The 288,358-nt window shown below is 38.6% G+C and overlaps 2 protein-coding genes and 2 pseudogenes across 4 annotated transcripts; 1 reads left to right on the top strand and 3 right to left on the bottom strand.

The window, feature by feature from the left end:
• Positions 1 to 11,875: 11,875 nt before the first annotated feature.
• On the top strand, positions 11,876 to 205,371 carry ATRX (ATRX chromatin remodeler). 3 transcript variants are annotated; one of them, XM_054566663.1, is made up of 35 exons: positions 11,876 to 12,117; positions 50,104 to 50,216; positions 61,834 to 61,889; positions 62,818 to 62,870; positions 63,762 to 63,886; positions 66,683 to 66,796; positions 71,093 to 71,202; positions 77,006 to 77,073; positions 77,386 to 80,471; positions 85,587 to 85,659; positions 96,404 to 96,537; positions 97,300 to 97,476; positions 103,174 to 103,267; positions 115,990 to 116,092; positions 118,349 to 118,570; positions 123,358 to 123,499; positions 126,095 to 126,204; positions 127,138 to 127,284; positions 127,438 to 127,615; positions 135,803 to 135,940; positions 137,405 to 137,580; positions 138,880 to 138,997; positions 141,834 to 141,964; positions 142,775 to 142,863; positions 142,991 to 143,163; positions 145,296 to 145,449; positions 150,390 to 150,496; positions 158,825 to 158,933; positions 172,473 to 172,650; positions 173,921 to 174,115; positions 198,298 to 198,447; positions 199,300 to 199,425; positions 200,174 to 200,269; positions 201,058 to 201,186; positions 202,258 to 205,371. In XM_054566663.1, the coding sequence occupies exons 1-35, from the start codon at positions 12,098 to 12,100 to the stop codon at positions 202,534 to 202,536; spliced, it is 7,473 nt and encodes a 2,490-aa protein (XP_054422638.1). In that variant the 5' UTR covers positions 11,876 to 12,097; the 3' UTR covers positions 202,537 to 205,371. The 3 variants fall into 3 exon arrangements, with proteins under 3 accessions (XP_054422638.1, XP_054422639.1, XP_054422640.1); XM_054566664.1 differs by lacking the exon at positions 66,683 to 66,796; XM_054566665.1 differs by lacking the exon at positions 66,683 to 66,796 and having other exon boundaries at positions 71,096 to 71,202.
• Positions 60,141 to 61,267, bottom strand: LOC129065405 (nucleosome assembly protein 1-like 1; annotated as a pseudogene).
• LOC129065319 (secernin-3-like) lies at positions 124,346 to 125,832 on the bottom strand (annotated as a pseudogene).
• A 22,399-nt stretch (positions 205,372 to 227,770) lies between the features above and the next one.
• Positions 227,771 to 236,063, bottom strand: FGF16 (fibroblast growth factor 16). Its single transcript, XM_054566615.1, has 3 exons — positions 235,790 to 236,063; positions 229,523 to 229,626; positions 227,771 to 228,076 (listed from the first exon to the last, which is right to left on the bottom strand). Exons 1-3 carry the CDS (start codon positions 236,061 to 236,063, stop codon positions 227,831 to 227,833), a joined length of 624 nt encoding a protein of 207 aa, XP_054422590.1. The 3' UTR covers positions 227,771 to 227,830.
• Between the last annotated feature and the right edge of the window lie 52,295 nt (positions 236,064 to 288,358).

Consider the following 288,358-nt stretch of genomic DNA (forward strand, 5'->3'; position numbering starts at 1 on the left):
GTAAAGTTTATAAATTTCATGTATATTTTACTACAACTCAAAATTAAAACAAATGCTAATACCTCAGCTCCAAACCTATATTGGCATATCCTCACTGTCATTTTGCGTTCGATCATTGCCCTGAAAAATGTGAGTACAGCTGGATAGAATATGACTTATGGCGGAAACATTGAAACATGGTCTTCATGCTTTTATGGGAGACAGTTTAATGACATTAGGATAAACCCTGCTTGCAGAATTAGTGCTGATCAGTATGTCCCAATGAGTGCTTTGTAAATAATGACTTCCAGCTGGGAACAAAACTCGTTAAGATGTGTTGGCTCCACCCAATAACCAGACTTAGCAATGATCCATTTTGTCTGGGCCTTGCAGTTTATAATGCCTGGCCCTGTCTGTGTGGCCAGCAGTTGAAGCTAGAGAACTTTGGGTCTTAAGTTCTTTTTATGATATTCAGATAAAATAAACGAAATGTTTTCTCACTGTCTTATTTCTGGGAAGCTTTCCTGAACTCCCAGTTCGGGTTCTATAGCCTCCATGTCTTTGGTGCCTGCTGATCTGTTATTCTAATTGCCCTGTCCCTCCCCTCCAGTAGAAGCTCCTTGGAAACAAGGATATGTCTTACTCATTTCTGTGTGGTCATTTTCTAAAAAGCCTGCGTAGTACATGCTCAGTAAAACTTGACTAAATAAAGAAAAAGGTCTTTCCTCTCAAGTGGCTTACTGTGTTGTGGTGGAAACAAACATGTAAACAAATGCAATTCTTCCCACTAGTGGGAAAAAAATACATTGTGGGCACAGACAAGGGTCTAATCACTTATTTGGATTGGGGTGGAAGGAAAAGGGAGAGGCTTTCATGACAGGAATTGAAATTTGAAAGGGTAGTTCACAAGTTAGGTTTTTTTGTAAGTACTGAAATGCCAAAATATTATTATAATATCATTTCATTACTTTAAACAAAAATCTGAAGTCATAGTCATTTACATCCTGACTCATCACCAAAGAGTTACATGGTGCTTAAAAATTTCTAAATGAACAAAAAAGCACTACTTTAAAAACATTCTCACCACTCTTTTCTCTCTTCTTGTTTTTAAATTCTTCCAAGGCATCTCGTTTTGATTACCAATTCCCAAGTTTCAATGTTTCCGCCATAAGTCACATTCTATCCAGCTGTACTCACATTTTCAGGGCAATGATCGAATGCAAAATGACAGTGAGGATATGCCATATATAGGGTTGGAGCTGAGGCATTAGCATTTGTTTTAATTTTGAGTTGTAGTAAAATATACATGAAATTTACAAACATCTGAACATTTTAAATTTATCAGGCATTTGTATTTGCCTTAGAATCAACTTGGGACTCCATCTAATTCCAAAGGTCTCCTATAAGTATCTCCTTAGAATTGAGGTGGAGAAACCTTAGGGAAACAGGAGAGCATAGTAGAAAAATTAGAGAAGAAAAGGAAAAAACAGGAGGCAAGTTTCTAGGACCAATTCCAGGACCCCTGAAAACCCAACTACTATTCTTCTTCCATGTTAGAGTTCCTCCTCTTTCCTTTCTTTTTCCCCTTTGAATGTCAAATTTGTTCTCACAATCCTGATTTGCTTCCTTAATCACTCTGTTTGGAAAGATTCAAGCCAGAATTACAAAAAACCCCTTAATCCTGGTTCCTGGCTCTTTTTCTTGTGTAAAAACATCTGAAGATAACATGTAGGTAACTATGACTATTCTCATACATTTATGAAATACCAGTGTTTTGGTAATATACAAAATAAATACAAAAATACCAGCATTCCCATTTTGCAGCAGTATTATACATATTATACTGAAGTTCCAACAGTTTATCAGGAGAAAGGAAAATGGATTTTTCTGATGGTGACCAGCTAAGTAGTTCTGTCAAAATTTAATTCAGATAAAGATAGTATTAGGAATAAATGTAACAGGAGATGCACAAGACATACACTGAAAACTACAAAAGGTGTATCCTAAATTTAAGGATACAGCCCTGGCTTGTGTGGCTCAGTGCGTTGAGGGTCGCCGGCTGGATTCCCAGTCAGGGCACATGCCTGGGTTTCAGGCCAGGTCCCCAGTAGGGGGTGCGCGTGAGACAACCACGCATTGATGTTTCTTTCCCTCTCTCCCTGCCTTCCCTTTTCTCTAAAAATGAACAAATAACATCTTTTAAAAAAATAAAATTTACATAGAAATGTGAAGAGCCAAAAATAGCCAAGACAGAAAATGGCAGAGTAAACAGCTTGGAAGGCCCATTCCTCGACAGAAACACTGAAAAAATGAAAACTTTCAGAATCAGCTTTGTTGTAACTCTGGAAAACAGTCAAAACTTTAAAGCAACCAAATGAATGCTGAATCAAGAAAAAAGAAACATAAGCATGGTAGGAGAGCTTTGTGCTGTTTTAGCTTTGCCCCTCGCTGCACGTTGGTGTGTTAGAGGGTTTTTTAAATTGATCCGAGAGAGAGAATAGAGAGAAACAGCGATTTGTTGTACCATTCATCCATGCACTCACCATTTAACTCCTGCATGCTCTCTGACCGAGGATTGAACCTGCAAACCTGGCACGTCTAGACGATGATGGAACAAACTGAACTACCCAGCTAGGGCATGTGGCGGGATTTCAAGGTCAGCAGTCCGTGTTCCCAGGGTGGATAGCTGGTCACAGAAAGAGCGGAGCAGATCTTTGTATTTTTTTGGGAACAAATTGTTTCTCTGTATTTCTCTGTGTTTGACCCCATCCTTGGGTTCCCTGAAGGAATGACACAAGAGGCTTGCCTTAGTTTTACCTAACTCAGAAATCTATCAGGTCAGAAAAGCACCTGTGTATGGAATGTTCTCGAAAATACTGAACGACACGTGAGCTACCCACTGCTCCTTGGGGCAAAACATTGCAGTTGTGGCAAACAATAGATGTGCCAAAGTCTGGGAGGAATAGCTGAGAAAAGACTTGACTTTGGAAAACCAAGGACTTAGGTACACAGAACAGGATACATGCTCAGAAAACACTTCAGTTCTCTAAGCTTTCACCTCCAGCTGATACTTATGCTCAGTGGGAGCAGGAAGTGAAGGCTAAAGCAGGGTTGACTGGCTAAGTGTTGCGGGACTGTACCAATACCCGACCAATGTACAAATATTGAGAGAGTATTTTCTTTTTTTGCATCTAGGTGTCTAAGGAAATCACTCTCAGACCATTAGATGACCACTAAGGTAGTGAAACAGAGACTTCAATGTGCACACATGACAAAGAATACAGTCTTTACAAAAATAGTTTAGCCCTGGCTGGTGTGGCTCAGCGGACTGAGTGCCAGCCTGTGAACCAAAGTGTCGCTGGTTCAATTCCCAGTCAGGGCACATGCCTGGGTTGCGGGCCAGGTCCCCAGAAGGGGGTGCGCAAGAGGCAACCACACATCGGTGTTTCCCTCTCTTTCTCTTTCCCTGCTCTAAAAGTAAATAAATAAAACCGTTTAAAAAAATAAAGTGCTAGAAGAAAAAAAGTCAATCCAGGACTTAGGCTGGGGGCGGGAGTGAGGAGATTGAACAAAAAAGAAAAAAAGAGAAAGAACTCATGGACACGGACAACAGTGTGGTGATTGCCGGGGTGGAGGTGGGTGGAGGTAGAAGGGGGTCTGGGGGGGAGGATAAATGGTGGTAGAAAAAAATAAGTGAAGAGAGTTCTGTATCTGGCATAATGATTCTTCAAAAGTGAAGGAAAGCCCTGGCCCGGTTCGAGTAGCTCACTTGCTTAGAGCACTGTCCTGATTCGCCAAGATTGTGGGAGGTTGATCCCTGGGCACCGCTCATGCGAGAAGACAACGAACAAAGACATAAATAAGTGGAACAACAAATCAATGTCTTTTTCTCTCTCTTCTCTCTCTCTCTCATCAATAAATACACTTTTTTTTTAATGAAGGAAAAATTAGCCCTGACTGGCGTGGCTCAGAGGATTGAATGCTGACCTGCGAACCAAAGGGTCGTTGATTCGATTCCCCGTCAGGGCACAGGCCTGGGTTGCACGCCAGGCCCCCAGCAGGGGGCGCGCGAGATGTAAACACACATAGATGTCTCTCCTTTCTCCCTCTCTTCCCTTCTCCAAAAATAAATAAATAAAATCTTTAAAAAAATAAATGAAGGAAAAATTTCAGTGTGCTCCGCGGTCCTGGGATCTGTCTCTCGCTTCAACAGTGTTTGGACAAAAGAGGCCCGGGACGCCCCTCCTTCTAGGCTCCGACTACCCTCCAACCTCTTTTTCCAGTCACCACCTTTGGAACCATCTCAGCCATCCTCAGCCTCCAAGACCAACCAACACCCTTTTCTTAACCTTTATTCTTCGTTGCTGAACAACCACGAGCTCCAAAATTCGTCAGAATCATTCCACCGAGGTGGAGGCTGCCGTCAACAGCCCGCCCTACCAGCATCTGTGGGCCTCCTACACGTTCCTCCCTCTGGGCTTTTGTTTCAGCTCTGACGTTGTTGCTGTGCAGGGCGTGGGTCACTCCTTGCGAGAGTCGGCCGAGGAGAAGCGTGAGGGCTCTGAACTGTCTCTTAAAGCTGCAAAGCCAGCGCGGTGGCCACGTTCTTCTCCAGGACGTGCTGAAGTGTTCCCAAGATGGGTGACGGTGACACTCAGGATGCCATGGGAGCCACTTTGGCCTTGTAGAAGACCCTGAACCAGATCCTTTGGACCGGCAGGCCCTGGGTTCTGCCCACAGGAGCCCTCAGCTCTGTGACTTCCCGGATGAGGAGGATCAAGAAGATGGGCGACAGCCTGACTAACATCCACAGGCTGGTGATCCGCAGCCTGCGACTGCGGAGTATCTCTTCAAAAGGCTTACCCACGAGCATAGCTAGGAGCCTTCGGAGCCCAGAGGCTTTTGAGGGCCCCTCTGCATTTCCCTGGCCTCTGGCTTTTGCTGAGTCTCTCCCTGCAACCACTACACACCTTTTTAATCACCCTGGAGCTGTCTCCCTTTCATTGGACCAAATGCAAACAATAAAACTTTTTGCAGCAAAAAGAAAAAAGGAAAGAAAGAAAGAAAATTAAGATATTCCCAGATAAACAAAAGCTGAGACTTTACTCCTACTAGAGCTGCCCAATGAGAAATGCTAAAGAAAGCCTTTCAGGCTAAAATTAAAGTACATGACTAGACAACTCAAAACCTTATGAAGAAATAAAGAGCACTGGTAAATATAGGTAACTTTAAAAGACAGTATTATTGCAGTTTTGGTTCACAACTCCACTATTTTCCTATATGATTTGAAAGAATAGGCATAAAAGAAAAATTATAAATCTGTGTCCATGAGCACACAATGTATAAAGATATAACTTTGATGATAACAACATAAAAGGGGAGGGATGTAGACGTATATCTTCAAATTTTTTACATACGGAAAGAAAATGAGAAAGGAATCAAAATCATACTCCAAAATTCAATTAAACACAAAAGTGAGCAGTAATGGAGGAAATGAAGAATAAAGTATATATAAGATACAGAAAACAAATAACAAAGTCCTTCCTTTTCCCTAACTACTTAAATCTGAATGGATTAAACTCTCCAATTAAAAGGCATAGATGGTAAAATGGATTTTAAAAAACTCCACAGTCTAACTATAGGATGTCTATAAGAGACTCATTTCAGATGCAAAGAAAGAGGTCGCAAACGAAATGATAGCCCTGGCTGTTGGCTCAGTTCGTTGGAGCATCATCCTGTGTCCTGTGCACCAGGGAGTTGAGGATTTGATTTGATTCCCAGTCGGGGCACATGCCTGTGTTGCAGGTTCAATCCCTGGTCAGGGTGCCTCATCAATTTCTACCCCCCCTCTTCTATCCATGAGCATGTCTTTGGGTGAGGATTAAAATAAAAATAAAAGGACAGAAAAAGATATTCCATGTAAATAGTAACCAAAGAGTGATGGACTAATATCAGACAAAAGTGACTTTAAGTTAAAAATTGTTACAAGACAAAGGGTAAATTCATCAATACAATATAATAATTATAGACAGCTTTGCACATAATAATATTGTCCTAAATATATGATGCAAATATTGATAGAATTGAAGTGAGAAATACATAGTTCTACAATAGTAGTTAATGATTTCAGTACTCCAATTACAATAATGGATAGAACAACGAGAAAGAAGCTCCTTAAGCAAATAGAGTGCTTGAACTAGCAAATGGGGGGCTTGACAAGCTTACACAGAATATTCCACCCAACAAGAGAAGAATTCACATATTTTGCCATATGCACATGGAACATTTTCCAGGTTAAACCATATATTAGGCCATAAGTTAGACAATAACTTTTAAAAATAGTAAAATCATATTAAATATATCCTCTGACTACAAAGGAACAAAACCAAAAATCAGTAACAAAAGGAAATTTGGAAAATTCATAAATATGTAGAAATTAAAGTGTGTTGTGAAATAATCAATGGGTCAAAGAAGAAATCAAAAGGGGAATTAGAAAATACTTTGAGGTAAATGAAAACAGGATCATAACAAACAGAAGCATGGGATGCAGCAAAAGCATTACTCTGACGGAAAATTATATATGTCTATATTGAAAAAGAAGAATAAAAGAAGATTTCAAATCAATAACTTAACTTTATAGCTTAAGTAACTTGAAAAGGAGAAGCTATAGATATAGAATTAACGAGATAAAGAAGATCTATAAATGAAGAAATTATACCCAAAGATGAGAGAAAGAAGGAAATACTAAACATTAGAGTGGAGATACACAACATAGAGAATGGAAAAACAATAGAGAAAATCAACAAAACCGAATGTTTTTTTTTTTATTGTTGTTCAAGTATAGTTGTATCCATTTTCCCACCACCACTTTCCCCACCCCTACCTCCCATTCTCAATACTACCTGCCTTCGGTTTTGACCTGGCAATTCCGCTGCTGGGATTATACGCTAAGAATCCTGAAAGACCTATTCAAAAGAACCTATGCACCCCAATGTTCATAGCAGCACAATTTACAATAGCCAAGCGCTGGAAGCAACCAAAGTGCCATCAGTAAATGAGTGGATCAAAAAACTGTGGTACATTTACACAATGGAATACTATGCAGCAGAAAGAAAGAAGGAGCGCTTACCCTTCATGACAGCATGGATGGAACCAGAGAGCATTATGCTAAGTGAAGTAAGCCAGGGGATGAAAGACAAATACCATGTGATCTCACCTGTAAGTGGAACCTAATCAACAAAACAAACAAGCAAGCAAAATAGAACCAGAGACATTGAAATAAAGAACAAACTGATGGGTTTTTTTGTTGTTGTTGTTGTTGTTTTTTTAAAGATCGACAACTCAGTTCACAGCTGGAGTGGCTCAGTTGGTTGGAGCATCATCCCATGCACTAGAGGGTTGTGGGTTCAGTTCCAGTCAGAGCACATGCCAGGGTTTTGTGTTCTATCCCTGGTGGGGTTTGTGCGGGAGGCGATCCTTTGACGTTTCTCTCTCTCTCTCTCTCTCCCCCCTCCCCCCACCCCTCTTTCCTCTTTCTCTAAAAACAATGAAAAAATGTCCTTGGGCGAGGATAAAAAACATACAATTTTCTTCACGTTCCTGCAAACTTGACAATTTGGGTTGTTTTGGCTTAGTTATCTTCCTAAAATTCAGTATCTCTTGCTATTTTTTTTCTTCAGTCCATTGAGGTTTTTACTTCACTCTATTTATAATTATGATCTTTATTTCGTTCATTTGTAAAAAAATTATTTATTTGATTTGCGAGAGAAAGAGAAGAGAGGAGAGGAGAAAAGAAGGGGAGAGGAGGTGTGAGGAGAGAAGAGCTGAGGAGAGAGGAGAGGGAAGAGAGAAAAGAAACGTTGATTTTTTTGTTCTACTTATTGATGCATTCATTAGTCGATTCTTGTCGGGAATGGAACCCACTGCCTTGGGGAATCGGGATGATGTTCTAACCAGCTGAGCTCTATTTGGCTCTATTTGGTTCATTTTCAAATACACCGGCTTTTTTCTTATTTTCCTTTTAGTAACTCTTTTTGAAATATCAAAAGATTTGGAAAGTGTGGTTAAAAACCTGATTAAATTGACTTAGGGTTGGGCTCATAAAAATGTCGCATAATTTATTGAACTCCCAGTGGTTTATTAGTAGGTATTGGTTTGGAACTATAAGAATATGCTCCTTTCGTTTACTTTTTTGAAGTATAATTAACAAAACATATTAGTTTCAAGTGGACCACGTAATGATACTATTAGTAAAAACCATTTTTATTGAGAGATAATTCATATATAACATTAGTTTCAGATGTACAACGTAGTAACTCGACATTTGTGTACATTGAGAAATGATCACAGTAAGTCTAGTTAACATCTATTACCATACAGTTACATTTTTTTCTTGTGATGAGAACTTTTAAAATGGACTGTCTTAACGACTTTCAAATGTGCAATGCAGTATTATAAATTATAATTGCTATGCTGTATGTTACATCCTCATGATTTATTTATTTTATAACTGGAAGTTTGTACCTGATTTACTTTTTAAAAAAGAATTTAACTAAGTTGCCCACGGACTTTATTTTTTTATTGTATTTTTTGCATTACCATGTAGTCCCCTTATACCCTGCTCCTCCCTTGCAATGTCCAAACTCTTGTCCCCATCCAAAAGTCCTTTATCCTTTTTGTTCGCTCCTTAAGCCCTCCATAGCTGTAAGCTTGCTCTCTCTCTATGAATCTGTCTCTACTTTGCTTGTCAGTTTATTTTGTTCGTCAGATTCCACATATGAGTGAAATCATATGGTATTTGTCTTTCTCTGATTGGCTTATTTCACTTAGCATAATGTTCTCCAGATCCATCCATACTGTCACAAAGGGTAAGAGTCCTTTTTTCTTTTTAACAGCGAAGTAGAATTCCATTGTGTAAATGTCCCATAGTTGTTTTATCTGCTCATCTACTGATAGACATTTAGGCTGCTTCCATATCTTGGCAATTTTAAATAATGCTGCAATGAACATAGGGGTGTTTATGTTCTTCAAATTAGTGTTTTGGGTTTCACCGAATATATTCCCAGAAGTGAGACTGATTTACTTTTAACAATTCTGTTCTCCCCTATATTTTTCATAATTTAAGTGGGCAGGTGGTTTTAATTTCTTCTATGTCAAAAACCTAGATGAAGTTAAGAGAAAAAAATGAATTGCTACTATATGACTTTAATTATATTCATTTTTTAGTATATTCATACTTTTTTGAGTCATTTTAGGTTTACAGAAAAATTGAGCTGAGAGTACTGAGCATTTTTGTATATCCCCTTAGCTATCCCATTTCTCTATTTTACTTTTGTTGCCTGTGCTTTTGGTGTCATGTCAGAAAAAACCCCCACAACATTGCCAAGTCCAATGTCCTGAAGCTTTTCTCCTGTGCTATGTATTCTCCTAGGAATATTACAGGTTTAGTTCATCCTGGATTCACATCACCCTGACTTTACACCATCCTGGCTCTGTGGTCGAAGGTCAGCAAATCTCTCAGAGCTCAGAGGCCTGAAGGTTAGAGAATGTATATTTTGAAGTGAGTTCCTCGGATTTGTATATAAATAAGCTGCTCATCTACAAGCTACATATTAGTCAGAGTTCTCACTTACAAAAATAATGTCAAAAGAATCGTGGGGTGGGTTACGATCACTCACTGTTACAATTTTCCATTTTTACAGGGATTGACTAATTTATTTAACCAGTACCCAACTGAGGAACATCTATGTCACTTTGATGTGACAAATAATGCTGCAGAGAATAGTCTTGCAGACATCTCATTTTTCACATGTAGAGTGTATCTGTTGGAGAAATTGCAGTTAGTTAAATTTCTGAGTTAAAGATATATACATTTTAACATTTCATTGATAGTTCCATACCATTGTGATTTTGTCATAAAATAGAATTTGTGATGGTGTTTATCTAAAAATTATGAGAGTATGAGCCCTGGCTGAATAGATCAGTTGCTTAGAGCATCATTGCAATACACCAAGGTTGCAGGTTTGATCCCTGGTCAGGGCATACAGCAATCCACTGATGAATGCATAAATAAATGGGACAACAAATTGATGTTTCTCTCTCTTTTTTCCTTCCTCTTTCTCTCTAAAATCAACAAATAAAAAAAAACCCTAAGACCTAAAATGTTCTGAGAGTAGTTCAACTTGCTCTCTTAAAGGTAATTTACCTTGTCTTCTTTCCAAAGCAAATAAGCAAATTCACAAATTGTACACTTATAGTCAAGAATCCAAGAAAGAGTTCTATGTTGATTTCTGTGACAATTTAATAAAAAAAATGTTAAAGAGATGTGTACCATTGAATTTTTCTAAAATACAGCTAAATGAATCTCACTGACAGTTATCTATCGAAAGTGATATATCTATATCAGTAAAACTTTGTTAGTTTTCCTTTAATAGCATAGCTATGCTCTTTCTTCTAATAGACAAATATAGTGAGTTATTGTATATTTTTAAACTTCTGTGATTATAATTTTGTTGTTTCTCTATTTGTGGAACTTGTCATTTAGAGCTGCTTAATGTTAAGAAGTCTTGTCCCAGGAGCTATTTTAGAAGTTGTGTGCAGCCTTGTAATGAAGTGAATCTCCTCTAAATTTATTTGCATTTAGCAGGGAGGAAAATAAAAACTCTGTAAATTGTATATTTAAGTGATATTTAATGTATGGAAGAAAAGAAGAAGAGCAGTATTCCAGATATGGAAGGCTGGTTTTTACAGATGGCAATGGTACCTAAATATTTGAAAGATGACTTGAAATGTGTACAGGCTTCTCTTGATTAAAAAATTGCCTGAATTCATTGAGTTTTCAAAGTATTTCATTGAAAAAAGGCTCATCACTTTGTATTCCAGTAGAAAGCAGCAACCCTGTCGCCTAAATACAACAGGTGTTCTTGCAAATTTCAAGAAAAACTAATTGCACTAAAACATGTATGCAGAATACACTTGGAAAATTTTTTGAAACAATTCAATTTTAGAGATCTGATTTGTGACTTGTAGAGATTACCAATGGACCATTAAATTATAGAATACGAAAGCAGAAATCATCCAGCCACACTTCTGTAATGAGGAAACAGACCTAGATTGGTTGGTTTGTGAGCTAAACATCACATCAAATTGGGGAAATGGTCCGTTTCTGTATGTATGCGCGTGCGCACGGATGCGCGTTTCAAGCAGCCGTTTACAGCGTATTCAGTATTGAAAGAATTATATGCAGATCTCAAGTTGGTCTTATGACATATATATGCACATATATATGCATGTACATGTACATATATATACGGCTGAATATTGTATATAAAACACCTAGGAAAGCTGGTGTGCTGAATATTATACACAAAACATCCAAGGACAGCAATGCACTTGATGCTAACGTGGAATATTAGAAAGAAAATATTCAGGATCAGGTTTAGTGATTAAGAGTGTGGTGTCTCGTCTGAGTCTAATTACTGTGGGATTTTGTGTCTTGGTTTCCTCATCTGGAAAATGTAGGTAACGAGCGTGTGTCTGCCTCAAAGGACATAAGGATTACATGAAGTCATCCGGATAAAGATTTAGTGTAGTGCTGGGCATATAGAAAACTCTACGTAATGTAAGTTGCTGTTATTGTTTTGTCAATATGTGAAGGAAAGAGGATGTATCAAAATGCATTTTCCGAATAAAGTCAAAATAGTCACTAGCACTTTCAGGTCAATGGGACTAAATTGGAACCCCTAGGAAAAGGTGGAGAGGATCAAATGACTTAGACCGCCTTAGCAACAGGCCCCCAAAGAATGTGAATTTCCGTAGCCAATAGGAATTCGTGGTGCGGAGGAGGTAGCCAATGGATGATGGAAAGAGGAAGAGGGAGGACGCGCCAATTCTCCTGCCTGAGCCTCGGCCCAACAAAATGGCGGCGGCGGCGGCGTCGCTTTGTTTCCGCGGCTCCTGCAGCGGTGGCAGCGGTAGCGGCCTTTGAGCTGTAGGGAGGTTCCAGCCCTAACTGTAGTGACGACTAAAAATCCAGTGCATTTGTGTCATAACCGGACGCCGGGGAGCGCGGAGCGGCGCCCTGCGGTCTCTGAAGCCCACAAGGCTTTGAAGCGAAAACATGACTGCTGAGCCCATGAGGTAAAGCACAACCCGGTCTCACGGGTCTTAGCGTTCTTGGCCTACGCGCCTTCTGAGTTGGGTGTTTGGCAAAGCTTTGCCTTGGTGGCTCAAGCCTGTCTGTTGCTTAGTTGAAAAGAGGCGTCGTTTGCTCCGTAGGTGAGAAGCCTTTAGGGGTTTGGCAGTAGGTTCCAGCCTCGGGTGGGGGTGGAGGTGGTGGAGGTGGCGGTGGAGGTGGCGGTGGGGGGGCGCGGCCTGGTATCGGGCGCTTCGTTAAACCTCCCCTAACCGGTGAAGCTTACTTAGACTCCCCGGTCTATTCTTTAATGCACGTGGCATTGAGACCCCCGAAGTCGGAGACGGTTTTTGCTGTCCTCGTCATTCTTCCTAATCTTTGGGCCTAGAAACTGCGTGGGGAAGAAGCAGCTCGAGGCGGGGGGAGTGGGAAGAGGGGGAGGGGCGGGCGGGCGGGATGATGTGAGATCCTGGGAAGACTTAGTGGCATTTAGGCTGCTGGAGACGGGAAGTACCCCAGCCTTGCAGAATCGTTTTTTTCTGCGGCTCCTGGGAACAAGCCCTTTTTTGGGAGTGAATGGATGAGTCTTGCCAGGTATTTGCATCCCTTGGCTCCTCCGGATCGCGAAGGGTATCCTTGGGTTTACCTCTAGGCAAGGGGATACTAAGGTGGGATTTTGCTTCCAGGTGGCCCCAGTATACTACTTTTTTGTGAAGTCCAGCTTTAACGAACGGTAGAGCAGATCTCGAGTGTTTCTCCACTTTCTGAGCAAATGTCGATCAGAAGTAGTTAGATCCTATTTTGTTTATTTATTTATTCATGGGGGAAGGGGAGCAGGTAAGCCTAGGTTGATGGGAAGTAAGATTTGTTCCAAGGGAAGCTGTGCCTAGCATGATGTCTCTTACCAGTGAAGCACGTTTAGTAGGATGAGGCTGGTTTTTTTCTTGTGCTTCTGATTTACCTCTTGATAGTGTCTGAAAATACGGGTTAATTTGAAATGTATACCACTTTTACACAGGTGACTGGCTTGCTTTTCATGGAGGCATTTGACTTTTCATCCCTTGTTAATGAAGTAATTTTTCTACTCGGAGATAGATCCTTTGCAAAATAAAATAACAGGGAGCATGAATCAGAATTGCATTCGTAGTTGCCAGAATGTGTCTTTGAGTAACTATTAGGATGGTATATTTTTATAGGGCTCTTGAGCTAGTATGTAAAAATCCGGAATGAACCTGTGATACTTATGCCTATTTTTCTTCATTAACAATCAGTAGATAGATGTTTTCCTTCCCTTGAGGAAAAAAAATGCACTTTAGTTCTTAGATTATAGATTCCTAGTTGTGTAAAGACTGTGGCCTTGGTTTCTGTGGCCTTTGAATTTATGTTTATTGACTCAAGTATAGTAAACCTTTATATATGAGGTATTAGGCACATAGAGGTACCCAGTACAACTTGTTGGCTGGTTATTAGCAGGTGCTCACGTTCAGCTACATAAAGGGTGTACCTACGGTTAAATATGACCTCTAGATTTTAACTGCATCTCACAAAATCTGCATTTAAAACTATAGGATTTTCTGAATTTGGATTTCTCCTTTTCTTTAGGGTGAACAAATTAACTGTGTATAGACTTTAGGAATAGAATTATTCATTTTATGCCAGGGTTAAATTTTCCTTATGTGTCTTCAATTTTTGTAGATCCTGGTGGTAAGAGTAAGAACTGTAACAAAATTGAGTGCTTACTGTTGACCCTGTGTAATATTAATTCCCAAAACAACCACATTGGGTAGGTCCTTAGTATCTCCCATTTTACAGATGAGGAGGAAACTGAGGCACAAGTCCTTTGAGGTCAAAGAACTTGACCAGAGTTATACAGCTTGTAATTGGTGCAGCTGGAATTGAACCTAGTCTTCACTCCAGAGCTTATGTTCCTTTTTTAAAAAAGATTTTTATTTTTAGAGAGAGGGGAAGGGAGGAAGAGAGGGAGAGAAACATCAATGTGTCTGGTTGCCTCTGGAGTGCCCCCCATGGGGGGCCTGACCAGCAACCCAGGCATGTGCCCTGAGTGGGAATCGAACTGGCAAACGTTTGGTTCTCAGTCTGGCACTCAGACCACTGAGTCATACCAGCCAGGGCCGAAACTTATGTTCTTATCCACAAGGAATTAATGCCTCCTTGACTTGCCAGATATAATGTGATTATGACCACTTTAAATTAGGCCAAGTATTATGACGGAAGGAGTTCATGGTAGCTACTGTTGTGGTCATTTGTTGTGGCTTTGAATTTGTAGCTGTTAAAATATTTTGCCTCTTGCATCCAGATGAGATAGTGAGATAACTGAAACATAAATTCCAGAAGTCTTTAAGCTATGTGAAAAACCCCTTGTAATGAACCATGTATATAAATGTAGAGAACTAATTGTAAAAAGCAAGATGCTCCCTGTATATTTACTATGAAAGAGCTTCAAGTGTGTATTCACTTGAAGTGAGCCTGAAGTGTCATTCATCTCAAGCCATAATCATAGTTGAGGGATGATCGGACAGGTAATGCTTGAGAGAGTAGAACCCACAAAACCAAATCACTCACAGGTACTATGAGCAATTCTATGCATTATCATTAATTTTATGTTACACAGTAGTCCCAGATTTTTTTCTTTGTCAGATGTTCTGTTGAGCGCTTGATTGCTTCTGATTTTTACTTGTGTTTATAAAAAGTTTGCTACGATACTATGGTGAAAAAAATAGCCAAAAGGCAAGAGGGAAGAAAATAAACTGATGACCTGGCTAAATCATACATTGAAAAATCAGTGGCTGTCTTTAAACGTTTTGTGGTTATTTTTAAAGGGTTTTATTACTTGTTTTGTTTGAAATATGATTGACTTGGTTTTTCAAATTTTTACCATTATGGAAGGTTAGCTTCTGACTGACAGACGAACTTTATGTTCTTAAAAAGATCTTGGAGATTTGATGTGACATGTCATTGTAATCCAGATTATTTGAAAAGCTGACAGAAGGATAATTTGTTATTGGTCTTAAATTTTAAAAGGCAGAAGCCTAGGTTGAGAGATGTTGGGAAAATGTCTTAAAAAACTCGCTGAATGTTATGTTAATAGTTCTTAATCACTTGCATACTCACCCGACTTTTGAAAAATGTTACCTGTGAAATACTTGCATTCCCACTATGTGAAAAGCATTAAGCAGGCCTGTGGAAGGGGAATAGATGCAAATTTTATAATGGGTTTCGAAAGCATTTAAATAGGAGCTGTTTGATTATGTTATTATAAGTGAGGCAAAAAGAAAGGCATTTCTGAATTTAATTTTGATCAGGCCAGTTCTTATTATTGCCAGCCCTTGGTGTAGTTGGTCATGAGCTTTAAGTTACATATTGTATTTCTCAATATAAGAAAAATGTAGTACTTAAAGGAATTTCTATATAGACATGGGTGTGTGAACTGTATTTTTTCCATAAGAAAGTGTGTATATTTAATATTTATGTGGCTATTTTAACTTTTGGAGTCTGAATGAATTCATGGTTACAGGTAGTTCTTGGGTTTACATGAAGCCTTTTTCCCCAGACCTTGAATATCCTCTTGGACATTGGCTGAAGCTGTTCAAATGATTTAAGCTATTGGAAAATGACATATATAGATTTTCCTTCTAGTAGTGTTGAGTATAGCAGGGCAGTAAAAGGAGTGTCTAAGTAAGATATCTCTATATCTGTATCCTAACACTTGTGTTATGATTGCCTTGATGGCTGACATGCAAGACCTTTAACCTCCATCTGTAAAATGGGGGTAAGTTTAACAGATACTGATAAAGTCTGCAGTTGTTCTGGAGAAGGTAGCATGGCTATAGCAGCAGTTCTTAAAAGACAGTAAACTAAAGCTTTTTGAGCTCGTTGTTAATTTTTAAGTGTTTTAAGAGCTTAAAGAAGTCCTAGGTACATTTACACAGTGGAATACTACGCAGCAGAAAGAAAGAAGGTGCTCCTACCCTTTGGGACAGCGTGGATGGAACTGGAGAGCATTATGCTAAGTGAAATAAGCCAGGGGGCGAAAGACAATACCATATGATCTCACCTATAAGTGGAACCTAATCAATGAAGCAAATAAGCAAGCAAAATAGAACCAGAGACATTGAAATAAAGAACAAACTGAGAGTCAGGCAACATGTATAAAGGACCCATAGACACAGCCAGAGAGGGATAGGATTGAGGGTGGGAGGTGGAGGTCAGTACCATGGGGTAGAGGGGTGGGGGGAAAATGGAGACAAATGTACTTGAACTACAATAAAAAAAAGTCCTAGCACTAAAAGTTTGAGAACTGCTGGTGTGAGGGAATGAACACTGAACAGTCAGCCAAATCAGGGTTTTCTAGTTAACAGCTCTCTTGCTTAACTGATTGTATGGCCTTGGACAAATCTCTTATCTTTTCTATGGCTCTGCTTTGTCACTTGTAGAATGAATTTGTACTAGATGTTATACAAAGTTATTTAAAAATGATCCTGCTTATGTGAGTATAAATCATTTACAAATTTTATTTGCCTTTTGGGGGATAGAAAAGCATAGTAGTGGTGAGAAGTCTCTTTATTCATTGTATGCACATCTTTTTTTTTTTTTTTTGCCTTAAAACTTATATGGTTAGGATACAGGTGTTTTGTTGCTAATATAATCTGTCCTAATATCATGTGTGCATACTTGTGCAAACACTTATTGGAAAAGAAAAAGTTTTTGCTGTGAAGTTTGTTAATAATTATTGTGACTGAGGACATGTATTTGGAAGATTACTGTATCATTGTATTATATGTGTACCCTTTTATGATTGCAGACGAGACTTTTGAAAAGACCTATTTTTTAAAAAAAATACTTATTTTTAGAGAGAGAGGAAGGGAGGGAGAAAGAGAAGGATCATTGTGAGGGAGAAACACGAATGGGTTGCCTCCCTTCTGCTCCTGGACGTGGGATTGTACCCGCCCGAAGGGGGATCCTACGGGCTCCAGACCGGGGATCACCTGCAGCCTGGGTATGTGCCCTGACCTCGAGGTGAACCCACAGCCCTTCGGTTACCTTTGACTGGTCAACCCACTGAACCACACTGAGCCACACCGGCCAGGGCAGGGAGAGTGCTTTATTCGTTGATTAAATACCTGAGTATTAACTAGGGGCTAGGCACTGTGGGTATGCAAAAGGCTAAAAAGGCAGAGCCTTCTGTGAGTCCCTGCCATCCTCCACTCAATACCCCTCCCTCCACCAACTGGCTCAGCGCAATGCTCCCATCCCCAGTGGGACCTCTTCCATGGTGCTGTCACCGCAGCCCCTCAGTCCCCATCCTAACCTTGTTTTTATGCCTTAACTGATTTTGAAACACAATGAAACTGCAATACTTGTATGTCCTAATTCTCACCGGGATTTCCACGTGCTCAGCCGCAGGTCTGGTATGGTAAAACCCAGAGCCTCCTGTGGGTGCCCACCGCTGTCCCTGATAACACTCAGTATGCAGCTCCGGCCCCGTTCCCGTCTTCCCTCCCCCTTTTTTATGTTGAAGGCATCTGTCTAATAAGTTGGGTAATTTTTTGGGGGGGGGGCTTTTAATTTAAGCTGTAGCTCTGGTCTCCCAAAGGACATTTCCCCACCTCAAGGGGCTTGTAAGGGAAAAAAAGGGGAAAGCCAGTGTAAGAAGAATTAAGTATTTGTGTTTAAAAAGGCACTTCCCTGAAGTGGAACATTCATTTAGGGGTTTTTTTTTGTTGTTGTTGTTGTTTTTTTTTTAAACTTAACTGCAGCTCAGCTCCAGCCTGGCGACAAAAGTAGTTTACCTCCCTGGGATAGTAGTTGCTTTTTAATATTGCCACCTTGCCTACTTTTAGGTTGAGTGGCTTTTAAGTCGAGTGTTTGTTAAGTTAAACATCACCAAAGGGAAAGATGGCTGAAAGAATTTTCCTTGGTCTCTGTCTTCACAAAATTTATGCCTCCTTAAGGCATTGTTCATCTAGCGAGGGAGTTAGCAAGGAAATTAGCAGTTACAAAGCAGTTCTAAAATGGAGGTACATTGGTTGTGCTAGGGACCAGAAATGAAGGAAAGCCTAATTTGGGAACTGTCTAGAAGTTTTGCAGAGGTGATGGTATCTGTATTAGGTCTGGAAGATGAGTTAGCAGTTCTGGGTTGGCTCTGAAAAAGGGCAGTCCAGGCAATGGGATTGGTATGGTTAAAAGTATTATTTCCCACATAGCAGAGGAAATAAGCCATATACACACATAATTTTGCAGCAGTATATGAAGTGATAAATGCTGCATTAGGTAAAAACTGAAGTTGCTGTAGGAGTTCAGAGTAGGAACACATTTCTGAAGAGGTCCAGGGAAGGCTTGATAGAGAGAGAGCATTTGAGTCTGGCCCTTGGAGAGTGGATAGCTTTCACAAAGAAGACTGGGCTGGGGGAGGATTCCCTATGTGAGGGATAGCAGCTTCAGTAAACGAATGTTATATATATTTGTGTTTCCTAGTCTGAAAAAGGTTAACTTAGAATTTTTATCTCAACTCCTGGACAAATATTGTGTAACCACTGGGCACCTAGTATGTTTTTTCCAGCTTTCCCTTGAGATGTAATGGACATCTAACATTGGAAAAGTTTAAGGTGTACAGTGTGATCATATAATATGTTTATATTTAAAAACAATTACCACAATAAAGTTAGTTAACACATAATTACCTTGTTTTGGCTTTTATGGTTTTAAATTATATATTGAAATATTGTTAACTATAGTCACCATGATGCACATTAGATATCCAGAACTTACTCATCTTATAGTTCAGTTTCTGGGTTAACTTTTGTGGCTTGATGATTTTGTAAAAGTTGGCCCTTGTGAGTGAGCCTGATGATTTCAGTTAGGAATCATCAAAAGTATTACCTGCTTTTCTTAAAGATTGTGTAGAATTTAATGCACAGATCTTGAATGACTACACTTGTTTAAAACCTATCCTTAGTTTTCTTTATTATGGTCATCTGAAGTAGGCCATTGACTTTTGATGTAGGAAATCGAAAATAAAAAAATAATTTATTTTCAAGTCATACTGGATTTGTTATTTATTTGAATTATGTTAGCACCTTTGTGGTGTATTTGATAGCATTTTAAACTTAATTCCGATATAATGCTTTTTTTTGAAAATGTGAATTTGTTCCTGCAAGGGAACAGTTTGAGCATAAGACAGTTTTCATTTGTTTATGTAGTATTTTGTCTCCAAGGTCAGAGGATCAGCAAACTATAGTGCAAGGTCAGGGGGTCAGCAAACTATGGCCACCAGCCAGTGTCCCATTTTTGTAAATAAAGTTCTGTTGGAACAGACCCAGGCCCATTTGTTTACATTGTCAGTGGCTGCTTTTGTACTATAATCTCAGAGTTGAATAGTTGCGAAAGAGAACTAATGGCCCACAAAACCTATCTGGCCTGTTATAGAAAGCGTTCCGTAGGAAATTGCACCAAGCTTAACTGAGCTGCGTTAAAAATTCTCATATATGCATGCACACACCTCAGGCATCTACCAGCTACCTCGGTTCACCCTTTATGTTATGAGCTACACCCATCTACATCTGTTACAATTTTTCACCCCATTTCAGATAACCCCCCTTCCATCACTTCACAATAATTCATGAGCTGCAGCTCTTCAGATGCCCGCTTCCACAAGCAAACTGAAGGTCTTTTTCAAGATAAAGTGCCACATTCATCATTACATTTGTGTATTTCCTAAGCACTTGATACGTGTAAACTGTGTAAAATCATGCTAGCATTTTTATTTTATTTTTAAAAAGATTTTATTTATTTTTTAGAGACAAGAAGGAAGGGAGAATGAGAGGAACATTGATAGGTTGCCTCTTGCACGCGCCTGGGTACCTGGCTCCCAAACCAGGCATGTGCTCTGACCCGAACTCCAATCAGGTACCTTTCAGTTTGTGGGACTTCACCCAACCCACTGAGCCACACCAGTCAGGGTTATGCTACCATTTTTATTAGGCTTTTGTCTTTTTAAAAAATGTGTCACTGGTGATTTTTTTTTCAGTGTTGTGCTTCTAACCCCGTTTTTCCTGAGTCCTATGGTGTTCCTTGGACAATTGTGTATAGCCTGGTGGTTTTTTAAGGAACTCCTGTTACATGATTGCAGAACTGACTGTAATTGCCATCCTGCAAAAAAGTACTAATCCATTCACCAACTATTTCATGGGCTGTATGAGAATTAAATGAGTTAATGGACACAAAGCACTTAGATAAGTGTTTGGGACATAATACTTACTCAAATATTAGTTATTACTGGTACTGTTACCATGTGTCAGGAACTGTTAGAAGTATTGCTTATGTGAAGAAGACAAATTAAGGCCCTGTCCTCATGAAGCTTACACTATACTTTTAAAAATCTGTGTTAATAAACATTTTGGCTAGTAACTCGGTCCCCTCCCCCATAAAAAGATGTTTTGGTGTCTTTATAAGTGATGCTTTAGAAATGTCTATCCACAGATCAAAGGGATTTACTCAAAATAACTTTGTAGTCAATGTCTCACTGATCTCATGTAATATTTTATTGAATCAGTTATTTGAGTTTTTAAAATAACTAACCTCAGAACATGAATCTGATTTATTTTCAAGGCAATACAGAATAATCATCTCCTTATTACTATATTTAAAAATTAAAAGTTAAATATTATTTCAGACTTAAAGAAAATTTGCAAAAATAATATTAAGATTCTCATGTCTTTCACCCAGGTTTAGCAAATGGTAATATTTTACCACATTTACTTTATTATTTTCTCTATTATTATTTTTCTGAATCATTTGAGAGTGAACTTGCAGATACGATGCTCCTTTACTCCCAAATACTTCAATATGTATTTCCCCCAAATAGAAATATTCTCTTATGTAACCTCAGTATAGTTAGCAAAATTAGAAGTTAACATCAATGCCATACTATCTCTAATCTACAGATCTTCACATTTTATCAATTGCTTCATAATGTCCTTTATAAGTGAAAGAAAAAAATTGTTTTTCTGGCTCAGGATTCAATTCTGGAACATGCGTTACATTTCATTGTCATGTCTCTTTAATCTTCTTTAAGCTGGAACAGTTCACATTGCTATTTTATTTCCTTCCAGTTTTCGAAGAACATAGGCCAGTTAATTTGGGTTTGTATGACGTTTCCTTGTGATTTATGTATTTTTCTAGGAATACTAGGAAGTGTTGTGTCTTTCTCAGTGCATTTTATCAGGACGTACATGGTATCTTTGCTTTCATTATATTTTAAAATGTTTTTGCTTTTAATGCAAGATTATTAATTAGCTCATTCTCTCTAATTTAAAGATTTGAAACTAGGCTTGGTTAATTTTTTTAAAATTTATTTATTTACTTTTAGGTTGTGTAACTATGTTAGAGGGATATTTCTGACTATCTTGATTTCTTTTTTTAAAAAAGATTTTATCTATTTTTAGAGAGGGGAAGAGGGGGAGAAAGACAAACATTGGTTGCCTCTCACACACCCCGAACCAGGGACCTGGCTTGTTTAATTTTTATAGAGTTGGGAAGAACTTTCCCACATATAATTTTTCTTCCCTTTCCCCATTCTACTTTCCTCAGCTACCCCCACAATTCAAAATCAAAACATTCTATTTATGAATCTTGTATATTCTGAGTATCTACCAAAAGAACTAAGAGTGAATGTTTCATACTAAAGTGATTGGACCTGTTACTTAAGTATATGGAATAATACATTTCTTTCAAAAGCTGACTATAGTGCACCCAACACAGCTTACTGAACATATTGCTTTAGAGACAAAAGGGAAAATATTTAGAGGTCCTAAATGACTTCGGGTTTTTTAAAAAATTTGTAATAAGTCACCATTCTTTTTAGGAATTCCTGTGCAGGCATTATCTTCATTTTAATAAACATTTATTTTTAACTGTACAGGGCAATTTGCTATTTCCCACATGGAAAAACAGACCACTTTCCTCTTTTGAGGAGCTTACACTCCAGTAGAGAGTACTTTGAGTTTTCAATAAAGAACTAGAAACAATGCGTTACCTATGTATAAGAGAAGTAAAAGAAAACTTAGTGGAAGAAGAGGGAGGGGAAGAAAACTTGCTTTGAACTGAGTTGTCATAAAGTAGTATTGGAAGGTCATGTGTAAATTATCTTGCTGAGCTTTGAATGCTACGCTTATGAGTTTGTGCCTTCTCCTTGTTTATAAACATGGGAAGCTTTTGAAAATTTTAAGTGTGGCAGTGGCAGGTATATGAGTCTATACTCAATTATGCTGCTTATTGGAAATAGTGAGAAGGTGAACTAGCCCTCCAGTCAAGTCTTTTAGACAGGAATATATTTAAAAGAATACAGGTATATACCCCCAACTCCCTTTCCCCATGAAAGAAGTAGCACATTCTAACTACCAGTTGAGTGCTACAGACATACATGGTATAATAACATACCAGTTTAGTACTTTTATCAGGCGTAGAGTAAATTTGGGTAAAAGATGGTATTTCAAAGCAGGTGAAAATGACTTTTGGGTACATCTTGCTTCTTCCCTCCACATTCCAAATATAGAATTACTGCGAGCCACTTACTGCTGATTTCCATGATTTGTCTCTGACATCTGAATTCTAAACGTTTATCTGATTGTTCTGCATGGGAGCTAGGGTTCCCTCCGTGACTTGAAGGATGAATTATGGAAACAGGTGCCATTTTCTGCCTCTAAAATCTAAACTACATAAAATTGTAGGGTTTTTTTTTTCTGCAGAGAAATGGAACCTCATTTTCCTATATAGTTTTTAAAATTTTTTGGCTATTGTGAATCATGGTGCTGTAAACATTGGTGCATAAATGTCTGTTCAGGTTCCTGCTTTCTGTTCTTTTAGCTGTGCAGTAGTTTCTCCATACATGTGGTTTTGCTTTCTGTGGTTTTAGTTACTCGTGATCAACCATGGTCCAAAAGTATTAAATGAAAAATTCTAGAAATAAACAATTCATAAGCTTTAAATAGAGTGCCATTCTGTTCTAAGTAGCATGATGAAATCTCGCTGTCCTGACCCTGTGTGAGCCATCCCTGTGCCCAGCCTGTTACTCAAGTTAGTAGCTATCTGGGTTATCATACTGACCACCAGTGCTTGTGTTCAAGTAACTATATTTTAATTAATAATGTCACATTCATAAAACTTGTATTAGAGTATATTGTTATATATCAATCGGTTGCCTCTCACATGCCCCCAACTGGGGGCCCTACACTATATTATAATTGTTCTGTCTTCTTGTTGTTAATCTTTTACTGTGCATAATTTATAAACTTCATAATACTATGTTTAGGATAAAACATACTATATATAAGTTTCAGTACTAGCCTAGGTTTCAAGCATCCACTGGTGGTCTTGGACTACATCCCCCTCAGATACAGGGAAATGACTGTATACCTAGAAGTAGGAATCTATCTTTACTATCTTGAGGAACCACCAAACTATTTTTTTTAAGTCCCCACCTGAGGACGTTTTGTCCATTGTTTTTAGAGAGAGAGAAACATCAGTGGGAGAGAGAAGCAGATTCAGTTGCCTCCTGTGCACACCTGGACTGGGGAATCATATGTGCCCAGACCAGGGAAAGTACCCGCAACCCAGGTATATGCCCTGACCAAGAATTGAACCAGCGACCCTTTGGTTATGGGATGATGCTCCAGCCACTGAGCCATACTGGCCAGGGCACCACCAAACTGTTTTTCACAGCAGCTGCCTATTTTTTTTTTAAATCCTCACCTGAGGATATATTTTATTGATTTTAGAGAGGGGGGAGAGAGCAGGAGAAAGGAAGAGGGAGAGGGAGGGAGGGGGGGAGAGAGAGAGAGAGAGAGAGAGAAACAGGGCTGTGAAAAAGACACATTGATGGGTTGCCTCCCATATGCACCCTCACCAGGGATTGAACCTGCAACTTAGGTATGTGCCCTGACAGGGAATCAAACCCGCAACCTTCAGGTGTACAGGATGACACTCCAAGCAACTGAGCCACCCAGCAAGAGCAGTAGCTGCCCTATTTTAAACATCCCCACCTGCAATGTATGAGAGTTCCAATTTCTGCACATTCTTGCTGACCTTGTTTTTTATGGACTCTTTTTTTTTTCATAATGGTCATCCAAATGGGTGTAAAGTGTTATCTCATCGTGGTTTTAACTTGCCTTTCCCTAATGACTTGATTTAGAGCATGCTTTCATGTACTTGTTGGCCATTTGTATGTCTTTGGGTTGCAAATGTCTATTGAAGTTCTTTGCCCAGTTTTAAATTATTTTTCTTTTTTTGAAATTACTTCTATTGTGAAAGGGTGTTGAATTTTGTCGTGCTTTTTCTGTGCCAATTTAGCTGACTATGTAAGTTTTCCCCTTTGTTCTATTTATGTGTTATATGACATTGATTTATTTTTGTGTCACTCTGCATTCCTAGGGTAAATCCCACTTGGTCATGATGTTGTAATTCTTTAAATGTGTCCTTGAATTCTGTTTGCTGCTATTTTGTTTAGGATTTTTGCATCAGTAACTCATAAGGAATGTTGGTCTTTAGTTTTCTTTTTTTGTGATGCGTCTTTGTCTGACTGTGGTATCAGGGTAATGCTGGCTTCCTAGAATGAGTTAGGAAATGTTCTCTCTTCTTTAATTATTTTTGGAAGAATTTGAGAGGGAGTAGTGACAAGGAATTGTTCACGCCCAGACTGGGGAATAAACCTGCAACTCAGGAATGTGCCCTGAGCGGAAATTGAACCAGTGACCTGTGGCTTTGAGCCACTCTGGTCAGGGCAAAGATAAGCCTTTTACTAAAAAGTTTTATTGCTGGGGTGTGACTACCCACCACCACAGGAAGAGCCTCAGGCAGGTCCAGGAGGAGATAATCTAGAAGAAGGCATTGTTATCACAGGAGATACAGGAGATGATAGCTCAGAGCATGTTGTTATTCTCTTTAAAGACCTTCCAGTGGGTCAAGATGTGGTTATACTCATGATACTGATCTTTTGCAGGCCTAGGCTAATGTGTGTGATTGTATCTTAGTTTTAAAAAAATGTTTAAAAAAAAAACTTACCGAAAAGGTTATGAAGAAAAAAATAGTTTTGTACAGCTGTGCAGTGTGTTTGTGTTTTAAGATAAGAGTTACTACGAGTCAAAGTTAAAATTTGAAAAGTTCATAAAGTAAAAAAAATACAGTAAGCTAAGGTTAACTTGTTGAAAAAAGTTGCTTTAAAGTAACTTCAGTGAGGCCACAGTGGACAGTGTTTACAAAGCCTGCAGTAGTGCCCAGTATGCCCAAGGCCTTCACATGCACTCACCACTCGCTCACTGACTCAGCCAGAGCTTCTTCCCGTCCTGCAGGCTCCAGTCGTGGTAAGTGCCCTACGCAGGTGTGCCTTTTTTATCTCTCATACTGTATTTTACCCGTACCTTTTCTATGTTTAGCTACATAAATACTTACCATTGTGTTACCATTACTTATAGTATTCAGCACAGAAACATGCTATACATGTTTGTAGCCTAGGCGCAATAGGCTATCTCATATAGCCTAGGTGTACAGTGGATTCTACCATCTAGGTATACCCCAATGACAAAATTGCCTAAGGATGCATTTCTCAGAGCATATTCTCATTGTTAAGTAAGGCACGTCTGTATTTAATGTAGTAACCCTGGAAAAATTTCTTTCTCCTCCCCAGGGTTTGTTGTCTGCTGCTTGTTTTGGGTTGTAGTTTTTGCTTAATGAACTTCCTGCCCTATTTTCATAAAGACTGTATTCTTTGTTGTGTACAGAAACTGAAGTGTTTGTTCTGGTAGCCTATTTGTCATTTAGTGGTTCGACAGAACTTTCCTTAAATGCCTAGAAGCAAACATAAGACAACTCTGGATTTTTGCAGATTGGATCAGTTATGGGATACATATCAGTGCTTAGGCAGTTCATTTATAACTCTTCCCGAGCCCCCCCTTCCTTTGCATGGAGGCTAAAAGTCAGCAAGAGGTGAAAGCTTATGGCTTTCTAATGTCTCTCTTGAGCATGTGTCCAGCTCTGGGTATATGGGGGGCCTTCCAAATTCCCTGGTTTATGCAGGAGCTTTTTAGAGCTTTTATTTCCTCATGTATTTCTTTCTCCACCTTCTTCCTATGCTTTTATCTCTGTCTGGTGCCTGATACATTTGTTATTCCTTGTCCCAGGTGGCTGTGGATAGTATATTTGCCTTTAAATATTTTGGATAAACCCCACTCATCTTAAAGTTCTGAAGTAGGTAAAAGAAAGGCAGACCCCTGACACAATTCAACAGATAATGACTGAGCAGGTCAAAATGCACAACCACAGTTCTTTAAGACTAAGGTCCATATTGCTTCCTTTGGCACCTGCAAGTTGCATTAGGAATGTGGGCCCTGTCTTCATGGCTGCCACCTACCCTGGGGAGTGGGGCATGGTAGGTGTATAAGTTAAAACATCAGGGTTGTCCTGGCCCTGTGGCTTTGGTGGTTGGAGCATTGTCCTGTGCACAAAAGGTTGAGCACTTGATCCCCTGTTGGGGCATGTACTGGAGGCAACTTACTGGTGGGTGGGGGTGGGTGGGGGTGTGTGTGTCTGTCTCTCTTTCATTAATGTTTCCACCTCTCTTCCACCTTCCTCTGTCTTTTCCCCCCTTCCTCTCTCTCCCCACCCCTCTAAAATCAAGAAGTATATTTTTGGGTGAGGAGTAAAAAAACAAACAAACATCAGAGTGCTGTCAAAATGAATTTCAGCAGCTTGTTCTCTCAAGCGTTCCCCTGTTGCTTAAAAGTTTTGATTAGATTCTGTAGTTTGAAAAAGTTGAATCTGACCATTTTTATCAGCATGATTGTCGCCTTAATGGAGGGACACGATTTTGGAGTGCCTGCTCCACTATTGTACATGACGTCATTCCTGGTGTGTTTGTTTTAATCCCTCTGCCAGTGCTGCATTTTCGTAATAACTATAGCTTATTATGAAGTCTTGGTATCTGCTAGGGCATGAATGCCCACATTGTTCTTTGTACTGTCTTGGCTGTTCTTGAGCCAGTACTGTTCTGTATTATATATCCCTTTTTATGTATCTAAATTCTTTGATAAATATTTTCTTCTCTTTTGATAAACCTTTAAGGCCTAATGTGAGCTAAGCATTGTTTTAGATCAACATTTCTTAACTTTGCATTATACAGACATTTTGTTCCAAATAACCCTTTGTTGTAGGAGGCTCTCTGTGTATGCGTTGTACCTCTGGCTTCTATCCAGTAGATAGGAACCAGTAACGCTTTTCTCTTGTTTGTGACAGCCAAAAATGTTTAAATACATTGTCAATTGTCCCTGTGGGTGGTGGGGGAGTAGGGGTGGCACAATTCTCGTACGTGAGAACCGCTAACCTAGATGATAGGGATTCACGTATAATTAATACTGAGCTAAGTGGAGGCGTAACTGGCTGAAGTACACTGTAATGGGGTTAAGTACAGTTACAGAGATATGAACCAAGAAATATGGAAGAACAGCAAAAAATTGCCTTGTAGAGTTGGTGGCACATATTCTCCAAAAAACGGGTAAGGTGGTTTTGAGTTGGGTCTTAAGGCAAGTTGGCGGAGTTGATTAGGAGGGGAAGGTTCTAGGTAGTGCAAAGGGCAAGTCTAGAGACTTGGTTAAAAAGGGCCCTTCTGTGTCTTGAGAACACCAAGACATTAAGAGTGATTGGAGAGGATATGGGAGGTAGAGTTGAAGAAAGGGGAGGTAGTTGGAGTCAGATTTGAAAAGGCTTTTTAATGCTATGCCAAGATGTTTTGTTTTTTGCCTTTTCATTATAGAAAACCAACAAATACTTTAAATGTCTTCAGAGTGATATGATCAGCTTTTTCTAAAGAACAATAATGATATAGTGAAATGATAAAAATATATGATTAATAGTTGAATTCAAGAAGATAACTATAGCCTATAAACCAGGAAAATAAGGAAAGGGGATGGAGATTTATAGAAAACGAAAATTAGATGTCAGAGATTGCTCTTAAATCACATTACTCTGCAGACTTTTTTCATCTTATATTTGTCAAAATTCTTTTTTAAAAGATTTATTTACTTTTAGAGAGAGGGAGAGGGAGAGAAAGAGAAACATCAACGTATGAGAGATACATATAATTGGTTGCCTCTCACACACCCCCAGCTGGGGACCCAGCCCGCAACCCAGCATGTGCTCTGACTGGGAATCGAACTAGTGACCTTTTGGTTCACAGGGCTGACATTCAATACACTGAGCCACACCAGCCAGAGCAAAAATTCTCTTGTATTATGAACGCTAATGACAATTTTTGGTATTTAAAGGAGGAGTGAAGTGGACAAATGTACAAAGTTTTTATGTTTTTTCCAAGCAAATTATCAGTGATATTACACACACACACACACACACACACATTTATTTAAAGATTTTATTTATTTATTTTTAAAGAGAGGGGATGGGATGAAGAAAGAGACAGAAACATCTGATGTGCAAGAGACATACCGATCAGTTGGTTCTTGCATGCCCCCAACCTGGGACCTGGTCTACAACCCAGGCATGTGCTCTGACTGGGAATCAAACTAGCGACTTTTTGGTTCACAGACTGGCGCTTAATCCACTGAGGCACACCACCCAGGGCTCGGTGTGTTATTTGCTTTCTTGGATTGGACATGTAGTCAGATTAAGCGAAACTGGACTCAATAGTTCTGTGTCCTAAGGAAAGGAAGATACTTGAATAATAGTTAAAATGCTGCAGATTTTTTTGTAATTTTAATTTTGATATTATTTCAAACTTATAGAAGAGTTACATGACTAGTAAAAGAAGTACTCACCCTTTAGAGTTATCATTGTTAATATTTTGTCCCCAGTACTTTATCATTTGCATTTTCTCTGGTTATATTCATTTTTGTTCCTGAACTGTTTTAAGTTGTAGACATCATGCCATGTACCCTTTCCCCTAAAAGCGTCAGTATTTCCAAAATACAAGGGAATTTTTTCACACAATTGCAGGGCAGTTATCAAAGGAAAAATTCATATATGCAGTATTCTTATCCAAAATCCATATTCAGATTTTCCAATTGCCTAATAATGTCCTTTGATTTGGAAGTTCTGCTTCTCATTGTCTTTCCTGACCTTGACATCTTTGAGGAGTGCAGGCCAGTTATTTTGAATGTACTTTAATTTCAGTGTGTATGAAGCTTCCTATGATTAGATTAAGATTATGGGTTTTTTGCAGCAATATTCTTTTGAGTGCATCTTAACAGGAGGCACATAATGTCAGTTGGTCTAATTACTGGTGATAATTTTGATCACTTGGTTTTAAGTGGTATCCATCAGATTTTTCTATGTGAAGTTAATTTTCCCCATTTTTAACCAGTAAATATTTTGTGGGGCTATCCTTTGAGATTGTGCAAATGATCTTGTTTCTCAGACTTTCACTTACTGGTATTAGCATTCATTTATACTATGATTTAAAAAAAATTGGTGATTATCTAATTTCATTTCAACACTTATTGGCATTTACAAAGATGTGTTTGAACTTTTTTTTGAAGTTACATTATCATGTAGAAATGATGATATAAAACAGTAATTGGTCTCAAATTTAAAAATTCCTATAATGAAACATGAGAGTGAGAAGTAATAAAATATAATAGAAAATAATAAACACGATATGAATAGGCCTATGGGAATTGTGTTAAAGCCTGCCAATCCTAGATTGTTTGTTATACTTCATTAAGGAGCAGTTTGCAGGAAAACAGTACTTGTGTGACAGTTCTCTGCTTTCCCCCTTTTTCCCCCCTTTGGTTCCCCCCCATTCTCTTTGCAGTAAAAATTATGGATTGTGTTTGAGGGTTTGTTAGGGAAAAAAAACCAGCCCCAAACTCTGACCCTTTAATGCATTTTTATTTACCATGCAGTCATTAAACATAATATAGATACATTTAAATAAGAAAAAACTCTCCAAACATTACTACTTTAGGGCAGAATTTCTCAGCAGAGTCACTGTTGACATTTTGGATCAGATAATTCTTTGTCATGGGCGGACTCTTGTGTGCATTGTAGAATGTTTAGCAGTATCCTTCACCCTTGACCCACTAGATACCAGTGGAAAACCCATCCACTGTTCTGACGACCAAAATTGTCTCCTGACTTAGTCACACGTACCCTGGGGGCGAAGTTGCTCCGTTGGAGAGCTGCCTTCACAGCGGTGTGGCAGCTCCCCTTCCCCCATTGTTCCTTTAATTCCTTGGGCATGTGTGTATGTAATGTTCACATAGGGATAAAGAGTTTGGATTAGATTGGGGAATTTTCTTCACTTAGTGTCCTGAATGTCCTTTTCAGTTATTTTTTAATTGTTTTGTTTGTGGTAAAATAAACATTGCATAAAATTTAAATTTTAAACATTTTTTTCAATTAAAATTTATATTCAGTTTTCTCTGTATTTCAGGTGTACAGCATAGTGGTTAGATGATCATATACTTTATTCTTTTTTACTGAAGTTTGTTTTTAGTTGTATTTTATCCATTACCATTTATCCCATTAACTATATCCACTTATCCCCTTAAACTATATCCATTTAACAGTAATTCCCCATTTCTTCCTTTCCCCAGTTCCTGCTAACTTCTGTTCTGCTTTGCTTCTTTTGTAGTTATTTTGCTTCACTTAGTTTTACTATTATTTACCCAACTATTATCTTAACCATTAAAGTTTTAATTTAGTTTTTATAATGTGACAACAACTTCGTGCTTATAATGTTTTTTAAAAGATATTTTTTAAAGTTCATGTTTCTAAGAGGATTAATGAATCAAAGGTTTTGAAGGTTTATGGTTGTTTGATCATTTATCAGTTACTTTCTAAAGTGTTTACAATTATTTACTGTGTTATCTTAGTCTATGAGCATGCCCACTACATTGTACCTTCATTGGGGATTGTTGCTATTTCAGTTTTGTGTGTAAAACCGGTACTTGCTATAAAGAGGTTTAAGGTAATTTTACACATTTCACTAATTGCATATTTTATGAGAATTGTTTTTCTTTTTTGTTCATACTAATATAAAGACAGGATTTTCAGATGTGTTTGATATTTTAATAAAATACAGACGTTATTTTTTCATCCTATTTACTGAAGAGTTTTTCCGTGGTTTATTTTCCTTTTTATTTAAATTATTATGCTCTTGAAACGTCATTGTAACTTGACTGGCTTGAATGTTTCAACATAAAAGAAAGATTATAATGGGCGGAGATGGAGAATGGCATTCAATGGAAAACAGAAGTAGGTTTTTTAAAAAAAAGATTTTATTTATTTTTAGAGAGGGGAAGGGAGGGAGAAAGAGGGAGAGAAACATCCTTGTGTGGTTACATCTCACACGCCCCCTGCTGGGGACCTGGCCTGCAACTCAGGCATGTGCCCTATGGGGGACTTCGTACCACGGAAGTCCCCAGATTCACTGCGGATGGAAGAATCGTTCCAGGCACCATTTATTTGCCTGTCAAGGAAAGGGGATGGCAGTTCCCTCTAGTGAGGAATGCCCTGAGCTCCCATGCTCAGTGGTTTTATTGAGAGGGTTACCAGTGAGGGATAGGTAGCCGGAATGTATAGGTAATCTAATTACATCATATCTTAAGTTTACAGAGAGTAGGTAATGTTTGAAGAAGACCAATGGCAGGAACACACTGATTTGCATGGGTCGGAGATGAGTAAACATAAGAGCGCCAAATGGGATTTGGGTCAGGGTCCAGGAAATATGTAAATTTTCTTCTCAGCAGGAGCTGGTTATCTGGTGTAAGATTAACAGAGCTTGAGGGAGAAAAAAGCACGCTTCAAGGAGTCTAATTTACTTCTAGGCCTTATTTCCCCTGGGGGCCCTTGGAGATATTATCGCGTCCTGCCTTATCAACCTCATTACCAGTCTTCCGGCCTAGACTTCGGCCAAGACTTCGGTAGTCTCTCCCAGGCCCAGCTTGTGTGTGGACTGCAGCCCCGACATCACTCAGAGCGGCCCCTAACAGTGCTCCACACTGGGAATCGACCCTGCAGCCCTTGGGTTCGCAGGCTGGCTCTCAGTCCACTGAGCCACGCCAGCCAGGGCCACAAATAGTTTTTTACGAGAAGTAAAAGGATCATAAATGTTCTTTTAACATGTTCATAGACATGTCTAAGATTATACTGTTTGTACTCTTTATCTTTAATAATTTGAACAGATTTTTCTAAGTTTTGTTTCATAGCTGGAATTATATTTAAATTTGTTATTCTTTTCTCTAAAACCTGGCTCTGAAAGTTTTTATGTGGTAAGGCTTTCAGAAGTGAGATTTTCATGGCTTTAAGTGTTATTAAATGGTATGAATAGTATTTCGCCTTTTAAGAAATGGCTAAGGCCATATCTTCTATAGCTACATTTATTTTAATTCCTTTCTTATTTACTATATTTCTGTTTTTCAAGAAAATTGCCTTAAAACAGAATTTTTCCTGTATGTGAATACTATTCATGTTTAATGATATCCTCCTAAGGAAACATGAGTGTGATTCAGGTTACCTTAGTTTTGAGTAGTGTGGCCTAGTTGTGATCCAGTTTTAAGACTGAGGAGTTCAAAACTTTTCCTTTTATTCATCAGTTTGCTTTTTTAAAGTTATTGCTAAAACCAACAATTATTTGTGTAATGATAGATAATAAATTTTGGTTATTTGTTACATGCACTTCTGTAAAAATTAAGAAGCATGTCAGGGGGCAGAAGTTTGCCCTTATTCTTAGGGCAGATCTCTGTGAGGATTGTTGAGTGTTCTGCTTTTGACAGTATGGTAAGTGAGCAAAGATGTAGAGGGTAATGATGGACAAAGTAGATATATTATATGATGTGTTTCTCATTCAAGGATGATTATTTGCTTGATTTCTGCTTGCACTTAAATAGTTGGAGATGGAATGAAAACACTTGGAAACTTTGAGTAATATAAAATAAGTCAAGACCTGGCCAGTGTGGCTTGGCTGGAGTGTTGTCCCATCAACCAAAAGGTCATGGGTTTCATTCCAGGTCAGGGCACATGCCTGGGTTTTGGGGTTGGTCTTGGTTGGGACACTTACAAGAAGCAACTGATCAATGTTTCTCTCTCACATCTATGTTTCTCCCCCCCTCTCTTTACCTGCTTTTTCCCTTTCTCTAAAATCAATAAGCATGTCCTCGGGTGAGGATAAAAAAATAAGTAAAGGTATTTTTGAGTCATGGGACATAGTGTTATTAATAGAATGAAATATTGAAAAAACACTGGACTAAGACCATGCTTTTGTAACTCTTAGTTCTGGGTCTTCTAATAATGGTGTGACCATAGGCCTCATATTTCCTTTTTATCTAGTCTAGTCCCTCATTTTAAACTGCTTTTTAGCTCTAAAATTCTATGCCTATGACCTGATAGGTTATATAACAGTCTTGTGACATACTTAGACAAAAAGAGGAAGGCAGTAGCATTTCAGAAATAGAGTTTGGGGTTGGGTCTCCTTAAATGAGCTAGACATTTCCTTTATTCCAATGATGGGATGAATTAAAATGTAGGAATGTTGGGATCAATGCATTGCAGAGAAAAAGGGAACTACTAATTTTTGGATATTATTTCCAGGAGTGGACATGCACCTGATGTACTCTTAAAATCAGATTGGATTGATGATCTCTTTGAGAAGCAAATTTAATAGCTGGAAGATGTCCATAACAGTTACCTAGTACAGTTCTCTTACTTTATAAGTGAGAAAACTGAAGTTGCAGTTTGCTTAAGGTTGGAGATGTGACTATCAGAAATCGAGCTAAGTGGAAGACCTAAAAGTACAGAATTAAAGAAGAAACCACATCAAGGCTGGTAGGAGGGGTGGATAAAAATCAGGAAGAATATCTCAGGAGTGAAGGATCCCAGCCTCATACTAGGCCCTACAGTCCAGGGTTACAGTGCCAGGAAGTTAAGTCCTGATAACTTCTGGCTGTAACAACCAGCAGGGACTGATGCTGTTGAAGACAGATACTTCTGGAGTCCCAGGCACAGAATTAACTTTGACTCACTCCCTCTGAGCTCCAGCATGGTGCAGCAGTTTGAAAGGTATCAGGGTCATACAGGGAGGAACTGAAGTGTCTGGCACTAGGGTGACTGCTTGGGGGGCAGCCTCTCATAGACAGAAATGCTGGAAGAGGCCCCTTCTCCCACAGAGCTACAGACCCAGCAAGAGGGTGTCATATATCTGAGTCTCAATCCACTTGGCTCACACTGTTTGCCCTACCCTGCTGATCCCTGAGGCCCTGCCCCTCCCAACTTTTGGCCCACCCAAGCTGTTTGCAGTGATTTTGCCATATGAATGGCTTGTCTTGGCACATGCTTCAGATTTTCCTAAATTGTTTCAAACAGCATCTGGCTTCAGCAAGCCCCCCCTACCTCTCTAAGTTGCCCCAGGCATGGCACTAGCAGCAGTTGGCCTTGTTTCAAAACTTGGTCCCCCCTAGTTCCATCAAGCCCAGCACAAGTAGCAGTCATCTGCAGATCGCTTTGAAGTTAATGCTGTGTTACCCCAGACAGAACACAGGTGGTGGCTGAACTTGGATTTGTGGACAGCAGTCAAGGCAAAACCACAACAGGAGGACGTGCACAGCCCGCAAAATGGGCGCACGTCGAGTACCCAGCTTGGGTAATAGGGGAGGCTGTGCCACTAGACCCCAGAGGACACTTACTACATTAGGCCATGCTACCAAGACAGGGAATCATAGCAGCGCTACATGATATATAGAAACAAACGGGGGGGGGGCCCTGTCAAAATGAGGAGACAGAGAAACATGGCCCAAATGACAGAACAGATACAAATTCCAGAAAAAGACCTAAACAAAATGGACACAAGCAAGCTACTAGAGGCAGAGGTACAAGCACTGTTTATAAGGATGGTCAGTGAACTTAGTGAGAACCTCAGCAGAATAAAAAAGGGCATGGAATCCATAAAAGAGAACCAGTCAGGAATGAAGGGTGCACAAATTAAAATAAAGAACAATTTACAGGGAATCTACAGTAGAATGGATGAAGCTGAGAATCAGTGATTCGGAACATAAGGGTGCAAAAAACAACCAATCAGAACAGCAAGAAGAAAAAAAGAATCCAAAAATAAGGATAGTGTAAGGATCCTCTGGGACAACTTCAAGTGCACCAATATTTGCATGATAGAGGTGCCAGAAGGAGAAGAGAAAGAACAAGAAATTGGAAACCTAGTTGAAAAAATAATGACAGAAAGCTTCCCTAACTTGGTGAAGGAAGTAGACATACAAGTCCAGGAAGCACAAAGTCAGTCCCAAACAAGATGAACCCAAAGACACCTACACTAAGCTACATCATAATTAAGATTTCAAAGTTTAAAGACAAAGAGAATCTTAAAAGCAGCAAGAGAAAAGCAGTTAATTACCTGTTAGGAAGCTCCCATGAGACTGTCAGCTGCTTTCTCAAAAGAAACTTTCCAGGCTAGAAGGGACTGGCAAGAAGTATTCAAAGTGATGAAAAGCGGGGCTGTACAACCAAGATCACTCTACCCAGCAAAACTATCATTTAGAATGGAAGGGCAGATAAAGTGCTTCCCAGACAGGGTAAAACTGAAGGAGTTACTCATCACCAAGTCATTATTATATAAAGTGATAAAGGGACTTATTTAAGAAAAAGGTCAAAACCATGAACATTTAAGATAGCAATACATTCACAACTACCAACAATTGAATCTAAAAAACAAACTAAGCAAACAAGAAGAACAGAAACAGAAGCATAGGTACAGAAGTTTTGATGGTTGCCAGGTGGGAAGGGGGTCGGTGGTATGGGCAGAAAAGGTGAAGGGATTAAGTACACATTGGTTGTTACAGAGAAGTCATAGGGATGTAAAGTACAGTATAGGAAATAGAGTAGCACATATGTGTCAGCCATGGACATGGACAATCATGTGGGGATTGTATGCCTGAGGGAGCAGGCTGGGTGCAGGGGGGGACAAATGAGGAGCATTGGGACAACTGTAATAGCATAATAAAAAAATATAATGAAAATAATTTGGAGATCTAAGTGCAATTAGGACTAGAACCAAGATTACTTGACTCCTCCCAGTTTAGTACTATGTTTTTAATAGTCTATTAGGATTTTTCCTATGTGTTTCATAGTAACTCAGTCACAAAGTAAAATGTTTTTCTATGTAATGTGTCAGCACTCTTGTTCGAGAAAATTAAGTACATTCGTTATGTCTTAGTAATTTAAAAATTTAAAAAAAAATCCTCACCTGAGGATATATTTATTGATTTTAGAAAGATTGGTGTGGGGGAGATGAGGGAAGAGAGAGAGACATATAGATGCAAGAGAGAAATATTGATAGGTTGCCTCCGGTATGTACTCCAACCAGGGATCAAACCCACAGTCCAAGTATGTGTCCTGATGGGGGATTGAACCCACAGCGTTATGGTGTAACGGATGATGCTCCAACCAACCAAGCTACCTGGCTAGGGCATCCTACAGTGATTTTTACATTTTTCTGTCATTGCCACATTCTCAAGGAAGTAAATTACCCACAATTCTTATTGTTGTGACAATGGATTATTTAGAATCTTCTTGATACTTATATTCTTGTTTATATGCTTCAGAGTTGTTTCCTTACTGTTTAAATTAAGATGAGATAATTATTTACTGAAATCACTACAATATAGCTCAGAGAGGCTAAGGGAGCTTTCCAAGAGTGTGCAATTAGTGAGATAGTTGTTTTGAACAAAAATTTCTTTTTCTCATCTCAAAGTAATTTGTATATGTTCTTTATTGCAATGTGGTGCAACATTCTACTTTGGATTTGCATAGTCCAGAATTTTGACCCTGTTTCCATTTAATACCCAATTTAACAGTATGACCATTACAGGTCAGAGTAAATTCCATTTACTAGGAAGAGTAGTCGTTTTTTTCCTTAAATAAAAAAAATATATAATATTTAAAGATTTTATTTATTTTTTTTTAGAGAGAGGAAGAGAGGAAAAAAGAGAGGGAGAGAAACATCACTGTGTTGTTGAATTTCATGCGCCCCCTGCTAGGGGTATGGTCTGCAACCCAGGCATGTGCCCTACACTGGGAATCGAACTGGCAACCCTCTTGTTTGCAGGCAGGCGCTCAATCTACTGAGCCACACCAGCTAGGGCTAACTGTATATATGTTTAAAGATTTTATTTATTTATTTTTAGAGAGAGGGGAAGACAGGGAGAGAGAGGGAGAGAAACATCCATGTGTGGTTGCCTCTCACACACCTCTTACTGGGGATTTGGCCCGCAACCCAGGTATGTGCCCTTACTTAGAATTGAACCAGCGATCCTTTGGCTCACAGTCCAGCGCTCAATCCACTGAGCCATACCAGCCAGGGCCAAGAGTAGTTTTGATGCCTGCTATAGCAGGAGGATATCTGGAGTGGGAGGGAAAAAATTAGAGGAGTAAAGCAATTCTGGTGTTAATCAAACTTGAGTTATTTCTATTCACTTTTCTGCTGTGAAAAATATTCCTTGTTTGACTTTTCCATTATATGTTTATGTACATTGTAATTTGGGTCTCCATTTTTATATCACCTGTAATTTTATCATGGTGAATAATGTGTGGTAAGTGAGAAGTTGGCTACAGAGCAGTTAACCTTGTCTTACATTTTTGGTCAGAGTGAGTAAAGTCAAGCAGTTTGGATCAGATTTACGGAACTCATGTCAAGTCCTGGTAACTCTTAATATTTTCCTAAATGAAGACCATAATAGTAGATCAGAGAATATGGAGGTACCCAGCAGATTTAGAACTGTCTGTCCATAAACACAAGGACCAATACTTTCCCAAAGATTATGGCTTAAGGTTCAGCAAAGATTAGTTATATGTTTAAATAAAAATTGAAATATCTTATTTTATGTGCAGATTAACAAACATCTAAGTATAGGAATAAGAGAAAAACTTAAAAAAAAAGATTTTATTTATTTCCAGAGAAAGGGAGGGAGAAAGAGAGGGAGAGAAACATCAATGTGTGGTTGCCTCTCATGTGCCCCCACCAGGGGACCTGGCCTCCAACCCAGGCATGTGCCTTGACTGGGAATTGAACCAGCGACACTTTGGTTCGCAGGCTGGGGCTCAATCCACTGAGCCACACCATCCAGGGCAGATAAAAACGTTTAATCATTCAGCTTATTCAGCAAATATGTATGAAATGGCTGTTCTGCTAGTTATTAGGGAATGCAATGGGGAAGTTGATATTATTGTGTCCCTAGAGAGCTGTTTCTTTCTCGTGTGAAAAGTATTTGTGGAAATTTTATGTAATCAAGTAGAATATGTTTAATTATAGCCACGGTTGGATTGCTGTAAATTTAGGACATAGAAATCAATTGTCTAAAGGCCCTATCCAGATCAAATGTTGCTAATTTTTTTTTCCCTGTTCTTTCCTAGCTATATTGAAAAGCAAGCTTTTACTTTTTAAGTACTTTCTAATTAAGATCTGGCTAAGATATGACTTGGGAGTTATTAGCTGGATTTAAATCTTGGTTCTAGAATTTATTTGCATTGTGACTCTGTGCAAGTTTCCTAATCTGTACTTTACCCGAGTTTTCTCATTCGTAAAATGAAGATAATTATAGTACCTACCTTACAGGGGAGTCCTGGGGGTTAAATGAGATAATGCATGTTAAGCACTTAGAACAGGACTTGGCATATAATATTTGTAGTTAAATATTATAGGTTATATTTTTATCAATGTGTGTAAATACTGCTGGTGATTGAATCTTCTGTAGGGACACCCATTGAGGGCTAAAGGCAAGGGACACTTAAGTGAGTGACTTGGACATGTATGAAATGAATTCACAAATAAGCATTAATCCATGTTTAATTGACTAGAACCAGAATTATGTGAGTCTAAACTCCAGATTTTCCTATGTAAATGCTTATCTACAACAAAGTGGAGTCCTTACTCTTTCTCTCTCTCTCATAGGATATAGGACACTGAACTAGGCATTAAAATAATATTCTGTGTATTTAAGTGTTTTTATTCTGGAAAATTAAACATACTCAAAAGGAAGAAAATAGAACCCTACAAGTATCTGTCACCAGGCTTCAACAATTATCATCTTGTAGTGAGTAGAATTTCATATATATTCACCCAAGTTCCCCATCACTGGATTATTTTGAAAGAAATTCCAGGCATCTTTGTTTATCCACTTAATCTTCTTATGGACACTTGGGCTGCTTCCAAATCTTGGCTATTGTAAATAATGCTGCAGTGAACAAGGGATGCGTATTTCCCTTTGGCAAAAAAGCGGTGGTACATTTACACAACGGAATACTTCTTGGCCGTAAAAAAGAAGGAACTCTTATCCTTTGCTACCGTGTGGATGGACCTGGAGGTTGTTACGCTAAGTGAAATAAGCCACTCAGACAGCATGGATAGAACTGAAGAGTATTATGCTAAGTGAAATAAGCCAGGCAGTGAAAGACAAATACCATATGATCTCACCTATAAGTGGTTCTATTCAACAAAACAAAAGAGCACAAAAGAACCAGAGACATGGAAATAAAGAACAAACTGACAGTAACCAGAGGGGAGGGGGGAGGGGGATAACGGGGGAAAGAAGGGGAAGGGGCAAGTCAAGGAACATGCATAAAGGACCCATGGACAAGGGCAACGGGAGGGGGGATTGTCTTTGGGAGCAGGGGATGGACCGAGCAGGGGAGAGTAATGGGGAAAAAAATGGGGACAACTTTAAATGAACAACAAAAAAAAAACCAAGCCAGTCAGAGAAAGACAATTACAATAGAATCTCACTCATATGTAGAATTTAATGAACAAACTGAACTAATAAGCAAAATAGAGATGGACTCATAGATGAAATAGGCAGACAGCTGTTCGTGAAGGGGGAGTGGAGGGGGGGCGATGGAGGGGTTGGGCAAAAAGGAAGAAAGGACAAAACTTGTGAACACGGATAACAATATGGTGATTTCCAGGGGGGTGTGGTGCAGGGTAGGGGGAGGTGGAAGAGGGTAAAGGGGAGATAAATGATGATGGACAGAGACTTGACTTGGGGGTGGTGAACACACAATACCTGTGCAGATAATGTGTTGTAAAATTGTGCAAGTGAAACCTGTGTAATGTTGATAACCAATATCACCCTATAAACTCAGTAAAAAATTCCAGACCTTGTATTATTTAGAGGTTTTTAAAATAAACTTAAAATACTAAGGGGTGTTTCCTTAAAATGAACTATTGGCAAAAATATAATTTTTTTTTCATTTGGTGCCAGTACAGAGAACAGTTTGCCTTCTTTATTTTTTTTTAAGTGACAATGGTGTGTGGGGGTCTTACCATATTTTGTGTTTTAGAAGCTATTACACTCACATTATTGAAATATATACTTTAAACATTTTATTATGAAAATTTTCAAACTTAAAGCAAACTTGAGAGAATTTTACATTTACTCATTCTATATTCTAACTTAAAGTCTGTTGAACACCTTTAACATTTTACTGTGCTTGTTTTATCACACATGTATCCATCTATCCAGTTCTTCATCAGTGCAGCAATCCATCCTAGTTTCTTACTCATTTCAAAGTAAATTGCAGAGATCAGTGTAATTGTAGTTAAATTTTTAAAGTTGCCGTTTTGATTATCAGATTTTTTGTTGTATGTAAAGTTTGTTGTTAAAAACAAGAGTTTATATCTGAAGTTGGGAGTTGTGACAACTCATATAGTCTCTATGGTTCCATTGCTTCTTATTTTGAACTTTGCTTTTATATACTGCAAACTGTTCTTAAAAAGAAATTCATATTTAGACAGTACTAAGTAGAGTGAAAAATAAGGGTTATGCAGGTGTGTTTTCACTGGTCTTTAAAAATACATAGTCTAGAAAGTCATTGTGTGTCCCAGGGTGGTACACTAAATTAATATGCTATTTTTGGAATATGTTCCAAAATTTTCCATTTAACAATGGCTCTGAGAGCCAAAAGTCATTGTTTTAGTGTTTAGCTCTTTCTTTGATCTTGGTATTCTGTGACGTACCTAAATATACTTTGATCTCCACATGACTACATAACTTGTGACAGAAAAATGTTTACTACATCAGGTGCTTCTTGAATGCTCACCATAGCCATATAGTAAATGCTTGTTGAGGTGAGGCTAATTTATCAGTTCTTACCTTAATTTTTTTTGAAGTTTTTTTTTACTTTTATTATCAAGCTTATGACATGAAGGACTGAAGGAAATATGAAGTTTATATTCTAAGTACTTTATTAGCATATTTCAGTCTTAATGTAAACAAATAAAGTATGAGAGTTCTAGAACATGTATACTCTGAATTTATTTTTATTGAATTCATTTGGGTGACATTGGTTAATAAAATTATATAGGTTTTAGTTGTACAATTCTATAACACATCATCTGTATATTATATTGTGTGTTCACCATCCCAAGTTGAGTCTTCTTCCATTCCCATTTATCCCCCTTTGACCCTCTCCTACCTCCCTGCCCTCCTGAATTTATTATTTAATTGGGAAATATTTCAGACAAAAATGTAATATACACCTCTGTGCCCACCACCTAGTTTTATGAAATCTTATGTCATATTTCCTTCAAATATCTTTTAAGGCTATTATTAAACAGCACAGATAGAGGTGAGGTCTCATGGATGTTAATATTTTCTGCATACACACAAACACACATACACACGGGTGGATGTATAGAAATGTATCCTTAGACATAAACACTATTTACTGCCTGGGCTGGATGGCTCAGTTGGTTAGAGCATTGTCCTCATACACCAGTGTTGCGCATTTGATCCCTGGTCAGGGCACATACAGGAAACAACCGATGAGTACATAAATAGAACAACAAATTTATTTATTTTACTTTTTATAAGTTAAAAGTAAGCATTTTTTTTACTTTATTCTGGGGAGTATTATATTTTTAATTTTTAGGTATATTTTATTGATTATGCTATTATACTTGTCCCATATTTTTCTCCCCCTCTACTCTGTACCCCCTCCCTTCATCATCCTTCCCCCATAGTTCATGTCCATGGGACGTACATATAAGTTCTTTGGCTTTTCTATTTCCTATATTATTATTAACCTCCCCCTATTTTGTACCTACCAATTAGGCTTCTTGATCCCTGCACCCTTCCACCTCCCTGCTGATAACCCTCCATGTGATCTCCATATCTATGATTCTCTTCCTGTTCTAGTTGTTTGCTTAGTTTCTTTTTTTTTTTTTTAGGTTCAGTTGCTGATAGTTGTGAGATTGATGTCATTTTACTGTTCATAGTGTTGATCTTCTTCTTAGATAAATCCCTTTAACATTTCACATAATAAGGGCTTGATAATGATGAACTCATTTAATTTACCTTGTCTGGGAAGCAGTTTATCAGCCCTTCCATTCTAAATGACAGCTTTGCTGGATAACCCTGGATGGAGGTCCTTACCTTTCATGACTTTGAATACTTCTTCCCAGCCCCTTCTTGCCTGTAAGGTTTCTTTGGAGAAATCAGCTGAGTGTCTTGTGGGAATGCCTTTGTAGGGAACTGTACTTGTGCTTTTTGTGTTAGATTGAATAGAATGTATACCGAATTGAGTTAGACTTGCCTTGATTGGAACAATAACTCTAAACTTTTCAAATATTTATTGCATATTCCCTACCTGAGTTCCCTAATGCTTTGTATGATGAGTTACTTATTTTCAGTTTCACCTTTTTTTCTTGTTAGCACAGGAGTGAGGGCTTCCAAGCTCCTTACTTGTTGTACCTGACTGGTTAGTTTTTGTTGTTGTTTGTTTTAGAAATGGACCCCTGTGAAATGTCATAGCTGTCTGTGGTTTTCCTTTGTTTGTAGTGCCTGTGTAAGGAATGCCTTTCAGATCTCGGTCTTCCTGAGGGTCAGGTTCTAATTTCAGTTGGAAGTTTTAGGAATTGATTTTAAAATGATTCGTTTGTCTTATAGTTACGCTGCTGCAATCAAATAAGGGTAGTGTGGTAAGCACAGTGGCTTAATATTGAGCAGTAAAACTAGAGAAGTCAGGTAATTTCATGTGTTCAAAAAGTGTTTTATTTAAAAGATGAATATATAGAAAACAATGAAGATAGCAATGAACAAAGATAAAAACTTTGGAAAAGTATGCTGTGGAAACTGAAAGTAATTTTATGGACATCTTAGTTTATCCTTAGTTCTTTTAAACATTCTGAATTTTGAGAATTATGTATCAAGGTAACTACTTTTTTATTCATTAAATTATACTAGTCACTGCTTTGAGTTTCCCTAAGTGATGTAGTATACAGTAGGCTTTGCTTAGAGAGAGAATTCCTGATTCTTCACTTAGTAATTGTAAGTGTAAATGCCTTTCTGAGAATTAATTTACTCTAATAAAGTTCTCATGAGGTTTATTTTTGTTTTTTTAATTAAAAAATTTTTCAGTTACAGCTGGCATTCAACATTATATTCGTTTCAGGCATCCTCATGAGGTTTAAAATCAGGCCAGTGTGTATAAAATGCACATGCTAAAATTTGGTAATGAAACCCACGACTTGTGTACCCACTAAGAAAAAATCCACTGTTTACCCTAACAGCTGCTCTTCCAGTGGTTGATACGCAGTTGAATAGTAGAAACCTGTATGGGCCGGCATCACATTTGGAGATAAAATCAAGGCATAAAAATTTTATGGGCAATTAGACTTTATTTTATATGCTTAAATAGTTACCACCTGGCATCTTTTGAGAGGATTTCTTATAAATTTTACCTGAATAAGAACATAAATTAGGAGATTTTTAACCCTTTAGTAAACTTGTGGCAAGTAAAGGAAATATGGAAAGAATTTTGGATTAGTGAAAACTCAATTGTGAATTACTGTTTAATCTGTAAGCGAAGTAATGGATACTAACAAATAAATGAACTGTATATTTTATAGTTTATTATAAACACATTCAGTAATTTTAAAACTGCAGAAATATATGCACATATGAATAATTTCTTCATTGGAAGTGGATTGCCTTAAATATGTTAGAAAATATTTTCAACTTTTAACTTAGGATGAGTCATTCATGTCTAATCTTCATTTATGGAATATAAAAGGAAGTTAATGAATTAAAAAAATGTTACAGCATTAAAGCAATGAATTTATTCTATTATAAAAAGCTAGAAGAAAAAAATACAACCTGTAATCTTATCATCTAGATAACACCCACTATTAACATTTTTGAGTATATTTTATTGTAATATTTTAATATATTTTTAAACATAGTTGTGATCCTACTTCATGTACAATTTATAGTCTGGTATTTTTGGTTAGCATATAGCATCAACTATTTTTCATATCATAATTGAAGTTTTTTGCTTTTTTAAATATTTTTTTGTTGTTCTATTACAGTTGTCTCAATTTTTCCTCCTCTAGCCTCCTCCGCCCATCCCCCCCCCCCGCTCCCACAGTCAATTCCCACACTGTTGTTCATGTCCGTGGGTCATTCATACACGTTCTGTGTAGTCCTTTCTCCTTATTTCCTACCATTGTGCCCCTCGTCCCTCCCCTTTGGTCACTGTCAGTCTGTTCCATGTTTCCATGCCTGTGGTTCTATTTTGTTCATTAGTTTATTTTGTTCATTAGATTCCTTTTTAGGTGAGGTCATATGGTATTTTTCTTTCACTGACTAAACCCTGAGTCACCAATTCAAAAGAACTTATTCACCCCTATGTTCATGGCGGCGCTTTGACTGTTTACAATAGTCAAGTGCTGGAAACAGCCTAAGTGCCCATCAGTGAATGAGTGGATCAAAAACTGTGGTACATTTACACAATGGAATAATACACAGCAGAATGAAAGAAGGAACTCCTACCTTTTGTGACAGCATGGATGGAGCTGGAGAGGAGAGTATTAAGCGTTTTTTGATTTTTTTTTTAATGGCTGGTATGTTACCATATGACTTTTATGCATACCTGTTTACTTAGCCTTTATTGTACTTTTTAACTTATAGTTTTTCTGTTAAGTCATAGATTAATATCTTTTGTGATTAAAGTTATTTAGAATTTTTTCTTTGTATAAGTAAAAAGAGGCAGAATTATTCAAGATAAGATTGATGTAAGGCTTATTGCTGAGTTGTTTTCTGAATGCTGCCTGTATTATCAAGCAGCCCTCTGTGAATGTTTCATAGCACCCCTTGTTCCACAACAAGTAGTAATTTTTTCCCTTAAATATTTGATAGGTAAAAAAAGATGTCACAGTTGACACTTTTTATAGCATTGAATATGTTAACACAGTGTGTAGCAAAAGGTTTACACTTGTGAGTAAGCAAAACAGTTTATTCTTGTATCGTTATTTATTAATTATTGCGTTGTTTTCCATATGAACAACTGTAAACATACTTTTGCCCCACCCTGTAGTTTCATATTCTTTTCTTCATTTTTTTTTTCAGAAAGAGAAGGAGAGAAGCATCCATGTGGTTGCTTCTCGCACAGGCCCTAATGGGGACCTGGCCCACAACCCAGGCATGTGCCCTGACTGGGAATTGAACTGACGGCCCTTTGGTTTGCAGGCCGGCGCTCAACCCACTGAGCCATACCAGCCAGGGCTTTTACTGTATTTTTCATTTACTTTTTAAATGAAAATAGTCATACTTTTTTCAAAAGGTTCTGTAAGGGGGTCAGAGCAAGGTAGTGTGTTTTCCATTGCTTTATTTATTTTTTGGTTAGTACAAACACATTTATTTCTACTAACTAAAGGGGTGATCCTGATTAAGCCAAGACTTGGAAATAGTTGCATGTAAAACGTTTGTGTTAGGTATAATTGAACACATGAAAAAAAAAGAAGCAATATGAAGAGTTGCTTATCACACTCAGCTTGTTTAACAGCTAATTCTTTAAAGTGATGGTTGAATTTTTTAAAAAAGATTTTATATATTTATTTTTAGAGAGAGAGGAGGGAGGGAGAAAAAGAGGGAAACATCCCTGTGTGATTGCCTCTCGTGAGCCCCCTACTGGGGTCCTGGCTGACAGCCCAGGCCTGTGCCCTGACTGGGAGTCCAACTGGCAACTCTTTGGTTCACAGGCCAGCGCTCCATCCACTGAGCCACAGCAGGCAGGACTGATAGTTGAATTTTTATTATACTTTTGCATAGATTCTAATAAGGTAACATTGTTCATAACACACTCCATTATTAATTTCTCATCTTCTACTTGTACTTTCCTTCTCATCCAATTCCTGATATCGAACAGTGCACCATTTGTAAAGTTGAAGACAGTATGAGTTTTTCTGACAAGTGTAGTTCCTTAAACTTCTCTCCCAGTTTATAAGAGAACTGTTTTCAAAGTGCTCTCTGTTTTTATGGTCAGAGATTTGCTGTCAGAAATGATGACACAATCTGACTTGGCCATTGTGCCCATTTTTTACAGAGCCACTCGGACTCTTCTTCATATATTCATCAAAGCCATTTTTCTACTAGCTGACGAATGGCAGTGATGGTGGGCATGGGGAACAGGGTGTGGTGTGGGAAGCAGGGAACTTGGTCCTGGGTGGCGTGCTTTACTTAAGCCCTTCTTACCCCTGGGTCTGTTTCCCGGAGCCCAGAAGTGGAAACCAGTTCTACTCAGGATGCAAGGACTCCTCTGAAATCTCTGCAAGCCAGGTTGCTTTATTGTTTTATATTATACCAATTAAAAATATTTTCTTCTGATTTAAAAAATAAGTTACTAGAATATTGTTGATAAACTGAAGTCCCATTTGAATTATTTTTATATCTATATAGATTCTTGTTCATTCATATACTGCCATATAGTGTTCCCCCATAGGAATGTATTATAGAATCTAGGTCGTGAATAAATGTAAAATTCTTTCAAATTTGCTTTAAGTCAAGAAATCATTGCCAGTTCAAATGTTATTAAGATTTCTCCCTGTTTTCTTCTACAAGTTTAATAGTTTTAGCCTCTATTCTTGGGCCTTTGATAACATTTTGAGTTTATTTTTGTATGTGGTATTAGGCAAGGGCGCCAACTTCATCTTTTTGCATGTTTTATATTCAGTTTTTCTTGCTGCTTTTTTTGGAAAAGACTCTTCTTTCCTCATTGAATGATCTTGACACCACCGACTTTACTAAATTCGTTTATTAACTAAGAATTTTTTGTGATATCTCTAAGGTTTTCTGTTTATAAGATATCATCTGTGAACAGAGATATTTTACTCTTCCAGTTTGAATTATAATAGGCATTTTAAACAATCATGAAGTGGACAAAAGTTTTAAATTAACTACCATTGATAGTTCTATAAAAAACATTTTGGTCAATATACCCATGATGATACAGCCAAATTTCAGACTTTAGTGTGGTTCATTGCTGTGTCATAAAGATAGCAGTCCATCTATGGCAGCAGATAGATGGGTAAGTGACAATGACAAATAGTTTTGCAAGATGTTAACATTATAAAAAATGGAGTAACAGATACACAAGATATTTTTGCAACTGCCTGTGAATCTGCAATTATCTCAAAATGAAAACTTAAAAAAAAACTAGTTCCTCAATGCATATAATTCTCTAAAATAATGGTGCAAAACAGTTGTAGTACTAATGATTTTTGGAACTCCACAATTCCTCATGGAAAAAAAAAATAAAGCAGTAAAGCATTCCAGAGAAACAACATGGCCCATAAGTTAAGATCATTGACATTAGTACTCAAAACTTGTCCAAAATCCAGTTTTGTGATATAGTTGTGCTTGCTCGCTCCACTTACCAGATAGATTGCATCTCACAGGTCATCTGCATCAACATCATGTTTTTGTTTTTGTTTTTGTTTTCTTTTAAATTCTCACCCAAGGACATTTTTTCATTGCTTTTTAGAGAGCAAGGAAGGTGGGGGAAAGAGAAGGTGTGAGAAACATGGATGTGAAAGAGAAACATTGATTGGCAGCTTCTCATACATGTCTTCACTGGGGATCAAACCTGCAACCTGGGTATGTTCCCTGACCGGGAATCGAACCAGGGACTTTTGATCTACGGGGCCATACTCCAACCAGCTGAGCCACACAGGCCAGGCCAAAGCCCATATTTTAATTGTGTGGCTGGGATTTGCAGGACAACGCCCAATACACTGAGCCCCGCTGGCCAGGGAAATTGTGCGGCTGCAGGCGTGAATGCTGAATATGTTCTTTAAATTTTTTAAGAAATTTATTGACTTTAGAGGAAGAGAGAGACACACTGATTTGTTGTTTCACTTACTTCATTGATTGATTCTTGTGTATACCCTGACCAGGGATGGAACCAGCAACCTTGGTGTATTGGGACTACACTTTAACCAACGGAACTACCAGGCCTGGGCCTGAACACATTCTTCTCCAGTGGAGATTTTTAACCAGTTTTCAAGGATCATTTTAAGAACCTTTATTTAGAACCTAGAATTAAGTCATGTATAGTAGTGGTTGAGTCAGCTTCACATTTTGGTCGAGGGAGGAAGAGTGACCACCATGTCTTGATTAAAAAAAATAACTTCTAACCGTTCACAGTTGTCAAACCGTTAAGTTAATGTGTGCAGTTTGGCCTGAGGAAAAGCTTCAGTTTACAGAAGGATTAATAAATGCTGCTTTTTATACAGTTGGTTTGGTGTGTTTAAAATACCATTTTCAGTAAGACTTAACTTCTAAGGACCTCCTCTAATGCTTGGGTCTAGACATGAGGCAGATTTTTAACTGAAATCAAAGCTTTTATATGCAAAAGAGTATGTCCCTTCTAAGGAGCCGCCCTAGGAGGCCCTGCTGATCGCGATGATGATGTCATTTCTGAGGACATAACGAGAACTCTCTCTTTGTATCCAATTTAGAAATCATGCAAGAAAATAAATTTTCAGGAATATTTTGGATTTTGGCAAAACCTGATTTACCTAACTTGATAATCTTTTATTATTCATCATGTTTCACTTTACAAGACATTTGGATATTTCCAAAAGTCACATCTATCTTCAGATTTTTCAAATGAATGAGCCAAATTTTTTAAGCATCAAAAAAAACCTTTTTACCACTTTTATCTGGTCTCATAATTTATAATATATGCACTTTTATAATTTATAATCACACTTTTATGCATAAAAGTGCTATTCTTCGCCGAAGAGAGAAGTTCTACTGATTGTATTGTTTTTATTTGTGTGTGTGTGGTGGTGCTAGTAATGGGCTGCACTGATTTATCCATTGCCCTGACCGTGGCGAGCTACAGCAGGGATTCATGTGATAGCTAAACTGCCTTTGTAGTTGGACTGCTGTGAGTTCGAGGAATGAGTGGGACGGTCATCATTTTGTTGGTTTTTTGTACTCCTTTACTTTCTAGTGAGCAACTTTTTGCTCTTTATTGATGGGGCAAGACATAGATGATGACATTGTGCTGTGGGTTGACATGTTGCATATTTTCTGCTGGTTTCTATTTTCTAATTTAAGATTAAGGGCACCCAGTGACTCGATAATTTTTTTTCTTGTACATACTAACTCTTTTCCAAAGGAAGACTATAGCAAAAAATAGAAATTCTGCCCCTTTGAACCTTTAAAATTTTAGAGCCAAATTAGTTTCAAAATTTTGTAAAACAACCAAAATCCTGCGCAGGATCTTTAGGTGCAGTATGGCTCTTCACTTTTTTAAAAAAAAAATGATTTTGTTTATTTTTAGAGAGAGGGAGAGGGAAGGAGAAAGAGAGGGAGAGAAACATAAATGCGTGGTTGCCTCTCTACCGCCCCCTACTGGGGACCTGGTCCAGAACCCAGGCCTGTGCCTGGACTGGGAATCAAAATTGGCGACACTTTGGTCGGCAGGTCGGCGCTCAGTCCTCTGAACCACACCAGCCACGGCTCATATTTTCATTTCTTCAGGGAAATAAGAAAATTCATTTCCCTTTAGTTTTAATATGCATTTTTTCAGACCGCTTATGGTATAGATATAGTTTCAGTTTGTTAGAACTTTACATTTAATTAAATGCATGGCAGGCTAAGGAAATTCTTTAAATTTTGTTTTGATAGTGAAAGCAAGTTGAATACATTGGTGCAGAAGCTTCATGACTTTCTGGCACATTCATCAGAAGAATCCGAAGAAACAAGCTCTCCTCCAAGACTAATGATGAACCAAAGCACAGGTAAACTGAAAAAGAATGTGCAGTATCTTCTAGACTATATTCCATTTATTTATTTTTTTAAAGGAATTTATTTTTTATCGTTTATTGATTTTAGAGAGAGGAAGGGAGAGACAGAAAGAGACAGACAGACAGACATCAGTTTGTTTTTTCACTTATTTATACATTCATTGGTAGCTGCTGATATGCGCCCTGATGGGGGGATTGATCAAACCTGCAACCTTGGCATTTTGGGGACAACACTCTAAGCAACTGAGCTGCCCAGCCAGGGCTTTCATTTATATTTGGGCGGAGCAGCTATTAAAGGCTTTAATAGCTTCTGTGTATCTTGTATTTAACTAATATCATATTGGAGATTTGATATTAGAGAACTCTAACCCTAAACCTAATATTGTTACTTTTTTTTTTTCTAATATTGTTACTGACACTAGACCTAGCCTTAGCCCTAAAGCAATTCCTAAACCTGTGTCTAGCCCTGGTCCTGGTCCTGGTCCTGGCCCTAATCCTAAACCTACCCCTACCCCTAGCTCTAGCCCTAGCCCTAACTGAAAACTTAACCCCATCCCTTACCCAAATCCTAACCATAATCCTAGCCCTTAGGCTTAACCCTACCCCTAAGCCTATACCCAGGTGGATTCCTAACCCTAACTCTAACTTTAGCTCAAACCCTGAAACTATCCCCATTCCCAGCACTAACTTAAACCTAAGCCTATCCCTAATCCTAATCATGGCCCTAGCCCTAGCCCTAATCCTAATCCTAATCCTAGTTTAAATGCTTAAACATAGCCCCATGCTTCGCCCTAACAAAAAATTAAAATAAAAAACAAAAGGCATCCAACCAAATGGGAGATGACATTTACAAAAGCAGCTCCTACAAGGGGTAAAGATCCAAAATATATCAAGAAACCGTACAACTCCACACCAAACAAATAATCCAGTTAAAAAATGGGCAGAAGACTCTAACACTTCTCCTAAGAAAGCAAACAAATAACAAACAGATATATGGAATGATGCTAACTATACTTTCTCTTTTTCAAAAGTATCCTGTGTCTTGTGATTACCATCATTTGTTCTCAGGGTTTTAAGGATAGCTACGTATATGAGAGCTGAATGGACACATAAGTACCTGTGTGTGCGCGCACACACAAACACAATATATACAGAAAGTGAAATATGGGTAGATCACAGTGAAAAATACAACTGTATGTATAGTTAGAGTTCCAGAAAGGGGAGATAGAATGGGTCAGAAGAATGAATGTGAAGAGAGATTGGCTGAGCATTTTCTGAAAGTGATGAAAGACATCAAGCCATAGATTCATGAAACTCTGAATACCAAGCAAGAAAAATATAAAGAAATCTACAACTAGGTATACCATAATCAAACTCCTAAAGAAAAAAAAAAAACAAGAAAAAAATCTTACAAGCAGCAAGAGGGAAAAAACCGTTAATTTAAAAGGAACAACAACAACAACACTGAAAGCTCATTTGACAACAGGAACAACAGAAAGCTAGATAACGTGGAAATGATTTCTTTAATGTGCCAAGTGAAAATAACTGCCAAGCCCTGGCCGGGTAGCTCAGTGGGGTAGAGCATCACCCCAATAGGCCAAGGTTGTGGGTTTGATGCCTGGTCAGGGCACATACAGGGATGAACCAATGAATGCATAAACTGTACAACAAATTAATGATTCTCTCCCCATCCCTGTCTCTGAAATTAATACATAGAAAATATTAAATAAGACCTGGCTGGTGTGGCTCAGTGGACTGAGTGCCGGCCTGTGAACCAAAGGGTTGCTGGTTTGATTCCCAAGCGGCACATGCCTGGGTTGCAGGCCAGGTCCCTAGTAGGGGTCATGCAAGACGCAACCACACATGGATGTTTCTCTCCCTCTCTTTCTCCCTCCCTTCCCCTCTATCTAAAAATAAATAAGTAAAATCTTTAAAATAAATATAAACTAAAATAATTGCCAACATAGAACTCCATGTTCAGTGAAAATGTCTTTCAAAAGTGAAGGTGGAATAAAGACAAAAAGCAAGAACTTGATGTCAGCAGAACTACAGTAGAGGAAATACTAACGGGTTCTCTTAAATCAGAAGGAAAAAATTTTGAAATGTTAATACCAAAATACAGGAAGTAAGTAATATGTAACAATGGGGAGAGTAAATAGGTGGTAAAACTAAATATGTACTGTTATCTAGCCGTTGTTTTTATTTTTAGTTCACAAATTGTGCCAACAATGTTTTTATAGGTAAGCCCACTCGCTCTAAGTCCAGGATTCAATTGAAGATTACACATTGATATAGTTGTCTTGGCTTTTTAGTCTTCAAAAATCTGAAAGAATTGTTCTGTCAGAACCATGACATTTGGTGCTTGTCCCCTCAATGTGGATTTGTCTGATTAGTTGTAATTACAATAGATTAGGGTAATTTATTTTTGGCATTGTTACTATATAAGGGGTGTTATGTTCTTGTCAGTACATCATTTCACAAGGCACATGATGCAATTTCTCTCTTTACTGGTGATGTTAACTTAGGTTACTTGATTATTTAAACTGTAATTGAAATACAATATTTAACCTGTATTCAGGAAAAAAGAAGTCAATAGAAACTCTTGAGTGTGCCCAGTGTCTTGTGGTTGTTCACATACTAATCTTGCACATATTTTATTAGATATTTACCTAAGTACTTCTGTTTTGGGGTACTACTTTAAATTCTCTTGCTTTTACAATTTCAGACAGAAAAGTCAAGAATTAAATGATTTCACTCAAAGGTGGGATATAAAACTGAAAGCAACCAATGAACAAATAAGACAAACAAACAAAAAAACCCTTGTAGACACAGACAACAGTGTGGTGGTTACCAGAAGGAAAGGGGGTTAGGGAGGTATGAAGGGTAAAAGAGACCAAATAAATGGCGATGGGAGACGATTTGACTTTGGGTGGTGGGCGCACGTTGCAGTGTGCAGAGGATGTATCATAGAAGTGTACACCTGAAACTTAGGGCCTTATTAACCAATGTCACCCCAATAAAATTTAATTAAAAACGCAAAAAACCCTCTCACATTCCAGTTGTTCATTGCTGTTATATAGGAATTCAGTTTTCTTTTTTCAGTTGACCTTGTAGCCTGTGAACTTGCTCGTGGAAGCTTTTATTTCACTTTACTGATTTATTTGGATTTTGTACTTAATTTTGTCATCTGCGAATAGGATGAGGTTTTTTTTTTCCATCCTTTCCATCTGTGTGCCATTTAATTTCTTTTTTGGTCTTATTATGCTGGGCAGGAATTTCTGAATTTTCCATTATTATGTTGTGGAAGAACGGTCATAGCAGACATCCTCTTGGTGATTTTGATCTTAGTGGGAACACATTTAGTCTTTCACCATTAAGTGTGGTGGTTTCTGTATATGTATTTTGAAAATATTTATCAAATTGAGGAAGTTCTCTATTCCTAGTTTAAGAGTTTTTTAAATTGACATTTTTTATTGAGATACTTGTAAGTTAGCATGCAGTTGTAACAACTAATACAGAGCTCTTGTACATTTGTGGGGTTTTTTACAGTGGTAACATTTCATCGTAACCAGGTTATTGATGGTTACCAATCCGATTAAGTTTTCCTCAGTTATATTTGTACTTGTGCGTGTTTACTAAGCTCTGTACAATTTTATTACCTTGGTTGATTCATGTATCCACCACCAAAGTCAAGATTAGTCATCTTGCCCTTTCATAATCATGCTTATCTCCAGACCTAACTCTGCCTGGCAATCACTAATTTGTCCTCTATTTCTAAAATTTATAAAAAATTTTCATCTCCAGCTGAAACTCTGTTTCTGTTAAACACTAGCTTCCCTCTCCCTTATGCCCCAGCCCCTGGCAACCACCATTCTATATTTCATCTTTATGAATTTGACTACTTTAGGAAACTCATATAAGTAGAATCATACAATATTTGCCCTTTTGTGTCTAGTTTATTTCACTTAGCATAATGCCTTCAAGGTTCATCATTGTTACAGCATTTATTAAAATTTCCTTCCTGTTTTAGGCTTACTAGGACTCCCTTGTTATGTGTACACTATATTTAGTTTGTCATTTTTCTGTAAGTGGGCATTTTGGTCAGATACATGATTTGCAAATATTTTTCCCCATTCTGTTGGTTGCCTTTCTTTTCCTCCCTCCCTCCCTCCCTCCCTCCCTCCCTCCCTCCCACCCTTCCTTCCTTCCTTCCTTCCTTCCGTCCGTCTCTTTCTTTCTTTCTTTCTTTCTTTCTTTCTTTCTTTCTTTCTTTCTTTCTTTCTTTCTTTCTTTTCTTTCTTTTCTTTCTTTTCTTTTCTTTCTTTTCTTTCTTTCATTTATTTTTCAAATACATTTGTCTCCGGCCTTTACTTTTCTTGATGATGTCCTTTGAAGCACAAAATATTTTAATTTTGATGAAGTACAGTATATCTAATTTTTCCTTTGTTGACTGTGCTTTTGGTGTCATACCTAGGAATCCATTACTAAGTCCAAGGTCGTGAAGATTTACTACTATATTTTATTCTAAGAGTTTTATAGTTTTAGCTCTTCAGTCTTTGATGCATTTGGAGTTAATTTTTGTATGTGGCATGATGCAGGCCTTCAACTTCATTTTTTTGCATGTGGATTCACGGATGTGTCAGCACCATTTGTTGAAAAGACTGTTTTTTCCACATTCAGTGTTTTGGCATCCTTGTTGAAAATCAGTTAATTTATGGATTTAATTCTGGCCTTTGAATTCTGTTTTTATAGTATTAATGTATTTTAATAGCAAACTTACAAGAAGAGCACAGAAGACATACATTAAAAACATGGACTTGCATGTAGGGCAACTCAGAAAAGTACAGCAAATGGATGGAATCTACTGTGATAAAAATGCTATGAGCACCATTTAGTTGCCATCAATAAGAAGCTTACTTGTTTTTAAAAAATCCAAATGCTGGCATTATCCAGAAAAACTTAAACAGGTTTATTTATATAGTTATGAAGTTGAGCTGCTGAAAATTGTTCACTGAAAGGAAACATCTTGAGTTGCATTAAGGCGTTATATCCCCACACTTGCATGTTAAAAAAATGCACACACAAGTGAAAATGGAAAAACTGCCAATACTTGATTTCAAGCCCCTATTTTCCACTTGCAATCATATACTTAGATACCTTTTTATCCCATGGGAAAAATATATCTAACATTCAGAACCACCAGTAAAAGGAAGAAGAGAACTTTTTTAAAGAACGAAATGTTTCCCATCATAGTGGATTCTTAAGCACGTTCTCCACCTGTGCAGTGTGCCAGCTGGGTGTCTTGTGGCATAATTGGTTACACATTTGGCACAGGTAGCACACAGGTTGGGCTCTTCAAAAGGCCAAGCAGATAGGCCTCACTGGCCTGCTGCAAACCACCAGTAGCTGCACTGTGGAAGCACAGATCTGTTTTGAAGTCCTGAGCAACTTCTTGCACCAGATTCTGAAAAGGAAGTTTGTGAATCAGAAATTCAGTGGACTTCTGATTACGTCTAATTTTTACGGAGTGCCACAGTACAAGGCCTGTAACGATGAGGTTCCTTCGCCTCTCCAGTCGAGGGCGCACTCTCAGAAGTGGCTTTGTTAGCCAGTTGCTTCCTTGGTGCTTTACCACCGATTGATTTGTGGGCAGTCTGCTTTGTAGGAGCCATGGTACAGAGACCTCTTTACTTACACCCCTTTTCCTTCAGCTGGAGCTCGGCTGGAGCTTCGCGAGCTGGAGGAGGCTGTGGCTTTAGTAGAGGGCCACAGTGGCTGCAAATACACCTCAATTCTTTTGACTGATGCATAATTCTTTTGCTAGTACTACACTGTTTTACAGTAAATTTTGAAATCAGGATGTGTGAGTCTTCCTACTTTTTCTTTTTAGAGGTTGTTTCAACTATTCTGGGTCCCTTTTAATTCTCTGTGGATTGTAGAATGACTCAGTTTCTACAAAGAAGCAAGCTGAGATTCTGACAGGGATTTTATTGTGTCTGTAGATCAATTTGGGGAGTGTTACTATCATAACGACGTTAAGTCTTCCAATTCATGAACAAGTGGTGTTTTACCATTGATTCAGATCTTTAATTTGTTTCAGTGATGTTTTATAATTTTCAGAGAATAAATGTTGTAGTTTTGTTAAATTTGTTTCTAAATATTTTATTTTTGATGCTATTTTATAAATATTGTTTTCTTAATTTTCCTTTCAGATCATACTTTGCGAATGTGTAGAAATACAATTATTTTTTTGTATATTGTTCTTGTATTCTTTAACATTTTTTGAAGTTGATTATTAGTTCTAATATTTTTTTGTGGATTCCTTAAGGTTTTCTATATACATAATAATGTTATCTTCAAAAGGAGATCCAGTTGACTCTTGAACAACACTGGGGTTAGGGGCTCTGATCCCCCAACCACACTGTAAATCCATGTATAACTCTTGACTCTCCAAAATGTTAAATACAGTTGTCCCTCAGTATTTACAGCGGGATTTGTTACAGGACCACCTGTGGATACTAAAATATGCAAATGTTCAAGTCTCTCCATATCTGGGATCAAAAATACAGTCTTTCATCTGCTGTTGGTTGGATCCAAGGATGTGGAAACCCATGAATATGGAGGACTGACTGTATATTTATTGAAAAAAATTCACATATAAGTGGGTCTGTGTACTTCAAACCCTTATTGTTCAAGGGTTAGTTGTTATTTTTACTTCCTCTTTTTCAATTTGGATGCCTTTTCTTTCTTTCTATTGCCTACATGGTCTGGCTAGAATCTCCATTACATTATATTTACTTCTAATCTTGTATAGAAGTTACAAGAGTAGATTTTTTTTGTCTTGTTCTTGATCTTAGAGAGGAAAAGAAAACATTCAGTCTTTCACTGTTAAGTATGATACCTGTGGGTATTTTGTAAATAGTTGAGGAAGCTCCCTTTTGTTGAGAGTTTTTAAAAATAGATTTTATATTTCAGAGCAGTTTCAGGTTCTCAGAAAAATTGAGTGGAAAATACAGAGATTCCTTGGATATTCCTCTTACGCATGCACAGCCTCCCCAATTGTCATCATCCTGCATCACAGCCATACATTTGTTACAATAGGTGAACCTTCGTTGACATGTCATTATCACCCACAACCCATTGTTTTCATTAGATTTCCTTCTTGGTGTTGTATATATTCTAGGGATTTTCACAAATGTATAATGTCATGTATCTACCATTATAGTATCATGGAGGTTAGTTTCACTGTACTAAAAATCCTCTGCTTGTCTCTCTGTCTTCCCTTCTCCCCGACCTCCTGGCAAACACTGATCTTTTTATTGTCTCCGTAGTTTTGCCTTTTCCGGAATGTCATATAGTTGGAATCATACAGTATGTAGCCTTTTCAGGTTAGTTTCTTTCAGTTAGTAATAATGAGTTCAAAGTTCCTCCATCTCTTTTCATGGTTTGATATCTCATTTCTTTTTTGTTCTAAATAATATTTTATTGTCTGCATGTACCACAGTTTATCCATTCATGTTCTAAAGGATATCAGGTTGTGTCCACATTTTGACAGTTATGAATAAAGCTACTTACGAAGATGTTTATATAAATAAAGATGTTTATAAAAATCTGTGTGCAGTTTTTAATAACAAAACATAGTTATGTTTTATTGTTGACACTATTACATCACAGACCTAACTACATAGTAGACATCACCCCCTCCCCCATTTACTCCCATGTACCCAGGCGCCATCCCCTGGCCTTCACCACATTGTTCTCTGTGTCCATGGACATAGTTTTGAACTTCATTGGGTAAATATCAAGGAGTGTGATTGTGATTGCTGGATCATTTAGTAAGAGTATGGTTAAAATGTAAGAAACTGCCAAACTGGCTTCCAAAGTGACAGAACCATTTTGCACTCCCACTGGCAGTGAATGAGAGTTCCTGTTGCCCCACACCCTCCCTAGCATTTGGTGTTGACAGCACTCTAGTTTTTGCACATTCTATTAGGTGCGTAGAGGTATCTTGTTTTAATTTCCAGTTCCCTAGTGACATATAATGTGGCGCATCTTTTTATATGCTTATTTGCCATTTGCATATCTTCTTTGGTAAGATGTCTTCAGATCTTTTGCCTATTTTAAATCATGTTGTTTATTTTATTGTTGAGTATTAAGACTTCTTTGTATCTTTTAGATAAGTCTTTTATCAGATAACGTCTTTTGCAAGTATTTTCTCCCAGTCTGTGGGAGAAAGATTTGTTTTTTATTCTCTTGAAGATTGCTACTGTTTTTTGAACTTTTGCATCTATACTCATAAGTGACATTGGTCTGCAAATTTATAAGTGATATTGGTCTGCAAATTTATAAGTGATATTGGTCTGTAGGTTTCTTTTTGTGCTTTTGGTATGATACTGGTCTCATAAAATTGGGAACTGTTCCCTCCTTTTTTATTGGAAGAATTTGTGAAGAATTGGTAGTAATTCTGTTTTTTAAAGGTGTTTTGGTATAATTCAGTGGTTAAGCCATCTGGATCTTTGCTTTTCTTTGTGGGTTGTTTTTTTTTTTTTTAATTTCTAATTCAGTCTCTTCAGTTACAGGTCTATTCACATTGTTCTCTTTAAAAAATGTTTATTGATTTTTTAGAGAGAGAGGAAGGTGGAGGGAGATAGGGAGAGAGAAACAAACATTGAGAAGTTGCCTCCCTTATGTGTCCCAACTAGGGATTGAACCCACAACATAAGTATGTGCCCTGACCAGGAATCAAATCCCTAACCTTTTGGTATACAGGGCGATGAACCAACCAATTGAGCCACACTGACAAGGGCACATTGTCGTTCTTGAGTCAGTTTCACTAATTTGTGTGTATTTATGAATTTGTCCATTTTAAACTTGTGTGTGTTTAAGAATTTGTCTGTTTTATTTAGGTTATCTCATATTTTCGTGTACAATTGTTCGTTATTTTTTTTATGTTTTTTTTTAAATGTAGCTAGTGACACCCTCTTTCTAATTTCTGATTCTAGCAATTTAGGTCTTGTCTCTTTTTCTTGGCTAATCTAGTCTAAACTTTGTCAATTTTGTTCACCTTTCACGGAACTACAGTTGGCTGTGCGTATATGTGGGTTCTACTTCTATGGATTCAAACCAAACATGGATGGAAAAATTTTGGGAAAAGGATGTCATGTGGTTGGTGATGTGTACTATGTAGTTAGGCCTGTGATGGTTTCGTCCGTACTGAATATGTACAGATTTTTACCCTGCCATCATTTCCTCAACAATATGGTGTAACAACTATTTATGTAGCATTTACATTGTACGAGGTACTATAAGTAATTTAGAGATGACTTAAAGTATATGGGAGGATGTATGTACCGTATTCTGTGATGTATAATGCGCACTCCCCCCCCAGATTTTTGAGGGAGAAATAAGGATGCACATTATACATTGGTATAATGATTACACACCATGGGTACAATAATGAGCATAATAATCCTGTTTAACGCGCACAAAAATATGGGTGCACGTTACACATGGGGCCACATTATACACGGCAAAAATATGGTATATGTTATATGCAAATACTGTGTCATTTTCTATAAGGGACTTGAGCCCCCGAGGATTTGGGTTATCCACAGGGATGGTTTGAAACCAATCCCCCACAGATACCAAGGGATGACTATAGCTTTTGGTTTCATTGATATTTCTCTGTTGTTTTTCTATTTCCTGTTTTATTAATTTTCCCTCTAATATTTATGTCCTTCTCTGTGCTTTCTTTTTTTATATTTGAGATTTTTATTTTAGGCTGCAAAATAAGCAAACAAGTAAACAACAACAAAAAGAACTTGAAATGAACTTGTCCAATGATGAAAATTCTTCCTTTCCAGGGAAGCAGGAGGTAGACCAGTGCAGGTTATCCTCAAAGGCGTCGTACACCCCGCTTCACTGCCGCTCGCACTCTGCTGCGGTTTGATCCTTCTTTGAGCCATAGTCTGGATCATTTTCCCCATCTTTTTCTTCACCTTCTTCATCATAACCATCATCGTCATCTTCAGTAGCTTCTCCAGTAAAGCGCGACGCTGATCTCAGGATTATACGCTCATATAAAAAGTGACCAGTTTCAAAGTCTGCAGCAAGGATAGCTTCAGCATCACCACCCAGACCTCCCCTCTCAGGAACTTCAGGAGGGGCAAACAATAATCATTGAAACAGTTTTGGTTACAGTGTGAACTGTCCCACATCTCTTGTGTTTCTGCTGCTTTTTAGTGGTTTTCAAAGTGACATTCTTCCCTTTTTTCCAGTCTATCTGGCACTCTATACAACCCATAATTTCTGGTCCATTAAAAGAAAAGGAATCAGAATCATCTGGTTCTGACCTCATCTTATGTGTTTGTCAACACTTCATTTGTGAAATATTCATTGAGTTCAAAGTGAAATTCTAAAACAAAACTCATAGGCTGGCTGGCATCTGAGAACTTCACTTTAACAAATCTTTCAAGTGCTTCAGAATAAGTTCATCATGTTCCTGAACCACATTACTGGGCAAGTCAGCATTCTTAAAAACAGTCAACCAATATTCAAGAATTCCCTTGTGGTCTTGTTTTTTCTTAATTTTTTTCTCATTTTCAATCTTGGCCTTTTCTTTCAGCCTCTCTGAAATTTCATCTTCCTCATCTGGTTTCCATTCACATTCTTCTTTCATAGGTTCATAAATTGTATTAATGATCTCGAATTGCTTATCAAATAAAGACTGGTAGAGAACAGTATACTTTCTTTTAAGATTATGAACTTCCTCATAGAACTTGGCTTCTCTCTGTGTACATTTAACTGAAAGGTTTTTGAGAGCATTTACTTGCCTTTTAACTACCTTAGGCAAGCTTTCAGCGTATCCTGTTGTTTGTACCAGACCATCTAGTGTTTCTTGGAGGACTGCAGGAATCAGAACTTTTCATCATCTGAACGGTCAGCTGATGTGCTTTGATTTTTGTTTCTTCATCAGTTTCTACTTCTTTGACATCACCCAAATCTTGATCAAGGTCAGCTTGTTCTTTGTTGTCAATGTCTGCCATGTTTTAAGAACTACAAATACCGATGGCTAGCGCGGGGGTGGGGGGTGAGGGGGTGGGGGGGCGTGTGTGGGGGCGGGGGGGGGAGGGGCCAGGTGGCCAGAGCTGTGCAGTTAGTGACTCAGGGCAGGAAGGGGAAGAGCAGGACGCAGTGCCCTGAGCAGGTGACGTTATAAAAGCTCTCAGTGCTTTCATTAGGTTTAGTTCGTTGTTATTTTTCCAGTATCTTTTGTTGAAGGGAAATACAATTTATTAATAGTATGGTTTTATTTTTAGTAGAGGATGAAGCTTAAAATTTCTTTCAAGAGAATAAACCATAGACAGTTATAGTAGGAAATCTTCTGATACCAAACAACTCTTTTTTAAATTTAATGCTGTTTTAGTGTGTCAGAAGAGAGTGATTTTAGTCAGAAAATTCTTCTAGGAAAATTTAAATGTGAGTAATGTATTATGAATACTATCATGCTTCATAGATTGAAAAATGGGTTTGTAGAGTTATAAGTATTGGTGTTCTGTTTGATATAATGCATTGAAGAGATAAATAATGCTTTTATTTGTTTTCTTTTAAGATAAAACCAGTGGTTCTGGAAATAACTCTGATATGATGGAAAACAGCAAGGAAGAGGTAAGAATAATTTGAAACATTTAAAAGAATTGCCAGTAATAACTAGAGTACATGTCATCAGACTGCTTCTATTTTTTTTCATAAATCATGTTTATTCTATTACAGTTGTCTCTATTTTTCCCCTTCATTCCCCTCCTATCAGATTGCTTCTGTTTAATACATGCATGTGTTTACATTCACTGTTGTACCTAAGTATTATGATATTTCATTCTGGGTTTTTGTCCACTTTTAGAAGGTATTTAGTGATTTTGTTATAATTGTGGTTTCCTTCAGCAGTATACCAGCAGTCAGACAATTGGAGGCTTACTAACAGATAGATATTTGAACGTTACTAGATTGGTACAGTGGTGCTCAAGGTGGTTGTTATGAGCAAGACTCCATGGCTCTGAGATTTTTCAAAACTGGATATTACTTCACGTGATACCCAGGCCTACACTATGGTTTTGAGATTCTTTCCATCTAATGTGAAATGTTTAATCCAATAAAAAATACTTAGTATACTGGCAAAATGAGGGTGAATTTAGTATCTCAAAGCAGACTGTAGACGGTAATCTGTGCTATAATTAGGATAGAGAACATGACAAGATTTTAGATCCTTAAAACTCTACTTCTGTTGGGATCTGATTGCTTGTACACCTTTGTCTTTGTTGACTTGGGCCAAGATCATGATATAGAAATATATCCTCTCCCACCCCCCAAAATTGAACAGTAACAATTTAATGAAAACTCAGAAAATTACCTTAAATCTAGGAAACCTGAGAATAAATGAGAATTAGTTTTGGAAGTGCCTTTTAGAAAAATAATTTACGCATATATGTAATGTCTCATTGTATCACTGTACCAGAGGTCTTGGCATAGGGAACTAGTTTATTGTTGGGATGTTTCTTTGGAAGTTTTCCTCACCTCTGTGTTTATTTCTCACATATAGGGAACTAGCTCTTCAGAAAAATCCAAATCGTCAGGATCATCACGATCAAAGAGGTTGGTTGATGTTGAAGGGAAAAAAGTTATTTTCTTTTTCAGGTTGTTTTACTTTTTTCTAAGAATAAAAACTTTTTTCCAAACTTACTTCAAGCACTCTTGTTCTAAGTAAACTATTTTATTAAAACATACATATTAAAATGGACAGTGTAGTATAATGAATCTTCTATCACTTGGCTTCAGTAATTATGAATTCATTTTGACTTTGAATTGTAATTGAATTTTCTAGGGAGAATTTATTACTTACTAGTGACCCTTGCAATCTCTAGATCACTTCTTTTATATCATATATGTGCTTTGAAAAAGGAGGAAAAGTGAAATGAAAATTTGAATGCCTGATGAGGCAGTATGGGTTTTGTAGGGTTATGTGAAATTGTCTATGATGGGGAGTGGTAACCATTATAGTTGTGAGAAGGTTACAAGAAGATGAAGAGTGGTAAAAGTGATTCTCTGTGTAAAATTGTCAGTGAATTGTACATAATGACTGAAACTACTTCCAGGCATACTGTAATGCATAATCTACTGTGTAGTACAGTTTTTATTAGAAGTTTGCAATTTATTCTATTGGAGTTTTGTTGTTGCTAACCAGTGGGAATGTCTCTTAATAAACACAGCTTGCCTATTATTAACTTATTCTCTAAAGTAGTGACTCTTAACCAGGAGTTCCTTTCATGATTCCTTGGTAGCTTTTTTGAATACACATGTCCACGTCCTACCTGCTGAATTGTAATCTTCAGTAATTTGAATACAAATGTATGCTTCCCTAGGTGATTTTGACATGTATCCCTGCTTAAGAGTCACTGCTCAATCTAAGCATGTTATTTATATTCTTTGGTGGGTGTTCGAATTGTTGGAAGTGTCCATAATTCTATGGACATAATTCTTTCATAGGAAACCTTCAATTGTAACAAAGTATGTAGAATCCGATGATGAAAAACCTTTGGATGAGACTGTAAATGAAGATGCTTCTAATGACAATTCAGAAAATGATATTACTATGCAAAGCTTGCCAAAAGGTAATGTGTATTAGTTTTTCATATGAACTTAAAGTTGAAATGTGTTTTTAAATATCATTATTATAAAATTGGGACTTGATTACTGTTAACTGTGTGTAAAGGACCAACCTGACACTTTAATAGTGATGGTCGGGAAAAGTATTAGTGTGGTAATGGTAATGTGCTTTACTGAGGTTACAAATTTAGAATACTCAGTTAGCTTTGAAAGAACAAAATTCATTCTCTCTTTCGATTGGGTTCTAGAAAAGGGATTTTAATTTTCATTATAGTTGATTGTGGAAGTAGGTTTAAAAGTTTAATATATTAAGTTTTGGTTCAGTAAATTTTAATGTGCTTGCTTTATAGAAAAACGTAAATATCCTGAAGACTTCTTAACGAAAACATTTAAAGTCGAGTTTAGTCTTACTGCATTCTTAAATTCCCTAAGACTCAAAGCGAAGTTAACTATTAAAGAGAGATTTAGGTATATTTCTTGTAATTGTCCCTTTAAAAGCTTTGTCACATACTTCTCAACTGTTGCAGTTCTAACCTTAAAACCTCATGAATTAGTTTGGGACAACTAAAAAAGCCAAATGAAAATCTTGGGCTTTTCATAGTCCAAGTCTGAGAGCAGAATGATTGATTACATGATGAGGGAATGACAAAGGTCTTGGTCATTTCAAGGTGTTTCTGAGTCAAAAGTTTAGATTTTTTTTCGTTGTTAAATAGTTTAAGGCTCTTAGCAGATTTTTCAAATTTATTTTGACAGCCGTGTTTACTAAATTTTGTTCTCTATCTACACTTAACGTTTTTATGACACACTTTTTGATTACAGAAATTGAAAAAATTGGTGAGTAGGAGGACAAGACATTGATTGACTAGAACAAATTAGAAGTTACAGTAGGTGAAAAATGAAGTGAGGAAAAAGGCGTAAATGAGAGAAAGAGGAGAGAGAGAAGGAAAATTGATTGGCCTGTCATTTACTTGGTTTTGCAAATCATTTATGACAATATTCGTAATGGTTTCGGTGGCCAAGAGCAGAAAAAACTAAGCTGGGAGTCTGCGTCCTATAGGCAGTGACTCAGTTTGGATTGCTACATTGTCAGTGGTTGTCACGGGGAATCCTCATGATGGCCACTGGGTGAGCTAAGAACTAGGAATTCAAATCTTTCTTTTAATCATGTTGTGGAAGAAAGTTAGTATGGGATGTTACTAACCTGAACTAAGCATAATGCTCTCCCATCAAAACAGAAATAAACTCATTCCGTAGGTTCAATTTGAGTGAGTATAATCATTGTTAATAATTCTATATTGAGTATGTATAGATACTAGACTCTTACAAAATTAACTCATTTACTCATTAAAACACTGTTGTAAGGTAGTTATTGTTTCCACTTGGAGAGATGAAGGAACAAATTCAGAGCTCAAGGACATTTTTCAGCTTTAACTTGAGAAGCGAAGGTGTGAACCCATGTCTGCCTGAATCCAAAACTCTTTCCACTCTGCTGCTTTGCTTTCATTTAGAGGAGAATCCTCGGAAAGAATTCCATTATTTTTTGTTACTTATAAATCTTTAGCTTTTTTCAAATGCTGGGGCTTCTCTGAGAGTATATATGTGAAATAGTTGTTGTGGATTAAGTTTTTTTTGTGTAGATTATGTAAATTCACCAGTTTGTAAAATCTCAATCCTTTGTTCCCTCTTTCCCCCTTTTCTCAGACACTCAGAAATTCATTTAACTAGATCGCTGCTATTCCTTGCCCGAATCTGCCGGAATAACATAGGCTTATGGTTCAAGGGAACAGCCCCCAATGGCCAGGTTTTACTTGCTTAATTGTTGCCAGTAATGCCTGATTACTAAGCCCAGCAATGTAGACAAATGTGTGACCTGGACCCTTTTTCTATATCCCTGCTTTATTTGTTCTTGAGAGATTATAATGAAAATGTAAATTAACAACCTCTGTCTTAATTCACATGTTTTATAACTAAGAAAGTACATTCTTTCTAAAATATTTCCATAGGGACTAACAATTGATGTCATTCTACAGTTTATTGTTAGAGCACTTGAGCTTAAGTATCTGAAAGCAACCTTCTGTAATAAAACTCTAAGGACTTTGCAGGGTACTGAAACTTTGACATACTAGTTGGGAAATGCCTCAGAGTAGGTACAGCAATAATAGCAGAATTAACTTCTCATATTGTCCCCCATTATTCTCCTCCAAAGCAATATAAAACAATTCTTAAAAGTCTTTTCTCACTTTGTTAGTTATATACATGTTTAACCACTGTGTTGTACACCTGAAAGTAATATAATATTGAAAGTCAACTGTAACTGAAAAAATATAAAAGAGGAAAAATAGAGAAGAAACCTCAGAAAATCTTTTTCTGAGTTTATGATTTGGATTATAAGAAGAACAGGATGTCTTTTTAAAATTTTCCCTTCTGGTCATTTATTTTATAAACTATGGAACTTAGCATGGATGTTCATATTCAACATAGCTGTTGTGATAGGCACTGTAAAAATTCAGAACTGGGCTGAGGCTTTCTGCTTTATTCACACATTTATGTTATAATTAGTTCATAATACCTCCCTCCCCCATTTTTATGAGCTATATTCCAAAAAGTAATCCGATTGTTGACACCTGGCCCTTTTACTATTTCCCTGTTTTATTTTCTCTTGAGAGGTCCTTACACAAGTATTGAAAGCTTGAAAGAAACAAAACTATGTACCAGCAATGTTGGCTTTATCTGAACTGAAGTCTTGTACTTCACTTGCACATTTAATATGTGTAATGGTTTTTTAAATGAAATCATTCTAGGTACAGTGATTGTACAACCAGAGCCAGTGCTGAATGAAGACAAAGATGATTTTAAAGGGCCTGAATTTAGAAGCAGAAGTAAAATGAAAACTGAAAATCTCAAAAAACGCGGAGGTAAATACAAGTGAAAATGAAAACATGAGTTTAAATTGCTGTTTATGACCATATTGGAAAATCTGATGTGCTTACTAAAAATACCTCCACTTTTCTGCCCATTGTTTATTAAAAGCACTACTTAAAAATAACTTTCTTTCTGAGCTCTGAAGCAGAAAAGGTTAACACCATTTATCAAAACACCTTTGCCTTCAGTGGCTTTTAAATTATTTCAAGAAGCTTAGCATTTCCTTCTTGCACATGTTAGTTCTGTATTGCCTATATGCCAGAATACTCTGTGTTCCCTCACCCTGAAAGAATTTTAGACTTGGACAAAATCTTGCCTGTGGCCTTCAGGTAACTTTATACATATCTAAAACATTGTTTCATGGAGTGATGGACATCTGCATTAGTGTTACCTGGGGTGCTTTTTAAAATTTTAAGTCCCTTGACTCCATTCTAAACAAATTAAAATTTCTGGGTATGATGTCTAAGACATGCCCCAGTTTCTTCTTAAGTACATTAAAGTTGGAGATCTAGTGACCTAAGGATAGCAATGCAGAGATGAGTAGGAAAGAGAAGGGAGCTAGAGCTAGTAACCTTCCCTCCATCTGTCTGAGCTGTCTCTCCCTTTGTCTGTCTACTCTCTCTTATTCACACTATTATATGGGCTTATCATCTGTAGAAAGTTAGTATAAGGAGGATTCATTTAGAAATTTATGACAATGGAGTGTGTATCCCGCTTGTTAGTTTTAAATAGTGCGTATATGTATTTTGGGGGCATATTAGCAGAGCCAGAATCCATGACTATAAAAGGAATATCAATAAATGATAGAACATGACACTAAATTTCTCAGTAGAAGAGTAATGGAAGTGTTTCTGTTTAATATTTAACATGCTCATTGTGAAATCATAGCATAGTTCTTACATTGGTGAAATATTCTGTAGATTTTAACTTGAGTACTATATGATTATCTTTTTTAAAAAATCCTCACCTGAGGATATGTTTATTGATTTTAGAGAGGGAGGGAAGGAGAGAGGGAGAGAGAGAGAGAGAAACATTGATGTGAGGGAGAAACATCGAGAGGTTGCCTCCTGTACATGCCCCGATGGGGGATTGAACCTGCAACCTATGTATGTGCCCTGACCAGGAATCGAACCTGCAACCTTTTGGTGTATGGGATGATGCTCCAACCAACTGAAGCAACTGAGCCACCTGGCCAGGGCTATATATGATTACCTTGAATGGAGCCAATGAAATATATCTGTATGTATAAAATACGTATTACCAGTTTTCAGATTAAATAATGTATGAGTTGTTGAAGAAAATCAAGGAAATGTTGTTTAGTTTTTTGTGTACAGTGGGGTTTTCTCCCCCTTTCAAACATAAGGAAGATTTATTGAGAATCTAGTTCATAGGAGGGTAATTACCGTTGCAGCAACAAAGGTCACCAAAGCTAACTAGTGTTCTTAAATCAAGAGAATCAGCAAGTAAAAGGTGATGGTAACAACAGTAGCAAGAGCTTCTTCGTTTCTGATCGTGGGTCCTCTAGAGAAGACAGAAATTAAGTGTACTGTATTGCGTTAATATCTAAATGGTCTTCTGGGGAAGGGCTCTGGAGCAGTCGGTGTTTGAAATGTCGGTAAGAGCTGAAAGGAGAGTACAAAAAGGAACAAAGTTGTTGGGGGGAGGGCGTTCCTAGTGCCACTTTGCTATGCTGCAGGTATTTGGTCTGAGCTGATAAGTTTCTGGAACATCTTATTGAGTGTTCTGTGTAAGAATGTTTATATTGTGCTTAAGGAAATACCTATGTTTATACCCATATAGTCACTTAAATCTTTCATGTTAATTTTTGTCTTAATGATTTGCTACATCTTTAAGCTGTCAGAAATCACATAGGAAATTTAACTGTTTATTTATATACATTTGTATGAATAAACTAGTGATCTGAGGTACTGAATTGCTAGTTAATATTCAGACTTCCAAGGAAAGCTACTTCTAAAATTGAAGCCTAGTTTAGGAAACTGTGAAGAAGGTGAACTTTATGTATAAAATATTATTATATTGATTTGAAACAAAATTGAACACAAAGATATAGCTATGTTGACCATTTTAGGAGCCACTGTTTCGACATCCTTTTCCCAGTTTAACTGTTAGAAAATATATTTTACACCTGATTTTTCCATATGGCATGATAATTTTGTTTTCTCTCAAATATAAATGCCTCTTTCATTTACATACTGTATTATAATCATTAAGACATTTTATAATTAGAAAAAATTTAAAACAGTAGAAACAAGTACATAAAGCAAAGAAACACTTCAGTATTTTACAATACGTGCTTCACATCCCAAATAAAATACTGGTTCAGTCCAACTCTCATCAGTTTCCCTTTCCTACTACCCCTCAGGGAATGATGATCAAGAAGTTTGTATGCGTGTATGTGTCATTTCCGTGCATGTTTTTATACTTTTTCTACACATACCTTTATTCGTAAAACATTTACTTTTTCATTTAAACATACACAAAATAGTTTCCTATATATATCTTTTTGCAACATTTTTCATTCATTGTTTTTTAAATATATCCATATTGGAAAATGTACATAGAGTTATTTTATTTTTCACTGCTTTGTGGAATTCTGTTGTACGAGTAAACTACTATCCATTTCCCAAATGTGAAATTATTTTCAGTTTTTTTGTTTTCAAATTTTTCTAATTTTCTAATCAGTGCCGCAGTGACTATCCTCTGTACGATTCCTTGTGCACATGTGGGAGAAAGTCTTCAAGGTATCACCTAGTTTTGTTTAATTCTTGAGTGATGTAAGTGCAAAAAGCACATAGAAGATACTTAATAAATATTTTCTAACACTGAAAGGACTTGCAGACTCTAGCTTTTATTTATCTTGTTAATTCATCTGAATGCAGTCATTCTAAATGAAAAAGCACATTGTATATTTGTTTCTGTTAAAACAGATACAGAATATATGAATACTTAAGACCAAACACTAATACAGGACAATGCGATTTAAAATACAGTATTAGTAACATATAGTAAGTCTTCAAATTCTCTGTATTTTCTGGGAAGTATGATGGTGCCCTTATACCTTGGATAAATGTTTTTAACCTCTTCAAATAAAAATATATGTGATTATGTTTGGGTCCACAGTGCTTTGGACCTTAAAAGTGAGAAAACAAAATAGAAAATTAAAAGGTGAAAAATGTGTATGTTGCTTTGGCTTTGCCCTTTCTTTAGGGATAGAAACAGAATTTGTATTTTTTTTTAGTTGTCTCCCTTTTATTTGTGAAAGCAGGCATTTTGAATCATAATCGTCATTTGAATCATAATCTGCCTTACTTGAATCAAGGTTTTGGTTGCACATCAGAGTCAGCCATAAAAGCTTAAAGAAATGTTTATGAGATTTTTATTTAGTGCTTTAGGGGTGGGGATAACTATCTCTGTTTTTCAAAAGATTCATCAGATGATTCTAATGTTCAGCTCAGATTGTGAAGCGCTGTCCTAATCAGAACTGGGGGTAAGAGTGGGACAGGCAGGAGAGGTTTCCTCTTATTCTTTGTTGCTGAGGTTATCTGCAACCTGTTTTTCTGCAGACGATGCCAAATGGGGCTGTGCCTTCCTCCCCTCCCCCAGCCATTCTGATGTTTTGCTGCCAAGATTAGATGTGCCTACAAGTTTTATTTGGAAATAGTTAGTGCCTGTATGAAGTAGACAGTGGAATAGACATAGAAAGACAGCAGCTTAATGGGGATTGTGAATAGTATTCAAGTAAATTTTAGAAACAAATTGGTGATACAGTATTATTAGGTTTTCACATACACACTGTATTGAAAGGATCTGTGCAGGCAATTTCATTTTGAGAATAAAAACTTTATAGCATACCTAATTTAAGTATGGGGTTGAAAGAGAATCTGTTCCATATATGTCACTTGCTTCTGGATAATTTCAGATCTGATACTGAACTTATTTGCAAATTAATAGGAAAATGAAAAAGAGCTCTTGATCCCTATTAGAATTTTTATGGAGTCTCTTCATGCTATATAAAGTTGTTGTGAGAAATAGAGTTTGCATTTGTAAAGGGAAACAAGTTAGGATTTTTAGCTCTGGTATTTGCCAAGGTTGTTATGTTTTTATTAAGTTCATAAAATTATTAACCTTTTTACTTGTGTCCAAATGTCATTTTTTCAAGGATTATGAGGTATTTAATTTCCAATGCGAAAGATGCAAAATTATGACTAATATAAATATCTTTCTGTGTGTGTGCATATGTGTTAATAACAGTCACTCCTTTCTCCTAGAAGATGGGCTTCATGGGATTGTGAGCTGCACAGCTTGTGGACAACAGGTCAATCATTTTCAAAAAGATTCCATTTATAGACATCCTTCACTACAAGTACTTATTTGTAAGGTATGTAATGATCTGATAATTCATTACACAAATAATTGAATGCTTATAATGTTACAGACTTGGCGTACAGTGTTAGAACTTGGTGTGTAGTGATGAAGATGGATGGAAATGGTCTCTACCCTTGGAGGGGGGGACAGATGAGCCCAATTACTGCCATGATAGGGGAGATACTGTGTATTGTGGGGACACACAGGAATCCTCTGTAATGGAGACTTGGCTAGAGGGCTCTGTAATGAAGATGATATAAAATGGTGTCTGGTCATAGCTGGGTGGCTCAGATGGTTGGAGTGTCATCCTGGAAAGGTCACAGATTCGATGCTTGTTCAGGATACACGTCTAGGTGTGGGCTTGGTCCTGGATCCAAGCGCATGCAAGAGGCGACTGATGTTTCTCTCTCACATCGATGTTTCTCCCTCCCTCCCTCCCTCCCCTTAGCTTGAAAGTCAATAAGCATGCCTTCGGTTGAGGATAAAAAAAAAAGCAAAAAAAAAGCGTTTGGCCCAGGCCGGGGGGTGGGGGTGGGGGTGGGGCTCAGTTGGTTAGAGCATCTTACTGTTCACCAAGGTTGCAGGTTTGATCCCCGGTCAGGGCCCATGTAAGAAGCAGTCAGTGACTGCATTACTGAGTGGAACAACAGATTGTTCTCATTCTCTTTTTTTTTTTCCTCTCTCTCTCTCTCTCTTAGGAATGAAATGGTATCTGAAATATAAATATAAATAGGAATAATTAGCCTGGTGAAGTGGGATTGGTTCAGCACATTCTAGGCATAGGCAACATGGTGTTCAAAGGCTGGTTGATGAGGGACAGCATAGTGTGTTTGAAACTGAAAGAGTGTATTTATGTGCACATGTGTGTTTATGACCTTTGCTCCACTTTTCATGCAAACACATTTTATTTGTTTAATTTTTTTAAATGCACATTTTTATGTAATTGAGTTCAGCTGAATATACAATTTTATATTTTGACTGTTTCTCTTATTAAATTATACACATTTTCTTATTTAATTGAATTTACTAGGGTTACACTGGTTAATAAAATTATACAAGTTTTAAGTGTGCAATTCTATAATACATCATTTGTAAATTGTATTGTGTGTTCACCACCCAAAGTCGAGTCTCCTTCCATCACCATTTATCCTCACTTTATCCTCTTCTACTTCCCCACCACCGCCTTTACCTCTGGTAATTACCATACTGCTGTCTGTGTCTGAGTTGTTTTTTTTTTTTCTTTGCTTAATCCCTTCACCTTTTCACCCAGTCCCCAAACCACCTCCCCTCTGCCAGCTGTCAGTCTGTTCTCTGTGAATCTCTTTCTGTTTTGTTTGTTTTTTGTTCATTAGATTCTATGTATGTGAGATTATATGGTGCTTGTCTTTCTCTGCTTGACATATTTCTCTGGGCGTAATATCCTCTAGGTCCATTCATGCTGTTGCAAAAGATAAGATTTCCTTCTTTTTATGGCCACGTAGTATTCCATTGTGTAGATGTATCACAGGTTTCTTATCCACTCATCTACTGATGGGCACTTGGGCGCTACTTTCAGATCTTGGCTACTGTAAATAATGCTGCAGTGAACATAGGGGTGCATATGTTCTTTTGAGTCAGTGTTTTGTGTTTCTTTGGATATATTCCTAGAAGTGGAATCAAAAGGCAGTTTCATTTTTAATTTTTTAAGGAAACTCCATACTGTTTTCCACAGTGGCTGCACTAATCTGCCTTCCTACCAACAGTGAACAAGGGTTTGCTTTTTCCACATCCTTACCCGCACTTATTTGTTGATTTATTGATGCTAGTCATTCGGACAGGTGTGAGGTGCTAACTCATTGTGGTTTTAATTTGCATTTCTCTAACAATTAGTAATGTTGAACATATTTTCATATGTCTTTTGGCCGTCCACATGTCCTTTTTGAAGAAATGTCTATTCAGGTATTCAGGTTCTTTGTCCATTTTAAAAATTTGATTATTTGCTTGGCTTTTCTTTCTGGTGGCATTTCAGTTCATTATAAATTTTGGATATTAACTCCTTTTGTCGATGGTTTCCTTTGCTGTGTAAAACCTTGTTTAGTTTGAGTGATGCAGTCCCATTTGTTTATTTATTTATTTATTTTTTGTTTCCCTTGCCTGAGGAGATACATCAGGGAAAATATTGCTACAAGTAATGTCTTGAGATTTTACTGCCTGTTTTCTTCTAGGATTTTTATGGTATTGAGATTTACATCTAAGTCTTTAATAACCCACTTTGAGTATATTCTTGTATATGGTGTGAGGAGGTGGCCTGGTTTCATTTTTTTTCACATATCTGTCCAATTTTGCTAACACCATTTATTGAATAGACTGTCTTTATCCCATGTATGCTTTTGTCTCACTTGTCAAATATTCATTGACCATAAAGGTGTTGGCTTATTTCTGGGCTCTCTGTTTGGTTCCATTGATCTATATGCCTGTTCTTATGCTAGTACTGGGCTATTTTGATTACAGTGGCCTTGTAGTATAGTTTGATGTCAGGTATTGTGATCCCTCCAACTTTGTTCTTCTTTCTGAAGATTGCTGTGGCTATTCAAGGTCTTTTGTGGTTCCCTATAAATTTTTGCAATATTTGTTATAGATCTGTAAAATATGCCATTGGTATTTTGATAGTTGTGTCGAATCTATAGATTGCTTTGGGTAGTATGGACATTTTAATGATGTTAATATTCCTGTCCATCATCATGGTATATGCTTCCACTTACCTGTATCTTTTTCGGTTACGTTCCTCAGTGTCTTACGATTTTCCAAGCGTTTATCTTTTACATCCTTGGTTACAATTTATTCCTATGTACCTTATTATTTTGATGCGATTGTAAATGGGTTTTCTTGGTTTCCCTTTCTGATCATTATTGTATAAAAATGTTACCAATTTCTGATTATTTTGTATCCGGTTACTTTACTGAATTTATTTATCTGTTCTAGTATTTTTTTAGTGGAATCTTTAGGGTTTTGGGTCTGGCAGAAGTAACTCCTGCTTGAGTGTGCTTGGTAGGATAATAATATGTGTGTAATAATTTATAGTTTTAATTTGAACATTTCACCTAAAATGTCACATGGTGTGTTTGAGTGTGATTTTGTTATGTTACAGAACTACATGCTTATGATTTTGTAATAAAAGATTTTTGTAATAAAAAAGGGGTGTTATTTGTGCCCAGCCTTGTATACAGTATCATGTCACCTGCCAATAGTGACAGTTTTACTTCCTCCTTTTCTATTGGGATGCCTTTTATCTCTTCTTCTTTTCTAATAACTGTGGCTAGGACTTCCAGTACCATGCTGAATAAGAGTGGTGAAAGCAGACATCCCTGTCTTGTTCCCGATCTTAGGGAAAGTGCTTTTAGTTTTTGCTCTTTGAGTATGGTGTTGGTTATGGGTTTGTCATACATATGCCCTCTATTATATTGAGGTATGTTGACTCTATTCCCATTTTGCTAAGAGGTTTTTTTTTTATCATAAAAGCATTTTACAAAATGCTTTTCCTGCATCTATTGATGTGATCATGTGATTTTTATCCTTCATTTTGTTTATGTGGTGCATTGATTATGTGGTGACATTTATTGATTCATGGATATTGTACTAACCTTGCATTCCTGGAATAAATCCCCCTTGATCATGGTGTATAATCTTTTTAATGTATTGCTGTATCTGGTTTGCTAATATTTGGTTGAGAATTTTTGAAGCTATGTCTTCAGGGATATTGGTCTGTATATAACCTTCCCTTTCCTGTACCCTAATTACCCAAATCTAAACCATTTGTGGAGCAGAGTTTTTATATAACGTGGAGATAGTGTAATTAAAAATGTTTGGTATGTGTTGAAGGTATTTTAACAGTTTATGTATAATTTTTTATTAGTAATACTTTGGAGCTTATTTGGTCTGTAATATCAAAGTTATAGTTTCCGCAACTCATATTACTGGTAAGATTATTCCTGTATAAGTTTGTTTTGCAATAAAATGCCTCCTTGAAATGCAGGGTCCGGCAACACTTTCCTCAGAGTTCTAGTTCTAACTAGATTGCATAAAAGATTGTTTCTTTTATGCATTTTTTGATAGATAGAAACCTACTTAAATGTAGTAAATTTTTCTTCTTTTCTTGGCAATTTGTGTCTCTTCTTTCCTTGAATTCAGTACAGCCAGGAGCCTATACTGGGTACATGTTATAGCCTCTAGTTTTAAATTTTGACATGTGAATTTCACATCGCTGGATTTCTAATGTACATTCCAATTCTCTTTTATATATGCGATTGATTATTCTCCCAAGGGCCAGTCTGTTGAGCCTAGCCCATTTCAGTAATAGTTTTCACGACTGGATATGGGACCTTCTCTTTATTCAATCCCAGTAAAAGGAATTTAGTGTCAATCAGACTTGGATTTGAATACTGTCTTTACCTCTTACTAGTGGTATCATTTTAGCACATTTAGTTACATATTGATGAACCTTAGCTTTTATTCTCAAATCGGGCGTAATACCTTCTATCTTGCATGATAGATATTTTGAGACTGAAAGATAATGTATGTTAATGTAGACTAACGTTGCTAAGCTGTACCCATAGTAGCTGTTTATATAAATGATGACTGTTAAATTTATTATGTAGTAACAATGTGTAATACATTTTTTCCTGATAGATTTTATTATTTTTTTAATTAACTTTATTGGGCTGACATTGGTTAATAAAATTATGTAGGTTTCAAGTGTGCAATTCTGTGTACATATCTGTATATTGCATTGTATACCAGCCACCCAAAACCAAATCTTTTTCCTTTACCATGTACCTTTACTCTTTATTACCCTCACTTACCTTCCCTCTAGTAACCACCATATGTTGTCTGTGTCTGTGAGTTTTTATTTGTTTTCTTGTTTGTTCATTTGTTGCTTTCAATTTTATGTCCCACATGAGTGAAATCATATGGTTCTTGACTTTTTCCATCTGACTTCGCTTACCATGATATTCTCAAGATGCATCCATGTTGTTGCAAATGTCAGTATTTCATCTTATGGCTGAGTAGTATTCCATTGTATATATGTACCACATCTTCTTTATCCAGTCTATTAAAACTACAACTGAAAACTCTAAATCAGAACTGCAGATCAAAACTGCAGTGAGATACCACCTCACACCTGTTAGAATGTCTAGTCTCAACAAGACAATTAATCACAAGTGTTGGGAGAGATTGTGGAGTAAAAGGAACCCTCATTCAGTGCTGGTGGGAATGTAAACTGGTATAACTACAATGGAAAACAGTATGAAGTTTCCTCAAAAAATTAAAAGAATACCCAGAAGAGGGATACCCAGGAATCCCTCTTCTGGGTATCTACCCAAATAATTTGAAAATATTAATTTGCAGAGATACATGCACCCCTATGTTCATTGCAGCAGCACTCACGGTGACCCAGACATTGAAACAAACAAACTGTCTCTTAACATCTAATACATTTTTATAGAGAGCTTTAGTAGCTAGTCATGTGAGATCGGAAATTTGCTTGACCGAAATCTTTTAGAATATTTTTATATACAGAATAGTGGGCTTGATGATACTGAAATCAATGTCAACGAATTCATTTCTTGAGCCATTCCTGGATCTGAGTTCTAGTATTGAGTAGTTCATATTGAGTGTTTTGCTTTGATTGTCTGAAATAAACACACACACACACACACACACACAATCATACACACATATTCCCTTTATTCATTAGTGACTTAAAAGATAAAGTTTTTGTTCTTTATGAATGTTACCAGTTTTGAGTAACATTATCTCTTCCCCTTTTCTTTTAATAGAATTGCTTTAAATATTACATGAGTGATGATATTAGCCGTGACTCAGATGGAATGGATGAACAATGTAGGTAGGTATTATTACATCATGAGTAACTAAAATTCAGTGTTGTTTACTGTTTTGGACGGAGGAATTCTTATATAATCTGTTATCAGATCTGTTTTTTTATTGTGTTATCATTGATGTCTTTCGTACTAGATTGTTCCTTCCCACAAAGCCTTAGGTTTATGTCTGTTGTAAGTTTCTAATAAAGACTAAACATATGACCTAAATTGCTTTACTATTAAAGTTGCTTGCAGGGAAATGGAAATTATTTTAATAATAGAAAGGTTTAAAATGAGTTTCATTTGGGAATAATATTTTAATTTTTAAATAATTTCAGATGGTGTGCAGAAGGTGGAAACTTGATTTGTTGTGATTTTTGCCACAACGCCTTCTGTAAGAAATGCATTCTGCGCAACCTTGGCCGAAAGGAGCTGTCTACCATAATGGATGAAAACAACCAATGGTATTGCTACATTTGTCACCCGGAGCCTTTGTTGGACTTGGTTACTGCATGTAACAGCGTATTTGAAAATTTAGAACAGTTGTTGCAACAGAATAAGAAGAAAATAAAAGTTGACAATGAAAAGAATAATAAAGTATATGACCATACACCCAGATTTTCTCCAAAGAAAAATAGTTCAAATTGTAATGGAGAAGAGAAGAAATTAGATGATTCATGTTCTGGTTCTGTAACCTACTCTTATTCAGCACTAATTGTGCCCAAAGAGATGATTAAGAAGGCAAAAAAACTGATTGAGACCACAGCCAACATGAACTCTAGTTACGTTAAGTTTTTGAAGCAGGCAACAGATAATTCAGAAATTGATTCTGCTACAAAGTTACGTCAGCTTAAGGCTTTTAAGTCTGTGTTGGCTGATATCAGGAAAGCTCATCTTGCATTGGAGGAAGATTTGAATTCAGAGATTCGAGGTTTTGATGCTGTAAACAAAGAGAAAAATACCAAAGAACATAAAGTCATAGATTCTAAATCTGAAACTAAAGTACGAAAAGGAGAGAAATTCTGTGTTTTGGAAAGGAAGGATATATCAAAGTCAGAAGCTAAACTGTCAAGAAAGCAGGTAGATAGTGAGCACATGCATCAAAGTATTCCAGTAGAGGAACAAAGAGCAAAGAAGAATGCCAGTGGTGAACATGAGAGATCTGATAAAAAAGAAGAACCTCAGTATGAGCCTGCTAACACTTCTGAAGACTTAGACATGGATATTGTATCTGTTCCCTCCTCAGTTCCGGAAGATATTTTTGAGAATCTCGAGACTGCTATGGAAGTTCAGAGTTCGGCTGATCATCAGGGAGATGGCAACAGTTTCACTGAGCAAGAACTGGAGAGTTCTTCTTTAAAACTCAATACTACTTCAAAAGACAACAAAGGAGGTATTAAATCAAAAACTACAGCTAAAGTAACAAAAGAATTATATGTTAAACTTACCCCTGTCTCCCTTTCTAATTCCCCAGTTAAAGGTGCTGATTGTCAGGAAGTTCTGCAAGAGAAAGATGGCTATAAAAGTTCTGGTCTGAGCCCCAAGCCAGAGAACTGTGAACTTGGGCAGGAGAAAAATGATAATGCGCTTTTGCTTGAATGTGAAGTGTTACTACCTTCCGAAGAATCTGACCTGCGAAGATCCCCACGTGTAAAGACTACACCCTTGAGGCGACAGACAGAAACCAATCCTGCGACATCTAATTCAGATGAAGAAAGTAATGAAACACTTAAGGATAAACAAAAGCTGTCAGGTCCAATGAGAAAAAAAGATAAGCGGAATTCTTCTGACAGTATTATAGATAATCCTAAAATGAATAAATTGTCTAAATCCAAGCAGCCAGAGATTGTGGATCAAAATTCAGATTCTGATGACATGCTAGCAGTCCTCAAAGAGGTCTCCAGATTAAGTCACAGTTCTTCTTCAGATACTGACATTAATGAAACTCATACAAATCACGAAAAGACTTTGTATGATTTAAAGACTCAAACAGGGAAGGATGATAAAGGAAAAAGAAAACGAAAAAGTTCTACTTCTGGCTCAGATTTTGATACTAAAAAAGGCAAATCAGTGAAAAGGTGTATAATTTCTAAAAAGAAACGAGAAAACCAGTCTGAATCTTCCAATTATGATTCAGATTTAGAAAAAGAGATAAAGAGCATGAGTAAAATTGGGGCTGCTAGAACATCCAAAAAAAGAGTTCCAAGTAAAAAAGATTATGATTCTTCTGAAGATGAAAAACACAGCAAAAAAAGATTAGATATTCCAGGACAGCGAAGTTTGAAGGCTGCACAAAGGGGATTATCGGGTGAGGCTGAACGGAAACAAGAGAGAGACAGTTTTTCTTCACCAGAAGGCACAGTTGATAATGACAAGTCCATCTTGGAAATAAGAGAGAGAGTCTCTAAGAAGCAGCAGGCAGGTCTTTTCTCTGATGCTGCTGATAAGCCGCCCTCTGGGAAAGAGGAGACTTGTAGTTCTCCAGAAGACAACAAGGTTGCTGAAATTAAAGCAAAGAGCAAACATCTGAAAACCAAAGCCTGTAAGAAAGTACAGGGTAGCTTATCTGACATTGCTGAGAAGTTCTCAAAGAAAGATCACAGCGATGACTCCTCTGATGACGATAAAAAGCAGAGCAAAAAGGGAACTGAAGAAAAAGCCAAGAAAACTACGCACTTGAAGAAAAAAGTAATTAAGATGGAGCAACTGTATGAATCATCATCTGACGGCATGGAGAAATTACCTGAGGGAGAAGAAATTTGTCGTTTTCTTGAAGGCATAAAACAAACTAAGAATGGCACAACCAATGGGGAGAAGAAAAGTAAAAAAATAAAAGATAAAACTTCTAACAGGAAGGAGGAATTATCTGATAGTGCTGAGAAGTTACATGGGAAAAGAGATGGCCGCGGTTCCTCAGAAGAAAAAAGGAGTAAGAATGTGGCGTCTGGGAGAGAGAAGAAAAGGTGCAACTTGCCTGAAAAGAGTTCAAGGAAGAGACAGGATTGTTCATCATCTGACACTGAGAAATATTCCATGAAAGAAGATGGTTGTCCTTCTTCTGATAAGAAACTGAAAAGAATAGAATTGAGGGAAAGACGAAATTTAAGTTCCAAGAGAAATACCAAGGAAGTACAATGTGGCTCATCATCTTCAGATGCTGAGGAAAGTTCTGAAGATAATAAAAAGCTGAAGAAGCAAAGAACTTCAGCTAAAAAGAAGGCCGGCAGCGTCAAGGAGAAAATGAGAAACTCCCTCAGAACAAGCACTAAAAGGAAGCAAGCTGAAATTACTTCCTCATCTTCTTCTGATATAGGAGATGATGATCAGAATTCTGTAGGCGAGGGCAGCAGTGATGAGCAGAAAATTAAGCCTGTGACCGAAAATTTAGTGCTTTCTTCACATTCTGGATTTTGTCAATCTTCAGGTATGCAAAAATAAATTTAAAGATGTGTAATTTGTACTTATCCTCTTTTGAATAACTACATTATTTAATTTTCCCCTGAAGCCATTCAAATGCAGGGTTACTGTTTGGGAAAAGACCATTTAAAAATTCTTCACAGATTTACCAGAAAGCCTTTCTCCATTTATTTTCATGTCATCATTGGGAATTATTTCAAACATTATTAATATTATGTATCGGGTATACCAAGTTTGTTGGGTAAATAACACAATTTTTAAATAAGTTTTTAAGGATTTTCTGTGAAGTAATGAATACTAGTACTTTATGGAGGAAAATCAGACTGGTGCCAGTCGTTCCACAGGTATTTAGTAATATGATGGTGTTAAGTGCTTGGTACCAGTGCAATGTGGTGTGTGAAAGTTAACTGTTTTATGATACATATGACTTTTTTAGTTGGGCAGAGTAACTTTGTGTTCCATTAAGTCTTCTGAAAAGATTAAATTTACTTCATTGAAACCTGTTGCACATCTTTTCATCAATTTTTTTCTAATGACATTAACAGGTATTTCTGTCTTTAGTATTAACGACAACATAAAGGAAGAAAGAAATTTAAAGAGTAGATTTATCACCCTTCCCCTGAAGAGGTAGAGCACTTTGACAGTTAGGATTTGGGTCAACTCGTCAGTGATACTTCACCCTTCACCCCAATACTTATTAAAAATAACTTTTATCATTATTGCAGTTCTTTCAAATCAGTTGTATAATAAATGTCATCTTGTCATTGTCTTTTTTTTTTGTCAGTAAAACCTGTCAGTTAACCAGGGAAACTTGAAATTTATTTTAACATTTTTTATAAAGTAGACCTTACTTACAATGAACAGTGTTCCTAGCACAAGCTGAATGTTTAAAAGTTTTCTTTTCTTTTTTTATGCTAGGATTTGTCATTTATTCCAGTTGGATTTTAGGGGAATTAACTTGAGTCTCGTCTTATAATAAAACTTTACGTTCTTTTACAGAGTGCTTATCTAATGAGTTGATTTGAAAACCAAGTATGATATGCATGGTATATTCAGTTTAATACTCTTATATCACATGCCTAGATGGAGCTCGGCCTGTGTGGTTACTACCGGTCCACACTTCTTGAAATTCTCTAGCCTACTGTGTTTCAGAATTTTCAACTCTTTGGTGTTCAGAAAGATAATATAGAGTAGTTACCATATATTTTGTAATACCTGCAATAGGCCAGAGGCAGCATATTATCAAACACACTAGTGTTTCTGCAGCAAAACATCAGACCATTCACACTTAGAAGAATAAACAGTTCGGATTTAGTTTTGCTGCCAAATGATTTGGCACCGCTTTATGTAACTTTTTAAGTTTTGAGAGCTTTTTGGATTCCAGAATTGTGTATAAGAGATTGTGGACTTGCATTCAAAACGCAGTCTCGTAATGCAGCATTATATACAACAGCCAAGATTTGGAAGCAGCCCTAAGTGCCCATCAGTAGAGGAGTGGATAAAAAAAGCTGTGGTCCATTTACACAATGGAATACTGCTCAGCCATAATAATGAGGGAACGCTTACCTTTTGTGACTGCATGGATGGACCTGGAGAACATTATGCTAAGTGAAATATGCCAGTCAGAGAAAGACAAGTACCATATGATTTCACTTATATGTGGAATCTAATGAATAAAGTAAAGTAACAAAATGGAAACAGATTAATAACTGCACAAAACAGACTGACAGCTGTTAGATGGGAGGGGTCTTGGATGTCTGGGTGGAAACCGTGGAGGGATTAAGGAAAACAAACTCATGGACACAGACAACAGCATGGCGATTACCAGAGGGAAAGGGTGGTGGGGGAGGTAGATGAGGGTGTAGGGTGGTTAAGTCGTGATGGAAGGAGACGACTTGGGGTGGTGAGCACACAACGTAATGTATAGATGATGCATTATAGAATTGGACGCCTGAAGCCTATATAATTTTATCAACCAATGTCACCCTAGTAAATTCAGTAGGAATTAAGAAAACACAATCTTACATTTACTTTGATATCAGTTCTGTGTTGTTTTTATCAGGTTAGTTGAGAAAACTTACTAAGGATTGCAGTGTAAGAATAAATTGTAATTAGTTACATGGAGTATTCTCATAAGCAAATTCCAGGCTATTGAGCTAATCTTAAACTTTGGAAAACTGATTTCCATGATTAAACAGCTTCCCTAGTGAAATGAACATGTTTGATTTCAAATACTAATTTTAATTTCCCCAAGTCTAATTTGATATGACACATGTTTGGAACTCTTATTACCTAGTGTAATATGTAATATGTGTTCATCAGATCTTAAGAAGAGACGGCAACATATGGCAAATACTCAGAGGGTGCATTTCCCCATAGTTTCTTAACTCAGCACTAGTCTAGATCACTGTGTTTTATTTTGACTTACGTTACTTCATTCCGAAGGACCAATATGCTGATGGGGAGGTGAACCCTTTCTCATATATATATATAGATATATATATTTGGGGAATCCTTGAGAATTCAGCACTTCAGCATATGCCAGTTTCTCAACTACTGTTTGGTACAACAAGCCTTGTTCTGATTTTGTTCACCCTGTATATTTCTCGGGACTCATTATGTTAGATGAAAAAAAGAAGATAAATTTGCTGGGGAGTTAACACATCTCAAAATTGGATTTTGTCAATAGAAATACTTAAGTAGAAAAGAATATGAAGGGCATTGAAAATATTATATAAAAAGTACTGTTTTTCAAGATAAGTTTGGGTCTAAGCCAATGATAAAAGTGGCATTCCTTAAGAATTTGCTTTCAGGTGTATATAAGCAAGTTAAATTTATTCCCCTAATATGTCCAGCTTCGTTTAGGTGACAATTTTTATGAGCTCTTAAAAAGCCTTCCCTGCTCTCATCAATTTAGAGGATTCCAATTTATTCAGTGGTAATTGGGTATCCTATTACGTGGTACAACATTTTCTTAGAAATTGGGGTTTGTAGAGGGAATAAAATTATTTCTTTATAAACTGAACTGTAGTTTATATAACTTAATTTGCTGGAAATCAGTGTTACTGATTACTATTTCCAGTTGTGAAGGCAAGAATCTGTATACAGATATTCCATGTATTTCATACTGAGTATATGAATATCATGTGTTTTATCTCAGCATATTTACACTTGCCTTTTTGAAACTCAGATTTGTTTTACAAAAATAAAAATTCATTATTTAAAAAAAAGAAATTGGGGTTTGGGAATGGCATAAGCAACCAAGATTAAGAAAACAGCCCTAAGGCCCTGGCCGGGTTGCTCAGTTGCTTAGAGCAGCATCTCCAATATGCCAAGATTGTGAGTTCAATTCTTGGTCAGGGCACATAGAAGAATCAACCAATAAATGCATAAATAAGTGGGACAACAAATCAATGTCTCTCTCAAATCAATAAATTAAAAATGAACACAATCCTAGGAGGTTGCAGTCTAATGAGCAAGGCAGACATAGATAAATCTTTTTTTTAAAAGAATACCAGAAGAAAGTTGTAATAGCAAAATGGGGCTTTGTGATAAGTAGCAAATGAGCCACTTAATGTAACTATTGGAGAAAGACTTAAAATAATAGGTAGCATTTGAACACAAAAATTTTGAAGGATAGGTCAAATTTTGAAAGGTATAATAATCAGTAATATTAGTGGCAATATTATATTTGAAGATTGGTCTGTTTGAATGAGGTATGAGTTTGCTAGGATATTGTGAGATTTATTTTTGCCTGTATATTGTTAGTGTATTTCTATTCTGAACATGTAGCTTCTGTATTTATGGATTTTTCTGTCCAACATTTTCTTCGAACATTATGAAAAATTTCAATATGCAGAAAATTTCATTAACATTGTAGAGTATTTGCGTATGTAGAGTACTGTTTTTTAATATATCTATATATCCTCCTATCTACCCATAAACATAACTAAAAGTTTTTGACTTTTTAACTGTTTATTTTGAAATAATTACAAATTCACAGGATTTAGCTACAAAAAAATTGGGGGGGGGGATCTTGGATATCCTACATTCAGCTTCTAATGGTAACATCTTGTGTAACTATAGTACAGTGTCAAAACCAGAAAATGGAAGATTTATTCAGATTCACCAGTTTTACATGCACTTACTCATTTGTGTGTGTGCGTATGTGTGTACGTATGTATGTATAAGTATAGTTCTATGAAATTGTATCATTTGTAGCTTAGTAAGTCACAACCAAGCTATTTAACTGTTCCTTTACCACAAGTTTCCCTTGTGCTACATCTCATGCACAGATTCCTTGCTTATCCCCATTCTTAATCTGTAGCAAGTGTTAATCTGATTTTTTTGTGTTTTATTGTTTTGGGATGGAATCATGAAGTATGTAACCATTTGAGATTTGCTTTTTTTTTCATTCAGTGTAATGCTCTTGAAATTTTGGGTGCATTTCAAAGTAAATAATAAACATCAGCATATTTCTCCCTAATTACTTCAGCATATTTAGTATTAGTAAGAGTTCAATATTTAAGTTTGTTTTTGAGGCATAATTTACATATAATGAAAAGCCAGGTCTTAATGTCTTAAGAGTATAATCAAAGGATAGAAATTGCTTTTTATAAGAAAATAAGTTATACTGTACTTGAATGTATCTGTGTGATCCTACTCATTAATACTATGCAAAACAAGTATATTTTGAAATTACTTGGTACTACCAAAATATTGATAGCAATTTTGCTATTCTTCAATGACACAGGAAAAATTATATCTGTTAGCTTTAAGCTAAAAGATTACTACAAAGCTTATTTCATCAAGAAACTAAGTTAAAGTGATGACAAATGATAAAGATTTGTTATCTGAAGGATGAGCTTTAAAAGCCTTATACTCTGGGAAGGAACTTTGAAATATATAAGATCTAACTTATTTTATCATTTTACTACTGGCACTTCTTAAGTTCTCCATGTGCTTTTCTTATAAAGTATTTTCAATTATGTTTTGGATTCCAGAGTACAGTTTAGAACCTGCTACTTGTTAATTAAAGTTTTAGGCTTTCAGTTTTACTTTACATGGCTTTACTTGTGTAGATAATGTAAAACTAATTTTAAGTATGCTTTTTCCTTTCAAGGAGACGAAGCCTTATCTAAATCAGTGCCTGTCACAGTGGATGATGATGACGATGACAATGATCCTGAGAATAGGTATGGTTCCATCTGTAAGGACTTTAAAAAGGTTGTAACACACCCTGGGCGTGGGCACAAACAGCAGCAACAGAACCACAAGCTGGTTGTAAAAACCAGGAGTGACTGCTTTAGCAAGACTCACTGCAAGTTTGAAAGAAAGGCCAGGAAATGGGCTATAACTCAGAAACCTTAAGAGAAAGTAAATGTATTAATACCTAGCATAGGGTGTGTTATAATTACAGCACTGTTAGTTTTATGTGTTCATGTAAACTGATGATTTTTGAGAAAGTTTTAATTCTGACAGATTATTTTATTGATGAAAGTAAATCATACCTTGGTAAAAACAGACATCTCTTTCCTTAATATTTGATTACTGTTTTTAATTGTTATTCAGTATGGTGGTCCTATTTATTAAAACCTGTTCAAAGTGTGAAAAAGGAGATTATTCAGATATTTAAGATCAAGAAATCACTATTAGAATCAATTTACAAAGTGCCCAGACTGATAGAGATTTTAACTATTTTTCTAATAAAAATAGAGTGACAGTATATTGTTAATTTAATAAGGCTTAACCAATAGCTGCAAATGTAAACAGTGTAGTCTGTACAGGTATATTTAAGTAGTGGATGGCTGGGAGAAGAAGAACATGCGAGGCAATGGAGAATAAAAAACATTAAAGAATATAACCATAATTTTTTAACATCTCTTTTCCAACCTTTCCCTGTACTACAATATACCTGACACTCATAATCTTCAAGAGTGATGTAGTGGATGGAATTTTGGAATAATGGGGATAGGGATATCTGACTTCTAGTTCTAACTTTTCTAATAACTGTCTTTGTCATCTCGGGCAAGTGACTTAACTAACTACTGTGCCACAATTTTTTGATCCTTAAAATGAAAGTGTTGGATGAAGTTTTCTGTGATTAATTTTAGCTCCAAAAATCTGTGATAGACTTGGTGGGTTTTACTAAAGAGCACTATATTAACCATTCATTTATTCCTAATAATAAGCTTTAATATTAAGAAATCATGAAAATATACATGTGAGTTTTGTGTCATAATTTTGCAATGAATTAACTTTGAGCTAGTAAAGGCTGTGGAGACAGCTGTTATTCTTGCTGTGTTTTATATCTTGTGAATGCTGGTAGGTTTTTCTGTTTCAAAGATCAGCATTCTCCTAATTAACAGAACATTTTTATTAAGGTGAATGAACAATTTTATTTTGCACTTTGGAGTAGAGCTTAATCATGGATACAAAAACAGATGCTGCTTGCCTACTTACTTTTTAATTAAAAATAAATACTGAGTTATTTTATGGGATAGGGGTAGGGTCCAGAATGGAACAGTGAGGACATACATTTTATTCATCGAGGATTTTTTAGTATATGATCGCAGGGAGATTATGAAAGCACTTCAAAATTTATTCTCTTTTAAAAAACTTCTTTAATTCCTCTTCATTTATTTATGATATTATTTGTTGTCCTGTAAAATATGTGCCCTCAGATGTTATTGAAAGGCTAATAATGTTTAAAACATGCTATATTCTAATTTAATTGTGAGTGATGAACTTTCATTTCATATTTAGGCACCAAATGAGAGTGTCATTAAGGTATGATAATTTTATATTTGTGTTAGAGCTTGTCAAAATATAAACGTCATTTCCATCTTTTAAGTAACTTTATTACATCTTTCTGTAACTGGAAAGTATTTTATTGAAAAGTATCCATAATTCTATCTTAAGTTTGTGATTAAAAAATAAAACCCTCTTGAGTACTTTTCAGAAGAATTGAATTTTATCTTGAACATGTTTTTCTTTACACTCAGTTTAATGTGCTTTTATAATATATACCAGCGATTTTCAATTGGTGTGCTGCAAGAATTTTTAAGACATGCAATTTAGTCAGGGGCACTGACCTCTTCTCCCTTAGAACGCCCAATTAAAGTGAAAACAGCCAATACAACAATAGCTGTGTTTTGTGAATGAGTCAAAATTACAGCTATTTTTTGTCAGGTGAGCAAAAAGTTATTTGTGTTGTGCCGCAGAATTTTAGTAATTAGTTTGTGCGTGCCATGAGGTGAAAAAGGTTGAAAATCACTGATATATATTAATAATTTGTTTCATATCCAATATACCAAAGGAGGTACCTGTGACCCATGAGTTACCTAATGATGTGGTTAAAAATACCTTCTTGAACTGTTCTACTAAAGGCTATGTATTTGAGCATATTTGAATATGCATTAAGCAGCTTTTAGAATTTGCAGGTCATGATTAAGTCTTAGAATTATTTTTACCAACCTCACATTTTTGAGTAAGGATGTATTTTGGTAGCTAACATGTACTTGTGTGTAAATTTGTACACAGTTGTGTAATTTCATATAAAATACGTATAAATTTCATATGATTTGCTTTCTCAGTATTGTAATATATTTTCAGTGTCGATGTTATGGAGCAGTAAATAGTTTATTAATGTTTAACTAATTGGGTGCAATACATTTCTGTAAAACTTTTTTCTTGGTCAAGCATTTGATTTTAATTATAATGCATCTTTTCATGAGACTTGAAAGAATTGAGATATGTAGGCCATTTTGTAGCCAAAGAAATTTTGATATTTCTGAAAATGAGGAAGTAAATACTTTTTAATTCCCAAAATGTTTATTATATATACCATACTTTTATATGATCTATATACTTATATTTGTGTGAAATTTTTATAACAGATTTCACTGTTATTTTTTTCTACTTTAAAGCTATGATATCTTTTGAGGTCATTAAAAAAGACTTAGCCATGTCCTGAATATTGTAGTAGGTGTGAGTAAATAAGTTTCTGTTATTTTAGCATACTATTATCTAGCATCATTCATATTTGATAGTAAATGTATGCTATTGTGAGATAGTCGTCTAACTTGTAAATTTCTGTATAATTGCATTTATTTAATGCACCATGACAACATATTATAGGTTGATTGACAGTTTAACTTTTATTACTTTTTTGTCTGAGCCTTTTAAAAATGTAAATAGTAGACTAACTTTATCTTTTGAATTTTCCATAACTGAGAACTCCATATTTTATAGCTTAGCCTTTAGGTACTTTTTGGAAGGTAGAATAATTAATACCAAACAATTTGGCAAGCTATTTAAATTATACACATAATTTTATAGTCAGTTATTTGAATGTGCCATTGTTTTAATGTTGCCTTTTGATTACCTGTTAATTGTGTTTTAAATGGATTCTTTCATTGAAAAGACATTTATTCACATTTTTTAAAAACTATGGTTGCAGTTACAATTAGGCTGGCATTGAAAATGCATTATGATTTCTTATTGTTTTATATATAAATAGGAATAATTTGACCAAAAATTTCTAATAATGTTCTATATTTTAATTCTGGCACTTTGAATTAGCCTTAGTGATAAGATGGTATTCTAGTGATAAGATGTGTTCAAGTTAAACAGTATTAGTGTGAAGGGTCATTAAACCAAGCTTTGTCTTTAGAGGTTGCATACTAAAACAATCACTTAAGAGTCCGTTCCTTCTGAAAAAGTAATTATTTTTGTAGTATTCTTTGTATTTTCTGGAGGGTATGAAAAATATTTAAAACTGGGGCTTTTAAGAGAAAAAACATATTGCTAGATTATTTTTTCTAAATAAGCATTTTTTAACATCAATTTTGATTATAAAGCTGAGATTTTTATATGGATACTCCACCCTGCCCCGCACGCACATATATTTACTTAATAATTGAAAAAGGCTTAATTGTGTCTAGTAATACTCCATAGTTTTTCTTAAAATTTCTTTTTCAGCAGGGCTAGATAATCTTTTTAGTAGAAGAAAAAATTGATATGCAGATTACTTAAAGAAATCAGCCTTTGTTAATAGAAGTTTTACTTAATTATAGTGGGACTACTTTCCTTTTCAAATTGGAAAATATGCTAATGATTGTTTTTTCCTACTAGCTTGGTGTTTGTATTGTGATGCTGAAGACTCTACTTTTAATGTAGCATATTTTGGGAACTGGTTAATGATTCTTGGATGTTGTTCATACAGTGAAGATATTTAATGATTGTTTACCTGATTTAAACAAAGATTAATGGCATGAGTATCTCAGGTCCCTTCCACATATGACTTACACTGGATTTCCATTTTAAACACTTGTCCAAATGTTCACCTTCTATACATATTTTCATCTATTTTCTGTACTAATTTGCTAAATGTGGAATAATTTTTTTCTGTTAAAGTAATTTTTTTATGGTTGTCCTGTTTGGTTAGTAGAATTGTTTTGGTTCTTTATGTGCTTAAAAGACAAAAGTAGAATTTTAAATGAAGTAACTGAATGGTTTTTATATTTGAGTAAGAGTTTTAAATTGCAATTTTACGGTAATACTTTCTCAATTTACTTTGTTTTTATCGCACAGGTTAAGTATTTTAAGTCATTTAAGTGCAGGGTCTGGCAGAAGTAATGTGGGCTTGAGTGTGGTTGGTAGGGTAATAATATGGGTGTAATAAATTACAGTTTTAATTTGAACATTTCACCTAAAATGTCATATGGTGTGATTGAGTGTGATATTTTTATGTAACAAAAGTATATGCTTATGATTTTGTAATAAAAGATTTTATAATAAAAAAGGGGCGTTATTTTTGCCGGCCTACTATAACTGGTATCCAGCCAGTAGATAAGATCTATTTGTAGATATCAAACTGTTTGCAGTTGCCACTAGCTTTCTTTATGCTAGAATTCTCAGCAAGTATGGGAATATGGTCAGTAGTGGTGATTTCTCTGCTTACTGTTTGAATATCATAGCCAGCCTTCCTTTCATGTCTGTGTTCCTCAGTGATATTCAAACTTTCAGAAAATAAGAAATACCCCCAACCAAGAGTTTAGATTTTCATCTGCTGGCAGAAATATTTCATTTTTCTCAATTCATGTATGCCTCCTTTAACTTTGGAATTTAAAAATAAAATTGACACAAGTAAATCCTCTTTTTACTTTTTAAGTATAAAGATTAAACTAGTTCTTTAATATGATCAAATTTCCTAAATATATGTCAATGTTAGTAAATTATTTCTTGTTAAAATTTCCTCTATAACTGGCTTAGATTTTTTTTGCATAAAATCAAGGAATATACATTTTGTAATTTAATATAAATTGTTAATAAAATATGGCGTTTTAATATCACACAACTTTCATTTTTATATTCCTATGCATTTTTTAAAAAGTCATTTGATAGTAATTTTCCTGGTGTCCTCACTTAAAAGAAAACAGTGCTGTTTTTCACTAACTGCAAACATTATAGGACATGTGAATAAAGAAGTTTCAAATTGTTTAGCTTTTTGCTTATTTAGTGACTTCATTATTATCTTACAGATTCCACCATTTTGGGGTACAGAATATTATGCCTTGGTCATATTTTTATAGCAATGTTCATATGAACATAATAATTTTGAACTGAAGAGTTAAAAAAAATATGCCTTTACCTGTGTGTTTCAGTTGGTGGGCTGTCGTTCTGCAAAGTAAAAGGGTCTCAGGTTCGATTCCCAGTCAGGGCACATGCCTGGGTTCCGGACCTGGTCCCTGGTCAGGGCGTGTGCAAGAGGCAACCGATTGATGTTTCTCTCTCACTTTGCTGTTTCTCTCCCTCTGTTTCTCCTTCCCTTCCCCTCTCTGTAAAATAAATAAATAAAATCTTTTAGAAAAAGAATTAAAAAGTACTGATACAGATTTTGAAGATGCAGAATTCCATAGTAATTCTGTGAAATTTTTAATTTTTATTTCTGATACATTTGTTAAAACAAAGCCTCAAACTATGTGTTCACCGCCCTGTTCTCACAAAAAAATATCCAGCATTATTTGGCTGTAGTCATTTGAATTGTTTTGCATATTAACCTTTTAAATATATTGTTGTATTTTAGTACTATACAGATAGTTGTTTCGTAACTCTAAGGGACATGTATTTAACCCTATAATCATTTTCGAAATTCTTTTTTAAGTAATTCTGCTATATTGTGCAGAAAACATAAGAGCACAATTTTTAAAAACATTTTGTAAAATATGTTTGGATGGATTCACAGTATATTGGCATTCTAAAAATGTGTTTTTTATTTAGCAGTTTTCTTTAAACGTGTTTTCAGAACCTTTTAAAAAGTACAACAGTAGATTTTAGGGCATGTGTTAAATGTCCTGTCAGCTCATTTTAGAGATGGACCATACTGAAGTAATGATGTTTAGAACATCTTTTAAAAAATCTTTAAAAATTAAAGCTTGAATTAGTTCATTTGTAAGTACATATATTAGAAATCAGTGAAATACAGACATCTTTTAGAACGTGCTGAAAGTGCTCTGATAGAGTCCTGGCTGCTTTCCCCAGGCACTCATTACAACAGAAGTGGTGAAGAAGTAGAAAACAGAGCATTGGCAGAGTAAAACTAGTAGCGGATTAGGACTCTGGATCTTAGGCGCTGCTCTGGCTTTGCCATAACTTTGTTGCTTTGGCCAAATTGCTTCCCCTCACTTCCACCTGTTTCTTCATCTGTAAATTGACAGAATTGGACTCTTAAGGTTCCTTCTTCTAGGTCTAACACTTTGTGTTGCTTTTCTAATGGCTGTTTCTCTAAAGCTCCCTGGTGCAAGACTTCGTTCTCTTGATCATTCCTTTTTAAGGAAGCCAACATTTTAAATTGCTAATCTACCTATCAGCAAGAGACTGTTTACTTTTTTTTCTTGTTTAAACAACAGACATTACTCATTTCCTTTCTAGACAGGATCAGAATTACTAAAGGCTTTCTTGGCTTTCTCTCCCTCTTTTCTTCTGATTTCTTGTTCATCTTTGCATTGTTGGGCTGTTCCTTATTTTACTTTTGCTTTCTTTTAGTAGTGAAGGTGTAGGGTATAATAAGGCATTATCTTGATATTCATGATGTGATTGAGAAGACTTAGCTTCTTTGGTTTTGGAATTTTACTGTTTATTCTCTCGCGCACCAGTTCCCATCATTGTTTGTTTGTGGGTTTCTACCCACCCTCCTGGATTGTTTTGCTTTCTCCCCTCCCCCTTCCCTCCCTTTCAGGAAAATGGAGGAGTGGCTCCATTACTTCCAGCTCTGCCCCGGTTTTCCACCCCAAGAGTGGCACAGCCTGGGCCTCTAGTGCTTCTGATAGAGCCCTGACTGCTTTGGATACTACACCTGTCCCAAGATAAAATATTGAGCAGTGATATTTCCGGGGCAGTATCTTCTTGCCTGGATGATTTTTCTCAGAAACGTCCTGGAAAGCCTCAAGAAAGGAAACCTCAGAGCGAACAGAAGCAACTAGGGATCATGACTATACATCCAGCACAGGCAGACCAGCACAGGTCCAGCCGAGGCCTCCAAAATGATGCCTTGCCAGCCTCGGTTGGCTCTCAAGTGATGATGTCCTTGAAGTGTGTGGCCCGTGACTCAAGAGTTCAGGTAGTGGATTTTCCCTTAAAGCATCTCACAGCAGCCTTTGTAGATGGGACACATCTCACCTCAACATGTTTGCTGACTACTGAGGGGGAAGGTTAGCATCAGCCCTTAGGTCCTTAGGTCCTTCTAAATAAGTTTTAATTTCAAGGTGGAGGTGATGTGCCACTCTAGGTTTAGGATACAGTGGGCCTTTGACATAGTGGACTTCAGCCATCAGTCATAATTTATGTGAGCTGATTTAGCTTTATGATCCTTTTTACAGCTTAATGCACATGGCTCTACATGAAGTTTTCCTTAGGTTGCAAGGTGTTAGAGGGCAAATCTAAAAGATCTTAGCGAGGGACCCGTATTTTTTGCTGTTAAAATACACACCCACATTTTTGGCCCAAGCTTCAGGAAAAGAAAATCTTTCATTTTAATTTTTTAATCAACTTTTATTTATATTTAGAAACAAAACTGATTATCATATTCCAGGGCATTATTTTGCATACAGATATAATTATTGCTTTCTAGAGTTACACTTTTAATGCATAAGAATAAATTAAAGAATTAAAAACATTTCTGTAGGTACGGAATTAGTACTACCCATATATAATGTGCATCCTTATTTTTCCTGCAAAAATTTGGGCAAAAAAAATGTGCATTATACATGGCAAAATATGGTAAATCTTAGGGAGTCTCCATTACTCTGTGTATAACTTCTAATTTGGAGAAAAATGACTTTTCAGAAGTTTGTAATTTTTTTTGTTTCTAAAATGGCTTTGATTGTCCTATGTATTATGATCTTACTGAAGGTTTTTGATAAATTGTATAATTCTTCCATGTGTGGATCTCGTTTCATTTTCCATGATATATTAGTTAATATAGAATTGTATTTTATTTCATGTATATCACATTTCTTGGTTTATGACAGTTGAAACCTTGGGTATGCTTTAGGTAAGGTTACATATTTTGACCTATTTAGTAGACATATTCTTAGGTGTCTAGAATTTGAAAGGAGAAAAATTATGTGGTTTCTTACAATTAACAACCAAGTCTTTATAGGTTCAAAAAGGCATTTCAAACTTTTTTTGAACCTTTAAATACAAACTAAAGTCACATGATTGAACTAACCTGTACAATAACTAAATTAATACTTGTATTTTTGTTGGCTATTATTGTACCACCCAAATAGTGATATAATATCTTGTAACTGCAAGTGAACTATGCTTTTTTTAATTTGTAATTTAGTACCTAATACTTTAAACTGCGCATGTGCATGCTCGTGCACTTTTATTTACCTGAAACAGTAGTTTTATGCAAATTGGTTTGAAAAAGATTTTTCTCATCTCTTAGAAATGACAGTGTGGTGTGTATTAAAGATGACTTTAGAGAGTTTTTTCAGAAACATGTTTTTATTGAATTTAAAGAACCACCCTTTATTCTGAAACTGTTTCCTAATTTGTGTACGGTGTGTTGAAATAATTCTTTGTTTTATAAAATGATGAAAGTGATACTTGAATTTAAATTTTCTTTTGGCAAAATGAAAAGTTGGCAATGTTATATCAGTCCCAATTTTAAAAGCTTGTTTTGTGCAATTCAAGTCAGAAAACCATGGATTTTGAGGTTTAAAAGCAACATTTTATATCTCAACTCCAGTACAATTTAAACTAGAATGATCTACTCTCCTCTTTATTATGAATTTTGGCTGAAAATTTCATGAATGTAAATTCATCGGTGGTTCCCTTTAGCATATGGTAACTCTCATGTGGTCTTAATATTTCTGATTCTTCTGTTAAGAAAGGGGGTACCAAAAGGCATATAGTAAGCATTTGAAGAAAGCGATTACCTATTTTGCTTTACTCTTTATATAGCAAAGGTTCCTTTGCTATATATCTCTGAATATAAATAGTGATGTACATTCTACTTTTTATACAAAATTAAGAAGACATTAATATGCAGTATAACATCTACTATTAAATTCTTTGTTTTTTACATTTTATTTTATTTATTCATTTTTAGAGAGGGGAAGGGAGAAAAAGGAGAGAAACATCAATGTGTGGTTGCACCTTGTGTACCCCCTACCGGGGACCTGGCCTGCAACCCAGTCATGTGCCCTGACTGGGAATGGAACCAGCGACCCTTTGGTTCAAGGGCCAGCTGCACTCAATCCACTGAGCCATAGCAGCCAGAACTGTTAAATTAATTCTTGACTGAAATGCGAGTGCTTGTTAAAAAATATAAAGAGGAGTTTCAAATGCAGAAATAACAGAAGTTCCATAATTCCAGCTGCAAGTTTTTGACGGAACTAGAGAGGCAGTCAGATTGCAGAGTAGATATTTATCCTGTAAAATTTAGTTCATGGAAGACTGAGAATCATCCCCCCTTCCTCTTGAACCTTTCTGTAAGTTATTCCTTTGTTACTGTGATTTATGAATTTGTATCGAAAGGACATCTAGGTGCAAAACACCTCATCTTGCTCAAAAGTTTAATGAGTGCTTTTATATTAAAGATGACTGCCTTTAGTGTAAACATGGACGTTTATTAGGAATATATTTTAACATAAGATGGTATTAAAGAGGTACTTTCTTATACTTTTAGCAGTTGAGTTTTCATTAGCAAATTTTCCTTTGGGGAGCATCTTGAGAAATTTTGATATGAGTGCCACGATTGCACTGTCTGCTTTCTTTGAAAGTGTAAACTCATTTCTGATAATTTGTGTTATTTTACCGTGTGTGTAATGAATAGCACTCATGTTCCTTCTCTGCCCTAGCTTGAGTATTACTAGGGCTTTCAGATTGCTTCAAAACTTGTTTAGTGTATGCTTTGGTTAACAGAACTTATGAAATAAATTGAAATTTTAGGGCCAAAAATATTATCCCTCAGTTTGAGGCACTGTTTCATAATGAAGTAGTTTATAACACATTGATTTTTCTAAAGACTACGTGTTGCATAAATCCTGTCATGTGGAGTTTTGTCTAGAAATGCCATTTGTGTGAAGAAGTAAATTTGCTATTGTGGGCCTGTCTGATGTTGTAGTTACTGGTTGATGGCAGCAGAGCAAGTATAGGCTTGGAGGGTTAGCAAGTACGAAGTCGAAATTGGTCACAATAGTTAGTGGAGATGTTCTCAGAATTTTCAGTATATTGCAGAATTACATAGAATTATGGAAATATCAGTGCTAAGAGCATTTTCATAGTTTTGGTTATTAGTTTAAGGAAAAACATGGTTTTGGTAATCATTTATAATATAAAATGTATCTCTTTTTAAACAGAATGTTTTATTTTAATTTGTTACACCTCACCTCCAAATTTGATTTTTATTGTCTCTTTACTCTCAAGAATTGCCAAGAAGATGCTTTTAGAAGAAATTAAAGCCAATCTTTCCTCTGAGGAGGATGGATCTTCAGATGATGAACCAGAAGAAGAGAAAAAAAGAATTGGAAAACATAATGAAGTAAATCCAGGAGATGAGGGTGAGCTCCCCAAAGAAGGGTATAGGATGCCATAATTTGATTGTTTGACCAGTTCAGTCTTTGAAGACTGTCTGACCATGGCATTTCTTCATACATGCAATTTGAAGTTTATTAAAATGTTTAAAACTTTATTACTTTTTATGAATATGTGATAAGAATTCTGCATGTTTTGTCATTTACTGGCAATAGACCTGTGAATTTTAAGGGAAGGTATTTTTGTCTTCCCAAGTATGAGCCCTGGCCGGGTAGCTCAGTTGGTTAGAGCATCATCCCAACACACCAAGGTTGCTGATTTGATCCCCGGTCAGGGCACATACAAGAAGCAACCAGTGAATGCATAAATAAGTGGAACAACAAATTGATGTTTCTCTCTCTCTCCCATCTTCCCTCCCTCCCTCTCTCTCTTCACCTTCCTCTCTCTAAAATCAATAAGTAAAATTAAAAAGATTTCTTTTAAAAAACCTATAATACATATTGGTGATAGTTAATCAATATTTAATAATAGTAATAGATCAGATTAAATAGTATTATTAAATAGTGATATTTAATAATAGTAATAGTAATAGATCAGTAATAGTAATAGTAATAGATCTGTAGTAGGTCTGATGAATGAGATTGTCTGGTCTCAGCAATGATGTCCAGGTAAGTGTACAACTCTGATCTTTTCCATAAATCATCATAATTGTCAAGAAACAATAGTTTCATAAAACGTCTTAAAGGAAAAAAGTCTGAAGATTTTACTGATTTATTTTCTTCATTTAGAAGCAAAAAATCAAATCAATTCTGAATCAGATTCAGATTCTGAAGAATCTAAGAAGCCAAGATACAGGCATAGGCTTTTGAGGCACAAACTGACTGTGAGTGATGGCGAATCTGGAGAAGAAAAAAAGATGAAGCCTAAAGAGCATAAAGACGCCAAAGTCAGAAATAGAAGGAAGGGTAAGACATTTTAATTTTGAATGTAAGGAACTTAACTGGTTTTATAAAGTAATTACACTAATGCAATTTAAATATATCATCTCCAACAACTGACCCACCTACATTAAATGAGTATCAGCATACTGGCAACAACTGTTCTCTTACATGAGAGTGAAATAAAGAATGTAGAGTGGGAAGATAACCTAGAAACTTGAGAGATGATAAAAGTAATATTTTCAATCTTTAGTAGTCATCCATTTAGTTTAAAAAGGTAAATAAATATGACAACAAATAAAATATATTTAAAGGCTATGTAGGAAATATAGGATCGCCTGTAACTGCAGGAAGAAATAATGCTTTCCTAAGAAAAGGTAGAAGATGCAGTTAGTTTAGGTAGACTTATGCAAGCTTATATGCAAAACTGATATGTAGTCAGGTTAAATTTTTGTTGCATTAAAAATCTAAATCCTTCTGCATTGAGGGCTTACGTGTTTTAAAAGCACCTCTGATAGGATTCTGATAAGTAGCCAGCTTTGGCAGTCATTGGTTTAGTAAGAATTATTGACATTAATATTGTAAGAAATTATAGCACCATGGGGGATGTCTTGTATAACAGAAGTGTTGCATAGTGTGGCACAAAGGAGGATTCCTTTAGCTTCTTGGGGGGCGGAGGTTATTCCCAGAGAAGACATCATAAAGATGAGGAAGTTCACCTAAGACACCAAGTTATAAATGGGGAACAAGTAGATACGTTGTGAAGATTTCTAATGTAAGCAGGGACAAAATGTTAAAAGCCTGTGCAAAATGTTTGGTAAATGGTGGAGGGGATGCAGTTAACATGGTAGGGCTGGACAATAAGAGGGAGTGGGGAAAGGAAGAAGAGAAAATGAGGCTGGGCCAGTAACACAGACCAGATACTGGAGCCCCTCGTATGCCTGCGTTTCTCATACTAAGAGTATTTGGCAGTGGAGCCGTGGGTATGGGGGGCTGTAGAATAAAACATGAGGCACCTCTTTGGTTTGTTCATTTTACTTGAGAGTTGGGGAGAACATTCTTATGTTAAGCAATCAAATGTATATTGAGCAATTAAATGTTAAATTTCCCTAAGAATTTTGGCTAACAGAAAGTGCAAAAGAACGGTTTTTGCTTCTTAGGGGCAGATTGTGACGACTACTACCCAACTCTTCTAGGGCAGATGAACTTTTCTTTGCCACTAGGAATAGGAAAGTGTTTTTGGAAGTGACTGAGTGCAATAGGTTTACAGGCTGGAGAACCACTGAAAAGATTTAAACCATTTTTTTTTAATTTAAAAAAGTACATAATTATTTTTTATATCATAGCTGTGTTGAGATATAATTTACAGTACAATTTACCTGTTTATAGTGTTAATGTGCAATTTAATTATTTTTATTGTATTTAAAGAGGAGTGCTATGACTTAAAAATTTTTATTTGAGGTAAAGTATATACCACATTTTTCTGTGTATAATGTGCTTTTGGGTATAATGTGCACCCACATTTTTGGCCCATACTTTCAGGAAAAAAAATCTTGTTTTAATTTTTTAATTCATATTTTTCAATATAATTAATTCAATTTTTATTTATTTATATTTAGAAACAGAACCAATTATTGTATTCCAGGGTACTATTTTGTATATGGGTATCGTTATTGCTTTCTAGAGTTACACTTGTAATGCCTAAGAATAAATAAAAGAATTAGAAACATTTCTTTAGATGTGGAATTAGTAGTACCCATGCCTAAGGTGCATCCTTATTTTTCCCTTAAAAAATTCAGGCAAAAGGTGTGCATTAAACATGGCAAAATACAGTATACAGAAAACCGCACATTTCATAAATTGAGAACTCGAACACATTTGGCATCGAGATAAAGGCACAGGTGTCATTCATTACTCAAGAATCGTAACCTCAGCATAACCCCCTGAAGGATGTAAGAAGGGCAGATCAGTTGGCTGGTATTCCATGAGACTGAAGGCTTTGAATCTGTTTGGCAGATATTGCGCTAGTTGATGGCAAGTGCAGTTGTTGAAGAGGAGGGTTGACTTGAGTTATATAGGAGGTTGAATTGTTAGGTCTTATTAGTTGATATTAAAGATAAAAGTCTGGGCAGCCTGTCACGGTATATTTTTAAAACCACAAAAATAGTTGAGATTGCCTGGTAGAGCTCTGTAATGTTGTGCAAATGGAGTGCTAAGGAAAAAATTGTGGAACGCTGACTATTTAAAGGTCTTTGAGCAATAGTTACCCATTAGAGAAGGAATAGGATGAAGTCCCCCCTCAACATACGCAGATACTTAATATGTCATGAATGTTTTCATGTTAATAAATAAATAATAGCATATCATTTTGTGAATCCTTATCTCAGATTTCTTTGCAGCAAGTTACATGACAACATGATTTCCTAAGCATCTTAAATAAAAGGAGAAATACTTATTTTGCCTCGGAGGTTCAGCTTAGGATACAGTCCTTTAGCGGGCACAGTTACATTCGAAATGCTTTGTTAAAACCCAGCTTTTCTGTGATATATGTTTTCACTGTCTTCTGTGGGTAACTTGTTAGCAAAGTGTTTTTTGTTTGTGTAAGAGGAGATAAGTTAAAATCCCATCATTTATGTTTTTAATATGGGTCATGATGGTAGTGATTGATACTGTACTTGAAATTTAATGATTTTCCAAGTTTTACATATTCTTGTGTCCCTATATTGTCTGGAAACTTGAGTTGGGCAATAGGGAGAATTTAAAAGAGAATAGCTTACTTATTAAATCAAGTGCATCATGCAAAACTTAATTTTCACCTAAATTTTGAAAAGTTCTGTAATCTATTTTGGTGATAATTTCAAAAATGCAATCATTGCCTTTATATTAGATGATGATATATTAATGTTATTTTTCCCAAGTGGTATTTAGTCAGGTAGGACAGTATTTTTTAAAGGTTTTTTAAAATTTATTTTATTTTTAGATAGAGGTGAACAGAGGGACAAAGAGCGGGAGAGAAACATCCATGTGTGGTTGCCTCTTATGTGCCCCCTACTGGAGATCTGTCCCACAAGCCAGGCATGTGCCCTGACTGGGAATCAAACTAGCAACCCTTTGGTTCGCAGGCCGGCGCTCAATCCACTGAGCCACACCAGCCAAGGCGGACAGTGTTCTTATGCTTAAGGGTAAATTGTCATGATGTTTGCACTTAATTTCAAATGGTTCAGTGCCTGTGTATGTGCAGAGAGAGAAAGCAAATGTCGTAAGTTGTTAACAGTAAGTAAATTTAGGAGAAGGGATACAAGTGTTCATTCAACAGTTCTCTCAAATTTTTGGTACGTTTGAAAATTTCAAAATGATGTTTGATGAGAACTTGATACTACGCTTAAAAGTATACTTAATCACAAAGTTGTGTTTGCATGCACGTGGACACATGTTCTTTCAAAATTCCCAGTTGCTTAGTAGGACACTTTTATTGTTTGTTTTTTAAAACTTTTGTTGTGGTAAAATATTCATAGCAAAATTTTAATCATTTTAAATGTGCAATTCAGTGGCATTAAGTATATTCACATTGTTGTGCAGCTGTTAACATTATCTGTCTCCAGAACTCTCTTATCACGCGAATAACTATTTCCCTCTCCTCCCAGAGCAATTCTGCATAATATTTATATTTGCCCATTTTTTTTTTTTTTTGGTAGATAGAACAGAACTTTGATTTTTGATCTCAGGTCATGGTAAATCTTTTCAAAAATTTTTATTTTGCAATACTCTTAGATTTACAGAAATGTTGTAAAAATGGTACAGAGTTCCTACATACATTTTACTGAGCTTCTCTAACACCTTGTATTTATTACACAATACAGTAATCAAAGACAGGAAATTAACATTGATTGACACAATATTATTAACTAAACCAAGTGTTGGCAGATTACACCAGGAGGCTAAATGTGACCATCTGCCTGTTTTTATGAATAAAGTTGTATTGCCACACAGTCATAATTACTCACTTACTGCTTTCATGTGTTTATAAAGGCAAACGAGTAAAGAGGAATAGTTGCAACAGAGACCATAGAGCCTACAAAGTTGAAAATATTTATTGTCTTACTTTTTATATAAAAGGTTTCATGAGCTCTGAAGTAAAATAAAAATCTTTCCCCACTAATGTCATTTTTGTGCTTCAAAATCCAATATAGGATTCCACATTGCATTCAGTTGCAATGTTGTCTTAATCTACCCCAAACTGTGACAGTTCCTCTCTCTTTTCTTATATGACCTTTACACTTTTGAAGAATATTCATCAGTTACATTCTGGACTGTCCCTCTCTGCGTATTTGTCTAATGTCTTCTCATGATTAGGTTGAAGGTATTATGCACTTTGGCATGAATACCACAAAAATGATACTGAATCTCCTCATTGTATCATACCGAGTTTTCGATGGCAGTATGTCTTATTACTGGTAATGTTAAACTTGATTACTTGGGTAAATTGGTGTCCGCTGGGTTTTCCCACTCTAAAAAATATTTTATAATTCATATTTAATGAATATCTTGAGGGGAAATACTTTAAGGTTATGCAAATCTTCTGTTTCTCATATGTAAGCCCATTAATTTTAGCATCCTTCTTGCCTGGAGCAATTCTTACTGTGGTGTTTATGTAGTGATTTTCTATTTCTTTCATTTCTTCTGCATTTCGTAATTTTAAAGAAAAGCTGTCTATTTTCCCCCTTTTTTAATCCCATTACTTATAGTAGTATGGACTTACAGATATTTATTTTATTCTATAAGTTATAATCCAGTTCATTTTGATGTTCAGATTATTTCAGGTGTGGCTCATGGGGATGTCCTTTGAATGTGCCCCTGCCATTCTTTGAGCCCTGCTTTACTTTCATATGATATTCCACACTCAGCTTCTATTTTCCCTGCTTGGCTTCCTCTAGCCAGAAAAACTGGTTTTCTCCTGGGATTTTAGATACCTGTGGCATAGTGGCAATTTTGGTGAAGAAAAATGAAATTTTGGAGAGAAAAAAAGTCAGGGGTTCCCCTTATATTCTTGTGCTATGCAAGGCCCAGCTTCTATTTCCCAGTGCTGTGGCTAGAAGTGGGGTTCTCCCATGAATGGGATTCTCTCATAAATGGGGTTCTCTGTGTAGTTTTAGAATTTAGCCTGCCTTCCTCTTTCAAAAGCAGGAAAAAAAGGAAGGAAAAAGAATTACATTCAGTAGCCATCTCCCAAACCCCAATTTTATAGGGATCATTATTCAAGTTTTTATTTCAGCCCCTAATCTGTCTGCTCTTGTTTTCTTTTCAGAGTCCTTAGGTCATTTATGTATTCTGTCCATAGATTTTTAGTTACCCTTACTCCATCATGGCAGCCTATTTGGCTTGTTTTGAATAATCAGAACCCTTTTATTTTATTTACCTTTGATTATTATGAATATATCAATATTTCACTGACAGGTAAATTCTTATTTTTAAAATTCATATACAGTTAATATTTCAACATAGAACCATAGTTTTATAATCATAGTTGGAATACTTCTCAATAATTTTTATAAATACCATTTGAACCATTTACTGGTCTAATCTCTATGTAGTACCCATTAATGTATGTATTACAGATACTCTCATGGTGATCTGAGTTTTAGTGGAAGTAAGTTATCAACAAACTAGGTGGATTGCATTTGTATTGGAAAGTATTTAACAACTTTATATTTTTTTTTCTTCAAGTGAGCAGTGAAGAATCTGAAGATACAGATTTTCTGGAATCAGGAGTTAGTGAAGAAGTTAGTGAATCTGAAGATGAACAAAGGCCCAGAACAAGGTAAGTATTATACTGTTTTTTTCAAAAATTTTAAGAATTAGTCTGAATAACCATGTTTAAATTATTTGTAGAAAGGTGGCTGTTACAAATAAAATAAATTTAATATTTTGATTTGAGCCTAATTGATAAAATTATTGATTTAAAAAGCGTATATAAACGTGCATAAATTGAATTACGTGTTTTAAGCAAGGTGAACTTTTACTGTGCAAAACACTTGGTTTTAATCCTTATCGGAGGATATATTTATTGATTTTAGAGAGAAGGGAAGGGCCAGGGAGAGAGAGAAAAAAAGAGAGAGAGAAAGAGAGGGAAACATCCATGTGAGAGAGAAACATCGATTGGTTTCCTCCCATATGCACCCTGGTTGTTTTGGGGGGAAGTTACAGTGCAGTAGATAAGAGACGCCAGACAAACTACCTCAATCCAACTCCTGGCATTACTGCTTTTGATTTGTATGACTACCTTGTGCTTTAGTTTCCTTATCAGTAAAGTGTGAGATTACCGTGTAGTACTTAACTTACTGATTATTGTGGGCATTAAATGAGATGGTTTATTTAAAGGGCTTATAATACTGCTTACTTGGCTTATAATAAGTGCTCCATAAATGCTATTTACTGGTCTTACTAATACTATTAGTATTATAATAATTAAGATATCATTGTTCTCCTAATACTTTTTAATAAAGCCACTGATCTAGATTATAGTTATTTAAAATTTTGCTTTGTAGCAGTTTGTGTTTGTGTATATGTATGTCTACATAGGTGTGTACATTTGTAAATTTTGAAAAGGGAATCATGCACTGTTGGTGAGAATGTAGACTGGTGCAGCCACTGTAGAAAACAGAATGGAGCATCCTCAAAAAATTAAATATGGAGCTGTATTTTGACCCAGTGATTCCACTTCTTGAATATATCCTAAGAAACCTGAAACAATCCAAAAGATCCTATGCATAGCAGGGTTATTTACGATAGCGAAGATCTGGAAATAGCCCAAGTGCCCATCAGTAGATGAGTGGATAAAAAAGCAGCGGTATGTTTACACAGTGGAATACTACGCAGCTGTAAAAAGAAGGAAATCTTAGCATAAATAATAAAATATAATTTAAGAAAGAAAATTAAAACCCAAGACATTTGGGATTTTTTTTTATATTAGTATTTACCAGGTTGTGCCTGGAAATAGCATCATATTTGTAGTTTAGGGAAATAATAATAATATAATAGTAGGAGGCAATTATAATTTTGAACAACTGAGATAGAATTCACATAACACAAAATTTATCATTTTAAAGTGTAGTATACAGTGGTTTTAATAGTATTCACCAAGTTGTACAAGCACCAGCAATTTAATTTCAGAGCATTTCTATCACCCCTTAAATAAACCCTGTACCCATTAGCAATCACTTCCCATTCTTCCTGTTCCCTATCCCCTAGCAAAAAGCAATCTACTTTCTCTATGGATTTGCCAATTTTGGACATTTTATATGAATGGATTCCTACAGTATGTGGTGTTTCATGAATGGATTCTTCAGTCAGCGTAATGTTTTCAAGGTTCATCCAGGCTCTAGTTTATATCAGTACTTGATTCCTTTTTTTAAATCTATTTTTTATTTTTTAATCTTTACCAGAGGATATGTTCAATGATCTTTTAGACAGAGAAAGGGGGATAGAGTGCAAGAAACATCAATGTGAGTGAGAAACATCGATTGATTGCCTCCTGCATGCTCCCTGAGTGGGGATTGAACTGGCAAACTTGGTATGTGCCCTGACTGGGAATCAAACCTGTAGCTTTTCAGTGTATGGGATGATGCTCCAACCAATTGAGCCACCTGATCAGGGCAGTACTTTATTCCATTTTAAATTCTTTTTTATTGGTGGTTAAATACACATAACATAAAATTTACTATATTATCCATTCAGTGTACAGTTTAGTAGTGTTAAGTATATTCATATTGTTCTACAACCAGTCTTCATAACTCTGCCTTGCTAAACCAAAGCTTATAATATTTATTTTAATTAAGTTTATTGTGGTAACATTGGGTAATAAAAATATATCAGTTGTAGGTGTACGGTTTTACAACACATCATCTGTGTATTGTAATGGGTGCTCACCACCCAATGTCTAGTCTCCTGTCACCATACATTTGACCCTATTTGTGCTCTTCATCTTCCCCCTCTCTCTTTTCTCTGGTAATCGCCATACTGTTGTCTGTGTCTATGAGTTTGTTGTGTTTGTTTGTTGCTTTTTGTTTTATGTCTCGCATATTATTGACATCATATGGTTCTTACTTTTTTCCATCTGACTTTATTTCATTTAGCATGATACTCGAGAGATCCATCCATGTTGTCACAAATGGCAGTATTTTATCTTTTTTATGCCGAGTAGTATTCCATTGTATATACCGTATTTTGCCATGTATAAGGTGCATTTTGGCCCAGGTTTTTGAGGGAAAAATAAGGATGCACATCATATATGGGTATAATCCCATGTATAACATGCACCAAAACGTGGGCACACATTATACCTGGGAGTGCATTATACATGGCAAAATGTGATCTGTATCACTTCTGTATCCAATCATCAGACGAGGGACACTGGCTGTTTCCATGTCTTTGCTATTGTGAATAATGCTACGTTGAACATAAGGGTACATATATCTTTATAAATAAGTGTTTTCAAATTTTTTGTATAGAAGACAGATTGCTGGGTCATGTGGTAGCTCTATTCTTCATTTCTTGAGGAACTTCCATACTGTTTTCCATAGAGGCTGCATCAGTTTACATTCCCAGCAGCAGTGTATGAGGGAGGGTTCCCTTTTCTCTACATCCTTGTTAACACTTGTTATTACTTCTCTTATTGATAATACTCACTCTAACTGGTGTGAGCTGGTATCTCGCTGTGGTTTTGATTAGCGCTTCCCTTACAGCTAGTGAAGTTTAGCGTTTTTTCGTGTATCTGTTAGCTATTTGTGTTCCTTCTTGGGAGAAGTATCTATTTAGGTTCTCTGCCCATTTTTTAATAGGATTGTATTGTTTATTATTGTTGTGTGTTTTTAAATATATTTTGGACATTAGTCCTTTATTGGAGGTTTTGTTTTCAAGTATCTTCTCCCTTTTGGTTACATATTTGTTTTGTTGATGGTTACTTTTGCAGTGCAGAAGCTTTTAAGTTAGATGTAGTCCCATTCATTTTTTGCTTTCACTTCCATGGCTTTAGGGTTCAAGTTCACAAAAACCCCTCTAACACCAACGTCCATAATGTTAGGAACTATGTTTTCTTCTATGTATTTTATTGTTTCTGGTCTTGTATTCAAGTCTTTAATCCATTTTGAGTTAATTTTTGTGTATGGTGTCAGATTGCAGTGTAGTTTCATACTTTTGCAGGCGAGTTTCCAATATTCTGAATACTGTATTCAAGAGGCTTTCCTTTCTCCATTGTACACTATTGGCTCATTTGTGGAAAATTTAGTTGTCCATATATGTGTGGGTTTATTTCTGGAATCTCAATTCTGTTTCTTTCTTTGGTCTGTGGGTCTGTTTTGCTGCCAATACCATGTGTGTTTTACTTTTTTTACTTTTTTATTGAATTTATAAGGGCGACATTGGTTAATAAAATTATAGATTTCAGGTGTGCGGTTCTAGAACACATCACCTGTATATTGTATTGTGTGTTCATCTCCCCCAAGTACCATACTGCTTTGATTATTTTAAATTTGTAGTATAATTAAGTCAGGGAATATGATACCTCCACCTTTGTTCTTTTTCTCAAGATTGCTTTGGTTCTCTGAGGTCTTTTGTGGTTCTATACAAATTTGAGGACTTTTATTCTAATATTTTGAAAAATGCCATTGGGATTTTGCTGGGGATTGCATTAAATCTTTATATTGCTTTAGGTAATATAATCATTTTAATGTTGTTAATTCTTTTTTAAAAAGATATTTTTATTTATTTTTAGAGAGTGGGGAAGGGAGGGAGAATAAGAGGGAGAGAAATATCCATGTGCAAGGAAAACATTGATCCGCTGCCTCTTACATGTCCCCAATCAGGGACCTGGCCCACAACCCAGGCATGGACCCTGGCTGGGGATCAAACCAGTGACCCTTGTGTTTGGAAGATGATGCCCAACCCACTATACCATGCCCATTGGAGTAACCATGTTAATTCTTCCAATTTATCAACACAGAATATCTTTCCATTTTCTAGTGTCTTCTTCAGCTTCTTTCGACAACATTTTGTAGTTTCAGTGTATAGGCCCTTCATTTCCATTGTTAAGTTTATTGCTAGGTGTTTTATCCTTTTTTGTTGCAATTGCAAATGAGATTGTTTCCTTCATTTCTTTTTTTTTTATTTTATTGTTAGTATATAAGCACAGAATGGGTGTTTTGTAAATTGATTTTGTATCCTGTAACTTTACTGCATTTGTTTATAGATTCTAATAGTCGTTAGTTGGAGTCTTTAGGATTTTCTGTATATAGAAATATATTACCTGCTCATAGTATTACCCCTTTATTCCCAGTTTGGATGCCTTTTTTTTTTCTTTTTACGTGCCTGATTGCTCTGGTAAGGACTCCCAGCACTACGTTGAATAAGAGTGGTGGTAGTCGGCATCTCTGTCTTGTCCCTGGTCTTAGAGGAAGAGCTTTCAGTCTTTCACCCCTGAGTGTGATCTTGGCTGAGAGTTTGTCATCTCTGGCCTTTACTGTGTTGAGGTACTTTCCTCCTATACCCATTTTACTGAGTGTTTTTATCATAAATGGATGTTGTATCTTGTCAAGTGCTTTCTCTGTATTTATTTTTAAAAGATTTTATTTATTTTTAGAGACAGGAGAAGGGAGGGAGAAAGAGAGGTATAGAAACATCCATGTGTGGTTGCCTCTCACACGCAACCCAGGCATGTGCCCTGACTGGGAATTGAACTGGCGAGCCTTTGGTTCACAGTCTGGCACTCAATTCACTGGGCCCCACTAACCAGGGCTCTCCGTATCTATTTCGATGATCATATGATTTGTATACTTCGTTAACGTGTTATATCACATTGATTAATTGATGTATATGTTGAACCATCCTTGCATCCCAGGAATGAGCCCCACTTGATTGTGATGTATTTCCTTTTTCGTATTGGTGTGTTCAGTTTGCTTTTGTTTTCTTTAGGATTTTTGCTTTGTCCACCAGAGATATTGGCCTGTAATTTTCTTTTTATGTTCTTGCTTGCTTTTGTTATCAGGATAATGTTGGCCTTGTAAGATGATGTAGAAAGTATTCACCCCTCTTCAATTTTTTGGAAGAGTTTGAGAAGATAGTTATAAAATCTTCTTTGAGTGTTTGGTTGAACTCACCAGTGAAGCCATATGGCCCCTGGACTTTTTTTTGTTGGGAGGGAGGGTTATTTTTTATTATTGTTTAATTTTCCTTACTATTTATCAGTTTATTTAGGTTTTCCATTTCTTAATGGTTAAGTCTAGGTAGGTTACTGTATTTCACTGTGTATAGCGTGCCCCTTTGTATAACGTGCACCTGTGTTTTTGGCAAAACGTTCAGGAAAAAAATCTGTCATTTTAATTTAATTTTTTATTCATTTATATTTAGATACTTTTTTGTATTATACAGGAATTTTAGGGTTTACTTTTGAAGATGTTATGGTGCAAGAAATTTTATCTAACAAATAATTACAAAACACAAAAACAGATAAAAGGTATTTCAGATACTACCCATGTATAATATGCATCCTTATTTTTCCCTCAAAAATTTGGCAGAAAAGTGCTCATTATGCCTGACAAAATACCGGGTGTATTCCTAAGAATCTGTCCATTTCTTCTAGGTTATTGAAATTGGTGGCATATAGTCTTCAGTGGTATTATTGTATAATCTATTGTTTTTCTGAGGTGTCTAACTTCTCTTTCATTTCTGATTTTAATTATCTGAGTTTTTTCTCTTTTTTCCTTAGTCAGCATAGCCAGGGTGTGTCAGTTTTATTTATCTTTCAGAGAAGCAGCTGTTTTCTTCATTAATTTTTTCATCTTTTTGTTTTCTATTTCATTTAATCCTGCTCTAATTTTTATTTCTTCTTTTTACTGACTTTGACCTTTATTTGTTCTCTTTCTAGTTTGTTTTTTTTTTATCTTCACCTGAGGATATGTTCATTGGTTCCAGAGAGAGGAAGGGAGGTAGGGAGGGTGAGAGAGAAACATCAATCGGTTGCTACCCATAAGCATCCCGACTGGGGATCGAAACTGGTAACCTAGGTATGTGCCCTGAACGGGGATTGAACTCTCAATCTCTTGGGACACGGGATGATGCTCCAATCAACTAAGCTACCTGGTCAGGGCCTCTTTCTAGTTTTTTAAAGGTAAAATGTTACATCGTTTATTTGAGATTTTTCTTGAGGTAGGCCTGTAATATTATAAACCTTTTTCTTATTATCAATTATCCTGCATCTCCCAATTTTTTTTGTTGATTATAGAAAGAGAGAGGGAGAGAGAGAGAAACATCAATTTGTTGTTCCACTAATCCATGCATTCACTGGCTGCCTCTTGTATGTGCTGTGAATGGGAACCAGACCCGCAACCTTGGTATATTGAGACACATCCCCAAAATTTTGATATGTCGTATGGTCATTTTCATTTGTCTCTATGTACTCTTTAGTTTCTTCTTTTAATCCTTCTTTTACCCAATAGTTGTTTAGTAGCATGTCGTTTAATCTCCACGTTTGTGGGTTTTTTCCCAGCTTTGTTCTTGTAGTTAATTTCTAGTTTTATACCATTATGGTAAGAAAACATGCTTGGTTTGATTTCATCCTATTGAATTCATTGAGACTAGTTTTGTGCCTTAACACAATGGCCTATCCTTAAGAATGTTCCATGTGTTTTTGAGAAGAATATATATTATCTCCTTTTGGGGTGGAAAGCTCTGTAAATATCGATTATGTCCATTTGATTTAATGTGTCACTTAAGGCTGATATTTCCTTGTTTACTTTCTTTTTGGAAGATCTGTCCGCTGTTGTGAATATGATATTCAGGTCCCCTATTATAACTATTTTTGTCAGTTTCTCCCTTTAAGTATGTTAGTAATTGCTTCGTATATATTGGGTACATGTACAGGCTAGGGCAAAAGTATGTTTACAATTGTTCATAGAAAAATAATAATAATATAAGAGTAAACTGTGATTTGTGAAATTACAACTGTAAACCTACTTTTATCTCATTTTGTTTATTGATGTGTTATGTCTTCTTGATGAATTATCCCTTTATCAATATAAGATATCCATATTTGTTTTTTGTTACCTTTTTATCTTGAAATCTATTTTGTCTGATATAAGTACCACTACCCTTGGTTTTCCCTGGATGTCATTTACTTGAAGGATCATTTTCTAACCTTCACTTTGAGCCTGCTTGTCTTTGAAGTTTGGAGCTAGGATGAGTCAATTGTAGGCATCATATAGCTAGGTCTTGCCTTTAAATCCATCCCACTACCACGTGCCTTTTTTGTATGAGTTCAGCCCATTGCATTTAGGGTAGTTATTGATATATGAGGACTTAGTATAGCCAATTTATCTTTTGTTTTCTGATTTGTCCATATTGCCATTGTTTCTTTTCCCTCGTACTTTTTTCCTGCTGTTTTAGTTTTGTGGTATTGTATGATTTTTTTACTCATGTTTTCTCTCTTTATAGTTACATGTCTCAGGTTTTTTTTTTGTTTTGTTTTTGTCCAAAAGGTTTTTAAAGGCATGAAATTGTGGGACATCTGATGGGAAATTCGTGGTATTATCACCCATTTGGCTTAATCAGAGATTACATGCTTTAACAACCTGCTAGAAAATAGGGGATGATTACTTTCATTTTCAGCCCACATGCAGGATTTCCACTCTTCCCCTGAGCTTCTTTCTTCTTTTTTTAATTTATTTTCTCAAATACATTTGTCTCTGCCTCCCCCCCACCACTTTCCCTTGCCCCTCCCACCTTCCCTCCCTCATCTCTTCCCCTTTGGTTTTGTCCATGAGTCCTTGCTCTATGTTCCTTGACTTTCCCCTTCCCTTCCTTTTCCCCGTGCCCCCCCTCCTTCCCTCTTGTCTCTGTTGGTTTCTTTTCCTTTCAGTGTTGCTGGTCTTATTTTCCTTGCATCTTTGCATTGTTGGTTAGGTTCCGCTTATAGGTGAGATCATATGGTATTTGTCTTTCGCCCCCTGGCTTATTTCGCTTAGCATAATGCTCTCCAGTTCCATCCACGCTGTAGCGAAATTTAGTAGTTCTTTTTTTCTTTCTGCTGTGTAGTATTCCATTGTGTATATGTACCATAATTTTTTGATCCAATCATCTACTGATGGGCATTTAGGTTGCTTCCAACACTTGGCTACTGTAAATTGTGCTGTGATGAACATTGGGGTGCATAGGTTCTTTTGTATTGGCGTTTTGGTGTTCTTAGTGTATAGTCCCAGCAGGGGAATCACTGGATCCAAAGGCAGTTCCATTTTCAGCTTTTTGAGGAAATTCCACACCGCTTTCCATAGTGGCTGCACCAGTCTGCATTCCCACCAACAGTGTACTACTAGGGTTCTAAATTTTTGTTTTGTGGTCACCATTAGATTTATGTTAAAAAATTGTATGCATACCGTATAGTCCTTTTTTCCCCCTAATTCCATCTTATCTTCATTCACCTTTGCAAGTTCAGTCCTCTGCATTCTCTCCTTTTATTTTTTTGTTTTCACAAATTATTTATGTTGTATGTTCCTTTCTAAATTGCAATAGCCATAACCTTTTCAAAGAATTATTTTACCCACTTTAACCTTTATGTCATAATTTAATATACTATTTTGAAATAAAGTTCCAATTTCCTGCTTCTAATTGCCATCTTACAGTTTTGTATTATTTTTCTTTTTGTTTCCAGTAAAACTGTTCCCTTCAGTATTTCTTGTAATGCAGATCTTGGGATGACAAATTCCTTTAGCTTTTCTTTTGAGATGCCTTTGTTTCTCCTTCATATTTAAAGGATAGCTTTGCTGGATATATTATTTTTGGCTGGTTATTTCTCTCTTTTATTATTTTGAATGTTTGATTTCACCCCCTCCTAGATTGTACAATTTCTACTGAAAAATCCGATGACAATCTAATGGGGTTTCCTTTAGAGGTGATGGCTTTTTCCCCTGGCTGCCTTGAGAAATCTTTCATAGTCATTAACTTTTGGCAGTTTTAATAAATTTTGTCTTGGAGGTTTGCCCTTTTTTTTTTGCATTGAGAAAATTAGGTGTTCCGTTAGCCTCTGGAATTTGAGGTTCTAGCTCCTTCGATAGGTTTAGGAAGTCCCCATGGACCATTTGTTTGCATAGGCTCTGTTCCTTTCTGCTCTTCTTTCCTTCTGCTCTGTCCATTATTCTTAATACTGCCCTTTCTAATGGAATCATGAAGTGTTCTTAGAGGTTTTTTTTTTTTAACTCTTAATTCTCTCTCCTTTTCCACCTGAGTCATTCCTAGATTTCTAACTTTAGATCACTTCCTCTCTCTTTCATCTGGCTTACTCTTTCCCTGAGCTCTCTTAATGTATTCTACATCTCATTTATTGAGTTCTTCAGCTCCAAAATTGCATCTTTTTCATAGTTTCAATCTCTAAAGCACTCTTTTTGTTCATTAATTTTACTCCTGAACCCATTGAATTTCCTTTCTGAGTTTTCTTATATCTCGTTCAGTTTTTTCAGAACTGCATTCCTGAATTCTCTGCCACTTAAATCAATCTTCCTTGTCTTTTAGTTTGTTTTCTAGAGACTTTTCATTTTATTTGTGAGCTACCTTTTTACCTTGGTTATTCATTTGATTCACTTGAATTATTCACTTGATGGATTATTTCTCTGCCTGGTTATTTGAGATTTTAAAATTCTTTTTCGGTACAGTTTTGTTATTAACAATTTAGCAGGTTGACAAGTAGAGGTCTTTCTTTTGTTTTCCATTCTGTGGTCATACAGCGCAAGTTTTTGTTTCATCTGCGCTACTGGGACTTCTGCGATCTCAGTGGGGCGGTGTCTCCTTGGATGTGGAAAATGCTTAGATGTTGAGCATCTTTTCATGTGCTTTTATGGTCTCCGAGTTAGGTGAAATAGATTTCTGTCCCTTGGGATCCCTTAGACGGACCAGAATGATGCATGCAAGTTCCACTTTTTCTTTCCTTCCTGCAGAAGGATGTGGGAGTTGCACCTCCCTCCTGACCTTGTTGAGGTAATCAGGGAAAGAGGGTACTGCAGGTGTGAGTAAAAATGCTACGAAATTTCCTACCATATTAAGTGTGACTCTTGGTTAGGTGTTTACTTGTTTTCTATAGTTTTTTTTTTTTTATCCTTACCCAAGGGTATGTTTACTGATTTTGAGGGGAAGGAGAAACACTTTGATATGAGAGAGAAACATCAATTGTTGGCCTCCAGTATACACCCTGACTGGGAATTGAACCCACAACCTTTTGATGTATGGGATGATGTGCCAACCAACTGAGTCACCTGGCCAGGGCAGTTATTGCACTTTTTAAACTGGTTTCTCAGTTCTCATGAAGTTACTTTTTACTATTATTCTGTGTTTTTTACATTTATTCTGTGTTTGTGTGGGAGAACAACAACCTGCAGCTTCCTAGCCCACCATGTTGCTGAGGTCACCGGGTATTTCATTACTTTTAATGGGTGAATAATATGTCATTCCTTCCATAATGCTACACTCCGTTTATCCATTCATCTGGAGGTAGACACTTGGGCTGTCCCTACTTTTTGGCTATTATGAGTAATACTTCTATGAACATTTGTGTAAATTTTTGCACAGTCACATGTTTTTATTTTCATTCACAGGAATACCTGTGAGTGGAATTCTTGGGTCATATAACACTATGCCTAATTTCGAAGTAACTGCCAAACTGTTTTCCACCGTGCCTTGCCATTTTACATTCACACAAGCAATGCTCCAGGGTTCCAGTTTCTCCACATCCTCACCAACGTTTATTGTTTCTGGGTTTTGTTGTTTTTTTTTTTTTGAGAGAGAGGAAGGGAGGGAGAAAGAGAGGAATAGAAACATTAGTGTGTGGTTGCCTCTTGTGTGCCCCCCACCGGGGGACCTGGCCTGCAACCCAGGCATGGGCCCTGACTGGGAATCGAACCAGCGACCCTTTGGTTCGCAGGCCAGCACTCAGTCCAGTGAACCACACCAGCCAGGGTGGTTTCGGTTTCTGTTTCTGTTTCTTTCTTTCTTTCTTTCTTTTTTTTTTTGTGGCTAACCTAATGGTATGCAGTAGCATGTCGTGATTCTGATTTGCTTTTCCCAAATGACTAACGATGTTGAGCAATTTTTCATGTGCTCACTGCTGTTTTGCATACCTTACTTGAAGAAATATGTGTCAAAATACTTTCCCCATTTTTTATTTGGTTGTCTTTTTATATTGTCTGCTGCACACTCATACCAGATGTATGATTTGTCAGTGTTTTCTCCTGTGGGTTATCCTTTTACTTTTCTTAAGAGTATCCATTTATGCACAAAAGTTTCCAATTTTGATGAAGTCCAGTTCATCAGTTGTTTTGGTTGCTTATGCTTTTAGTGTCACATCTAAGAATGCATTGCCTAATCCGAGGTCACTGATATTTATGGTGATGTTTTCTTTCACAGGTTTTATAATTTTAGCTCTTACACCTAGAACTTTGATCCTTTTATTTATAACCTTTTAAAAATTTTAAGCAAGCTTCTAGTTTGGTATGTTGAGATGGTTCTCAATTTTTCTATTATAAATACTGTTGTAAAAATATTTTCATACACAGATATCTAGAAATAATTTTTATCGTAACACTTTTATACTAATATATATGCAGGCACATATACATACACATAGATGTTTGCCTGATTATTTCCTTGGAATGTATTTCTAAAAGTGACATTGTTGGGTCAGAGTTGTCCAGTTTTAAGACTTCTTATACATAGTTTTAAACTGTCTTAGAGAAGCTAGTTTTCCTCCTGCCAGCAGAATGTGCAAGTGGCCATTTACTCAGTCTTCAAGAATAAAACAATGAACAGTTTGTTAGCTATGGCATACATCTTATGAGGACTTTGATATGCTTTGAGTTAATTTTGTACATGGTACAAGATAGGGGTCCAGCCTCATTCTTTTGCATGTAGATACACAGTCGTCTCAGCTCCATTTGTTGAGAAGACTCTTTTTTTCCCCTATTGAATTGCCTTGACACCCTTTTGGGAAATCTGTTGACCATAAATGTAAAGTTTAATTTCTGAATATTTGTTTCTCTTCCATTGATCTGTATGTCTGTCCTTGATGCCAGGAACATATTGTCTGGGTTAATGTAACTTTGTGTATGAATTTCTAAGCTGAGAAAACTTTTCTCACCAAAAGTTTTTTTACTTTTTCTAAAATTTAAATCAGCTGATAGTAAGGAAATAGCATCCAATTTTGATAATCTACATTTTATTTAGAAATGGAGAATGTTTTTATGTGTATATTAGCCTTCTGTCCATCTTATTACTCATATGACAAATCTCTTCTCTGAGTCATTTAAAATGTTGATCATTGGATTAGAATTGAGGATTATCCTTCCTGACCCTAGCGAAGTTTTTTTTGCTTTTTGTTTTTCCTCTATCATTTCATAAATGTACACAAAGGTAAGTAAGCAGTTCTAAAATAGTAGATATTTAAGGAAACTCATCATCATTTAAGGAAACTCATCATGAAGTATTTTACTTTGCATTTTAAATGTTCCTTAGGTCTGCAAAGAAAGCAGAATTGGAAGAAAATCAGCGGAGTTATAAACAGAAGAAGAAAAGGCGACGCATTAAAGTTCAAGAAGACTCATCCAGTGAAAACAAGGTAATAATGACATTTACCATGTGCTTGAATTGTAAGTAGTACAGTAGGCAATGCGTTACTACCTCTTCTGTATTCCATTTGTTTGTCAAATTCTATTGGTTTATTTCCTTTTTGTACTTTTGCAGAAGGATTGTCTTATTGAGTGTTTAAATATGCAGAAGTATTAATTTTGACATCAATTTTTTAAAGATTTTATTTATTTTCTTTTAGAGAGAGGGGAAGGGAGGGAGAAAGAGTGGGAGAGAAACATCAGTGTGTGGTTGCCTCTTGTGTACCCCTTACTAGGGACCTCATCCGCAACCCAGGCATGTGTCCTGACTGGGAATTGAACTGGTGACCCTTTGGTTTGCAGGCCAGTGCTCAGTCCACTGAGCTACACCAGCCAGGGCCAACATCAGTTTTTTTGTTTCTTAACTAAATCTAATTGAAATTTTAAGCTATTTTAATTTATTATTTCATATTCTGAAGAATATAGAATTGATGTGAATTGTTCTACTTTCTGAAGACATAAAATATTCTGAGTAATTATTCACATGGAATAGATTTCTTCTAGCAATGAGGTTAGCCAATTTGAGTTTTTTCTTGTATATAAACAATTATTTAAAGTGCAAGCTCTCTGTAATATGTGTTTTATGTCAACACTGTTCTCTTTTGAGGTGGTTCATTTTTTTAAAGGTTTTATTTTATTTTTAGACAGAGGGGAAGGGAGAGAGAAAGAGAGGGTTAGAAACATCAGTGTGTAGTTGCCTCTCATGTGCCCCCTACTGCGGACCTGGCCTGCAACCCAGGCCTGTGTCCTGATTGGGAATTTAACTGGCGACCCTTTGCTTTACAGGCTGGCACTCAATCCACTGAGCCACACCAGCCAGGGAAGTGGTTCATTTTGTTAAACAAACCTTTTTAACCATTTCTAATTGTACAGTTTACTGGCCATAATTACGTTCAGAATTGCAAACTCTGTACCTATTAAATAGTAACTCCCCATTCCTGACTACCCCTAGCCCATCGTAACGTCTATTCTAATTTCTGTTTATGAATTTACCTACTTTTAGGTAGCTCATATAAGTCTAGTCATATATTTGTCATTTTGAGTCTGGTTTATGGTCATTGACATGTTTTCAAGGTTCATCCATGTTGTAATGTGTATGATAATTTCCTTTCTTTTTAAGACTGGATAATTCTCCATTTTATGTATATAGCACATTGTGTTTACTTATCTGTTGATGGACATTTGGGTTGTTTCCCTATCTGACTGGTTTGAGTAATGCTCTTTCTAATGTGGATGTGCAGTTATCTGTTTGAGTCCATTCTTCTGATTCTTCTCACTAAAATCTAAGAAGTGGAATGGCCAGATACTGCGATAATTCTTTATTTAACTTTTTGAGGAACTGTCACTCTTGTTTTCCTAATGTACCAGGCTTCAAATCACTCTACATCCTCACCAACACTTGTTATTTTCTGGGTTTGTTTTTCTTTAAATAGCCATCCTGGTAACCAGAGGATGGGGGGAGGGGGTAACATGGAGAAAAAGAGGAAGGGTAATCAAGGGACATGTATAAAGGATACATAGACAAAGCCAGAAGGCGGTAGGATCAAGGGTGGGAGGTAGGGTGGGAGGGATGGGGGGAGAACTGTGGGGGGAGAACTGTGGGGGGAAATAGACAAAACTGTACTTGAACAACAATAAAAAAATAAAAGAACATACCGTCCTAATAGTATTTCATTTGTGGTTTCAATTTAAATTTTCCTAATGACAAGTAATGTTGAGTGTGTATTCCTGTGCTTACTGAACATTTGTACATCTTCCTTAAAGAGTCCGTGCCAGTCTCTTGCCCCCTTTTTGGGGTTGTTTGTGTTTTAATCCTCTGCTTTTTTTTTTAATCCTTATTTGAGGACATGCTCATTGATTTTAGAGGGAGGGGAAGGGAGGGAGATTGACAGGGAGAGACATTGCTGTGAGAGAGAAATATCTATCGGTTGTCTCTTGCACGGCCCCTGACCAGGGACTGAACCTACAACCCAGGCCTGTGCCCTGACTGGGAATCAACCCTACTGTCTTTTCAGTTCACAGGACGATGCTCCACCCAACTGAGCGATACCAACCAGGGCTTAATAATCTTCTCTATTGCAAAGTTTAATTTTGAAGCTTTTCAGTCTGTTTTGTTCCACCATTTCTTGGTATATTATTTATGTTAACATTAATTAGATAAATTAGGCAATTTTTTGTATTTACCTTTGATTATTTAAATTCCATAGAGTAATTCTGAAGAAGGAGATAAAGAAGACGATGATGAGGAAGACGAGGAAGAAGAAGATGAAAATGATGATTCCAAGTCTCCTGGAAAAGGCAGAAAGAAAATTCGAAAGATTCTTAAAGATGATAAACTAAGAACAGAAACACAAAATGCACTTAAGGAAGAGGAAGAGAGGCGAAAACGTATTGCTGAGAGGGAGCGTGAGCGAGAGAAATTGAGAGAGGTAAACCAACTTTTATTTATGATTTCTTTCTAACATGCGACTTTCATAGGTTCATAGATATATTTCACTACTGCAAGCTTAGACTGTTGTAATCATCCACAGATTTTTAATGACAGTTGCTTTTTTTTCAGTTAGTGATTTATCAACTTAAAAATCTTCATTAGGCTTTATTAATATAATTAGGCACATGGAAAGAGTTGAGATTCTTGAATGATGACCAACATGATTGTGTTGTAGCTGAGGTAGAAAAAAGTTTAAATAAACTTTTTATTGTAAAAATTTTCAAGCACATGAACAGATGGAGGGACTAGTTGTAGAAATCTTTTTGTACCCATTACCCAGCTTCAACAGTTACCACAATTGGCCAGTCTAATTTCATCTATTCTCTCACTTTCAGATTACTTTGTTGGAAGCCTCAGAAATCATATTCTGTCTGTATATAATTCAGATATATTGTGAAATGATAAAGACCTTTCAAACATTAGTACAGTATCATTATTACACTAAACAATTAACAGTAATTCCATAGTATCAAATATCTAGTTATTCAAAATTCCTTCATTTTCCTCAAAAACAGTAATGGTTTCTAAAAATACTTGGTATGAACCAGTATCCTAAGAATGCCTCAGTGTATGTTATGTTAACATTTGTATGCTGTGCCTCTTTAAGTCTATTTTAACCTGAAGTTTTCCTTACAGTACACTTGTTTAAGAACCAGATTATTTGTATAGAGTTTCCTATGTTCTGAGCCCTATGTTGTATCTTCAGTGGCTTCTGTATGTCCTATAAACTGTTAATTGTATATAGAGGCATGATCAGAATTAGATTCAGTTCTCTTTTCTTGGCAAAAATACTCATGGGTGGTAATAATATCTGGCATTTCACTTAGAGGTACTTTACATCTACTTGTCTCTTTTGTGATGTTAATTTTATTTTAAAAATTTAAACAGTTTGATAAATAGACATTAAAATCCTATATTATTATAATTTTCTTACTCTCATTCCTATCAGTATGCATATTGTACATGTGTTTCACATGTTCATAGTCACTGTGTGTGACATATGCTGTATTTTCCTCTCCCTTTTATTTCAGGCAATTTAAATTTGTAGTATCATATTCCATGTACTTTTAATTGGTTTATCATGTTTGTTTTCTAATTAAATTGTTATGTTTCTGAGGTTGAATATGCAGGGATGGGCAAAAGTAGGTTTATAGTTGTAATACAAATATATAGCATAGTAATATAACAATACAAGAATAAACAGTGTCTTTCAAGTAATCACAACTATAAATCTACTTTTTCTCACTCCACTTTCTTAACCTCATATATTACAGTAAGGCTACATTGAAAAAACTAACAAATTTCTGTTCTGCCTGGATTCTACTCAGAGGAAACAACTCTTCAGTTCTTATATCTGTTCTTTGCTTCTACCTGTATGCTTCTGTTAAATATGCTTATGCTATTTGTTTATTTCTCATTGTGTTATTAGATAGTTATGGATTTAGTTCTCATTTACTACCCACCAAAGATAGTTTCCTTTTTCCATTCTCTCAGTATGATTATATCACAGATCAGGTTAACTCATTAGTCAGGATTCACATGACTATAACTATGTAAATATTCACAAGATGGCTACATAGTGTATATTGCATGTGTATCTCATACACACACAGATGTATATGTACATGCACATAGTGTATAATGATTGCATTCTTTTGTATGTGCTTTTTTTGTTTGCATTTCTTACAGTGAATAATGTTTTCGGGTTTTTTCTCTTTTGTTTTCTATATACTTATGAATTCATTTTCCATCTTTCCAGCAAAACTCTGTATGTGTTGCTGGTTTAATGTTCTACATTCCAAAAGTCTCATCTCAGATTTTTCTTTGGGCCTTCGGTGGTCAATTTTATGTCTCCAACAATCATGACTTATCCCTTGTGCCTGTGGGTTTATAGTTGTTCCTGTAGGAAGCGATCCAAATCCAGCCCTCCATGTAGGTTTTGATTCTCTCAGGAATCAGTGTCTTTTTGGTGCCTGCTGTCTAGTGTCTGAAAATATTTGTTTCAAATATTTCGTCTACTTTTCTAATTGATTACAGCAGGAGGGTAAATTTGGTCCCTAGTATTCAATGCGTGATTTCATCATAAGCCATACATCACATTTCTTTATCTCCATCAGCAGAAATTGGGCTCAAACTTTTTTTATGTGTGTGTTTAATGGTTTTGTTTTCATTTTTTTCGTTTAGCAATTCAGATGTGAGGTACATTTCATGCCATTATTAATTCTTTACTATAGCTTAATTGATAATTTTCCTAAGTTCTCCTATTTTATTGCCACCAGTTTTATTACTTCTATATACTGTCTTTTATAGCTTTAGCACATAAACACACCTACATAGTAATAGTAAGTGGGTGATTTCCTTATAAATTATCTCCTACAGTTGGGAAGAAGATTCACTAATCTCTAATCCTGCAGACAGCAGTTAATAACAAAAATATCATCTAAATCACTAATAAACATATCCTTCCAAAGTCTTCGTTTAAGCCTTGTATATTAGTTTTTTATTGCTACATTAAGAAATTACCACAAACTTGGCCTCTTCTGACAAAATCATTCCCTCACAGTTGTGTAAGTCAGGAATTTGAGAGGGGCTTGGCTGAGTGTGGTTCTACTGAGTCATCTGCTCAGTGTTTCACCAAGTTCAAATTAAGGTGTTAGCCAGAACTGCAGTTTTCATCTAACACACTGTGTTTTTTCCCAAGCAAACTTGCTGGCAGAATTTGGTTTGAATGTCTTTGAGACCAGTAAGAGAGTGTCTCTTACACGCCAGTCTTCAATGGCTTGGTCTGCCCAGGAGAATTCCTTTGGATTACATTAAACCTAATAGATTAGTAACCCAATTATGGGAATAATAATCCCATCGTGTTTACAGGCCTCAACCATATCAGAAGGATAGGATTATATAGGGTGTTTACAACAGAGGTGGCAGTATTGGGGGTCGGTTTAGGATTCTACCTACCACACCTTGAAAACAAGACTAGACCTTCAGGGAATTTTCCATTTTGACTAATGGATTTGTCCCAGTGATATGGATCTGGGGCACATCCAAGCTAGGATACAATAAAAGTTTAATGAGTGCTTAGTTTATGCCTGATACTTTGCATGCAGTGCCTCATTTAATTTCCACACCAACCCATGAGGGCTGTTTATATTCTTTCCCATTTTGCAGATGGAGAAACACTGAAACTAAGAGAGTATAAGTAACTCGTTCATAGAGAGTTTGGATCTACATGGTCTGTGCTGTTTATTCTCTACCAAACTCTCTCCTAGCATTAATCTTGACTCGTGTATCATTTATAGTTTTATGTAAGTGCAATATCTAGTCAGGTACTCGATTACAAATTTGTGGGTTATTTTTAATTTTTTACATGTGATCATGTTACTGTAGTTAGGGTTTAAAAAGAGAGCGTGTCCTTTTAAATACCCTAAAACATTTACAGATGAAATGACGTACTTTCTCGGATTTGCTAGCAATGGGGACAACCGTAACTGAGCAACATTAAAAAACATCATTTGTGAGATATGAGTTGGAGAAGGGATGGGAGGCTGTCAGTGACACAGAACTGGCCAGAGGCTGGTAATTGTTAAAGCTGGTAATAGGTAATAGGTTTCATTATACTAGCCTATCTACTTTTACGTTAGAAAATTTCTATAGTTAATATTAAATAACCCATTTACTCCTATTTAGAGTTCTAAATAAGAAAAATACTAGTAAAATTTTATTCCTTAAACATCATAATATGTATAGTTTTAAAATCATTAATTTATACTGATTTTCATGGAACCATACAACTGTTTATACAAGCACTTCCTTTATTAAAGTAGTATCGCAGAGTGGTTAAGAGCTTGGACTCTAGAGCCCCGCCTTCCACCCTTAATAGTTGTATGACCTTGTAGAGGTTATTTAACTTCTTCATTCCTCAGTTTTTAAAAAATTTGTAAAATGGGAATACTTGTATCTACCATTTATAAAATGGGAATTCTTGAGTATACTATGTAATGGCTACATATTGGGAGATGACAGCAAAAAGTACGTGCATAAGTGTTCATGTATACTTGTGTGGATTTACATTTTCTTTTAAGTAGCTTGAACTTATCGTTACCCATTTGAAATTAAAGGATATTATAGGTTCTTGTCATACTTCTGAGTGTATGGCTCCCAAACCAGTGTTTTTGTTTTTTTCTCATTTCCCAACATATTTTCATTGAGAGCCTTCTGGCATCTTGGGTAGGACAGTTCTTGTCTGGGACTGCCTTTCACATTGTGGAACATTTATATTTACCTTCCCCTCTGCCTACATTAAATACCAGTCCTGACCAGTCATTGTGACAACAAAAGTGCCCTTGTACATATTCAAATGTCCTTTAGGAGAATAGAACCATTCCTGTTTGGGAGCCACATGTCTATTCAAATTTTAATGGTGGCACCATATGTTAGTTTCGAGCAATTCTTTTCTCACATGTAACATGTATTGAGATATCCTGAGTGTGAACCAATGAGCTAAAGTACTGACATTCTCATAGTGATTGAAAGTCTTGTGGGAGCTTTTGGCGTTGGAAAACATCGAAACCAGTGATCTATCCTGGTCTTATTGAACGAAAATATTGGTTGTGTAATTTTGAAGTGGGTATGTTTTTATTTTGAAAGTTTTCTTTTAGTGACAGCAGTACTCCCCCCTTCTTTGCAAGATTTCTAAGAGCTTGACTATAATTCTCTTTTTTGTAGGTGATAGAAATTGAAGATGCTTCACCCACCAAGTGTCCAATAACAACCAAGTTGGTTTTAGATGAAGATGAAGAAACCAAAGAACCTTTAGTGCAGGTTCATAGAAATATGGTTATTAAATTGAAACCCCATCAAGTAGATGGTAAGAAACTGTTAGATGATTAAAATATTTTGAATTAAGTTTTAGAAATGTTTGATGTTTTCTGTCTGTCTCACATTCTGCAAAGCACTGGAGGAACATTGGTGAGCAAAAAAAAAACATGATCCGTGTTCTTATAGAGCATATAAGCAAATGAGGAAGAAGAAAATTGAATGATTGTGATGATAATTAATATTATAAAAGGGGAAGTAAATACCACTTACAAATGGTTGTATATGGCTAGTGGACTTCACCTAATCTGCAGTGGCTGGCTAAGGTCAGCTGAGAGGCAGGGAGAATTTTGGTTAACTCAAAACCTCCTTCAGGCCATCTGATTTCAACATTTTGAGGTACGTTTGTTAAGTATGTTCTTATATTGGTATTAGAATGATACCAAATTATCCCTGCCCTCTGCTTTGTTAGAGTGGAATCAGTACATCAGTTTTGAGTGTGTATGTCAATGAATTCTTAAGTAAAGTTCTGCAGTTGCTACTCCTTGGATATTCAGCCCCCCCTTTTTTTATAATAAACATAAATCCATGCACTATTTTAATGTTTTGTGCTTTATGCATTATTGAACACGTGTGATTTGTAAAAAGTTAATGTAGCTACAAACAAAGTAACACAGGTCAGTACCTGATCTAACAGCTGGCCATCCCATGGTATATGGGTCTAATTTCAGTGTTCTTTTTTTTCTCAGTATTGTAGCAATTATATGCAGTTTCAACACTCAAGTCGTCACTTGAATGCTATTAAAGAATAATCATACCTGCTCACACTAGGTTTATATCACTTACCAAGGTGATTGATTCCGACTTTGAGGAAGATTGCTGACCATTTATATGGCCATTAAGAACTAATATTTGACTGTTAAATCTCAATTTCATCTTTTGTACACTGAGGAAAAAGATTAAAAATTTTACCCACATCAGTAGACGCTTGTTTTGAAGATTCCATCTCTTTGAATAGTTCTTTTTCCTATTTTGTCATGTTCAATATTGTTTTGGGTTTTTCCTCTTTATTATCTGTTGCTTCCAGTGCCTATTGATAGATAGATAGGTTCCCTGCTCTTGGTAGAGTGGGGTTTCTTCTGTCAGGCTTAACCTTAAAATGTGGCTTTAAATATTGGTGAATTGGTGTACAATAGTTGTGAAATATTTGGCAGAAATATAAAAGGCTTAAAAACAGATCTCTCAGGATGAGGAGTCCAAGGAAAGACGTGACTGTAAGGAAGGTTGGAGTCTTGAGGTAAAATAGAAACCATACTTGCAGTGGTCGGGAATTCTCCCTCCATAATAATACTCCTTGGTTTATGTCAGAGAATTTCCATCCTTGTTTCAGAAGTTATGTTTCCTTTGTGTTTATTGAGAAGTTTGTAGCCTTCAGAGTGTCTGCCTGGTGAAATCATCATCTTGGCTGTGTCAGTAGAAGAGTATGTTACTGCAAAATCAGACTCCTTTTTACCATTTCACCAGCCTTTCTCCTTAGCATAGTTCCTCATGTTTGGGTGTTTCCTGTTGATCTTGGTTGTTAAAGAATGCAGATTAGAAATATTACGAACTCCCTCTAGGTTGCAGGTTCCACCCCCGATCATGGCATGTACGAGAGGCAGCTGATTGATGCCTCTCTGTCACATCGCTCGCTCTCTCTCTCTCTCTCTCTCTCTCTCTCTCTCTCTCTCTCTCTCTCTCTCTGTCTCTCTCTCTCTCTCTCTCCTCTCCTCTCTCTCCGTCTCCCCCCCTTTCTCTCTCATACTTTTTCTGCTGCCCAGGACTTCCCTTCAGTCTTCAGACTCCAAGATTCGTTCCTATCAGCTATCAACTAACTTCTGTGATAGCTAAATGCCATACCACCCTCTGAACAATTTCTACCCTGCCCATATTTTTCTTTTCCTCTTTTTTCGTAACTGTTGACACTATTACAGATGTCCCTCATTCCCACCCTCTCCCCGCTCCACCCAGCGCCCGCCAGCCCTCACCACATTGTTGTCTGTGTCCCTGGACCATGGCATATATACACATATGTTCTTGGCTAATCTCTTCCAGTCCCCCTCAGCTCCTCCCTCCTGAGACCTGTCAGTCTGCTCCGTCTGTCCATGGCCCTGGTTTTATTTTGTTCCTCAGTTTATTTTGTTCATTAGATTCCACATATGAGTGAGGTCATATGCTGTTTGTCTTTCTGTGTCCCAGCCCCCTTTCTTATTCAGTCTGTACTAATGAATAAAGGGAGAAATGATAAATTACCTCCTGTTTCCTGACTGACTCAATAAACCTGAAAGTATATTTGATAGAAATCTGTTTCTTCTTTGGATAAAGTTTCCATTTTAGATTATTCATATGCGTCTTTGGGCCATCGTGATGGAGAAGGTCTGAGGTGAAATCTTAGGTATCACCTGAATGAAGGAAAGTTCACCTGGTTGTGTTTTCACTGTCGAATTTTTTTCCAGTTAGGGGGGGTTATCCTCATTTACATTGAAGAGATTCTTTGATTTTTAAAGTTCTATTTCTTAGATGTTTTGGTAATGTTTTTGATATGTTTATGAAGGAAGGTTTTTAACTTGGGCCTTTACATTGGACTTAATGAAGCTGTTCTTTTTAGGTGTTCAGTTTATGTGGGATTGCTGCTGCGAGTCTGTGAAAAAAACAAAGAAATCTCCAGGTTCAGGATGCATTCTCGCCCACTGCATGGGCCTCGGTAAGACTTTACAGGTAAGAACCTGACGACATTCTGTTCTTGTGCATTTATTAATTCAAGAATATAGGATTCTGTTACGTTCCAGGTGCAGTTATAGAGGCTAGAGATAAAGCAGTGAATGAGAATAACAAGGTCCCCCCGCTCAGATGCTTATATTCTTGTGGTGAGAGATTTTAATCAAATAAAATAAGAATATGCATTTTCAGATAGTAAGTGTTAGGGGGAAAGCATCTTTTAGGAGGTGATATTTGAGCAGAGATCCTAGTGAAGTGAAGGAATGGGGTTATAGGCCTAACCAGTAAAAACCGGAACGATTCTGAGGGAGGAATGAACTTCCTTTACAACTTTTGAATAGTCTGTCCTCCTGTAGTAATGAGAACATAACTGTTTTCACTATTAAAATACTACATTTCTGAACGGCAGGAATTGTAGCAGAGATGTGAAATTAGTGATTATATGTGTAATTTTAAACCATAAGATAATTATTGTAGATTCAGAACTGTTTAAAATGGAATAAAGTACTCTGTAACACAATTCTCTCTTAAAGGGGGCAGCGGTATTTTCTGAAAAGTTAACAAGAATGTTCTGTGGAGGCCAGGAACTTAGAAGCTTTTTTGGTGTGGTTACTTCTTATATTCCTATTATTATTATTATTATTGCTCAAAAAATCATGAAGTTTAGAGTTGGAAGGGTCTTATACATCATCTAGTCCAACCCCCCATTCTTATATAGAACATCTTTTCCCCTGTACTTTGTCTCGTTTGGAAAGTGTGGGCATTGGTTATTTGCTTTTTTGTTTAAAGCAAAAAAAAAAAACAAACCAAAATCAAAAACCAAAAAAAACCCAACCAAAAAAACAACAAACTATTGAATTGGAAGATTGCTTGATTTATTAACTTTTTGTGGATATTGAAATGCAGGTGGCAACTTAATTTGTTTTCTTGTAGGTGGTTAGCTTTCTTCATACAGTCCTTTTGTGTGAGAAACTGGATTTCAGTACAGCTTTAGTGGTTTGTCCTCTTAATACTGCTTTGAATTGGATGAATGAATTTGAGAAGTGGCAAGAGGGATTAAAAGATGATGAGAAACTTGAGGTATTATATTTTAATGTTTTTATTATTAAAATAACTGCATGAAATTATTATAGTAAAAAGACTTTTCGTTATTAGTGATACATATTTCAATGGGGGATTTAGTATTTGTACATTACTGATATCTACCTCTAAAACTTTATTTTCCCACAAAAGGTCTCTGAATTAGCAACTGTGAAACGTCCTCAGGAGAGAAGCTACATGCTTCAAAGGTGGCAAGAAGATGGTGGTGTTATGATCATAGGCTATGAGATGTACAGAAATCTTGCTCAAGGGAGGAATGTGAAGAGTAGGAAACTTAAAGAAATATTTAACAAAGCTTTGGTTGATCCAGGTAAGATATTAATAGGCACTGAGAGAGGGAAGCAGATTGAATAAAAAATGTGCTTTATGTTTTATTTAACAAATACTAATTGAGCAACCACTAAATAGCTGGTCTTGTTTTATTTATCCTTATCCTTAAGGTCTTTCCCTTTTTTAAAAATCCTCCCTCGAGGATATGTTCATTGATTTTTTAGAGAGAGAGGAAGGGAGAGAGAGAGGAAGGGAGAGAGAGAGAAAGGGAGAAATACCAATGTGAGAGAGAAACATCGATCCATTGCCTCCCATACGTGCCCTGACTGAGGATCCAACCCACAACGCTCTGGTGTACTGGACGATGCTCCAACCAACTGAGCCACCCAACCAGGGCTTTTTTTGGGGGGAGGGTCTTCTTTCTGTTTCTTGATATAATTTCATGAAGACAAAATCACCCCTAATGTTGCCAGCTGTTCAGAATGCACTTGCTGAATCTGGAAATGTTTGAGGTTTTCAGGTGAGACCTTGTAATCACCTAACAATGTGTCACGTGCCTGTGTCTCAATGGCAGATGTTTCCAACTGATTGAATATTAGATGATAGCAAGAGCTCACTCCATACTATGAAAACAGTTCTTAAGTTTCTTTCCCAACTTTGTCATTAGAAGAATAGCTGCATATTTTTTTCTCTCTTGAAGGGCCTCACTATGGAAGGTTAATAATTGTAATACTGTCTGCCAATCCTTATAACAATAATCTTCATGATGCGAGATCCAAATACTTCTCTTGTTTCTGCTACTTAGAAAAGCAGCAAGTTGTACTATCCACAGAACTAATTTTAAATATTAATTTGTATCTGTAATTTTTCCTTTTATTCTTCATCTTGTCATATCTAGTTACTTAATACACTATTGAGGCTTTAGATGTTCATTGAGAAAGTCTAATTTTCACTCAAAAAAAATAACATTCTTTATAATCCATGGGTTTGACTCTTTTTTATTTATTTTTTTATTTTTCAGCTTTATTAAGGTATAATTGACACATTAAATTGTAAGATAATCACTGTACAACATGATGATTTTATATATATAGTGAAAGGATTTCACCATCGAGTTACACATCTACCACTTCACATATTTACCTGTTTTTGTAAGAACCTTTAAGTTCTATGCTTAGCAAATTTCAGTTATATAATAGTCATCACATTACACATTTAGATCCACAACTATAGTCATCATGTTACACATTTAGATCCTCAGACTTTATTCATCTTACTCTTTACTCATCTTACAACTGAAAGTTTCTACACTTTTGCCTCTTTTTTTAGATGACGATATAGTTAAGATATGTCAAAGTAACTTTACCATTGCATCTCTCAGCCTAATAATATGTTTTATCTTTTTCTCATGATTAAAATAGTTGTCTATAAGTCCTGTGGCACTTTCATTGTCACAGAACTATAAGCTAGTGAATAGTATCGTAGCATGTTCTTCACAAGTTTTCCTTGGAATGGTTCAAAGCAGTTGTTTCAGATGCTTCATGTGTTTACTTGTCCATGAAGAAATGAAGAAATTAAAACTCCTAACATCAAGGGTAATATTTGTTGTTTCATGTAAAGTATTTAGTGCCATTAAAAATAACTTTATATTGGAAATATTTCTGCTTATAGAAAAGTAGAAATGATAGTAAAGAAAGCTCCCATATACCCTGTATCTACATCCCACACCAATATCTTACGTTGCCGTGGTGGTTTTTATCAAAACTAAGTTGATATGTTGTTGCCATATTGTTAACTGAACTCCAAACTATATTTGGATTTCATGAATTTTTGTATTATCATCCACATTCTGTTTCAGGATTCGATCACATTGCATTTAATTGTCACATCTCCACAATCTCCTCCGGTCTGTGACAGTTTCTCAATCTTTATTTTTCATTATCTTGTCGATCTTCAGGAGTACTGTTCAAGTATCCTGTAGAATGTTCACTAGTCTGCACTTGTTTTTTTGTGATTAGACTAGGGTTATAGGTTTTTGAGATAATATATGTACACCGGAGGTGAAATACCCTTCTTGTCACATGATGTCAGGAGTACATTAAATCTGCATGACATCACGGTGACGTGAACTTTCATCACTTGATGAAGGTAGTATTGGCCAGATTTCTCTACTGTAGAGTACTGTTTGCACTTGTCTTTATTCTTTGAAAAACAGTGACTAAAGCCTAGCCTAGCCCACCCAATTAGGGGGAGGGCAAAAATTAAGCTCCATCTCTTGTAGTGGGCAGTATTCACACACAAAATTTAGAATTTTTCTTTAGGAAAGATTTGTTCCTTCTCCACTTATTTAATCAGTCATTGACTTATATTAGTATAGACTAATCATCTATTATTAGTTTATATGTTAAATTATAAACTAACACTATATTTATTTTGTTCAAATTGTTCCAATTTGGCTGTTGGGAAATCTTTCATTTTGGTTCCTGTGTCCCTTTGATATTTTCATCCTTTTGGTTTTTTTTAAGTACTTCATTACTTTCTGGTGCTGTAAGATGCTCCAGGCTCATACTATATTGTTCCCAGCACAGGATCATCCATTTCAACAAGGAGCTATGGTTCCCTTTATTGTAAAATGGTGTTTACAAACCAGTATCTGGGCACTGGGTATATCTGTTTTTACTGGAGTGTCATTGCTTATAAGTCCCCCAAGCAGACAAAACTAGGTGACACGTATACAAATCCATGCATATATATGTATCCATCCACTTTTTTGTGTGTATACATACATTTGTCTTTCTGATTGTATAAAGATAAACTTTCATAATGTCTTCAACTCTAATCCAGTGTGACAACCTTTTACTAGCCTTTTCAACAGTGAAAATCTTGGCTCCAGCCATCCACCATTTATTTGCTTATTTGTTCAACTTCATTATTTATGTAAGGTAGTTTCAGAATTGTTAACCTGTACCACCATGATAAACAAAGTTACCAACTAGAGCACAGTGTTTATGTATGATTGCTTTTTTTCTACAGCTTCATGATTTCTAGTTAAATAATCATTTTTTAAAGTTATGTAGGTCAGTTCCTTTATTTTGTTGTTTGTATACAGTAAAGTTTATTCTTTGTAATGCAGGAATTAATGGGTTTTTACAAATGAATAGTCATCTATTTATAACCTCATTGCTATAATTCTTTCTTGTTAATTTCATAAAAACAATTTAATCACTTTGTTGTTTATTGTGGTAACTTGTGTGTTAGCTTACATTTTCCCACTTTTTAATCTAATGACTGGAATTTATTGTGGCAAAATACACATAACATAAAATTTATTTACCCATTTAAAAACCCATGGCCACAGACAACAGTATGGTGATCACCAGAGGGAAAGGGTGTGGAGGAAGATAGAAGAGGGTAAAGCGGGGATAAACAGTGATGGAAGGAGAGAAAATACTTAACCATTTTAAAGTGTACAATTCCGTGCCATTGTGAATATTCACAGGAGTGTGCGAGCATCACAAGTATTTGCTATCCCACATAAACAAGTCCCGTAACACATTAGGAGTCACTCCCAAATGTGGCCTCTACCCATCCCCTGGAAACCACCAGTGAATCCACTTTTTATCTCAGTGGATCTGCCTATTCTGGACATTTCACAAAACTGTTTCTGGACATTTTGTAAAATTGGAATCTTATAATATCTGGCTTCTTTCACTTAGCATGACGTTGTCAAGCTTTATCCATATGGTAGCCTCAGTAAGTACTTTATCCTTTTATAAACACACGATATTAATTCAAGGTACCGTTTGATTTAAACAATGAGATAGATCTGATGTTATTATATAAAATAGTGACAAATTTCCATAGTGCCTTGAACCATTTCAGTCAGGCTTGAATTTTGAAACAGGAGAACTTTTCTCCAAGCCTCTCTCTAAATCCCTTTTCTTCTGCTCTCCAGAGCCTAATTGATGCCTTTTCCCTGTACATTCTCTGAAATGATTTCCAAGTATAGCTATTTTCAAGCCCTGCCATTTCATTTATATATTATCATTTGAATGACGTTATCCAGACGATGTATTTCCAAGATAAAACTATTTATTTTAAACATTTACAAAATTTTAACGTTGGGAAATGTTACATACAATCCTGTTTTAGTAAACAAAATACGAACAGTATTTCACTTTTTATTGACTCAAGTTTATTAATGAGTTTATTTACCTTTATTCTTTTTTCCTACTTCTACACTCTCAGATAGCCTTACTAAGGATAGGGCTTCCTCTCCATTGTGGTATTAATAGTGCTTTTTTAGTAAAATTATAAAAAACAATATATGTTCTTAAGCAAAATACAATCAGAAGAAAAAGGTATATATTGAAAAGTAAAAGTTCCTTTCCTTCCTCCCCCACTGTAGTTTCATGTGTATCATTCCATAATTTTTTGTGCTTATGTAGGTATTCATTTTATTATTTTTATATAGATATAATTGACACAAAATATTGTATTAGTTTGCAGGTATATTGCAAAATGATCACCATAGTAAGTCTAATCAACATCCATCACCACACACGGAAATTTTTTTTCTCACGATGAGCACTTTTAACATTTATTCTCTTGGGGGGTAGGGGGTAAAAGGGGACTAATGGATAATGGAAAAAATACAATAAAGATTCAATTAAAAAGAAGACTCTCTTCATAACTTTACAGCATTGTTGATTATAGTTACAGTGCTGTACAGTACATCCCCAGGATTCATTATTTATTAACCGAAAAATTGTACCTTTTGACTGCTTTTACCCATAATCTATGGCCCCATCTCTGGCAACCGCCAATCCTTTCTCTGTGAGTTTGGTTTTTGTGTTTTAGATCTCACATAACTGAGTTCAATCATTGTTTTGTCTTTCTTTGTCTCACTATTTCACTTGGCATAATGCCCTCAAAGTACTCCCATGTTTTCCCGAATGGTAAGGATTTTTCCCTTTCTCACAGCTGAATAATATTTCATTGTATATATATCCCACATTTTCTTTATCCATTCATTCATCAGTAGGCACTAAGATAGTTCCTTGTCTTGTCTATTGTAAGTAAGTTGTAAGGAACATGAGAGTGCAAATCTCTTTTTGAGATAATCATTTCCTTTGGATGTACACCCCAAAGTAGAATTGCTGGGTCATAATGGGGTTCTGTTTTATTTATTTATTTATTTATTTATTTATTTATTAATTATTTTTTTTAAGAAACTTCCCTACTGTTTTCCTTAGAGGCACCAATTTACATTTTTACCAACATTGCACCAGGGTTCCCTTCTCATCACATTCTCACCAACACTTGTTATCTGATAATAGCCATTCTAATGTGTGAGGTAAAATGTCATTGTGGTTTTGATTGGCATTTTCACAAGTATTAGTGATACTGAGGCCCTTTTTGTGTGCCTCTTGGAAATTTGTATATCTGCTTTGTAAAAGCATCCATTAAGATCCTCTTCCTGTCTTTTAATCACATTGGCTTTTTTTGTTAGCGTGTATTTTATATTGCAATGCCCACCCTCGGTCTCAATAATTCATTAGGACTCACAGAACTCAGAGAAGCTGTTATACTCGTGATCATGGTTTATTACAGTTAAAGGTTACAAATTAAAGTGAGACACACAAAAAAGTACGTAGGGCAGGACCCAGGAGAGATGCAAGGCTGATCTGTCAGTGGAGTTGTGCGGAGAGCGCTTGCTCCTCCCAGTAATGACGTACGGCGATTGGCGTGGAATGTTGCCAAACAGCCATGCTCATTTGAGCCTTGTGGTCTAGTCTGGATTTAATCACATCACGTAGACGTGGTTGACCACTCATGTGGGTGATCTAAGTCTCCAGCCCCTCCAAGGGGTCGAGAAGATGCCATATCGCATAAAGGGGCTATCCTTGCCGCCATCCCATAATCATACCGTTAGCGTAGACTACCAGCTCTGTCCAAAGCCCCGGAAGTGTGTCGAGCTCCACCCCCCAAGCAAAGCTTACCTGAGCTCCACCTTCTGTCACCTGCCCCACCTCTTCCTCGAAACCGGTGCCCAAAAGGTTGGGGACCGCTGACCCAAGCCACTCACCTTTCAAGGTTAGTACATATCTACGTCATCAATTTTAGTTCTGCATCAGTCATTATACCATAGTTTTATTAACCTCCCCTTAGACCAGCTTTTAGCTTGTTTTCAGTTTTCTACCTTAACAGACAATGCTTCGGAGAATATATGTCTTTGAGTACTTGTGAAAGTATATCTTTAGGATAAATTCCTAGACATTGAAATACGGATTAAATGGTGCAAACATTTAACATTTTTAACAGATTTAGGTTAATTTAGATTCCTACCAAGAGTGTATGACAGTACCTCTTTCACTACACTCATGAGCGCCTGAGTATTATTAGGTGAGGGAAACCGTGTAAATCAGGAGTCCTCAACCCCCAGCTGCGAACCAGTACGGTCTGTGACCTGTTAGGTCCGTGGCCTATTAGGTCCGTGGCCTATTAGGTCCGTGGCCTGTTAGGAACTGAGTGGCACAGCAGCAGGGGAGCGGTGGTTGAGCTGAGCAACCCACCGGAGCTACACCTCCTTCCCTCCCTCCGCCCAGCACGCCCCCCCACCCCGCTCCCGGCCCGCCCCTTCCGTGGAAGAGCGGTTTCCCACAAAACCACTCTCTGGTGCCAAAAAGGATCCGGACCGCTGATTTAAATCACTTGTGTAAAAGGTTTTTTTTTTTTTTTCCTCGAGAAAAGTGTTTTGGATTCAAAATAAACAATACGTAGTCTTTTAATACAAAGCTAGCTACAGATTTTAGCTGCTAGAAAGCATATTAATAATTAAAAATGCTATTCGTGTAGCTCCGTCTGAATACTAGATACCAATTATGTTATTTAATCCATACTGAAGCAGTTACTTTTTTGTCTTTATTTTATTTTTTTATAAAACATGTTTATTTTATTACAGTTGTCTCAATTCTTCCCCCTCCCTTCCACCCATCCCACCCCCACCCCCCGCTCCCACAGTCAATTCCCACTCCGCGGTCCATGTCATGTCGATGGGTCATTCATACATGTTCTTTGTCTAGTCCCTTCCCCTTCCTTCCACCATTGTCCTCTTTCCCCCTCCCCTCTGGCCACTTTCAGTCTGAAGCAATTGCTTTTGAAATCACGGGGAAGATGAGCTTTCTTTAATGCCTCACAGATGGGGCTAGTCAGAAATGGCTGTTGTTGCAAATCAGTATTTAAATAATATTAGTGTATGTTAACCAGCAACGAAATTTTGTACGTGGAGCACTTTATCAAACAATGCATGTATTATTTTAATAAAATAAGGTTATATATTTCTTTGAAAGGGCGTCTCAGCTGAGATATCTCTTAGAGCTTAGAAAGTGTTCTCCCTACCCCTCAAACCAACAGTAAGTCAGTTCAGCTGTTCTTATCAGTTAAATCGCCCCCCCAGCAGTGATTGTTATTTGGCATAAGTTAAATGGAAAGTACTGCATGGCCTGTAATGATTTATATATTATTTCTTAAAATGTAACTTTTGAAATTTGTCTTTTCATGTATATGTATGAATTTCTCTTAGCCTTAGGTGATAGTTTTTATTTGATACACTAGTGCTGAAGTGCTAGTACCTCTATAGATACTGTTTTTCATTTATAAAAGCTAATTGCTTTTTCCAAGTACCTCAAATCTGTTGGGGGGTTCTTTTGACCCTTGTGATTATCTTTGTTCTCTATTTTGGAGTAACACCTATATTAGTACTTAAATACTCTGCTGCTGGGATGTAATTAACACTAGTTTGTGCCACATGAAGCTAATATAGCACCAGGTAAAACATTACTATTTTTAATTTTTTTTAAATTTCTTATTTATTTATTTATAAAGAGAGGGGAAGGGAGGGAGAAAGAGGAGAGAAACGTCAATGTGAGAGAGAAACATTGATCTATTGCCTCTCATACTCGCCTGAGCAGGGACTGAACTCGCAACCCAGGCATGTGCCCTGACAGGAAATCGAACCGGCAACCTTTAGCTTTCCAGGACAATGCCCAACCGACCGAGCCACTCCGGCCAGGGCTAAAATATGACTATTCTTATAAGAATGCTGTTTATCGTCCCACACAAGCAGCACTGTAAAAGGATTAATTAACTTTATTTACTTAAATTGAATACATTTTCACATTTGTTATAGGTTAATTCAATGTTGTTTTTCTATACATTTTTATAGGCCCTGACTTTGTTGTTTGTGATGAAGGCCATATTCTAAAAAACGAAGCATCTGCTGTTTCAAAAGCTATGAATTCTATACGATCAAGGAGGAGGATTATTTTAACAGGAACACCACTTCAAAATAACCTAATTGAGTGTGAGTTAATATTGCTGCTATGCTGTAGACTAGAGTATTAGCTTTGCCACTTTGCCATTCGCCTTTCTGTTATTTAGTATAGTCTCTGACCATGATCAATATAGGTCCATTTTACTGTGCTGTGAAAGAATACCTTACATTTCAAGCAGAATGCTTTATAAATATGCATGGTCAACTACAATTAAGAGGTGTGTCACTGTATTCAAATATATAGAATTCAAAGTATATAAAAACGTATCAGAAGCCTTAATGATTGCTTTAAAGCACGAATGCGTTTATGAGTATTCAAGAGGTATTGTAGCAAAATATATCTCGTTTTGGGGGCAATAGTGGCAGAAAGTTGCAAAGCAACGCCAGGTGTGATCGTTTTAGGAAGGTGGACGTGGGCGAGGAGAGCTGTGGAGAATCCATGTCAGGGTAGAGTTGGTGGGGGCGGAGGTCAGATGATGTGAACCCAGGGAAGCTGACTTGTGAGTGTTCCTCATTTTAATTTGTGTGTAGTGACACTGAAGAGGGAAGGGGAGTTATTCAGCAACTAACAAATTGACATTTCCTATTATAATCCATTGTAGTAGCTTTTTGTTATTTTTATATTGTTTCCATTCATTTAGCGTATATATAGTAATTTAACTTTTTTATTATTTGTAATACTGATGATTATTTCACTTTAGCCTATATTTTCATTGTTTTTGTCTGTTCCGGTTTTCCCCTTTTCTGTTACCACACTTACAGAAATGCTATTTTTCATTGTGGCCCTAGTTGTATAGGGTAACTGATAATTCTGTTAAGGTTGTCTGGAACCAGATCAGTAATAAAAAATTTGATATAGTAGCTTATTACATGATTTAATTGTTTTAGTTCAATAACTGGTTATTTTTTTTCCCACAAAATACTTTTCCTGACCATAAAAATCATGGTTAGAATTATAGAATGCTTGTTTTTTTTAAAGATTTTATTAATTTTTAGAGAGAGAAAGGGAGGGAGAGAGGTACAGAAGGATCAGTGTGTGGCTGCCTCTCACATACCCCGCACTGGGGACCTGGTCTGCAACCCAGCATGTGCCCTGACTGGGAATCAAACCCATGACCCTTTGGTTTGCAGGCCGGCGCTCAATATACTGAGCCACACCAGCCAGGCCTAGAATACTTGTTTTATACTTCATATCTATTATAAAGAATACTGAGGTAGAATAAAATGCTCTTAGGAATTTTAAAAAACATTTATGTCTATAATTTATTTGAATTTATTGTTTTTAATGTGAATTATCATCTTGTTTATATTATCCAGTCCTAGATCAGACTTAAAACCAATGTTTAATCTACGCTCAGTTTGGTTTTCTTTTTTGTAGATTAATTCTAATGCTTCCATGGCATGCATTTTTTTGACACGAGCATCTTATCAGAGAATTTTTTTGAATCCTTTTTGCCATCGTTGTTTTTAATGAACTAATATCTTCTGTCTTAGATCATTGCATGGTTAACTTTATCAAGGAAAATTTGCTTGGATCCATTAAGGAGTTCAGGAATCGATTTATAAATCCAATCCAAAATGGTCAGTGTGCAGATTCCACCATGGTAGATGTCAGAGTGATGAAGAAGCGTGCTCACATTCTCTATGAGATGTTAGCTGGATGTGTTCAGGTACAAATACATTTCATAGTAATAAAATACTGTTACTTCAGGATATTGCAATCCCAAGATATTTTCAGACTTTATACTTTATTTTGTGTTTTCTTCCCCCTTTTTCAATATGTAGTTGCACAGTGAAATCTCTTTGCACTGTCTGTAAAAGTTGAGGCAACATTGATTTTTTAAAAAATTCCATTGAGAAGTTTAGAGCATAATTCATTTGCCAAGTGTGTGGCTTCATATTTTAATATATAAGTGTTTCGATTACTCAGCCTTAAGATAGGGAATATGTATAAAGAACACAGCTATTACGATTAAGAAAGTCCTGTCCTCAGAATGGTTGTAGGAAAGGCATTTATGACCTATGAGAGGTGGCATTTGAATGTAATCCTGTAAAACAGTCTTACTATTGTCAAGTACAAACAAAAACCTGAATGGTCTAGTAGTATTGTTTATATACCCATTTTCAATGAACCTTTATTAATGTGTATATAAGTATGTCGAGACTTGTCGAGCCAACAGTTAGTAGAACTCAAAGTCTGCACAGTTTCTTCCAACACTAGATACTAATGGTAGCCACAAAAATGTGGCTACCTGGACAGGCTATCCTTCTACCAGGAATATACTTCCATTGTATAAGGCAAAGTCATCCTGTTTGTTCAGGTTGGCGCAGGTACGAGCAAGCACTTGGTTTCTGTTTGGCTGCTACTACCTAGGCAGTGTTTTTTCAGTTTTAGGTAGTCATTTGTGTCTTGCATCCTAGTGTTCTTTCTTTCCTATTCCTGTAATTAAATGGTTTCAAGAGTGCTTTATACATGGCCTGGTTTCTCAGTTGGGCAAAGATTCTCCCTGAAGTTATGTGTTACCCTCTTACACATAGGACAACTCAGAGTGCATCTGACTTTGATTCATCAGTTTTACTGTATGATTAAAGCAAGTCTTTTTGCTAGCACTGTCTAGTACATCCGCTACCCACCTTTTCTCTTTTCCTTTTTATTACATATAGAGGAGACCATTTGAAAACCTAAATTGCTCGCTTGGTAATGTGACCACTTCCATTTAAAACCTATGTTGCAATATCCTTTTACCAGTGCATCATATTGTGTAGTCAGGAAATTCATTACCTGCAGTCATGTGGGGATCATTGTGTGATTAAAGAGGGTAAATATGTTTAAGAAGATGTTTTCTTATATGTTTGGTAACTTGTTTATGTGTATCTTTTAGTTGCAGGCAATCATAATTCTTACAACAGTTCATTCCTGTCATGTGTTTAGGTTAACTAATTTTTGTTCTCTTTCTTATTAATTACAGAGGAAAGATTATACAGCATTAACGAAATTCTTGCCTCCAAAACATGAATATGTGTTAGCTGTGAGAATGACTCCTATTCAGTGCAAGCTCTATCAGTACTACTTAGATCACTTGACAGGTAACAAATACTATCAGTTTATTGTTTTTATCTTCTTTATAAATACATTCTTCTTCTGTAGAATGCTGCCTTAGTAATTTTACTGTGTCAGTTGTTCTTGATCAATTTTGCTTTTGAATAAAATGGATATGCTTATTTTGTAAAAGCACAAAAATATTTCTATAGTATTAAAAAACACTAATATTGTAAAAATAAAATTCAGGAATAGTCTGGTGAAAAACCATATATATGAATAAAGACTTCAGCCCTGGCTGGTGTGGCTCAGTGGATTGGGCGCCAGCCTGCACACCAAAGGGTCGCCGGTTTGATTCCCAGTCAGGACACATGCCTGGGTTGCGGGCCAGGTTCCCAGTGTGGGGTGCGTGAGAGGCAACCACACAGTGATGTTTTTCTGCCTCTCTTCCTCCCTTCCACTTTCTAACAATAAATAAATAAAATATTTTTAAAAAATAAATAAATTAAAAAAACCCACTCAGTGGCTTACTTTTCATCTACATTTTTATTCAGTTACTTTCCAGCTAATTGTTCGTTCTTTATGTTTTCCTGTGTCTTGCATGTATTTTCAAGATTGTCTTTAACATTTCTTTTTTTTTACTTTATTTTTAAATCATGTTTATTCTATTACAGCTGTCCCAGTTTTTCCCCCTTTGCCCTCCTCCCCCCATCCCGCCCCACCCCCTGCTCCCACAGTCAATTCCCACTCTGCTGTCCATGCCCATGGGTCATTCATACATGTTCTTTGTCTAGTCCCTTCCCCTTCTTTCCTTCATTGTCCTCCTTCCCCATCCCCTCTGGTCACTTTCAGGCTGCTCCATGTTTCCATGCCTGTGGTTTATTTTGTTCGTTAGTTTATATTGTTGAATAGATTCCACTTATAGGTAAGATCATATGGTATTTGTCTTTCACCAACTGGCTTATTTCACATAACATAATATTCTCCAGTTCCATCCATGATGTCGCAGAGGGTAGGAGTTCCCTTCTTTCCTTTTTTTTTTAAAATGCAGATTGATTTTATTTGTTTTTTTAATGTCAAGATCCATTATAAAATATTAAAAAATTTAAATCCCTTATAAAGTCTCAGCAGTGAAAACATGACACCAGCACAGAAATAATCAAGTAGATCAATGAAATAAAATGAGCATTCTAGAAACAAATGTATTTATCTGTCTAACAATGTAACATATGGTTAAATTGATATTTCAAATCAACGGGGAAAATAAAGCTTATTCAACAAATAAGGTGCAGGGACCACTATTACTTGAAATAAAACAAATACAGAGCAGCCCGCCCACCTTCTCGAGTCTCTACCGCACTCCTTACCAGTTAGGTTGTGCTAATGCTGATTTCTTCTGTCTGTCTGAGGTTATAAGGCCTCTCTCGCTATTGTTCAGTTGTTTGTTTCAGGTGATTTCTCCACAGTTTAGTTGTAATTCCAGGTTCACACTGGGAGGAGGTCACTGTGACTTCCACTCACTCCTCCGCCATCTTGATTCTCCTAACATGTCATTAAACATAGTGAACAGTTATAATCTGTCATTCTAGTTCCTGAAATCCGTATGTATATTTTTCATCTCTCTTGTTTCTGTCAGTTCTCAGACATACCACCTTGTTTCCCCGTGTGTTTAAGTACTTTTCACCACAAGTTACTAATACTCCTTGGAATATCGTATGTATGTCGGAATTCTTAGTGGCCTATATTAACGATTGAGTACTGCGGAAAGGGTTTATAATTGCTTCTGCCAGGGGGCTGGGGAGATAATTAGTCCGGGATTCATCTATATTACATGTGCTTGAGGCTTCTAATACTCTCTAAGTCAGTGTTTTGTTCCATTGGATTATGCTTCTGTTTCCCACCTCCCCTCCCCGCCAGACCATAGGGTTTTGATTATTACAGCTTTATACTATAGTTTGAAATCAGGGAATATGACACCTCCACCTTTGCTTTTATTTCTCAAGATTGCTTTAGCTTTAAAAAATGCCACTTGGATTTCGATGGAGATTGCACAAAATTTGTATATTGCTTTGTGTAATATGTCCATTTTAACTATGTTGATTCTTCAAATCCATGAATATGGAATATCTTTTCATTTATTTGTGTTTTCTTCCAGTTCTTAGAGTAATCTCTTGTAATTTCCAGTGTATAGGTCCTTCACATTTTTTGTTAAGTTTATTCCTAGGTATTTTATTGTTTTTGTTGCATTTGCAAGTGGAATTGTTATCTTTACTTATTATACTGAAATTCATTGCTAGTACATAGTAATGCAATGGATTTTGTACATTGATTTTGTATCCTCAACTTTACTGTACTTTTTATTGTTTCTATTTTTTTTTTGTGAGTCTTTAGAGTTTTCTATATAAAGAATTATGTTGTCTATAAAAAGTGACAGTTTGACTTCTACATTCCCAGTTTGGATGCTTACTATCTCCCTTGCCTGATTGCTCTGGCAAGGACTCCCAGCACTATGCTGAGTAAGAGTGGTGAGAGTGGGCATCCCTTGTCTTGTTCCTGATCTTAGAGGAAAATGTTTCAGTTTTTCCCCATTGAGTATATTAGCTGAGTGTTTGTCATACATGGCCTTTATTATGTTGAGGCACTTTCCTTCTGTACCCATTTTATCGAGTGTTTTCATCTTAAATGGATGGTGTATCATATCAAATGCCTTTTCTGCATGTATTGAATTAATCATATGATATTTATCCTTTATTTTGTTTATGTGGTGTATGACTGCCAAAAGAGCTCATTGCACAGATAAAATTAAAAGCCCTATTTTTAGAAACACCTTGGTTGAAACAGAGAATTCTGATGTCTTAACATGAACTGTTTTTTGTTTGTCAGGTGTAGGTAATAGCAGCGAAGGTGGAAGAGGAAAGGCAGGTGCAAAACTTTTCCAAGATTTTCAGATGTTAAGTAGGATCTGGACTCATCCCTGGTGTTTGCAGCTGGACTACATTAGCAAAGAAAATAAGGTAAATCAAATAAAAGATCTCTGTTGGGAGCAGAATAACTTTCGGAAAAAAGTTCATCCATCTAGACTGACTGTATATTTGAGTTTTCTTTTGCTTTGTGGTATAGTAATTCAACCTATTTTATTTCCAGTTAATTTCTGTATGTTGGAATGCATTATGATTATGTAATGAGGAACTAAATGTTAATCTTAACATCTTTCTTAACCATAGTAAAATGATCAAAAGTAAGAAAGGAACATTGTGTGAGTTCTCGTAACTAAACAACAGACTTTAATTGGATTTTCATAGTTCTTGTACTTTTTATTTTTTATGATCAATCTAAGACCTCACATTATATTTACCATATTTTGCTGCATATAATGTTTACCTTTTTTGCCCACATTTTTTAGGGAAAAACACGGATGCGTGTTAAACATGGGTAGTACTAATTCAGTGTCTATATAAATGTTTTCAATTATTTATGCTTATGTGTTTAAAGTGTAACTCTAGAAAACAATATCTGTAAGCAAAATACAAAAAAAACAAGTCTCTAAATATAGATAAATAAATAAATACATGAATTAAAAAATTAAAATATATGATTTTTTTCCCCCTGAAAGTTTGGGCCAAAACTGTGGGTGCCCATTATACATGGCAAAATACGGTAGTAGTCATATGTGTCATGTCACCTTTATTTTTCTAATGATAGTTCCTCAGTTCTACTTTATCTCAGGGCAATTAACTTATCTTTATGAAATAAAGAAGTATCATTATAATTTCCAATGTAAGTTGAGATAAACTATTAAAACATTAATCATTTTTTTTCTCTAGGGATATTTTGATGAAGACAGTATGGATGAATTTATAGCCTCAGATTCTGATGAAACCTCCATGACTTTGAGCTCCGATGATTATACAAAGTAAATTGAATCTTTTTGTGCCCTGCGTTGACACAGTAAAACTCGCTTCTTGCTGATGATCCTGAAGATTGGCATGTGTATCTTTATTCTACCTTTTCTAATAGTTTGAATTTGTTCTTTATTTTAGAAAGAAGAAAACAAAAGGGAAAAAAGGAAAAAAAGATAGTAGCTCAAGTGGAAGTGGTAGTGACAATGATGTTGAAGTTATTAAAGTCTGGAATTCAAGATCTCGGGGAGGTGGTGAAGGAAATGTGGATGAAACAGGAAACAATCCCTCAGTTTCTTTAAAGCCAGAAGAAAGTAAGTCTAGCGCATGTTGCCTTTATCATGGAACATGTTTAGGAATGTAATTATCATGTTAGTACATTTTCAATTATTAATTACTCTCTCTAGCCCTGGCTGGTATGGCTCAGTGGATTGAGTGCTGGCCTGTGAACTTGAAAGGTCATCGGTTTGATTCCCAGTCAGGGCACATGCCTGGGTTGCAGGCCGCGTCCCCAGTAGGGGGCGCGTGAGAGGCAACCACACACTGATGTTTCTCTCCCACTCTCCGTCCTTTCCCTTCTCTAAAAAATTAAATAAATAAAATCTTTAAAATGATACTTTTAAAATTGTAAGAACAACTTTATGCTGGGCACATTAAAACTTAGATGAAACAGAACGTTCTAGAAAAATATAACAGCACTGAATGTTCATTGCAGTTATTTCGCAGTAGCCAAAAATTAAAAATAACCTAAGAGTCAATGAATAGGAGAACTCATAAATGAAGGTATATTTATGCAGTTGAATACTGCATGACAGAATGATTGAATAAGTCTTCTTTGAGTGAAAAATGGAAAGTATATTGCATTATTAAGTTGTAGAATGATACAAATAGTATGGTATGTATAGTAAGTCCTCACTTAACACTATCAATAGGTTTCACAACTTTAAGCAAAACTGTATATAATGAAACCAGTTTTACCATAGGCTAATTCATGTAAACAAGCATTAAGATCCTGTAGCATCTCATTAATGTTGTAACAAACCAACTTTGAACAAAATGACATTATTCAAGGACCTGCTATAATTTACAAACATGAAAGATGATGTACAGTTTAGAGGTACACATATAGTGAAAATATAAAAACATACATACAAATAATAAATATATACCTTAAGGTTTTCATTGCCTCTCCAAAAGAACAGAGAGAAAGAGAAATGTGACTGCGTAAGGTCACTTATTAGGCTTCAGGTGTATCAAAAGCAGATTTAGAAGGTCTTCAGATTCGATAAAAGTGGGATGTGGAAACACAGCTTTTCATTATATTCTATATACATTTCTGGGTATGTATAAGATAACAAAAATCTATAAAAATGTAAAATACCGTATTTTGCCGTGTATACTGTGCTCCCATGTGTAATGAGCACCCATGTTTTTTTGCCCAAACTTTCAGGGAAAAAACTTTTCATTTTAATTTTTTAATTCAATTTTTTTATTTGTTTATATTTAGAAACAAAACCGATTATCGGATTCCAAGGTATTACTTTGCATACGGATATTGTTATTGCTTTCTAGAGTTATGCTTTTAACGCATAAGCATAAGTCAGGGATTTAAAAATGTTTATATAGATACGGAATTAGTACTACACATGTATAATGCACATCCTTATTTTTCAAAAATTTGGGCAAAAAGTGAGCATTATACATGGCAAAATATGGTGATTAACATTAAAAAGCAATTGAGAAGGTACAAAAACAGGTTAAACCTATACCTTTCTCATTTTGGGTTGATCAGTATTTGTTTTAGTTTTCCAGAATTCTAGAAGCACTTTGCAATGTTTCCCACCCTTGCCCCTGAGATCTTTTCTCTCCTTTTCCCTGCGGCAGCCAGTCTGCCATCCCTCTCTTTCCTTCTTTTCTGTCTCCGTCTCTCTTTCGGTCTTCTTCTGTCATGGTACCTGTCTTTTGGGATGTCTTTTGGGGGTTATTATATATCAGGGCCTGGCGACCTCTGCCTCTTCGAATCTCTGACATTCTTAGCTCCTATCTCGAGCCTTTCCCTGACAGTATAGAGCAGGGTGTCTCTGTCTCTGTCTGTCTCTCTCTCTCTGTCTCTTTCTGTCTCTCTCTGTCTCTCTCTCTCTGTCTCTCTCTCTCTCTGTCTCTCTCTCTCTCTCTGTCTCTCTCTCTCTCTCTCTCTCTCTCTTTCTCTCTCTCTCTCTCTGTGTCTCTCTCTCGTGGTAGTAGTGTTTTTTCTCTCTGGGCAGGAGCATGCCTGTGCGTGCATGTGTTTAGCTCCCCTCCCCCAAATCCCTATCATTCTCTTTCTCACTCTCTCCTTATTTTGGTCTATATCTGTTTCCCTTGGTCTCTTTCTTAATCTCTCTCGGGGTCTTTTAGTTTCCATCCTTATTTGCCTGCTTATTTATGTTTCATTTATTTTATTTAGGTAAAGCTACTTCCTCCTCTAATCCAAGCAGCCCAGCTCCAGACTGGTACAAAGATTTTGTTACAGATGCTGACGCTGAGGTTTTAGAGCATTCTGGTAAAATGGTACTTCTCTTTGAAATTCTTCGAATGGCAGAAGAAATTGGGGATAAAGTGTAAGTTCTTTCCTATTTTATTACATAAATGAACTTTTTGATAACCTTTCTATTATTTAAACAATTTATTTGAAGAAGTAAGTTTTCTGTTCTTTCTTTCTAAAGATGGCATTATTTTGAATAGCGTAGTGATAGACAACTATCTTCCTTCTGAACCAGTAGTTCTAAGTGCATAGTCTGGTTATTTCTTTAGTGCTGTTTTTTCCTGCTGGCTGTTGCACCCTGAATTTATTTCCTTGAGCCAAATGTCTAGTTGATAACTATATATTGCCACCTTCAAAATCATTTTTTCAATCCATGTAGCCCAGGTTTTACCCTGTCACTTTACTGAGCTTTTTCCCACCTCAAGTCCCTTAATGACCTTTTAGTCCCCAAATCTAGTGGACATCTCTCAGACTTTATTTTATTTCACCTTTTTGACAATTCTCTTTGTCATCTCTCCTTTGTTTTTTGTTCCTGTTTGTTTTACTTATAGCATTTGTGCCCCCATTTCCTTCCCTGCATCCCCAGCCCCCAATCTCATACTTCCCATTAGTATTTAATAATATACTTTTATAGTGTTGAACCAGGCTTATTGTTTAGGTTGTTATAATGTCCCAGCATCTTATCATAAAATATTTTAAAAATGTATCTGTGATGCTTTTAATAACAATTTAACGTAAGGCTAAAAAAATCAGTCATCTTTGGCATTAGTCAAAGCTGACTCCCAGGCTTTTGGCCTAAGCAGCTGGTGGATTATGGTATTATTTACTAAAATGGGCAATATTAGGGAAGAACTCCGTTCACTTGAGGTAGTAATGGGTCTTGCTCTGGATATGTTATGTTTGAGTAGCCTGTTAGATATCCAGGAGGTGTCAGGTATAAAGTGGATATTTGAGTTCTGAGTTTCTGAAGGGAAAGGAGAGATTATTACTCTAGACATGCTCGTCCTTTTTTGTACTGTCAACTTTGTAGTTTAAAATTGTTTTTTATTTGATACCATACAAGAATTTTAAGAATGTAGAAGAGATTTTAGTGGTCCTTTAATTTCCTAACCAATGCAGGACTCTGTGTACAGTGTTTATCGTAGATATTCTCCTACCTTTCCTATGATAGAATAGTTGCCAGCTCATAAGGCTACCTATAGTTGAATACTTCAAATTATTAGGAAATGTACCCTTTACTTCATACACTTTTACTATAGCTGTTTCCATTCTGTTCTAAAATAGAATATATCTACTTTTTTTACACTATTATCATGATCATTTTTAGTTATTAACCCAACTGATGGATGTCATTAGTGTTAAGACTATAAAACCATGCATTTCCAGAATTGTGATTACCATTATTCTTTATCTGTCTAACATTTCATTCTGTTAAAACATAATTTTCAAACATAATGAAGAGTGGAAAGAATTTGATAATGAATACCTGTATACCTGTCACCTGGAATTGATACTATACTCTATATTTACTGTATCTTTCTTTATTGCATATCTATTTATCCACCCATTCATAGATCTTATTTTCCTGATGTCTTTTAAACTAGGTTGCAGACATCACTACTATTATTTCCATTGTCTTGTCTTCAAAGAGTAGGGGATGTACCACTCGTCTCATTTTTAGCTTCTCAGTTCATTGATTTTTGTATGGCATGATTTCAGTCCTGACCACATGGTCTTGCTTATAATTCAGATTTTAGTACCCATCTCAAAATATGGTTGCAGTAAACAAAACACTTCAGCTGCCTTTTTATTAACACAGTTTTAGTAACGCTGGCTCTTGTTTATTTTGAACTCTATGCATCCATTCAAGCAATCCTATAGAGAGGTTTTCCAACTTTGGGGGAGGAAGGAATTTTACTCATGTAGGTTCTTTTACCTGGTCTAATACAAAAATCAACATGAGCCGGATTAAGAGGAAATAACAAAATTTAATTACATATGTACTTAGGGCAGCCCCACATACATGACAGAATGAGAGATCCGACAAACAGGAGAGTTTCAGAGGCAGGAAGGTAATATAAGGTGCTTCTGATATCCTGAGCTAAGTAATGATGCAAAATGCCCCGAGGATTCAGAGGAGAGGGGGAAGATTTGCAGGATAACAGCAAGTGTTTAGTAAATATAAGTTTGCCCTGCCCTATAGATAGGTCATAAAAAGTTATTTTTGGTAAAAGTTCCTCTTGAACCTTCAGGGTCTCGTTTACCTTCACCTCAAAATAATCCACATGCCAAAGTAGCACATCTTGGAGAGATCATCTTGTTTTGAACCCCTTTACAACCTCTAAATACCACTGTTGATTGGTGTTGAAATCTGTGGTCAACAAAGACATTTTTTTTTTTAAAAGTAAGTGCTGTTAAGTCAGATTCCCGTATTTTCTATGTGTGCCATTGATTTTTTTAGACCCAAATACATGGAGGGGGGGTGGCAGAGGTAGGTGTACAATTTTTTATATAGAAAATAATACAATAATTAGCCCTGGCTGGTGTGGCTCAGTGGATTCAGCACCAGCCTGTGAACCATAGAGGTCGCCAGTTTGAATCCCAGTCAGGGCACATGCCTGGGTTGTAGGCCAGGTCCCCAGTGGAGGGTGCGCGAGAGGCAACCGTGCATGGTTGTTTCTCTCCCTCTCTTTGTCCCTTCCTTCCCCTCTGTCTAAAAATAAATAAATAAAATATTTAAAAAATATAATAATTAATAAATAATAGAAGAATAAACTCTGTTTAGCACTCTCACAACTATAAACTTTTTGCCTCACCCTGTAAAAACTTGATATTTCCACAGGGTGAGAAATAAATGAATTTTAGTGATTTTTGCCAGTGATCTGTTAAAAAATGTTTAACAACTGGTTCTCCAAATGAATGAATGAATGAATTTATATATATGAGAGAAAGCAGAGAAACAAGAAAGGAAGACCTGATTTGTAACATTTGCTGCTTTCCATGGTATAAATGCTCTCACCATGGCCAATTCAAGCTACCAACATGATGTCAGAGGTGAAGAGAGATGTTAACAATCCACTTTGTTTCTAGCTACTTATAGTCAACTCAAGTACACCACTGATTTCAGCTCAGCCCTCCTGATTAATTTTTCTTTCACTTAAATATTAAATTCAGATTTAATCTTTATTCCCAGATTTTTGACATTTATGATTTGGCAAGTATTGCTTTTATATTTTCACTTGGGTCATTTATAAAATAAAGCCAAAATAGTTTACATAAGTATAAAAATTATTACTGATCGGGACAGTAGTTCATGTTGTCTGCAACTATGAAAGGTTAACATAGGTAACCATTAAGTTTGTAGTCACTTGGTCCTAATAACACTATCTTTTTCACAGTGAGACTTACCTGAGCTCAGTGGTTCTCAGAACCAACCTTAATACTGACTCAAGTCAATTGTTTTCTCAAATAGCCCAAATTCAAAATTAATTCCAATTAAGTAGTGTTTCTAAGAATTTAAGTTTCCCACTTAGAGGAACTGTCAAAAGCTTAATTTGTAGTTCAGAAAGAATTGATTGAATAAAGCTTTTGATTCTGGGAAAAATAACCAGTCTACTGAAGGATCACAGTATAGCCCCTGATAATTTACACTGAGCACCAGGAGTAAATTCGTTTACTTCCCAGTATTTTAGGAGTACCTACTAGTAGACGGTTGACTCCCACAGTGCAGAGTTTAGGAAGCCAACAGTAGTCAACGTGGAGGTCGTTAACTCCCAACAGTTGTTTCATAGTTTGAGTTGTCCTTTTTAGTTCTACTAAAGCTGAAGACATCTAACAGTGAGAGTGAAAGATCTTTTGGAGTCATAGGCATCTCTCTCCTACATTACAGCCTTCAGAATCAAAACAAAAAAAAAATGCTTGCTGCAGGTATCTATTTCCTTGTATACTGACCTACTTTGTTTGCATATATAAGGAAAAGCACAAATTATATTCTTTCTAGAATTCTTTTTCACTTCCAGGTGTATTAATTATACCCCCTTCTCACCAACTGGATAGATCAGAGCAGTGGTTTTCGAACTGTAAAGCCTTGTAAGTTGATGGATGACCTAGAGCAGAGGGTGAGGAGCCATTAACACCTTTTCTCCTCCCTTAATGCCTGAAACACCTTGCTTCTATGTTATTTTCTATTTTAACTTTACATAAGACATTATGTGAACAGATTGTTTTCCTAGCTAAAAAGGAACTACTGAGGATAGAGAATCGAGAATCTGCAGATACATTTGAAATAGAATGGCAAAGTATTTAGATTGTGTTACAATCTGAAATTACTCAAATTCTTTTCGTGAGAAGACGACTTCTCATATTCTCTAAACTGTGTATTTTGCAGAGTCAAAGTTTTCCATCTTGACGAAGTCCAGTTTATCAACTTATATTTCATATATTTTCAGTGTCATGTCAAAGAATGGTTTGTCTAACTCCAAGAAGATTTTCGTTTTTGTGTGTTTTTCTAAACATTCTGTAGTTTTACATTTTAAATTTAGATTTATGCTCCATTTGAGTTAATTTTTATAAAAAGTATGAAGTTTAGGCCAAAGTTGGTTTATTTGAATATGGATGTTTAGTTTTGCCAAGACCATGGACTTGCCTTTACCTCTTTGTCGAAAAACCAATTAACTATATTGTGTGGCTCTCTATATGTGGACTGTATTTTCTTCCATTGATTTGTGCTTGTCCCTTCATCAGTACTGCACTGTTTTGATTCCTCCAGCTTTGGAATTCTGTAGAGTTAGGTCTCCAAGTTTTTCTCTTTCAAATTTGTTTTGGTTACTCTATATGCTTGCCAGTCCCATACAAACTTTAGACTCTGCTTGTTAATTTCTTTAAAAAAAAACAACCACCAGCAACCCTACTGGGGTTTTGATTAGTATTGTGTCAAATTTTTATATCAATTTAGGAAGAAGTGATGTTTCTACTCTATAAATATTCTAATCTAAGAATACTCATCTTTTTCTCTAGACTTGTTTTCAGCCAGTCTCTCATATCTCTGGACTTGATTGAAGATTTTCTTGAATTGGCTAGTAGGGAGAAGACAGAAGATAAAGATAAACCTCTTATTTATAAAGGTGAGTTACAAACATTTCTGTATCGTGTATTTTAAAAGATTAATTTATATTATCTCATATAAACATTTTAACAGTAAAAGAGAAAATACTACCCATACTCACAACCCTAATATATTCTTGTTTTTCTCCACTGTATTCTTATCCTTACTGATATAATTATGATCTTTGTTGTTGCAGTTTTAGCATAAATTTAAATGTTTTTAAAGCAGCTTTATTAAAATGTAATTCACATAAGGTGCAATTGAGCCATTTAAAATGTACAATTCAGTGGTTTTTAGTACATTTATAGAGTTGTGCAACTGTCACCGGGGTCAGTTTTTGAAAAATTCAATCACCACCAAAGAAACCCCTGTACCTTTAAGCTGTGACCACCCTCCCTCCCACTTCCAGTGCTTCCATACCTAGTCAGTCGCTCATCTACTTTGTTTCTTCAGATTGACCTGTGGATTCACATGATATGTGGTCTTTTGTGACTGACTTCTTTCACATTCCATGTTTTCAAGGTTCATTCATGTTATAGCATATGTCAGTACTTAATTCCTTTTTATGGTGTAATAAAATTTCATTGGATAGATAAAAACCCACATTTGATTATCCATTCATTCATTCATAGATATTTAGGTTGTTCTCACCAATTAGCTATTGTGAATAGTGCTCCTATGAACATTTGCATACAAGTTTTTACATATTTAAATAATCTGTTTTCAGTTCTTTTGGATATATACTTAGGATTGGAATTATTAGATCATATGATAATTCTGTGTTTAACTTCTTGAGGAACCACCAACTGTTTTCCTCACTGTCTACACTATTTTACGTTTCCACAAGGGTTCTGATTTCTCTACATCTTCACCCATACTTGCTTCCTCCCCCCTTTTTTTATTATAATGATCCTATTGGTAATTCATTGTGCTTTTGATTTGTATTTCCCTAATGACTAAGAATGCTTATCATCATTTCGTATAATTGTTGGCTGTTTGTTCATCTTCTTTGGAAAGGGTGTTTATTCAGGTCCTCTGCCAGTTTTTGAATGCGGTTATTTGTCTTTTTTTTTTCTTTTTATCAATTACAGGGTTATTATTTTTTTCATTTTCTACATACCAGTCTCGTGTCACGTATATGATTTATAAATATCCTGTCTTGATTTGTGTGTCGTCTTTTCACTTTCTCTTTTTCCAGTATTCAGTATGTTTTTTTGAGTATGCTATTACAGCTGTCCCATTTTTTTCTCCCCTTTCTCCCCCTCTGCTCTGCAACCCCCTCCCACCAGCATCCCCCCCCCTTAGTTCATGTCCATGGGCCATACATGTAAGTTCTTAGGCTTCTCCATTTCCTATACTGTTCTTAACCTCCCCCTGTCTATTTTGTACCTACCAATTATGCTGCTTATTCCCTGTACCTTTCCCTCCATTCTCTCCTCTCCCCCTCCCCACTGATAACCCTCCATGTGATCTCCATTCCTGTGATTCTGTTCCTATTCCTGTTCTAGTTGTTTGCTTCGTTTGTTTTTGTTTTTGTTTTTAGGTTCAGTTGTTGATAGTTGCGTTTGTTGTCATTTTACTGTTCATAGTTTTGATCTTCTTTTTCTTAGATAAGTACCTTTAATATTTCATATAAAAGGGCTTGGTGAAAGTGGACATCCATGTCTTTTTTCTGATGATGTTAATGGAAATGCTTTTTATGTTTGCCTGTTGAGTATGATGTTATATGTCTGTTTTCATAGATGACCTTTATTATGTTGAGGTATGTTCCCTCTATTCCTATTGTGCTGAGAGTTTTTATCATAAATGGGAGCTGTATTTTGTCACATGTTTTTTCTGGATCTATTGATACGATTTTTATCCTTCATTTTGCTTATGTGGTATATCACATTGATTAATTTATGGATACTGAACCAAACTTGCATTCCATGAATAAATCACACTTGATCATGGTGTATGATGTTTTTAATGTATTGTTGGATGTGGTTTGCTACTTTTTTGTTGAGGATTTTTGCATCTATGTTCAACAGGGATATTGGCCTATAGTTTTCTATTATTGTAATATCTTTGTTGGTTTTAGAATTAGGATAATCCTTGTATTGTGAAATGAGGTTCGGAGCCTTCCCACCTCTTCAGTTTTTCAGAATAGTTGGAGAAGAATAGGTGTTAAATCTTCTTTAATTATATGACAAAATTCACCTATGAAGCCATCTGGTCCAGGGGTTGGGTTTGTCAGGAGTTTTTTGATTACTCATTTGATTTTGTTAGTAATTATCTATCTGTTCATATTTTCTATTTCTTTTTGATTCAGTCTTGGAAGATTATATGCTTCTAGGAATTTATACAATTCCTCCAGGTTGGCCAATTTGTTTGCATATAATTGGTCATAGCATTTTCTTATAATCCACTGTATTTCTTTGGTGTCAGTTGTTATTTCTACTCTTTCATTTCTGATTTTATTTATTTAGGTCCTCTATTTTTCTTGATGAGTCTGATTAAAGGTTTATCAAGCTTATTTATCTTTTCAAAGAATGAACTTTTTTCATTGATCTTTTGTATTATTTTTCATTTATTTCAGCTCTGATGTTTATTCCCTCCATCTACTCCAGGAGTTGCTGTTGTTCTTTCTCTAGTTCTTTTAAGTGTAAGGTTAGGTTGTTTATTGAGATTTTTCTTCTTTTGAGGCAGGCCTGTATTCCTATGAATTTTCCTCTTAGAACTGCTTTGGCTGTGTCCCATAGAATGGGGTTGTTGTGTTTTATTTTCATTTGTCTCAAAGTGACTGTTGATTTCTTCCTTGATTTTGGTGTTAAGCCATTGAATATTTGGTCGCATGTAATCTACCCTCCCAGCGTAAGTGTGTTTTTCAGTTTTCTTCACATAGTTGATTTCCAATCTCAAAACACAGGATCAGAGAAGATGCTTGTTAGTATTTCAGTCTCCCTAAATTTATTTAGACTTACTGTATGGCCTAACATATGGTTTGTCCTGGAAAATGTCCTTTGTGCACTTGAAAAGAATTTATATTCTACTACTTTGGGGTGAAATGTTCTGAAACTTCAATGAACTCCATATGATTTTATGTGTCATATAAGGTAGCTGTTTCCTTGTTATTTTCTGTCTGGATGATCTCTCCATTGATGCCAATGGGGTGTTAAAGTCCCCTACTATGACTGTATTACTGCCGGTTTCTCCTTTTATTGGTATCAGTATTTATTTTATATATTTAGGTGCTTGTACATTAGGTGCGTAAATGTTTACCAGGGTTATGTCCTCTTGTTGGATTGATCCCTTTAACATTATGTGATATCCTTTGTCTCATTATAGCCTTTGCTTCCAAGTCTGTTTTGTCTGATATAAATATTACTACCCCAGCTTTTTAAAATTTCCATTTGCATCAGACATCTTCTTCCATCCCTTCACTTTCAGTCTGTGTGTGTCTTTCTTTCTGAGGTGGGTCTCTGTAGACAGCATATATTTGGGTCTTGTTTTCTTATCCATTCTGTCTTTTGATTGAAGCCTTTAAGTCATTTACATTTAAAGTGATTATTGATAGGTACATATTTATTGCCATTTTATTCTTTATAATTGTGTTCCTGTTTTTCTTCAAGAAGTCCCTTTAAAATTTAATACTGGTTTGGTGCTAATGAACTTCTTTAGTTTTTTCTTGTTTGGGAACCTTTTTATTTCTCCTTTAATTTTTATATTATTTTTTATTTCCAATTACAGTTGACATACATTATTATATTAGTTTCAGGTGTACACCCCAGTGATTAGACATTACATAGCTTCATAAGTGATCATCCTGCTAAATCTCATATCCATCTGACACCATATGTAGTTATTAAACTATTATTGACTCTATTCCCTATGCTGTACTTTATAATCCATGACTATTCTGGAGCAACAAATTTGTATTTCTTAACCCCTTCACCTTTTTCACCTATTCCTCCAAATCTCCTCCCATCTGGCAACTGTCAAAATGTCTGTGTCTGTGATTCTGCATCTGTTCTGCTTGTTCATTTATTTTGTTTTATTGGATTCAGTTGTTGATAGATATGTATTTATTGCCATTTTATGGTTCATATTTTTATCTTCTTATTTGTCTTCTTAAAGAAGACCCTTTAACATTCCATATAATATTGGTTTGGTTTTGATGAAGTCCTTTAGTTTTTTCTTGTCTGGGACACTCTTTATCTGTCCTTCGATTCTAAATGATAGCTTTGATAGGTAGAACAATCTTGGTTGTAGGTCCCTGCTTTTCATGACTTCGAATATTATTTGTCGATTCCGTCCAACCTACAAAATTTACTTTGAGAAATCAGCTGACAGTTTTATGAGAGCTCCCTTTTAGGTAACTCTTGCTGCTTTTAAGATCCTCTCTTTGTTTTTAACCTTTGGCATTTTAATTACGATGTGTCTTGGTGTGGGCTTCTTTGGATTTATTAGTGTGGTTCTCCCTGTGCTTATTGGACTTACATATCTATTTCACTCTCCAGGTCAGGGAAATTTTCAGTAATTATTCTTTCAAATAAGTTTTCAATCTCTTGCTCTCTCTTTTTTTCTTCTGGCACCCCTGTTGATGTGAATGTTTGTTATGCTTGATGTTGTCCCATCAGTCCCTTAAACCTCCTCATTTAAATTTTGGTTTTTGTTTTTGCTGTTTCCAATTGGGTGCTTTTTGCAACCTTCTTTCCCAATTGCTGATTCACTCCTCTGCTTCATCTGATCTGCTGTTGATTCTATGTAATATAGTCTTCATTTCTGACTTTGTTTTTTATGGTTTCGATCTCTTTATGTAAGTTCTCATTGAGTTCATCTACGTGTTTTCTAAGTTCATTGAGGATTGTTATAAGCAGTGTTTTGAACTCTGTATCTGGTAGATTTCTTGCCTCCTTTTCATTTACTTTTTTTCCCTTGTCCTTTTGTCCTGTTCTTTCATTTCGGACACTGTTTTCATCTCATCAGTTTGGCTGACGCCCTGTGATTCAATGTGTTAGGTAGATCTGGTACATCTCCAAGTCTTGGCATGGTGGCCTTATATAGTAGGTGTTTTATGAGGCCCAGTGTTGCTGTCCCCTTGCCTCCTGAGCTGGATGCTCCAAGGATATTCCTTGTGTGGACTGTGTGTGCCTTGCTGCTGTTATTGAGCCTTGATTGCTGTTGGCACATCTGTAGCTGGGATTGTTCCTCATGCTGACCGGCTGTGAGGAGCAGCTGTGACTACAGCGAACAAGCTGTTCTATCGGGGCTCACCCCAGGGAGGGTGAGTCACTTTATCTGTGTGCTCTCGTGCTTGCTGAGTCCGCCATTTGGGTGTCATCAATGATGTAGCTAATTGCGCGGTGCTCTGGGGTTGTCTACAGTCAGCCATCGAGTGTGTTGGTTCTGGTGCCTCTTGGGTTGGGCTCTTGGGGAAGCCAAGTTTATCTGCTGCCCGTGCCTGGCCTGGGGCCACCTGGTAGGAGCTACAAAATGACCTGCAGTTGTTAGCTGCCTGTCCTGTGTTGGGTATGCCTGGCAGAGGCTGTGATGCAAACCAAGGATGGTTACCTCTGTGCCTTGCCTAGCAAGGGGTACAGGGCCTGCTAACCCCACCCCTCCCACTGCTTGTTTGGTGTTTATGGACTTTTGGTAGATTTTACAAAAGTCTGTAGCATAGGTGGAGACCGGTTGCTTGTGTGAACAGCTGCTGAAAGAGGTTCCAGAAGGTGTGTTGGTTGGGTGGGGCCTGGCTTCCGGGAATCTCAGGGTGGGGTGACTAGTGTTAGGTTAATGGAGACACAGATTTGGCACTTGCCTGCACCTGCAGGCTCTGGCTGGGGAGGTGGCTCAGCAAAGGAGCAGCGGTGCCTGCCCACACTCCTCTCCGGGGCAAAGCTGCCACTGCAGTCATCGCTGATGCCAGAAAGTTGAGTTCCTTCCTGAATGTTCCTGGTGCTTTTCTACCTGCTGTCCCTTAACTGAAGCTTAGGGCGAGTGTTTGTGACTCTCTGTGTGGGCCCTTTAAGAGGACATCTCTGGGTCTATGGCAGCTCTGTGTGTCATTCAGATGGAATTTTCACTGATTTTCACAACCAGACATTGTGGAAACTTCTTTCTGGCACCAGTGCTGTGGGCCAGGAAGCGTAATGTGGGGCTGGCACCTTTGGCTTCTCAGGGATTACCTGCGCACACATTGTGTCCAGCCAGTTTTGCCTCTCTGCCCCTCCTACCAGTCTGGATGTGGCTCCTCCTCTATATCTTTAGTTCTAGGAATTCTGTTCAGCTAGCCTGGAGGTGGTTTTCAACGTGCTGGTTCTATAATTTAGTTGTAATATTGATGTGTTCTGGGGAGAGGGCAAGCACAGTGTTTTTCCTACTCTACCATCTTGGCCAGAACTGTAAATATAGTTTTCTTTTCTCACTATATATTAGTTTTGTGAGTTAGATTTTATGTTCTGATAGTGCTTTATTATCTTCAAGGCTATGTTACAAAAAATGTTATATCACTTTACCACTATGAAAAAGTGGGAAATGCCCATTTTACTATGTATCTGCAGTACTATAATGATATTTTCTTCATCTTTTATGGGTAAGAATAGTTGTTTTTGTTTAATTTATATTTTTTGACTGCTGATAAGATTGAACAGTTTTCCATATGCTTGCTAGTTCATATCTAATTGTATAAATTGTTTTCAGCAAATATTTGCTTTAACCACTAATTAATTGAGTTTATTTGAGTACCTACTACTACTTCTACTGCTGCTACTACTACTGTTACTACTACTACTACGATGACTGCTAGTACTGTGCTGAAGTTAGGTTCAAGGAGTATTACAGGAAATCATGTTATAGAGAGGGATCAAGCACATATATGTGCCATAATAGAGACAGATATGTTTTGCTATGAAACCTTGGGTGGTAATATTAAGTACTCAATAAGTTTAATTACTGTATGACAGGCACTGTTTTAAGTGCTCTTTTTTCTTACATTCACTTACTAAACAGCAATCCTATGCAATGGGTACTCGGATTATCCCCCATTTTTAAAGATAAAAACACTGAAACACAAGGACTTTACTGGCATTTTCTCTTATGGAAAAATAATTAAATGATGAAACTGGGATTAAACTCAGGGAGTCTGGCTCCAAAGTGTTTGTTTTTGTTTACTAATCTATACCATTGTATCATAGTTTTTATATGTTGGATTCACAGTTGTAGTACAGAATGTTCATTTGTATTATCACAGAAAGGTATCTTGAAATACTTATTAAAATATTTGTATATTCAGTTATGATTAGCATATTCACTTTAATAATTACCCTGCTAAGTTAACAGTTAATGCAAATGTGACTTCAGTCTCTCACCTTGTTATCCAACCATCTGTGTCAAATTCGTTTTTTCTTAGCTGTATATGCCATTTTTTCCAGTTGAAAGAAATAAACTTAAATAAAGAAATTGTGTTTCTTAGCCATTACTGAATGTACAGCAAGGAAATTCTAAGATGTTGATATAGGTGAAGATGTAGATATGTAATAGACATGTCAAAAAGCACATTTTAAACTAGTGACCTACTTTAAATCAAAAAATGTTTGCTAAAATATATAAATCTCAGTTTTGCCAACTTTTTTTTAATGTTAAGACTCTAGGGTATGATAAGAATTTTTCTAGGATGTTAAATAGTATTATGTTGCAAGTTGAAGAATTAGAATAGAAATTGTGTATGAAATTATGTCATAAGCATTTAATCCCTTGGTATAATTAAGTATCAGTGTAAGCATTGGGTATAATTTCACCTCACTCTACAAAAGGCAATGTGTCTGAACATTGTTTAACTTATAAAAGTTGCATTCCTTTACTTACACACACACACACACACACACTTGTCATAAAATAGGAACATATGACGATATTTGTTGCTAGGCTATAGAATAGTTTTGGTACATAACAGGCATTCAGTAAATATTTGTTCGGTGAATGAATAATTGTATTATATGTCTCTGTTTTTTATCTGATCAGTATCAGAGTGTAAGAAGAATGGAAACCTGGATGTTTGCAGATTTAATTAAAAGCAAGCTTTATGGACATAGTGCAATTGAACATATTTTGACAGTTTTAAATAATTCTAATCAAGGAAATCTTTTAATAAATTCACATGTATATGATATACTTTTTAAAGTATCTTTGTTATTCAGTGCCTATTAGAAATGTGATTTGAAATACAATGAATTACCACTTGATTAAAAATTTTATTTTGCTATGCAAATAGAATATATATAACCAGTTTTTAAATAGTAAGGAAGAAAATCTCTTATTACCAGCAGAACAGGATATATCAAATCTCTTTTTCTTGTTACATTTTCAGGTGAAGGCAAGTGGCTCAGAAACATTGACTATTACCGTTTAGATGGTTCTACTACTGCACAATCAAGGAAAAAATGGGCTGAAGAATTTAATGATGAAACTAATGTGAGGTAGGAACCCTTTTCTGTTTGTGTAGAGTTATTAAAAATAATTTTAAATCTACAAGAAAATTCACTTTTTTTAGTGTATACTTATAGAATTTTTGACAGTTGTAAGGTACTGTCAAACTATAAGAGGATTTCCTCCCCCTTCAGGAAAAATAACTCATGGAATCATGCAGTTTGTAGGCTTTTGAGTCTTCACAGCATTCACAAAGCAAAATACATTTGAGATTCATTCATACTGTTATATATGTCAATAGTTTGTTCCTTTTTATTGTTGAGTAATATTCCATTCTGTGGATGTATTATAATTTATTTGTACTTGAGAGACATTTAAGTTGTTTCTAGGTTTTCGAATTAAAGTTGCTCTAAGCTTTCATGTATAAATTTTTGTGTGATCCATAGATATTTACCTAAGTGAAATAAAAGTCCAGTAGTACAATTCCTGGGTTGCATGGTAAGTTTATGTTTAGCTCTGTAAGAAATTGGCAGTTTTCAAAGTGCTTGTACAAGTTTTCATTTTCACCAGCGATGTGTGTTCCAGTTGCTCTTCATCCTTGTTTGCACTTGGTATAGGCTGTAGGTCAAGGCTGTTTATATTTGTGCTATTGATGTTGCTTCTAACTGCTGGCAATTAACAGATTGAATTTCATTTGGAAGAGAAAATACACACACACACACACACACACACATATAAACATATGCATGCACACATACACATGTGTGAAAGCATGGCCTTTAAGAAAAGGCCAGAGATAGAGTTAGTTTAATGACAAGGTTGCTAAGGAATGCCTTCATAACTGTTTTAAAGTATGAAAGGTATAATGTGTATATAAAACATGCTTTAACACTAGCAGAGTCTTGAACTATACTAGGGGTAAGGCTAGAGAAATTACAGTTATGCCATAGGAAGATTATACAATATTCTGTTAGGTGTTTAAAATCTATAGAGTCTGGTAGGGATGATTTGAGTAAAGTTATAAAGTAACTGTTTAAAGAATAGTATAGCCCTGGCTGGTGTGGCTCAGTTGGTTGGGTGTAGTCCCTCAAAGCAAAAGGTTGCCGGTTTGACTCCCAGTCAGGGCACATGCCTGGGTTGCAGTTCATTCCCCGGCTGGGTGCGTACTAGAGGCAACCAGTAGAGGTCATGTTTCTCTCTCAAATTGATGTTTCTCTCCCTCCTTTCCCTTCTCTTTCTCTCTTAAAAAAAAAAGAATAGGTACACTATTATATTCTGTTTACCATGTTTTTAAAAATTATTTGTGTGAAGAAGTAATTTTATTAACTGAGTAACCTTAATCTAATTTGTCATACTTAGACTAAACATTTGACTTTCTCAGTTTCCCAAGTTTGTAAATACCACAGTGGCATATGATTTCTGTCATAATGTTTCATATTTTATGGCCAGTAAGGAACAACATTGAAATGTGGATGCTGAGCTCTCAGCTTGGATTACTCACTAGCAAATTACCCCCTCTCCACCACAGACATAAGCCAAAAAGTGTCTCTGATTCAAATTCATTTTATGTACATACATATGATGTCTTTGAGGGGTTACTCTTGAGTAGCTAAACATGACTGGATTATATTCACAAATGTTATAGATTAGGACTACTGTCTACATTCTATTTTTTCACAACTTAGTAATTTTCAGAGAATACAACATAAATATAATGTTCGTTTATGTCAAAACAGTTGGAAAAATACATTAAGGTAAACTTAGACATAATGACCTTTCTAATGTTGTCTTGTGTGCCCAGGAGGTAGTTTTCAACAGTCTAAGAGTCCTTATTTAGCTTGATACTGAATATTGATATTAGTATTGGATAGGTTTTTTAGCTCTTTATTTAGAAATGATTATAGATTCACAAGAACTTACAAAGATAGTGTAGAGAGGACCTGTGAACCCATCACCAAATTTTCCCCAAGAGTTATGTCTTACAGACTAGATTATGTCGATGTATGTGCATATTTGTCACATTTAGAGATTCCTTTAACCGTCACTGAAATCAAGGTACAGAAATATTGCATCACCTCAAAGATTGTTTTCTTACTATTCTCCCATAGTCACACCCATTCTTACACAAACTTTGCCACTATCCCAGACTCCTGGAAATAATTTGTTTACCACCTTTATAATTTTGTCAAATTGAGACTGTCGTATAAATTATATCATCCTATATGTCATTTTTGGAGACTGGCATTTTTCACTCAACATAATGCCCTTTACTTTCATCCCAGTTGCTTATAACAGTAGTCCGTTCCTTTTTATTACAGAGTTGTATTCCATGTAAGGGATGTACCAGTTTGTTTAATACAGATTGTACCATCTATTACAGGGCATTTTAGTTGTTTACAGGTTTGGCTATTACAAATAAAGCTGCTATGAACATTATGTACAGATTTTGTGTACACCTAAGGTTTCATTCCCTAGGATAAATGCCCAGGAGTGTGATTGCTCAGTTTCATGATAAATGACTAGTTTTTTAAAGAAACTGCCAAACGGATTTCAGAGTGGCTGTACCATTTTGTATTCTCACCAGTAAAGTGTGAGAAATCAAGTTTCTCTGCATCCTCACCAGCATTTCATCTTATCACTGATTTTCATTTCAACTGTTCTGATAGGTATATAATGAGCGGTATCTCATCGTGGTCATAATTTGCATTTCCCTGATGGATGGTTATATTGAACTATCTTCTCAAGTGTTTATTGCCACATATGTATTATCCTCTTTAGTGAAATGTTTCTTCATATCTTTTGTCCATTTTCCGATTGGATTGCTTGCTTTTCTTTTTTTAATCCTCACCCGAAGATATGTTTATTGATTTTAGAGAGAGAGGAAGGGACAGAGAGAGAAACATCGATTGGTTGCCTCCTGTACATGCCCTGACTGGGGATTGAACCCGCAACCTAGGTATGTGCTCTGACCGGGAATCGAACCCACAACCTTTTGGTGTATGGGACTATGTTCCAACCAACTGAGCCACCCAGCCAGGGCGGATTGCTTGCCTTTTTATTGTTGAGTTTTGAAAATTCTTTATATAATTTATTTTTTATTTTTATTTTTTAAATATATTTTATTGATTATGCTATTGTAGTTGTGAAAAATTGAAACCAATTTTTCCCCCTTTGCCCCCCTTCACCTGTAGCTCCATTCCCTCTAGCAGTCCTCTTCCTTAGTTTATGCCCATGGGTCATACATATGAATTCTTTGGCTTCTCCATTTCCTATACTGTTCTTAACGGCCCCCTGTCTATTTTGTACCTACTAATTACACTTCTTATTCCCTGTCCTTTTTCCACCATTCTCCCCACTCCCTGTCCCAGCTGATAACCCTCCATATGCTCTCCATACCTATGATTTGGTTCCTGTCCTGCTTATTTGCTTAGTTTGTTTTTTAGATTCAGTTGTTGATATTTGAATGTGTTGCCATTTTAATGTTCGTAGTTTTGATCTTTTTCTTGTATAGTTCCCTTTAACATTTCATATAATAATGGCTTGGAGATGATAAACTCCTTTAGTTTTACCCTGTCTGGGCAGCACTTTACCTGCCCTTCTATTCTAAATGATAGCTTTGCTGGATAGAGTCATCTTGGTTGTAGATCCTTGCTTTTCATCACTTTGAATACTTCTTGCCAGCCCTTTCTAGCCTGCAAAATATCTTTTCAGAAATCAGCTGACAGTCCTATGGGAACTCCTTTGTAGGTAACTGCTTTTCTCTTGCTGCTTTTAACATTCCCTCTTTACCTTTGACCTTTGGCATTTTAATTACGATGTGTCTTGGTGTGGCCCTCTTTGGGTCCAACTTGTTTGGGACTCTTCTGAGCTTCCTGTACTTGTATGTCTGTTTCCTTTGCCAGATTGGGGAAGTTTTCTTCTTCATTATTTTATCAAATAAGTTTTCAATGTCTTGCTTTTTCTCTTCTCTTTCTGGCACCCCTATGATTCGGACGTTGGTATGTTTGGAGATGTCCCAGGGGCTCCTTATTCTATCCTCATTTTTTAAAAATTCTTTTTTCTTCTTGCTGTTCTGATTGAATGCTTTTTTTTCTTCCTTGTGTTCCAAATTGTTGATTTGAATCTCAGCTTCATCCCCTCCACTGTTGGTTTCCTGTAGATTTTTCTTTGTGTCACTTAATGCAACCTTCATTTCTGCCTGGGTCTTTTTTATGCTGTTGTGGTATCCAGTGAGTTCTCTGAGCATCCTGATTGTTTTGAACTCTGCATCTGAGAGGTTGCATATCTCCATTTCAGTTACCATATTTTGCTGTGTATAATGCACTCCCATGTATAATGTGCACCCACATGTTAGTACTAATTCCTATGTATGATTCGCATTACACGTGGGAATTAGTGTTACCTATGTATAATGTGCATCCCTATTTTTCCCTCAAAAATTTGGGCAAAAAAGTGGACATTATGCATGGGAAAATACAGTAGTTCTTTTCCAAATTTTGTTCTCTTCTTTCACTTTGGCCGTATTTCACTTTGTCTCCTTGATTTGGCAGCCTCCCTGTGTGTGTTTCTGTGTATTAGGTAGAGTTGCTTGGACTCCCTGTGTTAGTGGCATGGCCTATTGTAGAAAAGGCATGTGTGGGGCAGAGCCTTACGTAATCACCGGTGAGGAGCAACCCATTTCTCTGCCTTGTGGCTCTGTGTGGGGGAGGGCTCAGAGAGGGGACAGTACCGCTGCCTGGTCTCTGGAGAGTGTCTCCCAGCTCCTGTCCCATTGCCAGTCACTTCATTGTCTCCCCTCCTCCCCATATGCCACTCATGCCCTTCCAGCTGTCTCCCTAGTGCTGAATCCCAGAGGGGGCGGGTCTCTGTAAGTCCCAAGACCTTTGCAGGCCCTTTGCGAGGAGTCTCCTGAGAAACCTGCAGTTTCTTTCGCCACCCCAACCCCCAGTGGTTTTTATAGCCAGAAGTTACGTGGGGCGTCTTCCCGGCACTGGAACCCTGGGCTTGGCTGTCTTGTCTGGGTCTGGGTTTGCTCGCTCCTGAGGTGTCCCTCTTGATTTTTATCGATCACACATGAATGTGAGACCACCCGTTCTGCTGTCTCTCTGCGCCACTCCACGGATGCCCGCCTCTCCAGCTCTCCGCACCTTTCCACTTCTCCTCCCCTCCTACCCATCAGAATGAATGTGGCCTCTTTAAATCTTTGGTTATCGGACTTCCATACTGCTCGATTTTCTGACAAATCTGGGTGATACTGTTGTCTAGTTGTAATTTTTTGCCATAGTTGTGTGCAGAGACAAAGCGTGTTTACCTTTGCCTCCATCTTGACTGGTAGTTGAAATTTTTTTTACCTACTTTAGCTATGAGTCATTGTCCGGTATATGGTTTGCAAATATTTTCAGACAGTGTATGAAGGGGCACATAAAAACCCAGATTTTATTTATAAAAAATTGTGTATTCGTTCTTTCATGTCGTAACTTCAGTTCCCTTCAAAGTATTCTCCATTCGATGCAATACACATATCGAGACTTTTTTTCCAATGTTCAAAACCAGTTTTTGAATTTGTCGATTTCAATGCCTTTTAGGGCTTCTGCTGTTTTTTGTTACACCTCACCAAAAGTTTCCCTTTGAGGACTTTTTCATCCAGGGAAACAAAAATGTCTCTCTGGGTGAGATCCAGTGAATAGGGAGGGTGGGGCATGGGGGTCATGCCGTTTTTGGTCAAAAACTGCTGAAAACTCAAAACTTGTAAATCACCCATCGTGAAATGGGCAAACACGTTGAAAGTCTTAAAAAAAAATCCCTGAAGCTGAACACAGCCTCTCATAACAACACCAGCTAGCACACTGACACAGGTGGGTTTCTAGAACACTCACGTAGTGGGGGAAGCCTATACCCAGAATTATCCCCCCTCCAGAAGATAATTCTGGGTTTTTTGGGTTCTGCCTTATATGCTCTATCTTATCGTTCCCTCCCAAAGTCTTTCACCTAGCAAACATTTTTAATTTTGATGAAGTCTAGTTTGTCTGTGTTTTTGTTTTTTTAGCATGCTTTTGATGTCAGGTCTAAGAACTCTGACCAAAAGCCCTAGGTCTTAAAGACTTTCTTTTAAACATTTTACAGTTTTCCATTTTTAAAGATTTCACTTACTTACTTTAGAGAGAGGAAGAGAAGGAAACATCAGTGTGTGGTTGCATTTCGTGTGCCCCCTACTGGGGACCTGGCCCACAACCCAGGCCTGCGCCCTGACTGGGAATCAAACCTGTAACCCTTTGGTTCGCAGGCTGGCGCTCAATCCACTGAGCCACACCAGCCAGGGCAACATCCAGTTTTTATTTCTTCTGTCTATATACCCAGAAGAGGAATTGCTCGATTATATAGTAGATCTAGTTCTAAATTTTTGAGAAATTTCTATATTGTTTTCTGGAGTGTCTGAACCAATTAGTGAATATTGGTAACAGTATTTAATTATAATAATCAAACATGGTCAGAGGTTAGAACTTAATTATTCTAACCACTAAAAAGATGATAATTATGGAATGTGACTGAGGTGCTAATTGTTGCTACCATGGTAGTCATATTACAACATATAAATGTGTCAAAGTGACATGTACACCTCAAATTAATACAATGTTATATTTCAAATATACTCTAACTTTTTCTAAAAAAATTAAGAATAGAGTTACCATATGAACTAGCAATCCCTCTGCTTGGTTATCTATTCCCAAAATTTGAAAACATTTATTTGCAAAGATATATGGACTCCTGTGTCCTTTGCAGCACTATTCATGGTGGCCAAGACTTGGAAACAGCCAAAGTGTCCTTTGATAATTGATTGGATAAAGAAGATGTGGTACATAGGTACAGTGGGAATCATAGGATCATATAAATAGATGAAAAAAAATTTGAAAAATTCCCGTACTTGTTTATGATTAAACTCTCAGGAAAGTGGGAATGGAGGGAACATACCTCAATGTAATAAAGGCCACATATGACATACCCACAGCTAACATCATTCTAAATGGGGAAAAGCTGAAAGCATTTTCCTTAAGATCAGGAACAAGACTGGGTTGTCTACTTTCACTACTTTTATTTAAAAATGTATTGGAAGTTCTAGCCATAACAATCATACAAGATGAAATAAATGGCATCCAAATTGGAAAGAAAAAAGTAAAACTGTCATTATTTGCAAATGACGTGATACTGTATTTAGAGAACCCTAAAGATCCAACCAAAAAGTTACTGGAACTTATAAATGAATTTAGTGAAGTTGCAGGATATGAAATTAATATTCAGAAATCCATTGCATTTTTATACCAATAATGAACTATGAGAATGAGAAATTAAGAAATCAATACCATTTACATTGCAGAAAAAAAAACCACCTAGGAATAAACTTAAGGAATAAGATAAAACAGCAGTACTTGGAAAATTGTAAGACAATAAAATAAGAAATTGAAGAACATGCAAATAAATGGAAGTATGTTAAAATGTCCATACTGCAGCCCTTACATGTATGGCTGTTGGTTGGGCATTGTCTTGCAAAGCAAAAGGTTGCTGGTTCAGTTCCCAGTCAGGGCACATGCCTGGGTTGTGGGTTTGGTCCCTGGTCAGGGAGTGTACAGCAGGCAAGCTGATCAATGTTTCTTTCTCACATTGATGTTTCTCTCCCTCTCAGTCTCCTTCCCTTCTTCTCTCTCTACAAATAAATAAATAAAATCTTTAAAAAAATATCTGTATTACCCAAAGCTGTCTATAGTTTCAACAAAATCCCTATAAAAATAACCAATGGTATTTTTTACAGAAATAGAGCAAATGTTAACATTTTTGTGGAGCCACAAAAGACCCTGAATAGCCACAGCAATCTAGAGAAAGAAAAACAAAGTTGGAGATATCACACTACCTGATATCAAACTATACTACAAGCCTATAGTAATAAAAAACCAAACAAACATGGTATTGGCATAAAAACACACATAGATCAGTACACCAGAATAGAGGGCCCCAAACCCATACCTGTGTGGTCGATTAACATGTGACAAAGGACGTGAGAATATACAATGGGGTAAAGACAGTCTATTTAATAAATAGTGTTGGGAAAATGGAACAGATACATTAAAAAAATGAAAGTAGACCACTTTCTTACACTCTATGCAAGATTAAATTTGAAACGGATTAAAGACTTAAATATAAGACTCAGAACCATAAAACTCCTCGATGAAAACAGGCAGTTAAATGTCTTAGTATATTTTTTTCTGATATATTTTCTCAAGTAAGGGAAACAAAAGAAAAACAAATGGGAGTACATCAAACTAAAAGGGTTTTCCACAGCAAAGAAAACCATCAACAAAAACAAAAAAACCTACAGAATGGGAGACTATATTCAGCAGTGAGGGTTTAATATCCAAAATATATAAAGACTTCATTCAACTTAACACCAGAAAAACCAAATAGCCCAACTAAAAAATAGGCAGAGAACCTGAGTAGACATCCCTCCAAAGAGGACATACAGAGGGCCGATAGATATATGAAAAAATGCCCAAGGTCACTCATCATCAGAGAGATGCAAAGTAAAACCACCATGAGATATCACCTCACACTTGTCAGAATGGTTGTCATTAATAAATCAAGAAACAACAAGTGCTGGCGAGGCTGTGGAGAGAAGGGAACCCTAGTGCCCTGTGGGTGGGAATGCGGACTGGTGCAGCCACTGTGGGAAACAGTGTGGTGGTTCCTCAAAAAATTAAAAATAAAAGTAACTTACGACCTAGCTATCCATTTTTGGGTGTATATCTGAAGAAATGTAAGACACTAACCCATAAACATACATGCAACGCAAGTGTCCATCAGTAGATGAGTGGATAAGAAACCATGGTACATGTACACAATGGAATACCACTTGGCCACAAAAACAGTGAAATTTTACTATTTGCTACAACTTGGATAGCCCTAAAGGGTATTATGCTGAGAGAGAGACAAATACTATATGATTTCACTTATATGCGGAATCTGATGAACAAACTCAACTAACAAGCAAAATAAAGATGGATTCATAGATCGAGCAGGCGGACAGCTGTGGGGGTGGAGGGGTGAATGTATTGAATGTATTGAGCAAAAAAAGAGAAAAAAAAAGAAAAAAAAATCACCACACTGTTGTCCATGGATGTGGACAACAGGGTGGTGATTGCCAGGGGGAGGGGACGGGATGTGAAGGGAGCCGGAGGAAGGCAAAGGGAGGGTAGATGGTGGTGGACGGAGACTTGTCTTGGGGTGGTGAACACAACACAGTGCACAGATGATGTGTTGTACGACTGTGAACCTGAAACCTGTATAATTTTGTTAACCAGCGTAAACCCAATACAAAAAATACATATAATCTAAAGAACAAAAGAAAAAACATGCAAAACAGACTCGTAGATACAGAGAACTTTTGATGGAGGAACATTTGGAGAGCTGGGTGAAAAAGGTGAAGGGATTAAGAAATGCAAGTTGGCCCTGGTGTGGTGGCTCAGTTGCTTGGAGTGTCATCCCATACGCCCAAAGGGTGTGGGTTTGCTACCCGGCGAGGGCGCATACCTAGGTTGCTGATTCCATCCCCTGTCGGGGGAGGGGCACGTACTGGAGGCTGATTTCTCTCTCTCTCTCTCTCTCTCTCTCTCTCTCTCTCTCTCTCTCTCTCTCTCCTCCCCCGCCCCTTCTACCCCCCCTCCTCTCTCTCCCTTCCTCTCTTTTAAAATCAATAAACATATTTTTGGGTGAGGGTTTTCAAAAATACAAATTGGTAGTTAAAAAATAGTTACAGGGATGTAAAGTGCAACATAGGGAATATGGTCAGTAATCTTGCAATAACAATGTATGGTGCCGGGTGGGTACTGGACTTACCGGGGTAGGTGGATCACTTCCTAAGTTGCGTGATTGTAAAACCACTTCACTGTACAGCTGAAACTAATATAAAATGTTGAATGTCAAGTGTAATTGAAAAACAAAATTAAGTGGTGAAACAATTGGTTATTCATAGGCTGAAAATGAACCTTAACCCTAGGCCTCACCCTATTTTAAAATCAAGTGAAAATGGATCATAAATGTAAATGTAAATCACTATACTTGTTAAGAAAACAGAGAAGAAAATCCTCAGGAAGTAAGGTTAGGCAAAGTGTTCTTAGTCATGATGCTAAAGCATGTAATTCGTGAAAGAATAAGTCAATAACTGGACAATTAAATTTATAAACTTTTGTCTGTGAGAGACCCTGTAAGAAGAGGAAAAGATAAGCCACAAAGTTGGAGAAAAGACTTGTAAATTGCATATCTAACACAGGACTCACATAAAGAATTCTCTAAATGTAGCAGAAAACATGAGTGTTCAGTTTGAAAAGGCCAAGGACTTAAACTGACACTTCACTGAAGAGGGTCTGTGCATGGCAAATAGATAACCACATGAAAAGATGTTCCACATCACTAGGCAATAGGAACATAGAAATTACCCACAAGAAGATACCACTTTATATCCATCTGAATATTTGAAATGAAAAGTAGTAACAAAAAAAATGTTGGCAAGGACGCAGAGAAACTTGGTGTCTCCTTCAGTGCTGGTGAACATGTAAAACAGCACAACCACTCTCCCTGAAAAACAATTTGGTACTTTTTTAAAAGAAAATTAAGCAATAAACACATACTTACCATTCAACCCTGTAGTCACACTCTTTAACATTTATGCCAGAGAATTGAAAGTGTGTTTTCACATGGAAACCCATTCACAGATATTCATAGCATCTTTATCTGGAAACAAGACAGATAACCTTTAACATGTGAATGGATAAAAAAAATGGTGGTATATCCATATAATGAAATACCGTTCGGCAGGATGAGCTATTGATACTGATGCAGTCAATAGCTGGCATGGCTCTAATGGGCTTTACAGTACGTGAAAAATGCCAGTCTTCAGCGATTGCGTACTGTATGATTCCATTTACATTGGCTTCCATGATGTGACAAAATTATAGTGATAGAAAACAAATTAGTGGTTGCCAGGTAATTAGGGTTAACGGTAGGCTGTAAATACTAAGGGGTAACATAAAGGACGTGTGTGTGTGGTGATGGGACAATTCTGTATCCTGCTTGTGGTCGTGGTTCTGTGATTCTGCATACATGGTAAAATTTCACAGAACTCTACACCAAACAAAAAAGTACATATAAAAATGGGTGAAATTTACATCAGCTCTGTGCCTGAGTTCATAGTATTATACCGATGTCAGTTTCCTGGTTTTGACAATGTACTGTTGTTACATAAGTTATTACTGTTGGGAAAGCTGTAGGAATGGTACACGGGAACTCTGTACTACTGTTGAAATAATTCATGTGACCCTTAAACTGTTTTTCAAGGTTGTAATACAAAAAGGCAATACCATGAGTTGTGAAGGATCTGGAATAACTGGAACACTCATACAGTGCTGGTGGGAATGTAAAGTGGAATAACCACTTTGGAGAACTATTCAGCTTTAATGATACCACACACAAACTCTATGACCCAGCAATTCTACTTTTTAGATATATACCTAACAAGATACATGTTTTTACCAACAGACCTGTAAAGCGGCACTATTCAAATAATGGCTGATATTTTGTTTTGTTTTTAGTGTATCCTTTAATAATGATGTTTATTATTTTAAAGATCTAAAAATATCCTGGTTAATTTATCTCAGCATAGATTTATATATTCTAACCTGAATAATATTAAAGGTTAATAGTTGGAAAAAAGTCTTAATAATAGTTCAGTCATTTGTTTTTTTGTTTTCCTTTTGGGGCAAAATTAAATAATTTTGCTTCCCATGTGTATGCTTTTAAAACCAAATATGTCACTGATCACATGTATACCTTAAAAAAATAACTCTATTGTAAATTAGACTGCATTACAATTGTTTGTGTGTCTGTTGTCTTGCAGTTGGCGGTGTCCTTTAGTGCAGTCACCAGATGTTTTTTCATCTTTTACATTCCCAGTCTAATGTAGTATTTAGGATGTGTAACAGTTTGATAAACATTCTTATGAAACCCATTCAACTCTTTATTAGTAGATGGATACCAAGGAATTTTGAAGTTCTCTGCAAACTTTCCTGGGGTTTTGTTTTGTTGAGGGGAGGGGTGTGTCTTTTTAACCTACATAGTTTATACTCTTCCATATGTTTGATCCTTTGGCTGTAAATAAGGGGAGTAATTTGGGGGCAGCATTTTCCCATGAACCCCTATGTATGGCCAGTAATTAAAGAAAGTACAGTTTATTCTCTGTAATGAGTATATATTATTAGAGAAACATGAAGAAGAAAATAATTATAGTAATCAGAGTGACCAGGGATAACCACTATTAACATTGTATGTATGTATGTTTTGTTTTTTAATGGAGTTTCAGTTATACTTAACAAAGTTTTATAGCCTATTTTGTCATAGATTTTTAATTATAATGTAAATAATTGAAGAGCCAGAGTATAATTTAGTCCTCTGTGTTACGCATATTTTTACATATACTCTATAAAGGCATTTAGGGAGATTGTTGAGCTTATTATATTCCAGGGGTTTTCTCTAAATTGCAATAGCGAACAAATTATAAAGCCATTCAGTGCAATAATATGCAGCTGCCAAGCATGATGTTTACCAAGAAATTTAAGGAAATGCTCATAGTTCCTTGAGCAAGCCTTTCCTACCCATGATTTCTACTCTTGCATGTAACCAACATCAACTCTTGGCAATTCTTCTGGTGTTTACTTACATATATCCTTTCTTCCAGCTAAGGTGGAAATATACCCACGTGCACACATACACTTTCCTCATTCATTTCCTCAATATACTTTTTTATAATATTTGTCTAAATCAATTTAGAGTATTTATTGTGACTATATAAATATTCACGCTGAAGCCATTTGAAGTACTATGATTACTTTTTTGTATATCTGTTTGTTTTTGTTGAAATAATAGTTTTTACTGTTCACTTAGTTTTCTATGAACCTATAGCTTATTCCCAAAGTCTTCTACAGAAATATAAATTTTTGCGTTCTGACACAGCAGGTAATCTACCAGTTTCATTTTGTTTTTTCCCCTTGAACACATTCTCCCTTGAGCTCTCTGTCTTCTTGATCCTATTTTACCTTGAATCTAGCTTTTCCCTTACTTTCATTACACTATATTATAATTGCCTATCAGTCACCCCTACTACACCCAGCTCCTGGGGCCCTGTCCTTCATTTTGATGTATTTAGTGCTCATCATTGTATTGAACACAATACATATTGTTGAAGTATACACAGATTTTCTAGATTTACTCAAAAATATGTATATATCTTGAACATGTTATAAACCTGTGACTTCCATATTTGTCCTTATTCCTAATTGAGAGTATTTCATTTTCTAGCAGTAAGATTCTTCCTGGGCAATGTAAATCTTCAACCTGACTCTTTAGACGTGTCTAGTTTTCTTCAGTAAATCAGAAATGAATTCTGTGAATTCCTGATTGTTCAGAAAACTGCCTTAGGATTGAAAAGTCATATCGTAATTAAAATATATTTGAAACACTCATTACTAAAGCATTTATATTTTCATTTTCAGAGGACGATTGTTTATCATTTCCACCAAAGCAGGATCTCTTGGCATTAATCTGGTAGCTGCTAATCGAGTGATTATATTTGATGCTTCTTGGAATCCGTCATATGACATCCAGAGTATATTCAGAGTTTATCGCTTTGGACAAACTAAACCTGTGTATGTATATAGGTTCTTAGCTCAGGTAGGTTTATAATTTATATTCTTATTCTTTTTTTCATATTGAAATGTTGGGTGAAACTGATAATATTTTTGGAGTGCAGAACATACATGCTTTAGAGAGGGAGGCAAAATTGAAAATCTCATTCCTATACGTAGAGCAGTCGAAGTCAGTTTGGGCCTATCATGATTTTCTCTTTTGTAGTTCATCCATATCTATAATGTCAAGTTTCTCAGACTGAGATGGATTTGATGAGTAAACAGATTTAGCATTTTCTTGCTGGTTCAGGAAAGTTAAACATTTATAGTTATTTTACTTAGCATATATAGAAAAGCCAATAACTAAATCTAATTTGCTTATAGACCTAAAGGTCAAATGGTCATTGTTTTTAGTGTCCACCAGAGTCTCTTAATTTGAAGAATGTGGATAAATAAGAAAAATTTAGCTTATGATAACTAATATATAATACTTTCTAGATAAGAATATTAAAATACCTTTAAATATGAACTCAGGTATTTAATAAACAAACAGAAATTGAGATTGAAGAAAAATAGTAAATCAAAGAGGTGGATGCAGTTCAGGTAATACAGTTTATAGAGTCACATCGTTCTTTTAACTGGTGCATCTGCTTCTTTGGGAGCAGATGCTACCAATTTCCCTGCTTCCAAATCTGGGTTTTTCAACCAGAGACTGCTTTTTATTGGTAGATCTTTGCTCATTTGATCTTTACTACATGAGTACATTGGTAAATTACACTGTAAAATCCATCCTACTATTTAAATTAAGAACTCTTTTATGTTCTAGTTTAGAATGCCAGATATGTAATAGATATGACATGTTAGCCATGTTAATTTTCCTGAAATTATAGAAGGACTTGATATAAAGGCAGTTGATAGTGATTTCTAGGAGTTTATTTTAGTCCATTGAAAAGAATTAAGCTGCTCTCTTGCATTCTCACTCAATAACCCCCAAAAATCTTTTTTTATGCACTCCTTTATTTCTGTTTACCTTGGTATCTGACTGCTCTTCTACTCCTGCGAAGTTCAGATATACATAAAGCAGCACACAAATCATATTAGTAAGACAATAGAGAATGATTTTTGTCAAGGTGAACTACACTGAACAAATGAAAACTCTCATACATTAAGTAGCACTGCTAATAAAATTTGCTTTATGAAAGATATTACCTGGAAGTTTTGTCATTTCCTATTAACCAGTAACTATATTTCCACTTGATGAAGTTTCATGTTCACAAAATTTATTTATTTATTTATTGTTCCTTTTCTTTACAAAGGGAACCATGGAAGATAAGATTTATGATCGGCAAGTAACTAAGCAGTCACTGTCCTTTAGAGTTGTTGATCAGCAGCAGGTCGAGCGTCACTTTACCATGAATGAGCTTACTGAACTTTATACCTTCGAGCCAGACTTACTAGATGACCCTAATTCAGAAAAAAAGAAGAAAAGGGACACTCCCATGCTGCCAAAGGTAAACATCTTTGGACTAAGGAAATTTCATTACTACTCTAACAGTTAGTCGTCTGACTAAAGCTATGTCTCAGTTTTTCAAAGAGCATAAAAGTATGTTTAAATGAAATGGTGTTTGATTAGTTCTCTATATAACAGCACAAAAGCATAGTGTAACCTGAAATACATGTCTTATGCCGAACAAAAAGTTCAGCCCTACAGAAAATGGTTTCTGGGTAGGAACCTTAAAGTAAGTACAGTGGTGGGCAAAAGTACATTTACAGTTGTTTGCATGGAAACAATACAATTTAATAAATAATAATACAAGAATAAATTATATTTTGTGTACTCACAACTGTAAACCTACTTTTACCCACCCCTGTAGTATGGTTCTCTTCTAATAACCTCCAGTAGAGGGCGTACATAATTTTAAAATTGTATGTGAAATTCAGCTGTTGCTTCCTTAACATTTTTTGTTGTCGTATAGCAGTTAAGAATTCTCAAATAATAGTGTCTCTTATTTTATATTTTTAACTGTCATAAAGCAAGTATGACTTGGAAAAGGACCTTAAAGCTAATTTAGTCAAGTCCACTCATTTCATAAGTAGGGAAACAGAGGGTCAGAGGCATTCAGTAACTTGCCCACAATTTTTAACACGTAAGAGGCAGAGTCAGGACTAGTATCTCTATGTTTCCTGGTCCAGTGTCCTTGGATAAGAAAACACTTTTAATATTAATATGGAAATTTAATGTGACAGTAGATACCATTTTGACTCTTTGAACATAAGAGAAAACCATATGTTCTCTGGTTTAAATAAGGAGTTTATGCATTTAAATCTCTTCTAGTTACCTAAAAAGCCATTTGGAGAGGATGCTTTTCCTGCTGTCTTGGTTTTGAATTCAAGCACTTAATGTTCCACATATTTGCAAAGAGGATTAGGAAAGCAGCTCCCAGGTTATGGTGTCACTATGTCAAAGTCACTTGAGTCATTTGTGAAAAAACTCAAGTATATTAGGTTCTTCATATGGTTGGACATGTTTAATTAAAGTGAAAGTTAATAGGAATAATTTTTAATGCTAATATAAATGAATGATTTCTCTACTTCTAAAGTATATGTCAATTAAATTAACATGAACACTGTGTTTATAATTTTTAAATTGTTTAGAATTTTGCCTATGTAAGCAAACATTTTGTTTTTCTAATCATTGAACTTTTCTTTCATTTGAAGTTCATTATTAGAGCATTTAGGAAAGAGTTTGTGTGACAACCTCTATCAAATCCCTTTTTAAAAATTTATTTTATTTATCTAATATTTTTGGATTTAATCTTTATTATTTTTTTTTCCATTATCATTTAGTCTTCTTATATCCCCTCCCCCTAGCAATCACCACCCTGTTGTCCATGTGGCTTAGGCACCTGGGGATTTAAATCTACCATTTTTATATTACATTTATGTGAAATACTAAATTGATAATGATTTGGCTTTCTTAATTATATTAGAATGTGAGCGGGATTCTTGAGTCGTCTTCAGAAATTTTTCTGTAAGCAAACAAATTTGTTTATACACTTGTAAAAAGCACATAAATGCAAATGGAATCATACCGCACGTATTCTTACGCAACTTGCTCTTTTCACTTAGGTGTCACTTGAACATGTTTCCATATTGGTACATATACCTCCACCTTATTTTTTAAAAACCTGCATAGTGTTCATTTGCCTTGCTCTGTTTAGCTGTTGTATCTCCAACACCTTTCCTATCAGTTATTTAATTGTGTGTGGCAAGAAGTATTCTTTTAAGGACTTGCAAATAAGTTTATGTTTATAATTTTAAGGGTAGTGAAATCCCTTTTCAATTTGAAAATGATCATATATCTAAATGCATCTTTCCTAAAATTACACTTAGCTTTAAACTCTAACTTTTAAGAGAAATAGCCCATGATTAGTAATATTTCTGATAGGAAGCAAACATTACCATTTGAAAAGGAGTAATTGAAGTTATTTGTTATGTGATAAATTTCTGATTATATGAAATCTTTTTAATTTAACCAACATTTATTGATTATTTGTCGACTCGAGGTGTTAGCGATTACATTAACAAGACATTTTCTATGCTTTGAAGAAGATTTTAAAAATCGCCAGGAAAGAAATGCTGTTTAATTGTTATAGGATATCTGGAAAGAAACCATCTGTTTTATAACTTGGCACTCTGAGTCATCAAAGATTTCATGCTTTATTTGTAGACTTTACTGTGTTTTGATTTTGATGCTGTTACTCTTTGCTCAAGAGCAAATAGGAAAATGATTATTACATGCTACATTAGCACAAAGTGTTTCAACTCTCCCACAGCTCTTCCCAAAAGGAAAACAGCAGTTAATTTACTGATTTCTTATTGGGATTCTTACTCTTTTGTTACAGTTATCTCCCTTAATCCAACAGCAACGGCAAAACTGATAGTGCTTTCATTTTTGAGGGGAGGAAATTAAGGCTTGGAGAGATTATGTAACTTACCTAAATTTAGAGGCTTAATTAGTGGTGAAGCTGGCCTTCAAACCAAGTCTGCCTAAATCGAAACCATGTACTCTTAATCACTATACTTTATTGCCCACCACACGGAGATTAGAAAGGTAATTCCAAGTGTAAGAAACAAGGCAGAGGACCTGAGGATTCCTAGAATTGAATGGCAATTAGAATGCTTCATTTTATTTTAAATAAAGCTGGATTTTAAAATACAGAATGATTCCACAGACAATACCATCGTGTGATAGAACTGTTAAGACTGTACACTATAACCAGTTTAGCTCATGGCTTGTAGCGTTGTAAATTCCTCAAATTTATAGAAAGCTATAAAGTTTACAAAGGTCTTTCTCATACATATTTATTATCTGAAGAAACTGAAGCGTAGACAGTTTGTGATTACCCAAGGGTATGTGGCCAACAAGTGTTAGAGCTAGAACTTAACCCACTAGTTTTCAAATTGTACTCCGAGGAGCCCCCCGGGAGACCTGCAGAGGCGCTCCAGGGCTACCATGTGGCCAAGCAAGTAGGGAGAGGCCAGGCAGGCAGCGCTGCAGGCCCTGCATGCATTTCAGTCTCACTCCTTTTATCTCTCTTATATATTGGGCTGCAATGTGAGATTTTGTTTAAAGAGGGCCATTGCTGCTTTTTAAAAAAATGTTTCGAAAACACTGCAGTATATCACTGTTGCTGTAACTACAGCCTGTCAGGGATCTAAAAGGGAATACAATAAGATACATAGGAGATGGACCTAAATAAGGCAATAGCCCACTTGTGGAGAGAAGAGTGAGATATTAAAAATCAAAGAATGAAGAAAAAGAACACTGGATACTCTTGCTATGGTACAATAGCGCCCCCTCCTTGCCGTTTTGTGTTCTGCAATTTCCGTTACCTGTGGTTAACTGTGGTCCGAAAATAGTAAATTTCCCCAAACATCAATATCATCATAGCTCAGCGATCCAGGATCACACACAGCAGATGATACTCCTTCTGAGGTATTGTCAGAAGGTCAGTAATAGCCTAGTACTATATCACAACGCCTATGTCATTAACCTCACTTCATTTTATCATGTAGGCACTTTATCATCTCATGTCTGACAAGAAGGGGGGTGAGTACAGTACAGTATTTTGAGCCCTGGCTGGTGTCGTTCAGTGGATTGAGTGTCGGCCTGTGGACCAAAGGGTTACTGGTTCAATTCCCAGTCAGGGCACATGCCTGGGTTACAGGCCAGGTCCCCAGTAGGGGGTGTGTGAGAGACAACCACACGTCGATATTTCCCTTTCCCTCTCTTCCTCCCTCCCTTCCCCCCTCTCTGAAAATAAGTAAATACATAATCTTAAATTACTTTTTAAAAAAGAAAAAAATGTTTTGAGATAGACCATAATCACATAAGTTTTATTACAGTAAATTGTTGTAATTGTTGTACTTTACTATTAGTTATTCTCGTTAACCTCTTACTGTGCCTACTTTATAAAATTATACTGTATCATAGGTATACATGTATAAGAAAAACATAGTCTACATTGGGTTCGATACTATCCACAGTTTCAGCCATCCGCTGGGGTTCTTGAAACATCTTCCCTGTAGATAAGGAGGGACTATTATATACAGTCAAAGGGGGAGGATGGGCATTCGGGTACTGTTTTGACAGAAAAAGTCAAAACTGGCCTATAATGGATGGTTGGCATTTAATTGTATTAGGGAAGAGTGAGTGAGAAAGTAGGATGAAATAACTGGGCAAAGGGAGGGATAAGAATTTATATACCAACTCAAGGTATGATGGATAAATTGGACAGATGAAGAGTTGAAATGTGATGGGTGTGGCGGGGTCAGCTTATGGAGAGCTGGTTTGGTCCTTCCTTGGGAAAGTTGGGGATGGGGAATTGACATTAGAAGGACTTGAACTATTGTTGAAAATAGAAGCAGGCAGGCAGTTTGCATTGCTGTGAGGGCAAACGGTGAAGGCCCTTCAAGAGCAGAAGCAGAGGGAGAAACACGTGATACAACAGCGTGGCACGTTTTCAGAGTCTCAAGAAGTTAAAAGTAAATAATGGCATGTCAGAAAGTGGTAGAGTAATAATGCGCGTGGGAAGAGGTGAAAACAAAGGCTGACCACAGAAGTGAAAGAGTTTGGACATTGTGTTATATAGACTGTGGGATCTATTTAATGATTTTAAGCACAAGACCAACATTAAATTTTCATTTTAGAAAAGTCACTTTCAGTATTAGTGTGCGGGATGGATTGGAAAAAAGAAAATGGATGTTAGGATACTTGGTAGGACACTATTAAAATGATCCACCTGAGAGAGGTAATGCGGTCCTGAAGTAAGGTGGTAGCAGCGGGGACAGAGGAGAACCAGGCCCCATGTAGGTCCTTTAACGTTAACTTTGTTCCTTGGGCTTATATTTAGAATATTACGTAACTCTGCCCACTACTATTGGGTTTTCATTTCCTTGAACAAGAATTTGAAAATTGGTCCTCTCTGAAAATGGGTACAAGTGTTTTTGACATTCGTAGTGAGGGATTTCTTGGTATTTGAGGCTGCTCTTATTAAAGACATTTCAAAGTTGGTTCCTATTATTGTGGTACAGTTGCAGAGACCTTCCTTTCTATACATCATTTTTAAAGATGATCTTTCTATACATCATTTTTAAAGATGAAAGACTGCTAAAAATGGTATTTTCATTTCCCCCTCAAATTGCTATTATCTAAATAATGATTAAACTGCATGCCTTTTTTTCTCAATTCTTCTTTCTCCTTTGATAGTTCTGAAAGTGTTTATTTTCAACATACTTGCCATGCAATTACTATATCTTTCTGCCTTATCACTTCCTGTTTACATCATTATCATATAATTCCTCCTCCTGTATTTCTCCTCTTGTTTACCTTCTAGTGCTGCACATTCTAATTAAATTTAATGTCTGGCTCAATTTATTAACCACCTGACTGTTTCTTGTCTCTTCATTTTTGCAGCTCTTTAAAGGCAAGAATGATATTCTTTGCTATTTTTCTTTCATCCATAGTGAATTATACTGTGCTAGCGCTTTTGTATGACCTTTCTCGAAATTCTAGTTACCTTTACAGTGATATTTAACTGGACTTTTTATTGTTTCTTAATGATCCATATATCATTGAAAAATGGTGTTAGGATTAGACTTACATTTGCAAGCAGTAAAATTGAAATGAAGAGTGAGTTACCTGCCACAGCAGGTGTGTGAAAGCTGGAAAACTAGAGCTTTAATTTGTGGCCTCAGTTCTATACACTGAACCAGCTATCTTAGCTCTATTTACCACTCCATCCATGCATTATATTCTCTTAAATCCTGTCATTGTTTTTTTGTGCTTTTTTTGGTTTTATTTTGTTCGTTTTGCTGTTGTTGGTGCTGCTGCATTTCCTTTTTGGAAATATAATGGTCCTCTCAGAGATATCTATTTTCACCACTCTTATTCATCATAGTACTGGAATTCCTAACCACAGCAATCAGACAAGACGAAATAAAAGACATCTAAATTGGAAAGGAAGAAGTAAAACTGTCATTACATGCAGATGACATGGTACAGTGTATAGGGAACCCTAAAGATTCCACATAAAAAAGAAATACTAGACCTAATAAATGAATTCAGCAAAGTAGCAGGGTACAAAATAAATATCCAGAAATCAGTTGCATTTTTATACACCACTAATGAGCTATGAGAAAGGGGAACTAAGAAAACCATCCCATTCACAATTGCTTCAAAAAAAAAATACCTAGGAATAAATTTAACCAAGGATGTGAAAGACCTGTACATGGGAAATTATAAGACACTAAAGAAACTGAAGAAGATACAAATAAGTGGAAGCATATACTGTGTTCATGGATAGGAAGAATTAACACCGTTAATATGTCCATACTACACAAAGCAATCTGTAGATTCAGTGCAATTCCTAAAGAGTTACCAATGGCATATTTTATGGAACAAGAACAAATATTCTAAAAATTGATATGGAACCACAAAAGATCCTGAATAGCCACCGCAATCTTGAGAAAAAGAAAGATACATGAGTCACGCTTCCTGATATCAAAGTATACTACAAAAACATAGTAATAAAAACCACATGATTCTAGTATAAAAACAGCCATATATATCAGTGGAATAGAATAGAGAGCCCACACCTCTATAGTCAATTAATATTTGACAAAGGAGACAGAAACATACAATGGGGTAAAGATAGTCTATTCGGTAGTGTTGGGAATATTGGACCAGAGGGATGCAAAAAAAAAAAAAGGGAAACTAGACCATCTTATTACACCATACACAAGAGTAAACTCAAAATGGGTTAAAGATTTAAATGTTAGGCTCGAAACATAAAAATCCCAGAAGAAAACATAGGCAGCAAAACCTTAGACATTTCTTGTAGCAGTAATTTTTCTGATGTAACTGTGGGCAATGGCAACAGAGGAAAAAAATAAGCAAATTGTACTACATCAAACTATAAAGTTTTTGCACAGCAAAGGAAATCATTGTCAAAATGAAAAGCCAACTCACTGACTGGAACAATATATTCACCAGTGATAGATCTGATAAGGGGTTAATATCGAAAATGTTAAAAAAACTGATCTTACTCAACACCACAAAAAAGAAACAATCCAATTAAAAAGAGGGGAAATGATCTGAATAGACATCTCTCCAAAGAGGACATACAGAGGGCCCATAGACATATGAAAAGATGCCCAAGGTCACTAATCAGCAGAGAAATGCAAATTAAAGCTACAATGAGATAGCACCTCACATGTATCAGAATGGCTACGATCACTAAATCCACAAACCACAAAGTTCTGGTGAGGATGTGGAGAAAAGGGAACCCTCATGCACTGTTGGTGGGAATGCAGACGGGTGCAGCCGCTGTAGAAAGGAGTGTGGTGGTTCCTCAAAAAATTAAAAATGGAACTGCCTTTTGACCTGGTGATTCCACTGGGAATTTATACACTGGGTATATATCCCACTTCGTATGGGGAATATATACAAAGAAACCTAAAATATGAATTGAAAATAATATATGCACCCCTACATTCATTGCAGCGTTATTTACAATAGTCAACATTTGGAAGTAGCCCAAATGCCCATCAGTGGATGCATGGATAAGAATGCCATTGTAAATTTACACAATGGAATCCTACTCAACCATAAAAGCGTAGGATAGCTTACATTTTGCAATAACATGGATGGACCTGGTGAGCATTATGCTAAGTGAAATAAGCCAGTCAGAGAAAGACAAGTGTCACAATGATTTCACCCACGTGCGGAATCTAATGAACAAAATAAACTAGCAAAATAGAAACAGACTCATAGATAGAGAACAGACTGGCAGCTGTCGGGGTGGGGGGTTGTGGTGCTGGGCGAAAAAGGTGAAGGAATTAAGCAAACACCAAAACTCACAGACACAGCAGTATGGTGATTACCAGAGGGAAAGGAGGGTGGGGGGAAGGTAAAGGGGGAATAGATGAACGGTGATGGAAGGAGACATGAGTTGGGGCGGTGAACACACAATGCAACACACAGGTGATATATTACAAAATTGTACACCTGAAGCCTACATAATGTTGTTAACCAGTATCACCCCAATAAATTCAATTAAAAATATTAAAAAGAAATATAATGGTCTTCTAGTCTTGCGATCCTATATCTTAGTATTGATTTTAAGGTCTCTCAAATCATGTCTACCAAGAGGCTGTGCATGTATTTAGTTGTTTAGAGTAATAATGCTCCTCAGCTGTTTTGAAACTTCCAACATGATCTGAACTTATGAATAGTTTTAACACAAGTTTATAGGGATATAAATTTGAGCGATTCTTAACTGTTTTTCAAATATTAAGGTAATATCTAACCTAAACCTCTGTTAACATTTATGTAAATTGTGTTAGGGAGAATACCTTCTCTGGTAATAAACTTACGAATTACACAGATATCAGAGATGAAACTCCTGGTCAAGGTTATGTTTCATAATATGATTAAGTGGGTGCATTGCCTAAGCTCTGTACCCTTTATTAAGAAAACAAAAGTCAGTTAAAGACAGAAATATTTTTTGCGCTTCCTTTTTGTACCACTGTGCTACATGTGTCTTTTTAAATGGGGACTGGGTGTTGGTAATTACAGGGAGAGCAAATGTGGATTTAAACTATAGTACCCAAAGTGAGGTTTGAGGTTTGCTTCCTCCACCCTGATGTATATGTACAATTTTCTCCCTTTGTCTTTAATCATTTATTCAAGTTTTAATACCTCAAAGCATAGTTTACTCAACAGAGATGTTATTGTTCACTTTTATTAGCCAGCAGATGGGAATGCAAGGTTTAACATTAGAGAGAAATATACTGCATTAAAACAATTTGATACGAAGTATAAAATAGCTAATCAAGCTATTTCAGGAACTTGCACACATTTACTTTTGAGGAAAAAAAGGTTCAAAAGGACCCATTTAATTGCAGGACGAGTATTAGTAACCTTATAGCATATTAACCACATGGTGGCATATGAACCCAATTTTTGTCGATGTTGCCACGCTCCTAATTGAAGTATGTACGACATTTGATGTCATTGTCTCCTGCTACTCTGCATCTTAACACAAATTTCTGTGTTTGTATTCACTGGCGTGAAAATGATTATTCATATGAATAAGAATAGATCACTGGAAATCACAGGAAATTCTAAAGAAATTATTTTAATTCTACCATTTCTTTGTAGGTAATAAAAAGCCTCTCATTCAGTGTTTGCTGGGATGGTTAATGCCAAGTAAAAAGCAGATGGTTTACAAAGGAAACCTTTCCCAAGTAACCTACTAGCCACCCTTTTTTAGGGTGTAATCTTAGGCAAGCCACATAAGCTTTCTAAGCCTCACTTCCCTCAACAAGATAAGAAGATAGTGGGACCTACCTCACAGAGAAGATAATCCATGTACAGTACACTGCCTAGCAGTTAGTTAGGGCTCATATGTTAATTGTTATTTTCTTTCTGTAGTTATTATTAACATTGCCATTACACTCAGTTTGTTTCTCTGAATCCAGTATAGACTTTCACAGGAGTCATATGAGGTCCTGATCCTTCGGAGAAAATTAAGCTTAGCATCACAGATCAATGGAAGACTGAAAGTCATTTAGGGGCCAGAGGTAATAATCTCAGGTAGGGTGTACAACAGGCAGGTATTTGAAGCTTAAGTTCTTTTAGAAATTAATTATAATTGAAGGAATACAATACTATTTACTAGGTACAGATAACACTTTGAATGATGTTAGCATGCATTTGACTATCAAATATTGCCCTTTCTAGCATTCAGAGATTTTTTTTCCCCTTAAATAATACGTACACTTTTAGAAGCATTGTCTACCTTACAGCCAGCTGACCTCCATAGTAATGTTTAAAAGTGAAGGGGTGCTTCTGGTGTCCCTCCACAAACTACAAAATAAATACTTGTTAATAGACTGACCATGCTTTATTTAAATTGCTGCTCTGTATCTTCTTTTGATTGTATCCCCGTAAAACACAAAAACTATTAAGGAGTGAAAGTCACCAAGTATTGTAGGGAAAACATTTTTGGGTTAAAGAGACCATGGCGCAAGTGATGCCCCTAAATAGCAGCCTCCCAACCCCTGGCAAGTTCTTACAAATCACTGCTAATGGAAACGTCAACATATATGAGTCCTCCCTGCTGGCAGCAGAGTTGGGGGTGGAATGCAACATTTCATTAGGGAGCATTTGGGGTAGACTTCAGCAACTGTTTCCTTTTTTAATTTTTATTAAATTCATTGGGGTGACATTGGTTAATAAAATTATATAGGTTTCAGGTGTACAATTCTACAACACATCATCTGTATATTGTATTGTGTGTTCACCCCCCACCCCCAAGTCAAGTCTCCTTCCATCACCATTCATCCCAACTACACTATCTTCTACTTTACCCTTTCCCCCTTCCGTCTGGTAATCAGCACAGTGTTATCCGTGTCTTTGTGTCTTGATCCCTTCACCTTAAACTGAGCCCTGCAATAGCCCCTCCCCTGACAGCTGTCAGTCTGTTCTCTATGAGTCTGTTTCTATTTTGTTAGTTTATTTTGTTCATTAGCTTCCACATTTGAATGAAATCATGTGGTATGTGTCTTTCTCTGACTGGCTTATCTCCCTTACGGTGAAGCTCTGCAGGTCCATCCATGCTGTCACAAAGGGCAGCATTTCCTTCCTTTTTGCAGCTGAGCAGTATTCCATTGTGTAGATGTACCACAGCTTCTTCATCCACTCACCTATTGATGGGCACTTGAGCTGCTTCCAAATCTCAGCTGTTGAAATAATGCTGCAGTGAACATAGGGGAGCATATATTTTATGTTTTAAAATTTTAAAATTTATTTTAGAGAGACAGGGTAAGAGAGGGGGAGAGAGAGACAGAAATACAGATTCGTTTCACCTTTTGATGCATTTGCTGGTTAGTTCTTTCATGTGCCCTGACCAGATATCAGACCCGCAACCTTGGCGTATCAGGGTGACTCTCTAACCAACTGACCTACCCGGCCAAGGCAGCAGTGTGTACGTTCTTTCAAATTAGTGTTTCAGGTTCCTTTGGATATATTCCCAGAAGTGGGATCGCTGGATCATAAGGCAGTTCCATTTTTAATTTTTTGAGGAAACTCCATACTGTTTTCCACTGTGGCTGCACCAGTCTGCATTCCCACCAACAATGCACTAGGATCCCCTTTTCTCCACATCCTTGCCAGCACTTGTTTGTTGATTTATTGATGGTAGCCATTCTGACAGGTGTGAGATGGTATCTCATTGTGGTCTTTATTTGCATCTCCCTGATGGTGAGTGATGTTGAGCATTTTTTCATACATCTATTTGCCATCTGTATGTCCTCTTTGGAAAAGTGTCTATTTTGTTCCTTTGCCCATTTTTTTTCCTCTGCAGTATACTCTTTTTTTTTTAAAAAAAGATTTTATTTATTTTTAGAGAGAGGAGGGGAAGGGAGGGAGAAAAACATCAATGTGTGGTTGCCTCTTATGCACCCCCCAACTGGGGACCTGCCCTGCAACCCAGGCATGTGCCCCGACTGGAAATTGAACTGCTGACCCTTTGTTTCACAGGCTGGCGCTAAGTCCACTGAGCCACACCAGCCAGGGCCCTTTGCCCATTTTATAACTGGATTGTTTGTTTTTAAGGTGTTCAGTTTTATAAGTTTTACAAAAATTTTAGATGCCCTGTATCAGATGTATCCTTGGTAAATATGTTCTCTCATTCATTGGGATGTCCTTTTATTTTTTTGATGACTTCTTTTGCTGTGCAAAAACTTTGTAGTTTCATGTAGTCCTACTTGTTTATATTCTTTTGTTGTCTGGGAAGCTATTTATTTCTTTTTCAATTTTAAATGATAGCCTTGCTCTGTAGTTATTCTTGGTTGTACGTCCTTGCTTTTCATCACTTTGAATATTTCATGCCAATACCTTCTGGCCTGAATTGTTTCTGTTGAGAAATCAGCTGACAAGTTTATGAGAGCCCCCTTGTAAGTAACTAAGTGTCTTTCTTTTGTGGCTTTTAGGATTTTCTCTTTGTCTTTAACCTTTGTTATTTTAATTGTGACGTGTTGCTGTGGATCTTTTTGGGTTCATCTTGTTTGGGACTCTGTGCCTTCTGTGCTTGTGTTGTCTTTTTCCTTCACCAGATTAAGGAAATTTTCAGTCATTATTTATTCAAATAAATTCTCAATCCCTTGCTCACTCTCTTCTTCCCCTACCCCTATGATGCCCATGTTGTCATACTTTATGTTGTCCAAAAAGTCCTTTACACTATCCTCATTTTTTTTAAATTCTCTTTTCTTCTTGTTTTCTTGATTGGGTATTTTTTTCTACCTTGTCTTCCAAATTGCTGATTCAGTCCTCTGCTTCATCCAACCTACTGAATGGTCCTTTTTTATGGTTCCTATGTTTTATTTTCATGCTGTTGAGTGTCCTTATAACCATTATAACTGTTGTGGATACAAGGTATATAATGGCATGACTTGCCTTTATAATTGTTACCTAGCTAAACCTTTGAATTAAGCATGATAATGAACAGTAGCTAACACTGAGTGCTTTTTATGCCAGGTACTGTATTGAATCTTAATCTTTATAACCACCTTACAAATCCAGTGCAGTTTATTTGTATTTTCTTGATGATGAAATTATTTCATGAGTAAGTGGTGGCACCTGCATTGGATCCTAGTGCTGACATTAACATGTCACATGAGTAAACTTATGGAGAAGTAAATTGAGGCATTCTGCTTTGATATGAATTCACACTTTTTTATTTCCAACTGTTTCAACTGGTTTTACATTGAGATATAATTGACATGTGAGTACAATATAATTATTCTACATATGTATATATTATGAAATGATCACCACAGTAAGTCTAGTTAATATCCAGAGTAGTATTGTCTATACATTCCATCACAGGAACTTACTCATCTTTTTTTCTTTTTTATCATGTTTATTCTATTACAGTTTTCTCAATTATTTCCCCCTTTGGCCTCCTCCACCCATCCCCACCCCGACTCCCACAGTCAGTTTCCATGCTGTTCTCCATCTAGCCCCTTCCCCTCCTTTCCACCGTTGTCCTCCTTCCCCAGCCCCTCTGGTCACTTTCACTCTGCCCCATGTTTCCATGCCTGTGGTTTATTTTCTTCCTTAGTTTATTTTGTTGAATAGATTCCACTTAGAGGTGAGATCATGGTATTTGTCTTTCACCAACTGGCTTATTTCACTTAGCGTAATATTCTCCAGTTCTATCCATGTTGTCACAAAAGGTAGGAGTTCCTTCTTTCTTTCTCTCTTTTTTTAAAATGCTGATTGATTTTATTTATTCATTTTTTTAAATGTCAAAATCCATTATAACATATTTAAAAATGTAAATCCATTATAAAGTCTCAGCAATTAAAACAACATGACACCAGCACAGAAATAATTGAGTAGATCAATGAAATAAAATGAGCATTCTAGAAACAAACATATATATCTAACAATGTAATATATGATTAAATTGATATTTCAAATCTTTGAGCCCTCTTCTGTCTGGGAAACTCCTGATTTCGCCTTCCATTTTAATGGAGAGCCTTGCTGGGCAGAGCAGTCTTGGTGGCAAGCCTTTGCTTTTCATGACACATGTGTCCGCCAGTGGACAACACAGCTTATTTCCATGTCTTAGCTTCTGTAAACAATGCTGTGACATACATGAGGGTGCAGCTATCTTGTCAAGTTAATGTTTTCACTTATATTGAAGAAATACCCAGAAGTGGATCTATTTTTAATTTTTTGACAAATCTCTATATTGTTTTCCGTAGTGACCGCACTGATTTATGTTCCCATTAACAGTGCACGAAGGTTCCATTTTCTTCACATCCTCCCGCTTCCTTCTTAATACTGTGGGTTTATGGAAAGGCATTGTCAGTGGTATCAAAGTGTGTAGTATTGGAGAGTATATATTTCATTCTTTAGTTACTGCAAAACCTTGTGATGGTGTAGCTGATCCCAGTCTTCCTTAATGACCTTTCATGCTGAACTTACCAATCTTCAGCCCTGTGTCAGTCCAGCATAATGGCTAGAAGCAGGAGCCTTTGGGCAAGGCCATCTGGGTTTGACTCTTGATCTTTTTTTTTTTAATTAATTTATTTACTTTTTAAATACATTTGTCTCTGCCTTCCTGACTCTTGATCTTACTCAAGTTATTTGACTTCTCTGTGCCTCAGTTTTTTGATGTGTAATTTTGAAAAATTTATGTCTGTTCTTCTAAAATCTCATTCTCTTTGTTTTTATCTCCTTTTGAAACTTATTACTAAATGCTTGCCCTTCTGCTTTTAGCTTGCATGTCGTTTAGCTTTTCATTTGCATTTCCTATCTCTTTATCCTTTCCTACCATCTTCTGGAAAAGTGCCTTAGTCTGATCCCCTAGCTCATTAAGTTATTCTTCAGCTGTTCCTCTACCATGTTTTTATCGCTAATATTTTATTTGGACTCTTTTTAGATAATTTTTGTTTTGATTTTATATCAATAATACCTTCCCTTCTTTCCTTAAGCATACATGTCATGCTTATTTTAAAGTTTTGGTACTACACCTTTTTCAATAACTTTGCTTCACATTGCATATGGTACCAGTTTGTTGTCACTTCAGGGATGTCACGTGTGTATATGTGTCTAAGTTCCTAGGATTCATGTTTTCCTTTCCCTTCTGTACTTTCTGCAGGTTGATTGTGGGGTAGGGAGCCCGCAGTCCATGCTGAGTCATGGTCTCAGAAATCTCATCAGTAACACGAGCCTAATAATAGTATGTACTTCGTTGAGTTACTGTGAAAATTAAATGAGATATTCCACATGAATGCAAGATTTCATTAGGGAGGATTTACAATTAATTGTAATTAATTTAAATATAAATGTAAATAGCCGTATGTAGCTTCTGGCTCTTGTGTTAGAGAGTGCAGATCTAGGGCCTTAACTAGGTTTAAGTCCTAGTTCTTACACTACTAGTCCTGTATCCTTGAGCAGCTTATCTCTCCAAATCTTGGTCTCCTGGTCTATAAAATGGGCCAAATAAGTATCTACTTTACAAGATTACTATGGAAATCAAATATTAAGCATGAAGTGCTTAGCACAGTGCCTGGGTTTACCAATGACATTTGCATTGCTAAATCAAACATTCAAATCTTAGACCTGACCCTATCCATCCACCAGTAACATTTTACAGAATTTAATCACTCTCTTCGCCAAAATACTTTCTTCTCTTGTTCAGCAAACTGGGACAACTCTACTGGTGTTATTTGCCACTTTCTCTTCCAATATCTTTTTCTGAAGGTCTAAAGCCAACCTTCACTTTAAAACACAAACAAAAAAATGTATTCCTGTCCAGAGAAGAGGGGTTTTACACCTTCACCAAATATTTTTCTTTCTTTTTTATTGTTGGTCAGTTACAATTGTCCCCCTTTTACCCCCATTACTCTCCCCCGCCCTACCCACCCCCAGCCTTCTACTTTCAGTCCTCTCCCCCCTTGTCCTTGTCTATGGGTCCTTTATACATGTTCCTTGACTTGACCCTTCCCCTTCTTTCCCCCATGACCTCCCCCCTCTGGTCACCGTCCGTTTGTTCTTTATTTCCATGTCTCTGGTTCTAGTCGGCTGGCTTGTTTGTTTTGTTGATTAGGTTCCAGGTACAGGTTAGATCATATGGTATTTGTCTTTCACTGCCTGGCTTATTTCACTTAGCATAATATCAGGAAATATCTGATATCAGAATTGTCCTAGAAAATCTTAGACCTATGGCCATTATAATTATAGAAGGACCAACAGGTTATTACCTGTTCTGTGAATGTGTATACATATTAAACATTTTTAGCTGATGCTTAAAGGGTACTTCTCAATACCTAACATGAAAGAATGATAACCCTGAGCAATTTTACTTATATGAGGGTCAAGTCAATTTGTTGCTCTTATTTTACCAGAGACTGAAGCAAAGAGAGCAAGTGATTTGTTAGTAAAATTGTTTATGATTATGTAAATATAAAGGACCTTTGACTATTTTTCCTTCCCCTTTTGAATTCTAACTTCTTAATAGTTGCATCATCTCCCAGGTTCCCTTACTGCAAAGGGACAATACTGCCTGTAACTCATAAGGTCATTGTAAGGATGAAATGATGTATTTAAAGGAACATAGTAGAAGCTCTCAAAATGTATTACTCCTTTTCTCTCATACCTTATCCTCTTTTCTAAAAAAATATTAATCTCTTTCTATACATCATCTATAAAACATTCTTTTTTCCTAGAACCAAACATTTATCATTATTTATTAAATTAAGCCCATTATATCATTGCTGATACATTAAAAAAAACAAACAAACTTCCAGCTGATCCTATGTGACCAAATGGTGAAAATGTCAACAAATATATAATATTTCCTTTTGTTCCTATTTTACTAATGAGCACTGAGCTTTCTTTTTTTTTAATAATTCTTTTTCCTTTTTCTTTTTGAATTTATTAGGGTTTCATTGGTTAATAAAATTATACAGGTTTCAGGTGTACAATTCTATAATACATCATCTCTATGTTGTGTTGTGTGTTTACCACCCAAGTCAAGTCTCCTTCCATCACCATTTATCCCCCTTTTACCATCTTCTACCTCCCCTAATCCCTCCCCCAACCACCATACTGTTGTCTGTATCTGTGAGTTTGTTTTGTTTTGTTTTTGCTTAATCCCAACACCTTTCCCCGCCAGCCCCCAGCACCCTCCCCTCTGACAGCGGTCATTCTGTTCTCAATCTATGAGACTGACTCTATTTTACTTATTAGTTTATTTTGTTTATTAGATTCCCCATATGGGTGAAATCCTGTGCTACTTTTCTTAGCTCTGACTAGCTTATATAAAAAACATTGTTACCAGAAATATTTGCCATAAATCTAATTAAGCCTTTGGATTTAATTTCCACTTTACAGAATATTTGAGATAGAAATTCAAACACACGATCGGGAAGTAAACAAATCTAGAATGAAGGGAGAGTAGGTGACTGCACCCAATGAAAACAACCTTAATGCCTTGGCTGGTGTGGCTCAGTGGATTGAGTGCCAGCCTGCAAACCAAAGGTAACCAGCTCAATTCCCAGCCTGGGCACATGCCTGGGTTGTGGGCCAGGTCCCCAGTAGGGGGCGCATGAGAGGCAACCACATATGGATGTTTCCCTCTCTCCGTCCCCCTCTCTCTAAAAATAAATAAAATCTTAAAGAGAAGTTATTAATTTTGTGGTATTGCAGTTATATAAGAAATGTCTATATTTCAGAGATTATACTGAAATACAACTGAAATATAATCTTATGACTTAATACTTCATAAAAATAAAGAAGGTGGATGTGACAAAGTATTACAGTTAATAAATGCAGGTGATAAGTATGTGAGCATCCATTCTATTTTTCTGATTTTATGACTTTCACAGTACAGAAGTTCTAGTTAACCATCTTTTTTTTTTTAATTAATTAATTTTTGGCAGTAAGGGAGACAGACAACACTAGTCTATATGGCAGAATTCTCAGATAAGCCAAAGACTAAATGACCTTTTTAGCTCTAGTTAGGTCTATATTTTAACATATCACAAACAGCTTTGTAAAGCTGGGATCTGAATCCAAGTCACCTCTCTATAGATTTTTCTAAAGCTAAATTGTATAACTGCATGTTAATACATGGAACATCTAATATAATTTTCAATGGAAAATGCCTTATTATACCCATTTTACATACTAGGAGACCAAGATTCACAGAGATCATTTGCTCAAGGACATAGGCTAGTAAGTGTTACAACTAGGATTTAAACCCAGTAGCAGTCTATATGTGTACTTTCTAATACAAGAGCCAGTTGCTACATGTGGCTATGTACATTTAAATTTTGATTAAAATTTTAGTTCTTCAGTCACTCTAGTCACATTTTCAAGTGCTCAGTGGCCACTTGTGGCTAGTAGCTACCATATTGGACGGTGCAGACACAGACCATTTCTGTCATTACCCAGAGTTCTGTTGGATAGCAGGACTCTCTAGAGCCTGTGATCTTAACCACTACACAAAAGCTTCTCAATTTTCACAGTTATATCTACACACACGCACGCACACACACACACACACACATATTTCATTTAAACTAAATCCTGCCATTTCCCTTTCCTCTGAAATTCAGAAGGCTGACACAGGTTTTCTTTTTACAAAATCAGTTGATTTCAGCAAAATTATATCAGTGTTTATATTTTAAGCAGTATTTTCATGAAATTGTTGTAGAGAGAAACCTGGGAAGCAAGGCTATATGTGCTTTCACTTTTTCCATTTTTATTTAGGGGAGTTCAGAAGGACATAACTAGCATGTATCGATGATCAGTGATCCTGAATGAATTCAGGTACTTGGGTGCCGTGATATCTGTATATTAATATCCTACAGTGTGTTACTCTGTAGGTTAGGGTGGCTTATGCAAATATGCCGTGTAACATTTCTAGGAGTAGGAACAAGGAAAATTGAAGCTGTGATACTTTTAGGGGAATTAAGTAGGAGAAATGTCTCAATTTTGTCTCTTCATTTACTGATGTTTCCGTGCATGAGCATTTTTTTTTTTTAAAGATTTTATTTATTTATTTTTAGAGAGAAGGGAAGGGAGTGAGAAAGAGGGAGAGAAATAACCATGTGTGGTTGCCTCTCTCATGCCCCCAACTGGGGACCTGGCCCGCAACCCAGGCATGTGCCCTGACTGGGAATCAAACCGGCAACCTTTTGGATTGCAGGCTGGCGCTCAGTCCACTGAGCCACACCAGCCAGGGCTCCATGCCCGAGCTTTTTATATCAAATTTAATAGTTTGGCTCTTAAGGGAATATAAATTGTGAGAGAAATTTGGTTAATGTACAAATCACTAGATGGCCTTATATATGTTATTTTTTAATAACTTTTATCTTTTAATGTTTTCTTTAAGATGTAATTTTACTGCCAAATAGCTGCTTTCGTATCTATTTTGTATATCTTCTATTTCCTTCGTATAGCACACTTATAATTGAGCTAGAGGACGTAACAGTGTTTATGAAATGTAGAGATAGCATGAACTGCAGATTGTATAGCCTGAGAATTGAATTCCAATTCAGGTTCTACTTAAAAAGCTATAACCTCTAGAAAGTTACAGTCATTTAAAATCTAGGCCGACACTCTACTTCACAATGACTGGTATGTGGCATGTGTCGTAATAACGGATAATTGATTTTTAAAGGTTAAATGCTAAATATAGTATCTACTTCTTTAAATGTTAAATTGAATACAAAACATTCTTATCAAAGGATACTCTGACTTTTACCCTTCACCAAAGTCATTCCTGCCTGTTCTTTCCTTGGGAGTGACAAGTTCTATAGTTGTCACTATCTTATTCATATCTACAGTTGGGGAATCTGGATATATTTATAAATGCTCTTTGGCAAAGGTTATGTGCTCTTGACCTGAAAATCTGATGGGAAGTGGTATGTGAACTTCATTCAATAGCTCTCCAGTTACTTATCAAATATGTTGCAATTTTTTCCAGTGCAGTTTGGGAAGAAACAGGCTTCAAATTTGAAAGTAGAAACTTTTTTCACCAGTAATATTTTTTTTTTTTTACTAAGAATCTAGACTTATTTAGGTAATAAAAGGAATTTTTCATAGCTTTTTGAGTGGGTCTTATGGCACTTAAGTATTCTAGTGACATTTTATTTCCAAATATTATAAAACTCAAATTCAAAGTGATGGCAAGCAAAATATTTTGAAACATGGCAAACCCCCACCCCCACCCCCAGGCAAAGCCTTGATTGTTTTTTAAAAATTTTATTTTCAAGGTTGAATTTCAGAATTAATTAGATGGGAATTTTTGTCAGCTTGCCAAATACTTTAAACTTCTAAATAAATTAACTTCAACTTTTAATTTATCATTAACTTTGTTTTATTAATTGAACTAGTCATTTTTAAAGCTTAAACTAATTTACGTTGTTAGCTAGAATATAGCCCATGCTTTTCCCAGCTTGTAAGCCTTCTCACTTATTTAAGGGAAAAATAAAGTTTAGACAAAGAAAAGTAAAGGTACACATTTGGATGTAATTTAAACCTCATTTTGATGACTGTTGGCCTAGTGATTATAGATTCTGTTCCAGTATTGTTTTCAATAATAGTGTTACTATAGCAACTAATATAAATGCATGCTTCAAGGGGAAAAAACAAAAAAAAAACCTCTCCACCGATTGTGTTGTATATTGGGATGAAATTTTTCTTTATTAACTTTTGTAACTTGCTCTAGACTTTGCAAAGCTGTTTTTCCCAAAGAAATATTCAGAGGATCCTGTTACAAATACATTTTTGCCCTCTTAATCACATCATCTGTTTCTTGTATTGACAGTATGCTGCAATTAATTTAAAAGGGAAAAGATGTAGAAAGAGTTTGTTTCAGAAATCCTGTATCTTCTTTTCCTTATTTGTGTTTCATGCAGTACTCCTGAGGAAAGAAAACTTTCTGCTCTCCTGCTTCTGAACTGTCTAAATGAATTGTGTTTCCGTAAAAGTCCGTTAACTTACATGTAATGTCTTTTCTTTGTTAAAATGAAGATTGCGAAAAACATACCTGTTTAAGTCCTTGAGTATTATCAGCATAATTATTGTACGACCAAGTGGCTGAAATATATTAAAATTTATCCATTACCTGTTTTATTGCAGACTTGGTAATTTATAAAAGTGGCTTAACTGTCTTAATAAACTCCTAAGAGAAAAATTAAATAGATGATAAAGTGTATCTCCATAATACCTTGCAGCTATTAAAAATGATGAAGGCTGTATTTGAGGTAAAATGATGTCAATAGAAAGATATTAAGGCAGAAAAGATTTCAAAACTGTACAGTATAATCCCATTTTTATGTAAAAGTGTTTCTGTGTGGATAAGTATAAATGTGTGGAGGAATTTACAACAAATGTTACCAGTAATTATCTCTAAGTTTTATAATAGAATAGTAGCACTGTTTCATTAAAGTTTTTTTAAAATAATTTCCTTGAAAAGAAGTGTGTCACAACTAGCAGAAACAATATGAATTTTTTTTTTATTTCATGTTAGGAGGGAGGTAACGTTTAGGAAAAGGGTCCAAAAATTTTTAGTGATCAAAATGAAGTCACGTGCACTTTTTTTCTGGATCGCATTTTAGTTGACTGTTGGTCAAAATGAAAGCTATTACATGGGCAGAAGCTAAATCTCTACTATAATCTGACCTTAATAAGGTAGTCACATTTGACTAGACAAAATAGATCTTCAATCTGGAATTGGTGGGAGAAGTCATTAAAAGGTTTTAGAAATGGGATTTCCTAAAATGAAAATGATAAAATAGTTCATGTTGGACTCAGGCTATGCATGAACTGGCTGTTCCCAAGTTTGTGTCTGAGAAGTGTGTTTATTTTGGTTTTTATATTTTCTTTAAAAATTAACATGTGCTTCCTTTTTAAAAATTCAAAAAGTATAAAAGCGTTAAAAATGGGGGAAAAAGACCTACTTTGGTTTGTCTCTCACCCAGAATCCTCCAAGGCATTATCTTTTCTATCTAAGAGAATAGATCCAGGAAATGGAAGAATCGTCCTCAAGAAAACAGTCATTCTTTATAGTGTGATAGAATGGTCACTGAATAGGAGTCAGGAAATTTAGCTTCTCGTCTCAGCTTCTCCTTAGCCATGTGATTAGAAAAAAGTTACTTTGCCTCTCTGTACAGCAGTTTCTGCCATTTCCAAGATGGTAGCTTTGGACTTTATAGGATGCTAATAACTGACTTGATAAAGCTCCCTAATATCTCAGACCTTTTTTTTTACTTTTTCTTTTTTTTATCCTCACCTGAGGATATATTTATTGATTTTTAGAGAGAGAGGAAGGGGGAGAGAGAAAGAGACATCGATCTGTTGCTTCCTGTATGCGCCCCGACCAGGGATCGACCCGCAACGTAGGTATGTGCCCTGACCGGGAATCAAACCCGCGACCTTTTGGTGTACATGACGACGCTCCAACCAACTGAGCCACCCGGCCAGGGCTCTCAGACATTTTTTAAATGGGTATATATGAGTTATTTCTGCTATTCTCAGTCATTCTGTTACACAGGTGCGCAGGGAGTATTTTATATTTAACCTACAGTCATAGCTAGACTAGGATATTATCCAGTGTTACAGAGAGGGAGTCAGTAGCATAGCTGAAAATAAGTTCAGTTCCTAGCGTACAGTTCTCTCGGTCTTTCCCTCATACTGCTGTCTTAGAGAAATGAAGTGCCTTTTAACTATGTTTAAGAATATCACATTGCCAAACAGAAGTAAAATTAGGGACTATCCATAGACATTCCTACCTTGAATTTATTTGGTATTTTGTAGAACAGCTGAATTTTCTAATTGTACTTGGCATGATCGGTTGCTAAAAATATTAGTCAATGTTATCTGGTTTTATTCTGTACCTCATTCTTGAGTTATGCTTGGGGAGTGAGCATGGGAGACGCACGTCTAAAGAAGCATTACTTTTTAATAGAATTTAATTCAGACTGGCCTGTCTCCATGCCTGCTTGGTCAGTAACTCTGAGCTTTGGAGATCTGTCTAGTGATCATAAACCTGCTCTGTATGGCACAGGCCAGAGAAGTCAGCATTGATGGCAGATTTCTACACTGGTACAGGAGAGAGACGTTTAGTTAACATTTCCAAAGAACGAAACCTATTAGCGTCTGTGTGTTCAACCAGTAGACTTTCTTGAACCCTGTCATTTGTACAGTCGTGTAATGTTTTCTGTTTTCAACAAAAGAAATAACACATGCATGTCAAAATGAACTATAAAATCTGAATTAACAACAGTGCCCATTACGAGAAGCAGTCATTTTCTTTTATGAACTTATGAAGTGATTATTTCAGGTGTATATTGAGGTAACAAGAAAAAAAGTTGTCTGCATGATATCAAATATCAGAATATGTGGAATTAGTGTCAGAAGTTGCTGTTGTACATGATTTAAATTTTTCATCTTGAGTTATTAAACAGACATTTGAGTTCCTACCATGTGCTGGACCTTGTACTCTTAAGTATGGTTAAAGATATCGACAGAAGTTCCTTACAAGTGTGGGCTTTGTCTATGCTAAAACTTATGGGGGCATGAAGAATTACTAGATACAAATAAAATTTAAGTTTAATGTGCTATATACCTCCCTGTACCTTCCTTTGACCAGTAATTATTTATGTTCCTTTACTAAGTTCACACTTAATTTAGAAAGTATGGTCTAAGGGAACTTGATGTTACAAGCTGTGGAAAATCATTTTGTGAAGTGAATTAATTTGCCTTTTATATATTCACGTTTTCATCTGTGATTTCTTAATAAAAAACTTGTGAATATTTTAGTTTTTATTAGCAAGTAACATGCCTGTCATTCACTTTAATCCCCTTTCCCCAATCTCTGTGTGTATGTGTCTCATAATTACATAGAGCAGGAGTTTGGTGTTCTTAACTCAATACAGAAATGATCCCAAATTTTAAGTTTTTAGTTTTTTAACTTAAAAACACTGACTTAAGACACCATGACTTTGAAAAAAGGCATTATGATAATAAATTGCTAAACAGTATCGGTTTAAATTGGACCCATGGGTCTTCACAGTGTAATTTATATTTGACTTTCCTACAATTGAAATATAAGGACTAAATGTTTCAGTTAAACTGTCTTATAACTGTTTAATTTAGATTTGGGTTTTGTTAGTATAGTGGTTGGTAGCTAAAGTGATTGTGAAAATAAACTTGTTAAGTATGTATAAACAGGAGTAGCCGTGATTTTTAGCATAAGCATCCAATGTGATTTCTAATTTAAGAAGACTTATGTTAGCATTTATTATCAACTTAGAAGAAAGCAAAAAGTGTGTATGAAAAAAATGAGCAAAAAGTTGGAGAAAAAACCTTGAAAGCTGAAAAGTAGTAATTTAAAAAATTAATCCCTAAAACATGCTATAGAAATGTGCTCTTCTTACATAAGAAGCCGGTGTTGCATGTTTAGTGACTGTTTTCTAGGTAATTTATCATATATGTCAGAAATATGTATAACAGCCAGTTTCTAGTTTCTAGTCTTTAACAGTAGACCAAATATGATCCAGAGGGAGGAAATAATTCTGTTATTTCAACCCCTCTAAACAGGACACCATACTTGCAGAACTTCTTCAAATACATAAAGAACACATTGTAGGATATCACGAACATGACTCCCTTTTGGACCACAAAGAAGAAGAAGAGTTGACTGAGGAAGAAAGAAAAGCAGCTTGGGCAGAGTATGAAGCAGAGAAGAAGGTAGTTCACTTGCCATGCTTTTTGGTTTGGGTTTTGGTGTTAGTCATTTGAAAGAGCAGTGAGGAAGAAGAGGGTCCCATTTAGAACAGGTGAATCTTCCTGAACAGAGTCGCCTGGTATGAGAGTCTGTAGCTTCGGCTCCCTTTCGTGGTAGAGTGGGAAGAGGGGAGAGGAGAAAATATTCTCCATTTAAAGAGTAGCACCCCCACTTCTGCTTAGCACTTGCTGAATTGAGAGATTAGTGGAAAGGTATATATTTAGCATCACTTAACTCCCATCAACACCCTCACTGTAGTAACAGACATACAGGAGCTTAGAGTTCGAGGTAGGAAAGAGTAAATGTTTCAGCACGTGTGCCATGAAATCTAAATTTTGACTGTGTATCAGAACACAGAACTATTTTATTATTGGACCTTCATGTCAATCTCCCGCAGCAACTTTATTTAAAATAGTTCCATGCCTACCATGCCTATTTCAAACACCAACTCACTTGAGCAAAAATGTGCCCTGAGCATGGGAAACCTTATCCTAACACGTGAATCCTTTTTAAACTCTTAACTCATTGTACCAAACTTCTTTAACGTTAATGCGATGTTACGAGTCTCATCAGCATTAGGAGTTGCCCCATTCTGTGGGAATTATCAAAAGTGAGCATACTTTTGGGGGTTAAAGCTTTCTGTGTAATAAGATCTTGGCTTCAGGTGAAAAGGGTGTTTTGTTTTGTTTGTGTGTGGAAGAGTGTTAATAATTTCCTAGATCTGAGAATATGGAGGCTTTTCTAAACCAGTAGGTGATGTAGAATTTCAAGTTTTAAATCACATTGTGGAAAGTGCATAATTTTTTTGTTTTTAGGGACTGACCATGCGTTTCAACATACCAACTGGGACCAATTTACCCCCTGTCAGTTTCAACTCTCAGACTCCTTATATTCCTTTCAATTTGGGAGCCCTGTCAGCAATGAGTAATCAACAGCTGGAGGTAAGTTGTGAAGTACAAAAGTAGTTTAACTTGAATTAAAGGCAATTTCGAGTGCCTTGTTGTTGAGGGTTCCCTATGCATGAATATCACATTCTCTAAAAGATTACCTATGAATAGACCAAGAAATTTTTCTTTTATTTGTTGAACTTTTTGAACCAGCATAGTGTAGTAAAATGTGGTTTGTTTAGAGCACAAGGGACTCAGGCCTTCAATTAATATAGTTTGAATTATTTTAGTTAAGGAACAATAGGGCAACTGACTGGGTAGGGAAATAGCACTTTGTCCAGTTATACAATATTTTGAATAAACAGATTACTTGCTTAATGTTTGAAAGTAGAATAAATGCACACATCGACTTACATTCTAATTCCATGTAGATGCAGCGCTAAGTATATGTTAATGCCCAGCATTATGAAATAATTGATTTAAAACTAGAATCAATTATGAAATAAATGAGAATGATTAGGTTTTATTGTACCAATAATTTAATAACTTAATTGAATCTGTGGTCTCCTTTTTTAAATGTGCTTATGGAGTCATTGAAGTTATTAAATTATCGATTCAATAAAACCCAGACTTTCATCTTCCTAATAAGACCTTCACTGATGAGTTTTATTCCACTTTGTTGATGCTGAAGTTTGCTGTTCTTTTCAATTACTTCTGTAAAGTAGCAAGGGGAAGAATCCCTCTATTTTTAAACTATACTGTCTTTTATATGCCCTATATAACTTAGTTCTCATTCTTTTAGGACCTCATAAATCAAGGAAGAGAAAAAGTTGTGGAAGCAACAAACAGTGTGGCTGCAGTGAGGATTCAGCCTCTTGAAGATATAATTTCAGCTGTAGTAAGTGAATTGGCAGTTGTCTTACTCTAACTCGAAATTTGTGTTCTTCCCCGTACCGTTTGTTTTAATTTTTTTTTTTTTATCCTCTCCCGAGGACATTTTTTTCATTGCTTTTTTTTTTTTTTTTTTGAGAGAGAGAGAGAGAGAGACAGGGCAAGAGAGTGGGAGAAAAAGAAATACCAATGTGAGAGAGAAGCATCAATTGGTTGCCTGCCATACACACTAGACTGGGGACTGAACCCACAACCTAATCTTATGCCCTGATCAAGAATCAAACCCGCAACCTTTTGGTTATGGGACGATGCTCCAAACAACTGAACCACACAGGCCAGGGCTGTTTTAATTTTTTAATTATTGTTTGCTTCACTACTTCTGTGGGCAGAGGAAGCATAATTCTTATAACTGGATTTGCTATACTAAAATACTAATAAATTGGATAGTGGTGGCAAGCTATAATTCAACAATTTCACCCAGATGTTGCCACAAAAGAGAAATGGGTGAAATGTAAGAATTGGGAGATCAATCACAGAACTGTATGGATTATTTACATAAACATATTTTAATGACTAATTGCACAAATTAAGTACAAATCATTTTATTCCAAAGATAGCCAACCCTTGTACAACAGTGGAAAACTTAGTGTCCTGCTTTTACACCATTGTTTTCTTTTAAAAAGAATAAAGGAAAAGGGAGACAAAAACTTTAAAAATCCCAAGTATCTTCAAGTAGTTTAATTATTTTTCCTCAATTCTACTGCAATGACAGTAAATAGAAACTTTTTCTTTTAGTGGAAGGAAAACATGAATCTTTCAGAGGCCCAAGTACAGGCACTAGCACTGAGTAGACAAGCCAGCCAGGAGCTTGATGTGAAACGAAGAGAAGCCATCTACAACGATGTACTGACAAAGCAACAGATGGTAAGAATTCTGACTCTCTCTTGGTTATGTTTCATTTTCTTGAATTTATAATAAAGGGGTTGCGTGACGTCTGTGTCAGTAACCATTCCTCATATGGCTGGATGGATGGTCATTGGTTATTTCTCAAAGAAATTTTGTCAGAAAACCTAGTAATGTCAAGAAAAGGTAATCTCTTTTGTTACAAAGGAGCAATATCTTTCCAAGTGGGTCCCCTTGAAGTTTATATAGGCTGTCTCCCATATAATTTTATTTTTTATATATCCTGGACATCTAAAAAGGAGTTTTCTGCTAAACTCCTTTTTTTTAAAACCATATTTACCATTTTTAAGCCATTACTGAAAATAAGTATACTTTTTAATGTATTTAATTTGAGGGTAGAACTCTAGATGACATGACACAGATTCCTACTAAATGGCGTTATTTTATCACAACAAAAGTAAAATATCGCTTTGTTAAAAAAAAAAAAAAAAGGCCAGCATATTCCAGGATCCTTGGTCATGTTTCCCAGCAGTCATTTGCCAGCCATCTGCCTTGCACTGGGAAATTGCAATTCCTGACATCAGGGAATAAATTTCTGTGCCGTGAGTTTTGCCTAGAAAGCACTGTAGAATTGTGTGGTTTTACATTGTCTTAGGAAATTTCAGACATTCCAGGTAGGAATGATTCCCACTGGGAGTGCCTTTTCCCTTTGCTGTTTGTCACTGAAAATGTTTATTTGTCATAACGTGACATAGTCAAAAGAATGACAAAGAAAAGAGACTTGACAAAAAGTGCTGTAACTAATACTTGAGACTAATCACAGTGCTGGACAGGTTACTATGGCAACTAACCTAAATGCTCCTTGCAATACAATAGTCAAGTCATTAGGAGAATTTAGCCCTAAATGGTGTTACTAACTGGTTTCTACAGTAATGGTCCTGTGAATGCCATCAAATTAGTAATGGTGACAACAATAATGTGTTTTCCTTTTGGTATGGTACCCCCCTAACAAATTGATTTTAACTCAAAACTTGATACTTGCCTCTTTGAGACAGGTCATGCACTTGTAACAGCTCCCTTTTCTCTCTTCAGCTAATCAGCTGTGTTCAGCGGATACTTATGAACCGAAGGCTCCAGCAGCAGTACAATCAACAGCAACAGCAACAAATGACTTATCAACAAGCAACACTAGGTCACCTCATGATGCCAAAGCCTCCCAATTTAATCATGAATCCTTCCAACTACCAGCAGATTGATATGAGAGGAATGTATCAGTCAGTGGCTGGCGGTATGCAGCCACCGCCGCTGCAGCGCGCACCGCCCCCGATGAGAAGCAAAAACCCAGGACCTTCCCAAGGGAAATCAATGTGATTTTGCACTAAAAGCTTAAAGGATTGTTAAAATCATAGAAAGATCTTTTATTTTTTTAGGAATCAATGACTTAACAGAACTCAACTGTATAAATAGTTTGGTCCCCTTAAATGCCAATCTTCCATATTAGTTTTAAATTTTTTTAAATAGGGCATACCATTTCTTCCTGACATTTGTCAGTGATGTTGCCTAGAATCTTCTTACACACATTGAGTACAGAAGATATTTCAAATTGTTTTCAGTGAAAACAAGTTGTTCCATAATAGTAACAACTCCACAGATTTCCTCTCTAAATTTTTATGCCTGCTTTTAGCGACCATAAAATTGTCATAAAATTAACGAATTTAGGAAAGACTACAGATTTATATATTCATTCTTTACATCTAAAAACACAGCTGAGTTCTTAGAGTTGATTCCTCAAGTTATAAAATACTTTTGTACTTAATCCATTTCTTGATTCAAGTGATTGAAATGGTTTTAATGTTCTTTTGACTGAAGTCTGAAACTGGGCTCCTGCTCTGTCACGCCTGTGACTGAAAGTTAGAGACTAAGGGTTACCTTTGACACAGAATTGTGTGCAATATTCTTAAATACTACTGCTCTACAACTTGGAGGAGTCTTGCAGTTATCTTGGCAGTGTATGAACAGCCTTAAGTACAGCCTAAGAAGAGAATTCCTTTTTCTTCTTTAGTCTTTCTGCCATTTTTTATTTTCAGTTGTATGTGCTGAAATAATCACTAGTAAAATTTCAGGGCTGTGGAATATCTTCCACTCGTGACTTTTCTCTCTCCTGGCACTAACAGAAAGCACACCTCTTAACTGCTTGGTGCCAGTACTAGTGCTTCATCCTATTGCTGGCAGTGGGATGTGGACCAACAAAATCAAGTCCTGGCATTTCGGGAGGTTAAGGATGGCGTTGTGGTTGTTCAGTCCACGCCCTCTTTTATAAACAGCGTCAAGATGGCAGAACCATTGCTGACTTTAAGTTCACATGAGGAATGTGCTTTAACAATTCCCAGGACTGTCAGTATTATGAATTAATTCCTTTTAAAGATAAGGATTGCTGGCTTTGATGCTCCTTCTTTTCTCTCATCTTGTTCTTTCCCCCCCAACTTCCCTATGTTTTCTGAAAGTATAGCTCAAAGTTCGGTTTCTTACAAAAATGAGGCCTGTGAGGCAATTTTCTGACCCCAATTAACTCACCTAATACCCTTTCGTGAAGTTTTACTAGAGGATCCTTACATTGTTGGGTTTTTTTTCCTTAATCCAGACCTGTAAAATATCACCTATGAAGTTTATTCATGTACAGTTTGGTTGCTTGAGTTTCTGGAAGCAAAACATTGTGAGACCATGGGAGTCAACTCAACATGGCACACACATTTTGGAGATGATGATGGAGGAACAGGTAGTGGGAACAGCTAAGGGATTCCAGAAAAAAAGGAAGCTGGGCGCAGGATTGATCTGCTCTAGGGATCACTGGATTAGCATAAGTTTAACATTAGCTGAAACTGTTTGGAGACGTTTGGATGGTTGAGAGATTTCCGTTTTTATCTTGAAAGAATACTAGTGAAACATCTAAGAGCACCAAGGTGGGGATAATAAAATTAGTGAGCTTTGATGGATTCACCCCCCCACTTGCACACAATGAATTATCACTAACAAATTCCATATATTTGAACATGATGCCAGCCATAGAATCAAATTTATTTAATTGCTGGGGGTAGGGGGAGATGTGTGTTTACTTCAGGAGAAATGAAAAAGATGAGATTTATGAGATAAATATTTGAAGACAGTACACTCTGGCCAACTGTTATCAGTTGGTATTTCTACAAGTCCAGAATACTTTAAACCTGATTTATTAGACCTGGGAACTTTCGACATGGTCTAATTACTTGCTCAAAGACATAGTTATGAAAATTTTAGCTACCTTCTAAACCATTTTACCATAGATGAAACTATGACTTAAAGCATAATACATAGAAGGATTAATTGGAAATAAGAGAGTTTGAAATAAAACTTGGACCACTTTGCATACACTCTTCTCACTTGACATTTTAGCTACATAATATGTACTTTGAGTATAACATCAAGCTTTAACAAATATTTAAAGACAAAAATCACATCAATAAGATACTAAAAGGCTCATTTTTATATTTGTTTTAGATGTTTTAAATAGTTGCAATGGCTTAAAAAAATGACGATTTAAAATGTTGCTTGTAATACAGTTTTGCCTGCTAAATTCTCCACATTTTGTAACCTGTTTTCTTTCTTTGGGTGTAAAGCGTTTTTGCTTAGTATTGTGATATTGTATATGTTTTGTCCCAGTTGTATAGTAATGTTTCAGTCCATCATCCAGCTTGGCTGCTGAAATCATACAGCTGTGAAGACTTGCCTTGGTTTCTGTTAGACTGCTTTTCAGTTCTGTATTGAGTATCTTAAGTACTGTAGAAAAGATGTCACTTCTTCCTTTAAGGCTGTTTTGTAATATATATAAGGACTGGAATTGTGTTTTTAAAGAGAAGCATTCAAGTATGACAATAATACTATCTGTGTTTTCACCATTCAAAGTGCTGTTTAGTAGTTGAAACTTAAACTATTTAATGTCATTTAATAAAGTGACCAAAATGTGTTGTGCTCTTTATTGCATTTTCACAGCTTTGAAAATCTGTGCATATATTGTTTCATAGAAAATGTATAGCTTTTGATGCCCTATTTAATGGTGGTTCTTTTGCACATTTAGTTATTTAATGTTGGGAGGTGAAGAAGTTTGGTTTTTTAATTTGTTATATACTAAATTCTGTAAAAGGAGATCTTTAACCTCAAAAATAATTTACATACCAGGAAACCTATGTGTGTTTGTGTTAGTTTTGGTTGTCTTTGTGTAATCCAGCCCCCCCGCCCCCCCCCTTCCCGAGAGCTGCATCACTCATTGAAGCCAAGCCAGGCGACCCACCCACACTTGATACAAAAGCTGCTTACCGTCCTGACACCATAGGAGGTTGAGGGGAAACCTTATTACTTGGCCTACAGAGAAGCTGAATATTTTGTAGTCTTCCCTTAGCCATGTCCGTTCTCCCTTGAGTCTCATAAAATCAGGTACACGTTTCTGGACCCCAAACAAAACTTTAAAAACAATTATTTAGCCCTGTCTGGTGTGGCTCCGTGGATTGAGTGGCACCCTGTGAACCAAAAGGTCGCCAGTTCGATTCCCAGTCAGGACACAGGCCTGGGTTGCTAGCCAGGTCCCAGGCTGGGGTGCTGGGGATGTGTGAGAGGGAACTGATTGATGTACCTCTCACACGCTGATGTTTCTCTCCCTCTCTTTCTCCCTCCCTTCCCCCTCTGCGTAGATGTCAATAAATTTTTTAAAGATCTTTTTAAAAAATGTATCTCAGTTAACCATTGTTTCTTTTGAGGGTGGCACACCGTGAGGCCTCTAGATACTCGAAACAGTAAAATAGGCCTTTTATGTCCTTATTTCAGTAAAATCTATGTTCACATTATTACCCACTTTATTTGACCAGAACTATTCTCAAGTGACTTTTGCCTATCTCCAAACCGAATCTGCCCTTAGAAATTGAAAATTCTTCCACCATTGACTCTTCCCCCCCCCCAAAAAAAAACTGTATTCTGTGCCAATCCCAAAGGAGTGGCCAAGTTTCAGAAATTCTTTTTGTCCGTGCCACATTTTACAATGCTGTTATACTGAGGTGAACACAATGGAAAAATCCAAAATATAGACTGTTTGTAAGGTCAGTTTCTGCCAGGCGACCAGACTGTCCACATCACTCAAGCTGGGCTAATAACAGACTGGCCGCTCCAGCCTCCACGGAAAGGTTTGACTCCGCAGAGTCTACACTGCCATAAAAGTGCTGCGCGATGTAACACTGCCTCCCTCTTTGCAATAACCTTCCTGACACCGCTGGTGCCTATTTAGCCAAGTAAAGAGATAACCCTTCCCTCACTCCAGGGATCGACCTACCTGATAGTGACCGCTCCATGACGTTACCAAGGAAGACTGCATAGGAATTGAGGCTTTTATTAAAGTGTTAATTCAATGGGAAGGTGAGGCATCCTAGAATACTGCAGACCCTCTTTGATGCTTGGAATTAGCACATTTCCCAAGCCACCTCCACTGGGCAGCGCTGTTCCACACTCTGTCCTTGCTTCTCCCTGAGAGAAACACGTAAGGAGCAGGAAGCTTGGCTCCACGCTCCTTAAGCAAATCATGTCCGATGACGACCGAGAGACTTCTACTTCTTAAAAAGCCTCGCCACTCCCCCCGTATAGTCCTCACATCAAAGACGAGTTGGTTTTCCAGAAGAGTGAAGAGAGATGACTTACCAGACCCAAGAATGGCATTGGTTTCACGTGCATGAGGAGAAAGTGTAGTATTGAAAGAAAAGGGGCGCAGAGAAGGATCAGGAATGAGAAGATTGGAGTGGATTGATGGAAGGCCTGGAAGTCATGAATGAGTAATTCATCAGGGAGGATAACGAGGGCTTGTGAGGTGGCTGATGTGCTCAAAGTAGCTGGTGAAGGTGGTGATTTGGGCAGGGGTAATTTGAATGGTTTAGAATGCGAGGTGAAGAAAGATTGGAGACAGGAAGATAGATAACGAGCTCAGGCATTCAGTGATCACAGTACACATCCTTTTCGGGACAAAAGGCACAAAACCATGAGAGGTTGTATAGGATTCTCAGATTGGAAGAAAAACCTGTTCTTTCCGTTGGCCCTTCCTCAAGGAGCGCACTCTGTTCAGGATTTTTTTTTTTTTTTAATTTTACAAGGAAAACGTAACCTCTTTTGATGACTCTCTCAAACCTAATGATAAATCCATTAAATGGCATTCCTGTTCTTTTCCATTTTTCATTCCTCCTAATTACACTCTCACACATTGGCAAAAAGTGAGTTGGGTCTTTTTTAACTAAGGTGAGTGTAATTCTATTTCTTTCTTTAAGCTAATTCCTCAAAGGGCTAAATCCATTCCTGTTACTTTCCCCTGAGACCCATCTATTCCAAGTGCTAGTATCTCTGTTTGGTAACGTTATATTTATAAGCTTCCCTTGGTATTTTCAAAGTGCTTTGCGGTTATGTATTAACCTGTGTACAACATGTGTGAGAAAAGTGAGGAGAAAAATTGCATTCTCCTGACAGTTAAGCTAAAAGACCAAAATCAAATCCATTGCACTTAAGAGGCACAAGACGTTCTAGTTACTTGAACTATCTAGGTCTTTCATGTCTCATTTGGAAAATGGGACTGTAATAATGTCTTAATTTCTTTCTTTTTTTAACATCTTAATTTCTTGAAGGCAAGACATTGGACCAGGTGATTTCCTGAGCTCCCTTTCAGCTCCAAGCCCTAGGCTTACCTGTGAGCAAAGCACAGTTTGAAGCCAAAAGGCAATGTGTTTGTCTAGTGTTACACGGTTAGTTTGTGAACAGAATTAGAAATCCTTTCCCTTTGGCTAACCCTCTCCCTCCACTAAGCTACACCTTTCCTTTCCTGTGTTGAGAAAATGAGAGGTCTGACAGGCATTTTAATGACAATGCAGATAAGTCAAGTTGTAATTGGGTCTAATTACCACTTCCACAAACTAACCTTTATCTTTCCCCAGAGGCGCTCCCAGAGCTGGTTCCTTACAGCAGAAAGTTAAAAAACATATTTAAGGATCTGACTCATATCTTGGTTGCCTGACTGGGTTATATACATGACAAAACATCAAGGTAAATAGAAATCACCTTTTGTAGAGCGAACTTTTAAGCATATAATTGTTAACTTCCCATTCTAGTGTTCGTGAAGTCCAAATTAGGCCACTCTTTAAATTGTCCGGTCTGGATGAAGTTTACAGTGAGTCGGACTTTATATTTGTTTATATTGACTCATGTAAAAACATATGGCATGCTTTTTGAACTGCAGGTTTTATAGAGTCATATCTTGTGACAAAACTATGGGAACTAATAGTAGAAAAGATTGAAATACTAATTTTTTTTTTCCCGTAGCTGCTTGTCCCCACATGCCAGTAGCAAAGCAGGTAGGAGCCTGTGTCTAGCCTGCTGAATACATTTCAATGAAAACAAAAGCAAGCTTAAGAGAAAGGAATCGTGGTTAATATAATCATCTGAGGTCTTGCTAGTTCATTCCCAGCTCTTGGTCGGTTTTCAACAATATAGCATGGAGGCTGGGCTTCAAAGGCATTAATGATGCAGGCTTTTTTGGACCCTATCCTTAGCAAAGTAAACATTTTATTCTATTAGCAAGTTTTCCTGCCCCCTGTTCCCACATCTTGTACACTCTCCCGGATGTGCTAAGCTCAAATGAAGTGCCTGTCTGCCATTTTTTCCCCTTGCACTTCTCCAAACTATCCCCCCGCGCCGCCCCACCACATACACTTTTATATTGTAATACCTCAATGCGTGTGTGTGTGTTTGTGTGTGTGTGTGTATGCGTGCATGCGCGCGCGCGCACACGGGATGGAAGAGGGGGAGAATCACAGAATGCTAGAGATACTAGAAGTCTTAGAGATGCTGTAGCCCAGCCCTCTTCCTTTACAATCACGGAAAAAAAAAAAAAAAAAAGCCCAGAGACACTCAAGAGCACTCATGCCTTCTAGTTGCTCATTCCACTCCATTAAGATTCCTCCTATTACTCGTAATTCCAATTCATTATTCCAATCCGCCAGACCACATTAAGCAAATTTTCAGAGCTGGAACTGAACTAAGCTTTAAAATGCGAACTGTTTGTGGGAATTAGAGGAGTGTGTGAACTAAAATGAAGGGGGAGGACATTTCTGTGGCACGGCTGTAAAATGCGAAGACCCCTAAAGACCGTAAGACTTTAATTTGGTATCCAGGAAATTAGCTTGAGGATTTTGTTTCAGAGGGATATTTAATTTGTTTAGAAGGCTCTTCTTTCACCACACACAGTACAGTTTATTTTTTTTAAGATTTTTATTTATTTACTTTTAGAGAGAGGGGAAAGGAGAGGGAAAGAGGAGGAGAGAAACATCCATGCGTGGTTCTCTCTTGTGCGCCACCCCCCTCACTGGGGACCTGGCCCACAACCCAGGCAGGTGCCCTGACTGGGAATCGAACTGGTGACTGTTTGGTTCACAGGCCAGCACTCAATCCACTGAGCGACACCAGCCAGCACGTGCGCGTGTGCGCACGCGTACACACACACACACACACACACACAGAGCACAGTTTAGACCAACAATATTTAGAAGCAGTGTTTCACCTTCTGGATCCCAGTGTCCTTCAATGCCAAGATTAGAATCATTCAGCCTTCCTCAGAGTCGGCAGACTGACGTAACAAGTACTTCAGAATCTATTTCAAATTAGAAATGCTACTATGTTCACAAGGGAACAAAGTTGTATTAGTGTAGTGATCTTGGTCAGGACACGGGCGACTATTCTTGTGTCACAAGGACCATGAGTAGTTAATATATTTCCAAAGATCTAGAAAATGGCAAAAGGATTGTAATTTTCCAGAATTTGGGGGCCTGGTTCTAGCTATATAATCCTGGACAAGGTATTTCACCTCTCTGAATCTTCTCTATAATCTTCAATAAATATCTCCTGCTTAACGGATGAGGAAATAGGTTTAAAATCATTAAATTATTCACCCAGTGTCACGTGACTCATCAAAACAGGCAGGATTCAAAAACATGTATCTGATTCTATGTTTTGCCATGAGCTTGCAACTCTTTCTAGAACCACAATTTAATCCAAGCCCTTTGCAAATCATTGTTATTTTGTTCTTTGGCTTATCAGCTCTCTCTCACCTGCCTGCTTTTACTTTAAAGCAAGGCCTGAAATAAACACTACTCCCCTCTGGTGTTTTCAAGGCCCTTCCTTCTGTCCCTCTTCAGTGCTGCCTACAGGGCTTGGCTTTCTCCTTTTATTGCCTTTTGTGATCCAAACGGAAGTGTCTGAAAAATCCAGCATGAATACTTCCAAATATGTTTTAAGAGATCAGAACTCACTCCTTTTTTAATGTTGTGGTTTCCTAACAAGTTCAAAGAGGCATCCACTGAGAATCCTAAAGGTAAAAGAAGTACTCTGAGCGAAGTTTCTTTCTCCTTTTTCTACCTGAGAAAGTTGAGGTATCATTTAGGCAATGCCTGCAACAGCTAGAGCGTGGACACGCAGAAACTAAGGAAGAGAGCGTGTCAGAGAAAAAACTACAAGCACCACGCATGGAGGCGGTGAAGAACAAGACTCAGAATAGGGTAGTTCCAAGAAACGCCATGCTTCTGTACCTGTGCATGAAAGGTCACAGCCCTTTGTAAGCCAATAGTTTCTGCAATGCACAATTTGTCATTGTGGTAGGCAGAATAATGGTCCCCAACGTCATAATCCCCAGTACCCGTGAATATATGTTGTCCAGGGCAATGGAGAATGAAGGTTGTGGGAACTGGAGGAATTGAGGTGGCTTGATCAGATGATGGGGACATGGGATGGGCCCAGAGAGGGAGGCGGAGGGACACGCACAGGCAGACGTGAGCGGGAACGAACGGCTCAGACAGATGGGAGGCTGCTGGTTTGGGAGACGCAGGAAGAGGCTCATGAGGCAAGGAATGTGGGGGCCTGGGGCAGGTGGGGAAAAGGGTAAGGCAAAGAATTCTCCCCTGGAGCCTCCACAGGGGAACGCAGCTCTGCCGGCACCTTGATTTCAGCGCCGTGAGAACCACGTCAGACTTCTATCCTACATATAGAACTGTGAGATAATAAATGGGTGTTGTTGGAAGCCACTTAATTAGCGGTAATTTGTTACAACGGCAATAGGAAATTAATACGTGTGGTTGTGTGATTATTTGATTAATGTCTTGCTCCCCTCCCTGCTAGATATATGAGCTCCTCAGGGGCAGGGACCCTGTCTGATTTGCTATATTTAAATATTATTAAATATACGTAATATATTTAATATCCTCAGTACATGACAGAAGTGTGACACACGTTCGACGAACTTACGTGTAAATGTCTTGGCAGTTATATGTCACCTGAGAACACTATGGCAACGTCAATACCGTCAGTATCTGTTCCCTGAACGTATATGGATGTCTCATTCTCTTTTACTTTGGCTCCCTTTGCCTTTATCCTTCTACTTGTTTACTCTCTCTTCCCTCTTCCAGATTTCTGTACCTGTGTCTTCTCTTGAATTGAATTTATTGGGGTAATATTGGTTAATAGGATCATGTAGGTTGCAAGTGTACATTCTATGATACATGACCTGTATGTTGCATTGCGTGCCCACCACCCAAAGTCAAACCCCCTTCTGTCACCATATATTTCAGTCCTGTACCTTTTTCTGCCCTTCTACCCCCTTCCCTCTGGTAATGGCATTAGAATGACATTACTGTTGCCTGTGTCTGGGAGTTTTTGTTTGTCTTGTTTGTTCATTTGTTGCTTTCATTTTCAGATTTCACATACGAGTGAAATTTTATGTACACAGCATCTTTTTAAAAATATTTTATTTTATTTATTTTTAGAGAGGGCAAGGGAGGGAGAAAGAGAGCAAGAGAAACATCCATGTGCGGTTGCCTCTTATGCATCCCCTCCTGGAAACCTGGCCCGCAACCCAGGCATGTGCCCTGACTGGGAATTGAACTGGCAACACTTTGCTTCGCAGTCTGGTGCTCAATCCACTGAGCCACACGAGCCAGGGCTACATGGCATCTTTTTTAGGTCACAAAGTCTCTCCTGCCCTAAAAACAAATGCAAAGTGTCCCTTCTCTGCTTCTTCTTCAAGCCATGGTCCTATCTTCCCCTTTGTCTTTTCTGCTAAACGTCTCAAAACTATGGGCTCTCCTTGCTGCCTGCAGTTTCCTTCACCCTGTTCTTCACCCCTTAAGCCCGGTGATATATGCCTTCCGCTGTACTTCTCCACAGAAGATACTTTTTGATGGGAACCCATGATGTCCTAATCACGAAAACGATTTCTCCAAAGGAAAATCTCACAATTCTGTGACGGAGCCACAGCCAAGTCACGCTCTCTGATCTCAGCTGCCTCAAAACCCTTCTCAGCCTCCCTCACCAGCTGCCTCCTCTCTGCACCCCAGGAGGTGGCCCCGCCTCCTAATCACAGAGGAGGAGGAGAGCCTCATGGAGTCAGAGCCTCTCAACCTGCTCTCCACCCAGTCCCACTTACTTTCAAGCCCAAACTTACTTTCTTTTCCCCTTCTCTCGTGGTTCAGGGTCAGCGTTTCCCTTCTGGCAGTAGGTGAGCTCTCCCACCTGTGCTATGGAGCTGAAGTCTTCTGTCCTTGAACATCTGGCTCTACCCATCATCCCCTGACCGGGAATCAAACCAGCGACCTTTCGCTTTATGGGACAACACTCCAACCAACTGAGCCACACTGGCCAGAGCGGAGCTAATTTTGATTCTGCCGCTAATTAGGTATGTGCCCTTAAATATATTACCCCCTTTTGGTGTCGGTCTCCCCATTTTTAAGAAAAGAAGTTGAAGCAAAGCAAATGGCTTTTTTCTTCAAGATTTTATTTATTTATTTATTTTGGAGGTGGGGAGGGAGGGAGAAAGAGAGAAAGAGAGGAGAGAAACATCAATGTGTGGACACGCCCCCTACTGGGGACCTGGCCCACAACCCAGGCCTGTGCCCTGACTGGGAATGGAACCAGGGACCCTTTGTTTCACAGGCTGGCGGCACTCAGTCCACTGAGCCACACCAGCCAGGGGGAAAGCAAATGGCTTTTAAATGAATGGAAAGCTGATTAGTATCAGTCATAAAATGAAAATGAAGCCAAAATAAATACATTTTTATCTATCATTAGCAAAGATAAAAAACATTTTTTTTTATTTTGTCGACAATGATATGGAAAAACAGACATCCTCATAAATTATTGGCAGTACTATAAATTGGCACTTCGATGAAGGATAACTTGACACCGTCTATAGAAATTTAAAATGCTCATTCCATTTTTCCGAGAACATTTCACTTCTAGGAATTCATCTTACAGATATAACCACATGTATCCCCAAAAACATATGTACAAGAATATTCACTTGAATGTTGGTTATAGTAGCAGAAGACTAGAAACAACCTAAATGCCCATTGTCGGGAGATTGATTACATACAGTAATGGCATAAATGCAGTCAACTATGTGCATAAGTATACATGCTCACTGTAAAAAAGATAGAAAAATACAGAAAAACATAGACGTTAAAGATAAAAAACCTACCGCTCAGAGACAAGCACTCAACATTTCGGCTCATCTACCTCTATTGTTTTTTTTCTATTCATATGTCTGATATATTTACATATTTGAGATCATAATGTAATACAGTTCTATGTTCAGCTTTTCGTTTTAAATTATCCTCAGAGAATCTCTCTATGTCATTTAAAATATTGAAAAACCTCACCCTGCGTGGTGTGGCTCACTGGATTGCATGCCGGCCTACTAACCGAAAGGTCACCAGTTTGATTCCCAGTCAGGGCACATGCCTGGGTTGCAGGCCAGGTCCCCAGTTGGGGGCGTGCGAGAGGCAGCCAATAGATGTAGCTCTCACACATCAATGCTTCTCTCCCTCTTTTTCTCCCTCCCTTCCCCTCTCTCTAAAAATAAATAAATAAAATCTTTAAAATATTGAACTTCATTTTAAATGGATTGCATAATAATTAATCATAGTGATGTACTATAACTTATAGCCATTCTTCTACTCTTGACCAGTCTTTCTTCTTCCCTCCCACCCTCCCTTGGATTTTATACATAATGTTGCACCTTGTTTACAAGTCTTTGTATTATTGAAGTGGGTTAAGTGGGTCAAAAAGCATAAACATTTTTAAATTTCTTAATTTATATTACCAAGTTACATCATCAGTATTCTCCTAGTAGCAGTATATGACTGACCCTGGTTCTCTGCACCATCATTGCTCTTGAGTACTATTATATTTTTAAAATTTTGTTAATTTAATAAGAAAAATATATTTCATTGTTTTGTACTTCATTAATTACTTTTGAGGTTGAAGTATGTTGCTTTTTTTTTATCTTTTATGAATTGAATTGTCTATTTATGCTCTTTGCCCATACTCTATTGGAGACTTGGTGGTCTTATATATTTGTGTGGGTCCTATATTCAGTATATTAAGGATAACAATTTAAATTTTGTAGCAAATGTTTCCTCAAGTTTTTTACTTTTTTATACATGTATATATATATATATTTTTTTTTAATCCTCACCTGAGGATATGTTTATTGATTTTAGAGAGAGAGGAAGGTGGGGAGAAAGAGGGAAACATTTATCGGTTGCCTCCAGTACGTGCCCGACCAGGGATTGAACCTGCAACCTTAGGTATGTGCCCCGACCGGAAATTGAACCCACAACAATGTAGTGTACTGAACAATGCTCCAACCAATGCAGCAACCTGGCCAGGGCTTTTTTTTTTTTTTTTTTTTTTTTTACTTAAGAGTTTACAAAATTCTTGATATTTTTCTTAATGGTTTCATCCTTCACTTGTATGTTTAGGAAGTTCTCCAAGAATGAGAGAAATTTGAACATGCCAAAAGGATAAGGCTGTGTAGAAGACTTGGGATCAACTCTTCAGAGAAGGGACATAGCTTTCAGAGAGGGAGGAACACTCTGAAAGAGGAGGAAAGGAAAAGTGAGTCTAAAGCCACCTTGAAACTAATTAAAGGAAACCTAAATAAATAGAAAGACATCCCACGTTTAGGGACTGGAAGGCTTAATATTGTTAAGATGGCAAATGCTCCCCAAATTGATCCACAGATTCAATACAATCTCCATCAACATCCAAGACTGCTCCTTTGTAGAAATTGACAAACTAGTCCTAAAATTCATACGGAATCTTAAGGTACCCAGAATAGCTAAAACAGTCTTGAAAAAAAGAACGAAGTTGGAGTATTCCCACATCCTGATTTCAAAACTTACTACAAATCAATCTACAGTAATCCTGGCTGTGTGGTAGTAGCATAAGGATAGACATATAGACCAGTAATTAGAATTGAGAATGCAGAAGTAAACTCATATAGCAACGGTCAATTAATTATCAACAAGAGTGCCAAGACTATTCAGCTGGGAGAGAATAGTTTTCAACAAATGGCACCACAATGTGTGGGCATGCACACACAAAATAATGAAGCTGAATCTCTAACTTACACTATATTCTTGTGTCCATAATAAAGAAATCTTTTAACTCAATAATAAAAAGGCATATAACCCAATTTAAATATGAACGAAGAATCTGAATAAACATGTCTCCAAAGAAGATACACAATGACCAAGATGCACTGGAAAACATGGTCCACACCATTAGTCATCTGGAAAATTCAAATCAAAACTACAGTGAGGTACCACTTCACACCCGCCAGGAAGGCTAGAATAAAAAAAAAAAAAAGAAACCATGGAGAATAACAAGCGATAGCGAGGATGTGCCGAAATCAGAACCCTCATGTGTTGTTGGTGGGAATGTACAATGGTACAGCCTCTTTGAAAAACCATTTGGGCTGTTTCCAAATCTTGGCCATTGTAAATAACGCTGCAATGAACATAGGGGTGTCTATGTTCTTTCAAATTAGTTTTTCGGGATTCATAGGATGTAGTCCCAGAAGTGGGATCGCTGGGTCAAAAGGCAGTGGTGGATGCACGTTGCAGTGCGCAGATGGTGTTTCATTGAGTTGGACACTGGAAATCTGTACAGTTTTGCAAACCAATGTCACCCCAATAAATACAATTTAAAAATAAATAAATTAAAAAGTAAAATCAATATGCTTCAATAATATGAAGGCAATACAGCAGAAAAATTAATTTATAATAAAAGACTATCTATTTATGAAAAAAAGGATAAAAAGTGGTAGTTTCTCAAAGGGTTGACCATAGAAGTACTATATACCCCATCAATTCTACTCCTAGGTATATACCCACGAGAAATGAAAAAATGTTCACACAAAGACTTGTACACAAATGTTCAGAGCAGCATTATTTGTAATAGCTCCAAACGAGAAACAACTCAAATGCTTATCAGCTGATGAATGGATAAACAAATATGGTACATCCATGCAATGGAATACTATTCAGCCATAAAAAGGAATGCAGTATTTATGCATGCTACTATGCAGGCAAACCTTCAAAACATGATGCTACAGGAAAGAAACCAGTTGCAAAAGACCACACGTTGTATGATTCCACTTGTATACAATGTCCAGGACAGGAAATCCACAGAGACAGAGTAGATCATGGGTCATTAGAGACTGGGAAGGGGAGGGAATAGGGAGTTATGGTTTAATGGTTTTGGAACTTTTGCTTGAGGTGAAGAAAAAGTTTCAGAAGTCGATTGTGACAATTGTTGTACAACATTGTGACCATAGCTAATGCCACTGAATCGTACACTTAAAAATGGTTAAAATGGCAAATTTTGTTATATATATTTTACCCCAATAAAAAACATCAAAAAATATTTTCTTTAAAAGAAAAAAAAAAAGCAAAACTAAACAGTACCAAGAAATGATTGCTAGGAAGCCACTACTAGATGGCTGTGTCTTAGTAAAATGCGAGGCAGGTCTCATCTACAGACGGAGACCGAAGAGTGGCCAGTCCAGAACAGGCTGAAACTGTGAGCCGGAAACAAACGGAGACTTGCAACATCCCATGTGAATTCATGTGGTGTTGACCCCGTCTTCCCATGATAAGAGTTACTTGGAACCTTGTGAACTAGATCAGTGATTCCCAAAGTGTGGTTTCAAAACTTGTGGGGTCCATGAGGTCCTTTCTTTTCTAATCACGGATCTAGGAGATGCCAGATTTTCTTCCTATACCTCAACCAAGAGAACATACAGCAACAGACTGAATGCAGGAGCCACTATAAGAATCCAGCTGTCTTCTATTAAGGCGGATCTCAAAGAGGTTTGGGAAATGTAAAAGAATACCACTCACTAAATTTTTGGCAATATAGTTATTTTTCATAAAAATGTGATTTATATTTATGTTAATGGGTTTATTGTTACTTTAGGTGAATGATTACATAATAAAAATCCTGATTTTTAATTGTTAACATAGTAAAAACCAATAACTATAACTCACATAAACCAAAGCTCTTTGAGGTCCTCAGTAATTTTGAAGTGTGTAAGGGTTCCTCAGGTCAAAAATTTTGAGAACCTTTGCTATAGATAACCAAGCCTCTTAGTTGGAAATTCTGAGTTAGGAAGTCACAGCAGCATAGTAATTACAATTATGCCATTTCATTTCTCAAATATTCAAGGATTATAAAACATCAAGGTGTTTTATAATAGCTCATCTATGATTATTAGTGTCATTATTTTTTCCATATTTCATTACATTCTTGTTGTGTTTATTTTGGTGTTAGTGATTTTTTTTTTATTTCATAAGCTACCTCACTTCTTATTTAGAAGGCAAATTTAAGTGGTAAATTAACATGGTACAGTATCATCCTGCCTCAAGGATGAACAGTACTTTAGAATATATGAAGTCAGACCAAAATTTCTATTTAAAAGCTACTTGCAGTTAGTGCTTATAACTTCCAGGGGGAAGACAGAGTTTATCATTGGGATACCTGAGCGTTTGTGTATGTGGGCAAAATACCACTTTAATACATTTCTTGGTCACTCAGAGAAAAGGCCTAGATCTTATTTTGCATACGAATGTGAAACGTTTTCTTTGAAGCACAGACATCTCTGAAGGATTATTATGCTGATAATAATAATAATAGAGTCAGCAACAGAGCTCATGAGTCAGTATTTTTAGACAATTACACCGGATACTTACCAGAGAAATTTGGTTAACACTGAGCCAATACAAAGTCGTTTAGATGTTAGGCATTTTTTTATGCTGAGCTATGGTGAATGCCAGACAGAATCAAAACTAGCCCTGGCCGGTGGGATTGAGAGCCAGCCTGCAAAGCAAGGGGTCGCCAGTTCGATTCCCAGTTAGGGCACATGCCTGGGTTGCGGGCCAGGTCCCCAGTAGGGGGTGCGTGAGAGGTAAGCACACATTCGTGTTTCTCTCTCACTTCCCCTCTAAAAATAAATAAATGAAATCTGTTTTAAAAATCAAAACTAAATGAATAAAAAGGCTGTCAAGCAGAAAAGGGCTGGCTCATTTGAGATTGATGAGACTGTGTTTTGTGGTGCAGCCGTTTGATGAACCCGTTTTCATAGCTTTGCCTAGTAGTGCTGACAACCCAGGAATAGAAGCAGAGAAAGAGGGCACTTTACAGTTGGATGGGGCTTTGGGCGGAGGCTCTCTAAGTTACCCTGTGCTGGGAAGATGTATGACATTCGGATTGTCTGTTGAGGAGGCAACGTCCTGGGTTTCTATTGGAGGAAAGCTTTAAGATCTATTGTGTGTAAGTATAATAAGCCTAAGAGCGAAGGCTGGGGAGACCTGTAGGATATAGTGATAGGTAAGATAGGATGGTAGGATGGCTTTGGAAATTTGAAGTATTTGCAACCGGTGGGACACAGGGAAATCGGAAACTGACAGGGTGTGTGCATCTGCGGGGCCAGGGGCGGGGGGCGGGGCGGAGGGCGCGTCTAGTGCATGGCACGTTAACGGGGCTGGGATGAGGCTGAAAGGGCACGACCCTAAGGAAGAGAAGTGAAATTGGACGGTTTTGGATATCTGGCACCCAGGAGACACCGTCTATTCTCATTTTGTCATTGTGAATTTTTTTTCATTTTTCATTATATTTTATTGATTATGTTATTACAGTTGTCCCGATGTTCCTCCTTTGCACCCTCCACCCAGCACCCTCACACCCTCAGCCAATCCCCCCACCCTTGTTCATGTCCATGGGTCCTGTGCATAAATTCTCTGGCTGCTCCAATTCCTAAACATACTTTACATCCCCGTGGCTATTCTGTAACTACCTATTTGTACTCCTTAATCCCCTCACTTCTTCACTTGTTCTCCTCTTCCCCGCTCCCATCTGGCAACTTTCTGGTGACTAATTTCTTTTCTCTTGCTTTTAAAGAGTCTTTATCTTTAACCTTTGGCCTTTTAATAAATATATGTCTTGGAGAGGACCTCTTTCCATCTGTCATAATTGGATTCTCCGTGCTTCCCGGACTTGCATGTCTATTTCCAAATTGGGGAAGTTTTCTTTTACTGTTTTTTCAGATGGATTTCCAATTTTTTGCTCTTTCTCTTCTCCTTCTGGCACCCCTATGAGGCAAATGTCGGACCTCTTAAAATTGTCCAAGAGGCTGTTTATACTGTCCTCATTTTCTTGGATTCTTTTTTCTTGCTCTGTGTGGTTGTTTTTTGCTTCCTTATGTTCCAAATCATTGATTTCATTCTCAGCTTCATCCAGTCTAGTGTTGTTTCCTTGTAAATTGTTTATTTCAATTAGTGTATCCTTCCTTTCTGACTGGATCTTTTTTTATGCTGCTGAGGTCCTTGCTAAGTACCATGAGCATCCTTATAAACAGTGTTTTGAACTCTGCATCTGATAGATTGCTTATCTCCGTTTTTTTTTTTTTTTGTTTGTTTGTTTTTTTAGCTATTTTTCCTCGAGATTTGATCAGTTCTTTCATTGGGACCCTGTTTCTTTGTCTCCTTGTTTTGGCAGCCTCCCTGTGTTTGTTTCTATGAATTAGGTAGAGCTGCTATGACTCTGTGTCTTGGTAGTGTGGCCTAATGTAGTAGGTGTCCTGCAGGGTCCAGTGGCAGAGCCTCCCCTGTGACCCAAGCTGGTACTCGAGGTGCGCCCTTCGTGTGGGCCAAGTATGCCTTCCTCTTGTAGCTGAGTCTTGGTTGCTGTTGGCAGATCAGTTGGAGGGATTTACCCAGGTGTCAGCTGCAAGGACTGGCTGTGACCCCTAACCACCAACCTCTGCCCTTCATGGAGGATCAGCTGTGCAGGGAGAGGGTGGTGGTGCTCTGACATGGTCTGTAGCTGCCCACTGGGTGCGCTGGCCCTGGGGCTTCCTGGGTGGTGCAGGCCAAGGTCAGCCCCGACCTGTGTTTTCCCAGGGCCACCCTGCCTGAGCTGTAAAGCAATCTGAGATGGCTGCTTCTTGTGCTGGGCCTGGAGATCCCAGGTGAAGCCAAGCTGTGACTCTAATCTGGCTGCCGCGATGGCTCCCTGAAGCCAGCTGTTGCTTGTTTGATAGGATTGAGGAGCCAAGACTAGCCATTCTTCTGGAAAAGCAGCTTGGGTGGGCCAGTAAGTTGGGTGGCATAGAGGCTCTGTGGATCTCCAAGGTGGGTCACACAGTGTTAGCCATGTTGATGGAGTCTCAGATATGGCACCAGCCTACCGGCTCTGTAGGGGGAAGGCTCAGCAAAAGGACAATGGCCTCTGCTCGCCCTGATGCCAGACACTTCAGTCTCTCCCTGTGTGCCACTGGTGCCCTTCAAGCTGCCACCCTGGTGCTGGAGCTCAGAGGGAGCGAGTCTCAGTAGGTGAGTCTGTGCGTGGGTTCCCCAAGAGGAACTGCTTAGGGCTCCAGCAGCCTCCTCCACTAACTCAGTCCCTACTGGTTTTCACAGCCAGAAGTTTTGGATACGTATCTTCCTGGCACTGGAACCCTGGGCTGGGGGTCCTGGTGTGGGTTTGGGACTCGTTCCTGGGATATCCCTCCCGAATTGTTATCCACAGGGATGTGGGGCCAGTCCATTCTGCATCCATACCCCTCATACTGGTCTGGGTAGATGTGGTTTCTTCAATTCCATAGTGGTCAGACTTCCATTCAGCTTGATTTCTGATGTTCCTGCGTGATGGTCGTTCTATATTTTAGTTGTAATTTTGATGTGGTTGTGTGAAGAGGTGAGCCATATCTACCTATGTCGCCATCTTGACCGGAAGCCAAAACTGTGTTCTTAATGGGGTGATGGGAGCCTGGACAAGGGAGGAATTTTTTTTTAATCCTGCCTAATTCCATTCTGCCTGTGGACTTTTACATATTTCTGTCCTCTGGCTGGAAAGCTATTTCTACCCCCAACTAAGCTAATCCCTACTCACCCTCAGGGCTCACCCTCAGCATCACTTTTTAAGGAAGTCTTGCCCTAACCCCCTTCATAGGGGGTAACTGAAATAGAAGTTGGGTGAGGGCTGAGAGATTCTGTTACTTTGCTTCACACCCGGTACATTAGAAGATGGAGTTTCCAAGTCGGTGCTCTCATATGTTCTTAGTAAGAGGCCAGCATTTGTATGGCATGACTGTCCCATGTGCCACCTTGCTTTCTGGTACCTGTCCTTTGTAAAACCCCAGCAGAATCATACATACAAAAGAGGAGATGGAGTGATGCATATGTTCATTCAGAGATATGTCTTCAAATTAATACTACTAATAATAAATAATGAAGTCAAGGTAATAGCGATAACTAACATTTATTGAGTGCTTACTATGCACCAGGTACTATGTTAAGCATTTTACACTTCCCATACATTATCTTATTTAATCTTCACAGCAACAGGTAATGAGCTAGGTAGTATGAGTATCCCAATCTTATAGGTAAAGACACTGTGGCTTACTGTAATTTAGCCATACTACTTTCCTATAGTTTCTTTCTTTCTTTCTTTCTTTCTTTTTTTTAATCCTGCCTAATTCCGTCCTGCCTCTGGACTTTTACATATTTCTGTCCTCTGGCTGGAAAGCTATTTCTACTCCCAACTAAGCTAATCCCTACTTACCCTCAGGGCTCACCCTAAGCATCACTTTTTAAGGAAGTCTTGCCCTAACCCCCTTCATAGGTTATGTCTCCCTGATAAACACTCTCATAGCACTAGCACCTGGTATTCTTTCTTTACAGCACTTAGTATTACGATAGGTGGGTTTACTTGCTTATGTCTGTCTTTCTGCCTACACCACATCATGAGGAGAGGAATCACATCTGTCTTATTCACCACTATGAGGGAGAGGAGGGAGAGACAGAGGCAGAGAATCATCAATGTGTGAGAGAAACATCGATCGATTCCCTCTCTTCCTGACCGGGGATCAAACTCACAACCCAGGCATGTGCCCTGACTGGGAATCAAACCAGTGACGTTTTGCTTTGCGGGATGATGCCCAAAGCACTGAATCTGGATGTAAACAAGGATGGTCTGGCTCCAGGCCCTGAAGAACATGTTATGTGCATGTCTTTTGCTCCATTGCCAACAATAAAGAACAGAGCTGATTCCACCCACACCTTGTCTGGGAATCGGAAAGAGATGCAGAGGAAAAACAGCCTATGCTGGGATGGTGGAGTGGAAACTATTGGGGGTCAAGGAGACAGCTGGGCACCTCTGCGACTGTCCCCCAGTCCTGTAGGGCAGACGTCTCAGAAAGGCCTCCCACTTTCTGTTGAGAATAGAGGGAGCTCTAGGAATGACAAACTAAATTATGTTCTCATTCTTCTGCTGAGCAAGGGAGTTAGATGACTAACAGTGAACGTGTCTTTTCTAGAGAGGCTTTTTCCTTTCTGGTCCCTTTCTCCCTAACCCCTCACATCCTCAACAGATCCCTTTTTGTGAAATGCTGGGGAAAGGCCATATGGCTGTCACGACTCGAGAGAGAAGGAAAAGCAGTGCCCAGGGCAGCGTTTTCCGGAGGACAAGCTAGGCCTTCTCGCCAGGCAACTTGGACCAAAGTTGCATGAACTGTGGCCCAACGAGAGCCCGGAGACTTGTGGATTTCTGACTAGTCAGCCAGGGAGTCAGTGGCTGAGCACTGTAGTGACTGGAAAGGTAAGATAAAGTCAGGTGCTTCTATAATTTCAAGCCTTTGGTTAAATTCGTTTTGGGAAGGAGTCTACTTTGATGGCTCTGATAAGCTCCTTGTGTCTGGGCCTGGTGGGTTCAGCCTCTGGTTGTTTTGTGAACAGGAGCAACGCTGGCCTGTGGCAGCGGGAGTGAAAAGAGAGGAGTGTAGGGAGGCGGGGCGGGGGGGGGGGGGGGTGGGGGGGGTGGCAGGGGGGAGGGTCTTGTTGCTGTATCGGGTCTGCGACTGGGGCCGGCCCTGGGTTGAGCTTTGTTCAGAACCACTGAGCAGTGAAACCATCCCAACTCCTCCCTCCTCCCTGTTGCCACACGTGAAGCTATGTCTTAGGAGACGGGAGTCAAAGGTTTTACGTAGAAAATCTACATCTTTGGAAAAGAACCCAAACTAAAAACTCTGTCAAGTTTTTCACAGAGGATCACAGTGGTCGCCAGTTCTTATAGCAGATGCTTTGAGGCCACGGCAAGTCCTAAGGTACTTAGTTTTTCCTAACATTTTGAGGGACGCTTTGAGAACCCATGAAAGGTAAGATGTTTATACACATAAAAATTTACAGACTATTTGGGATTTCAGGTCCAGGAGGCCGTCCATGGACCTTTAAGGACCTCGGGGGCCCTAAGTTTGGAACCTGTGGTCTACAATGTTTTCCTTGGCCTAGAATAGCCGCTGGGTAGCACTCTTGGGTCTTATATATGCTTTCTGAGAAATCTGGGGGTGCCACGGAGTGAACAGCAAACTAATGCCACATTCTGCCACTTTTATCTAGTATTCACCCTGTCCCCTCTCAATGATTCAATATCCTTGTCAAGAGGATGTCTAGCCTCTGATAAAAAAACTTCCAGTGACAGGGACTCCCTGTGTTCCCCAAGACACACCCTAGTTTGTCACTGTGCCTATTTAAGAGTACTCTGAACCTAATCAACAAAACAAACAAACAAGCACATTAGAACCAGAGTCATAGAAATAAAGAACAAACTGACAGTGAGGTCGGGGGGAGGGAGATAACAAGGAAAAGAAGGAGAAGGGGCAAGTCAAAGAACGTGAAGAGACTCGTGGGCGTGGACAATGGAGTGGGGATTTGACTGCGGGGGTGAGGGAGGGGTGGGCGGGGCAGGGGGGGACAAGGGGGAAAAGGCGGGACAGCTGTAATTGAACAATAATTAAAAAACTTAAAAAAAAAAGAATAGAACTTAGACTAATAGTTCAAGTGATTCAGTTAGATGATGCCTAGCATTGGCGTCAGGCACACGTTTGCTAAAGGTACCCCTGACTTTCTCCATTCATTCACTTCTTCATTGATTCTGTCAACCAACCATTCCTTTATTTAACAGACATTTCCTAGGTGTCCGTTTTGTTCCGGAAACACTCTAAACACTGGAAGGGATGCAAGAATGAATAAGAAATTGTCTCTGTGCGTGTTTTCATTCCAAACCAGCGCTCCAGAGCTTATTGCTCTAAAATCCCCTCTAGGTTGGCAATCAGCTATCGGCTGATGTAGGCATACTAGGTCCTCTCTCTTCCATTTCCTTTCCCACAGTTTATCTTTCCCCTCTTTTCCCAAATGAAAACAGCTCCCTGTTGACATTTTCTGGTTATGTGCACCTTCATTGTTACTCCTATAATTCAATACCAAAGAGTGTCTCCCTTGCTCCTAATGAACTTCTTTCTCCTGCCTTCCTTGGAGCCTGTACCATTTTTCTAGTCTTTCGCCTCTACTTCCACCCAGAGGAAAAATGTATGGCCTGATCGGGCGTCTTTCCCTCTTTCATTACAGTGGTGTTTTTCTTGTAAATCCTGCCCCGCAGTGTGGTGTTTGTGGCCTTGTCAGGCCCATGGCAAGTGCCTCACTAGAGTAACACTGGTCCTACTCATAGGGGATTGCAATATCGGTTGCAATAGTTCTCATTTATCTCACAAGCTCCCAGAAGTTGTGGCTGTAAGTACAGCCTAGGAAATACAGTTGATCATACTGTAATAGCTATACATGCTGCCAGGGGGCACTAGACTTATTGGGGGCATCACTTTGTAAATTATCTTATAAATGTCCAACCTCTTTGTTGTACACCTGAAGATGATATAGAATAATGTTGAATGGCAGCTATCATTGAAAAAGAAGTTGTGGTTGTGTATCAGACTCGGAGGTAGCTGGCCATAGATAATGTAGGGAAAATGTCGATTTTCAAATAAAGGTGTAATATGCATTAAAATGTGATTGAAACGTGACACGGCTGCTTTTTATCCTTTTCCCAGAGACTTTTAGAGGTGACGTCTCTTCCCTGTAGTCCAACATATACACGGCCATCAGCCACGTTGCCTCTCTAAATCCTGTCGGTTTTTCATGGCAGGTGCGACCACTTCCAGGAAACTTTCCCTGCCCACCCGAGCCCTGGGCGATCTCTGCCTGGCTTATTCCATTGGTGAGCACCGTCTGCTCACACACAAAATGCATTCTTCACTTTGCAGTCTTCTTTGCTATCTCCTGTATATATTCTCGCATGTGGGTTTTCCTGTCGGGTATTTAGATTTGGATGAGCTTTTATAGACTTTTTGGTTGGGGTTTTTAAGTGAGCTGCCACCTAAGCTATTTGCTTCCCCTATTCCATCAGTTGGAAAGGTAGCAGATGCCTGTATGATGTGATGGAGGAACACCAGGAGGAACTATCTTACAGCCCAAAGCGTTTCCCCCAGTCCTTCTTGGTGCCTGAGCACTCAATGAGACTTTGATTGCTTTGGTTGTTTCCTGACCGTGTTCACTTTGAAAATGCTAATAACCATATGCTCCTACTTCAGTCAATATCAGGAAAGGGGCCAGGGATGTTAAACCACCCTCCCCCTTTACCTGGGACTACTCTACTTTTTTTTTAATGGACTGAAATTTACCTAAAACTTTATTTATAAGCCATTCCACTGCGCAAAGAATTATTTTTGAAAACTGTTTATAGCATAGCAGGTACGTTTCAAACTTTAACATGCACAGGGATCCTCTGGGAGGCTGGTTAACATTCAAATTGCTGAATTTCCTCCCATGTTCCCCTGAGTTTTCAATTTGGCAGGTCTACGGTAGGGCCTGATCATTTGCATTTCTAACAAGCTCCCAGATGCTGCTGCTGGTCAAGAGACCATACACTTGGGAAACTACTGCTTTAGGGAAATGTGTTAACAGCTTCCAAGAATTCTATAGCAAAAGCACTGCTAGCGGGTGGGGATTTGGGTTGGAGAGGGCATGGGAGAGCGCCTCCAGAAGGTAAGTTGACTGGCTCACAAAAAAAAAAAAAATCAGTCTCCCTGTTGATTGTGTTTATTTTGAATCACTTCATCTTCATATCTGAAGTAAGAAGACATGGGACCACAAGGCATGCTCCCCGCCTTTCCCTTCCCCTTCTTCTTCCCCCCGGGCATGTTACGTTTGCCTTTGTCAGTCCGAAGCGCCAAGGACCCTTATTTTACCTCTGTAACTTGTTTCCTGAGCCCACGCAGCCCAGCTGGCTCACTTCCGCTACCTCTGTAACTTTCTAAATACACTTTCTCCTATAAAATAAATAAGTAAAGTAAAAAGCCACCCATTAGGCTTTGGGCACTAAACTAACCCCAAAGGAGGATTTCCCTACGCCCAGTCCTAAGCACAAGTGGGAGTACCATAAGAGCTGTTGATCCAGACTTTCCTGAAGCTTTGGGTCACGTCTAGGTTTAATGCCATGGAATTGGCAAGGACTTCCGATAGGGCCCTAGGTCATGCTAATACCGGGAATGATGGCTCATCGAGAGCCTAGGCAGCGTGATGCTGGCATCAGATCCTAAGGAGCTGGAGAAAAAGAAGCTAACCCACTAATCCTATCCCAAGTACAAATCAATACAATTAGACAGCGGGGACAATATAAAGACAATTTTATTGCCAATAAAAGCCTTTAATAACTCATTTATCCCATTTCAGTAGGACCTTATTCTTTCTGATGAAAATCCAGTCATAGCATCTCTCATTAAAAATAAAATTATTTTGAAATAAATAAATATATAAAATAAATAGCATATACATTTCATAAATAGTTTGTCCTTATGCACAGTATCCATGCTTACATTTCAATAGCATTTTCTTGCAACCTACCCCATCTCCCACTTCCAATGGCAGGAAAACTGCATGTCAGGACAGATGCGAAACCTGCAGAGCCCATGCAGGCGTGCCTTGTAGCCCTGAGGGTTTTCCGAATGAGACTTTTCCAAAGCTCCGTAGGTAGCGTCTGTGGCGGATATTTTGGTCTTTCATTTACCTATGGTCAAGGTATTTGGGTAGATTGTGGGGCAAGAACGCCCCTGGCCCCCTGGCAGGGGCCCTCGTTCTTTCTCTTGCCACCTCAGGGGAAAGAACATGAGTAAAGAAAAGAGTATATACAAGATTCCCTCTAGCCCGCCCCTCCCCCCACATCCCTCCCCAAAATAACCCAACCTTGATATACACTTTGAACAACAAGGGAACAGCTGGGTCGAGTTGAGCAGCAAGTGCTTCTCTGCTATCTAAATTGATAGGAAAGAGGACTGAAAAGCTATGCGTGCAACTGTGGCCCCAGAGTACACGGGTTACAGAGGTCACACTAGGGTCCGTTACCTATAGCGGAAGAGGTCTCTGGACATGGAGGGCAACTTAGAAGGATCTACTGGCCTGGGTAAAAAGTGAGTGAATTTCTGGTGTCGTTTAGTCCTGTATCCCTCCCGGGGTGAGCCGTCTTTGTTCAGAGCCACATAATACTGTCTCTCCGAGTCCGAGTGTTTGTACAAGGTGGAAGCATAGGTGTTGTACCAGTTTTCTTCAAACTGTTCCCGGAAAACACATTCACGCGTGAGTTTCTTCTGTGAGGGGGAGAAAATAAAGCAGAGCCCATTATATGACTATTTCTCCCATCCCAGCTTGCTGGTGGAGAACCCTGAAATAGCAATAGCACATCGATATTAGAAAATTTCAGTCCTATCTCCCAAATTACTGCGGTATCTTCTGAGGTGTTATTGCGGTATCTTCTTTCCAAATAGCACCAAACAATCCTATCTGTGTCACCTTCATCCTCTCTCATGAGTCACACAAAAATGCTTTAGGTGGCAGCTTTCCGGAAAGCAGGAGACTGGAGGAGATTTTGAGCCTGAGATTTTTCTTTTCTTTTCTTTTTAAACATTTTTGTATTGAATTTATTGGGGTGACATTGGTGAGTAAAATTATACAGGTTTCAGGGGTACAATTCTACAGTCGAGCCTGCGAGATTTTTCTGAGCCTGAGAGTTTCTGCTACGGGTACCCCTGAGTTTTCTGCCTGCTTAGGGCTAAGGATGTTCCAATCCACTGAGATTCCAGTCAGCCGTGTCAACTGATAGGCACAGGCCTTGGATCTATATAAAGTCCCACGAGAGGTGAGCTGTGAGCTCTCCTGATGAAGGGTCTCAGGCCTGTCAGTTGGAAAGCTCAGAAAAGATCTCCTTGCACAGTTCCTCCAATCTGGCTACTTCAAGCTAGCAGCTCCTGGGTCTCTTGCCTCTGTCCCTTCTCACACTTGATCCAGCCGCCATAGTACTTGCCGGGGTGGCCGATACCGAGTGCTGGGGACGGGCCTATCACTTAGGTGTCAGGGAAAAATGCGCTCTGATTTCAAGGGGCGCAGGCAGCCGGAAAGCATGCTATGGGACTCAAAAGCCAAAGCCACGAGTTGGGATCCCCGGAAGGGGTTAAGGTCAGCAAAGTCACCGCCCGGTCCCCAGCTCTTGGCTGGCTTCCAGAATAGAGACCGTGCTGCGGCCACCCCAGGAGCCTTCACTCTTCATTTATTTGTTTCATTTGGCCTTTGGGACCCCGCAGAAGCAATCTGGAACTCAGGAACTGTATTGTTCATCTCAGGATCCTCAATCTGAAGGCCGGCTCTTTCTCTGCCTGTTCTTGTGCCGGCCAGTCTGCCGCTCCTCTGGGCACGCATTAAAATTCAGACGTGCTCCTCAGGAGTGCGCATGCCCCAAATCCTTACCGTCTACTAACCAACCAGTGCAGTTTCCCATTATCATCACACTAGCTGGCCCCCCGAATGGAAAAGGCGAAAGCAGCAAAGCTTATGTTTCTGATGGCGGCTGAATCAGTGAAAGTGTTACGTAGCAACTTCCCATAGCAAGTTCCTGGGCAGCCACAAGTGACTAGGAGATGCTAATGTTTTACCATTGGCAGAAGTGTTTTCAAGCATCAGATAAAAGTCTTACACTTTTGCCTTACATCATCCAAACACTGGTGGTCATCCCTCCAATAAAAAGAAAACCTCCAACTTACCGACCCATAGAGCTCTCCTCGCTCGTTCATTCCTAAGTATAGGCCAGAGTCCACTCCACGGATGCTGATCAGCCCCACGGCCAGGCTGATAAACTCCAGGATGCCTAGAGCCAAAAAAGTGAGTGCCATTTCTGTTACTGCCACCAAGCTAAGAAGAAGCTGTGCATGCAACACGAGCTACCAGTCATTCATCCACAACTGCAGGGAAGCCCCGGGTGCCTTTGGTGAATGACCTGATTAAACCGTCTTTTGCAGCAAGAACAGAACCACAGAGAAGACACTGAGTCTCTCTGGACCTCAGTTTTCCATACGTGAAATGGGGGAAACCCATCTCTGGCTCTACTCAACCCCCTCAGGCATATTATGAGGGAGAGACCAGACTGTGAGAAGGCTTTGGCTACAAAGGATCCTAATGAGCCCTGGTTGGTGTGGCTCAGTGGGTTGAGCACTGGCCTGTGAACCAAAGGGCCACCAGTTCAATTCCCAGTCAGGGCACATGCCTGGGATGCGGGCCAGGACTCTGGTAGGGGGTGCGCGAAAAGCAACCACAGATGCATGTCTCTCTCCTTCTCTTTCTCCCTCCCTTCCCCTCTCTCAAAAAAAAAAAATAAATAAAATCTTTAAAAAAAAAAGATTGTAATGACAAGCTACAATGCCTGTTAAATTCCACCATTCCAAGAAATGGAAGGGCAGCTTCCTAAATGGGAGAATGTGACCAGGTTGCTGTGTCTTCCCTGAGTCCCTTCCCTCCTCCCTCGAGCACATAGCATTACCTCCCTGTCCTCTAGGTTGAACTTGTTTTGCACCCTCTTAGCTCCCATGTCCTTAAAGCCACATGAGGCTGTCAACTGCCTGTAGCTGACTCTAACAAAGGCCACACAGGCCACTCACTAAGTTTGTTTCTCCTGCCATAGGCAGGGCGCAAAACTTGGCCTGGTAAGAGCTTTCTCTGAAAAGCGCTCTCAGCCAGTGCAGCCCCAGGCTGACAAGCCCGTCATTCTCCCCTTCTCTCTTGAGCGTTTCAAGTTTATCCCTGGCAAAAAGTTGGCAGGTAGTATCAGACTTGGTACTGATTTTAGATGTTGCAACTTTAAGGGGAAAGAGAAGACATTCAGAAACGTCCCTCTAGCTGACAAGGTTAGAGGCGACGATTTCAGACCATTTTCATTTACTGAGCAGCAGTAAGAGGAAAAACAAGAAATGAACCACTAAGAGGGGAAAAGGACCAAAAACTGACATGGCTGGTAACCCTGATGACTTTATACTTCATCCTCAAATAGCATATCTATTATATGGAAGCACATTCATGATATGGATGCACATATAATGGACAACTAGCTTCCTCTGAGACATTCCTGTCTCTGACCACGCTTTTCAATGCACAGACCCACACTTGATCCGATCGACTCCCAGAGGCAGCCAAAGGTATGAAATAAGCTCATACCTGGCTGTCTTTCTTATCCAAAAATGCAATTCTTAAGGGTAATAATATTCTATGTGACCTACATACAAAGTGAGACTGATTTCTTCAAGATCCCTTAAACACGTCAGAGGCTAATTTTGAAATCAGGTTCAGAACTCCAGCGGGAAGTCTAAAGAGCCTCGGTGACTCGCGCTGGCGGCGGGCGGGGGTGGGGGGGGCGCGTTCTTGTGCGCCCCCTCTAGGGCTCATGTTTCCACGGCCCATTTGAAGAACATCAAGTCCTTTGGCTGCCACTGTGCAGAACACTCACAATGTAGCCTTTGGCCTCCAGCGTCGAAGTCCTCCAAGTTTTATTCTCAGTCTGGTTGTCACAGCACAAAGAAAGGAGTTTGGGGAAAAGAGGTCCACACAAGATGGTAGGAGGGGAAGGGAAAATACTTAGCGCCGAGTAACGGTTATGCAGATGCTGCTTTAAAGGGCCAAAGGCTTTAGTCGCAACGTACAACGCTCTGATTTCCGTGCTGCCCTGTTTAACATTTTAATAAATGACTTGTAAGAGGACATGGAGGGACTGCTTATCCTCGTTCCGGAAGACATACAGCTGAGAGGGTGACACAAACAAAACCCAAAGAGATTTCAAGAGAATGGAAAAGTGGGCTGACTCCCACAAAAGAAGCTTTAGTTAGAAAAAAAATGTACAGTCCCGCACTTTGGTCCCCAGACCAATACCCGGGATGTTTTGTGTTTGGGGTTTTGGGGCGGGGAGGGCGAGCCTCAAGCACAGACAGTTGAGTAAATCATGCTGCTTTTTTGCGCCTATTATCATAATTGGTCCAGGGAAGGGCTTTTCATTGATCTATTTCTTTCTTTTTATTTCCATACTCGGCTCCCACCCTGCTCCCCACTTCAGGCAACCATGTATATTGTCTTGAAAACATGTACTGTTCTTTTCTGTTTCCGTGCGTTTTTCTCTAACGCGAGTCTGCCCATTTTGGAATGGGGAGATGTGGCTTTGCAAAACACACACAGCAACGGCTTAGCGGACTTGATCGAAGAAGGTCAGCTTAGTACAGGGGGTTCACGAGAGTATGTTGTGAAAGAGCTGATGTAAAACGAGTCATGTCACACCCCAAAAATGGTTAAAAAGCTAACGTGGGAAAAAAGGAAAAAAAGCTAACGTGGTTTGGGGCTGTACTGACACAGGTCTAGCAAGTGGCTGCAGGGAGGGCCCTGGCCCGCTCTGCTCCGCCTTAGTTAGGCCGCACGGACAGGAGCTGCTTTCAGTTCTCCTGCGTTTAAAGAGGGCTCCAGACAAAGAGGAGCACATTCAAGGGGGAACAGCCAGTGTGGCGAGGAAATGAGAAACCGGGTCCCGCGTCAGTTCCGGGCGCGAAGCGTTGAGGGATACCCACCCGCGGGGGGCCTTCAGTCCTTTGCTCTGCTCAAGCAGATTACTTCTGAGCTTCAAGCCGTAGTTCCCTCATTCTCGAAGTATCTCATGTCTCTAGCCACCCTGAGCTCATTAAGTAGCCGAGGTCAGCTTGTGATCTCACCATCCAAGACCTGGTGTGAGAACAAATCATGAAACCCAAGAGGTGTGGTCATTTGAGTCACCACAGTTTTTCTCCAATTCTCTGTTAACATGATGCCAAAGGACAGATCATACAGGAAGTCACTTGGGTTGTGTCCAGTAACAGGGGTCTCCAACAGCTGGAATCATCGCTGCCCAGCTGTCTTGGGGCATCATTCCCCTCTGCCAACTTTCCTATTAGCTGGATTCAGACTGTGGGAACCCGGTGGCACATGATGATGGAACAGATATTCCTAAACCTTCTCCTGAATCCCAGCCAGCACGAAGGGAGAGAGAAAACAAGCCATTTTCTCATTTTCCCAGCTACAGCTGGAGAGGGGTGTTAACAGCAAAGTGCTGAGGCGAAGTATTAAGTAGACAGAGTTTGTCCTCAGCGCTCTCACCGCCTCAAAGCCCCGCACCTCCCTCTGCTGCGCCACATCTCGACCTGCCCACCTCAGCTCTGCACTTTGCTCCACAACTCCCGGGTCGCAGCGCCTCAGAGCCTAGCCAGGGGACCGGCTAATGTGTCATTTAATCTGCCTCCATAACTGGCCCGAGCTCCCTCAGCCATCCTTTCAGACCTTCGTGGCCAAGACAGTGCTGCCTTGGCACCCTGCCAAATAAGAACCAGATCGCTCAAAACCCAAAGCAGCTGCAGGAGCCTGCTCCATCCCACCTGGCGGGAGGCCTCTCCTCCAGTCTGGCTCCCAAGCCCTCCTATGCCAGTCCGCAGGTGCCCCTCGAGAATGTCAGTACCCCTGTGAACCTCCTGTAAATGCCACCAGCCAGGCAGAGACTGAAACACTCCTGGCTACTGATTGCAGAACGGGGGTGTTGGGGGGGGGAGGGGAGGATAGGCTGTGCCAACAGGTTATTATTTGGAGTCGGGGCTGCTCTTGGGCTCAGCCCGACTCGTTCTGAACACATGGATTCCAGGGTAATCCTTGGGGGCCCTGCTCTCCAATTACAACAAATAGCTATTTACTTTACATGGCCTTTGGAGACTACCTCCTCCCCCCAAGCAGAAATCTATAATATTTTATATCTTAAGTCTGGCCTACTTTACCCTGCTGGAATGTTGACTGCTAAAGCACTTATGGAATGTTAAAGTTTCGATTTATTGAATACCCTGGCTGATTAACTCCAATGTGGAGGGAGGAGTTAGCAGACGCAAACGCCACCTCTTTCTTTGCCAAAAGCTAGACTGAGAAAGAGTGAATGTGTGTTTGGAAGTTGGCAGGGGAGGTTACAAAGAGACAGCTTTGACCAGTTATCATTTCCTCTACAGGAAATCCACGGAACTGCCAGGAAGCCGGGGAAGGAGGAAAGGGAAAAGGTGAGGCCGAGGTGGTCTCGGGCAGGCTTCGTTTTGTTGTTGTTGTTGTTTTTAAGGCAAAACCCAAAATGAAGCAGTCAGTTAAGCAGCAGTGAAAACATCCCTTCCTCCTGCCAGTTTTATTTCCTTTGGTTTCTCCTTAAACTTAACACCCTTAGCAGGCCCGAGAGATGAAAAGAAATCGAGATGTGTCCTTAGGGAGGTAATTAAAGACCACTTATCCCAAGAGCCTATTACTGATTTATGTTGACCTTGTAGGTTATTGGGCTCAGCTTAGGCACAGAGTCAGACAAACACTTGTAGCCGCTGGGAGCCAAGCTCACAGTTTCTCCACCTCTGCTGCCCCCACCCAACGTTTCTCCATCATTTCATGATTTTCCTTTTATATATCAGCAATGAGCTACTCCAATATTTTTCGGCCCCTTTTGGGAGCCTTTGGGGGGCTCTGAGGCCAAGGTGGGAGCCCCACTGCCTCTGAAGAGGAACAAAAGGGGGCTGCGAAGTCATAAGCGATGGAAGGAAAGGAAGCCAAGTTCCCACTGCCTCTCCCTCCACGCCACCTTATCACCCTTTTGAGGACGTGCTGCATGTTTATACAGACACCTGCACCCCTCCATTACCCCCACCCCACACGCAACCCACTGCACTCCAGCTCTGTGAGTGCATTTTTCCAAGATGACATAGACCTCATTAGGGTTCCTGCTTGCTCCCAGCAAGGAAGACCAGCCCTGGCCCTAAGTTGTTTGCTAGGCTTGGCCTCTGCGCCTGCCCCCCCTCCCCCTACTGGATGGGGAGTTTTGCCCGCAGTGAAGGAGGGTGGGAAAAAGATGGGAACTTATCATGCCTGAAGGTAGGCAAAACCTCTCACGGGCTTAGAAATAGAAGGTATGCTTGGGCTGCAGGGTCCCTGGGAGGAAGTGGGGACACTGGGGGCCGCAGGGCCCGAGGAAGGGTACCTGTCACAGCACCTGAACAATGGTTTAGCAGAGAATAGGGAATGGAACCTGTAAAATGGCCAAATGATGGGGGAGTGAACACAACTGCGTGGAGACCTAAGGATCTCCGTCTCAGATCAAGGTTTCGATTAATCGCGTTCTGTCTGTGAGACGGACAGCTGTGCCCTTTGAACAGTCCGCAGAACGGCAGGAGGACACAGGCAAAATCCCGGACGGACGCTGGACGTTTCCTGTCCTGGGCCCAGGAGACACCTGTTTCTGTGGCTGGGAGTGGGCCCAAGACCGTTTCCTCCCTGAGGCAAGGAGCCCACAGGTGGCTCCGGGCAAAAGCCACCCCAGGGCTGGCGGCCTTACACAGCGGACAGCGGACGGCTTCCCTAGTTTCCCCAACACCCGGCTCGCGCCGTGCTGCTGCCCGGATGGGCCCCCGGCCCGGGCAGAGCAACCGAGAGGCGGCAGGTGCCGGCCAAAAGCGACCTGGATGTGGGCCGCCCGCCCACCACGTCCGTGGCCCACGAAGGCTCCTCGTCCAGGCCGTCGCCCGCGACGACCCTGCCCTCGAGGCTCAGCCCCGCGCCGCAGCGGTGGCGGTCCCTGACTTCCTCGGCGGGGGCTCCTACCCCTCTCCCAGCTTCACCTGCTTCCATCCGAAGCAAAGCGTCCAGGTACCCGAACGATCCCTTCGCACCCAGGAGGAGGAGGGAGGGTGGAGTGGAGAAAGGAGAGGCCGCACTTCAAGGCGCCCGCGCCCCCCCTCCCCCGTCCCTCCCGAGCGTCTCAGGGTGCCAGGCGCCCTGACGCCGTGCGGCTCAAGTGTGTACCGTCGTGTCCCGCCTGCCCCGCGTCCCCGGCGGCCTTCCGCCTCGACGGCACCGAGCTGGGGGCGGTCCGCGGGGCCCCGAGCCGGAGCTCGGAGCCGTCGGCTCCCCAGCGCGCCGTCCGTCCGCTCGCCTCCCGTCCCTCCCGGCCGCGTCCTCACCGAAGCGGCTGTGGTCGTGGCGGGTGCCGTGCACCGTGCCGTTGGGGAAGATCTCCAGGTGGAAGCCGGTGCGGCAGTACAGCTGGCGGCGCCGCAGGATCCCCTTCAGGTGGGCGAAGTCTGTGGGCGAGCCGCGCTGCAGCTTTCCCTCGATCTGGCCCAGGCGCTCGTTCAGGAAACCCGGGGAGTCAGCTAAGGGCACGTTCCCCAGAGACGAGGAAAAACCGTGCAGATCCCAGTCCAAGGAGGCGAAGACCCCCCCCACCTCCGCCATGGCGGGGTGCGCGGGGCCGAGCCGGGTAGGAGGTGCGCGAACTGCCTCTCCCCGCAGCGGGCGTGGGCGATTCGCCGGCGCTCGCTTGCTCGCTGCTCCGCGCTCTGCAGAGCTGCAGTCGACGTCTGTTCGCGTCCAAGGAACTTCTCAGCGGCGGGGAGCGTGGGGCAGCGCGCTTCTGACCTTGCTCTCAGTCAAAGTGCCGCTTTCCCTCCGCATCCATCTCCCCAGGCCTCTCATAGCTGCCTTCGTCGAGGTATCGGATGCAAACGGCACTTTATATACGTACCCACTCCCCTTACATTGACATATTGGATATTTAAATACAAGCCACACCTCACTGGCATCCCCTCGGAGATTGGTGTGTGGGTTCTTTTTTTTTTTCCTCCTTCTCGTATCCATTTGGCTCTTTTTGGGAGAGGGGGGTGGAGGGGGGAAGAGAACGAGCGAGCTTCACTCCCTCTTTTATTATGAAAAAATGGCAGGAAAAAGCTACACATTGCAGTGAGGCATAACTGCTTTTGGCAGGTTTTTCTGAAACTGCTGATGAAATAACGGAGCCCAGTGCGTTGGGGCTGCTGGCGCCCACGGCCACTCAGGCCCGTTGCGTGGAGTTCTGTCTGCTGCGCGGGGGCAGTCCCCACCTCCCACGCAGCCTTGGGAAAGTGTCCTGAGACCGGGATCGGGGCGTTCCCCCTTTCCTGAGCCCCTCTTGTGCCCCGGCGGCTCGGAGGCTGCAGAAGGGGTGCCTGGCCTGGGACAGGGGCTCCTTGGTTTCTTTGTTCTGTTGCCCCCCCTCCCCAGTCCCACTCCCCACCTGTAGGTCGCCAGGGGGCTGAGGAAGTGAAAAATCCGGAAGCGAATGCTGTTGCAAAATTTGGGATTGGGGGTGGCGGCGGTCCCTGCAGGCATCAAGGCGGGGCCTTAAGGGGTCTGGGAGGAGCGGGAAAGCCCACGGAGGAAAGAAGACATTTTTTTTTTTAAGGGACGTTACAGCTTAGAAGAAGGAGGGGGGAGTAAGAAATAGAAAGCGATCTTTTTGAAAAATGATCTCCACTGGCTTTCTGGGCGCGCTTTTACAAGGCTCTGGAGAGCAGGCTCGATGAGGGGCCATTGGAAGCCTGGTAGGGGCTTCCCCCCACCCCTTTTCTTGTTGGAAACAGGTGTTTCCTCGCTCTGTCCCGTGCCCTGCTCGGAGATATTCTATCAGGAAGAGCGGCAGTTGGGACGGGAACTGGCGGCACTCAGGGCAACGGGCAGCACTCAAGGCAACGGGCAGCGTCGAGAAGAACGGAGAGCAGGTGCCCGGCCTGCCCCGCGACCCCCGCACCCCTGCCCGGCACCCGAACCCTGGGGCCCCTCTCAGGCCCTGGCGCTGAGCGTCCTGCTCGCTTACTAAACTGCGTCGTCGCTTGCACTTTGCACCCGCAGCGGGCTCTGGTCGACTTCTCCCGCTCCGGCAGCAGAAACAACAGAGCGAGCATCCCCCGCCCCGCCTTTGCAGCGCCTCCTGCTGGAGAATCCGTGACTCGCGGCGGGTTCGAACTCAGGGTGTCCATTAGGGGAGAAAACAGATTCAGCTCAATGCATTCAGCAATTTGAGGTCCTGGTGCTGGGCTCCCTCATGCGCCCCTGCTCACTCTCTGGTTCCGTGGCGATTCTTGGTTCGGAACATTGTGTCTCGGTTGTGGTGTGTCTCCCTAGCTCAGCCAGAGCCTCCAGAGCCCAGCGTAAGGTCTGGCACATAGTAGGTGCTCAGAAATCATCTCCTGATAATGCTCCCAGTGGTAGGGAACACAGGTGCAAATGCTCTTTAAACTGTAGGGGACACAGAAATGCAAAAGGTGGCACCCATACTGGAGTATTTATGGATGAAATAGCAGTCTCTATGGGATTTGCTTTAAAATAATCCAGAGTGAGAAGGCAAGATGTGACAATATTGTCCTGTGTTACTAGTTGTTGAAGCCGCGTGATGAGTACATGGGCGTTCATTATGTATTTCTTCTACTCTCTATAAAAGTCTACACACATGAAACTTTCCATAATTAAAACTTTAAAAATGGGACTGACATAAAACAACAAAGAAATCATTCTTTCCTTTTCTGTTCCTCCCCCCTCCCCGAAGATTTTGTGGATCTAGTGAGAAGGTAGGGAAGGAGGGACAGAGGTTCAGACCAGTATGTCAGTGACTAGAATACAGAGCAGTATAGTGTGCACAGCTGTATAAGATGTAGAGCACTGTGTGCATTCATAAAGCAGAGAGAAGGCTGTCGGGGGCCTCAGGGCCAGGTTCTGGACCAAGCTGGCCTTTGTAGAGGATGAGCCTTGAAGGGAACATGGGAAGGATTTTGCAAATTCAGGTGGACCACTTCCAGAAAAGGGAAACTAGTAACAAAGCAAGTGGAACAATTTTTAAATGGTAAAGACCAATTCTTGGGGGTTTTTAGCGAACGTCAGGTGAAATACTGTAGATGAAACTGCTTTGAGAAGTATGGGACATAAAGAATTTAGGTGCCTCTATGATGATATAAATAATGCATCGATAATTCCCTCAACAGTCGCCTCGGGGACCTTCTGCATTCTTTGTCCCTGAACATTCCCAAAGTCACCAAGCACAGTTGCAGACCTGGAGGCCTACGTGATCAAAGGTCAGAGATACAAACACCCCATTGCCCTTCTGCGACTCTTTCCGGATTAAGCTGGTGATCGTGTTTTAAATAATGTTTCTACGAAGTGTCCCAATGACTGAGCACTTCCACGGAAGTGATTTAATTTTCACAACCTCATGGAGCAGAAGGTGCCATCACCGCCATTTCAGAGGTAACGTTAAGTGACTGGCACACAGTCATATCGTTAATAAGGAGCAGAGGAATAATTTGTTCTCAGATCCACAGGGGCAAACTACTCTCCATCTCTAGGCGTTGGGATTATGTAAAGGCCCGTGTGTTTAGGCCTGTGAGATTTCACAGTACTCTGGTTTCCAGAAAATCCTCAGCCAGACACACTCTGCAGCCAGGGTTGCGCTGGATATATGGGATGAGAGAAAGGTGTAGAAAAAAGCAGCAGCCCTCACTGGATTCAGGACGTCATTTGTAAAGCGAAGGGGTGGCTGTACCCCTTCACGGTGGTATTGTGAGGACAGAATGAAATCAGTGCTTGAACGTGGCCAGGATTCCTTCCTGCCACATGGAAGACACAACGCACCTCAGATGCTCTCCTCCTTCCCTAACACCTCACAGGCCTGATATGAAGAAGGAGCCGGCCTCTGTGCAAAGGGAGGAGGGAAAGCAAAATTCTTTAAGAAAAAGGGCAGTTGTGACTCAGGCTGTAAGTGACCAGAGGCGGGGGCTGGGGGGGGGTTTACCTGCTGGGATCGGTCCCCTGAGGAGGGAGAGAGTGATGCTTATCAGCTGGTGCCCCCTCCCCGCGCGCGCGCACGCGCGCGCACACACACACACACACACACCCACACACTCACACACACACACCCCCCCAAAGAGCGGGAAAGGATGTCCGGGATAGTCGTTCTGTCCAGTTCTTCATTTTCCCGATAACGTCTACATGTTTTTTTCCTTCCTAGTTTATTTCCCTTGAGAAGGGGCAAGAGGAGGCTTACTGCATCGAAGCATATCCTGTGGGGAGCGCAACCAACCAACAGCACTTGCTCCTGTTCACCGAGCACTTAGCTTGGGTTAAGCATTGCCCCGGCAGGCACTCTACAGGCATCATCTCCCTAAGCCTTATCCCAACTCCAACAAATAGTTTTATTTGCATGAGACAGACAAGGAAGCTAAGGCTCAAAGACATTCAGTAGCTAGTAGCAGAAGTAGGACTTGAACCCCGATCTTAAGTTAGGACCTAATCACAACACACACACACACACACACACACACACACACACTGCCTCAGTCTATTTACTTCACAAAGGACTTGTATTGCTCTTTTGTCCTTTGTTCCTGCTGGCCTTCTCCTCCTGCTTTCCTCGTGGACAGTGACAGAGTCTAGTGGTTACACACTTTATCTCTGGTGTCAGACTCCCTGGGTTCAAGTCCCAGCCGGAAGCCATTCTAGCCTCAGTTTCCTCTTCTGTAAGATGCAGATGACAATGATGATGATGATGATGATGATGATAATCTTCACTGCCTAGGGTCGCTGTAGGTTTAAATGAAAAAAATACACAGAATGTACCAAACCTGTGCCTGGCACCTAGTAAGGGGTCATTGTGCTTAATATTATTTATACTCTATCCAGCCCCAGTTATTCTTTTCTCCCCAGGTTTCCTCAAACTATGCTCCTTTTTTTTTCCCTGAGAGAAATGAAGTAGATGAGGACACAGTGCATTTGAGTTCCAATTCTATGACTCTTTATGTGTGTGATACTGGGTCAGCCTTGTTCTCTCTGGGCTTTAGAAGGCCTGCCTCAGAAACAGGGTGACTTCACTGTCACCTCTGTGTGGGCAAGCCGGAAGTGAGGGAGTGGAGGTCGGAGAAAAAGAGGAAATCGCTCATTTGTATAATTCCGTTTACTGAGTGCCCTAAGTGCCAGTCACTACAGCCACCCCCTCCCCGCTTATTCACGGGGGGGACGTATCCCAAGAACCCCCAGTAGCTGCCTGAAACCACGGCTAGCACTGAATCCTACATATACTATCTTTTTTGTATACCTACATGCCTTTGATAAATTTTAATTAGTAAATCAGAAACAGCGAGGGATTAATAACAATAACTAATAATACAACAGAACAATACTAGTAATAATGTAAGTACAATAAGGGTTACTTGAACGCAAGCGCTGCAATATTGCAACAGTGATCTGATAACCCAGCCGACTTCTAAGTGAGTAATGGGCGGGCGGGGAATGGATACAGTGCACAAAAGGATGATTCACATCCCAGGCAGGGCAGAGGGGGACAGTGTGAGATTTCATCACGCTCCTCAGCACAGCTTGCAATTTAAAATATATGAATTGTTTACTTCAGGAATTTTCCACCTCATATGTTTAGACCGCTGTCCATGGCAGGTAACTAAAAGCAGAAAACAAAACGGTGCAGAAATGGGAACTGCTGTATGGAAGTGTCGTACATTTTAATCAGGCCACACCACCGTAACTCAGATGATATCATTATCTCTGTTTTTAGCAGATGGCCAAACAGAGGGCTAGAGATGTTAAGTAACTTGCTCGAGGTCATGCAGCTTGTGTGGTGGGGCTGAGGTCCAAAAAGTGTTTGTGCCTTGTTCCAAAGAGAAAGTACAATAACACAACCCAATCTTCTTCTGGACAAGGAAAACCCAGGTTCAAAGAGCAGTATTTTTCCCCCCATATATGATTTGTAGCTAGAGTTTGCGAAACCTGCAAAAAGCAAGACTACCTTGCGATCCCCCCACCCCCAGCTGTAGGGGCGCAGAGAGGAAAGGAAATCTCTTGGGCTGGAACGAGCCCCTATCTTGCCTGTCTGGTCAGTCTCCTCCAGTGACACTGAACCACAAGTCTCCTTTGTCTCTGCTGTCATTCTCCTGTGGGCCTACCTGTAAATGGGGGTGGGTAATGGACCATTTATTCTGGCTGTAACTTGCCATTAGGAGGCAGGTGATGACATCTTTGTGAAATGATCTGTTAGTTCTCTGAGGGGAATGGGACACCGTGGAATGTGGCTCTAACCCTGGCAGCCTGGGTCACTTCTCAACCCCGTGTGTGTGACTGTGAATGTGGGTATCAATGGTGGCTGTGTGTGTTCGGGGCTGGGTGCCGGAGAGAAGCGTGGGCAGAGGCTACGATTGTATTGGGTTTCCCAGAGCGAATGCCGGCTTCTGTTTGTGCTTGTGGCAGTGCGAGGAAGAATTTGCAAGTCTGTGTAACAGCAAGTGTTGTGGGTTTGAGGTGTGAATAAGTGGATGTAAGTAGGCGAATCTACAGGCAGCGTCTGCTAATTTGCATGGAGAATATACACGACCGCTGTGAAGCTGAGTTCATTTAAATCCAAAGTCACTACTTTAAAAAACAAAACAACAACAACAACAAAAACTTGAGATGATTAGTTTAGTCCCACAGCCTGACAGCAGATTCAGCTCCGGAGATAAGGAAGGGGATAAGGAAGCGGGTGGCCGAGGGGGTGGGGGGTCGGGGGTGGGCCCGAGAAGGGCGGGGCTCCCCTGAGGGGCCAGTTTCCTTGGAGCCTTGCCACGTTGGCCTTAGAGCATCTCTTTCTTACAGAAACAAAGGGAAGAAGCAGGCTCTTGGGATCAGCTCTTTGCTTCCTGGCTATGGCCTTTGATTAGCAGGACCTCCTCCTCGCTGTGCCTCTCTCTCCCTAACGCTGTCTCATCATTCACACTCTGATTTCTGGGAAGGGCAGCCTTATTCATTGTGTTTGAAGCTGTACAAAGGCACCGAAGGTTCTGGCCTGCTCCAGAACTGCCGCCGCCACCAGCTTCCCTAAGGGTAGGTGTATAATCCTTGGCAAAGAAGAAACAGCGCTGAAGGGGAGGAACAAGAGGTGGAACAGAGTTAATAAGGAAGTCTAGTTTTCAGTCAGTAGTCACCTGAGCAAGTCACTGGAGAAAAATGTGCATCTGATGGGAGTGGATTGTGGTCTTAGCTCTCGCTGAACTCACTGTCTGGGGCTTTGGCCAAATTATTTCTCATCTGTGGGCCTCAGTTTTTCTGTGAAAGGAAAGGGCTGAACTAGATCAGTCTTCTCAAAGTTTTATTTATTTTTGAACTGAAGTAACCCTAATGATCGAGAGGGAAAATGAAATCCCCAGCACGGGTGGAGGAGAGGGGTGGATGCGGGGAACCCAACACAGCCTACTGCATGTTCTAAAGTGTCTTTGAGGTCTCATGTTTTATCTTAAAAATGCGTGCAAAGTTTGCATTCTTCTCTGTGATACAGTCATATTTGTATTAATACAGAAATGTTTTAAATTTCTTATACTTGAGTAAAACTGACACCCTAAGGAAGCATGCCAGGTTTATCCTGGGGCTCGGTGGACCCCCTTGGCACACCGCCATGGACCCCCCAGGCGTATGCACACCCCGGTTTAAAAGTTTGGGGGCAAACAATTAAGATTCCTTTCTGCTCTAACACTCTGTGGTTCAACTGGCTGTGGATACCTGTGGTGTCTTTGGTAGCTGCTCTCCTGGATGCTGGAGGGTTTTTGGTTTTTTTTTTTTTTTTTTTTTAAACGACTGCATCTGAACTCTCCATTTGGTAGCCAGATATGCAAAAAGAATGGAAACCCCTGATTTTGTTTCGAGAACAAGCATCTCCAGTGTGTCTTTGCTGAGCCCCAACTACAGGCTCAGGCTTACGCTAAGCGTCCCTGACGAGGTCAAGAAGGAGTCTGACGGGGCTGTAGCGGAGTCTAAACCGGCTTGCATGAAGCGACAGGGGTTACGAGTTTGGTGAGCGACTCGCTGCGTCGTGTGGCGTAGATCTTTAGGCGCTGCAGGAGGTTGGGAAGCAGCGCAGTTGTGCTTCCTGGAGGAGGCGATCGGAGAGCAAGAGAGAGGTGTGCAGAACGAGCTTCGCTCCAATATATGGAGGGAGGCGGAGTGGCATTTCAGCTGGTAGGGACGCATCAGCAGACGTAGGGAGGCTGTCAGCATTGTGTTCTGCTTACGCGGGGGCCAGAGACTTGCTCGGGGACAGAATGCACCAAAAGCTGCAGGGGAGTCTTTCCGCCCCTGGGCATGAGTTATCAACTACTACTGTCTGGATGCTGCCTTTTTTTTTTAATAGGAAGTTGTGACTGGGGCTGACCCCCTCTCCTGCAGAGGGCAGGGAATCCCTGGAACAAGGCAAAAACCACCTTCCACAAGGATTTGGGGGAGTGAAAGGTAGAAAGATAGCTCAACGCTCTCATTGACTGTCATGCAATCCAATCTGTGATTAGATGCTGTGTTAGTCTGTAAACCATTAGATTTCTGGTCTTTTGGGTGCATGTTATTTCCTCTGTTTTCTTTAGTTTATTGATAAGGGTTCATTTCAAGGGTGCCCGGGTAGTGCCTGCCCAGCATGAGGGCCCGAGAGAGGGAACCTGCCCAGTGCCTGCTGGTGGCCAGGGATGGCAATGCCGAGACTGCCTGAGAGCCGCACTCGAGGACAGTCACACCCCAGGGGAGCAGAGCCGGTGGCAAGGGGAGGCGTCATCAACAGGCCAAGGGAGGGTGAGGCTGTAGGCCGGCTGGCAGGCCCAGGGAGCTGGGCAGCGGGCCGTGACAGGGGCCTTGGCAAGAGGCTTTATACAACAGTGTAGGGAAGGGAGTTGGTGTCAAAGAAGTGCAGTGGCAGGTGGCAGGGACATGGGACCTTTGTCTGGTTAGAAATCCAGTCAAAGTAAAATACCACTCTGACTCACAAAAATAAGGAGATGGAAGGAGAGAAAACAAGCCGAAATGAATAAGTGCTGATGTTTTTTAAACCACCTTGAGGCATGATCGACACACAAAAAGCTGTACCTACGTAATATACACAACTTGATATGCTTGGGGATAAACATTTGCCCCAAATGTTAGGTATATAATACAGTATTATTATTTTTAGAAAGATTTTATTTATCTATTTGTAGACAGAGGGGAAGGGAGGGAGTAACAGGGGGAGGGAAGTGTCAATGTGATTGACTCTCACACGCCCCCTACTGGGAACCCTGCCCGCAACCCAGGCCTGTGCCCTGACTGGGAATCGAACCGGTGACCCCTTGGTCCATAGGCCAGCTCTCAATCCACTGAGCCACACCAGCCAGGGCTATAATACAGTATTATTAACCATAGGTACTATGGTTACCTATAATAGGGACAGTAGGTCTCTAGGGCGTAGACATCTAGCATAACTGAGTGCTGATTTCTTAATCTTTCCTACCAGGGAGCCAACTGATATATAAATCTTAAAATTCCAAGGGACTCCAATTGCCTAGGTATGGATTGGAGGGGCTGGAAAGGAAGGTGCTAGAAGAATTTGGACACCTAGGGAACTATTAGAGCCTCAGCTACTGAGGGAGTAAGACAGGAGCCCAATCACAGAAAGTGGGTTCAAGGCACATACTCATAAGGGAAAGGACAGGAGCCCAGTGATTGGCACTGGAATTCTGAGATCAGAGCAGGGCCAAAAACCACTTACTTGAGCCTCTGCTGATGGGGTATGGATGGAGATATTCTATATTTCTCTCTGATTCAGGACAGAATGAACCCCAGAATCCAGGGTTCACAGAAATGGGGGCGGGGAACCTATCCGTGTGGGTCAAATGGCCTTGGAAGGGGCAGGAAGCTGGACCTGTCACCTAAGTGCCACCCAGACATGCTCACAGAGCCACACTCTCTGCAGCAGCATCAGAGGCATCGGTCCCCTCACCGTCCTCCCTGTCCCCCTCTCCAGCACCTCGAGAAAGGAGCACAAAATTGTCCTTTCGGGGCAGTGTCTTCACTGGCTCTTGACTGACTGTGCGGCCCGCAGAGGACGATGAGGTCACCCTGGTGTGAGATGAGATGACAGTATCATGACTTGGCCGGCCATAAAACAACTGTTTTTAAAGATAAATGTTGTAATGTCATAGTTTACCCAAGGGGTTGCGTAATTCAAAGCAATGACTGTGAAGCTATTTGTAACATTCTGACTTTCCCCTGAACCAAGTGTGGATGAGCTGGTGGTGGCTCATGGCGGTGCGGGAGGCAAGCGTGGCCCAGATGACCCAAGGAGGGGACCGACGCTCACAGTTTCCGTTTGTGTGACAAAGGTCTCCTCTCCTGCAGATATAAAAAGCTTTGTCTTTTCAAGTGCCTTGAAGATTTCCAAAGCAGAGGGTGCTTAACCTACTGACCCCGACCTGAAAAAAGTAAGAGAGAGAGAAAGAGAGAGAGAGAGAGAGAGAGAGAGAGAGAGAGTCCCAGCAGGGATTGCTCAGGCCCCTAAATTCTAACTGGGGACAGCTGGCTGCTTGTGTGGGGCAGGGTGACTTGCCTGCCATTAAGGGTTTGGGGCTGGGCCATCCGGAGGCAGACAGTCTTGGAATTAGATACACAGTGACTGCCCTCAGGCACGCTCTGAGTCCGAGAGTGACTTTGCAGAAGGTATGAAATATCAGGTAAAAGTTTGATGAGCGGTGCAGGGACCCGGATGTGGAATCCGAGGGATCCGAGTTTGCCACCTCGCCCTGTCTTGGCCGCGTGACCTCAGGCAAGGCATTTAATCCTCTCCAATTCTGTCTCTTCTGCTGTACATTGAAACAGTAATTGAAGCTACCTGTTAGGTGATTGTGAGACGAACATGTGAATGCACACATGTCTATATCTCTTTCTAGGTCTATGTCTATATCTGTATCTATATCTCTACTTCTGTATCTATATCTATATCTCTACATCTATATCTGTATCTATGTCTCTATATCTCTATCTCTATCTCTATCTGAAGGTCTCACAGTGAGTTAGTAACGCAGTTCATTTAGATGTCAGTGTCCCTGTGGTTTGACATTAGTTGGTCTTTTGATTCTTTTTTATTTTCCTGTTTACAAAGTGTTCAAAAGGTGGGTTAAAGTGACCTTGCAGATACGACTGTTCTGTGCACGCATGCTCCTTCCTGGCCTGACTTTCTCCCTTTTCTCCACACACTGTCCTTTCCAAAGGGCGAGAGGCAGCGTGGTGCGCAGCAGCGAGAGTCACACAAATGGGGCTCGAGTCCCAGGTACGTCACTTCCAAGCCATAGAACCCTAGACAACGCATGGTAACTTTTCGGAGGTTCACTTTCCTCAAAGGTGTTGTTTTCTAAAGAATTAAAAGCTACAATGTGTGTAACATGTCTGACACTTAACTATGCAGAGAAGTTTTTATTCTATTGATCATTCTTCAGAGATTTTAGATTTTCAAAGATGTGTGGGTTACAAAGAACTTTTATGTACGGTCCAAGGGGGGGAATCACTGGAAAGGAGGGGGGTACTGGGCAGACGGGGGTAAAAGGGGGAAAACTGGGACAGCCGCAATAGCATAATCAATAAAATATATTTTAAAAGAGGTGCGCATTAGCTAGAGCTGTGAAAAGCTTATTAATACTCTAGGATTTCAAGGATTTGAAATGGAGACTTTTCAAGAAAATTCATCTTACAGATTATGCCGTAGAAGAGTCCTTCCCAATGCAAACCCAGCACCGCAACTTGTGCTATTTGCTACTGAGTTCAGTATCTTCCCTTCCGATTTTTTTTTTTTGAAGCTCTTGGATTGTTCAGAGCTCTGTGGAGATCCTACCGTTAGGGCTTCTTTAGGTGCCGTGGCGAGCTGACCTAAACTGATTTGGTCAGGCACAGCTATTAGGTTTTTATGTGGTCGCCGATATTTGGCAGAAGCTCAGGGGGTTAGCTGCCTTCCCACAACCTTGCGGCCACTTTGGAATAAAGCGAGTGTCAGACCAAAATCTGCCACACATGTAAACATCTATTAGCGAGCAGGCACAAACACAATCACCGAACCTGTTCTAGGCTCTCCGTGATATTTCAGATGTCTGCCCTTTTTGGTTCTTTTCACAGGAAAAGTTCACCGGAGGCAAATGGGATAATATTCCAGCCACAGATGCAGGTAACCATTTACTGAGGTCAGGGGGCCAAGAATCCTCTGGAAATAGCAGCAGGACTCAGGACGTTTTAGGGATCAGTGGGAGAGTACAATCCTTAAAAGTAGAGAGCACTGGATTCTTATACCCTCTTCGAGCTCAAAGATTTTAGTCTCTCCACATATTTTGAAGACCACTAATTTCATGAATAGGAGCCCATTTTTAATAAGCATTGCATAAGTTAAAATGCTTGTTTTCTCCAATGAGTACTTACTCCTAACAGTTATTTTGCTAATTAGCATACCCTCTGGTGTTAATAGCAAGTGGTGACAACTGAAGGCGATCGCAGTAGTAGCCATATCTGCAGTGTCTCTTTTGAGTGAGAGGTCCTCATAGGGCAACTGCTTACACAGAGTGTCGAAACTACTCACACAGAACACCACGCTATTTGCTTTAATATCTTTAAGTGAATTACAGACATCCTAACACCTTCTTCATTTTGATGATCCTGGGATCAGTAGAAGTTGAAGAAGCAGAACGCCTTTTGCTTTTCAGTATGACATCAGTGCCACCAAGAATGCTGGACTATATCCTCCTCAAGATAACCCTACTTATAAATCAAGCAAGAGCCTTTGGCTTTCCCGAGGCTCCTTGGCTTCTGCCATAGTTTTTCTTCCTCCAAAGGCAATTGTTGCTCAGTGTGTGGACAGTTTCTGGAATGTTAAGCGCTGGATGGTTGGGCTGTGCTAGGATTAATAATTTCTTACCTCTGAGGCTTCTCCTCTAGAGAGTGGGGTCTGATGGGTGGAAACCCCAAATGCCAGATGTCTTGTGGAGACAACTGCTGGCGGCTGATTTGCTGAAGAACAGAGCTGTGCACTTTTTCAACTCAAAGACTGAGCCGCGTGCTTAAGCGCAGTTCAAGACTCCAGGCACGTCTCCAAGGTGGGAAGAATTCCGCCGACGCCCATGCCCTCTGCTTCCGCGCCTCCTTTGCTGTGCTGCAAGGCCATGTCCGCGGCAGCGCTCTCGCGCCACCGCCGGATCTCTCTCACTGCAACGGGGGTGGAAGGTAAAAAGGAGCAAATTATTGAAATAGAAAGAACCAGGATGAATCAATCCCAGGGCCATAAGGCTGAGTGAAAAAAAGTCAGCCCCCAAAGGTTGCAGACTGTATGATTGATTCCATTTATGTAACGTTCTTGAAATGACAAAAATTATAAATGCAGGGAAGAGAGCAGCGGTTGCCAGGGTTTAGGGAAGGGAAGAGGAGAGAAGCAGGTGTGAGGGATGAGGGCCACGCGAGGAATCCATGTGGAGATGGGAACATTCAGCCTCTTGACTGGGGTGGTGGATCCACAGACCTACTCAGGCAATAAAATAGAATGGAATGAAGTGTACGCACGTGCAAATAAATACAGCAGACCCTAGAATAATGTCTTTTCGTTCAGTGTCGGTGTGTTGCAATGTCAGTGAGGTGCCTTAGGAACTTAACTCTGGTTTATATCAATTCGCCTCTGGTAAAATTGTGTCATACGTTGTTTCGCTTAAAGTCACAGAACCTATCGATGACATTAAGTGAGAACTTACTGTATAAGTAAAAGTGGAGAAATGTGAACCAGATGGGTGTGTTGTGTCAGTGTCAACATCCTGGTTGTGATATTGTACTATAGCTTTGCAAGATGGTACTGCTGGGGGAAACCGGGCAAAGTGTGCAAGAGATCTCAGTATTACTTCTTACAACCACATGTGAATGTGCAATGTTCTTAAAATAAAAATTTGAATAACAAAATAGATGATTGTGGCAATGGTGGCACAACCCTGTGCATACACTGAAAACACTTTACATGGGTGAATTGTATGGTATGTCAAGTAGATCGCAATCAAACTGTTTTTGAAAAATAGGCGCAAGGATCTTCAGAGAAGCCAACTAAGGAATCTAAGGTGAAGTCCAGGCCCACAGAGGATGAGCGTGATGATGGGATTGTTATTTTGTTCAAGAGGACTGTGGGCCCCTGCCTCCCCCAGCCTGTCCTAGTTCCCCACCCTGAGGCCATCCAGAATAGGGTATGGGGACACCTCAGCTGCCTTAGCCCATTGGTGACTGGAGTGAGCCAGAAGGAAGACCAAAGCACCTTAGGCCCTCTTGCCACAGCCTTTTCCTATCCTCAGCTGTGTAGCCCAGTTCATCTGCCTGGGCTTTGGCTCTCGGACTAAGGTCCCCTTGGCTGGGGCTTCCATTCCATACCTCGCTCTTGCCGAGGTCCTTCCCTGGAGGCTGAATGTTTTGCCCTGTCTTCCTCTGCCAGGGTCCGCGCCTCAGCTGCGGACGGGCTCAGTGCTACCATCTCTCTAATTTGGGATCATGCCATTTAGCCAGGGTGCGTGGTTCTGCTCCCCTGCTTCCTCCCCCAGGGCCGAGCCTAAGCGCTCAGGGCGGTCACTCCCAGCTCTCATCTCACCTGGGACTAATGTCTCCTTCCTCCTCACTGGTCCATGTTACGTGCCTCTCACCCAAACCCACTCAAAGAGACAGTCAAGTCGGTAGTCCTGTTTATCGTAGCCGTACTGTGAGGAACGCATCCAGGAACTATTGATACTAGCTGACCCTGGTGGTCCTGGGTGGGATTCTGACGCGAAAAACAACATGCTCAGAGGAGTGTAGAGCAGGTGGGGTTGCTGATCCGAGGCTTCCAAAGGCGCCCATGTTTCTGGGGAGAGTGCCTGAGAATCCTCAGTCAAGAGTGCACAATGATTTGGCAAGACCAGCCCAGGGAAGAGGCTCTTGTCCGTGGTAGCTCCTTCTCCAGTGGGAGACTGATGCTCTGAATCCTGTCCCAAATAACTTGCAAAGACACATCTAGGCTCTATCATTTCTGACTCAGAGCTGGGGTTTATCTTAGTGGGGCTTAAGGAGTTGTTTTCGTGTTTTTGTTTTTGTTTTTGTTTTTTTATATCTAGGAGAGGAAACTTAGCGTAGCTATCACCATCATAACTCGTCATCGTCAAGCAAATGGTTGGGCTGAAAGGATGGTTTGGAGACAACTCACAACGCCTACAGTGAATAGCTAGGCAGGATTGGCCGATAAGTCTTGTCAAGTTTCTCCCTGCTCACCAAGTTGCTCCATGTTTGACAGTAGGAGTCAGTTCTGCTGTATGATTGAGTGGAAAAATCCTTCTATCTTTGATTCACCACCATCTCCATTCAACTGTTGCTTCTTCTGTTATCAGTACTTCTGCCTCCTCACAATTTACCAGTCACTCTCACTTCTTGGTCACAAAAACAATAAATACGCTTGTAAGGATTAATCTGAAGTAAAGTCAATTGGCTTCGAGAAAGATTCTTTTAGGACTATAGCCTGCAAACTTTACTGCGTGCACGCTGACATCTATTGTGACTTCCGGGAGGCCTTTCCCCCCTTCTAACTTTTTCCGCTGCTCGGTTCCAGATACAGGAGGCTGCCAGAGATGCGACCTCTGGATGAGTGAGGTGTTATTCAGTGGGGTTCTGAGGAGTGGGCCTAAATTCTTTTGCTCTGGCCCCCTGGGGAATGGCAGAGGGAACTCACGGCTGTGAAATATGCAGGTCAAGCAGCATATAGGCTGGGCTGGCCGAGCAATTCCTTCACAGCAGTTGAAGCCTGAGGCTCTAGAGCCTGGGCCAGCACATCTGGGGAAGAAATAGGGGAGGGCCCAGGGGAGAGTAATGAGCGTGTGCGCGCACACACGTGCACCCAAGACAGTACAGAATAGGGGGAGGGGAGAGGAGAAAAGGAACCAACCTGTACTACATCTCAGGGCCCCAAAGCATCTTGGGATGCCACTCATTGAGCCACCCTCTTTTCTCCCAAATCTTTCTTTTTTTGGTTTTACCAATGTTTTTCCTTTCTTTTCTCCCCCACTCCTTCTTCTCCTTCCCTCACCTCCCTCCCTTTTCTCATTCCCCTCCTTCCCTCTCTCCAGCATCTTGAAAACAGGAGAAACTGTCATCTCTCTGCCCTTCTTCGCCTCTACAGCTCAGGGATTTCTAATCCATCTATTCAGGCCCGGTTTGCGTCCCTCATTGCTCTTCATTTTGGGAGGCTGAATGGAAGCACATGAACTACAACCCTCTCCTCTGATAACCCTGTTTCTCTGCATTTTTCTCTGACTCACTGGGAAAAAATCGCACATCTTTTTGGATGGAGCACTTGGCTGGAGGCAGAGGACATTGCTCCTGTTCCCAAGCTCTACTCTATCCTTTCAGTGTGACCTTGGGCACGTTTCTGCCCTCTTTGGGTCTTAGCTTTCCTGTTAATAAGTGTGATAAGTGGAAAGGAAAACCTTCGGAGGCCACAGTCAAAAGTGATGCTAATTAGGATATTTGGACTCTTCCTAGCCCTTACTCCACCTCACTCCTCCTTACCTCTCCTCCTCCCAAGAAGCAGTTGGTTAACTGAAAAGCCACGCCCAAGGGTATGGTCTGGAGTAGAGGGAATGAGTTATTGTTTCACTTCTTAGTGTAAAAGATAATCACAAGGGGTCCCCGAGCAAGAAGAGGGCAGGGCTAGGGTTCTGGAAGTGTAGGGATTTTGTGGATAAAGGCAACAGTTATTCCTCTGTGCTTTTCCAGGCCCTTCCACTCAAAGGTCCAAGATGAGGTGTTTGGATCGCTGTGAAGTAGGCAGTTTGGCCTAGAAGCAGCCCATTTCCCAGGCGGTAGTTGGGGGTGGGAGAGCTGCTGGTCTGACCAGGACATACTTGGCTGTACTGTGTGGAGGACTTGTGAGCCCAGTCCTTCTTTGCTTATGACTGGGCACCTAGGAGCAAGGTTGTGGGTCTGTTTTAGTTTGTCCAACTGTGAAAGAGGAAAGAATGGGAGCCTCCATGAAGGCCCGCAGCTGCCTTCCAAGGAATTTCAGTGTATCTGGGAGCACAGAGGCTGAGTCATATTTTGGGAAGGATTGTGTTTTTATACCCGCAACGCAGGGTGTTGCCATATATTAATCATTATTACGGTTAAAAACAAATAAACTCATCCCGCAGTTATGACAAATCTGTGTCTTGGCTCTTTCCTGCCCCTCATTGTCTTTCTTTTAGTGTGTGCCTTAGGGAACTAGAGTTTAACTCCATATTGCCAGGATAGGCAACCGTCTTTCTAATATCATTTTTAAGGATGCATGTAAAATACCCAATGGAAAAAAAAAATCTTCCACCTCTATTTGCTAAGATCCTCAATTCCACACTACTAAGATGTAAATACTCTTTAGATCTCCTGAGTTACTTCAATATTAATATTAATGGACCTTGACTATTGTTTCCTGAGAGAAGGAAGATTGGGTAAAAAAAGAGACCACGAGAGTCCTGAACACCTGGCCAAGGAAAGGTTTTCTTCAAGGGAAGAGAAAGTCTCAGAAAGGGGATGCAAGGATACTCCAGAAAAATCGCCAACCTGATCGTTTTTCCGTGGGCTACCGTATTTTGTCAGGCATGATGCACACTTTTTTGCCCACATTTTTGAAGGAAAAATAAGGATGTGCATTATACATGGGTATAATGATTACATACCGTGGGTATAACAGTGGGTATAATCCTGTGTATAATGCGCACAAAAACGTGGGTGCGCACAATACACAGCCAAATACAGTGTTTGTAGACACAGGCCCTGGCTGTTGCTGCAGGGGAAGCTAAGGGAGAGGTAAGAGGAAGATTTACTTAAGTTTAGTTATTTTCCAGCACAGGCCTCAGGTCCTCACTCTGGAGCAACAGACTGGCCTCCAAAAAGGGAGAGAGATGACTACCTGCTCATGCATTTGGGCCATTTTAGGCTGAACCCCTGAGGATAGGGCGACTTCTGTGGGCCAGACCTTGGCTGCAGGGCCTCTGGTTCCCAAAGAGTCGAGAGAACTGAACCACCTTGGGAACTGCTGGGCCTTTGAGGGGAGAAGAAGAGAGTATGAGGACTTGAGCTTATGGAGAGATGTCAATGTTTGCATAAAGGGTGCCCTGAGATGTAGCCCACTCTGTCAGGCTAGGCTCCCAACCTGATTTTACCTAGTGGCCCAAAATTACATTTTGCCTTTCTTGAACAAATTAAAAACAGGCTCAATGCTGCCCTTCGTGTCTTTCACTTGGGCTTAGGGTGAACAGTTCCCAGTTAAGGTCTCAACAACCTCCTTTCCTGTCATATTCTCCACTGTTCTCCTATATCTACCCTCATTTGGGTTGCAGCAAAAATGGCGCCTCCTCAGAGGTGGACCCTTATTCCCCTATTTAGATATCTCTTCCCATCCCCAGTCATATTTTTAGCTGCCAAATGGCACCAGAAGTTAACCTGTAAGCCCTGGCCAGGTAGCTCATTTGATTAGAGTGTCGTCCCGATACGCCGGGGTTGCAGGTCCAATGTCTGGCCAGGGCACAGGCAGTAGTCAACCCGTGAGCGCATAGAGAGGTCAAACAACCAGTCATTGTTTCTCTCTCTCAGAATCAATAAATAAAAATTAAAATAAAAAACAAGCTAACCAGCAGAATCGGACCTTGGTTCAGCAATCTTGGTTCTTGAGTTTGGCTGGGAAAGAATTCAGAGCCAAGAACTCAAATTATAAGACAAAATTGATTTAGAAAGTCACAGAGGCAGAAAAAGTGAGCCAGCTGGGCTGTGTGGGCTCAGGAAACAAGTTACAAAACAAGGGTCCTTGGAGCTTAGGAGACAGAAACGAAGGATACACGTGCCTGGGGGAAAGAGAGGGGAAAAGGCTCAGGCATGTTCAGGCATGTGCTGGGGAAAGAAGGGGGTGGGCAAGGGTGCAGATGTGCGAGAGAGAGAGAGAGAGAGAGAGAGAGAGAGAGAGAGAGAGAGAGAGAGAGATGGCTGAGTCCTTTGTCTTAAGGGGTCTTAATCTGGAGGTCTCAGGGGAGAATCTCAATAGACGATGCATCAGCCTTCCAGGTGTGTCCTGTTAGGGTCATGCTCTCCACTGATTGGTTGATACCGGGACACGGGATCATTAGTCAGTGCAGCTGGTCCTGCCATCAGCTATGGCATCGCCCCGCCTGGCCTTGCAGCTTTTCTGGGCTTTGAGCTGAAATACACCTGAGGCCTAGATGTTACTCGCTTACTGCTTAAGGGAGTGGTTGTGCAAGGGCTTGTATGGGTGTCAAGTGAAACTATTCTCTGGCCCCCTTGTTCCTCATCTAAGGGAGTCTACCACGTGCCTGGCCACGAGAAAGGGGAGGATAGATCCGGAGAGGGTCCGAACTGCAGGACCAGTGATAAGAAAGGTCAGGGGATCTAAACTGCTTTATCAGCGATATGCGAGGGTAGGAGAGGTCACCCTGGGGGCAAGGCCCTACCTTATGATTGGCTGTTGCTACGCGTGTGGGGCTTTCCACGCTGCTGACGTCCTGTACCTGGAATATATCTCCCTTGTCCCCCCAATCTTTCTTGTCCTGCAATGTTGGACTCAAAACCTACGTCTTCCAGAAAGTCCTCCCTGATCACCTCAGCCCACGGAAAGCTTTTCCTTCTCTGAGTGCTACCGCCTTGCCTGTCTTTGCTATATGTTTTGCTAATTCTTTCTTCCTTGTCATCGAATGTATTCCTTCCCAAATTGTCTCCCTTGCATTGGTCGTACCTCTTCCAGTAGATTGTGTCCACAATACTTTCCTGGTTTTGATTACATTTAGCTCTTCTGTGTCACCTCAAGGTAAAAATAAGTTTGACTGTGCTCATTCAGTAACCCAGATGAGGCAGCAGGACACAAAAAATGGTCTCTCTTTGTGTGTTCCAAGGACCGCATTTGGCGTTTCTTTAAATGCAGTTTCCCTGGTACTATCTTCACAGATTCGGAACGCATATTCTGGAGCGGGGTTCTGGAATGTGCAGTTGAAAGAAGATCCTTCTGATACACAAAGCTTGAGAACCACTAATTTAGATGGCCTCATCTTTGTTTTGGCGCAGCCATTAACCAGCTACGTGACTTTGGGTGACTCACTTGTCCTCTCTGAGCTTCTGTTTCCTCATTTTGGGATAAAGGTGTTGGGCATTGTGCTTTTTCAGTTCTAAAAACCAGCAAGTTTATGTTCTGTGAAAGCCTGGAAAGTAAATTACTTGGTTTACATATCTTAGAATTTCAATCGCAGTATATTCAAGTACAGTGCCTTAAAATGTTGTAGGATCGTAATAAACACCAATGAGTGAACGAATAGCCTGAGTAGCTGGCAGGCAGGAGATGGAGGAGTTTACAGCAATTCAGGGACAGTAGTGTAGTGGACACTATGCAGGCCTGGGTTAGAATCCCAGGCTCTGCCAAGTCATGTGACCTAACTCTCCATTTCCTCATCTGTAAACGGGAGGTGTTAATAGTACCTACTGCATAGGGCTGTGGGAGGATGAAATGAGAAAATGTCTACAAAAAGCTTAGCACAGTGTCTAGCACATAGTAAACACTTAATACCTTTGTTTTTAATTAGGTCACCCCAATGAAGAGCAAATGATTGATTTTCAATGAGGCAGAACCTGAACTTCAACCATGTCCCAGACTCCTCAGCTCTCCCGCTTCCCCACTAGCCCACACGTTGCAGGGAAAGAACAGTCAATGGTGTGGGAAGCCCATAGTGGTCCCGAGGATGACGGCAGAGCCTGGAAGCCTGACTGGTCTGACAGCCACAGCTGGGAGGGCCTGGTGTTAGGACTTGGGAGCCATGGGCTGCAATCTTGGAGCACGCTACACCTTGTCCATTGGCTGAGGAAACCAATGTCAATGCATCCTGAGGCTTATCATTAGGGGTTTAGAGAGTATGGCGTTGGGGTGAGAATGTTCGAGTTCAAGTCTCGGTTGTTGCAGGAGGCCTTCCTTGACCTTGCTGTACGCCCACCTCTCTGTCTGGGTCAAATGCCCCCTTTTTTGTATGTCCTCACAGTACCTAGTTTTTCCCTGATGGTATGTGCGTCTGTTGTCACCACCGCCTGACTGTCATCTCCAGTAGAGTGAGGACAGTGTCTTGACCATCTGGGCATCCTGCACAAAAACCGTGTCGCCTGAGTGGAAGAGATGTGCAGAAAAAGTTCACAGAGCTCAACTCAGAGATCCTGAGCTGACAGGCTGTTGAGTTTAGCTATGCGTTACCTTTGGGCCAATCAATTCACCTCTTTAAACCTGTAAGAGAAGGATGGATAAACAATTTACCAGGATTATCCTGAGGCCCATACACTTTGCAACTTGTAAGAGAATCATTGCTACTCTGTTTTAGGCCTCTTTCTCCGCCCTATCCGCCCACGCCCCCCTTGCAATCTTTACCCCCGACTATTTACCGTCCCTTTAGGATTCTACTTTCTGTTCTCTAGGCTATTTTATCACTGAATCTGGAAAAAGACTCCATGCTAATGTGTTAATGGATGTTAATTGGACGATATATTTACATTTCAACGGGGAGCTTCCCCCGCTTCAGGAGGAGTGAGTAATGGGTGGATTCCAGGTGCTTTGGCAGGGAAGGGCTGGGTTTTGTTGTTGTTGTTGTTAGGGGCCTCTTAAGCCATTTCTCAAACTTCCCTCGCAGGAGGCCACCTCCTTTTCATCCGCGGAGGCTTGGCCTTGCTGCACACACTGTGTGTTTGCAAGTCGGAAATGCCTGAGGCCTGCAAGGCCACGGTGGGGGCGTCTCTCTGAGGAGGCCTCCAAGAGCACACAAAACCAACCTCTAGCAATTGACCTGCTCCTTCCCTGAGTTTTGAGTCACACTAACTCAAGAGGCCTGATGCGTTCTGTTCCAGGTTTGGAGATCAGACCTGGGGCCCAGAAAAGCCATTAATCTGTAGAGATTATTTCTGCTAATCCCCCCAAGCAGCTCCTAAGGCTTTTCACAGGATCACAGAATAGCCTGGGGCTTTTGCTGGGGTCCAGTGTTAAACTCCTGTGGAAGGAGGTGTAATTCCCACTTAAAAGTTCCTCTGGTGCTATTAATGTTAAGCAGAAATAAGTTTTGTGCCTGAAATATCAATGCCAAGGATTTTGCGTGTGTTGAGGACCAGGAGGGGAAGGTGAGGGGTTTACTGGCTGGGGCTAGCGTGAGTTTGCTAGCGTGAGTTTGCAGGTATGGGCAGGTCTGGGGGAAGGGCGTTACTGTGTTGGCTGTGCGCATGAGTGTGCACTCTGAGTGTGCGCAGGCTGTGTGCGTGCTCTGGTAAATGTGTCCCTTGTTTCTTTTAAGGATTCTCTAGTGCAAGAGTTGGCTATGAAAGAAATTGTTCTCTCTGCAAGTAAAGCCAGCACTGAGCTTCTTGGAACATTGTTTCTAAATGTGTTGAGGTCTGAAATACCCTGGGCATGATAGGTTGCCACTCCTGAGTCCCACTGTTTTTCATTCAGAATGTGGGGGCCTTAGGTAAATTCTGGAAAAGAGACCCAGGAGAAGTTCAACTACAGGACCTATACTTTGCCACATGCTACTTGTCTTGTAGCTGGTAGGTTATCACAGGGCTTGTATGCTAGTTATTTGGGGGTTTTTGAAAAAGATTTTATTTATTTATGTTTAGAAAGAGGGGGAGGGAGGGAGAAAGAGGGAGAGAAGAATTAATGTGAGAGAGAAACATCTTGTATGTGCCCTGACAACGGACCGAACTTGGAACCCAGGCATGTTTCCTGACCAGGTATCGACCTGGTGTCCTTTCGCTTTGTGGGATGACGCCTAACAAACTCAACCACACCAGTCAGGGCTACCATTTCTACTACTGTTGCCTCTTGCCTACTTCTCTGGGGGAAGAGTGAAGAGGGAAAGGGCTGAACCTCAGCTACCTTCAGCTGGAAAATGTCTTGTTTCCCAGCTTTTGGGAGCTCAGTGGCCACCAGACAGTCCTACAGTCCGGCCCCTGCCAGGAACGCTGAGGACGCCTCTGCTGTTGTGTGGATTGCAATTCGCCCATTCTCTCTGGTACACTGGGATGGATCTATCCTCTGAACGGGGCTGGCTTAATACGTAAGTGGGGATACTAATGTCGTTCCTGGGCCAAGAGATGATCTACAGGTGATTTGCTTTCAGTGCAGCCGGATTGCAGGGTAATTTTTCGGGCCAAGGACATGTGAACAGAGGTTCAGAGCTCTGTTGGCAGCTGGGATGGGGTGGGGAGCAGCTGAGAGGGTCAGGATCTCCTTGGGGATGAGAGTGGGAGTTGCCAAGTGGGAATCTGAAGGCCAAATTCAGTATTCACAACCGATGTGACTTGAACAGTGTTTGAAAACATTGGAATTGGTTGCCCGTGATTAAAAATTCATAAACGGGAAAATAGAAGGATCAGATACCACAGGACAAGTTGCCTGCTTGACAATAACTAGTTATACTGAGTAGTAGCTGCCACCTTGGGGCATGAGCTACACTTCCCAGTTTTTTTATTTGTTGTGTTATACCAGGTATGCGCCTTTTATTTAGACTACCTGTCTGGCTCTTGTAGACCAGCTTGCGATCCCTCAACGTTCAACACCCATCGTGGTGCGATAGGCCTTATAGGGGAGATTCTGCTCCCCCCATAAGGGGATGTGCGAGACGAGATGGGTGTTAATGAGGCAGGAGATAGAATAGGAAATCCTGAGGCACAGCAGCTGTATTCAGTCAGCGTCCTGATTTCCGAGAATCGCCTTGTGACACCTGCTAATAATTAGCATTGTGGTTTCCTTCCCGAGTGGGGGATCGCGGAGGATTGTGGGGAATCGCATGTATAGAAGCTTAAGTAAAAACCCTATAAAGCCTGTAACCATTCAATAGAAGAGAGCCATTCCTTGGCCAGAGGTGGCCCACTCACGTATCTTGGGATGATGAAGCTGAGAGAACCAAGGCTGAAGCTACTATCCCTTTGGTTCCTGGAAGAAATGAGGATTTTGTGAGTCAGGATGATTTTGACTTTGGAATTTGTAAGATATCTCTTTGAATCAAATATTTTACTGTAACTTTCGTTATGACTGCATTTTTGCATATCATTCTTTTATTTTTATTTTTTTATTGTTGTTCAGGGGCAGTTGTCTCCATTTTCCCGCCACCACTTTCCCTTTCCCCTTCCCCACCCACCCCCACCTCCCTCCCTCAATCTCCCCCCCGCCCCCCCCCCCCCCCCGCCACCGTTGTCTTGCCCATGTCCATGGGTCCTTTATACCTGTTCCTTGATGACCCCTCTCCTTCTTTCCCCCTTTCCCCCCCTCCCCTCTCCCCTCTGGTTACTGTCAGTTTGTTCTTTATTTCCATGTCTCTGGTTCTATTTTGCTTGTTTGTTTTGTTGATTAGGTTCCACTTATAGGTGAGATCATACGATATTCGTCTTTTACCCCCTGGCTTATTTCGCTTAGCATAATGCTCTCCAGTTCCATCCATGCTGTAACAAAGGGGGAAACTCCTTTCTTTCTGCTGCGTTGTATTCCATTCTGTAAGGACTTTTTGATACACTCGTTTACTGGTGGGCATTTAGGTTGCTCATAATTCTTAATTAATAAAATGCAATTCTTGACACTTTCTGTGTGATTATGGAGTTCCTATCCCTTTTTTCCTTTTTCTCTCCTCTCCTGATGATTAGGCCAGGGGCTGGGAGTAGGGAAAGGATTAGCTACTAGGAGCAGAGAAAGAACTGACTTGGAACTTTTGAGATGATCCCTAACATACAGTAAAGCTATGTTTTCTCTTCTCTAACTGGACTGGGTTTTTCCTGTCTCTGCCTGACCAGACACAGGAAGATATGGGGCCATTTCAGAATTTGGTCTCTAATTGAGTGGATCCTGATTGCCAAGTTTTCCACTTATTTCCCTGGATATTTGAATGGCCAGTGTTGGCTCTCATGGGTGTTCCTGACTTTAGGCTTTTTTCTGTTTCTCAGAGAGTTTATCAATCATGATGCCAGAAACTTTCGCTTGCCTCGCTTATTTTTGTTTGTGTGGTCCACGCAATTCTTTGTTCATGACCATCAAGAGCCTGGACCCCGTCTCCATGGGCAACAGTAAAACCTGAAAATACGAAGCCTGGATGAGAGAGGCAGCCTGTGAGGCAGAAGGAGCACAGCACTAGGAAGCTCAGAATCCAGCATCCTGTGAAAACTTGGGCAGGAAGCACTGACAGAAAGAATATTCTCCAAGTAGGAAGATAGAACCAGACTGTCTGGGGTCAAGTGACCTTGTCATAGTCCTACTTAAAACCTCAATGACTTCCGACTGTTCTTAGGATAAAGACAAACAAACAAGAGTCAGCAAACCTGACGATGTTGAACTTTATTTTGAGCCCTGGGATTCTGGGAAACCTCTCACCCTTTTGTGAATGATCCTCTTGTGTTCTGAGATGTGGCTACCTCCAAAGGACCACTCTGCCCTCACAAATTGTAAGACAAGACCCACCTCAACCCTTTCTAAATGACTCAGCTAAGACTCACTCCAAGATTTTCCCCTCTTCTTTGATACATCTCTCATTTCATGAACATTCTTCCTATTGCAATAGCCTGAGTAAAATCAACTCCTTAATGCCCTGTTGCATTTTCTCTTTCACAGTTTCGTTGCCAGGACTAGAATGGGTGAAATCTCACCTTCAGATACGTATTTTCCCTACCCAGGGAACAAGCTTCTCAGAGCCCTTTGTGTTCCTCTCCTGAGCGGTGATGTAGGGATCCAGCCATGAGTCCAGCTCCAGATCCTGTGTTCTGGACTCTTGTCCGCTGCTAGCACGGTAAGGATTTGATTTTGACTATTTTTGAGTACTTGCTTGATTCCTGGTACTGCCTCGTTTTGGTTTTCATGGCCTGACCATTCAGTGATCTCTGTAAATAGATTAATGGTTTGTAGAGATCTTATCTCTGTTGGGTGAAAGGTGACAGGATCTGGTTGTTTTTATTTTTCTCCCCCTGCCTATTTTGAGCTTAAATCAATTAAGAATCCCATGCCATCTGGAAAAGAACAGTTCTTTGATATAGAACAGTGAGTCTTATAATTCTGTGTTTACACTTAACCCATGGCTGAAATTTTAGAGTTAAAGCTGTAAGCTGTCTATTCGTCTGTCTGTATGTTTATATGTAATTCAGAAAGGCCTTTGCCTTGCATTGTGTGATTGTTATATTTTTCTACCTCTGGATGGTATAAAATTAGATTATAAAATTGTTTAAGGATCTATTTTGATTAGTTTACAGACAAATAAGTGCTTGTGGAAATTGAATGCTCCTAAAATTTTCAAAAATTAAGAAAATTATATTGTATTATTTTCAATGTGCTAAACAAAAGTTCTTATAGATACTAATTCAAATATTTTAAGAATTCAAGATCACATAATTTAGATAAAATCTAACAAATGGGAGTCATTCAGTACTTTTCACTTAAAAACACCGATGCTTTTTCTGATTTATCAGTGTTGAATATACTATAAGATTTTCTTTAAAGATTTTATTTATTTTTAGAAAGAGGGGAAGGGAGGGAGAAAGAGAGGAAGAGAAACATCGATGTGTGAGAGAAACAATTGATTGCCTTTCGCATGCCTCCAACCAGGGACCTGGCCCGCAACCCAGGCATATGCCCTGACTGGGAATCGAACCAGCAATCTTTCAGCTCTTGGGCTGGCACTCAGTCCATTGAGCCACACCAGGCAGAGCCAGGATTATGTTTTTATTCTTCTTGCATATGTTCTTCTTGAAGGTATAGAATTTTATTTATTTTATTATTTTTTTAATCCTCCCCTGAGGACATGTCCATCGATTTTTAGAGAGAGAGGAAGGGGGGGAGAGAGAGAGAGAGAGAGTGATTGGTTGCCTCCTGTACGTGCTCTGACTGGGGATCAAACCCACAACCTAGGTATATGCCCTGACCAGGAATTGAACCCATGACCATTTTTGGCTTATAGGACCACATTCCAACTAACCAAGTCATCTGGCCAGGGCTAAGATTTTACTGATCAAATAAGCTAGTATTACCTCCACTAAATGGTTAAGATTCTGAGAAAATTAATTTGTCTTTAACCAAATCAAATCATTACTTTTGACAAGCCCTATTTCAATAGTAATTGTTTTTTTTTTGGTTAAAATGTCCATACCACCCAAAGCAATCTATAGATTCAATGCAATCCCTATCAAAATACCAATGGCATTTTTTCCAGGACTAGAACAAATAAAATTAGTACATCATTACATTAAAATATTCATACTACCGAAAGCAATCTATAGGTTTAATGCAATTCCTATCAAAATACCAATCTTTCATAGAACTGGAACAATTAATACAAAAATCTATATGGAACCACAAGGGACCCTGAAACTAGCCACAGCAATCTTGAGAAAAAGAACAAGGTTGGAGGTACCTGATATGAAACTATACTACCTGATATCAAACTATAGTACAAGGCTATAGTAATCAAAACAGCATGGTACTGGCAGAAAACAGACACGTAGATCAATGGAACTGAATAGAGAGCCCTGAAATAAAACCCATGCCTATATGGTCAATTAATCTATGACAAAGGAGGCAAGGATATACAATGGGGTAAAGGCAGTTTCTTCAATAAGTGGTGGTAGGAAAACTGGGTAAACAAATGCAAAAGAATTAAGCTGAATCAGTTTCTTACATTATAAATTCAAAATGGTTTAAAGACTTAAATGTAAGACCCAAAACCATAAAACTCCTAGACAAAAACATAGGCAGTATATTCTCTGACATTGCTCTCAGTAATTTTTTTTGTATATGTCTCCTCAGTCAAGGGAAACAAAAGAAATCAAAACAAAAATTTTTTGGCCAGTGAAGAAAACCATCAACAAAATAAAAAGCCAGCCTACTGAACAGGAGAACATATTCAACAATGATCCATTCAACAAGGGGTTACTATCCAAATTACATAAGAAACACATGCAACTTAACACCAAAAACCAAACAATCCAATTAAAAAATGGGCAGAAGACCTAAATAGACACTTCTCTGATGAGGACATAGAGAGGGCCAATAGACATATAAAACGATGCCCAATGTCACTAATCATCAGAGAAATGCAAATTAAAACCACAATGAGATACTACCTCACACCTTTCAGAATGGCTACCATCAATAAAGCAACAAATGATAAATGTTGTTGAGGATGTGGAGGAAAGGGAGCCCCTAGTACACTGTGTGCACTGTTGGTGGGAATGCAGACTGGTGCAGCCACTGTGGAAAAAACATGGACGGTCCTCAAAACTGAAAAATAGAATTACCATATGACTTAGCAATTGCTCTTCTGGATATTTATATGAAGAAATCCAAAACACTAATTTGAAGAGACATATGCATCCCTGTGTTTGTTGTCAGTATATGGAAGGAGCCTAAGTTCAATCTATAGGTGAATGGATAAAGATGTGGTATATCTATACAATAGAGTATCACTTGGCCATAAAAAGGAATGAAATTTTGCCATTTGCAACAACATGGATGGACCTAGAGGGCATTGTGCTAAATGAAATAAGTCAGACAGAAGACAGATACCATGATTTCTCTTGTATTTGTTCATATATTTTTTTAAAATTTTCATGTAACAGAAACAAACTCATAGGTACAGAGAACAAACTGATGGTTGCCAGATGAGAGGGGAACTGAAGGGGTGGGTGAAAAAGGGGAAGGGATTAAGATGTGCAAATTGCCAGTTGTACAAATAGCCGTGGACGTAGAATACAGCATGGGAAATAAAATCAATATTATAACAACTGTGTGTGGTGTCAGATGGGTACTAGAGTTATCGGGGTGATCACTTAGTAAGTTATGTAAATGTTGAATCACAATGTTGTACACCTGAAACTAATATGGTATTGTATGTCAACTGTAATTAAAACTTTAAATGAAAAAAAAAACCAGTAGTTATGTTTTGTATCATGTCAGCTTGAAGATAATTTCTGAGCTATTTAGATAACTTAAAACCTTGGAGTGATACTCAGTTGAGTTGATTCATGGCTATTCATTAGATACCTTAGATCGTTTCTAAGATAGACTACGGAAACAATCACTAAACATAATTTTAAGTTTATATACTTTTGCCTCTTATTTTGATATGCTACACAGAGGCTATTTATACTTGGGTCTGTTAATAAATGTGTTTGTTTTTACTACTTTGAAAAGTACTGTAATAGTTGTCTATGGGTATACAACACTGTAGAAGATTTGTGGAAAGGGAATTTAATTTATTGTGTTTAAAGCTGGCTAAGGCTTGATGTGCTTATTTATAAGATTTTCGAAAAGAGCTTTAGTATCAAATATTATTTTGACAGAAAACTAGAATTGGATTTCTTCTCTGATTAAATGTCAAATTTTTCTTGGATTATTGGGCTGCTCTTAATAAGAGGTTGTAAGAGGTTATTCCTTACTTTCTGTGTAATCTGCCTAGAAGACAAAGATTCTGTGTCTTGCTAGAATAAACTTCTATTGTTTATGCTGACTTTATGATGTCCCTGATTATGTAAGAAAAAAAAGTATTCTTACTTAGGAAATAGCTATGGTTCTTTACAATCATGTTATCCCCTATTTTTACTTTTCAAAACTTATACTGGCAAATTTGGTCAAATAGATAGTTGAGTATTGTTTCTCAGTAACCCATGATTCTATTTCTTTTTTAATCCTCACCCGAGGACACTTTTAAATTGCTATTAGAGAAAGAAGGATGGAGGGAGAGAGAAAGAGAGAAACTTTTCTGCAAGAGAGAAACATTGATTGGTTGCTTTCTCATATGTGCCCTGACCGGGGATAGAACCCACAATCTGGGTATGTGCACTGCCTGGGAATCAAACCCGTGACCTCTTAGTCCACTGGACAACACTCCAACCAACTGAGCCACCCCAGCCCCGGCACCCATGATCCTATCTTAATTAAGCGTTCAAATATCCTGACTACTTTTGATATTTTGGCTTCCCCAAAGCTAATCCTAAATATCTTTTGCACCTAAGACTGTCTATCAGATTTTCCAGAGGGCCCCCGGTGGGGGGAGGGGGGAGCGGAGGATTAGTTCTTTTACCTTGTAAAATAAAACTCCTGGTGATAATCGGGTTTGTTTGATATGTCACCATGGATGAGTTGCAAGAGAAGAGTGGTTAAATCAGAGATTCTCAGCCTTTCTTAGGTTAAAGTGGTGTAGGTAAAATGTTATTAATATAATTATCTCAGAAATTGTATGCTGTATGTGAAGTTCCTAGGGAATTTTCAATGCCCTCTCTGTCCACGAAGGGTTTCTTTTTGTCAAAGTCCTAGTGTTGTGTTGCCTGGTAATAGAAATCAACAGTATAGTATTATCAGTCATAATCTGTTACTTTTTAAAATGCTAACTTGGTTACAACTTGATTTAGTTTGAGTTTGGCATTTTCTAAGCCAGTGGTTTTAAATTGGGGATTCACATCACTTACCTATTGAATTTTATTAATATACAGATGTTTAGGACCTCCTCTAGATTTGCAGAAACTCATTACTTGATATTCTTGATACATTCTTGGTATAACAATATGCTTATTTATGGCATATTAAGATTATTATGTTATATCTGAAGATTGTTTCTTTGTAAAGATAATGTTAATCCATTTTTGTTAGATATAATCATTCTGATTTAAAAATAGGGCTCACCTGAAACTAATATAAAATAATGCGTGTAAACTGTAATGGAAAGACAAATAACTAAATAATAAAGAAACAAAATGGGACTCATCATGATGTTTATAGATATTTTGTGTAAAAATTTTTTTTGGATTGATTTTATTATCTTATTTTCCATGCCACAGAAGCAACCAGATTTCCTTGATGGTTATTTTATGTTTGTAATGAAATCTCATCATATCTTTCACTTTCAAATATGATCAGTAGTAAGATAACCACAGCTCCTTTTAAGTTTTTTGTCATCTATCTTTTAATTAAATTTATCTGGGTGACATTGGTTAATAGAGTCATATAGGTTTCCAGTGCACGTCCCTATGATATATGACCTGTATAATATTGCACTGCGCGCCCACCGCCCAAAGTCAAATTATCTTTCATCACCATATATGGTCTCCTTTACCCTCTTACAACGCCTACCCCCTTCCCTCTGGTGACCCCCAAACTGTTGTCTGTGTCGATGAGTTTCAGATGTATATCCCACATGTGAGTGACATCATATGGTCCTTAGCCTTTCTGACTGACTTATTTTGCTTAGCATGATATTCTCAAAGTCCACCCATGTTGTCACAAATGGCGGTATTTCATCATTTCTTATGGCTGAGTCACATTCCATGGTATAAATGTACCACGTCTTCTTTATCCACTTCCCTGAAGTCATTTGCAATCAGCTGCAGGCCAGAGTGCTTCACCTTGAACCAAGCAGCGCGCTCTCCAAGTTCCTTTAAAAAGGACTATGCCCAGTATTAATGGATACAGGGTTCCGATGTCATCATTTGAGCAATTGTGAGACAATTTCGATGGACTGAGTTTGGATTTCCAGAACTCTGGTCCAGAAACAGGTCCACGAGCTCACTAACCCAAGCTGCATGGAGCAAGAACTAATTACATAAGTATGAATGAATGGATGAGGGATAATTGTGGGTTTTGTTTGAAATATTGTTAATATTTTAATATTCCATTTTCTAGATCTATGAGGAACCCCTTTCTCTTTTGTCTTCTCTGTTCCTTCTTACAATTTAGTACACCATGCTTTTGTACACAGAAAGGACATTTTGTGAATGGCATCTTATTCTTCCTGTTTAATCTCTCCAGAATTCGAAAACTTTTATTAAATAGTTTAATTTTCACGGAAATGTGGTTACTTGCCTAAATTCAACAGGAATCTGTTGTCCTTGTTAATAGGACATATTTGGAAACAGGGGTTATGCAACCAAGGCCTTGCCTGGAATGTCATACTTGAGAATGACGCTCATTCATCAGATGGGAGCAGATGATTTTCAGGAACTGAGATTGATTTTCGGGAGCCAATGCTTACACAGACTTCTTAGGAAAAGTTGCCTGGTGCCTGCTTTACAGACTTCCCAGCATCCCATGTGAGTAAGGACAGTCACTTCCTGGCAGATGAGGCGTAGCATCCTAGCTTCAGAAGCTCAACAAGCGGTGCTGTATAACTGAGCTCTTCCTCCACCGACGTCATGGAATCTACTGCACTGGTTTTGGAGACCTTGGAAAGAGAAGAATTTGCCCCAATTTATAGGCAGTAAGGTGAAATCTGATGAGGAGTTTTTAATTTGGTTTACTAGCCTCAGGAGCTTTTCAAATGCCAATGTGAAGTTCCTTATGAAATCTTCCAGGAGAGCAAAAGTAAGAAGACCTTATAGTAAATTACTCTTTCTGCAAGCCTGTGAATAATTCCATGAAATCTAATGAGAGCAGCCTATTTGTGTGATCAAGAGGAATCTTTGAGATTACCTTTCACCCAGAGTGGGGAGATGGTAGAGATAAATTTTGTGTTTCAAGAGAACACTATACACATTGACCCTGTTCATTGTCTTTGAGCTACTTTGATCTCTTTGTAAACCTAAAGCAACTTATGGGTTTGCAAACTCTGTCTTGTCTAGTGGAAGTCAGTGCTGCATAACCAAGATCTTCTCCACCCACCTCTTGGCATTTAGCGGGCTGGTTACCCCAAGGGTTGAACCCTTGGCTCTTTTATTAAATTGTTGTTTAATTACAGCTGTCCCCTTCCCCCCAATGACTCTCCCCTGCCCTGCCCACCCCCCACCTTCCACATTCAATCACCCCCCATTGATACAACCTTATATGTTAATACTTCTGTTTTTTCACTTTACACGTTCCTCTTCCAGGATTCCTAATCTTCATGACCCTAAAACAATTGATTTTCACTACCGCTACCACTTTTCAAAAGATGGCTCCACGGTTTTTCAGAACAATGCCAACAAAAGTTCTTGAGAGACTATTTCTCAGAAACTGCTTCACTCTACTTAGGAGGTTTATGGTTGCCTCTGAGTTGTTGAGTCATGAATGATATTTATTTATTGTGAACAAAAGAGGAAACTGATGTTTTAAAATTTTATCTGAGCCCATGATGGGTAAGAAATCTTCCATCCTTTTGAGACACATCCACCTCCACTGTTCCTAAATGATTTCCTTGCTTTCTAAAAACCTTGTGCTTCTGTCTTTTTTTTTTTTTTGAGATGTTTCTCATTTATGAACATGCTCTCCATTGCACTGGCCTGAATAAAATATCCTTGTGTAGTGCATTTGTCTTTTATAGGCCTCTACCTTTCTTTCCATCCTTATCACCTAATATTCTCTCCTTTGTTAACCATTTAAACACCGCTAACTTTTCTGTGTGTATATCAAGCTTAATTTCTCTCTGACCTATAGCCCATGAACATGCTGTTTCTTATGCTGGAATGTTCTTTTTCAACCCTTCCTCTAATCAAGTTCAGGTGAAATATCAGTTCCTCAGGAAAGACAGGATGCCCCTCCCCCACCATTATTCTTTTCCACAGCACAGTTGATCTTAATTATCTCTGCTTTCTGTATTTTTGAATTTGCCTACTTGATAAAATTTGCTCGTAATCTCAAAATCAATATTCATGACAGGGCTCTGGTTCAAGATGGTGAGGAAGGAAGATCCTGAACTTACTTCCTCCCATGGACACACTGAGTCTACAGCTGCAAATGGAACAACCTCCTCTTGAAAAAAACAAAAACAAAAACAACCAGACGCCTGGCTGAGTGAAGGCCTTGTATCAGGTGAGCCAGAAGAAGACCACCTCAAAGCAAGTACAAGAGGCTGCGGCACAGCGTCACTGTTATCCTTCCTCAGCACGGTGACCCACAACTGGGAGGGAGGTCAAAACCTGGAACTTCTTCCCGTGGCTTCAAACCCCACAGTAGGCACCCCAAATTTAAGACACTTGAAAGATGAGCTCCCCAAACATCTAATTTTGAAACCCAATGAGGCTTGCATCATTTGAGAAACGAGCCTTTTTAAAACAAAAATTGAAAGCCAATTCAGTGAACTTTAAAAAATTAACAAACAATGCTCTTTGTTTATCCTTAACACTAACATCAAAAGAGATGCTAGAGGGAGGAAGGAGAAGGTAATTGGGAAAGGTGTGCAGCTTGCCTCAGGTGCCTTCTCTTCCTGGACACTTTACAGGCAATATTTTTTCTTTTGGACTTAAACATATCCTCAGGTGAGATTTTTTTTAAATTAATTTTAGAGAGAGGGAGAAAGAGAGATGTGAGAGAGAAACAATGATCAGTTGCCTCCCATATGCGCCCCAACTGGGGACCGAACCCACAACTCAGGCATGCACCCTGACCGGGGATTGAACCCACAGCCTTCTGGTGTATGGCACTGCGCTCCAACCAACTGAGCCACCCAGTAAGGGCTCTCTTGGACTTTTAAAAAATTAAAGTATACTTGGCATACAATATTATAATAGTTTTAGGTGTACAACATGGAGATTCAACATTTATATATCTTATGATTTGATCACCACACTAAGTCTAGTAACCATCTGCCAAGTGCAAAGTTATAAAACTATTATTAACTATATTTTCCTTCACCTTTTTCACCCATATATCTCTCCCACTGCAGCAATTATCAGTTCTTTTTTTCTATTAGTCTGTTTAAGTTTTGTCTGTGTGTTTTGATTTATTTTTTAAAAATTTTTTATTGTTGTTCAGTTACAGTTGTCCCCATTTGCCCCCGCCCCGTTGCTCTCCTCTGCCCCTTCCAATCCCTGCTCCTAAAGAGGATCTCTACCCCATTGTTCTTGGACATGGGCCCTTTGTACATGTTCCCCTTCTTTCCCCCATCATGTGTATATATGTGTTTGTAAAGATTTTATGTATTTTCAGAGAGGGGAAGGGAAGGAGAAAGAGAGGGAGAGAAACATCAGTGTGCGGTTGCTTCTCGTGCGCCCCCTACTGGGGACCTGGCCCACAACCCAGGCCTGTGCCCTGGCTGGGAATCAAACCTGTGACCCTTTCGTTCCCAGGCCCACGTGCAATCCACTGAGCCACACCAGCCAGGGCTGTGTGTTTTGATTTTTAAATTCCACATATAAGTGAAGTCATGTGGAATTTGTCTTTCTCTTTCTGACTTACTTCACTTGGCATGATATCCTCTAGGTCCACCCATGTTGCTCCAAATGGCAGGGTTTTATTTTTATGGCTGAGCAATATTCTGTTGTGTATATGTATCACATCTTTATCTACTTATCTATTGGTGAACACCAAGTTTGCTTCCATATCTTGTCTATTGTAAGAAAAACACTTCTTAAAGATCTTGCATGCTCAGTTCCCCACCCCAGACCCCATTCAGAGGCAGCCAATCATGCCCAGACTAAACGTGAAGGAAGTTCACCTGCTCGTATTAAAACCTTGGTTCGAGGGACAAGCATCTAACTTAACACTCTAGGAGCCTTTGGAAATACTCTCCAGGGACAGAGGCTGGTGGGTGCCATGTTCACCTCTGTCCTTGTTGTGCCCCAGAGGATCAACATCTCCTGGCAGGGAGACTTCACATACATCTGGTGCCTAGATTTTTGTGACGGCTGCCAAGGGACACCCATACAATCACCTGTCCGTGGTGGCCCGTGGAGTTTATGCTTGTGGGTCCCACAGGCCTGTAACCAATGGAGAAAGTTCTTAAACAGCTACTACCCTCCCCTGTGCACACAGGAAGAGGCAACAGACCCAGGAGCTCGGTCTTTCTGGGAAGGAGAGAGACCTATTACCTAATCATCACGGCTGCAGCCTGAGGGAATGACTGTAATCATTTCCAGAGACCTCAGAGGATGGGTACTATCTTTGCGCTCGTCCTCTGCCAAGTAGAAGTGCACCAGTGTCTCCTGGAGGGGAAATTTACTTGTACCTGGTACCTGATTTTTGTGGCTGATGCTCAGAGGGTGCCCCTTGTTTTCCTGACTGGCGTCTGGAGGAGCTTGCATTCCTGCAGCCCTCGGGAGGATGGTTGGCAGGCTGCCACTCCATGGCATTGCCCAGACAGTCTTTCCATATGGGCGCCACTCTGCTCGTCCTGGAACTTTGGAGTGAGGGGCAGGTTTTATGTTTGGCACGCATCGAGTGGCCTGTGGAACTGCTCTCATGGAACGTAAGCTGTGGATGCCATCTTGGTGTTCTCCCTCTGCTTCTGAATTTTCCTGTATCTCTCACAGAGGAGCGTATACATAGACACATCTGGAGCCCAGATATTTGCTATCGTAGCCCAGGGGACACTGCCACATTACATGGCGCTGGTGGCCAGCGGGGCTTCTGTGTGGGGTTTCTCAGGAATGTATATATTTGTATAGTTTCAAAAGCTGCTGCCTGAGGGTCTGGCTTCCAGTCAGCCTGCATCTAGGTGTTGGGATCTTCAACCACAAAACAAAAACTTATAGTAAATATACAAATGATAAACAGAAATGATAAAACAATCTAAGCAGGCTCCTAAAGTAAGGTGTCAAACTACCAAGGAAGAGAGCAAGGGAAGAAGAAAGAAACAGTTAAGAACTACAAAAACAGCTAGAAAACAATGAACAAAATGGCAATAAGCAAATACCTATCAATAGTTATTTTAAATGTAAAAGGGCTAAAGTCTTGAATCAAGACATAAAGTGGCTGGATGGATTTAACAAAAGACCCATTTATATGCTGTCTACAAGATACACACTTTAGATGTAATAACAGTACACAAAGTGGAGGGAGGAAAAAAAGATACTTCATGCAAATAGAAATAAACAAATAAAAAAAAATCTGGAGTTCCTGTACTTATATCAGAAAAATAGACTTTAAAACAAAACTGTCGTAAGAGACAGATAGGACATTACATAAGGATAAAAGGGTTCATTCAACATTTGTAAATATTTATGCACCCAACATAGGAACACAAACACCTAATGTAATGGGGCACAGCCAGGGTCCCGCCAAAGGGTATTTGTAACAGGGTCTAGGAATTGGGGTGCACAAGAAAAATGTATTCTCCCCACCCCAAGGGGGGCCTCCGTGGGGGATGGGAGACCTGGAGCGGGCCTTTGAGAGCAGATTCTCTTCCTGGATCAGTAACAGGCCAGCTTCTTACCTGAAGTGGAGCAGGGCCACTGAGAGTCATTTTGCATGTCAATAACAGGATGGCCTCAGATCTCATATGCAAAGAGGGTTATTTTGCATCTCAACAAGGCTCACCTGGCAGGTTTGAAAAACTTTTAACAGAATGTACCTGGAAAGGGGAGACTGGGCCTGCGGGAGAGACTAGGGGACACGGACTCTGGGGAACAGTGGGAAGGCCATGCTGGAAGGCAAAGGGGAGAAAGGACTCTTGCTCGTGGGCCAGGAGAAGGTGCCACATGGTTATGGATTAAGAGCTGGAGATCGCGGCTGTGCAGCGGATGGTGCTGAGACCCGCGAGAGGCCTGCGCAGCTGAGCCCCGGACTTCTGGTCTTTTCCTTCCGAAGGACGGTACCCCTGACTGGCCTGACTGGGCAAAGGGGGGGAGGCAGGACTGTGTGTGTTGGTGGGTGTTTTAAATGGTGGGGGCTTTAAAGGGATTTTGAGATTTAAGAGTGACATTTAGCCATTAATCACACCTGTATAACTTTTGGAGAAATAGTTCCTTTCCTTTTCACCGAGCTCTGCCATTGAGAGCCGTAATTCCAAGGGCGGCGGGCAAGGGACCAACAACTGAGGGACCCCGGGGAAGGGGGGGTCGTCGTTTCAGTAATAGCATCTGGGCACCTCCTGCCCCCGCCGCCATGGGTCTATTTGTTCGGTAACACTAATATATATAGAAAGTATTAATAGACCTAGAGGAAGAAATGACAAATAACACCATAATAGTAGGGTGCTGCTGTTTTTCACATCCTTACCTGAGGACATGCTTATTGATTTTAGAGAGAGGGGATAAGAGTGGAAGGGGAAGAAACATGAATGTGAGAGAGACAGGTCAAGTGGTTGCCTCTCATATGCACCCCGATGGGGCACCAAACCCGCAACCTAAGCATATGTCCTCACCGGGAATCAAACCTGCAGCCTTTCGGTTTACGGAATGATGCTTCAAACAACTGAGCCACACCAGCCAGGGCAGCGGTAGAGAATTTTAATACCCCACTTAGATCAATGGAGAGAGTATCCAGACACAAAAGTTAGTAAGGAAACATCAGCCTTAAGTGGCATGTTAGACCAGATGGACTTAACAGATATTTATACAGCATTTCAACCAAAAGCAATAGAATGTATATTCTCATAAAATACACATGGAACATTTTCCCAGATAGTTCATATGTTAGGCCGAAACACATCTTAACAAATTTAAGAGGATTAAAATCATATCAAGCATCTTTTCCTACCACAGTGATATGAAACTAGAAATCAATTAAAGAAAATGGAAAATTCACAAATATTTGGAGATTAAATAACATGATACTAAACAACTGATGGGTCAAAGGTGAAATCAAAAGAGAAAAAAAAATACCTGAGACAAAGTAGAATGCAAATGTAACATAACAATTTATGGATATATCAAAAGCAGTTCTAAGACAGAAGTTCATAGCAATAAATGCTTACTTCAAGAAACAAAAGTCTCAACCTAATGTCACACCTCAAGGAACTAGCAAAAGAACAAGTCTAAACTTAGTAGAAGGAAGGAAATAACAAAGATGAGAGCAGAAATAAATAAAATAGAGGCAAAAAGACAATAAAAGAGATCAAAGAAAGAGCTGGTTCTTTGAAAAGATAAGCAAAATTGACAAACCTTTAGCTAGACTCACCAAGGAAAAAAAAGTATTCAAATAAAATCAGAAATAAAAGAGATATTACAGCTGATACTACAGAAATACAAAAGACCGTGTGAGAAAGCTATGAACAATTATATGCCAACAAATTGGACAAATAGAGCAAATGAATAAATTCCTAGAAGCATACGATCTTCCAAGCCTGAATCGTGATGAAATAGAAAATTTGAACACATCAATTACAAGCATAGAGATTGAATCGGTAATCAAAATCATCCCCACAAATGAAAGTTCAGGACCAGATGCCTTCATCGATGAATTGTGCCAAACATTCAAAGAATATCAATTTTAATATCAATTCTGTCAAACTCTTCCATACACACATTATGAGACCAGCATTACCCTGATACCAAAACTAGGTAAGGACAATGGAAAGATGGGAGGGAGGGAGGGAGGAAGGAAGGAGAGGGGAGGAGGAGAAGAGTAGAGAGGACAGAATTATGGGCCAATATTCCTGGTAAACACAGATGCAAAAACCCTCAATAGCAGGGTGGCGTGGTGGGTGGACAGCCAGAGAGGATCCTGTTTAACATGGGGTGGCTCCACCAGCCACCTCTGGAATTGGAAAATTTAAGACAGAGATAATCCTTGACTAGCAGGTTCCCTGAAGAGGGGAAGGCTAGAACTTTTCTCCAGGAAGATCTGATCAAGTTTGCCAAGGAGCAGATGCTGTTAATACAGGAAGCTAAATCAAGATGCACAGAATTAGAGAAAGACATGGAAGAAGTCGAAACCTGTTGCTAGACGAACTGATGATATTATTAAAATTCCAGTGACATAATTTAGTAGGGAAGGTGCAGGACCTCTTTTTTGGAAGCACGTCTCCCATTACTCCATCATTCAAAGCGCTTGCATAGACTTACTGGAGGAACAGAACCAAGATCCTTTAAACTGAGACCTGACTACCAGAAGCCCACATCTCATTGTTTTACTCTTGAAAAAAAAAAAAAAACCTTCAAGATACTTTATCAACTTCTTTAAAATTAGGAAGCTTATTGACTGTATGATCATCTGAAAGGTGTTATTGCTCAATCTAGGTGTATGGGAGGAAGGAAGTTTTCTGAAAAATGGGAAAACAAACATGGGGAGATTTTATATTGAGTGAAGGAAGTCCGCTTGAAAAGGCATATACTCTATTTTGCCATGTATAATGCACACTGTTTTGTCCAAATTTTTGAGGGAAAAATAAGGATGCACATTATACATGGGTAGTACTAATTCCATATCTATATAAATGTTTTTAATTCTTTTATTCATGCTTATGCATTAAAAGTGTAACTCTAGAAAGCAATAATGGTATCCATATGCAAAATAATACCCTGGAATATGAGAATCGGTTTTGTTTTTAAATATAAATAAGTAACTGAATTAAAAAATTAAAAGATTTTTTTTCCTGAAAGTTTGGGCCGAAAATGTGGGTGTGCAGCATACATGGCAAAATACGGTATGATTCCATTTACTTGACATTTTAGTAAAGACAAACTATACGGATGGAGAACAGATCAATAGTTGCAAACAGTGAGGGGTGAGTATAATTATAAAGGGAACATTTTTGAAGTGAAAGGATATTTATGTAGTCTGATTGTTGTGGTGGCTACATAAAAAATAAGTTAAAATTCATAGAATGGTACCATTTCCAACCAAGGAGTCAATTTTACTGTATGATTGTGTTAAAAATAAATATTAAAAAAATCTTCATTAAAATATTAGCAGATGAAAGTCAACAGTACTTTAAAAGGATCATATACCATGTTCAGATGGGATTTGTAACAGAGAGGCAAGAATGGTTCAACATCCTCAAATTAGTCAATGTGATGCACCACATTAACAAGATAAAAAGTCAAAATCATGTAATCATCTCAATAGATGCAGAACAAGCATTTGACAAAAGTCAGCATCCATTTATGATAAAAACTCTCAACAAAATGGCTGTACATCAACATAATAAAGGTCATATGTGCCAAGCCCACAGCTAACATCATTCTCAAAGGTGGAAAGATGAAAACTTTTCCTCTATAATCAGTAATAAGACAAGGATGTCTACTCTTCCCACTTTATTCACAATAGTATTGGAAGTCCTAGCCAGAGCAATTAGGCAAGAAAAAGAAATAACAGGCATTCAACTTGGAAAGTAAGATGTAAAATTGTCACTCTTTCCAGATATGATATTATACATAGAAAAATCATATAAGCTTCATCAAAAAACAATTAGAACTAATAAACAAATTCACTAAAGTTGCAGGATACAGAATCAATACACAAACACTTGTGCTTCTTAAATTTTTTAATTGAATTTAAGTGACAGTTAATAAAATTATGTAGGATAGGAGTTAGTTGTTTGAATGTTTGGTAAAATTCATCTGTTTGGTAAACTTCATCTGTAAAATTTGTTTGTTGGGATTTTTTTTTTATTACTACTTCAATTTCATTAGTTGTAATGGGTCAATGCAGATTCTCTGATTCTTCCTGATTCAGTTTTGGAAGAGTGTAAGTTTCTAGGAATTTATCCATTTTGTTCAGATTGCCTAATTTGTTGCCATATAGTTGTTTGTAGTATTTTCTTACATTTTTTGTATTTCTGTGTTGTTAGTTGTTACTTCTCATTCATTTCTGATTTTATTTGGGTAGTCTCTTTTTTACTTGATGAGTCTAGTTAAAAGTTTGTCAATTTTGTTTATCTTTTCAAAGAACCAGCTCTTGGTTTCATCAGTCTTTTGTATTGTTTTTTTTTTTTTACTTTATTTTATTTATTTCTGGTCTGATATTTATTATTTCTTTTCTGTTACACACTTGGGGCTTTCTTGGTTGTTTTTTAAAGGTCCTTTAAGTGTAAAGTTAGATTGAGATTTTTAGGTTGCTTTTAAAAAATTTTTCAAAACATTTTGTTTCTTTATTTTTAGAGAGAGAGTAAGGGAGGCAGAAAGAGAGGGAGAGAAACATCAATGTGTGGCTGCCTCTCACACGTCCCAAAGTGGGGACCTGGCCTGCAACCCAGGCATGTGCCCTGACTGGGAATCGAACCGGTGGCCTTTTGGATCTCAAGCCGGCACTCAATCCACTAAGCCACACCAGCCAGGGCTTAGGTTGTTTTTAAAGGTCCTTTAAGTGTAAAGTTTATTTGAGATTTTTCTTGTGTCTTGCATTAGGCCTGTATGCTGTGAATTCCCTCTCAGGACTGCTTTTCCTCTGTCACACAGATTTTGGGTTGCTATGTTCTCAATTTCATTTGTTTGAAGGTAGTTTTGATTTATTCTTTGATCTCATTGTTAATCCATTCATTGTTTAGTAAAATTTTATTTACCCTCCATGTTCTTGTGCGTTTTCCAGTGTTTTTCTTGTGACTGATTTCTAGTTGTATACCATTATGGTCAGAGAAGATGTTTGATATGATTTCAATCTTCTTAAATTTATTGAGGCTTGTTTTGTGTCCTAACATGTGGTCTACCCTAAAAAACGTTCCATGTGTACTTTAAAAGAATGTATATTCTACTGTTTTGGGGAGAAATGCACTGAAGATATAAATTAAACCCATCTGGTCTACTGTGTCATTTAAAGCTGCTATTTCCTTGTTGATTTTCTATCTGGAAGATCTATCCATTGGTGTCAATAGGGTGTTAAATATACACTACTATGTATTACTGTCTCCCTTTATGTCCATCAAGATTTGCTTCACATATTTAGGTGCCTCCTATGTTGGGTTGTATAAGTGTTTACAAGGGTTATGTTCTCTTGATGGATTTCTCCCTTTATCATTATGTAGTGTCCTTTTTTGTCTCTTACTATATTGTTTATTTTAAAGTCTATTTTGTCAGATGTAAGTATTGCTACCCCAGTATTTTTCTTTTCCACTTGCATGAAATATCTTTTTCCGTCCCTTTACTTTTAGTCTGTGTGTATCTTTCATTCTGAGGTGGGTTTCTTGTGGACAGTATATGTATGGATCTTATTTTCTTATCCATTCAACTACCATATTTTTTTTATTGGAGCATTTAAGCCATTTACATTGAAAGTGATTATCAATAGGTACACATTCATTGCCATTTTATTATTTTAACTATGTGTTTCTCTCTCCCCCTTCTCATTCTCCCCTTCCTCCTCCTCCACCTTCTCTTTCTTCTCCTTTTTCTTCTTTTTAAAGAAGGCCCTTTAACATTTCTTATAATACTGGTCTGGTGGTAACAAACTCCTTGAACTTTTTCTTGGTCGGGGAAGCTCTTTATCTGTCCTTCAATTCTAAATAATAGTTTTGCTGGGTGGAGTAATATTGGTGGTAAGTCCTTGCTTTTCATCACTTTGAGTATTTCATGCCAATCCCTTCTGGCTGGAAATGTTTCTGTTGAGAAATCAGATGACAATGTATGGGAGCTCCCTTGTAGTTAACTGCCTTTCTTTTGTGGCTTTTAAGATTCTCTTCTTGTCTTTAACCTTTGCTATTTTAACTATGATGTATCTTGGTGTGGGACTCTTGATTTGCCTTGTTTGGGGTTCTCTGCGTTTCCTGGTCTTGTGTGTCTTTTTCCTTTACTAGGTTAATGACATTTTCAGTCATTATTTCTTCAGATAGGTTTTTGATCCCCTGCTCTCTCTCTTGTACTTCTGGTACCCTTATGATGCAGATGTTTCTACAGTTCATGTTGTCCCTAAGGTCTTTTAAACCATCCTCATTTTAAAAAAAAATTATTTTTTCTTTTTGCTGTTCTGATTTGGTGTTTTTTTTCTACCTTGTTTTCCAAAACGCTGATTTGATTCTCTGTTTCATCCAACTACTGTTTGTCATTCCAGTGTATTCTTCATTTCAGATATTGTATTCTTCATTTCTGATTGGTTCTTTTTTAGATTGGTTCATTTCTGATATGGTTTCTATGTCCTTTTTCATGCCATTGAGCATCATTATAAACATTACTTTGAATTCCACATCTGATAAATTGCTTGCCTCCTTTTCATTTAGCTCCTTTTCTGAAGATTTCTCCTGTTTTTTCATTTGCAGCATGTTTATCTTCCCATTTTGGCTGCCTCTTTGTGTTTATTTCTATGTATTAGATACATATGCTATGACTCTCAGTCTTGTGGGGTGACCTTATGTAGTAGGTGCCCTGTGGGGTCCAGTGGTGCATTCTCCTTGATTGCCTGAGCTGAATGCTCCAGGAATGTTCCTTGTGTGGGTTATTTGGGCCCTCCTGCTGTAATTGAGTCTTTATTGCTATTGGCCCATTTGTGCTTGGGGTTAGCCCTCAGGCTGGTTCACTGTGAGGCTCAACCCAGACCACGGTGTGCAAGCTGCTCGTCCAGTGCTGACTGCACAAAACTGAATTTGCCTCAGCAGGGTTTGGTCCATGCCTAGATCTTCATTTGGATGTGCAGACTGTGAAGCTAATTGGATCCTGCTTTGATGTTGTCTGAAGCTGGCCACTGGGTGTGTTGGTTCCGGGCCTCTTGGAGGGACTCTTGTAGGCCAGTGTCAGATGCTGCCTGTGACTGACTCTGGGTAACCTGTTTGGAGCTCTAAGCGATCTACAGTTTTTGCTGCCTCTGCTGGGCCTGGGTGTGCACAGAAAAGACCAAGCTGTGCACTAAAGCCTGCTTTTACCAACATGGGGCCTGCAGGCAGGTCAGCAATAGGCCCAAGGCACCCCAAGATCCATCTCCATCTGCCTCCATCCGCTGGCTGCCTGTTAAGCTCAGTCACTGAAAGTACCTCTGACTGTACCCCTCAGCAGGGTGTAAGCTCCACAGGGTGGGGCCAGAGGGAGTCCAGAGGGTGGGGCTATTGCTTTCCCCCAGGTTGATACAACATGGGAGGGAGTGCTCCACCCAAGAAAGATGGCGTCTGCTGTGTGCGGGAGGGATCCTGGTGGTTGTCCCTCAGTTCTCTCCCCAGAGCCACAAAACCCAGACTCCCCTCATGCGACTCTAGTCCAGTCTGCCCTTTCTCCGCCAAGGCCCAGGTTGAGTGGATGCAAATGAGATTTTTTGCACTGGCTTTTTAAGGGGGCGCCTGTGTCTCTAGCAGACTCCCGTCTCTCCCTGGCGGACAGAATCCTTGCTGGATTTCACAGCGCGATGTTATGTGGGTTCCTCTTCCTGGCTCTGGTGCTCTGGGCTGGCGAGCCTGGTGTAGGGTTGAGATCGCACACTCCTGAGGGGAAACTTAAGCAGCTGAGATATCCCTCCAGAATCTCAGTTATTGCCTGTGGGAGTGGAACCACCCCTATTCACATCTCTGCCCTTCCTACAGTCTTGAGGTGCCTTCTTCTGTATATCCTTGGTTATAAGACTTCTGTCCAGCTAGTCTTCAGTTGGTTATTCAGGTTGATTGCTTTATATTTTTGTTATAATTCCAGTTTGGTCCTGGGAGGTGGTGAGTGTAACTTCCACCTACTCCACTGCTATTTTGGATCCAAGTTGTATTACTTTATACTAATAACAAACTATAAGAAAAAAAGAAATTAAATAACACTCCTATTTACTATTACACTAAAAATACCTAGAAAAAATTTAACCAAGGAATTGGAAGACGTGTGTATTGAAAGCTACAAGACATTAATGAATGAAATTGAAGAAGACACAAGTAAATGGAAAGTTGTTCCATGCTCATGGATTGGAAGAATTAATATTGTTAAAATGTCCATACTTACCTAAAGCAAGATACAGATTCAATGCAGTCCCTATAAAAAAATTTCATGATTTTTCCACAGAAATAAAACAAACAATTCTAAAATTTGTAACAGACTGTGAAAGACTCCTAATAGCCAAAGCAACCTTGATAAAGAAGAACAAAATTGGATGTATCATGCTGATTTTGAAACTATATGAAAAAACTATAGTAACTAAAACAGTATGGTATTGGCACTAAAACAGGCATATAGGTGAATGGAACAGAACAGATAGTCCAGAAGTAAACCCACACATATATGGTTAATTAATTTACAACACAGGAGCTAATTATAAACAATGGGAAAAGCATTCCCCTCAATAAGTTGTGTTGGAAAACTCGAACAACTATATGCAAAAGAATGAGGCTAGACAACTATTTTACACTATACACAAACTTTAACTCTAATTGGGTTAAAGGCAAACATAAGAGCCAAAACCGTAGAAGAAAATATAGGTGGTAATCTCCTTACCATAGGTCTTAATGATGACTTTTTTGAATCTCACACCAAAAGCAAAAAAAAAAAAACAAAAAAACAACAAAACCCAACCAAAACCAAAACCAAAAATAAACAAATGGAACTACATCAAACTAAAAAGCATCTGTACAGCAAAGGAAACTCTCAACAAAATGAAAGGTAGTATACCAGATATGAAAAAATAATTGTAAATCATATATCTGATCAGTGGCTAATACCCAAAATATGCAAAGAACTCATGCAACTCAATAGCAAAAAATAAACAAACAAACAATAAAACACAAAACCCCCACCCAATCGGATTAAGAAATGGGCATAAGATCTGAATAGATATTTTTCCAAAGAAGACATAGAGATAGTCAACAGGTAAATGAGAAGATGTTTAATTTCAACATCATTAATTATCAGGAAAATGCAAATCAAAACCACAATGTGATATCCCCTCGGACATGTTAGAATGACGATTACAAGAACAAAGAAATAGCAATTGTTTGAGAGGATGTGGAGAAAAGGGAACCCTCATGCAATGTTGGTAGGAATGTGAATTGATGCAATTACTATGGAAAACAGTTTGGAAATTCCTCAAAAAATTAAAAATTGCACTACTATGTGGTCCAGCAATTTACTGGGTATTTATCCAAAGAAAATAAAAACACAAATTCAAAAATATGCATGCACCTTCATGTTATTTGCAGCATTATTTACAATAGTCAAGATATGGAAACAACTAAGTTTTCCATCAATGGTTACATGAATAAAGAAGTTCTGAGATAGATATGCAGTGGGGTATTATTCAGCCCTAAAAATGAATAGGCATGGATGGAGTTTGAAGGCATTTTTCTAAGTGAAATAAGTCAGACAGAGAAAGACAAATATATAATCTCTCATATATTGTTTTTTTAAGATTTTATTTAGTTTTTATTGTTTTTTAAAAAATTTTATTTATTTTTAGACAGAAGGGAAGGGAGGGGGAAAGAGGGAGAGAAACATCCATGTGTGGTTGCCTCTCGTTCACCCCCTGCTGGGGACCTGGCCCGCAACCCAGGCATGTGCCCTGACTGGGAATCAAACCAGTGACCCTTCGGTTCGCTGGTTCAATCCGCTGAGCCACACTAGCCAGGACTATTGTTTTTTATGTTTCTAAAAAGATCAAGCTCACTGATGCAGAGAAGAAATTGGTGATTGCAAGAGGCAGGGGATGATGGAGGGTGGGAGAAATGGGTAAACTTTTTTTTAGTTTAAATATATTGAATAGAAATTTAAAAAGATATGCATTGTGCTTTGGCTGTCATTTATGGACAGGCACAGATCAGTGAGGGTTCTGAGTTGTCCAATGCATGTGTTTCCAGCTGAGGCCTACCAGGGCGATACGTTTCCTGCAGTCTGTTTAGTGCCATGTTTTTTTTTTCTTTTTTCTTTTCTTTTCCTTTTCTTTTTTTGCTTTGTTGGTGATTCGTTGGTTAACATGGCCCTGATACGTAGTGCTAACGTACTATCTAGTGTTTCTAAACACAAGACTGTGGTGTGTCTTACAGAGAAAATGCATATGTTAGATTAGGGTTACTCAGGCATGATTATAGTGATGCTGGCTGTGAGTTCAATGTTAGTGAATCAATAAATTATATTAAAGTGTCTTCAAACAGAGGCACACATAAAACAAGGCTATGTATTGATCAGTTGATAAAAATATCGTGATCACAGGCTTGCATTACTTAACCCTGTATTTCCCCAGGAACAATGCGCTGATTCAGTGTTGGTAGTGACTTTACAGAGTGTAACTACTGTAATTAACGGAAATCAACCGTATTTTGGTCTTTTTGCTCATAGTATTTAGCGCAGGTTATGAGTATACATTTATTTGTGTAATTTTTATGTCTGTCTTCTCTGCTAGAATGTAAGCTTCAGGAGAACAGGGACTAAGATTATTTCATTTGATTAGATTCCCAGCACCTGATACAGTGCCTAGTATATATAGTTGGTGCTTTGTAATAAATGTTGAGTGAATAATTAAATGAATGACTGAATGAAAAAAAGTGCCTATAGCCATGTGGCACAAAGGAATACGTGGGAAGGGAGACAAGCAGCTCGTTACAGACGGAGGTCACAACCTGTAATGAGAGAGATCATTGGTCTACTCTCCTTTTCCATTAGAGTAACTCCTGATCTATAGTGTCAATGTATAATGGAAGGATTTTCCATTGAAAATAAGATGTGTTTCAGGCGCCAAAGCAAAATACTACCTCCTTTTAAGTCGTTTAGTATCCTTTCATTGTACTTACAGTAAAAACAGTCAAAAGCTCCTGCAACCTGGTGACTGTAAATACCAGACAGATTTAGAAGGGGCATGGAGTTTGCCTCCCTCTTCCTGTTGCAGGCCCCAAGTTCACTCTCATATGTGGCCAAAACTCCTTTTGGGGTTTATATCTGTTAACATACCCCAGGCAGAAGGCCTGGAATGCATCTTTACATTATGTTTATTGAAATTAAATCACTCAGGCCTTTCTAGGCGTCCTGACATAATACGGCTAGACAGATACTTATTCATTTAGTAACTTCAGATGGTGGGTGATGGAATATAATCCACCTATCAGAAAGCTATTTTGAGGAGTCAGTCAGTTGGGCCATTGGGAAAAGGAAGTCAAAATAAATCCAGGGCCAAGTCAGGGAAAGCTTTATCCAACTTAGTAAAGGAGTGTTTAAAAGCTGACCTTAATGCGTAGGCATAAACGGTAAGGAACTTACTTTGTTGTCATCTATCGACAATGATTTGAAGGTCATCAGGAAAGGTTTTCCCACCCCCATATCCCTTAGTGAGATTTTTTATTATACCCAAACTACACTCGTTGTTCTGTTCCACAGGACAGACCTTTTTTCTTTCAGCCTTACTTAATCTTACCTATCATTTACAGCCCTATTCCTCCAAGAAGTCCTCCTCTTGAAAATTAGGTTTCCATGCCCTCTCTGAAGCCCAGTGTCTGTCTGGGCACGCTAGTACCCCGTTGCCATTATTAGTGATAAGCAGCAATATAACTAACGCAGTACGGCTGTATTGTAACGTTTTCCTGAAGGACGATCCATGCTATGGGAGGACAGGGACCATGTCCAGCAGTTCCTTAGTATTCCCAGCATTTCCCATCACAAACTCCTGCACACTTTGGCTCTTCGTAAAGGTTTGTTCAACAGATCAGGTCAGGCGATCAACTTTTGTGATGCCTCCTCTGCCCACCTTACCTGGAAGTGAACCCTCTCTCCTCAGAGCCCTCTATTGCCTTGAGAATTGACTCTGTTCCAGAGAAAACTCTGGGTAAAGAGAGGTGTGTAGTAGGGGCTAATACAAATACGACCGTGACCGTGACCTTCTCCAGGGTCAACCTAGACACATTTGAAATGCAGGTAGCGACGGTCTGTAGTTTCCTGCATTCTCTCTTGCCCGTGCTCTCCCTACCTTCACCCCTACCCATTTCCTTTAGCTGTGTTTACACAGTCCAAATACGTGCAGGCTGCTACCATTTTCCTTCTCAGGTTTGCTCCAGTCCAGATTTAGTTTCTTTCTGTTTTCATCAATCAGATGAGTTGATTGTCTAGGATCATATTTCAAGACCTTCTCTACCGCCGCCCCTCCCCCCGCCTCCGCGCCGCCCCGCCAGTCTGCCCAAGGTGTGGCGCAGGGTATTTTTCCTAATGACTAGAAGCCTCGATAGAGGGCCACATCGTCCTGTGCCCCAGCTGGAGATTGGGACAGTGCAGCCATCCCCAGAATGACCTCTGCAACTCAACAGGTTAAGGCCAGCCTGGCTTATTGGCGAGCAAGACCAGGTATCTCTCAACCCTGATGTCCTTCAGCTTTTTCCTGCCCTCAGACACTCTGGTCTTTTAGGTTTTTTTCCCAGTGACATAATGTATTTTGTGAGTGTTTCAGTGGAATCTCTTCGGAGAAGTCTTTTGCACACTCTGAAGCTCGTTTTCTCTGAACGCTGCCCGTGTCTCTGTTTCTGTTTCTCTGCCTTTCTCTCCACGTCCTTCTCTGCTGAATCTTCTGTCCTTTGTGAGGGCGAGTTACTCATTGTAGCGTGGACGGTGCTTTGAGCACTGTAACGGGGCCTGTGGTTCTCAAGGCCCCTCTCGTAAAGGCCCTGCAGAGGAGAGAATTGGGACGCTGCTTCTAGGGCTTTTAAGCAAAAGGCCTCTTTGTTCTATCTGAGGCCACGTCGGGCAGGACCTGAACATTGCAGTGCCTGGGCCCCGACATTCCTCCCTTTTGCCTTATTTTCTACCTCATGTCTTATTTTTAAGAAAAACAAGCCTATTCCCTCATCTTCAGCCAATGTCCTACGTTCTAGGTCAAGCTTTCTCATCCTTGGCACGCGCAGCATTTTGGGCCGGAGAGTGCGTGGGGGCTGTCTTGTTCATTGTAAGATGTTACATAAAATGAGCTGGATTTGTGTTGGGGTTTGTTTTCTTTGTCCTTGGATTTTTGGTAAAAACTCTTTGTGACAAATTCCAACCTTGTCTTCACTGAACTAAGGGAAAAGAGGAATTTCCCGCACAACGTTCGTTGTCTATTCCTGTGTAACAAATTGCCACAAATTCAGTGATTTAAAACAACACAAATTTATTATCTCACAGTTTCTGTGGTTCAGGTCCTGGTACAGATGAGCTGGGTCCTTTGCTTAGGGCCTCACCAGGCTGACGTAAGTGTGTCCACAAGGTTGTAATGTCACCTGAGGGTTTGGGGTCCTCTTCTAAGCTCACTGATTTTTGGCAGAATTTATTTTCTTGTGGTTGTAGGACTGAGGTCTCCTTTGTTTTCCTGGCTGTTGCCTCTGGGCCGCACGTGGCCCCCTCCACAGGCATTTAACAACATGGCGGTTTGCTGCTCCAAGGCTAGTAGGAGAACCTCTGCTGATTTGAATGTCTCTGACTTATTTTTAAGTGCTCACCTGATTAGGTCAGATCCACCCCAGCTACTTTCCCTAAAATAAAACCGATTGATGAAAGACTTTAATTGCATCTGCAAAGTCCCTTTACAGTAGCACCTAAATGAGGGCTTGATCGAATAAATGAGAGATGTTTATACCGGGGACTGGGGATCTTGGGGGACCATCTTAGAATGGTGCCTACCACATACAGCTTGGTCAGAAAGAAGGGTAATCATGGAACAGAGAGAAAAATAATGTTCAGGGCAGCGGGTGAGGGGGGAATTGCATTCCTTTGGGTCAAGGCTTTTCCCACTTGGTTCCTGTATAACAACAGGGAGTGTGATTGGATCGTTAGGCAAGTCTCTTCAGCAGCAGGGCTCCTTTTGGAGAAGGGAGGGGTGCCTCTGGTCAAGATCTGTGCCGCTCCCTCCTTGCTACCCTAAGCTGCTTATTTGGCTTACAGGGCAAATATTCTAGTTTTCCCCCCCACCTGTGATGTTCAAGTTAGGTTAGACTGTGATTTGAAACAGAATTAAGGGCAGTGTGATGTAGAACAAAAATGCTCCCTTTGACAAATACCTTTGTAGCCTTTGCAAGTGTTCTTTCTTCAGGATTCAGCAAAGAGGGATGAGGAAGGAGTCACACAGCCAAGAAGGAAGCTCTATCATTTCAGGCCAGGCTGACTGAGTGTCTAGGGGTGTAAAAGTTGGAGGAAGTTGTCTCTTTGGGTGAAAAATAAACTCCTATTGGTGTGGGGATCTCAGAAGACCTAGGAGACAATGAATGTGTGTGTATGTGGGAATAAGAGAAAAAGGAGGAGATACAACGCTGGCATGTTGGCCTGCTTCTCTTAGGAGCAGTTGAGTGGGTGGGATTTGCTAGAGTCATTCCAAAATTAACAAACATGTTTTGAGTACATTCTATATGCAGGCATTATTCTAAGTGTTTTTGTGCTCAGATCTTTTGAGGTAGGTACTATCACCATCCCTGTCTTATAAATGAGGAAATGGAGGCACATACAAAGTTAAATGCAAGTTATCCAAACTCTAGTTAATTGCACACATGGTAAAGTGTTTAGGGGGAAGTGTACTGATGTCTGTCACATATTATGAGATATAGCAACGGTAAAAGGATGGTCTGATGCTGGCTAGAGGTGCGAATAATAAGTATGGATATGATAAACCAAATACAGTAAAATGTAAATGGTAGAATCTCATGACGGATGCATGGATGTTCACTGTAAAATTCTGTCAACTTCTGTGTATGTTTGAAAATTTGAAAAAAGCAAATTGCCCAGGATTACACAGCCAAGTGGTGGAGCCAGGATTCTAATCTAAGCAGTTTAGCTCCAAAGTATGCGCTCTGAACAAGTATGCTAAACTGCCTCCCAGAAGCTGGTTTTGCAAAGAGGTGCTGAATGCTTCAAATCAGTTCACTCTCTCAAGTCAGCTGGTCTTTGTAAGCTTTGCTGTGGAAACTATGAAACAGTGTAACACAGTCTCTGTCCCAGGGAGTTCAGGGTCTTGTTCAGGGGACAAGAGCCATGTATCTTCATCAATCTCAGAGGAGATCAATTGAGAGAGCGGAGCTCTGGAGGGGAGACTAGTGGGAGGTGAATCAAAGGCATGGATTGGGCACTGCTGTTCTCCTCAAAGATAAGAGAGAGGAGGAGAGTTAAGAGCAAGGGTGTAGAGTTTGAGATATTTGAGGTGGAGTGCAGGGAGCTTGGTCCTGATAAGTCTGTCTCACACATACAGCGGGAGGTGAGATCATCTTCTAAGAAAAAGTAGGTGGAGGCGAGTGCATTAAAGCAAAATGGACAAGAATTGAAACAGTTGCTTTGGGGAGTGAACATGGGATGACGAAGGAAAACATGTTGGGCAGTAGGTGGCTCCCAGTTGGGGTCAGAGGGCAAGTATTTGCAGTAAGTATAAATGTTTTTAGTCAAATTAATTGCAGCCTATTAGAAATAGGGTAGGGCAAGGCAGGAAGTGGGATAGGATCCGAAGGAGAGAAGCAGGA

The sequence above is a fragment of the Pteronotus mesoamericanus genome, unplaced genomic scaffold (genome assembly GCF_021234165.1).
Source record: "Pteronotus mesoamericanus isolate MK-2021 breed Mesoamerican mustached bat unplaced genomic scaffold, CSHL_Meso_final contig_177, whole genome shotgun sequence".
NCBI classification, from domain to species: Eukaryota; Metazoa; Chordata; class Mammalia; order Chiroptera; family Mormoopidae; genus Pteronotus; species Pteronotus mesoamericanus.

Coding starts and splice junctions, on each gene's coding strand:
- ATRX (XM_054566663.1), top strand. CDS start 12,098: ATGACTGCTGAGCCCATGAG. Junction 97,477..103,173: donor AGTCAGAAATAGAAGGAAGG/GTAAGACATTTT, acceptor TTTTTCTTCAAG/TGAGCAGTGAAGAATCTGAA. Junction 127,285..127,437: donor AAGATGATGAGAAACTTGAG/GTATTATATTTT, acceptor TTCCCACAAAAG/GTCTCTGAATTAGCAACTGT.
- FGF16 (XM_054566615.1), bottom strand. CDS start 236,063: ATGGCGGAGGTGGGGGGGGTCTTCGCCTCCTTGGACTGGGATCTGCAC. Junction 229,627..235,789: donor CCACGACCACAGCCGCTTCG/GTGAGGACGCGG, acceptor TTTTGGCTCTAG/GCATCCTGGAGTTTATCAGC. Junction 228,077..229,522: donor GAGGAGAGCTCTATGGGTCG/GTAAGTTGGAGG, acceptor TCCCCCTCACAG/AAGAAACTCACGCGTGAATG.